This window comes from Trachypithecus francoisi, unplaced genomic scaffold (assembly GCF_009764315.1).
Source record: "Trachypithecus francoisi isolate TF-2019V2 unplaced genomic scaffold, Tfra_2.0 Lachesis_group5, whole genome shotgun sequence".
NCBI lineage: Eukaryota > Metazoa > Chordata > Mammalia > Primates > Cercopithecidae > Trachypithecus > Trachypithecus francoisi.
Genome location: NW_022681470.1, coordinates 98,353,047 through 98,637,244, shown reverse-complemented (window position 1 = coordinate 98,637,244; position 284,198 = coordinate 98,353,047). Strand labels below are relative to the sequence as shown.

General features: G+C 45.6%; 7 protein-coding genes, 1 long non-coding RNA gene and 1 pseudogene across 31 annotated transcripts in view; 7 read left to right on the top strand and 2 right to left on the bottom strand.

Annotated features, from left to right (window-relative positions):
• Nucleotides 1-14,068, top strand: part of MRPS21 (mitochondrial ribosomal protein S21) — a 14,604-nt gene extending 536 nt beyond the window's left edge. For all 3 annotated transcript variants that reach the window (XM_033196713.1, XM_033196714.1, XM_033196715.1), the window contains exons 2-3: nt 46-160; nt 13,753-14,068. In XM_033196713.1, the coding sequence (XP_033052604.1) occupies nt 78-160; nt 13,753-13,933 (264 nt within the window). In that variant the 5' untranslated portion in view covers nt 46-77 and the 3' untranslated portion in view covers nt 13,934-14,068. The remainder of the gene's footprint in view (nt 1-45; nt 161-13,752) is intronic.
• Nucleotides 14,069-27,635: 13,567 nt separating this feature from the next.
• Nucleotides 27,636-62,544, top strand: PRPF3 (pre-mRNA processing factor 3). Of its 4 annotated transcripts, XM_033198261.1 has the most exons (17): nt 27,655-27,779; nt 31,386-31,578; nt 32,230-32,360; nt 34,014-34,109; nt 34,788-34,934; nt 39,760-39,843; nt 40,057-40,277; nt 42,690-42,996; nt 45,643-45,809; nt 48,536-48,615; nt 51,453-51,596; nt 52,515-52,614; nt 52,787-52,900; nt 54,689-54,807; nt 55,078-55,161; nt 57,896-57,957; nt 62,179-62,544. In XM_033198261.1, exons 5-17 carry the CDS (start codon nt 34,917-34,919, stop codon nt 62,323-62,325), a joined length of 1,647 nt encoding a protein of 548 aa, XP_033054152.1. In that variant the 5' UTR covers nt 27,655-27,779; nt 31,386-31,578; nt 32,230-32,360; nt 34,014-34,109; nt 34,788-34,916; the 3' UTR covers nt 62,326-62,544. The 4 variants fall into 4 exon arrangements, 3 of the variants coding, with proteins under 3 accessions (XP_033054150.1, XP_033054152.1, XP_033054151.1); XM_033198259.1 differs by lacking the exon at nt 34,014-34,109 and having other exon boundaries at nt 27,636-27,779; XM_033198260.1 differs by lacking the exons at nt 27,655-27,779; nt 34,014-34,109 and adding an exon at nt 27,965-28,401 and having other exon boundaries at nt 62,179-62,541.
• An 11,268-nt stretch (nt 62,545-73,812) lies between these two features.
• On the top strand, nt 73,813-199,871 carry RPRD2 (regulation of nuclear pre-mRNA domain containing 2). Of its 4 annotated transcripts, none has more exons than XM_033198258.1 (11): nt 73,813-74,632; nt 136,741-136,870; nt 162,707-162,807; nt 165,011-165,063; nt 165,699-165,825; nt 167,972-168,147; nt 178,615-178,897; nt 181,966-182,223; nt 186,736-186,936; nt 193,451-194,632; nt 194,773-199,871. In XM_033198258.1, the coding sequence occupies exons 1-11, from the start codon at nt 74,428-74,430 to the stop codon at nt 194,859-194,861; spliced, it is 2,805 nt and encodes a 934-aa protein (XP_033054149.1). In that variant the 5' UTR covers nt 73,813-74,427; the 3' UTR covers nt 194,862-199,871. The 4 variants fall into 4 exon arrangements, with proteins under 4 accessions (XP_033054149.1, XP_033054147.1, XP_033054146.1 ...); XM_033198255.1 differs by adding an exon at nt 163,667-163,744 and having other exon boundaries at nt 73,818-74,632; nt 193,451-199,426; XM_033198256.1 differs by having other exon boundaries at nt 193,451-199,426.
• Nucleotides 199,872-208,928: 9,057 nt separating this feature from the next.
• TARS2 (threonyl-tRNA synthetase 2, mitochondrial) lies at nt 208,929-226,209 on the top strand. Of its 5 annotated transcripts, XM_033198248.1 has the most exons (18): nt 208,929-209,075; nt 209,417-209,613; nt 210,560-210,683; nt 212,194-212,318; nt 212,990-213,107; nt 213,192-213,256; nt 214,304-214,382; nt 216,735-216,881; nt 217,063-217,161; nt 217,757-217,974; nt 219,012-219,174; nt 219,403-219,540; nt 219,727-219,804; nt 222,743-222,843; nt 223,040-223,141; nt 223,648-223,720; nt 224,330-224,444; nt 225,868-226,209. In XM_033198248.1, the coding sequence occupies exons 1-18, from the start codon at nt 209,010-209,012 to the stop codon at nt 226,014-226,016; spliced, it is 2,157 nt and encodes a 718-aa protein (XP_033054139.1). In that variant the 5' UTR covers nt 208,929-209,009; the 3' UTR covers nt 226,017-226,209. The 5 variants fall into 5 exon arrangements, 4 of the variants coding, with proteins under 4 accessions (XP_033054139.1, XP_033054138.1, XP_033054141.1 ...); XR_004434081.1 differs by having other exon boundaries at nt 212,990-213,256; nt 223,044-223,141; XM_033198247.1 differs by having other exon boundaries at nt 212,990-213,256.
• A 606-nt stretch (nt 226,210-226,815) lies between these two features.
• On the bottom strand, nt 226,816-235,135 carry LOC117075682. Its single transcript, XR_004434082.1, has 3 exons — nt 235,047-235,135; nt 229,144-229,217; nt 226,816-226,922 (listed from the first exon to the last, which is right to left on the bottom strand). It is a non-coding gene; the product is annotated as an uncharacterized LOC117075682 (long non-coding RNA).
• ECM1 (extracellular matrix protein 1) lies at nt 226,886-232,402 on the top strand. 3 transcript variants are annotated; one of them, XM_033198252.1, is made up of 11 exons: nt 226,918-227,154; nt 228,398-228,448; nt 228,527-228,628; nt 228,785-228,865; nt 228,965-229,045; nt 229,370-229,426; nt 229,717-230,039; nt 230,299-230,673; nt 231,191-231,411; nt 231,566-231,653; nt 232,079-232,402. In XM_033198252.1, exons 1-11 carry the CDS (start codon nt 227,085-227,087, stop codon nt 232,307-232,309), a joined length of 1,680 nt encoding a protein of 559 aa, XP_033054143.1. In that variant the 5' UTR covers nt 226,918-227,084; the 3' UTR covers nt 232,310-232,402. The 3 variants fall into 3 exon arrangements, with proteins under 3 accessions (XP_033054144.1, XP_033054143.1, XP_033054145.1); XM_033198253.1 differs by lacking the exon at nt 229,370-229,426 and having other exon boundaries at nt 226,886-227,154; XM_033198254.1 differs by lacking the exons at nt 228,785-228,865; nt 228,965-229,045; nt 229,370-229,426.
• Nucleotides 235,136-239,884: 4,749 nt separating the features above from the next.
• Nucleotides 239,885-240,395, bottom strand: LOC117075679 (small nuclear ribonucleoprotein Sm D2). Its single transcript, XM_033198246.1, has one exon. The coding sequence runs from the start codon at nt 240,349-240,351 to the stop codon at nt 239,995-239,997; it is 357 nt and encodes a 118-aa protein (XP_033054137.1). The 5' UTR covers nt 240,352-240,395; the 3' UTR covers nt 239,885-239,994.
• A 31,826-nt stretch (nt 240,396-272,221) lies between these two features.
• ADAMTSL4 (ADAMTS like 4) overlaps nt 272,222-284,198 on the top strand; it is an 11,985-nt gene continuing 8 nt past the window's right edge. Inside the window, exons 1-20 of one of the 10 annotated variants that reach the window (XM_033198237.1) lie at nt 272,222-272,773; nt 273,100-273,182; nt 275,420-275,589; nt 275,820-275,883; nt 276,181-276,235; nt 276,447-276,536; nt 276,709-277,405; nt 277,648-277,750; nt 278,711-278,847; nt 279,463-279,667; nt 279,922-280,094; nt 280,242-280,353; nt 280,454-280,639; nt 280,803-280,932; nt 281,251-281,455; nt 281,766-281,942; nt 282,256-282,459; nt 282,581-282,760; nt 283,046-283,190; nt 283,345-284,198. The exon at nt 283,345-284,198 is cut by the window's right edge and continues 8 nt beyond it. In XM_033198237.1, coding sequence (XP_033054128.1) covers nt 276,740-277,405; nt 277,648-277,750; nt 278,711-278,847; nt 279,463-279,667; nt 279,922-280,094; nt 280,242-280,353; nt 280,454-280,639; nt 280,803-280,932; nt 281,251-281,455; nt 281,766-281,942; nt 282,256-282,459; nt 282,581-282,760; nt 283,046-283,190; nt 283,345-283,481 — 2,760 coding nt within the window. In that variant the 5' untranslated portion in view covers nt 272,222-272,773; nt 273,100-273,182; nt 275,420-275,589; ... (2 more) ...; nt 276,447-276,536; nt 276,709-276,739 and the 3' untranslated portion in view covers nt 283,482-284,198. Of the gene's footprint in view, nt 273,557-275,419; nt 275,590-275,819; nt 275,884-276,180; nt 276,537-276,708; nt 277,406-277,647; nt 277,751-278,710; nt 278,848-279,462; nt 279,668-279,921; nt 280,095-280,241; nt 280,354-280,453; nt 280,640-280,802; nt 280,933-281,250; nt 281,456-281,765; nt 281,943-282,255; nt 282,460-282,580; nt 282,761-283,045; nt 283,191-283,344 lie in introns of all 10 variants that reach the window. The other 9 variants (XM_033198236.1, XM_033198239.1, XM_033198235.1 and 6 more) reach the window with 9 other exon arrangements.
• LOC117075677 lies at nt 273,570-275,001 on the top strand (annotated as a pseudogene).

The following is a 284,198-nucleotide window of genomic DNA, read 5'->3' as shown; positions in this document are numbered from 1 at the left end:
CGTTTCTCCTTCTAATTTCCTCACCCTTTCTCCATCGTCCTTTAGGCTCTACAGAGTGAAGGTTTAAATCCAAGGTCATGGCAAAACATCTGAAGTTCATCGCCAGGACTGTGATGGTACAGGAAGGGAACGTGGAAAGTGCATACAGGATCCTAAACAGGTAACTGTTAAGGGACCAGAATCATGCCTAGACTCTCTGGGAAGTGCGGTGGTTATTCTCTTCCTTCCCCTTTCGTTGATTGTTCTCAAAGCAGTGCCAGCCCACGTGTTCACAGTCTCTTAAAACGTCTCAGTCCCTCAGTTTATTATCTTAAAAATGAAGTTCTGGGCCGGGCGCGATGGCTCACGCCTGTAATCCCAGCACTTTTGGGAGGCCGAGGCGGGTGCATCACATGAGGTCAGGAGTTTCAGACCAGCCTGGCCAACATGGTGAAACCCCATCTCTACTAAAAATACAAACATTAGCCGAGCGTGGTGGCAGGCGCCTGTAATCTCAGCTACTCGAGAGTCTGAGGCAGGAGAATCGCTTGAACCCGGGAGGCAGAGGTTGCAGTGAGCCGAGATCGAGCCACTGCACTGCAGCCTGGGCAACAGAGTGAGACTCTGTCTCAAAAAAAAAAAAAAAGAAAAGAAAAAAAGTTGTTCCTCAAACCTAACTGTATGAATTTTTTTTTTTTTTTTTTTTTTTTTTTTGAGACAGAGTCTGGCTCTGCCCCCAGGCTGGAGTGCAGTGGCCGGATCTCAGCTCACTGCAAGCTCCGCCTCCCGGGTTCACGCCATTCTCCTGCCTCAGCCTCCCGAGTAGCTGGGACTACAGGCGCCCGCCACCTCGCCCAGCTAATTTTTTTTGTATTTTTAGTAGAGACGGGGTTTCACCATGTTAGCCAGGATGGTTTTGATCTCCTGACCTCGTGATCCGCCCATCTCGGCCTCCCAAAGTGCTGGGATTACAGGCTTGAGCCACCGCGCCCGGCCTAACTGTATGAATCTTATTCAACAAGTAATCACTCCCCTCCACCTCTCCGCTTTTAATTTAATTTAATTTTTTTTTTTTGAGATGGAGCCTCTCTCTCACCCAGGCTGGAGTGCAGTGGCACAATCTCGGCTCACTGCAAGCTCCCCCTCCCGGGTTCATGCCATTCTCCTGCCTCCACCTCCGGAGCAGCTGGGACTACAGGTGCGCGCCACCACACCCGGTTAATTTTTGTATTTTTAGTAGAGACGGGGTTTCACCTTATTGGCCAGGATGGTCTCGATCTCCCGACCTCAAGTGATCCACCCGCCTCTGCTTCCCAAAGTGCTGGGATGACAGGCTGAGCCACTGCGCCCGGCCCCACTTTTTAAATTGAGACAGGGTCTTGCTGTGTGGCTCAATAACCCTCCCGCCTCAGTCTCCTGAGTAGCTGGGTCTAGCCGCAGACGCCACCACTGCAGTTAATTTTTGTATTTTCTGTACAGAGGGAGTCTCGCCATGTTGCCCAAGCGTAATCACTCCTTTTATGAGGAACCTGAATTCTTTCGAAGACTTAAAAAAGAACCCAAAGGGAAAATCAAGATGTGAAATTGCTAGGAAGCAGGAACATAGTATGATAAATAGAAAGTTTAGAGAGGTATTGGTGTGGGACAAAGCTAAAGGAAATGGTAAATTCAGATTGGGATCCTAGAGAAGCCGGCCAAAGATGGGAAAGCTGGCTGGGTGGGATGACTCACACCTGTAATCCTAGCACTTTGGGAGGCCTAGTAGGGAGGATTGCTTTTTGCCAAGAGTTCAAGACCGATCTGGTAAACATAGCAAGAGCCCATTTCTAAAAATATTAAATAAGAAGAAAGGGAAAAAAAAGAAAGATGGGAAAGCTTACAAGTTTTGAGGAAAGATACAGCATAAGGAAAAATACATAAATGGAAACGAACTAGCTGGGGTGGAGGAGCTTTATAGCTTTATTGAAAATTTTTGAATGCCGGGCTAAAAGATGTAGAAGAGCCCTAATAATACTTTTTTTTGCTCTGTTGCCAGGCTGGAGCACAGTGGCACAGTCTCGACTCACTGCAACCTCTGCTTCCCGGGTTCGAGTGACTCCTGCCTCAGCCTCCCGAATAGCTGGGACTATAGGTGCCCGCCACCACGCCTGGCTAATTTTTGTATTTTTAGTAGTGACGGGGTTTCACCATGTTGTCCAGGATGGTCTCAATCTCTTGACCTTGTGATCCACCTTGACCTCTTGACCTTGTGATCGGCCTTCCAAGATGCTGGGATTACAGACATGAGCCACTGCACCCGGCCCAGCCCTAGTAATACTTTACCACTGATTTCTCAAGCAAAAAGTTCTTAGCCTTCCCTTCTCACCAGTTGTGTGGATTTTGACTTTCTGGTATGACTCACTCATCATTTTCTTTCCCCAGTGTGAAGTAACTTTTGGAGAAACAAATGCTTGTTGAGTTGAATTACCAAAGAATTGTAAGGAAGGGGCTCCTGTAGTCCCAGCTGCTCCAGAGGCTGAGGCAGGAGGATTGCTTGAACCCAGGAGTCCAAGACTGTAGTGTGAGTGCACTCTTGTGCCTGTGAATAATCACTCCACTCTAACCTAGGAAGCATAGTGAGACCACGTCTCTTAAAAAAATGTAGGAAAGATATTGCCTTAAGGCCTTTAATGTGGTAGGTTTATTTCACAAGTAAGGGAAGCCTTGGAAGATCAGATTATCTTTAATGGGTTATGCAATTACTGAATGGTGGAGAGAAGCCTAAAGCACATCTTTTGAATGCAGTGTTCTTTAATAATAGATTATTTACAGTCTTACTAGAAATGGAGACACTTACGGTAGTTCATTTTCCAATTTAGAATCCTTATCTTATTTCAGTAGGTGTAGCTTTAAAAAAAAAAAACCCAGAATCCTCATCTGATTGGGTTTAAATATCGTTAGGGTTCTTGAGGACTGAGAGGGCAAAGGAAAGGGAACCTAGTTCTTAGCAAAGCAGAGCGTTCTAGGTGTAGAAGGTCAGATGGCAGAAGATCACAGTTAGGAAAAAAATGCTGTCAGAAGCTGTGTAAATGAGAAGCAGTTGCAGGCTCAGAATGGTTTATATGTCTTTTAAAAGGATCTGGTCTTAGGGTCAGGCGTGGTGCCTCATGCCTGTAATCCCAGCACTTTGGGAGGCTGAGACGAGTGGATCACCTGAGGTCAGGAGTTCAATACCAGCCTGGCCAACAGGGTGAAACCCCGTCTCTACTAAATATATAAAATTAGCCGGATGTGGTGGCAGGGGCCTGTAATCTCAGCTACTTGGGAGGCTGAGGCAGGAGAATCACTTGAACCTGGGAAGCGGAGGCTGCAGTGAGCCAGAATCATGCCACTACATTCCAGTCTAGGCCACAGAGTAAGACTTAAAAAACAACAAAAAATCTGGGGTCAGCGCATCACCTCATTCTGTGTGCATAACAATCATATCTTTGGTCTGAAGCTGTTCCCTCTACATTGTCACTTAGCTGAAAGTAAAGATAAGTACCAGGTTGTAAGGTATCCTGTTTCATTTTTCTCTATTTCTCCTCATTCCCAACTCTCCTATTTCTGACCTTCCGGTGGCATGTCTGAGAAGTATATTATGTCTGATGACCTTTCTCTGCCCCTATCTTGCTATCTTGGAAGTAACAATATGAACGATTTTTTTTTTTTTTGGAGACAGAGGTTTGCTCTTGTTGCCCAGGCTGGAGTGCAATGGCGCCATCTCAGCTCACCACAACCTCTGCCTCCTAGGTTCAAGCGATTCTCCTGCCTCAGCCTTCTGAGTAGCTGGGATTACAGGCATGCACCACCACACCTGGCTAATTTTCTATTTTCACTAGAGATGGGGTTTCTCCGTGTTGGTCAGGCTGGTCTCAAACTCCTGATCTCATGTGATCCACCCGCCTTGGCCTCCCAAAGTGCTGGGATGACAGCACTTTAGCTGGCCTCCCAAAGTGCTGGGATGACAGCGTTTTAGACTGCACTCAGCCTAAAATGAACGTCTTTATAGGTCACATCCAGACCCTGTAGTGAGTTAGCTAGTGAGATGAACATTGAATTTGGGAAAAGGCATGTGTTATGTATAACTTCACTCTTTTTTTCTGACTTCTCCCTGTAAATCTTTATCTGTATGATTAATTTTGGTAGATTTAGATGGGTCTTCTGGCCATGGTTGTTGAGATGTTTATATTATTGAAAGATCAAAGGATAGCTATTACTTAATGGTAAACAAATTTCCAAAAGGCTCAGTTTTAGTTCCCTTATTCCTAAAGTACAGATAATACAAAAACAAGAATTTTGTTTTTAGAAAATTAGCTACTTTGACAACAACAAAATTTGTGGTATAGTATTATTTACTGAACCACTTCTTTTATTTATTTATTTGAGATGGAGTCTCCCTCTGTCGCCCAGGCTAGAGTGCAGTGGTGCAGTCTCAGTTCACTGTGACCTCCGCCTCCCAGGTTCAAGCAATTCTCCTGCCTCAGCCTTCCGACTAGCTGGGACTACAGGGACATGCCACCACCCCAACTAATTTTTTGTATTTTTAATAGAGATGGGGTTTCACCGTGTTAGCCAGAATGGTCTCGATCTCCTGACCTCGTGATCTGCCCGCCTCGGCCTCCCAAAGTGCTGGGATTACAGGCGTGAGCCACTATGTCCAGCCGAACCACTTCTTACAGTTTTATCTGGAGAGCAGTGGCTGGGTGCAGTGCCTCACTCGAGTATTCTCAGCACTTTGGGAGGCAGAGGAAGCTGGATAACTTGAGGCCAGGAGTTCGAGACTAGCCTGGCCAACATGGCAAAACCCCGTCTTTACTACAAATACAAAAATTAGCTGTGCATGGTGGCACAGGTCTGTAATCCCAGCCACTCGGGAGGCCGAGGCAGAAGAACCGCTTGAACCTGGGAGACAGAGACTGCAGTGATGCCCCATATCATATATGGAATGCATCCCCATTTACACTTAAAATTTGAAACGGAGACAGAGACTGCAGTGATGCCCCATATCATATATGGAATGCATCCCCATTTACACTTAAAATTTGAAACAAAGAATCTGAGAAACAAAATATTTCTCGTTTCCTTCCTGATTATCTCTTCATTGATACGAGGTTTGCAGAAAACATAAGGCCAGCTCTTATCTTTTGAGAGAAGACTCTCTTCTTACTTCTTTGTCTAAGGTTGTCTATACCCCTTTATATCTGCCTGTTTTAAAAATCCTTGTCAGCCACTATATTTTTAATTTAATAAACATTCAGTTTTTGCTTTTCCTGTTTTTTTTCTGTTTTTTGTTTGAGACAAAGTCTCGCTCTTTCCCCCAGGCTGGAGTGCAATGGCGTGATCTCAGCTCACTGCAACCTCCGCCTCCTGGGTTCAAGTGATTCTCCTGCCTCAGCCCCTCAAGTAGCTGGGATTACAGGTGCCTGCCACCATGCCCGGCTAGTTTTGGTATTTTTAGTAGAGATGGTTTCACCATGTTGGCCAGGCTGGTCTCGAACTCTTGACTACAAGTAATCCACCCATCTCGGCCTCCCAAAGTGTTGGAATTACAGGCGTGAGCCACCACACCCAGCGCACATACTACTTTTATGGTTCTCTTTTTATTGATGACTGGCATTTTACACATACCTATTTCCTGGGTGGAAGTGTTAATATTAGACAGCAGGAGAGTGGTCAGTGTGACACCCTGTGGTTTCAACCCTAGCTGCCTATTAGGATCACCTGGGGAACTGTCAGGAAAACAAAACTAATGCCAGGGCCCAATCTGAGATGAATTAGAATCTCCAGGGGTTGGCACCTGGCTGGCAGCATTTTAAAAAACATACCATGAGATTTCACCAGGATTGAAAATTATTATAATAGACTTGTAGCCTCCTGGCCGGGCACCGTGACTCATGCCTGTAATCCCAGCACTTTGGGAGGCCGAGACAAGTGGATCATTTGAGGTTAGGAGTTCGAGACCAGCCTGGCCAACATAGTGAAACCCCATCTCTACTAAAAATATGAAAATTAGCCGGGTATGGTGGTGCACGCCTGTAATCCCAGCTATTCAGGAGGCTGAGGCAGGAGAATTGCTTAAACCCAGGAGAGGAGGTTGCAGTGAGCCGAGATCACGCCATTGCACTCCAGCCTAAGTGACAGAGTGAAACCCTGTCTCAAAAAAAAAAGACTTGTAGCCTCCTTAGGGACAGAAACTTAGGCTTTTTCATTTGTCTATCTCTTGGATTTACCAAAGTGTCTGGCACATCCGAAGCTCTCATTAAATGTCTTCTTAATGAACATAAATGTTCCTTTATCTTTTTTGTCACTTCCTTATTTAATGTTTGTCAGCCGGGCGCGGTGGCTCAAGCCTGTAATCTCAGCACTTTGGGAGGCCGAGACGGGCAGATCACGAGGTCAGGAGATCAAGACCATCCTGGCTAACACGGTGAAACCCTGTATCTACTAAAAAATACAAAAAACTAGCCGGGTGAGGTGGCGGGCGCCTGTAGTCCCAGCTACTCGGGAGGCTGAGGCAGGAGAATGACGTAAACCTGAGAGGAGGAGCTTGCAGTGAGCTGAGATCCGGCCACTGCACTCCAGCCTGGGTGACAGAGCCAGACTCCATCTCAAAAAAAAAAAAAAGTTTGTCACACTTTTCCACTGAAGTGTCGTTAACAGCATAGGAATGTGAATGAACTATAGGGGTTCTGCTACTATAAGCAAACATGGAATTTCTTTGAAGTTTCCCTAAATTAAAATTTAAGGTGAACTTCACTGCTATTGCATCTGTTTTACCGGTAACACCCCCGCTTCCTCGAGTTAAAATTGGTGCTCCAGGCAGATGCATCAAATTTGTCCAGAAACTCTTGTATCCCTTGGCATTCTGTTAAGCACCCTATTTAAGAAGCACAGTATTACCTTTTCTTCAGGGATTAAAACACCAAAGTAGGAGTAGGATTTGAAATAAAGCAATTTACATTGCTTAAAAAGAAAAGGGGTTGGCACCTGGCTGGCAGCAGTTTAAAAAACATACCAGTCTTAGAATAATTTCCTTTTTTCTTTTTCTTTTCTTTTTTTTTTTTTTTGAGACAGAGTCTCGCTCTGTTGCCCAGACTGCATGGTCTTCACTCACGGCAACCTCTGTCTCCTGGGTTCAAGTGATTCTCCTGCCTCAGCCTCCCGAGTAGCTGGGATTACAGGCATCTACCACCATGTCCGGCTTTTTTTTTTTTTTTTTTTTTTTTTGAGACGGAGTCTCGCTCTGCCACCCAGGCTGGAGTGCAGTGGCCGGATCTCAGCTCACTGCAAGCTCCACCTCCCGGGTTTACGCCATTCTCCTGCCTCAGCCTCCCGAGTAGCTGGGACTACAGGCGCCCGCCTCGTCGCCCGGCTAGTTTTTTGTATTTTTAAGTAGAGACGGGGTTTCACCGTATTAGCCAGGATGGTCTCGATCTCCTGACCTCGTGATCCGCCCGTCTCGGCCTCCCAAAGTGCTGGGATTACAGGCTTGAGCCACCGCGCCCGGCCCGGGCTAAGTTTTTGTAGTAGAGATGGGGTTTTACCATGTTGGCCAGACTGGTCTGGAACTCCTGACCTTGTGATTGGCCTGCCTGGCCTCCCAAAGTGCTGGGATTACAGGCGTGAGCCACCGCGCCTGGCCTCTTAGAATAATTTTCTAGGTAAGGACTTTTAAGCTTGTATATGTGAGCAGACTGATTTTGGAGTGATCCAATCTTCTGTTTTCCTGCTGCCTGTTAATCACATTTTCTGACTGATGCACTTTTCTCTTTCTTCCTTTTCTCTGCTTTTCCCAAATGTCCTGTCTCTGGTCACTTTTTCTGTATTATCTCTCTCACACTCCAACCGTCTCCTGATCTCTTTCAGCTTTCTCATAGCTGGTAGTTTAAAAATAATTTACTCGTTCTGTAATTGCTCTCCTAATTACAATAGGTAGGAGAGCAAATGAGTCTAGAGGGAGGTGATTAAAGCTTTACCATGTTTGAAGTACAGAGAGAGTCTTACAAAGGAAACAGCCTATGTGTCTGTCCAGTGAGGCCACCACAAAATGCCTGTTATATAACTGGGGGCCCTCACTGGTGCCCGGGGATGAGGAGGTGGAAAGTGGGGGTTGCTAGGAAGCCCTGCATGATTGACTGGGCCCCAAGCAAAGAAAGGTGAGTACACTGGAAGCATGCCCTGTTGACTCCTTTTACGCCTAGTGGGCTACCTTCTAGGTCCATTGAGTCCTTCTGCATACACGTCTGTCCTGACGTAGACTGGCTACACTGACATGTGAATCTGCCACCCGCAACTCCCCCCACTCCAGGCAGCCTGGCTCCTTTTACATAATCATTTGAATTTCACTAAAGCTGGCAGCTGGTTTCTCCTTCGGTATTAGGTTGCCAGGCGCCCGAACTCCAGGCTGATCTGTTTACTCTACAGCTCTTGATGTGCTAGTCCTTGAACTACTTTTGGAAGCAGAAGCATCATTAGTAACACCCCCTCTATTCTTGTGTTTTACAAAGCTCTTCTTGCATCCTTTTCTATTAGAGGTAAACTTGAGTAGATACCTCTACTGTAGGAACTCTGGATCATTTGAAGATAATATATGCCTTTTTTAGGATGACTAGAATGTGCCAGGTAAGGGAGAGAATCCTCACCTGGCATCTTGGAATTTATTTGGTCTATGTTTTGGAAGTAAGTAGTACATCCAGGGAATGCCATTTACCAATCCCCATCATTATATTCTTTCTTTTCCCTTCACCATTCTTATGTTCTTTTATATTCTTTTTCCTTGTCTTGCCCTTTTGCCTGACAGTACAGGCATTTCCTTGGTAAGATGATCACCTTTGTTTTAGAAGCCTTTTGGAACTCCAGTAGGGTTCCTGAGTCATACTCAACCCCTTCCTCCTCTTGCAGTGTTGTTGCATCCTACTTTTAAACTGTCTGTCATTCTAATAGATGCCTCTTCCTCATATTTATTTATTCCTTATATTTATTCAGGATCTCTGTCCTTTTTGTATTCTCTCAAATCCAGTCTCCTTGTACTTTTTATATTATATATCCAATCTTTTTCAGGGGCTTTTTTCTATATTTTCTCCAGTATACTACTTTCTAGTCCAAAAAGCAACCTTCATTAGACAGTATTAAACACAAGTCTCAGCAGAAATAAATGTTTACATGCTTAGATCATTCTTTTCTCCCAGTGTCCTGTATCAGCTTCCATTTCCTCTTTACTCTGATTGAAGAGTCTAGCCCAGCTCTTCACTCCCTCTTTTACCCATGGATACTGCAACAATTTGTCTTCTGAAATTGGTGGTTTTTGTTTGAGAAGCAGAATACTGTCGTAGAGCACTTTACTACTGAATTCTGCTTATAGTTCCATTTTGTGATCTTGGGCAGGTCAGCCTCTCTGAACTTCAGTTTCCTAATCTATAAAAAGAGGACATTATTTGCCTAAACAATTTCATAGGAGTGTAGTTAGGATGATGGATGTAAAAATGTTATCTAAACTCTAATGTGCCATCGTAGTAAAGGTCATACTATTGAGGCTTTCTGAGCTAATATCCCCAAGAACTGTATATATTGTAAGGTCACTTAATCCCTTGTGCTATGGACATTTATTAGTCATCTAAGGGACTCATTTTTGGCATACATTTCCTAGTTGTTCTTCATCAAGTATTTTGTTAGGTGTAAAAGTGAAATACAGATTTGATCTCTAACCTTAGAAAGGACACAACCCAGTGAGGGGTTCAATGTAATACTGTTTGACCAGTGCTATAAAAGAGACATTAGCCGGGCGTGGTGGTTCACGCCTGTAATCCCTCACTTTGGGAGGCCAAGGCGGGTGGATCACCTGAGGTCAGGAGTTCGAGACCAGCCTGGCCAACATGGTGAAACCCTGTCTCTACTAAAATTACAAAAATTATCCAGGTGTGGTGGTACGCCCCTGTAATCCCAGCTACTTAAGAGGCTGAGGCAGGAGAATTGCTCGAACCTGAGAGGCGGAGGCTGCAGGGAGCCAAGATGGTGACACTGTACTCCAGCCTGGGCAACAGAGCGAGGCCCTGCCTGAAAAAAAAAAAAAAAAGCCATTAACAGTGTGCCATGGTGTTGGTTATCCCTGGACCATCAGCAGCAATATCAGGTGGGAATTGTTAGAAATGCAAATTCTTGGCCCCCTACTCTAGGCCTACAGAATCAGAAACTGGCACGGCAGTCTGTGGTGGTCTTTGAAATAGGATTTCACAGCTGAGCTTGGTGGCTCATGCCTGTAATCCCAGCACTTTGGGAGGCCCAGGCAGGCAGATCATGAGGTCAGAAGTTCAAGACCAGCCTGACCAATATGATGAAACTCCGTCTCTACTAAAAATACAAAAATTAGCTGGGCGTGGTGGTACGTGTTTGTAGTCCTAGCTACTTGGGAGCCTGAGGCAAGAGAATCACTTGAACCCGGGAGGCAGAGGTTGCAGTGAGCCGAGATTGTGCCACTGCACTCCAGCCTGGGCAACAGAGCAAGAGTCTGTCTCAAAAAAAAAAACAAAACAAAAAGCCGGCTGCAGTGGCGCACGCCTGTAATCCCAGCACTTTGGGAGGCTGAGGCGGGTGGATCACCTGAGGTCAGGAGTTTGAGACCAGCCTGGCCAACATGGCGAAACCTTGTGTCTACTAAAAATAACAAAAATTAGCTGGGCCTGATAGTGGGTGCCTGTAATTCCTACTTGGGAGGCTGAGACAGGAGAATTGCTTGAACCCAGGAAGCAGAGGTTGCAGTGAGCTGAGATTGCACCATTGCACTTCAGCCTGGGCAACGAGAGCGAAACTCCGTCTCGAAAGAAATAGGGTCTTGCTTGCCCAGGCTGGAGTGCAGTACCACGATCATGGCTCACTGCAATCTCAATCTCCCGGGTTAAAGCAATTCTCCCATTCTCCCACCTCAGCCTCTCAAGTAGCTGGGAGTGCAGGTGTGTGAGCCACCATGTCTGGCTAATTTTTTATTTTTTGTAGAGATGGGGGTCTCACTATGTTGCTCAGGCTAGTGTCAAACTCCTGGGCTCAAGCGATCCTGCCAGCTTGGCCTCCCAAAGTCCTGGGATACAGGTGTCAGCCACCATGGCCAGCCAGCAATCCCTGTTTTAACAAGCTTTCCAGATGACTACTGCATGCTAAAGTTTGATTTCACCTGAACTAGTTTACAGATGTGATAACAATTGATTTGGGCCTTTGAGGAACAAGTAGGATTTCATCAGGAAGAAAAAGAAAAGAATGATATTTTAAGTAGAGGGAATATCATGAGCAAAGAAAAAACAAGTATGTAGGATGCCTGTAGAACTGCATATACTTAAGTGTGACTACAGCATTGGCATTATAGGGCAGGTGTTTTGTTTTTGTCTTTTGAGACGGAGTCTCCATCTTTCGCCCAGTCTGGAGTGCAGTGCATTGATCTCGACTCACTGCAACCTCCACCTCCCAGGTTCAAGCTATTTTCCTGCCTCTGCCTCCCAAGTAGCTGGGATTACAGATGGGCACCACCATGCCCAGCTAATTTTTGTATTTTTAGTAGAGACGGGGTTTCACCACGTTGGCCGGGCTTGTCTCGAACTCCTGACCTCAAGTGATCAGTAGGGCAGGTTATTAAAGATAAAGATATGTATATAGGGTGCAATTGTTCAGGCTTTGAGCTTAGACTAGTAATTCCAAAATCTGTCTGTACATTGGAATCACCTGGGAAACTTAAAAACCTGCCTATGTCCCTTTCCCTCTCCTTTGTGGTTTAATTAGACTGGGGTATGGCCCAGGGTTTGGAATGTTTAAAAGATCCCTGGGCAGTTGTAATGTGCAGATGATTCTGGGAACTTTAGTGGCTTAGGTCATTCTGTACATTAGGAAAGATTTTTTAGCACCAGAGTGACGTGATCTGATTTAAGACAATAATTGGTATAGGAAAAGAGTGGAAATAGGGCAACCTATGTATTCACACTTCAGATAAGTTGTTCTTTAGGATTCCTTCACAACCACTTTCTTGTTCTCATGTTCAGGTTTAATGCCTCTTGTGAGTTTGTTTTTGTTTTGTTTTTCCTTGAGACAGAGTCTCTGTTGCCTCGGCTGGAGTGCAGTGGCACCATCTCTGCTCACTACAACCTCCACCCCAAGTTCAAGGGATTCTCCTGCCTCAGCCTCCTGAGTACAAGCGCCCACCACTACGCCCGGCTAATTTTTGTATTTTTAGCAGAGGCAGGGTTTCACCATGTTGGCCAGTCTGGTCTTGAACTCCTGACCTCAAGTGATCTTTTTGAGATGGAATTTCGCTCTTGTTTCGCAGGCTGGAGTGCAATGGCGTGACCTTGGCTCACCGCAACCTCCGCCCCCAGGGTTCAAGCAATTCTCCTGCCTCAGCCTCCTGAGTAGCTGGGATTACAGGCATATACCACCATGCCCAGCTAATTTTGTATTTATAGCAGAGACGGGGTTTCTCCATGTTGGTCAGGCTGCTCTCAAACTCCTGACCTCAGGTGATCCGCCCACCTTAGCCTCCCAAAGTGCTGGAATTACAGATGTGAGCCACCACGCCTGGTGGAATGGAACTTTAAGTAAGAGAATCACCTTAAGAATCACCATTAGTGATTTTGTTCTTATTGAAAATGACTCTACCCAATTGAAGTCTCTTAAATGCCCATTAGTTGAGAATCATTGCTGTAGGGAGACACGTTCTTAAGGGACTGTATCATATCCCTCAGGTGTGTTGTGGTAAAATAGGTTTGAGAACATAACTTTGACTATAAACTCTACAAGAGCAAGGACCATGTAATTAATTGCTTTTTTATTTCCCCACCTTTTTTTTTTTTTTTTGAGACAGAGTCTCACTCTGTTGCCCAGACTGGAGTAGAGTGGCGCAATCTTGGCTCACTGCAACTTCTGCCTCCTGGGTTCAAGCATTTCTCCTGCCTCAGCCTTCTGAGTAGCTGGGAGGGACTACAGGCGCACGCCATCATGTACAGCTAATTTTTGTATTTTTAGTAGAGACAGGGTTTCACCATATTAGTCAGGCTGGTCTTGAACTCCTGACCTCAGGTGATCCAACCGCCTTGGCCTCCCAAAGTGCTAGGATTACAGACATGAGCCACTGTGCCCAGCCTTTTTTTTTTTTTTTTTTCAGTCAAGGTCTCACTCTGTTGCCCAGGCTAGAACGCAGTGGTAGGATCTCAGCTCACTGCAGCCTCGAACTCCCAGGTTCAATTGATCCTCCCACCTTAACCTCCTGAGTAGAGGAGACTGCTGCAGGCGTGTACCACCATGTTTGTATTATTTGCAGAGACGGGTTTTGCCTTTTTGTCCATGCTGAAATTTTTTTTTTTCTTTTTTGAGACAGGGTCTTACTCTGTCACCCAGGCTGGAGTACAGTGGTGCAAACATGGCACACTGCACCCTCAGTCTCCCCTGGGCTCAAGTGATGCTCCCACCTCAGCCTCCTAAGTTGCTAGCACTACAGACACATGCCATGTTGCCTAGGCTGGTCTCAAACTCCTGGGCTCAGTCTGCTCACCTTGGCCTCCCAAAGTGGTGGGATTACAGGCATGAGCCACTGTACCCGGCCCACAGATTCTTATTGAGGCTTCTGTAAGTAGGCAGTTAATGCTCTATTGCCACCATTTCCCACTGTAATTTTTATAAATACCAATTGTTTGGCCAATCGACTTCTGACTATTTGCTAAACTGGGAAAGAGTAATGATGATCCCAAATGTCTAACCTCATTGCTTGCCTTTATACAGAATCCTCACTATGGATGGGCTCATTGAGGACATTAAACGTCGGCGGTATTATGAGAAGCCATGCCGCCGGCGACAGAGGGAAAGCTATGAAAGGTGCCGGCGGATCTACAACATGGAAATGGCTCGCAAGATCAACTTCTTGATGCGAAAGAATCGGGCAGATCCGTGGCAGGGCTGCTGAGGCCTGTGGATGGGACACCCAGTGCGAACCCCTCATCCAGTTTTGTCTCCATCTCTTTTCTTTGTACAATCCCATTTCCTAAACTCAAATCACATGTCTGCAAGAAGGCCTCCAAATATAGAAACAATCCCATTAGTCAGCAGTGGACCCTGTCTTTTATTAAGTGAAAGAAGAAACTGAGTCTGAAAGTAGTCTAGGAGTAGAATGGTGTTTGCTGGGGCTGGAGGAGGGCGCAATGAGGAATTATTGTTTAATGGGCACAGAGTTTCAGTTTGAGCAGATGAAAAAGTTCAGGAGATGATGGCCAGGCACGGTGGCTCATACCTGTTATCCCAACACTTTGGGAGGCTGAGGCGGGTGGATCACTTGAAGCCAGGAGTTTGAGACCAGCCTGGCCAATGTGGTGAAACCCCATCTCTACTAAAAATACAAAAAAGAATTGGCCGGGTGTGGTGGTGCACGCCTGTAGGCCCAGACACTTGGGAGGCTGAGGCAGGAGAATTGCTTGAACTGGGGAGGCGGAGGTTGCAGTGAGCCAAGATCATGCCACTGCACTTCAACCTGGGTGACAGAGTGAGACTCCATCTCAAAAAAAAAAAAAAAAAAAATGGAACTGGATGATGGATGCTGATGGTGGTTGCTCAAAAGGATGAATGTGCTTAATGTCACTGAACTATACCCTTAAATGTTTAAGATGGTAAATTTTATGTTGTACTACAATAAAAACTTTTTTGAAAGTCTAGGAGAAGTAAGGAATTGTTTTTTTCTTTTTTTTCTTTTTGTTTTTTTAAGAGGAAGTCTCGCTCTTGTCCCCCAGACTGGAGTGCAGTGGTGCAGTCTCGGCTCACTGCAACCTCCGCCTCCCGGGTTCAAGTGATTCTCCTGCCTCAGCCTCCCGAGTTGCTGGGACTACAGGCACGTGCCACCACGCCCGGCTAATTTTTGTATTTTTAGTAGAGATGGGGTTTCACCGTGTTGTCCAGGCTTGTCTCGGACTCCTGACCTCAAGTGATCCGCCCACCTCGGCCTCCCAAAGTGTTGGGATTACAGGCATGAACCACCACACCTGGCCGGAAATTTTTTTTTTTTTTTTTTTTTGAGACGGAGTCTTGCTCTGCCACCCAGGCTGAAGTGCAGTGGCCGGATCTCAGCTCACTGCAAGCTCCGCCTCCCGGGTTTACGCCATTCTCCTGCCTCAGCCTCCCGAGTAGCTGGGACTACAGGCGCCCACCTTGTCGCCCGGCTAGTTTTTTGTATTTTTTTTTAAGTAGAGACAGGGTTTCACCGTATTAGCCAGGATGGTCTCGATGTCCTGACCTCGTGATCCGCCCGTCTCGGCCTCCCAAAGTGCTGGGATTACAGGCTTGAGCCACCGCGCCCGGCCGAAAATTTTTTAATATATTGAAATATGTCTACCATTTCCTACCCAATTTTTTTGAATCCCCAAGCAAAATCAGTATTACTGAGAAAGCATCTATTACTTTTTATTAAACTGTTCCCTGTTAGGTAGAGAGGAGAGGATGCATGTATGTATTTGGAATAAATTCTGCTTCTGAAAACACCTATCAACCAGACTGGAGTGCTGGAATCCTTGCCCAAAGAAATTCTTAAATCTACCCTAATGTTCATTCCTGTTTTCTGTCCTTTTAGTTTTCCTAACGGAGACTTAAGAGAAGGATGATGGGCTGGGCACAGTGGCTCACGCCTGTAATCTCAGCACTTTGGGAGGCCGAGGTGGGTGGACCACGAGGTCAAGAGATCAAGACTACCCTGGCCAACATGGTGAAACCCCGTCTCCACTAAAAATACAAAAATTAGCTGCATGTGGTGGCGCACACCTGTAGTCCCAGCTACTTGGCAAGCTGAGGCAGGAGAATCGCTTGAACCTGGGAGGCGGAGGTTGCAGTGGGCCGAGATTGCACTATTGCACTCCAGCGTGGGCGACACAGTGAGATTCCATCTCAAAAAAAAAAAAAGATGATGGAGAAGAAATAAAGCAATAGATGGGTGGGACTCAGTAGACTGTAGGAAAGAGGGAATGGAGTGTTGAGGGAGAATGGCACAGAGCCAAAAATACCCAACAAGCAGTGCTTTTCAAAGTGTCAGATCAGCAGCATCAGTTTCACCAGAGGGATTGCTTGAAATGCAGATTATGGGACTCTACTTTAGAGCTTCGATATTGGAAATTGAGGTTGGAGACCAGCAATCTATTTTCACAAGCCTTGCAGGTGATTCTGATGCCTGCTAGAGTTAGAACCACTGCCCTTTGCAGTACTCAAAGAGACTTCATGTGGAGGTTGGCACCATCACTGCCTCTACCCAGCAGGCACTCCTGATTATGTTACTTTTGACAGCTGGGGAAACTGACCACCGTGGGAAGACCAGCTACTCTGCTTTTTCTCTGCTGTTTTCTCCACCATTGGTTGACTGACAGCCATGCTGTTATTATAAGAGTTAGTGCCAGGCCGGGTTCATGGCTGACACCTGTAATCCCAGCACTTTGGGAGGCCGAGGTGGGGGATCATGAGGTCAGGGGTTTTGAGACCAGCCTAGCCAATATAGTGAAACCCCTTCTCTATTAAAAATACAAAAAAATTAGCTGGGCATGGTGGCAGGCACCTGTAATCCCAGCTACCTGGAGGCTGAGGCAGGAGAATCGCTTGAACCCGGGAGGCAAAGGTTGCAGTGAGCCAAGATCGCGCCACTGCACTCCAGCCTGGGCGACAGAGCAAGACTCAGTCTCAAAAAAGTTGGTGTTGGCCGGGCGCAGTGGCTCACGCCTGTAATCCCAGGATTTTGGGAGACTGAGGCGGGCAGATCACGAGGTCAGGAGATCGAGACCATCCTGGCTAACAGGGTGAAACCCCGTCTCAACTAAAAATACAAAAAGAAATGAGCTGGGTGTAGTGACTGGCGCTTGTAGTCCCAGCTACTCGGGAGTCCGCCTCCTGGGTTCAGGCCACTCTCCTGCCTCAGGTGTGCCTCAGGCGTGATCCGCCTGCTTTGGCCTCCCAAAGTACTGGGATTACAGGCGTGAGCCACCACGGCCGGTCAATTCTGTCTTTTAAATATATTTTCTTCCTTTCACAATTGCCATACTTACTAATGAAGCGGGGACTTCAAAAAAATATGCGGGAACTTCTGTGGTCCCTACCTCTTAGGGCTTGATTGCTTTTACTCCATTAGCAATAAAGCCAAGTGAATAAAGCATATTATTGGACCCTCCATAAAAATTGCTCCAAAATAGAACACCTTGGGCCAGGCGCGGTGGCTCACACCTGTAATTCCAGCACTTTGGGAGGCAGAGGTGGGCGGATTCCGAAGTCAGGAGATCGAGACCATCCTGGCTAACATGTTGAAACCCCGTCTCTACTAAAAATACAAAAAAAAAAAAAAAATTGGCCGGACGCAGTGGCGGGCACCTGTAGTCCCAGCTACTCCGGAGGCTGAGGCAGGAGAATGGCGTGAACCCGGGAGGCGGAGCTTGCAGTGAGCGGAGATCGCGCCACTGCACTCTAGCCTGGGCGACAGAGCAAGACTCCGTCTCAGAAAATAAATTAATTAATTAAATAAAATAAATCTGAATTAGGTCTTTAGTACATTTTAATGATATTGAGCCATAACATAGTGTCATCTACCACAGTGGTAAGGCATGTTTGTGATAACAGAACTGGGCCTGTTACTTGGCATTATTTCCCTGGGGCTAAAGTTGCTTCTGAGCTCCCTCCAAAATACTAAGAGGTGGCTGAGATTTGAAATTTTCTGTCTCTAAAAATTATCCCCCACTTGTTTTAATCTTCAGTCCTATTGCCCATGCTCCCCCAGAACAGTGAACAATGATGGGTTTTAGCAGCTAGCCCGTTGAGAGGCCTCATAAATGCGATAGGTGGCTGGATAAAGTTCCAATCTGCTTATGCTGTCATGATAGGGAAAAAAACTTTCCACTCCTTGCTCTGGGAAGCTAGAAGATAACTTGCATGGTAGTTGAATGAGTAGGGGTTGCACTAATCCTTTAATCCCTGCATTGGTTTCAGAGGAGGAGTGGTTTGGTGTTTACCCAGTTACAGGATGACAGGTAAGTACCTCCTACCCTGAACTTGGGCACTTGTGAAATCTCTTACCTGTATAGTGAAGTGCTTCTGACAGGCCTGCTCCAATCATAATTTAAGGATCTTGTAATCTAGTGCTCTGGAATCAGGTACCCCTTTAAAATTGGGACTCTGTTGAGTAATTTTGACATTATACTTTCAAGTTTTCAGAATTGCACCAAGTACAAAATAAGAGTTTGTATGTTAAGTGAGAATGCTAAGGAATAATCACTCACTGTATACTAACAAGGTTAAGGAATAGTGTTTACATAGGTAACCGAAGGGAAAAGAAAATGTTGGAACTTCCACTATGTGTCAGCTACCTTACATATACAATTTTTACTTAGTCAAAAAAATCTGGATTCCATCATGATCTTGGTACCTTATTTAACATAAACCCTTGTTTCCCCTGTAAAATAAGGATAATGGGGCTGGGCGTGGTAGCTCACGCCTGTAATCCCAGCACTCTGGGAGGCCAAGGCAAGCGGATCACAAGGTCAGGAGATCGAGACCATCCTGGCTAACACAGTGAAACCCCGTTGCTACTAAAAATACAAAAAATTAGCTGGGCGTGGTGGCAGACACCTGTAGTCCCAGCTACTCAGGAGTCTGAGACAGGAGAATGGCTTGAACCCAGGAGGTGGAGGTTGCATTGAGCCGAGATCATGCCACTGCACTCCAGCCTGGGTGACAGAGCGAGACTCCGTCTGAAAATAATAATCATAATAATAAGGATAATGGTATCTATAGTTTTTGTTTTGTTTTTATTTTTTTTGAGACGGAGTTCCGCTCTTATTGCCCAGGCTGGAGTGCAATGGTGTGATCTCAGCTCACAGCAACCTCCGCCTCCTGAGTAGCTGAGATTAACAGGCATGAGCCACCATGCCCGGCTAATTGTGTATTATTGGTAGAGACAGGGTTTCTCGATGTTGGTTAGGCTGGTCTCGAACTCCCAACCTCAAGTGATCCACCTGCCTTGGCCTCCCAAAGTGCTGAGATTACAGGCATGAGCCACCTCACCAGGCCAGTATCTATAGGTTTTTTAATAAGCATGAAATAATGGAATGCATATCAAGTACTTAGCACAAGTCTGGCACACAGAACACAATGGATGTGAGCAATTAATCATAGTCCCCTAGTTGTGCCAGCCAGACACCTGATTTTTTTTTTTTTTTTTTAGACAGCATTTCACTCCCGTCACCCAGCCTGGAGTGTAATGGCTTGATCTTGGCTCACTGCAACCTCTTCCTCCCAGGCTCAAGTGATTCTCCTGCCTCAGCCTCCCAGGTAGCTGGGACTACAGTCGTACGCCACTGGACCTGGCTAATTTTTGTATTTTTTGTAGAGATGGGGTTTCACCATGTTGCCCAGGCTGGTCTCGAACTCCTGGGTTCTAGTGATCTGCCTGCCTGGGTCTCCCAAAGTGCTGTGGTTACAGGCGTGAGCCACGCCCAGCCTAGATACCTGATCCTTGATTCTTCCTCCCCATTCAGCCATGACTAGCATGTGTTTAATCCCTTCTGGCTGTCTCTATGATTAAATGCCACGACCCTACTCCCAGCTACCATCATGACTCTTCTGGATTACTACAACAGTTATTTGACTATCAGCTTACTTTAGTGTTTGTTGTCTGGCTTCCATCTATTCACGCTTTGGCCAGTGATTGTTCTAAAATGCAACCCTGATCTTTTCACTTTCCTGCTTAAACTGACCATTGGTTCCCATTGCTTTCAAAACAAAATCTAAACCACTTTAAACCACTTAGCATGGCATTTAAGACTCTTCATGATTGAACCCTGCTTTTCTCTCTACCCATTTTCCCCCTCAAATGCACATCTGGATCACAGCACATGCTGTTTTCTCTCCTCCCTAGTCCACTGGCTCTCAGTTGGAATTTTTTTTTCTCTTTTTGAGACAGGATCTTACTCTGTTGGTTAGGTTGGAGTGCAGTACTATGATCATGGCTCACTGCAGCCTTGACCTCCTGGGCTCATGTGATTCTCCCACCTCAGCCTCCCCAAGTAGCTGGGACTATAGGCACATGCCAACACACACAGCTAATTTTCGTATTTGTTGTAGAGATGAAGTTTTGCTATTTTACCCAAGCTGGTCTTGAACTCCTGGGCTCAAGTGATCCACCCACCTCCATCTCCCAAAGTGTTGAGATTACAGATGTGAGCCACCACACTTGACCCTGGAATGTTTTCTAACATGCCTTCCTTGATCCCTTTACCAACTTTGTATTATTTTTTTAATGTCTTGAGTTTAATGTCTTTATAAGTTTACTTCTATAATAACACAGCTTCTTTCTTTTTCTTTTTTTTTTTTGAGATGGAGTCTTGCTCTGTTGCCGAGGCTGGAGACCTTAGCCCACTGCATCCTCCGCCTCCCAGGTTCCAGCAGTTATTCTGCCTCAGCCTCCCAGGTAGCTGGGATTACAGGCATGTGCCACTACGCCTGGCTAATTTTTGTATTTTTAGTAGAGATAGGGTTTTACTATGTTGACCAGACTGGTCTCAAACTCCTAACCTCAGGTGATCCTCCCACCTCAGCCTCCCAAAGTGCTGGGATTACAGGCATGAGCCACCATGCCTGGCCTTTTTTACCACTGTATTCCCAGTGCCTTGTATAATGCCCAACATTTAAATGCTCAATAAATATCTACTGAAGGAATCTATGACAACAGATATGATCTACTGAGTCTTAATATGTGCCAGGCCCTGTCCTAAATATGTTTTGTTTTATTGTGATAAAATATACATACACGAAATTTCCATTTTAATAATTTTAAGTATGCTATTCAGTATCATTAAGTAAATGTTGTATAATTATCACCACTGTTTCCAAAACTTTTCATCACCCAGAACAGGAACTCTATACTCATTAGGCGTTAACTCCCCACTCACCTCTCTCCAGCCCCTGATGGCCTCTATTCTACTTTCTGTCTCTATTTGGCTATTCTGGTTACTTCATGAAAGTGGAATCATACAATATTTGCCCTTTTTGTCTAGCTTATTTCACTTAGCATATGATGTTCAAGGTTCACTGTGTTGTAGCATGTATCAGTACTTCATTTGTTTTTATGGCTGAATAATATTCCATTGTATGTATATACCATATTTTGTTTATCTACTCATCTGTTGATGGACACTTGGGTTGTGTCCATCATCTGGCTATTGTGAATAACGCTACTATAAACACAGGGGTACAGATATCTCTTTGAGACCTTGTTTGCATTTCTTTGGGGTATATACCCAGAAGTAGAATGGCTGGGTCATCTGAAAATTCTATTTTTAATTTTTTGAGGAACTACTATACTGTTTTACATAGCAGCTGCACCATTTTATATTACTACCAATAGGGCACAAGGGTTCCAACTTGTTTCCTTCCTTCCTTCCTCCCTCTGGATCTTTCCTCCTTCCTTTTCTGTCACCCAGGCTGGAGTGCGGTGGCATGATCACAGTTCACTGCCACCTTGATCTCTCAGGCTCAAGCTATACACCCGCCTTGGCCTCCCAAAGTGCTGGGATTATAAGCATGAGCCACTGCACCTGACCTCTTTTATTTTATTTTATTTTTATTTTTATAGTAGCCATCCTACTGGATGTGAAGTGGTATTTCCTTGTGGTTTTATTTTGCATTTCCCTAATAACTCATGCTGTGGAGCATCTTTCCATGTGCTTATTTGCCATTTTTTGTCTTCTTTGAATATACGTATATTCAAGTGTTTTGCCTGTTTTTGAATTAGGCTGTTTTGACCAGGCATGATGGCTTACCCCTGTAATCCCAGCAGTTTGGGAGGCTGAGGCCAGCAGATCACTTGAGGCCAGGAGTTCGAGACCAGCCTGGCCAACATGGCAAAACTCTGTCTCTACTAAATATACAGAAATTAGCCAGGCCTGGTGCCATGTGCCTGTAATTTCAGCTACTCGGGAGGCTGAGGCAGGAGAATTGCTTGAACCTGGGAGGCAGGGGTTACAGTGACCTGAGATTGTGCTACTGCACTCCAGCCTGGGTGACTGAGCAGACTCTGTCTCAAAAAAAAAAAAAAAAAAAAATTAGGCTGTTTCGTTGTTGAGTTGTAAGTGTTCTTAATATATTCTGGATATTAATCTCTTGCAAATATTCTCTCACATTCTGTGGGCTGCCTTTTCATTCTGTTGATAGTGTCATTTAATGCACAAAACTTTAAATTTTGATGAAGTCCAATTCATCTGTTTTTCCTTTGTTTGACTGCATGTTTGGCATCATATCCAAGAAATTATCGCCAAATCCAATGTCATAAAGATACTCTCCTGTTCTCCTGTATTTTCCTCTAAGAGTTTTACAGTTATTGCTCTTTAGTTTTAGGTGTTTTTTGAGACAAGAGTCTCACCCTAGGCCGGGCGCAGTGGCTCACATCTGTAATCCCAGCAGTTTGGGAGGCCAAGGCAGGCGGATCCCTTGAGGCCAGGAGTTGCAGACCAGCCTGACCAACATGGCGAAACCCGTCTCTACTAAAAATACACAAATTAGCCGGGCGTGATGGCAGGCGCCTGTACTTCCAGCTACTCGGGAGGCTGAGGCATGAGAATTGCTTGAAACTGGGAGGCAGAGGTTGCAGTGAGCCAAGATCGCACCAGTGCATTCCAGCCTGGGGCATACAGCGATACTGTGTCTCCAAAAAAAAAAGAAAGAATCTCACTCTGTGGCCCAGACTGGAGTGCAGTGGGATGATCTTGAGTTACTGCAACCTCTGCCTCCCAGGTTCAAGAGATTCTAGTGCCTCAGCCTCCTGAGTAGCTGGAATTACAGGCATGCACCCCACGCCCAACTAATTTTTGTATTTTTAGTAGAGATGGGATTTCACCACGTTGGGCAGGCCGGTCTAGAGCTCCTGGCCCCGAGTGATCTATCTGCCTCAGCCTCCCAAAGTGCTGGGATTACAGATGTGAGCCACTGCACCCAGCCCTACATTTATTTATTTATTTATTTGAGATAAAATCTCCCTCTGTCATCCAGGCTGGAGTGCAGTTGCATGGGATTATTGATGTGAGCCACTGCACCTAGCCCTACTTTTATGTATGCATTTATTTATTTGAGACAGGGTCTCCCTCTGTCATCCAGGCTGGAGTGCAGTTGCGTGATCCCAGCTCACTGCAACCTCTGCCTCCTGGGTTCAAGCGATTCTCCTGCCTCAGTTTCCCAAGTTGTTGGGACTACATGAGTGTGCCACCACACCTGGTGAATTCTTCTATCTTCAGTAGAGATGGGGATTGATTCACCATGTTGACCAGGCTGGTCTTGAACTCCTGACCTGACCTCAAGTCATCCTCCAGCCTCAGTCTCCCAAAATGCTGAAATTATAGGGGCGAGCCACTGTGCCCAACCCCTAGTTTTTGTATATTTCTTTTTTTTTTTTCTTTTTTTGAGACGGAGTCTTGCTCTGTCGCCCAGGCTGGAGTGCAGTGGCGCGATCTCGGCTCACTGCAAGCTCCACCTCCCGAGTTCACACCATTCTCCTGCCTCAGCCTCCTGAGTAGCTGGGACTACAGGCACCCACCACCGTGCCCGGCTAATTTTTTGTATTTTTAGTAGAGACAGGGTTTCACCGTGTTAGCCAGGATGGTCTCGATCTCCTGACCTTGTGATCCGCCCACCTCGGCCTCCCAAAGTGCTGGAATCACAGGCGTGAGCCACTGTGCCCGGCTATATATTTCTTATATTTAGGTCTTAGATCCATTTTGAATTCATTTTTGTATATGGTATGAGGTAGGGGGTCCAACTGAACTCTTATGTATGTGGATATCTGCTTTTCCCAGCATCATTTGTTTTTTTTTTTTTTTTTTTTGAGACGGAGTCTTGCTTTGCCACCCAGGCTGGAGTGCAGTGGCCGGATCTCAGCTCACTGCAAGCTCCGCCTCCCGGGTTTACGCCATTCTCCTGCCTCAGCCTCCTGAGTAGCTGGGACTACAGGCGCCCGCCACCTCGCCCGGCTAGTTTTTTGTATTTTTTTAAGTAGAGACAGGGTTTCACCGTATTAGCCAGGATGGTCTCGATCTCCTGACCTCGTGATCCGCCCGTCTCGGCCTCCCAAAGTGCTGGGATTACAGGCTTGAGCCACCGCGCCCGGCCGCCAGCATCATTTGTTAAACAGACTGTCCTTTCCCCATTGAATAGTCTTGGCACCTTTGTCAAAAATCAGCTGACCATGGCCAGGCGCAGGGGCTCATGCCTGTAATCCCAGCACTTTGGCAGGCTGAGACGGGCAGATCACGATGTCAGGAGTTCAAGACCAGCCTGGCCAATATGGTGAAACCCCCTAATAAAAATACAAAAAAAAAAATTAACCGGGCATGGTGGCATGCACCTGTAGTTCCAGCTGAGGCAGGAGAATTGGCTGAACCCAGGAGGCGGAGGTTGCAGTGAGCCAAGATGGTGCCACTGCACTCCAGCCTGGGCAACAGAGGGAGACTCCGTTTGAAAAAAAAAAAAAAAAGGGCCGGGCACAGCAGCTCATGCCTGTAATCACAGCACTTTGGGAGGCTGAGGCAGGTGGATCACCTGAGGTCGAGAGTTCGAGACCAGCCTGACCAACATGGAGAAACCCCATCTCTACTAAAAATACAAAATGAGGCTGGCCGTGGTGGCTCACGCGTGTAATCCCAGCGCTTTGGGAGGCCGAGGCGGGCAGATCACGAGGTCAGGAGATCGAGACCATCCTGGCTAACACGGTGAAACCCCGTCTCTACTAAAACTACAAGAAATTAGCTGGGTGTGGTGGCACGCGCTTGTAGTTCCAGCTACTCGGGAGGCTGAGGCAGGAGAATCGCTTGAACCCGGGAGGCGGAGGTTACAGGGAATTGAGATTGTGCCATTGAAGTCCAGCCTGGGCGACAGAGCGAGACTCCATCTCAAAAAAAAAGAAGAAAAAAAAAATACAAAACGAGCCTGGCTTGGTGGCGCTTGCCTGTAATCCCAGCTACTCCAGAGGCTGAGGCAGGAGAATTGCTTGAACCTGGGAGGCAGAGGTTGCCGTGAGCCAAATCGCGCCATTGTACTCCAGCCTGGCCAACAAGAGCGAAACTCCATTTCAAGAAAAGAAAAAAAAAAAATCAGCTGACCACATATGTGAGTGTTTATTCTGGGCTCTCTATGCTCCTTTTTTTTTTCTTTTTTTTGAGACAGAGTCTCGCTCTGTCGAGAGACTGGAATGCAGTGGCACAATCTTGGCTCGTTGCAACCTCCACCTCCTGCGTTCAAGCGATTCTTCTGCCTCAGCCTCCCAAGTAGCTGGGGCTACAGGCACCTGCCACCACGCCCGGCTAATTTTTGTTTTAGGAGAGACGGGGTTTCACCATGTTGGCCAGCATGGTCTCGATCTCTTGGCCTCGTGATCCACCCGCCTCGGCCTCCCGAAATGCTGGGATTACAGGCATGAGCCACCCCGCGCCCGGCCCTCCATTGTCTTTGGTTGGTTTATGTGCCTGTTCTTATGCCAGTACCACACTGTGTCTTACACATTACATTTAATCCTCACGATACCTTTTTGAAGTAGAGATTCTTATTCTATAATTGAGGAAACAATCTCAGAAAAAATTACCTGAAGGAAACACAGCTAGTAACTGGAAGGCTACAGTTTAAATGTATCCAATTCTAAAAATTGGAAATAAAATCAGTTTTGTTTTGTTGAAATGGAGTCTCCCTCTGTTGCCCAGGCTGCAGTGCAGTGGCGCGATCTTGGCTCACTGCCACCTTCACCTCCAGAATTCAAGCAATTCTCTTGTCTAGGCCTCCTGAGTAGCTGGGATTACAGGTGCCCGCTGCCACTCCCAGCTAATTTTTGCATTTTTTTAGGAGAGAGAGATTTTCACCATGTTGGGCAGACTGGTCTCAAACTCCTGACCTCAAGTGATCCACCTGCCTCGACCTCCCAAAATGTTGGGATTACAGGCGTAAGCCACCACACCTGGCCTAAAATCAGTTTCTAGAAACACATTTCTCCACAGGGAATTGAACTCAGACTGTTAGAAGCACTAAAACTAAATTTACAACAACCCTGCAACACTGAAACTCATTAACCCATTCAACAAACTTTTTTGAGTGAATATTTTGTGAGACATTGGTGTTAGAAGCTGTATGTAGGTGGAGAAACTGATTTGTGAATAAGTTGAGCAGCATGTTCAAGCTCCCCCAACTGGTTCCTTCAGAGCCAGGCTTTATCCTGTTACCTCATGCTGCTCCATCAGGGAAGGTGGGGCTTGGTATGTACATTGTATCTTTAGATACAAAAATCTCCTACTATCTGGGGAATTTGAATAACCTCCCTGAAGAACAACTGCATCTTCTAGCGAGCCTACCACCAAGAAGACATTTTAGAATTTTAGTTTGGATAGTTTATAATATAAAAATAATGGAATTTTTTCCATTTCTCATATAAGAAATTGTGTCATAATACGGCCGGGCGCGGTGGCTCAAGCCTGTAATCCCAGCACTTTGGGAGGCCGAGACGGGTGGATCACGAGGTCAGGAGATCGAGACCATCCTCGCTAACACGGTGAAACCCCGTCTCTACTAAAAAATACAAAAAAAAAAAAAACTAGCCGGGCGAGGTGGCGGGCGCCTGTAGTCCCAGCTACTCGGGAGGCTGAGGCAGGAGAATGGCGTAAACCCAGGAGGCGGAGCTTGCAGTGAGCTGAGATCCGGCCACTGCACTCCAGCCTGGGCGGCAGAGCCAGACTCCCTCTCAAAAAAAAAAAAAAAAAAAAAAAAGAAATTGTGTCATAATACTGGACATCCTTTTTCCAAACTATCTTTGCCCACACACATGTTGTTACGATTTAAAGGGTCAGTAGGGGCCAGGCGTGCTGGTTCAAGCCTGAAATCCCAGCACTTTGGGAGGCCGAGGTGGGCGGATCACGAGGTCAAGAGATCGAGACCATCCTGGCCAACATGGTGAAACCTCCTCTCTACTAAAAATACAAAAGCTAGCTGGGCATGGTGGTGCGCGCCTGTAGTCCCATCTATTCGGGAGGTGAAGTTTTAGTGAGCCGGGATAGCGCCAATGCACTCCAGCCTGACGACAGAGTGAGGCTCCGTCTCAAAAAATAAATAAAGAAAAAAAAAAAGAAAAATAAAGGGTCAGTAGGTTAGAGCCTCATTTTGGAGAAAAGGAAATATATAGACCTATTGATAGAATGGAAAAAGCAATACTGGTAGGTCTCACTTGTCATTTATTGAGCCCAAAGTGCTGAGATTACAGGCGTGAGCCACGGCGCCCGGCCTGACACCACTATTAAATTAGGGAGAAAGGTTAAGGAGGGGTGTAGCTAATTCTAGTGATTACGACTGTGAAAGGGTTTACTTTCTACCAGAAAGACTGAACACAAACGCAGAAGCCTCGCTCTTCATTCTATCCGAAGTTTACCTTTGCGCACTTATTCTCCATATGAAGAAAACTGCAAGTAGCCCAATTTCCGCTTCAGTAAGTTAAAAACATTAACTTAGCAGAAATCTAGTTAATAGGTTTAGCTCGGGAAATAGAAAGCAAGAAACTTGCTCAAAGAAACTTTTCGGTTCTACGACGCATGCGTTCAGCCTCCAAGAAAGTGGCAAATACGGCTGCGCGAATTGCCGGCCCAGCCCTCCTTGGTCACGTGTTGGGAGACAGCGGCGTGGCGGCGGCCGTGGCGGTAGCGACGGCAGGCCGTAGGGCGGTCAGAAGGTTTCCGGTTCCGGTGTAACGTTCGGGCTCCGTCTCAGGGGCTGAAGTTTGTGAGGTGAGTAGTGGCCCCGGGCCCAGAGAGGGTAACTCCAGTCCGCGCGACTGTGGCCGGGGGCTCAGTCCAAGGGGAGGATCGAAGCGGGAGGGTTCAGCGGGAAGGAGTGTGAAAGGAGTACCTGGTTTGGTGGAAGAAGAGATTGGAATGAGATTGTTGAGAGGAAAAGGGCGGGGGCGGGAAGGAGACTGGGTAGGGAGACCAGCTCTGAGGTGAGGAGTTTGGGTAGAACAAGGTAGAGTAAGAGACTGGTTGGAGTGACGGAGAGTAAAAATAGAAGATTTGGGGCTGCAGAGGGAAACTCAGGTTCTGGCAAACAAGAGCACGGAGTAAGGAATTCCTTCAGAAGACTGGATTTGGATTCTGCTGCCTGCTCATTGAGAGATCATTGTACCTCGCTCTCCTTCCGCACCCCCATTACCCCTGCACCTCGCAGTTATTGTTGAGCATTTGATTAGTGACAAAGCTAATTACCGTTTGAAACTTTTCTGTCCATGGCTGTTTAGTTTGCACATCATCTTATGGAGGTAACAGTGGCACCTCATTTATTGCTTTGGGCTTTCAAATTGCTTGTACTTTCTAGCCTATCATCCAATTCTAGTGGAATATGAGACCCGTTAAGGTGAGGACTCTTGTTAGTTTTGCTCACTGTTTTATGTATCCACTGCACTTAGTACATTGCTTGACACTTGGTAGTTAATAAATATTTATTGAATGAATTAAGATGTAAATATGGCAGTCCTCATTTTGTAAGATGAGTAAACTGTGGCTCCAAAGAATTAATTAACTTGCCTAAGGGCTTGTAAATGGTGGAACTCAGTGGCCCAACTGTTATGTGTGAACTCTTGTTTTCACTTTCTGTGTCGTCTGGATATGCTGCTTTTGTGCAATACGTATGTAATATGTAGAAATTGGTAGGCTGTATGTTTACTCATTATGGGGTAATAGAGTCACCATTGAATTACTCACGTAACTTGTCACTGAGGCAGAAAATCTTTCAGTCTTAGTTTCATCACTTCAGTCTGCTAGCTTCCTTTGGATATACCAAAAGTGAGTCTACTATTTGGCAGCAAGTCTTTTTTTTTTTTTTTTGAGACGGAGTTTGGCTCTGTCGCCCAGGCTGGAGTACAGTGGCGTGATCTCGGCTCACTGCAAGCTCCACCTCCCAGGTTCACTCCATTCTCCTGCCTCAGCCTCCCGAGTAGCTGGAACTACAGGCGCCCACCACCACCCCCGGCTAATTTTTTGTATTTTTAGTAGAGACAGGGTTTCACCTTGTTAGCCAGAATGGTCTCGATCTCCTGACCTTGTGATCCACCCGCCTCGGCCTCCCGAAGTGCTGGGATTACAGGCGTGAGCCACCGTGCCTGGCCAGCAGCAAGCCTTGTAGACTCTAGTATAGAAGCTAAACCTACCAAGAATGTAGAAGTTAATCAGACTGGATTTTTTGGAGAAAAGATGTCTTAAAACATCTTGAGGCCGGGCGCGGTGGCTCAAGCCTGTAATCCCAGCACTTTGGGAGGCCGAGACGGGTGGATCACGAGGTCAGGAGATCGAGACCATCCTGGCTAACACAGTGAAACCCCGTCTCTACTAAAAATATATAAAAAAAAAAACTAGCCGGGCGAGGTGGCGGGCGCCTGTAGTCCCAGCTACTCGGGAGGCTGAGGCAGGAGAATGGCGTAAACCCGGAAGGCGGAGCTTGCAGTGAGCTGAGATCTGGCCACTGCACTCCAGTCCGGACGACAGAGCGAGACTCCGCCTCAAAAAAAAAAAAAAAATCTTCAAAAACTGATTCCCAGATCTCTGATAAGTGGCACTGCTGGGAATAGCTGAACTTGGAAATTGAGGTCAGTGCAATTTATTGACTCCCATTTAGGCACTTTTTTTTCCCTCGAGATGAAGTCTTGCTCTGTCGTCCAGGCTGGAGTGCAGTGGCGCAATCTCGGCTCACTGCAACCTCCGCCTTCCAGGTTCAAGGGATTCTCCTGTCTCAGCCTCCGGAGTAGCTGGGATTACAGGTGCAGGTCACCACGCCCTGCTAATATTTGTATTTTTAATAGAGATGGGGTTTCACCATGTTGGCCAGGCTGGTCTCGAACTGCTGACATCAGGTAATCCACCCGCCTCAGCCTCCCAAAGTGCTGGGATTACAGGCTGAGCCACTGCACCTGGCTTTCTTTTCTTTTTTTTTTTTTTTGGCGATACAGTTTAACTCTGTCGCCCAGGCTGGAATGCAGTGGCGTGATTTTGGCTCATGGCAACCTCCGCCTCCTAGGTTGAAGTGATTTTTCTGCCTCTGCCTTATGAGTAGCTGGTATTACAGGTGCCCACCACCTCGCCTGTCTGATTTTTGTATTTTTAGTAGAGATGAGTGCAGTGGGTCATGCCTGTAATCCCAGCACTTTGGGAGGTCAAGGTGGGCAGATCACTTTAGGTAAGGAGTTATCTGGCCGATACGGTGAAACCGCGTCTTTACTAAAACTACAAAATTGGCCAGGCGTGGTGGTACATGCCTGTAGTCCCAGCTACTCGGGAGGCTGGGGCAGGAGAATCGCTTGAACCCAAGAGATGGAGGTTGCAGTGAACCAAGATTACACCACTGTACTCCAGCCTTGGCGACAGAGTGAGACTCTGTCTCAAAAGAAAAATGAGCGTATTCTTTTCTGAGCTGAAGGATCATCAAGTCAGCTGATGGAGACCCTGTAGATTGAACATGATAATTATCTGTATGCAGAATTCCCACTGGGATGAATATGACCACAGAGAAATGTGACAGAACATTCTTAAGGATCATGAGATTTAATTTAATATCCAGGATGACTGACCTGGATAAACCCTGTTTTACTTGCATATCTTAAAAGAAGGGAATCCTACATAAGTCAGGGTTGGGTCAGGGAATGCCTGCCTGGAAGTAGGAAGAATGGAGAAGCTGGCCTCTGGATGGGCTTTTTTAGTTTTGTTTTAGTGTTACTAGGTTTGCAAGTCCTTGTTGATATGACAGGATCAAGAAAGAAGCTAGAATTAATATCTCAGACGTAGCTTATTCACAGTTTATTTTATTTATTCCACAGATTTCATTGATCAACTTAAGAGTTAGAGTTAAAAATCAAATGGGATCTCTTTCTGCTTTGAGATAAGGTTCTTGGGGAAAATACTTGCCTTCAAATGAGTTGGAAGAACTTGTCTAGGGATTGAGAATAGGGATGGGGAATGCATTCCTGATGTACTAACCATTTCCCTGGATCACTTTAGTCTTTTTTTTTTTTTTGAGCTGGAGTCTCACTCTGTCACCCAGGCTGGAGTGCAGTGGTGTGATCTTGGCTCATTGCAAGCTCCACCTCCCTGGTTATTCCCCTGCCTAAGACTCCGGAGTAGCTGGGATTACAGGCGCATGCTACCACGCCCAGCTAATTTTTTTGTATTTTTAGTAGAGACAGGATTTCACTCTGTTGGCCATACTGGTCCCTGACTCCTGACCTCAAGCAGTCCACCCACCTTGGCCTCTCAAAGTGCTGGAATTACAGGCATGAGCCACTGCACCCAACCCACTTTAGTCTTTTCTTATTCTCTAACTTGTCTCTCTCTTTTTTTTTTTTTTTTTAGGTGTAGTATTGAGTCCAGTTTGAGCTATTGTTCTCTTTTTCCTGCAAAATGGCACTGTCTAAGAGGGAGCTGGATGAGCTGAAACCATGGATAGAGAAGACAGTGAAGAGGGTCCTGGGTTTCTCAGAGCCTACAGTGGTCACAGCAGCATTGAATTGTGTGGGGAAGGGCATGGACAAGAAGAAGGCAGCCGGTATGTACCTTTCTGCATCTTTTGTCTTAACATACAGGGTGACCCCAAACACTGAACTTCCCCAAAATTCTCTCTGTTGGGAATATCTAAAAAAAGGGCAGGCCATATTTTATTTTCATCTGTATTATAATGAAAATAGGCTAAATAATAATTTGCTTTTTCTCTTATTGCTTATTTTTTATGTTATTTGTGATAGATTTTAAATCTTTGGCTACCATACTGAGTCACCTAAGTTAGATTTACTTAGGAAGTATGCTTAAGTCAGATAGGCATATTCAGATTCAGATTGACATCTCAACATATAAAAGTCTTTATGAAATACATAAAAAAGCTTGAAAGAGGTAGATTTTGTTAATGGTAGTCTCCTACAACTTGCTATTTGGGAAAGGTTAGGGTGGTTATTCATCTTAAACTTGATGTTCCATGTAAACAGGTTGCTCTGACTGTACAACTTCCCACTCCAAAAAATTATAACTATTTTCACCTCATAGGGCAAGGTCATTCAATGTAAGAGATGGGAATCGTAGAAAAAAACTTAAAATTTGTTTCACTCCTGGGAATAAAATTCCAGTGTTGGTACCTGTTATAGGCCTACATATAGACTATGTAGTCTTACCTTTCCAATCCTACCACCGCCTTTCTTCCTGTCAGATCATCTGAAACCTTTTCTTGATGATTCTACTCTCCGATTTGTGGACAAACTCTTTGAGGCTGTGGAGGAAGGCCGAAGCTCTAGGCATTCCAAGTCTAGCAGTGACAGGAGCAGAAAACGAGAGCTAAAGGTAGGTTACAATTTACTGTCTAATGAGCTCAGAACTGTTTTGAATGGTAACAGAGTTGCTGAGCTTACCAGTTCACACCTTGATATCCTCTGTTTAGAGCAGCAAATGTTCAAGAGAGGTACTTAGACATTAAAGTAGGAGAGGTGAATTTGTGTCATCACCATCTGAACTACCTAAGTTCATGGGTTTAAATATCCAAATAAATAATTGGTAGCTTTGTCTTTTTTTAGATAACAGGAGTTTTGGTTCTCATGTTTCTCTATATTTCCTTTTTTTCCTTCTTACTGTTACCTATAAACTGATTGCTCTAAGATTTTATGTTTGATTTATTTGAGGCCTAATATGTTGTTTTAGAATGTGACTCCACTGGTACCTGAGCTGTAGACCTCATTGTTGCCTCTTTGTAGAGGTTTCTCTGCAATGCACTTGTAGATAGGATACCAAAAAAGTAACTATTATTTATTATATTCTTGAGAGCTTACCATTTGCTCTATGGCATATTGCTGGTCCTCTGGTGCCATAAGTGAAACACTTGGAGGAGTTGTCGGTAGCCCCTTAACTACTACACTTTTTATTCTGTAGTTGCTGACTGATCCTGGCCTTTTTCAATATTAGCAGTATCAAGTAGTCTATCTTTCTACTCATTTCCCAGTATCTCTCTTTAGAAAAAAAAAAAAAATTCTGCGACTCCTATCAAACCTTCCAAAGTTCTTTTGATACCTTGGCTATCCCATTGCTTTTCCTGAGGGAAAAGAGTGAATATAATGTCTTCTTGGTCCCCTGGCCAGGCTATGGAACTAAAAAAAACCAGAGAGATTTGTGCCCTTTGTGTTTAGAGCATTGTAGGGTGATCAGAGGAGAGAGAGTGCTTGCCTTAAAACAGTTTGTAATTTGCCAGGCACTATGGCATGTGCCTGTAATCCCAGCTACTTGGGAAGCTGAGGCAAGAGGATCTCTTGAGCCGAGGAGTTGCAATTTAGAAGAGGCAGGGGTATCACAAAATATATATTTACGTATTATAAAATCTAAGTAGCAGTTTCATGTAAATTTTAGGGTTGGCTATAGAATTTCAGACTTATGTTGAATTTTGTTATATTTAAGGGGGAATGATTGAGCCACAGTATACACAGATCTGTACAGTGAAGATTATGTCACGACAGGGCATACTTTTTTTTTTTTTTTGAGGCTGAGTCTCACTCTGTTGCCCAGGCTGGAGTGCAGTAGCATAATCTCGGCTCACTGCAACCTCCACCTTCCAGGTTCAAGTGATTCTCCTGCCTCAGCCTCCTCAGTAGCTGGGATTACAGGCACATGCCACCATGCCCGGTTAATTTTTGTATTTTTAGTAGAGATGGGGTTTCACCATGTTGATCAGGTTGATCTCGAACTCCTGACCTCATGATCCGCCCGCCTCGGCCTCCCAAAGTGCTGCAATTACAGGCATGAGCCACTGCATCTGACCAGTAGGGCATACTTCTGTATGATTGCTGAGGGCATGCTGTGAATGAAGTGACTACATTGGGTGGGATTAATAAAAATGGCTTCTTGAAGGAGGTGTCTAGATAGCTTTGGGATACGGGTCCCATTTTTGGTCCATTCAAGTCCCCACCCCACACAATATATTATGGGAGAGTCCTTTTTCTTGAACTGTAGGAGTTCCAGGAAGCGCTCGCCCCTGGCCGAGGATATGTCCTTGCAAAACACGAGCCCTCCTAGTGAAGAGGGGATGTCACCCAAAGCCTACCACCGGTGTGTACATTTGCTTTTTCCCATTGTCCCTTCCAGTTGGCCACTCTCGGTCCTGTTAAATTCACCTTGCAAATTAGTCATCATATTTGAGTTTCCATTGTTTGATGAAAACAAAGTGTTAATGGGGATTACTGAAGAAGAAAGAGAAAGCCGGTGTCCTGGAAGAGCTTAGACTTAGTTGGGAAAATTATACTAACATTGAAATACTTAACACTTGGCAAACAGAATATCAACAGTGTAATTTAACCTAATATGAACCAAGCTCTTACATGATAAGAGAATGTGAAACAAAAAGTTTAATCAGAGTGGGATAAGGTTGTAATGAGGAAAACTTCTTGGAGGAGGTGAGTTTTAGGCAGGATTTGGAACAGGGGTTGTGGAAAAGTTGAGAGAAATCATAAATGTGGGCAGTAGCATTTGCAAAGACCTTAAGATGGGAACATTTATAAGAACATGGGAATGAAATTTGTTTGACTGGATTAGGAGAATGTTGAAGTTGGGTGAGATGGTCCACTTGGTGGAGAGGCTAGTAGACCCTGCTTCTGGCAGGTGGCTATTTGCAAGGTTATGTCATATTCCCCTGGGAATAGCCAGAAACTGCTGGTAGGGGCTAGGATAATTCTTCTCTTCTCCCCACGGGGAAGGATACAGCTTTTCTTTCATCTTGGGTTCCCTTAGGAGGTGTTTGGTGATGACTCTGAGATCTCTAAAGAATCATCAGGAGTAAAGAAGCGACGAATACCCCGTTTTGAGGAGGTGGAAGAAGAGCCAGAGGTGATCCCTGGGCCTCCATCAGAGAGCCCTGGCATGCTGACTAAGCTCCAGGTTAGTAATTAGGGACTGGAAGCAAAGTGGTTTTGTGAGTTGAAGAAGCAAAAGGTGCATGGGTCTGTATTTATTGTGATTTTTTTTTTTTTTTTTTTGAGATGGAGTTTTGCTCTTATCACCCAGGCTGGAGTGCAGTGGTGCGATCTCAGTTCACTGCAACCTCTGCCTCCCGGGTTCAAGTGATTGTCCTGTCTCAGCTTCCCAAGTAGCTGGGATTACAGGTACCCGCCACCAAGCCCGGCTAATTTTTGTATTTTTAGTAGAAACGGGGTTTCAACATCTTGGCCAGGCTGGTCTTGAACTCCTGATTTCAGGTGATGCGCTCGCCTCGGCCTCTCAAAGTGCTAGGATTACAGGAGTGAGCCACCGTGCCCGGCTTATTTTTTGTATTTCTTTTAGTAGAGACAGGGTTTCACCATGTTGGGTAGGCTGGTTTCGAACTTCTGACCTCAGGTCATCTGCCCACCTCGGCCTCCCAGAGTGCTGGGATTACAGGCGGGAGCCAGCGTGCCTCACCTTATTGTGATCTTGATTTAAATTAGTGTTTAGCATTTGAGGAAGCTTTTTTTTTTTTTTTTTTTTTGAGACGGAGTCTCGCTCTGTCACCCAGGCTGGAGTGCTGTGGCCGGATCTCAGCTCACTGCAAGCTCCGCCTCCCAGGTTCACGCCATTCTCCTGCCTCAGCCTCCCGGGTAGCTGGGACTACAGGCGCCGCCACGTCGTCCGGCTAGTTTTTTTTTGTAGTTTTTAGTAGAGACGGGGTTTCACCGTGTTAGCCAGGATGGTCTCGATCTCCTGACCTCGTGATCCGCCCGTCTCGGCCTCCCAAAGTGCTGGGATTACAGGCTTGAGCCACCGCGCCCGGCCAGCTTTTTTTTTTTTTTTTGAGATGGAGTTTCACTCTGTTGCCCATGCTGAAACGTAGTGGTGTGATCTCAGCTCACGGCAACCTCCACCTCCCAGGTTTAAGTGATTCTCCTGCCTCAGCCTCCGGACTAGCTGGGACTCCGTGCGCACACCACTACGCCTGGCTAATTTCTGTATTTTTAGTAGAAACGGTGTTTTGCCATGTTGGCCAGGCTGGTCTGGAACTCCTGGCCTCAAGTGATCTGCCACCTCAGCCACCCAAACGGCTGGGATTACAGGTGTGAGCCACCGCGCCAGGCCAGCATTTGGGAAAATTTTATTTCTTGCTTTATGTTTTAGCATTCTTTGATTTGACCAGGAGTATTCCAGGTAAGGGTATTGAAATTGCCATTTACTGTGGCAAGCAAGGTGTGTTATGTACGTTATTTGCCTAATTACCTACGTCACTGAGTCATTGAGAAAATTAAATGAAATGATTAGAACTCATCTCGATGACAGAGGAGAATTTCCAAACATAATGCAAAGAAGATATAATCCACTAATAAATAATTTTAAGTTGACTTTGTATTTTTTTTAACAGGAAATATTTGTGTTTTTTCAATTGATAGTGTTAAATAATTTTGATACCACATGAACAATAAATGTTTACCATTTAATATTTGAGGGGGGTAATAGAACATATACAGAAATATGGATGGGTGGATTTGCATATATGTGATATTTACAGAAGGAAAGAAATAGGTGGTTTTTTTTTTGGAGATGTCTCTCTCTGTCACTCAGGCTGGAGCACGGTGGTGCAATCTCGGTTCACTGCAGCCTCCGCCTCCCAGGTTCAAGTGATTCTCCTATCTCAGCCCCTCAAGTAGCTGGGACTATGGGCTTGTGCCACCATACATGGCTAATTTTGTATTTTTAGTAGAGATGGGGTTTCACCATGTTAACCAGACTGGTCTGGAACTCCTGACCTCAAGTGATCTGCCTCCCAAAGTGCTGGGATTACAGGCGTGAGCCACCATGTCTAGCCTGTTTTTGTTTTTCAGGCAAGGTCTCACTCTGTCCTCCAGCCTGGAGTTCAGTGGCAAGATCTTGGCTTACTGCAACCTCTGCCTCCCGGGCTTGAGTGAGTAGCTGGGACTACAGGCCACCAAGCCTGGCTGATTTTTGTATTTTTTGTAAAAGTGGAGTTTTGCCTCGTTGCCCAGGCTGGTCTTGAACTCCTGGGCTGAAACGATCCTCTTGCCTCTGCCTCCCAAAGTGCTGGACTTACAGGTGTGAGCTACCACACCCAGCTGATTATTTTCTTTTCTTTCTTTTTTTTTTTTCTTTTTGAGATGGAGTCTCGCTCTGTCACTTAGGCTGGAGTGTAGTGGCACGATCTCAACTCACTGCAACCTCCGCCTCCTGGGTTCACGCCATTCTCCTGCCTCAGTCTCCTGAGTAGCTGGGACTACAGGCATGTACTACCACGCCCAACTAATTTTTTGTATTTTTAGTAGAGACGGGGTTTCACCATGTTAGGATGGTCTCGATCTCCTGACCTTGTGATCCCCCCGCCTCGGCCTCCCAAAGTGCTGGGATTACAGGCATGAGCCACTATGCCTGGCCCGATGATGTTTTTTATGGAGAATAGGGATGGATGTATTCACAATATATCCTTTTGCAATTTTTCTTTTTTTTTTTGAGACGGAGTCTTGCTCTGTCACCCAGGCTGGAGTGCAATGGCGTGATCTCGGCTCACTGCAACCTCTGCCTTCTGGGTTCAAGCTATTCTTCTGCCTCAGCCCACCACCACGCCTGGCTAATTTTTTTGTATTTTTAGTAGAGGCGGGGTTTCACCATGTTGGTCAGGCTAGTCTTGTACTCCTGAGCTCGTGATCCGCCTGCCTTGGCCTCCCAAAGTGCTGGTATTACAGACGTGAGAGTCACCGGCCCGGCCTGTAATTTTTCATTTTATTATCTTGTTTCATTTTATTTTTTGAGACGGAGTCTCGCTCTTGCACTGTTGCCCAGGCTGGAGTGCAGTGGTGCAATCTCAGCTCACTGCAGCCTCCGCCTCTTGGATTCAAGCAGTTCTCCTATCTCAGCCTCCTAAGTAGCTGGGATTACAGGTGTGCATCACCATGCCCAGCTAATTTTTGTATTTTTAGTAGAGACTAAATTTAGTTTCACCATGTTGGGCAGGCTGGTCTCAAACAACTAACCTCGTGATCCACCTACCTCGACCTCCCAAAGTGCTGGGATTACAGGCGTGAGCCACTGCGCCCAGCACTGTAATTTTTTATTTTTTTATTTTCTTATTTATTTATTTAGAGATGGAGTCTCCCTCTCTTGCCCAGGCGGGAGTGCAGTGGCATGGTCTTGGCTAACTATAACCTCCACCTTCTGTGTTCAAGCAATTCTCCTGCCTCAGCCTCCTGAGTAGCTGGCATTACAGGCACCCACCACCACACCTGGCTAATTTTTGTATTTTTACTAGAGATGGTGTTTCACCATATTAGCCAGGCTGTTCTTCAGCTCCTGACCTCAAGTGATTCACCCACCTCAGCCTCTCAAAGTACTGGGATTATAGGCGTGAGCCACCATGCCTGACCCTTCTGTAATTTTTGAATTTTGAATATCACCTATTCAAGAAAAAATGTTAAAGACAAATTTTTAAAAATATCTGGAAGCTCTTTTTGCAAAATGCAAGAGGAGTTGTTTGACCATACCCTCAAAGCTTATCATTCTGAACTTCTTTAGGACAGAGGGGGTTTATAGAGACTAGGGAGCAGGTCTTTGCACCATCATCTCTTGTTTCTCAAACTAGTAGTTCAAGTACTAATACCATGATTTTTAAAAAATAATTAAGTATAGGCTGGGAGCAATGGCTCACGCCTTTCATCCCAATACTTTGGGAGGCCAAGGCAGGCAGATAAGGGGATTGAGACCATCCTGGCTAACAGGGTGAAACCCTGTCTCTACTAAAAATACAAAATCCATCCTGGCTAACAGGGTAAAACCCCGTCTCTACTAAAAATACAAAAAATTAGCCGAGTGTAGTGGTGGGCGCCTGTAGTCCCATCTACTTGGGAGGCTGAGGCAGGAGAATGGCGTGAACCCGGGAGGCAGAGCTTACAGTGAGCCAAGATCGCGCCACTGCACTCCAGCCTGGGCCACAGAGTGAGACTCTGTCTCAAAAATAAAAATAAAAAAATTAAGCATAATATTTTGTGTAGGTTCTGTTAGGTTTGCATGCATTATTTAAGTGGTTACAATAGACCTATAAGGTAGGTACTGTTTTTTTTTTTCCCTTTTAGATGCTTAGGAAGTTTAGAGACTAAGTTCCTTATCCAAGATAACAAAGGCATTAAGTATCAGAGTTAAGATTCAAACTCAGGTTTCTCTGACTCCAGAGTCTCAATCATCACACTGTATTGCTACCTAATATGCCAATCTTGCCTTAGGAACTTGGGTTGAAAAATTCCAGTGCACACTTTTATCTTGACTAAATTTTTTGCACTATGGTAGGCAGTATGTGGTATATTCAAAAAATTTTAAGTGTCTAGACCTGAGAGCCTTGTGTGTTTTTTTTTTTTTTTTTGAGACGGAGTCTCACTCTGTCGCCCAGGCTGGAGTGCAGTGGCCGGATCTCAGCTCACTGCAAGCTCCGCCTCCCGGGTTCTCGCCATTCTCCTGGCTCAGCCTCCGGAGTAGCTGGGACTACAGGCGCCCGCCACCGCGCCCGGCTAGTTTTTTGTATTTTTTTAGTAGAGACGGGGTTTCACCGTATTAGCCAGGATGGTCTCGATCTCCTGACCTCATGATCCGCCCGTCTTGGCCTCCCAAAGTGCTGGGATTACAGGCTTGAGCCACCGCGCCTGGCCTAGACCTGAGAGCCTTGTGTGTTTAAAAACCTGAATGAGAGAAGTAAAGAGGAGAAATTAACAGTTTTTCAATTTTTTTTCCTCGAGAGCAGATCAAACAGATGATGGAGGCAGCAACACGACAAATCGAGGAGAGGAAAAAACAGCTGAGCTTCATTAGCCCCCCTACACCTCAGGTATTGTGTCTAGATTACTCTGAAAACAATAGTCTTTGGCACAGAATTTCTTGCCATCCACTCAAAATGAGAGACCAGAAGAGGTGACTGCATGTTTCACTTCATAATCATCTACTACAGTCTACCATGATGTGTGTGTGTGTATCTGTGTGTATGCATGTGTATTTGTCTGCCTGTCTTAATGCCTCTGATTTCTTTTACTCTATCTCACAGCCAAAGACTCCTTCTTCTTCCCAACCAGAGCGACTTCCAATTGGCAACACTATTCAGCCCTCCCAGGCTGCCACTTTCATGAATGATGCCATTGAGAAGGCAAGGAAAGCAGCTGAACTACAAGCTCGAATCCAAGCCCAGCTGGCACTGAAGCCAGGACTCATCGGCAATGCCAACATGGTGGGCCTGGCTAATCTCCATGCCATGGGCATTGCTCCCCCGTGAGTGTCTATTTCATGGAATACCTTTTCATTTCTGAAGTTTGAGAAGCAATAAATACCTTTGAATGTTACTGATCTGCATGGGCGCAGTGCCTCAGGCCTGTAATCCTAGCACTTTGGGAGGCCGAGGTAGGTGGATCACCTGAGGTCAGGAGTCAGGAGTTTGAGACTAGCCTGACCAATATGATGAAACCCCATCTCCACTAAAAATACAAAAATTAGCTGATGGCCGGGCGCGGTGGCTCAAGCCTGTAATCCCAGCACTTTGGGAGGCCGAGACGGGCGGATCACGAGGTCAGGAGATCGAGACCATCCTGGCTAACCCGGTGAAACCCCGTCTCTACTAAAAAAATACAAAAAACTAGCTGGACGAGGTGGTGGGTGTCTGTAGTCCCAGCTACTCAGGAGGCTGAGGCAGGAGAATGGCGTAAACCCAGGAGGTGGAGCTTGCAGTGAGCGAGATCCAGCCACTGCACTCCAGCCTGGGTGACAGAGCCAGACTCCGTCTCAAAAAAAAAAAAAAAAAAAAAAAAAATTAGCTGGATGTGGTGGTGCATGCCTGTTATCCCAGCTACTTGGGAGGCTGAGGCAGGAGAATCACTTGAATCCAGGAGGCAGAGGTTGCAGTGAGCTGAGATCGTGCCACTGCATTCCAGCCTGGGTGACAGAGGGAGACTCTGGCTCAGAAACAACAACAACAACAAAATTACTGATCCTCTTTCTCCACAGAACTTAGATCATTTCTCACAGTTCCATATTTCTTATGTGTGATTGATTAACCAGTTGAATTTTTTCTCTTGGCTTCCCTGTTGTTGCAGGGTTTATTATCTTCTTATGATTGATATAACTGAGATTAAGGTTATTCTTCTGGGCCGGGCGCGGTGGCTCAAGCCTGTAATCCCAGCACTTTGGGAGGCCGAGACGGGCGGATCACGAGGTCAGGAGATCGAGACCATCCTGGCTAATACGGTGAAACCCCGTCTCTACTAAAAAATACAAAAAACTAGCCGGGCGACGAGGCGGGCGCCTGTAGTCCCAGCTACTCGGGAGGCTGAGGCAGGAGAATGGCGTGAACCCGGGAGGTGGAGCTTGCAGTGAGCTGAGAGCCGGCCACTGTACTCCAGCCTGGGCAGCAGAGCAAGACTCCGTCTCAAAAAAAAAAAAAAAAAAAAAAAAGGTTATTCTTCTGATATTGGAGCTCTGAATAGAGCCAGGTTTCCTTCCTGGTTTCAAACTCAGATTTATCCATTAAACACCGTTGTGTGAGATCAGATCTGAGGTTCCTCTGCAACTGGTCAAAGATGTTACACTTTTTTTTTTTTAGCATCTACAGTTGGTCTGGCATCCCATGACTGATGTAAGAATTCAGGGATAAAAAAGATAGGATTATAAATTCATATAATTTATAAACTCATTTCGTTTGGTTGTCCTGTATACTAAAATATCTACTTTGATATTTTTAATCAAGATGTTATTGGTAGGTCGTGGTGACTCACACTTGTAATCCCAGCGCTTTGGGAGGCTGAGACTGGCAGATTGCTTGAGCTCAGGAGTTCAAGACCAGCCTAGGCAACATGGCAAAACCCCATCTCTCTAAAAAATACAACAATTAGCCAAGCATGGTAGAGCATACCTGTAGTTCCAGCTGCTTAGGAGACTGAGGTGGGAGAATTTCTTTGAGCCTGGGAGGTTGAGGTTGCAATGAGCTGTGATTGTGGCACTGTACTTTAGCCTGGGCAACAGAGTGAGACCATGTCTCACAAAAAAGATGGTATTACTCACGGATGAGATTGTTCCCTAGAGTTATTTTATTGTCTTTTTTTTTTTTTGAGAGGGAGTCTCACTCTGTTGCCCAGGCTGGAGTGCAGTGGTGTGATCTCGGCTCCCTGCAACCTCCACTTCTTGGGTTCAAGGAATTCTACCTTAGCCTCCCAAGTAGCTGGGACTACAGGGGCCCGTCTAAATTTTGTATTTTTTGTAGAGATGGGGTTGCACTATGTTGCCAAGGCTGGTCTCGAACTCCTGGGCTCAAGCGATCCACCTGCCTCAGCCTCCCAAAGTGCTGGGATTACAGTGTGAGTCACCACGCCCATCCATCCAAATAACTCTTACAGAGAAGGCACTGCACCCTCAACTTCCTGGGCTCAAGTGACCCTTCTCAACCCCCTGAATAGCTGGGACCAAAGGTATATGCCACCATACCCAGCTAATTTTAAATTTTTTGTTGAGATGGGATCTCCTTGTGTTGCCCAGATTGGTCTCTAACTCCTGGGCTCAAGTGATCCCTCTGCCTTGGCCTCCCAAAATGCTGTAGTTCTAGGCTTGAGCCACCACACCTGGCTTTATTTTGTTTGTTTTTTGTTTGCCTTAATGTTCTATACAGGATTTATTTCTTTGCGGGCTATTTTTCAGGAAGGTGGAGTTAAAAGACCAAACGAAACCTACACCACTGATCCTGGATGAGCAAGGGCGCACTGTAGATGCAACAGGCAAGGAGATTGAGCTGACACACCGCATGCCTACTCTGAAAGCCAATATTCGTGCTGTGAAGAGGGAACAATTCAAGCAGCAACTAAAAGAAAAGCCATCAGAAGACATGGAATCCAATACCTTTTTTGATCCCCGAGTCTCCATTGCCCCTTCCCAGCGCCAGAGACGCACTTTTAAATTCCATGACAAGGGCAAATTTGAGAAGATTGCTCAGCGATTACGGACAAAGGTATCTGGCTTATAGTATAACACAGAATTTAGAAAAAGTTAAGAAGCTCACAGGAAAACATTGTTAAATCTCTGTGTTCTAGGAAATTAGATAAATAGGTCATGTAAAGCAGCAATCCTCAACCTTTTTGGCATCAGGGACTCATTTCATGGAAGACAATTTTTCCCCTGGAGTAAGGATGGTTTTGTGATGGTTCAAGCACATTACCTTTATTGTGTACTTTATCATTATTACTATTTTCGAGATGGAGTTTTGCTCTTGTTGCCCAGGCTGGAATGCAATGGCATGATCCCGACTTACTGCAACCTCTGCCTCTCAGGTTCAAGTGATTCTCCTTCCTCAGCCTCCCGAGTAGCTGGAATTACAGGCATGCACAACCACGCCTGACTTATTGTGTATTTTTGGTAGAGATGGGATTTCTCCATGTTAGTCAGGCTGGTCTTGAACTCCTGACGTCAGGTGATCTGCCCACCTTGTCCTCCCAAAGTGCTGGGATTACAGGCGTGAGCCACCACACCTGCCTTTTTTGGCAGGGGAGGGGGGACAGAGTCTTGCACTGTTACCTGGGCTGGAGTGCAGTGGTGCAATCTCAGCTCACTGCAACCTCCACCTCCTGGGTTCAAGCCATTCTCCTGCTTCAGCCTCCTGAGTAGCTGGGACTACAGGTGTGCGCCACCATGCCTGACTAATTTTTTGTATTTTTAGTAGAGACAGGGTTTCACTGTGTTGGCCTGGCTGGTCTTAAACTCCTGACCTTGTGGTCTGCCTGCCTTGACCTCCCAAAGTGCTGGGATTACAGGCGTGAGCCACTGTGCTGACTTCTATTATTATTTCATTTTAATATATGATGAAATAATTATATAACTCACCATAATCTAAAATCATTGGGAGCCTTGAGTTTGTTTTCCTGCTGAGACGGTCCCATCTGGGTGTGATAGGAGACAGTGACAGATCATCAGGCCTTAGATTCTCATAAGGAATGTGCAACACAGCCCCCTCGCACCCTCGCATGTGCAGTTCACAATAGGGTTCGCTCACCTATGAGAATCTAATGCCACCGCGGATCTGACAGGAGGTGGAGCTCAGACCATAATACAGGTCATAGGGAGCAATTGTAAGTACAGATGAAACTTTGTTGGTTTGCCTGCTGCTCACCTCCTGCTGTACAGCCCAGTTCCTAAAAGGCCACAGACTGGTGGGTTGGGGATCCCTGATTTAAAGCAGTGAACAATTTGAAAATATGCCGGACGAGGTGGCTCAAGCCTGTAATCCCAGCGCTGTGGGAGGCCGAGGTGGGTGTATCACAAGGTCAGGTGCTCGAGACCAGCCTGCCCAACATGGTGAAACCCTGTCTCTACTAAAAATACAAAAATTACCGAGCGTGGTGGCGGGCGCCTGTAATCCTAACTACTTAGGAGGCTGAGGCAGGAGAATCACTTGAAATTGGAAGGTGGAGGTTGCAGTGAGCCGAGATCGCACTACTACACTCCTGCCTGAGCGAAAGAGCGAAACTCCGTCTCAGAAAAGAAATTTTAAGCAGATTTTACTTCCTAATTAGTTTCTACATAAGTGGAAATATTATTAAATTGAGTTTGAAAATTCTTCACATACAACTAAGTGGAGGGAAACAATTTGAAACATTCTGACTGACTGAGGAAGACTTGCCTGGAGTTAAAATTTCCTGCAGACAGTACACCTGGAGAGTTGAATTGATTGTATATTGAATGACCTTTGTCTTCTTTTTATCCTCTCAAAGTGAGGTTTTCATAAAATTCTATTTCTGTGTATTTACTGTAGGTATATACTGTGGAGTGAAGGGAGAGGGTGAAGGTGAGGATCTATGTAAATGAACTAAATAAATGATAAAATAAAGCAGAACAACTCCTTTCTAAACTTTCAGAATGAACTTGTTGCATTAGGTGTAAAGAGTTCAAAGGGGAAATGTTTTAAAATTTGGGATTATTGGCCAGGCGTTGTGACTCACGCCTAAAATCCCAGCACTTTGGGAGGCCGAGGTGGGCGGATCACGAGGTCAGGAAATTGAGACCATCCTGGCTAACACGGTGAAACCCCTTCTCTACTAAAAATACAAAATAATTAGCCAGGCGTGATGGCGGACGCCTATAGTCCCAGCTACTCGGGAGGCTGAGGCAGGAGAATGGCGTGAACCTGGGAGGTAGAGCTTACAGTGAGCCAAGATGGCACCACTGCACTCCAGCCTGGGTGACAGAGCCAGACTCCGTCTCAAAAAAAAAAAAAAAAAATTGGGAATCTGGCCCCGCGCAGTGGCTCATGCCTGTAATCCCAGCACTTTGGGAGGCCGAGGCAGGTAGATCACCTGAGGTCGGGAGTTTGAGACCAGGCTGACCAACATGGAGAAACCCTGTCTTTACTAAAAATACAAAATTAGCTGGGGTTGGGGGCCAATGCCTGTAATCCCAGCTACTCCGGAGGCATAGGCAGGAGAATGGCTTGAACCTGGGAGGCGGAGGTTGCTGTTAGCCAAGACCATGCCATTGTACTCCAGCCTGGGCAACAGAACGAAACTCCATCTCAAAAAAAAAAAAAAAAAAAATTTGAGATCCTACAAATTCTGTTTGCTGTGATTCCAATTTATCTTTCTGTCTTGGATTATCTTGTTTTTAGGCTCAACTGGAGAAGCTGCAGGCAGAGATTTCACAAGCAGCTCGAAAAACAGGCATCCATACTTCGACTAGGCTTGCCCTCATTGCTCCTAAGAAGGAGCTAAAGGAAGGAGATATTCCTGAAATTGAGTGGTGGGACTCTTACATAATTCCCAATGGCTTTGATCTGTGAGTTTGTTTTAGTACCTTTTTAAAAAAAAAAAAGTTTTTAATCAGCTGAGTTTAAGATTCAAGTTAATACCTTTTAGTAAAGCTAGAGGGAAGGATGGTACTCATTCATTAATTAAAATTTTAAAATCCAAGAAAGATAACTAACTGTACACAAGCTCCTGTGTTTTTTGTTTTGTTTTGTTTTGTTTATTTTGAGAGGGAATCTTGCTCTGTCACCCAGGCTAGAATACAGTGTCACGATCTCAGCTCACTGCAACCTCCACCTCCCGGGTTCAAGAGATTCTCCTTGAACCTCAGCCTCCCGAGTAGCTGGGACTACAGGTGTGCACCACCACGCCTGTCTGCTTTTTGTATTTTTGGTAGAGAGAGGGTTTTGCCATGTTGGCCAGGCAGGTCTCAAACTCCTGACCTCAGGTGATCTGCCTGCCTTAGCCTCCCAAAGTGTTGGGATTACAGGCATGAGCCACTGCACCAGGCCAAGCTCCTGCATTTGTAAGTGATGTATCATATAGGCTGTTTTTAGCTTTTGGGGTTAATGTAGGATAACCAGGGACACAAATAATCTACAAAAGCAAAGTCTGTAATTATTTTTGCTCTGTTACACATTGTTGCCTGTTTTTAGCATTATTTTCCTTAATTACATTCTTTTGCTACATATTATGGGTGTTTACATTTCCTAAAGATCTCATTGTGATAGAGCAAGGATTATTAGTTGGTAGGTGAGATAATTGTAAATATATCTTATAAGGCTGGGCTTGGTGGCTGACACCTGTTATTTCCAGCACTTTTGGAGGCTGAGGGCTGAAGGATTGCTTGAGCCCAGGAGTTAAAGACCAGCTTGGGCAATATGGTGAGACCTCATTTCTACAAAAATTAAAAAAGAAAAAAAAAGTAGCTGGGCATGGTGGCTTGGCTACCCAGGAGGCTGATGGGAGAGAATCACTTGAGCCCAGGAGTGTCTGTGCTGCAGTTAGCTATGATCATGACCACTGCACTCTAGCCTGGACAACAGAGTGAAACTCTATCTCAAAAAAAAAAAAAAAAAAGGATATAAGACACATTTGAGGAGCTTTAAATATATCTGCGCCATCATTCTTTTTTTTTTTTTTTTCTGTCTGAGACAGAGTTTCGCTCTTGTTGCCCAGACTAGAGTGCAATGGCGCGATCTTGGCTCATTGCAACCTCCGCCTGGCAGGTTCAAGTGATTCTCCTGCCTCAGCCTCCCAAGTAGCTGAGATTACAGGCATGCGCCACCACGCCTGGCTAATATTTTGTGTTTTTAGTAGAGATGGGTTTCTCCATGTTGGTCAGACTAGTCTTGAACTCTCGACCTCAGGTGATCCACCCGCCTCAGCCTCCCAAAGTGCTGGGATTACAGGCACGAGTCACTACGCCCGGTGTTTTTTGTTTGTTTGTTTGTTTTTTAATTAATTTATTTATTTATTTATTTTTTATTTTTTTGAGACAGAGTCTCGCTCTGTCGCCCAGGCTGGAGTGCAGCGGCCGGATCTCAGCTCACTGCAAGCTCCGCCTCCCGGGTTTACGCCATTCTCCTGCCTCAGCCTCCCGAGTAGCTGGAACTATAGGCACCCACCACCACGCCCGGCTAGTTTTTTGTATTTTTTTAGTAGAGACGGGGTTTCACCATGTTAGCCAGGATGGTCTCCATCTCCTGACGTGATCCACCCGTCTCGGCCTCCCAAAGTGCTGGGATTACAGGCTTGAGCCACCGCGCCCGGCCTGTTTTTGTTTTTTTAAAGACAGAGTCTCACTCTGTTGTCTGAGCTGGGAGTGCAGTGACACGATCTCGGCTCACTGCAACCTCTGTCTCCTGGGTTGAAGCGATTCTCCTGGCTCAGCCTCCTGAGTATCCAGTACTACAGGCAAATACCACCACAGCTGGCCAGTTTTTATATATTTTTTTTTTTTTTTTTGAGGCGGAGTCTCGCTCTGTCGCCCGGACTAGACTGCAGTGGCCAGATCTCAGCTCACTGCAAGCTCCGCCTCCCGGGTTTACGCCATTCTCCTGCCTCAGCCTCCCGAGTAGCTGGGACTACAGGCGCCCACCACCTCGCCCGGCTAGTTTTTGTATTTTTAGTAGAGACGGGGTTTCACCGTGTTAGCCAGGATGGTCTCGATCTCCTGACCTCGTGATCTGCCCGTCTCGGCCTCCCAAAGTGCTGGGATTACAGGCTTGAGCCACCGCGCCCGGCCAGTTTTTATATTTTTAGTAGAGAAAGGTTTCACTGTTTGGCCAAGCTGGTCTCAAACTCCTGACCTTAGGTAATCCACCTGCCTCGGTGTCCCAAAGTGCTGGGATTATAGACATAAGCCACTGCGCCTGGCCTTGCTCCATCATTCTGATACATGGCTTTAGTAGATTTTATCTTAGCCTTTCCTTGCCCATTCTTTGTCAGCCACTGTTCCAGGGACTTATTATCACTAATGAGGGAACATAGCGTCTATCAGCTGTGGCATGGTAGAATAAAGGTTGGGAATGACTCCTGTGGAGAGTGTGTTCAAACATAGAGGGACTCAGTTTTCTCATCGTAAAAATTATGTGTAATTTAATTATATATTTTAGGTACGTAAATGCTATTTTAGGTATATCAAGCACAAGAACCCATTATGGAGAATGGATTTTTTCATTGTATTTCTGAGACTCCTCTCTTAGAATCATCTCTATCCACATATCGCGTTTTCTTTCCTTCCTACAATTTTAGTACAGAGGAAAATCCCAAGAGAGAAGATTATTTTGGAATCACAAATCTTGTTGAACATCCAGCCCAGCTCAATCCTCCAGGTAATGTATAAATTCCTGAATCAAGTCTCTATAGCAGCATTATCCACTGGAAATTTACAGTGATGAACATGTTCTGTATCTGTGCTGTTCAGTACAGTAGCCACTATCCATGTGTAATTCTTTTTTTTTTTTTTTTTTTTTTTTTTGTTGAGACGGAGTCTCGCTCTGTCTCCCAGGCTGGAGTGCAGTGGCCGGATCTCAGCTCACTGCAAGCTCCGCCTCCCGGGTTTACGCCATTCTCTCGCCTCAGCCTCCCGAGTAGCTGGGACTACAGGCGCCCGCCATCTCGCCCGGCTAATTTTTCGTATTTTTTTAGTAGAGACGGGGTTTCACCGTGTTAGCCAGGATGGTCTCGATCTCCTGACCTCGTGATCCGCCCGTCTCGGCCTCCCAAAGTGCTGGGATTACAGGCTTGAGCCACCGCGCCCGGCCAATTCTTTTTTTTTAATTCAGTTTTTTTCCTAACAATAGTTTGTAGTTTGACCAGTGAACATACATTTTAAGTGCATATTCCTGTGCTTAGAATTTCATGAGACAGCCAAGCATGGTGGCTTATGCCTCTAATCCAAACACTTTGGGAGGCCAAGGCAGGAGGATCGCTTGAGGCCAAGAATTCAAGACCAGTCTGGGCAACACAGTGAGACCTATCTCAAGGAAAAAAAGTTTGGCTGGGTATGGTGGCTCATGAGTATAATCACTGCACTTTGGGAGGCTGAGGTGGGCAGATTGCTTGAGCTCAGGAGTTCCAGATCTGGGCAACATAGCAAAACCCCATCTCTACAAAAAATAAAATCAGGCGGACATGGTGGTGTGCATCTGTAGTCCCAGCCTCTTGGGAGGCTGAGGTGTGGAGGATGGCTTGAGCCTGGGAGGTAGAAGTTGCAGTGAGCTGAGATGGCGCTGCTGCACTCCAGCCTGGGTGATACTGCCAGACCTTGTCTCAATAAAAAAAAAGAACCCCAAAAATTTCATGAAGCTTTACATTTACAGTTCCCTGGTTGTTCCTAGGAAGCAGCCCTCAGCTTGCTCCTTTTATAGAACCACATGTTGTCGTGGCATCCACAGTTAAATGCAAATGCAAGAGCTAAACTCTTGGGTTGGTGTGTTACTAGATGCGATATGCTCCACTACCCACTGTGAGGGATGCTAACTCCAAAGGACTTTTTGTTAGTTTCCCAAAGTTGAAACTAGGAAACAAAGTTGCTTTGTTTTTTTTTTTTTTTTTGAGATGGAGTTTCACTTTTGTCACCCAGGCTGGAGTGCAATGGCGCGATCTCCATTCACTCATTCACTATAACCTTCACTCCCCCGCCGGGTTTAAGCGATTCTCCTGCCTCAGCCTCCCAAGTAGCTGGGAGTATAGGTTCCCACCACCACACCTGGCTAGTTTTTGTACTTTTAGTAGAGACAGGGTTTTGTCATGTTGGTCATGCTGGTCTTGAACTCCTGACCTCAAGTTATCCTCCCACCTCAGCCTCCCAAAGTGCTGGGTTTACAGGCGTGAGCCACCGCACCTGGCACTAATTTTGTTTTCTACATTTGCCAGGGATCATTGAATGAGGGGGTTTAACAGCTTAAAGGAAAACAACTAAGAACACTACTTAAGAAAGAGGCTGGCCGGGCGCGGTGGCTCAAGCCTGTAATCCCAGCACTTTGGGAGGCCAAGGTGGGCGGATCATGAGGTCAGGAAATTGAGACCTCTGGCTAACAAGGTGAAACTCCGTCTCTACTAAAAATACAAAAATTAACCAGGCGTGGTGGTGGGTGCCTGTAGTCCCAGCTACTCGGGAGGCTGAGGCAGGAGAATGGCATGAACCCGGGAGGCAGAGCGTGCAGTGATCCGAGATTGCGCCACTGTACCCCAGTCTGGGCAACAGAGCGAGACTCCATCTCCAAAAAAAAAAAAAAAAAAAAAGATAAGAATGTTTTTTAAAAACATACTGCCGGGCACCAGGCCTGAACTGATTTTAATCTTACTGATCCCTTATTAACGAGTTTTCTCCATTTTCTATTTAAAGTTTATATATATATATACACACACACACAGACACACACACATATTTTTTTTGAGATGGAGTCTTGCTCTATCACCAGGCTAGAGTGCAGTGGTGCAATCTCAGCTCACTGCAACCTCCGCCTCCTGGATTCAAGTGATTCTCCTGCCTCAGCCTCCCGAGTAGCTGGGACTACAGGCATGTGCCACCGTGCCCAGCTAATATTTGTATTTTTAGTGGAGTCGGGGTTTCACCATGTTGGCTAGGCTGGTCTCGATCTCTTGACCTTGTGATCTGCCCGCCTCTGCCTCCCAGAGTGCTGGTATTACAGGCATGAGCCACTGTACCTGGCCTCAATATATTTTTTACATACAATGTTTATAATAGAGTTGGGTCTCACTTGGTTGTCCAGGCTGGTCTGGAACTCTTGGGCTCAAGCAATCCTCCCACCTTGGCCTACCAAAGTGCTAGAATTACAGGCATAAGCCACTGCGTCCAGCCTAAAGTTTCTTTTAATGATATTGATATTTATGTAGGTCTCTTTAATATTCTTACTGCTGTCCAGGCATGGTGGCTCATGCCTGGCCAACATGGTGAAACCCCGTCTCTACTAAAAATATAAACATTAGTCAGGCATGGTGATGTGTGCCTGTAATCCTAGCTACTCGGGAGGCTGAGGCAGGAGAATTACTTGAACCCAGGAGGCAGAGGCTGCAGTGAGCCGAGATTGCACCATTGCACTCTAGCCTGGGTGACAGAGTGGGGGGAATAATATATATATATATATATATATATATATATAATTTTCTTATTGCTGTGGTATACTAATCTCTGCCCTGACAGTTGACAATGACACACCAGTTACTCTGGGAGTATATCTTACCAAGAAGGAACAGAAAAAACTTCGGAGACAAACAAGGAGGGAAGCACAGAAGGAACTACAAGAAAAAGTCAGGCTGGGCCTGATGCCTCCTCCAGAACCCAAAGGTACATCTCTTAGTGGCCTCTGCTGTTAAAAAGAGTGGCAAGTTTATGTCTTAACTCTATGTTTGAGTGATTTCTGTTTCTAAGAAACATTCTTGGGGTCTTTTTTCTCCAAGTGTTCTACCATCTTTTCATATTAAGATAGGTCAACACATTCATTATAGAGGCCATTTAAGGCTTATTTTTAAGCATACTGATCATACAACACTCTGGTTTTCCTGGAAGAATACAGGTCTTGAAAATTCATGGAGATAGTAGTTGCAGTATTTGCATAGACTTTTTATGTACATAATTCTTAATGTTTTAATTTTTACAATGAAAGTGCAGGATAAAGAACTTGCGGCCGGGCGCGGTGGCTCAAGCCTGTAATCCCAGCACTTTGGGAGGCCGAGGCGGGCGGATCACGAGGTCAGGAGATCGAGACCATCTTGGCTAACATGGTGAAACCCCGTCTCTACTAAAAATACAAAAAATTAGCCGGGTGTGGTGGCGGGCGCCTGTAGTCCCAGCTACTCGGAGGCTGAGGCGGGAGAATGGCATGAACCTGGGAGGCGGAGCTTGCAGTGAGCAGAGATCGCGCCACTGCACTCCAGCCTGGGCAACACAGCCAGGCTCCATCTCAAAAAAAAAAAAAAAGAACTTGCTCCAGTAGTTACAATCTCGTTCAGCAATATTTTGACTGAGGACTGTTATGTATAAGCTCTTTCACTAGATGCTATGATAAGTACCAATCTTCAACTTAATTGTGTGAACTTCTGCAAATGCTGAAGTGATTGGGTGAGATTTTCAAGGTAGTAGTTATAGGAGGAAGTGAGTTTAGAAGCAGAGATTTGAAATAGGTAAATAATATGAATTGGTGTAGAAGAGAGTTATCTGGAGAAGTGACTTCAAAGATTGACTGTTATCCTGTCTTCACTGCAGTGAGAATTTCTAATTTGATGCGAGTATTAGGAACAGAAGCTGTTCAAGACCCCACGAAGGTAGAAGCCCATGTCAGAGCTCAGATGGCAAAAAGACAGAAGTAAGTGCCATGGGATTGGGTGGAAACCCCGGGCAAGGACCTTTCCCAAACTCTTCTGGGGGATCCATATTTGGAGGGAGGAGAGAGTTCTCCGTTGCTCTCTCTTTCCCTCAGCCCTGCCTCTGATCTTCAATGCCTTTCTCACTTGTGGATGTCCTTCCTGTCACGACAGAGCGCATGAAGAGGCCAACGCTGCCCGAAAACTCACAGCAGAACAGAGAAAGGTCAAGAAAATTAAAAAGCTTAAAGAAGACATTTCACAGGGGGTACACATATCTGTATATAGGTAGGTGTCCATACTGGGCTGACCTTCACCTTAGAATTACTAAAACATTTTCCAAGTGCTTAAGGCAGAATCACTGTGGCCTCAAAGCATACCTGACACCAGTTCCTACTCTCTTTTAATGACCCTAGTGTGGATCAAGAGCTAGTAAATCTTGTAAAATAGCGAGGGTTAATGACTTATGTTTATGGTTATGCAAGTCTTCCCTCTGAAGTCCTCTTTTTTTACCAGAATATTAGTTCTGAAAAAATGAACAAATCAATATACTTGTTCAGGCCAAGATATGAACCAGAGATTGTATGTCCTTTGAGGACTATAAAATATCATCCTATTTCTTTTTTTTTTTTCATCTTTTTTTTTTAAATGATCTGAGTTTGCTTCCAACATCCATGGAAGCATTACAAATTTTCTTTCCTCAGTAGTCATATCCTTACCCTGATGTATTGCTGTGTTTCATCCTCACTCCAAAATGCATTTTATATGTTGTAAATATTTTTCTACCTTCGTGTTGATTTAATGTTTTTATTTTTTTATATGAGTACATGTTTATATTCTATTTTTAAAATGTGCTTATTTCTGTTAACTAGTTCTTTATTATAAAAGTACATTATTACAAAAGTAGTGAATGTTTATTAAGATTTAAAAAATTGTCTGACAATACAGAAGAACACTTACTCAGAATGTCTCCTTTCTTTTCTCTGATTCCTTAGAATCACTCTCTTTAGGTAATTGCTATTAACAGTTTTTCACATATCCCCCTAGAAAATTTTCTTTTTTTTTTTTTTTTTTGAGACGGAGTTTCGCTCTGTCGCCCAGGCTGGAGTGCAGTGGCCGGATCTCAGCTCACTGCAAGCTCCGCCTCCCAGGTTTATGCCATTCTCCTGCCTCAGCCTCCCGAGTAGCTGGGACTACAGGCACCCACCACCTTGCCCGGCTAGTTTTTTTTTTTGTATTTTTTAGTAGAGACGGGGTTTCACCATCTTAGCCAGGATGGTCTCGATCTCCTGACCTCGTGATCCGCCCGTCTCGGCCTCCCAAAGTGCTGGGATTACAGGCTTGAGCCACTGCACCCGGCCAAAAATTTTCATGCCTATATAGTGATCCTATATATATTTCATTTGTTTATTTATTTATTTATTTATTTGAGACGGAGTTTCAGTGTTGTTGCCCAGGCAGGAGTGCAATGGCACAATCTCGGCACACTGCAGCCTCTGCCTCCCAGGTTCAAGCGATTCTCCTGCCTCAGCCTCCTGAGTAGCTAGGATTATAGGCATGCACCCCCACGCCTGGCTAATTTTTGTGTTTTTAGTAGAGATGGGGTTTCACCATGTTGGCCAGGCTGGTCTCGAACTCCTGACCTTGTGATCTGCCCACTTTGGCCTCCCAAAGTGCTGGGATTACAGGTGTGAGCCACTGCGCCCAGCCGAGTAATCCTATATTATGAAGGTCTAAGGGTCTAGAGGACAAAAAGTCTGTAGGTCTTTACATTGTCAAGAACAATGAGATTATAAGCATTTTTGGATAATAGTAAATACCTCTCCCTGATTCTTAGAATAAACTTTGGTTACCTGCTATTGTGTAATGTAAAGTGCTAGACTTTGAAGAAATATAAGAGTGTGAAAATATTTCTAGACTCATCAACTCTACCTTTTAAGCATTCATCTATTTGTTTACTCCAGAGGCCTTTGTTTATAGAGAGGAAACCATTTGGGATTCATCTCTACTTGCCACTCCATTCAGGCAGCTGCTGATGCTAAAATGGAAGACATAACTAAACTTTCCCTTCTCCAGAGTTCGAAATTTGAGCAACCCAGCCAAGAAGTTCAAGATTGAAGCCAATGCTGGGCAACTGTACCTGACAGGGGTGGTGGTACTGCACAAGGATGTCAACGTGGTAGTAGTGGAAGGGGGTGAGTCTGAAAAACTTGAGGGAGACTGTCCCCAGACAACCCTGGGCTTAGAGTGATTAGCATTGTGGGGAGAAAGGAGAAAAAGATAGTATTTTAGTGCCATACCTGATATAATATGCTAGGTTATTGCTTCTGTGTTTATTGGAATAGAAGGCCCTAAGATGTGGTCCTGGGATTGCTTCAACTACCACATTAAAGTCTGAGCTCAGAGGTTCTTTCTAACCCATCATCTTCCACAGTTCTGGCAAAATTCTTCTTCTCTGTTTCCAGGCCCCAAGGCCCAGAAGAAATTTAAGCGTCTTATGCTGCATCGGATAAAGTGGGATGAACAGACATCTAACACGAAGGGAGATGGTGAATGGGGGTTAGAGGGGATTAAGTGGGAGAGCTGTGGGAGGTGGGGATGGTGCATCTGTCCACTCATTTTATTCTCTCCCTGTGACACTCTTGCTAACACTAGATAGTGTTCAGGAATTTAAGAAAGACCCATTTAGACTTTAAGCCTCCTAGACATTCATATAATATTTACTATATTATTATATGCATGAATGGTAAAGCTTTTTTTTTTTTTTTGCCTATCATTTAAGGCTTTTCTACCCGCTGGTTTCTGTGTCTATCCTGGATCTGAATTTATTCAGTATTTGAAAATTCAGCAAGCAGCTAGGCATGGTGGCTCCTGCCTGTAATCCTAGCACTTTGGGAGACTGAGGCGGGCAGATTGCCTGAGGCCGGCAGATTGCCTGAGGCCAGGAGTTCGAGACCAGCCTGGGCAAACAACGTGGTGAAACCCCATCTCTACAAAAAGTACAAAAATTTGCTGGGTGTGGTGGCACATACCTGTATTCCCAGCTACTCAGGAAGCTGAGGTGGGAGGATCACTTGAGCTTGGGGAGGTCAAGGCTGCAGTAAGCTGTGATTATGCCACTGCAGTCCAGCCTCAGGGACAGAATGAGACCCTGTCTCAAAAAAAAAAAAGAAAAAGCAAATCCAGTAAGCTATACATTCATGTGTACAGTGTCTATGTTATATTATTATTTGATTTTTTTTTTTTTAAGGATTGAAGGCAAAAAGATTTTCAGGTCAAAAAAGCTCTGCTTTGATCAAACTACTTTTTCTTTTGCCTGTTATATATGTATACATACACATATACATATACGTATACATGTACATGCTCACACATATGCACCTCAACTTATGATGGGGTTAGTTCCAATAAACCTAAGATAAGTTGAAAATATCGTTAAGTCAAAGATGCATTTAAGGCCAAGCAGTGGCTCACACCTATAATCCCAGCACTTTCGGAGGCCGAGGAAAGCAGATCATTTGAGGTCTGGAGTTTGTAACCAGCCTGGCCAACATGGTGAAACCCCATCTCTACTAAAAACACAAAAATTCGGGGCGTGGTGGTGGGCCTCTGTAATCCCAGCTACTCAGGAGGCTGAGGCAGGAGAATCGCTTGAACCTGGGAGGCGGAGGTTGCAGTAATCCGTGATCGCACCACTGCACTCCAGCCTAGGCGACAGAGTGAGACTCCATCTCAAAAAAAAAAAAAAAAAAAAAAAAAAAATGCATTTAATACATCTGATCTTTAGGACATCATAACTTAGCCTAGTCTTCCTTATAGTTTCTCAGAATACTTAGATTAGCCTACAGCTGGGCAAAATCATCTTACACAAAGCCTATTTTTATCTCATGTAAGAGTATTTTACTGCATATTGCTAGCCCAGGAAAATCGCAAAATTTAAAATTTGAAGTACATTTTCTACTAAATATTTATCACTTTCACACTGTACTCAAGGCAAAAAATTCTAAGTCAAGGACTGTCTATATCTGACATGCTTCTGGCCATCATACTTCCATTAGTGTTCATTCTCATCTTTGAAGACCTGGATTAGCATTTAAAATCTGCAGAGAGGCCGAGCATGGTGGCTCATGCCTGTAATCCCAGCATTTTGGGAGGCCGAGGCGGGTGGATCACCTGAGGTCAGGAGTTTGAGACCAGCCTGACATGGTGAAACCCCGTCTCTACTAAAAAATACAAAAATGAGCTGGGCATGGCAGTGTGTGCCTGTAACCCCAGCTACTCGGGAGGCCTAGGCAGGAGAAGCATTTGAATGGGGGAAGCGGAGGTTGCAGTGAGCCAAGATTGTACCACTGCACTCCAGCCTGAGTGACAGAGTGAGACTCAGTCTTAAAAAAATGAAAATATAAATAAAATCTGCAGAGAGTTCATCTTAAGAGACCCAAGAATAAAAAATAAAATCTACAGAGAGCCTTTTCTTAACTTCTCTTAACTTTACCTAACTAGCCTTCCTGACTTTTTGTCCTTGAAGTATTTAAAGTACATTTTTGTAATAGGTGTATATTTTATTTTGTTTTACACGTGCATTTTTTTTTTTTTTTTTTTTTGTGAGATGGAGTTTTTGCTCTGTTGCCCAGGCTGGAGTGCAGTGGCACCATCTTGGCTCACAGCAACCTCTACGTCCCAGGTTCAAGTGATTCTCCTGCCTCGGCCTCCTGAGAAGCTGGGATTACAAGCACCCACCACCATGCCTGGCTAATTTTTGTGTTTTTAGGAGAGATGAGGTTTCACCATGTTGGCTAGGCTGGTCTGAAACTCTTGACTTCAAGTGATCCGCTCACCTCAGCCTCCCAAAGTGCTAGGATTACAGGCGTGAGCCACCACACTGGCCAATAATTTTGATTTGGTATATCTGCCTTCCTCCTCCATTGGGCGAAAGTTTTTTGAGAGTAATAAATGATGTTGACATCTGAAGCCTGCCTCCCAGAGTGCCTAGGACAAGTTTTTATTCTTGATTGCTTGTCTTTTATTTCCTTATTCCCAGTACCTGTTACAGCTCTTGATTCATAACAAGTGCTAAGTAAATGCTAATTGTATCAATTAATATTCCTTTTTGCTTGGAGCTTCAAGTCTAATTTGGGGAAAATAAAGAGCAACAGAAAATAAAACATTTGGTCCAACACATAAAAAGGGTGACAATATTTAAGAGAGTTTGGTTAGACTCGAATATTGTTTCTTTAGAACCTGAATCTCAAGTCTAAGTCTATAATAAGATTTCTCTTCCAGATGATGAGGAATCTGATGAGGAAGCTGTGAAGAAAACCAACAAATGTGTACTAGTCTGGGAGGTAGGTGATCCTTTGTAAAACGTTGTAACACTTTAGCCAGCTCCTGATTATTTATACTATTTAAGTAGAGCAATGGAATGTAAGATCTAATCAGTGAATAATCCCTTAAATAATTTTTTTTTTTTTTTTTTTGAGACGGAGTCTTGCTCTGCCACCCAGGCTGGAGTGCAGTGGCCGGATCTCAGCTCACTGCAAGCTCCGCCTCCGGGTTTACGCCATTCTCCTGCCTCAGCCTCCCGAGTAGCTGGGACTACAGGCGCCCGCCTCGTCGCCCGGCTAGTTTTTTGTATTTTTAAGTAGAGACAGGGTTTCACCGTATTAGCCAGGATGGTCTCGATCTCCTGACCTCGTGATCCGCCCGTCTCGGCCTCCCAAAGTGCTGGGATTACAGGCTTGAGCCACCGCGCCCGGCCATCTTAAATAATTTATGTTTCTTTTTGGAATCCATTTTTAAATGGTTGGCAATAAATTCTTCCTGATCATCTGTTTAGTTAAATTGATGAGTATTTAGTATATGCTATCTGGGGAAGTGTGTGGACAGTGCTGCTGGTAGCAGGAATACAAATTCTCTACCGAAAATTGTTTATTTTACAGTCATGAATATGAGACTTGGAAAGAGGGGAATGAATTGCTGTGGGATTTACCTTTGGATATAGTAAAAGAAGTATGAGACTTAAGAATATAAAGTTAGGGCCGGGCGTGGTGGCTCAAGCCTGTAATCCCAGCACTTTGGGAGGCCGAGACTGGTGGATCACAAGGTCAGGAGATCGAGACCATCCTGGCTAACATGGTGAAACCCCGTCTCTACTAAAAATACAAAAAACTAGCCGGGCGAGGTGGCAGCCACCTGTAGCCCCAGCTGCTCGGGAGGCTGAGGCAGGAGAATGGCGTGAACCCGGGAGGCGGAGATTGCAGTGAGCTGAGATCTGGCCACTGCACTCCAGCCTGGGCGACAGAGCGAGACTCCGTCTACAAAAAATATATATATATATATATATATAAAGTTAGGAGGCTGGGCAGTGCTGCTTATTAGCTGTGTAATCTGGGCAAGACACTTAATGTCAAATCTGTTGCCTTAGCTATAAAATGTGGATACTATTTGCTGTCTATATTGTCAATTTTTTGAGAATGAAATTAGATAATTGTGTGACAGTGCTTCATAAAATATGACTAAATCACTCTTCAAGTGGAATATTTTTTATAGTTATCTAGTTCTTTAATCCTTGAAGGCTTCTTAGAGAACCAGTATTAAAACCAGTATTAATGTTTTCATGTTTGCTTTTAGGTATAGTACATGTATATCTTTTTTGGGAGTGGGTGGAGGTTACGGAGTTTTGCTCTTGTTGCTCTGTTGTCCAGGGTGGAGTGCAATGGCGTGATCTCGGCTCACCGCAACCTTTACCTCCCGGGTTCAAGCAGTTCTCCTGCCTCAGCCTCCCAAGTAGCTCGGATTACAGGCATACGCCGCCATGCCCAACTAAGTTTTGTATTTTTAGTAGAGACGGGGTTTCTCCATGTTGCTCAGGCTGGTCTCAAACTCTCGACCTCAGGTGATACACCTGCCTTGGCCTCCCAGAGTGCTGGGATTACAGGCATGAGCCACTGTGCCTAGCACCCTCATTTTTTTTTTTTTTTGAGACAGAGTTTTGCCCTTGTTGCCCAGACTGGAGTGCAATGGTGCAATCTCAGCTCACCACAACCACTGCCTCTTGGGTTCAAGCGATTCTCCTGCCTCAACCTCCCGAGTAGCTGGGATTACAGGCATGAGCCACCACGCCTGGCTAATTTTGTATTTTTAGTAGAGACGGGGTTTCGTCATGTTGGTCAAGCTGGTCTCGAACTCCCGACCTCAGGTGATCCGACCACCTTGGCCTCCCAAAGTGCTAGGATTACAGGCATGAGTCACCACGCCTAGCCATATATCTTCTATTTTTAAAATGTACTTATTTCTAGTATATGTGCTGCTGAAGCAAGCACTAAAATGTGCTTGTTTCTGTTAATGAATTCTTTATTATAAAGCGGTATGTTATTACAAAAGTAGTAAATATTAAGATTTTTTTAAAAATTCTAATTATACAGAAGAGTACTTACTGAGACCCAGCACAGTGGCTTATGCCTATAATCCCAGCACTTTGAGAGGATGAAGTGGTTGGATCACTTGAGCTCAGGAGTTCAAGACCAGCCTGGGCAACATGGGGAAACCCCGTCTCTAGAAAAAATACAAAAATTAGCCAGGCCTGGTGGTGTCTGCTTGTAGTCCCAGCTACTTGAGAAGCTGAGGTGGGAGGATTGCTTCAGCTTGGGAGTTTGAAGCTGCAGTGAGCTGTGATTGTGCCACTGCACTCCAGCCTGGGCACCAGAGTGAGACCCTGTCTTAACAAAAAAAAAGTCTCAGGCTGGGCATGGTGGTTCACGCCTATAATCCAGCACTTTGGGAGGCCGAGGCGGGCAGATCACGAGGTCAGGAATTTGAGACCAACCTGGCCAACATGGTGAAACCCCGTCTTCTACTAAAAATACAAATATTAGCTGGGCATGGTGGCCGGTGCCTGTAATTGCAGCTACTTGGGAGACTGAGGCAGGAGAATCGCTTGAATCCGGGAGGCAGAGGTTACAGTGAGCCGAGATCACACCATTGCACTCCAGCCCGGGCGACAGTGCGAGACTGTGTCTCAAAAACAAAAGGTCTCTTCCTATTCTCTCTGATCTCTTCAGACCAGTCTTTATAGGTAATTGCTATTAATAGTTTTTCTTCTGAAGAAGCAATCAAAAAATAAAAATTAAAAAAAAGTTTTCATGTATCCTTCTGCCTTATCCCAGATTCTTCAATTTATGCATAGAAATTAGATGATAATAACCATAGTATTTGTTTCTCTGTTTAGTAAGTTCCCACCTGCATATTATCTTTTTTTAAATCAATTTTTTTTTTTGAAATGGAGTCTTGCTCTGTCGCCCAGGCTGGAGTGCTGGAGTGCAGTGGCACAATCTTGGCTGACTGCAAGCTCCGCCTCCCGGGTTCACGCCATTCTCCTGCCTCAGCCTCCTGAGTAGCTGGGACCACAGGCGCCCGCCACTATGCCCGGCTAATTTTTTGTATTTTTTCATAGAGACGGGGTTTCACTGTGTTAGCCAGGATGGTCTCGATCTCCCGACCTCATGATCCGCCCGCCTTGGCCTCCCAGAGTGCTGGGATTACAGGCGTGAGCCACTGTGCCCGGCCTTTTTTTTTTTTTTTAGAGACAGGGTCTTGCTCTGTTGCCCAGGCTGGTGTGCAGCGGTGCAGTCATAGCTCACTGCAGCCTTGAACTCCCGGGGACAAGCAATTCTCCAGTCTCAGCTTCTCAAGTATCTGAGACCTCAGGTCCACACCACTGTGCCTTGCTAATTTTTAGAAATGCAATCTCACTATGTTGCCCAGGCTTGTCTTGAACTCTTAGCCTTGACTGATCCTCCCATCTCAGCCTCCCAGAGTGTTGGGATTATAGGCATGAGCTACTGCGCCCATATCTTCACATATCTCAGCCCCCTCATCTCTTTTCAATTTTCTTCTATTTATCTCTGAAGAGTACTTACTGAAAAAGTCCCGGCTTCTTAGAGAAGCAGTATTAATGTTGTAGGAATTTAGTTTTCAGGAATTGTCTTTCATATTCAGAAATAAGCCAAGTTCTGCTCCAGCCTCCTTATTGGAGTCTACTCCCTGAAAGCCTCTTGAGGTAGTGCTTTATGATTGCCATTGCTGCTGGTGCCTTTGGCAAGAATGCCGTTCTGCCCAGTACTGTCTTTTTCTGTTGTAATTCTCTGCTGGTACCTGCTGTTCTTCTGTTCCCCACCCCGAGTTGTTCTTTGTTGCTGGGCCCCAAAGCCTTCTGCTTGTATAAATAGTTTTTTGGGCCTTTTTGAAGGCCCAAATTTAGTCCTGAAGGCCTGGTGGGAGATAAGTTTATCTCATTCCGCCTTCCATAGTTCTTCCTGATTTGCTGTTCCACCCAGGCACCAAAGAATTCCTCATCCTCATTTCAAAAATCTAAAAACCTTATGCATATGAATTCATAAAAACTCATACAAATATCCAAGGAAATGGAGGTCACAATTTTTTTTTTACCATAAAATCACGTTCAGCTGGGCACATGTCTCACAGCTGTTACTAGGTCTTATAAAAGAATATTATATCTGATTTAAATAAGAAATTGGAAGTATTTTTATTACATATCTCTTTCCTAGGGTACAGCCAAAGACCGGAGCTTTGGAGAGATGAAGTTTAAACAGTGTCCTACAGAGAACATGGCTCGTGAGCATTTCAAAAAGCATGGGGCTGAACACTACTGGGACCTTGCGCTGAGTGAATCTGTGTTAGAGTCCACTGATTGAGACTACTGCAAGCCCTTGCCTCTCCCCTCTTGCCTTTGTCTCTTCAGTCCTCTCACTTATTCTATTTCCCAACCCACTCCCACTTGTTTGTGTGATCTCAGAACTGTGCCAAGCAGACACTGGGACAAAGGGAGAATATCTTCCTCCCCTCCCGAGTCAGCCTGGTGTTGCCCTTTATTCCCCTTATGTGCATATGATTAAAGAGTTATTTTTAAACTTGGTGTGATATTTTTCACACATTCCTAAGTACTAGAGTTTGGGTCTCCAGGTGATCTTTTTTCCAGACTTCTAGCATATTGCTGTAGAAAAAAAACATTTTTTGTCATTGACATTTATTTATATATATAAATGGATGAATGGATGGATGGATAGATGGATGTGTATTTTTGAAGTCTAGTGGAAATGTCTGATCTCATCCTGGAGCTAGAATGATAAATACTGTTTTCCTGGAGCAGAATGAAGCAGGGAGATGTGTAAAGTGGTAAGGGAGGGAGGAGGGACAAATGAGTATCCATCCCTTAACTGAGAGAATCACCAGGTCAGATTACCTCAGGACTTGGCTAAGTAGTCTTTCCAGGAAATCAGTTCCTCTAAGGGGTGCATATGTGGGAATGTGTGTTGTGGGTAAAAAGGACCCAGGAAGAGTCCAAGGAGGATGCTATGGGTCAGTTTGTAAAGTGGAATAGGATTTAAGAATTTAGCCCATTTTGTCTCTTTTACTAGTTTAAAAATTCACTTCTAGTAGAAATTGTGTAATTTTTTTTTTTCTATCTATGAATCCGACTACCTGTGGTTGGTTTTATTTCAGCATTTAATGTTTCTGGTTTGATTTTAGGAGTATATGAGTCAGCATAAGTTATCTATTGAAGTCCAAAATTTTTACCATACCTATCCTTCTGTTTCATATTGTCTGTGTTGGGAATGGATTAAACAAGTCAATAGAGCTCCCATGCCTTCTTGCTAGGTGGAGCATGCTATGAATTGGTATTTGAGAATGGATGTCTTACAAGAAGTTACAACATTCTGTGTTATAAAATTAATCCCCTTAAAAAAAAAATCTGGGCTGGGCGCGGTGGCTCAAGCCTGTAATCCCAGCACTTTGGGAGGCCGAGACGGGTGGATCACGAGGTCAGGAGATCGAGACCATCCTGGCTAACACGGTGAAACCCCGTCTCTACTAAAAATACAAAAACTAGCCGGGCGAGGTGGCGGGCGCCTGTAGTCCCAGCTACTCGGGAGGCTGAGGCAGGAGAATGGCGTAAACCCGGGAGGCGGAGCTTGCAGTGAGCTGAGATCCGGCCACTGCACTCCAGTCCGGGAGACAGAGCGAGACTCCGCCTCAAAAAAAAAAAAAAAAAATCTGTATTTCAGGTACTGGTCAGAGTTCCAACTTTAAGGTAGTATTAGGGAGCACTATGGTCAAGGAGGTATGAAGAGATAGGGGACCACACACAGGGCTTTGAGGAAAAACTAGTGCAACTTCTCTCCTTCTTAATTTTAATTTAATTTAATTTAATTTAATTTTTTTTGAGGCGGAGTCTCGCTCTGTCGCCCGGACTGGAGTGCAGTGGCCAGATCTCAGCTCACTGCAAGCTCCGCCTCCCGGGTCTACGCCATTCTCCTGCCTCAGCCTCCCGAGTAGCTGGGACTACAGGCGCCTGCCACCTCGCCCGGCTAGTTTTTGTATTTTTAGTAGAGACGGGGTTTCACCGTGTTAGCCAGGATGGTCTCGATCTCCTGACCTCGTGATCCGCCCGTCTCGGCCTCCCAAAGTGCTGGGATTACAGGCTTGAGCCACCGCGCCCGGCTTAATTTTTTATTTTTTTTATTTTTATTTTTTTTTTAGACTGAGTCTTGCTCTGTTGCCTAGGCTCGAGTGCAGTGGCGCAATCTCAGCTCTCGGCAACCTCCACCTCCCAGGTTCCAGCAATTCTCCTGCCTCAGCCTCCCAAGTAGCTGGGACTACGGACACATGCCACCATACCTGGCTAATTTTTGTATTTTTCAGTAGAGACCAGTTTCACCGTTATTGGCCAGGCTGGTCTCGAACTCCTAACCTCGTGATCCGCCCACCTCGGCCTCCCAGAGTGCTGGGATTACAGGCATGAGCCACCATGCCCGGCCTGATTTTAAGTTTTTTAAGTTACAGCTCAAAGGATTCTCCTTTTTTAGAGATAAGCAAGCTGAGCTTGGTGGCTCACGCCTGTAATCCCAGCACTTTGGGAGGTCGAGGTGGGCAGATCATCTGAGGTCAGGAATTCGAGACCAGCCTGCCCAAGATGGTGAAACCCCATCTCTACTAAAAATACAAAAAATTAGTGGGGTGTGTTGGTGGATACCTGTAATCCCAGCTACCCAGGAGGCTGAGGCAGGAGAATCGCTTGAACCCGGGAGGCGGAGGTTGCAGTGAATCAAGATTTCGTCACTGCATTCCAGCCTGGGCGACGAGAGTGAAACTCTTTCTCAAAAAAAAAAAAAAAAAAAGCCAAACAAAGATATAAGCACTGCTGGGCACAGTGGCTCACGCCTATAATCCCAGCACTTTGGGAGGCCGAGGTGGGTGGATCACCTGACATCGGGAGTTTGAGACCAGCTTGACCAACATGGAAAAACCCCGTCTGTACTAAAAATACAAAACTAGCCGAGCGTGGTGGTGCATGCCTGTAATCCCAGCTACTCGGGAGGCTGAGGCAGGAGAATTGCTTGAACCCAGGAGGTGGAAGTTGCCGTGAGCTGCGATCGCGCCACTGCTCTCCAGCCTGGGCAACACGAGCAAAACTCTGTCTCAAAAAAAAAGAGATAAGCAAACTAACCCAGATGAGTGAGGTTCATCATCTGAAGGATGGTGCAGGATGAAATCTTTGAAATAACTCCAGCTTGCCAGAACACAGTAATGAAGATTTTGAGTGCTTACTAGTAATTATATCTGTGAAATTTGGGAGCTAGAGAGTTGAACTAGCTATTTTAGTATTTCTTGATTTAAGCAAATGCAGGGGAAAAATTCATTGTCATAAAAATAAGTGTTCTGTTAAAGGATTTGTTACAAGTATATGTGTAAATTATACACTACTTCAAAAATGAATTGGTTGCATAAGATCTAAAAGAAATATTTATATTACAATATGCTATAGTTTATTGTAATGTACCCATAATGAGACTCAAAACTTGTCTTGAGTATATCACTTGTCTCTCTGTGCCTCCAGGTTTTAATTGTTAAATTTTCTCAAGCATTACCTCCTTATTTCTCCTTACAAACTTAGGAGAAATATGCATTTTAGAGGTGAGGAATCTGAGGCTTAGAGTAAATAATTTGCCCAAGTTTATGACTTAGTAAGTTGTAGAGCTTAATTTGAACCCAGATTTGTTTGACTACAGACCAAACTCAGCCACTAAGTATATATTGCCTCATTTGTACAATAAAGGGGTAGTGACAGATATGTTCTTTGAAATGAGTGTTATTCTCAGGATAGTTCTTACCTGAGGATGCTGTTATCACTTGAAATACTTTGTGAATTTTGGTAATTTCATCTATTTCCAGTCCTTTTTGAATACCTTTAGTTAATGGCAGTTATTAGTTTTGGAAAGAGTTTTTTCTTTATTTTTATTGGAAGAGTTTTAGAAACCCTTTGGCTGGAATTAATAAATGATTATAGTAAGGTTGCAGGATATAAGGTTACAATAGAAAAATCAGTTGCTCTCCTGTATACCAGTAACGAACAAGTAGAATTTGAAATTAAAAGCAATTCCATTTATATTAGCACCAAAAGGAAGTGGAATACTTCAGGATAAATCCAAATATGTGTAAGATCTATATGAAGAAAACTACAAAACTCGAATAAAAAAAAAAAAAAACCCGGCCGGGCGCGGTGGCTCAAGCCTGTAATCCCAGCACTTTGGGAGGCCGAGACGGGCGGATCACAAGGTCAGGAGATCGAGACCACCCTGGCTAATACGGTGAAACCCCGTCTCTACTAAAGAATACAAAAAACTAGCCGGGCGACAAGGCGGGCGCCTGTAGTCCCAGATACTTGGGAGGCGGAGGCAGGAGAATGGCGTAAACCCGGGAGGCGGAGCTTGCAGTGAGCTGAGATCCCGCCACCGCACTCCAGCCTGGGCGATAGAGCCAGACTCCGTCTCAAAAAAAAAAAAAAAAAAAAAAAACCCAAAACAAAATAAATGCAATGGTATTTCACATTCATGGTAGGAAGATAGTATTGTAAAGATGTCAATTCTGGTTGGATGTGGTGACTCATGCCTGTAACCTCAGCACCTTGGGAGACCGAAGCTGGAAGATCATTGAGACCAGCCTGGACAACATAGGGAGACCCCATGTCTGCAACTTTTTTTTTTTTTTGAGACATGGTCTCCCTTTGTTGCCCAGGTTTGGAGTGCAGTGGCATGATCTTGACTCACTGCTGCCTTGACATCCCTGGCTCAAGCAATCCTCCCACCTCGTAGCCTCCCAAGTAGCTGAGTCTACAGGCACATGCCACCACACCTGGCTAGTTTTTAAATTTTTTTGTAGAGACGAGGTATCACTTTGTTGCCCAGTCTGGTCTCCAGCTCCAGAGCTCAAGTCATTTTCTTGCTTTGGCCTCCCAAAGTGCTGGGATTACAGATGAGTCACTACCCGGTCTACAAAAAATTTAACAATAAAATTAGCCGGGCATGGTGGCATGTGCCTGTGGTTCCAGCTACCTCAGAGGCTGGGAGGATCACATGGACCTGGGAAGTACCATTGCACTCCAGCCTGGGTGACAAAGTGAGACCCTGTCTCAAGGAAAAAAAAAAAATCCAATAGAGAGTTGAAGGACTGACATTACCCAACTTTGAGAATTACTGTAAAGCTACAGTAATGAAGGTGGTATTTTTGTTGTTGTTGTTTTGAGATGCAATCTTGCTCTATTGCCCAGGCAGGAGTGCAGTAGCGCTTTCTCGGCTCACTGCAACCTCCGTCTCCTGGGCTCAAGCAGTTCTCCTACCTCAGCCTCCCAAGTAGCTGGCATTACAGGTGCCTGCCACCATGCCCAGCTAATTTTTGCATATTTTTAGTAGAGGCAGGGTTTCACCACATTGGCCATGCTGGTCTTGAACTCCTGACCTCAGGTGATCCACCCACCTCGGCCTCCCAAAGTACTGGGATTACAGCGTAAGCCACCCTGGCTGGCTGTTTTTTTGTTTGTTTTTGTTTGTTTGTTTGTTTTTTGAGACGGAGTTTCGTTCTTGTTGCCCAGGCTGGAGTGCAATGGTGCAATCTCAGCTCGCTGCAAACTCCGCCTCGTGGATTCAAGTGATTCTCCTGCCTCAGCCTCCCAAGTAGCTGAGATTACAGATATGTGTAATCTCACGCCCAGCTAATTTTGTATTTTTAGTAGAGATGAGGTTTCACCACGTTGGTCATGCTGGTCTTGAACTCCCAACCTCAGGTGATCCCCTGGCCTCTGCCTCCAAAGTGCTGGGATTACAGGCATGAGCCACCATGCCCAGCTGGTAGTAGTATTGGTGAAAGAATAGATCAGTGGAACAGAATAGAGAGCCCAGAGATAGACTCACATAAATATAGTCAACTGCTCTTTGACAAAGGAGCAAAAGCAATAGAACAGAGGAGAGAGAGAATCTTTTTAAAAAAATGGTGTTGGAACAACTGGACATTCACATGCAAAAAAGTGAATCTAGACACAGAAATTAACTCCAAGTAGGTAACAGACCTAAATGTAAAATGCAAAGCTGTAAAGCACCTAGTAGATAACAGAAAATTTACCTGACCTCGGGGTTGGCCTTGACTTTTTTTTTTTGAGACGGAGTCTCAGTCTGTCACCCAGGCTGGAGTGCAGTGGCGTGGCCTCTGCTCACTGCAGCCTCCACCTTCCAGGTTCAAGCAATTCTGCTTCAGCCTCTCGAGTAGCTGGGACTACAGGCGTGTGCACCACACCTGGCTAATTAGTGTATTTTTAGTAGGGATGGGGTTTCAGTATGTTGTCCAGGATGATCTCGAACTCCTGACCTGATCTGCCCACCTCGGCCTCCCAAAGTGCCAGGATTATAGGCGTGAGCCACCATGCCCAGCCAGCCTTGACTTTTTAGAAACAACACCAAAGGCATGATCTATAAAAGAAAAAATTGTAAACTGGACTTAATTAAAATGAAAAATTCTGCTGTGCAAAAGACACTGTCAAGAAAATGAAAAGAAGGGCTGGGTGTGGTGGCTCACGCCTGTAATCCCAGCACTTTGGGAGGCTAAGGCAGGTGGATCACTTGAAGTAAGGAGTTCAAGACCAGCCTGGCCCACATGGTGAAACCCCGTCTCTACCAAAAATACAAAAAATTAACTGGGCATCATAGTGGGCGCTTGTAATCCCAGCTACTCAGGAGACTGAGGCAGGAGAATTGCTCAAACCCAGGAGGTAGAGGTTGCAGTGAGCCAAGATCACACTACTGCACTTCAGCCTGGGTGATGGAGCAAGACTCAGTCACAAAAAAAAAAAGCCACATACTGGAAGAAAATATTTGCAAAAGATCTATCTGATAAAGGACTTATCCAAAACATACAAAGAATTCCTAAAACTCAATACTAAGAAAATGAACAACTCAATTAAAAAGTGGTGCTGGCCTGTAATCCCAGCACTTTAGGAGGCCAAGGTGGGCAATCACGTGAGGTCGGGAGTTCCAGACCAGCCTGGCCAACATGGTGAAACCCTGTCCCTACTAAAAATACAAAAATTAGCCAGGCATGGTGGCATATGTCTTTAATCCCAGCTCCATGAGATGCTGTGGCAGAATTGTTGGAACCCAGGAGGTAGAGGTTGCAGTGACCTGAGATCCTGCCACTGCACTCCAGCCTGGTCAACAGACAGACTCCGTTTAAAAAAAAAAAAAAGAGCTGGGTGCGGTGGCTCATGCTTGTAATCCCAGCACTTTGGGAGGCCAAGGCAGGCAGATCACGAGGTCAGGAGATTGAGATCATCCTGGGTAATGGTGAAACCCCGTCTCTACTAAAAATACAAAAAATTAGCTGGGCGTGGTGGTGGGTACCTGTAGTCCCAGCTACTTGGGAGGCTGAGGCAGGAGAATGGCGTGAACCCAGGAGGCAGAGCTTGCAATGAGCCGAGATCGCACCACTGCACTCCAGCCTGGGCGACAGCGTGAGACTCCGTTTCAAAATAAAAAAATAGTGGCTGAAGACCTTAATGGACACATCATCAAAAAAAGATACATAGATGTGAAATAAACATATGAAAAGATGCTCTACATCAGGCCGGGCGCAGTGGCTCACACTTGTAATCCCAGCACTTTGGGAAGCCAAGGCGAGCACATTACCTGAGGTCGGGCATTTGAGACCAGCCTGATCAACATGGAGAAACCCTGTCTCTACTAAAAATACAAAATTAGCCAGGCGTGGAGGCGCATGCCTGTAATCCCAGCTACTTGGGAGGCTGAGGCAGAAGAATTGCTTGAACCTGGGAGGCGGAGGCAGCAGTGAGCCAAGATCGTGCCACTGCACTCTAGCCTGGGCAACAAGAGCAAAACTCCGTCTCAAAAATAAAAAAAGGCCAGGCACGGTGGCTCATGCCTATAATTCCCGCTCTTGGGGAGGCCGAGGCGGGCGGATCACTGGAGGTTGGGAGTTCGAGATGAGCCTGACCAACATGGAGAAACCCCATCTCTGCTAAAAATACATAATTAGCTGGGCGTGGTGGCACATACCTGTAATCCCAGCTGCTCAGGAGGTTGAGACAGGAGAATCGCTTGAACCCAGGAGGCAGAGGTTGCAGTCAGCCGAGATCACTCCATTGCACTCCAGCCTGGGCAACAAGAGCAAAACTCCATCTCAAAAAAATAAAAATAAAAAAATGCTCCACATCATATGTCATTAGGGAAATGCAAATTAGAACAACAAATACTGCTACGCACCTATTAGAGTGGCCAGAATCCAAAAGACTAACAACATTAAATGCTGGTGAGGATGTAGAACTGATGGAAATACAAAATGGTAAATCCACTTTGGTAAACAGGTTGATGATTTTTGTTTTGTTTTTTTTTTGGGGGGGGTAGCTGGGATTACAGGCAAGTGCCAACATGCCCAGCTAATTTAGTATTTTTAATAAAGATGGGGTTTCTCTATGTTCGTCAAGTTGGCCTCAAACTCACAACCTCAAGTGATAAGCCCATCTCAATTTCCCAAAGTGCTGGGATTATAGGTGTGAGCCACCGTGCCCGGCCAATTTTTTTCTTTCTTTTTTTTTTTTGTTTGAGAGGAAGTTTCACTCTTGCTGCCCAGGCTGTAGTACAATTGCCCGATCTTGGCTCACTGCAACATCTGCCTCCCAGGTCCAAGTGATTCTTCCGCCTCAGCCTCCCAAGTAGCTGGGATTACAGGTGCCTGCCACCATGTCCAGCTAATTTTGTTTTATTTTATTTATGTATGTATGTATGTATTTATTTTGAGACACAAGAGTCTCAGTTTGTCACCCAGGGTGGAGTGCAGTGGTGTGACCTCGGCTTACTGCAACCTCTGCTGCCCAGGTTCAAGCAATTCTCCTGCCTCAGCCTCTCGAGTAGCTGGGATTACAGGCACCTGCCACCGCGCCCAGCTAATTTTTTGTAATTTTAGTAGAGAGGGAGTTTTACCATATTGGTCAGTCTGGTCTTGAACTCCTGACTTTGTGATCCACTCCGCTTGGCCTCCCAAAGTCCTGAGATTACAGGCATGAGCCACCGCTCCTGGCCCTGTATTTTTAGTAGAGATGTGGTTTCACCATGTTGGTCAGGCTGGCCAGTTTCTAACTCCTGACCTCGGGTGATCCACCAGCCTTGGCCTCCCAAAGTGCTGAGATTACAGGCATGAGCCACCGCGCCCGGCCTCAGGTTGATGATTTCTTACAAAAGTAAACATAGTCTTACCCTATGAGCTAACAATTGTGCTCCTTCGTATTTACCCAAGGAGTTAAAAATATATTCACCCCAAAAGCTGTACAGAGATGTTTATAACAGCTTTATTCATAATTGCCAAAATGTGGAAGCAAGATGTCCTTCAGGTGAATGGATAAATAAAACTGGCACATCTGGACAATGAAATATTATTCAGCACTAAAAAGAAATGAGCTATCAAGCCATGAAAAGACATGGAGGAAACTGAAATGCTTTTTTTTTTTTTTTTTGAGTTGAAGTCTCGCTCTGTTGCCCAGGCTGGAGTGCAGTGGCCTGGTCTCGGCTTACTGCAACCTCCGCCTCTCAGGTTCAAGCTATTCTTCTGCGTCAGCCTGTACTAGCTGGGAGTACAGGCGTGCGCCACCATGCCCGGCTAATTTTTGTATTTTTATTAGCAACGAGGGTTTCACTATGTTGGCCAGGCTAGTCTCAAACTCCCGACCTCATGATCTACCCGCCTCAGCCTCCCAAAGTGCTGGGATTACAGGCATGAGCCACTGCGCCCAGCCTGAAATGCATATTATTGAGTGAAAAAAGCCAGTCTGAAAAGCCTACATACTGAATGATTTCAACTATATGACATTCTGGAAAAGGCAAAACTATGAAGACAGTAAAAAGATTAGTAGTCGCCAGGGGATTAAGGGGGAGGGAAGGATGAATAGGTGGAACACAGGTTTTTAGAGCAGTTTCACTGCTCTGTATACTATAATGGTGGATACATGCCATTATACATTTTTCCAGACTCAGAAGGTATAACACCAAGAGCGAACCGTCATGTAAACTATGGGCTTTGGGTGATAATGTGTCAGTGTAGGTTTGTCAGTTGTAGCAGATGTATCGTTCTGGTGGGTGACATTGATAATGGGGGAGGGTATTCATGTGTAGGGGCAGGAGGTATACGGATTTCTGTGTGCTTTCCACACAATTGCTGTGAATCTAAAACTGCTCTAAAAAATAGTCTATAAAAAAGTGGGTCTTTGGCTAGAGTTACAGAAAAAAGGAAAAAAAAAAAATGTGGGGTCAGGACCAGGCATGATGGCTCACGCTTATAATCCCAGCACTTCGGGATGCTGAATCCAGGAGGACTGCTTGAGGCCAGGACTGAGACCTGCCTGGGCAACACGGGGAGACTCCCCGTCTCAAAAAAATTTTGTTTTGTTTTGTTTTGTTTTAGCTAGGTGTGGTGGTGTAGGCCTGTAGTCCCAGCTACTTGAGCTGCTGAGCAGGAGGATCACTTGAGTCTGGCGGATTGAGGCTGCTGTGTGCTATGATAGTGCCACTGCACTCTAGCCTGGGCAGGGACAGAGCGAGACTGTGTTTTAGGGCCTTTGCACTTGCTATTCCTAATGCCAGCATGTTCCGCTCCCCGTCTCGCTTATCTGCTTGGTTGCTTTTTTCTCAATGTTCAGATCGAGTTATTTCCTTCGAAAAGACTTCCTGGTTCACCATACCACCATTCTCATACTGGCGCGTGCGTGCCGTGCGCGCACGCACACACACACACACACCCCTTTTTCCCTTACCCTGCTTCACCTTTTTACAGAATTTAATACTGTCTGAAATGTACTTGTTTGTGGTGTCCTGCCACTAAATCCTGGAGGGAAGGGATTTTTGTGTGTTTTGCTCCCCAGCACCTAAAACAGTACTTGGCACAAGAGGTTCAGCAACTCGTCGAATTAATGAACAGTGGACATGAACTTGACAAAACAGGTTCCCTGTCTCAAGAGGCGTGGCCACAGTGGGGAGACGTTGAATTATAATAAAATTGTATATTTTTAGTGGGAACACAGAAGACTTTAAATTAGCTCAGGATTTACACAGGTACATGCGATAAAATGGTTCCTATAAGGTTCATATAATAGTTACGTAAGACTCTTGCAAACTATAATGTATTATGCAATTTTAAGATTGTATCATAGCTGGCGAAAATGAGGTCACATTTTGCCATTCTGTTTTCGCTTCGAAAAGTTTTATGAGGAAAATTTCCTTTCACTTTCTCATTTATTTCCTTTTCCTCTAACCTAAATGGTCAAGCGGCTGTGAATGTTATCTTCCAAGGGAAGCGAGAAATACGGTTTGGTCTCGGAGTCTGCGTAGTGAATGGCTCACTGGAGCTGGCGCATGCGCATCTTTTGTGGTGCTGCAAGATGGCTGCCAGCCATTTTGTCGCGCGTTGCTTCCCCGAGGAGTTGAGGGCGATGGCTGCGGCCGCCAAAGACTAACAGTGGGCTCAGTGGTGGGAATTTTCTGTCTCTCTTGTGTGAGCTGAACACACCCAAGAGAGCGACCAAAAGCAGCAAAAGGCGGGGCGGAGCGGTGGAACCCCCCCCCCCGTCTAATCTTAGACCAGCTTCCTCACCCATCCCTCCTAGTTTTTCCTTCCATCCAGCTACACGCTCATCTTCTGCGCAGGCGCACAAATAATCGTAGCGCCTCCTGGGCCCTGGGGGGGGGGGGGGCTTCAGAGCTCCTGCGCGCGCTTCTCGTTCTGCACTCCTGATTGGTTAGGTTGTCGCGCCATCACGCCTCCCTCTGCTTTCAAGGTTGAGAAGGAAGCAGGGGTGGGGGGGTGGGGCTAAGCGGCGCGTGCGCGATACTGTTGCTGCCCCTTTGCTGCTATTGCGTTGCAAAAAAAAATCCTGACTAGGTAGCCTTGGACCTTTTCTGTGCTAGCCAGTCTAAAGGAGAGAAAGATTTCTGCAACTGAAGGGGCAGTCGGGTAGTATTAAATTTAAGATATTAACGCCCGACCTGGCTCACAGGAGTGTGGGGATAGGGGCGGGGAAGGGCCTTAGCACTGAGAGCCGAAAAGTATAAAACCATTAGTTTCGGCGTCAGGCGGTTTGAAAGGTTCTGCAGGTCCTGTTTTCTGCGTAATTTTTCCGTGATTACTGACTGGTTTAAACACGACCCCTTGAACAATATTGATAAAAACCTCCGAGACCCGCAGCCCCTCCTTGCAGCGTGTAGGAGCTGCCAGCGTGCCCAACAGCTGGTGTTTCCGTCCGTACCTCCAGAAGAGCCCAGCGCGTGCACCATCCCCACCCCCTAGGCTCCCTCCCCACCTACGGCTTTCACGCACTCGCAGTGATTGTTTTGCCCGCTCCCGCCGCCGCCGCCGCCGCCGCCGTCGCCGCCGCCAGAGGAGCAGCAGCGCTTGTGCAAACCGGGAAGATGGCGGCCGGCGGCGGCGGAGGCAGCAGTAAGGCCTCCTCCTCGTCGGCCTCTTCGGCAGGGGCTCTGGAGTCCTCGTTGGATCGAAAATTCCAGTCGGTAACCAACACCATGGAATCCATTCAAGGCTTGTCGTCTTGGTGTATAGAGAACAAAAAACACCACAGTACTATCGTCTACCACTGGATGAAGTGGCTCCGGAGATGTGAGTGTTGGGGGTGACTAGGGAAGGGAAGACTGGGGAAATGGAAGGAAGTGTAGCCCGAAACGCCTGGGGTTTTCCCACGGAGCCTCAGCATTTGATTGGGGTTGTTCACATTAAAGGTTTGACCCCAGTGTTCCCAAACCCAGACTCCATTCCTAGCCAGGATTGTCTTGAATTGCAGGAGACTCATTTCTTGGGTTTTTTAGCCATTGAATTGTTGTGACCTTGGGCCGTTGGGCTCAGATCCATAGAGATTTACGTATATATATTTTTAATATTTCAGAACCTTGTAAGGTGTATTGATTTTTCCGAACCTTCGCGGAAATTGTAGCGTCTGTTTATTTCTTACAGGCCTTGACGTGTTAAAATGATTTCTGGCTTTCCTGATGGTAGGCAAGCTGTGGTTTTAAGCAGTAGTAAATCCAGTGATGTTTAATACGGAGTGCCTTGTCTGGATGAATGTATCTAAAACTTGTAATGTGTAGTAAGGAGAGCCTTACCTGGATGAATGTTAAGAAGCAGCATGAGCTCTACATAGATCTGAGGCACCACCGGGTTTTACCTGTACCTGTGTTTGCTGCAATAAAATACAGGTTTCTTGTATACTGACCAGAAACAACTGCGATACTGTAGTCAGTATCATCATTAATACCTTAAAATATAAAGCGTGGCCAGTTACTTTTTTTTTTTTTTTTTGAGACGGAGTTTTGCTCTTGTCGCCCAGTCTGGAGTGCAGTGGCGCGATCTCGGCTCACTGCAACCTCCGCCTCCCGGGTTCAAGCGATTCTCCTGTCTCAGCCTCGCGAGTAGGGATTACAGGCGCCCACCACCATGTCCGGCTAATTTTTTGTATTTTTAGTAGAGACGGGGTTTCATGTTGGCTAGGCTGTTCTCGAACTCCCGACCTCAGGTGATCCACCTGCCTTGGCCTCCCAAAGTGCAGGGATTACAGGCGTGAGCTCCCCGGTGCCCGGCCCCGTTACTTTTTAATTACCTGAAATACCTTTTTACACAATTGAGTTGATCTCATGGGTAATCACAAAAGGAAATGTGCTTTTTGAATATGTAGTACCTTTTTCTCCAGTTATGCCTTTTTTGTCTTTATCCTGGAGATTTTTCCATTTTGCTACTTTACTACAGAAATGAGCTCTGTTAAAGCATGGATTGTTTGCAAAAGATTTCAAATCTTATAGGAGGAAGTGTGGAGAAGTCACTGTTTCCTGCTGAGAAGAGAGGGTTAACTCTTACTCCATATATATCTATTAGAATTTTTCTTTGCTTCCTGCCTGCGGCATTTCACCAGTGAGACCCATCATCCAGTTATTCTGCCGTATTCCACTTCTGCCATTGCTCCTGTAGTGTTTTGATTTGTTTACCTTTTAGAGAACAGATAGATAAAGCTTTCAAAATTATAGGCCCCATGCTTCAAACTATTTGTGTTTAAAGTTTTGGGAGGGATGTTTTGTGGTTCTTTGAATAATAATGCAGAGAAATTAGTAGATACAAGACAGAATTACCTGTGTTTACCAATAACAGATCAAATTGTTTTCTTGTCCAGAGATAAAATTATAACGTGCAAAAACATCAAATATGCTAACAGTCATCATCGAAGACTCACATGTTAAGTATCTGCTATGTGCCCAGCCATCTCATTGTACCTTAAAATCGTCTGAGAAGTAGATTTTTTTTTTTTTTTTGTATTCTTTAGTAGAGACGGGGTTTCACCGTGTTAGCCAGGATGGTCTCGATCTCCTGACCTTGTGATTCGCCCGTCTCGGCCTCCCAAAGTGCTGGGATGAGAAGTAGATTTTTTAATCACTGATTTACAAACGAGGAAACTAAGACTCAGAAATTAAGTTGCTTAAGGTTACTCAGTAAAATGGTGGGGTTAGGGTTTGACTTCAGCATTAACTTTGTAAAATAATGTTTAATGTACTTGGTACACCAGTGATATATTGCAAGCAGTTCTAATGTGAGTGAGAGAACCTATTCTCCACCCTATTTTAAAACATTTTTACTAAACTATATAAGCATTTTACATTTCCTCACCTTGGGCTCTGGGGCTTTAACTGTATGGTTACATCATTTGCAAGAATAAGTTGGTCCCCGTCCTGTCTCTGCTGTGTGGGATCACAAGTGACAATTACAGTTTTTTTTTCTAGTCAGCAATAATGAGATATAATGAAGCCAGAATTTTTTACCTCAGCTATTGTTGCTATTGTGCCTGAGCTTATTTCCTTTGTTGATATCTTACGAGTGAAAAAATGAATGCTCCAGGAGGGCAGTGTGTCAGTTGAAGTGCATTGTGTATAGTTTATATAGTTAAGTGCTTTTGGCTAAAACAACATCATACATTGATGTTGTTTTTCTAGTGGAATGGAATTTAACTTTCTAAAATGATTAACGGTAATTTTAGTCATTTTGTATTTACATTTAATGAACTTCATTGATCTCACTGTAAATAAAGTGTTTTGAGAGAAATATTCAGCAGAATGGTGTGGGGTGCAATGAAAACAGTTTATGCATGGGCCTTGTTTTCATTTAAGTTCTTATTTCTTTACAGTTATACTTAGTTTAGTTTGAGTTTGGTTTCTAAGTCAGCTTTAGGAAAAATTGTGAAGTAGGTATCTTTGTCATTCCCAGCCTTTCTGTCCATTTTCCTGATGCCACTTTGCTTATCTTTTTTCTTCTGACATCCATTATTTAGTAACTTATATTTATATTTATACCTCAGTATAAGTTTAAGTAACTGTTAGATTCCAGAGATATTTTTATTTTATCCTTTATTTCATAATGTGTAATTAGACTTTTGTTCATATAAAAGGAAATAATTTAGAGAAATAGGCTACCTGAGGATATGTTCCAGATATATTTTTATTTTATCCTTTTTTTTTTTTGACACGGAGTCTCGCTCTCTCGCCCAGGCTGGAGTGCAGTGGCGCGATCTCAGCTCACTGCAACCTCTGCTTCCCAGGTTCAAGCAATTCTCCTGCCTCAGCCTCCTCTGTAGCTGGGACTACAGGTGCCAGCCACCACACACGGCTAATTTTTGTATTTTTTTTTTAGTAGGGATGAGGTTACACCATGTTGATCAGGCTGGTTTCGATCTCCCAACCTCAGATGATCCACCTGCCTCAGCCTCCCAAAATGCTGGGATTACAGGTGTGAGCCACCGCGCCCTGCTATTTTATCCTTCTTTTCTTTCCTTTTTTTTTTTTGAGATGGACTCTCACTCTGTCGCCCAGGCTGGAATGCATGATATCGGCTCACTGCAACCTCTGCCTCCCGGGTTCCTGTGATTCTCCTGCCTCAGCCCCCTGAGTAGCTGGGATTACTGGCGCACATCACTAAGCCCCGATAATTTTTGTATTTTTAGTAGAGACGAGGTTTCACCATGTTAGTCAGGCTGGTCTCGAACTCCTGACCTCTTGATCCGCCCACTTCAGCCTCCCAAAGTGCTGGGATTACAGGCGTGAGCCACTGTGCCTGGCCTATCCTTTATTTCATAATGTGTAATGAGACTTTTGTTTGTATTAAAGGAAATAATTTAGAGAAATAGGCTACCTGAGTATATGTTGCATAGATGATGAGTTCTTTTAATTTGCTTGACTATAGCATTCATTACCATCTTTTTTTCTTTCTTTTTTTTTTTTGGAGACAGAGTTTTTTTGCTCTTGTCACCCAGACTGGAGTGTAATGGCACTATCTCAGCTCATTGCAACCTCCATCTCCAGGGTTCAAGCAGTTCTCCTGCCTCAGCCTCCCGAGCAGCTGGGATTACGGGCACACGCCACCACGCCCAGCTAATTTTTGTATTTTTAGTAGAGACAGGGTTTCACCATGTTGGCCAGGGTGGTCTCGAACTCCCGACCTCAGACCATCATTTTCTAAAGTGATCTTTCTGTAGCATAAACAAATGTCATTCCTCTGCTTTAAAACCCTGCAGTGATATCTCATTGCAACAACGTGAAGATCTGAATTTCTTTTACATTGATCTATAAGTCCTATAAAATCGGCTCTGCCTACCTTGGGCTTCTTCACATCCTGCCTCATTCTCATTGTTTAGATCAAAGCTCAGATATTACCTCCTCAGAAAGACCTTCTTTGATCACCTTCTTTCTTTTTTTTTGAGATGGAGTCTTAATAGATTTTTTAAGTTACATGTATCTGTTTATTTTAATTTAATTTAATTTAATTTTTTTGAGACAGAGTCTCACTTTGTCATCCAGTCTAGAGTGCAGTGGCATGATCTCAGCTTACTGCAACCTCTTCCTCCCAGGTTCGAGCGATTCTCTTGCCTCAGCCTCCTGAGTAGCTGGGATTGCAGGCATGCACCACTAAGCCCAGCTAATTTTTTTTTTTTTGAGACAGTGTTTCACTCTTGTCACCCAGGCTAGAGTGTAGTGGCATGATCTCGGCTCCCTGCAGCCTTCACCTCCCTGGTTCAAGTGATTCTCCTGCCTCAGCCTCCCAAGTAGCTGGAATTACAGGCATGCACCACCATGCCCGGCTAATTTTTGTATTTTTAGTAGAGGCGAGGTTTCACCATGTTGACCAGGCTGGTCTTGAACCCCGGACCTCAGGTAGTCCACCTGCCTCAGCCTCCCAAAGTGCTGGGATTACAGGTGTGAGCCGCCGTACCTGGTTCCTGGCTAATTTTTGTATTTTTTGTAGAGACAGGGTTTCACCATGTTGGCCAGGGTGGTCTTGGATTCCTGATCTCAGGTGATCTACCTGCCTCAGCCTCCCAAAGTGCTGGAATTACAGGCGTGAGCCACTGCGCCTGGCCTCACCTTATTTCAAGTAGTGCCTTCAATTGCTGTCATATCATCTTATTTTCAGTATATATTACCTTGTTTGTTACATGTTTATTGTCTGGCTTCCCTCCACTAGATGACAGGGCTGTCTTGTTTGCTGCCCTGTCTGCAAACAACTAGAATAGTGCTGGCATACAGTTAGCAATCAGTAAATATTTGCCAACATAATGTTGTGAAATAGCTAATCAAGAACTTAAGGAACAGAATTGCTTTAATTTCTGTTTATCAGAAGGAAGCATTTATAATTTAGTGAAAGAAATTACAGGTACAATAGTTGGAAGTATGGATTTGATGTGCAATTTACCCAAAGTATCATTTCTATACTTCTTTCTTTCTTTTCTGTGGGGAGGTGGGGGAGGGACTGAGTGTGGCTCTTGCCCAGGCTGGAGTGCAGTGGCATGATCTCCACTCACTGCAACCTCCACCTCCTGGGCTCAAGCGATCCTGCCACCTCAGCTTCCTGAGTAGCTGGAACTACAGGTTCATGCCACCACACCTGGCTAATTTTTATATTTGGGTTTTTTTTTTTTTTTTTTTTTGATACAGAGTCTCGCTCTGTTGCCCAGGCTGGAGTACAGTGGCAGGATCTCGGCTCACTGCAACCTCCATCTCCTGGGCTCAAGTGATTTTCATGCCTCAGCTTCCTGAGTAGCTGGGATTACAGGCACATGCCACCACGCCCAGATAATTTTTGTATTTTTTAGTAGGGACGGGGTTTCACGATGTTGGCCAGACTGGTCTCAAACTCCTGACTTCAAGTGATCCGCCCACCTCAGCCTCCCAATGTGCTGGGATTACAGGCGTGAGCCACCACGCCCAGCCAAATTTTTATGTGTTTTGTAGAGACGAGGTATTGCCATGTTGCCCAGGCTGAACTCTTGGGCTCAAGCTGTCTGCCTGCTTTGGCCTCCCAAAGTGGTAGGATTACAGGCATGAACCACCAGGCCCAGCCCTTCTTTCCCATTTTTAATGTAAAATGTGAATCAATATGGAAAAGTATAAAAGAGTTAGGCCTGTTTTAACATGTTAACTCCAGTCACTTAATACTGCATGACACTTTGCAAAGTACTTAAACTGTGAGCCTCTGTTTTTCATAGTAGTTCTGTACCTGTAGATGAAAATTCTGCAATCTACAAGTAGAGATAATTCTGTCTACTTGTAGAGGAATCATATGATCTCTCAGGGTTTTTGGCTAGATTTAAGAAGATAATGCATGTATTTCATCATTGTGCCCTAGCACATAGAAAACGTTCAAATTATTTATTATTTATGATGATGATAGTTATGCAGATAAAGTTTTAAGATCCAGAGTATTAAAAATAATTACGCCGGGCGCGGTGGCTCAAGCCTGTAATCCCAGCACTTTGGGAGGCCGAGACGGGTGGATCACGAGGTCAGGAGATCGATACCATCCTGGCTAATACGGTGAAACCCCGTCTCTACTAAAAAATACAAAAAACTAGCCGGGCGACAAGGCGGGCGCCTGTAGTCCCAGCTACTCGGGAGGCTGAGACAGGAGAATGGCGTGAACCCGGGAGGCGGAGCTTGCAGTGAGCTGAGATCCGGCCACTGCACTCCAGCCTGGGCAGCAGAGCAAGACTCCATCTCAAAAAATAATAATAATAATAATTACATCAGAATTTTGTTTTGGGCACCTTGGCACAGTGCTGGAAATTACATTCCCAGTTTGTAAGAGACGAATTGGACCAGCCTCTCTAGTAAGTTAGCATATGCTTTGAAGAACTAGTAGGACAAAATGGAAAATATTGTGTTCATGACATCCATTTTGTCTTTTTTTTTTTTTTTTTTTTTTTGAGACATATTCTTGTTCTGTTGCCCAGGCTGGAATGCGGTGGCGTGATCTTGACTCACTGCAATCTCCACCTCCTGGGTTCAAGTGATTCTCCTGTCTCAGCCTCCCAAGTAGTTGGGATTACAGGTGCACACACCACACCCAGCTAATTTTTTGTATTTTTTGTAGAGAGGGGGTTTTGCCATGTTTGCCAGTCTGCTCTCAACCTCCTAAGCTCAAGCAGCCCACCCTCCTTGGCTTCCCAAAGTGCTAGGATTACAGGCATGAGCCACCGCACTCTTCTTAGCTGTTTTTCATAGAAACTTTAAATATGTATAAAAACAGAAGGGTAATGACACACCACCTTTCTACTGATCTCTCCACTTCAGTAGTTATCACGTAACAGTCTTTTTTTTTTACCTATCTCCTTCACTTTACCTCCTCTCCCTTAGTACTTTGAAGTAAATCTCAATGCAAGCTGGTATGTTTTTTACAAATGAAACATATAAACGTGGACTAGAAAAAAATATCTTCATACGGGATTTTTTTTTTTTTTTGCAGAGAATTTACAGAGCACAGTTAATCTATGCCAATGGTTTCTCAGTTTGGATATCAAGATCCTTAGATGGATCATGAAGCTGGTAATAATTTTATAGCTTAACTTTTGTTAAGTGCTTACTATATGCCAGGCACTGTTCTAAGCATTTTACACATACTAATTCATTCAGTTCTCACAACTCTTCTAAGTAGGTGTTACTATCATCTCCATTTTTCAGATTAGAAAACAGAGGCACCAAGAGGTTAAGTAACTTGCCCATGGTTACAGAGCTAATAGATGGTGGAGATGGAGACAGAATTCAAACCCAGGCATTCTTAATCTACGGTGTACGCTCTTACCCATCATCCTACACAGCCTTTCCTATTCATAAAATATTTTCTACAGTGCAAGAAAATTTTGATAGCTTCCTTATTTATTCAAGATTTAGGCTGTATAGATTAATTAGAATATCAAGATTTTAAATTCTTGTGTTTTTTGTTTTTTTCCCCTCTGTGGCAAAACTATCTCTTAGTGATTTGAAGTTCTGATAGACATTTATTTATGTTTTTGATTAAAAAAGGGAAAACAAATGGAACATAATTATTGAAGCTATCATCTAGGTAAAAACCTTTCTAAATATGAGGTTCATTTAGATTGATGACATGTAGAGTATAACAGTATTGCCATAGGCATACAGCTTTTTGATCACATATGATACATAAATTAGTAATACAGGTGGGTAGATACAGACCCTAACTTTGAGTTATAAGATGAAATTTGTTTATAAATCCCTAGCTTACATTCAGTTTTTTCAGTATTTATTGAACACCTACTGTGCCAGCACTGTTAGGCACAGGGGATACAGCGGGAGAACAAAATGAACAAAAATTTTTGCCTTCACAGAGCTTAAAATTTAGCCAGGCTTGGTGGCGCACACCTGTGGTCCCACCTACTCAGGAGGCTGAGGGAGGAGAATTGCTTGAACCTGGGAGGCAGAGGTTGCATTGAGCCATGATCATGCCAGCCTGGGCAACAGAGTGAGACTGTGTCTCAAAAAAGAAACACACACAAACACACACACAAAGACAGCATATACTCTAGTAAGGGGAGACAGACAATAAACAAATAAGTAATATATTAAACATAATAGAAGGTGATAAATGCTCTAGAGAGATAGAAAGCAGGGAAGCGGGAAACAGAAGGGTTTGCAGTTTTACATTAAATGGTAAGGGAAGGCCTCACTGAGAAGGTGACATTTGAGTAGGGAGGTATGATATTAAGCAATATAGACATGAGGATATGAAGTGGGAATGTTCAAGACTAAGTGAACAGAAAAAACAAAAGTCCTGAGGTTAGAGTGTACCTGGTGAGTTTTGGGAGCAGCAAGAAAGCTTCTGTGGCTAGAAAGGAGTAATTAAAATGAAGATTAGTGGATGAGTTCAGAGAGATTATGGTGGGTGGTGTTGGGGAGGGGAGAAATGGGATTCACCAAGGGTTTTATAGGCATTGTAAAGACTTTGGTTTTTATTCAGAGTGAGATGGCAAGCCATTTAAGCAGAAGGAGATGAACTCTTTTATTTTTTTTTTTTTGATTGAGACGGAGTTTTGCTCCTGTTGCTCAGGCTGGAGTGCAATGGCACCGTCTCAGCTCACTGCAACCTCTGCTTCCCAGGTTCAAGCAATTCTCCTGTCTCAGCCTCCCGAGTAGCTGGGATTACAGGTGCATGCCACCATGCCCAGCTAATTTTTGTATTTTTAGTAGAGACAGGGTTTCATCATATTGGTCACGCTGGTCTCAAACTCCTGACCTTGGGTGATCCCCCCGCCTCAGCCTCCCAGGCTGTTGTAATCCAGTGTAAAATATTGATGGCTTGGACCAGGTTATGGCCAGTGGAAGTGAAAAGTAATTTAATTCTGGATCTATTTTGAAAGTAGGTCCAACCAGATTTCTAGATGGATTAAATGTGGGGTGAGAGAGGAAAATAATCAAGAATGACTTTTTTTTTTTTTTTTTCTGCCTGAGCAACTAGAAAGATAAGAGTTACATTTATTGATATGGGGAAGGCTGTGAGTGGAGCAGATTTTGGGAAGGAGATGAGAAATTTAGTTTTGGATGTGTTAGGTTTGGGATGTCTATTTTAAGAAATCTTTTTAAAGATATAATTCACAAAAAAATACTCATTTAAAGTGTACAATTCAATTGTTTTAGTATATTCATAGAGTTGTTCAGCAGTCACCATAGGGTGTCTAGTATATGGATTGTTTTTAGAGCCAGGAAGCTGGAAGAGATCAACTAGAGAGAGAGTGTAGATAGGGAAGTAAGTCTAGTAAGATAGAGTGGCAAGTACAGACAGAGAAGAGGTCCAGAGAGAAGGCTATGGTATTGTGAAATCTATATTTGGTCTCTATCCCATTTCCTGGCATACAACTTCAAAAAATCCTTGGGTCTTCAAAGTGATAAGTGTCATTTTGTATGCTAATGAGTTGACTGATGGTTAGCATCCCCTGGGTAGCCTAAGGATAGGGGCTGGTCACTGGAAAGAATAAGGCAGGACTAGAGGTTGTGACTTTCTGCCCTACCCTCTAACCTCTGGGGAAGGGAGAAGGGCTGAAGGCGTAAACTGAACACCAGTGACCAATGATCAATTATGCCTTCATAACGAAACTTTCGTAAAAATCCAAGAGGACCGGTTTCAGGAAGCTTCTGGACAACCGAACATATGGAGGTTCCTGGAGGTTGGCATGCCCAGAGAGAAAGCTCTGCACTCTCAGCCCTACTTTGCCCCCTCCATCTTTTCATCTGGTGTTCATTGGTGTCCTTTGTTATGTCCTTTATAATCAACCCGTAAACGTGTTTCCCTGAGTTCTGTGAGCTGCTCAGGCAAATTAATGGAATCCAAGAAGGGGGTTGTATGAACCCCGATTTATGGTGGTTGGATCAGAGCAAATGTTAAAACAACCTGAGATTTGTGCTTGGCATGAGAAGGGGGGGGCAGTCTTGTGAGATTGAGCATTCAGTCTGTGGGATCTGATGCTGTCTTCCAGTGTCAGAATTGAATTGGAGGGCATCTAGCTGGTGTTCATTGCAGAATTGCTTGCTTGGTGTGTGTGGGGAAATCCCTCATACATTTGGTCAAAGAAGTCTTTGTTGATTGTTGAATAAGAATATAGGAAAAGCACTTTAAGTTTGTTTATTCCTCTATTCTCAGAAGGCCGTTGGGGCATTCTAGTATTTTAGATGACTCTTTCTACTTAGTTAGTCTAGTGTGTTATTGACTTAGGTTCTTTTTGAGGTTCAAGGTAAACTTTGTTTCAGCCCCCCAAAGAAATAATAAATCTATTTTGGTCTCTTGCATGTTTTTACTCTTGGTTTAGGCTTAATGGCATTTCTGGATTCATTGAGCAGGAGCTCTGTTATAATTGCATTATTATCCATCCTCTCCCTCCCCTTTAGATGCCTAAGTCACCTTTTTTTTTTCATTCCATTGCTCTAGGTTTATAGAGTTATAGGTGGTATTTTTCCAGGTTTCTGGCAATGTTTCAAAACATAGAACTGTCTTAATTATAAGTTATAATTACTGTAATGGTATATATTAAGCCTTTTTGTCTGTGTTGTGAGACTTTCCAAGCCCTTGTTATCTTCTTTCAGCTGCTTTGTCTCTCACAGCAAAAGGGTGATTTCATCCATGGCCTTAGGTGGGTTTGAAGCAATATGTAAAACACAATTTTGCTGTACAAAATTCCATAGTAAGCTAAAGGGTAAATTTTGCAGCAAATAAACATTCCCGTAACTCAAAGTGTGAAACACTACTGACAAACTTCACATGGTTCTGTGGCATGGAGGTATCTTGAAAATTACAATGGCAATGGAAAAACACATATTAAAATTTGCCCCCACAGGCCATCCCAGAATTACTTTAATGTTAGTTTTGTCTGTAGAGGAGGGATGAGTGTATGTATGTGCGTAATTTTTTAGGGAGTAGGGGCTTACTGATTTTATTCTTTTATGTTGTTGTTATCAACTTCCTTGGATTGAATGATTTTACTCTTAATGATTTGGCTTCCTGCCTTTCATAAACTAATAAATAATAGTTGCATCAAAATTCTTTCTTCCACCTAGGCTTTTGTCAGTTATATTCTCTTTTTTCCTCCCACTTTTTCCAAGTGTTTATTGTTTTATAGCAGTACTTTTAAAAGTCAAAAGAGGAGATTTTGGTCAGTTGTTTTAAAATTTCAACTGAGAATTAAGGATATATGAGGTTTAATTTATTGAAGGAACTCAGAGACCCTAATAAAAATTACCCAAGAATGGAACAATTTACAAACCAGCTTGACTGACTTTCTCATCTATTTGTCAAGGAAACAAAAAGTAGTTGTGTTTTGTAGTGATTTCAAATTCCACTGCCCCCACAGATATTAATTATAGAACACTGGAGGAATGTACGTCCTAGGGAGAAAGTAGTAGAACCTAATTATTCCTTTTGAGAAAAGGCAACAATTCCATCTGTGCTTTGAAATATTAAAGCTTTTATGGCTAAGATAGTTTTTTTGTTTTTTGTTTTTTGTTTTTTTTTTGAGACGGAATCTCGCTCTGTCGCCCAGGCTGGAGTGCAGTGGCCGGATCTCAGCTCACTGCAAGCTCTGCCTCCCGGGTTTACGCCATTCTCCTGCCTCTGCCTCCCGAGTAGCTGGGATAGCTGGGACTACAGGCGCCCGCCACCACGCCCGGCTAGTTTTTTGTATTTTTTTTTAGTAGAGACGGGGTTTCACCGTGTTAGCCAGGATGGTCTTGATCTCCTGACCTCATGATCCGTCCGTCTCAGCCTCCCAAAGTGCTGGGATTACAGGCTTGAGCCACCGCACCCGGCCTAAGATAGTTTTAAAAAATGCTTCATTCTTATTCTCTTGTTTTTAGAGAAATATTGAAATAGAGGCTCTTTGATGAAAGAAATGAAATGTTTGGTTTGCTGGGTTTAAATTTTACTAGTGTTTGATTGAGGCCTTGATCTCTCCCTCATCTCTCTTTCTTCACTTCTTTCTCTTATAATTAATTTCGCTTACTTGCACTTTCTAGTTCTTTGGAATCCATTAGCAGAGAGATAGGGTGATTCTTTATTACCCTTTAGTAAAATTTGCACTGTGAAAAGAAAAAAGGATCTTTTAATGTTTGGAATTATAACCTAACATTTTTTGTTTTAAAAAACCTAGAATGGATCCTGAGCTGTTTTTGTGTTCCTTTACTATCATCATAGTTTTAGAGTGTAGCATGATACAGTCTTTTAAAATGATGATCTTTGTGTCTAGGAGGCAGTATTACTTGAAAGATTAAAATTCTCTTATATGTTATACCTAAAGATACAGAATGAGAAAATGAACTTAGAAATATTGAGTGCTGGCTGGGCGCAGTGGCTCATGCCTGTAATCCCAGCACTTTGGAAGGCCAAGGTGGGCGGATCACCTGACGTCAGGAGTTTGAAACCAGCCTTGCCAACATGGTGAAACTCTGTCTGTACTAAAAATACAAAAATTAGCTGAGCGTGGTGGCATGTACCTGTAGTCCCAGCTACTCAGGAGGCTGAGGCAGGAGAATCATTTGAACCCAGGAGGCGGCAGTTGAAGTGAGCCAAGATTGTGCCGCTATGCTCCATCCTGGCAACAGAGCAAGACTCTGTCTCAAAAAAAAAAAGAGAAGAAAAAAAAAAGAAATATTGAGTGCTTCCTCTATGTAAACCCCTGTACTGGGTAGTGAAAGAGATGGAATTATAAGGAACTTAACATTTAGTAACTAAGATAGGAATTGAACAAATATAACTGGTTCTGGGAAGTATGATAATATGAGTTTTATACGCTTTAACAATTTAGAATAGGTATCACTTTGGTTGTATTGCCGGATCCTTATTGTTTACTGAGGATCCTCACTAGCTATCAAACGTGTATTACCTATAGTCTTGATGTCAGCTCTGCAAAATAGGAATTTGTAAGTTTATAAAAAATATGAATTTATAAAAGATAAATGTATAACAGATGAATTTATAAATTTATTAAAAATTTATAAATTGAGTCTCATCTAGATAAGTAAATTGATTTTTTGGGGAAATTGTCAGAACATTTATAGCATAGGAAAAGGAAACCATGCCTGGTTTCAGGGTGGTTAAGCATAATTTTAATTTTCTTTTTGTTTTATATAAACAGAAGGTGAAGGTAAGTGGGAGAAAGAAAAGAAATACAGTGGATTCAAAGCCCAAGTTACTTACAAGAATGTTATTACAACTTAATAATGTTCTTAAATTTCCAGTCATTAATGTAGTTAATTTTATAAACATAACACTAATAGTTTAGTAAGAAAATAACATTTACTGAGTTCTTATGTGATTGCATTTAATATGACAATTCACTAGTTAATATATTATTACTGAGTAAATCTATTAGTGATGTATATGTAAATTACATTGGTGACAGGTAAAATAATAAACCCTATAAATGATAATAAATGAAGTACTTGAGGGCTCAGTGAGGTTAAAATAACTTGTTCAAGGTACACAACTAATGAACAATATATTGAGCCAGGTTGCAAACTTAGCCAGTCTTGACTCCAAGGCTTACACTTTACCATTATGGTAGACAGCTTCCTGCTTCTTTAAAAGTGTATTGGTATTTTATAGTGTTCCATGGACAGTGTGGTATGTACAGGATAAAAGTTCCCAAACAGCGTTGCACCTCTCCATTCTCATATAGAAGCAAGTAGGAGAACCCACTTCTCTCCTTTTAAGCCAGACCATTAAACAGATTTGCAAAAATGTAAAGCAATTTACTCCCACTAAATTTTTGTTTTACACAATATAGTTATTTTTAATTAAGAAATAATTTATTGGCTAGACAGGGTGGCTCCCTGAGCGCCTGTAATCCCAGCAACTTGAAAGGTCAAGGTGGGTGGATCACTTGAGGTCAGGAGTTCGAGACCAGCCTGGCCAACATGGAGAAACCCCGTCTGTATTAAAACTACAAAAATTAGCCAGGCATAGTGGTGCATGCCTGTAATCCCAACTACTTGGGAGGCTGAGGCAGGAGAATCACTTGGACCCAGAGGTGGAAGTTGCAGTGAGCCAAGATGGTGCCACTGCACATCAGCCTGGGCATCAGAGCGAGACTTCATTTAAAAAAAAAAACAAAAAACAAAAAAACGGCCAGTGAGTTGGCTCATGCCTGTAATCCCAGTACTTTGGGAGGCCCAAGCAGGCGGATAACAAGGTGAGGAGTTCGAGACCAGCCTAGCCAACATAGTGAAACCCTGTCTCTACTAAAAAGTACAAAAATTAGATCATCATGGTGGCGTGCGCCTGTAATCCCAGCTGCTCGGGAGACTGAGGCAGGAGAATTGCTTGAACTGGAGAGGCAGAGGTTACAGTGAGCCGAGATCATGCCATTGCACTCCAGCCTGGTTGACAGAGCAAGACTCCATCTCAAAAAAAAAAAAGAAAAAAATATTAATTGTAATGGATTTATTGTTTTTAATGAGTTAATGGAATTTTTTAAATTCTTAGGTTTAGTTTCTATTTATTTTATTTTTATTTATTTATTTTTTTGAGATGGAATTTTGCTTTTGTTACCCAGGCTGGAGTGCAATGGCGTGATCTCGGCTCACTGCAACTTCCGCTTCCTAGGTTCAAGCAATTCACCTGCTTCAGCCTCCTGAGTAGCTGGGATTACAGGCACATGCCACCATGCCCGGCTAATTTTGTATTTTTACTAGAGACAGAATTTCTCCCTGTTGGTCAGGCTGGTCTCGAACTCCTGACCTCAGGTGATCTGCCCACCTTGGCCTCCCAAAGTGCTGGGATTATAGGTGTGAGCCACCGCGCCTGGCAAATTTTTGTATTTTTAGTAGAGATGGAATTTCACCATGTGTGGCCAGGATGGCCTCGATCTCTTGACCTTGTGATCCGCTCGCCTTGGCCTCCTTAAGTATTGAGATTACAGGTGTGAGCCACTGCACCCAGCCAGGTTTAATTTCATGTAGTAAATAGCCATAGCTATAACCCACATAAACAAAACTCTTTGAGGTCCTCAGTAATTTTTAGCAATATAAAGCGTTCCTGAAACCAAAATATAGAATGACCTTTGTCAATTTTCTGCAATGTAAATATCCATTGTCTCTCACCTTAACATTGCATATTGCCCAATGGTCTCTAGGCTTTATTTTATCAACCAGTTAATTTTTATTTTTAATTTGTGAGATCATAAGTTTGTTAGCTTTTTATTTTGCCAAGAATGGGCGTAAAAATATACTACACTTATAGCATCACTACCTACCATTTTATAAACTATCACTTTATTAAAGAGGTTATATTTTAATTCCAAAAGTGTTAGAAGGACATTTTCTCAGAATAAAGGAAAAACCTTCAAACTACATAAATTTAGCTATTTGAGAAATTTGCTTTGATGTCCTTGTCTTTCAGATCTCAGCTCAGGTGTCATCTCCTTGGAGGTTGACCTTATGGTGGTTGTCTAAGAGCCCACCTCTTTCCCCAGCCCATCATTTTCTTATCACATTACCCTAATTTTTTGTTTGTTTGTTTGTTATTTTCCTCCTGGGTTCAAGTGATTCTCCTGTCTCATGGGTTCAAGCAGTTCTCCTGTCTCAGCCTCTGAAGTAGCTGGGATTATAGGCATGCACCACCATGCCCAGCTAATTTTTGTATTTTTCTAGTAGAGACAAGGTTCGCCATATTAGCCAGGCTGGTCTTGAACTTCTGACCTCAGGTGATCTGCCTGCCTCAGCCTTCCAAAGTGCTGGGATTAAGGCGTGAGCCACCACGCCCAGCCCCTATTTTATTTTATTTTTATTTTTTTGGGACGGAGTCTTGTTTGCAATGGCGTGATCTCGGCTCACTGCAACCTCCGCCTCCTGGGTTCAGGCGATTCTCCTGCCTCAGACTCCTGAGTAGCTGGGATTACAGGTGCTCTCTACCACATCTGGCTAATTTTTTTGTATTTTTAGTAGAGACAAGGTCTCACCATATTGCCCAGGATAGTCTCTGTCTCTTGACCTTGTGATCTGCCCGTCTTGGCCTCCCAAAGTGCTGGGATTACATGCGTGAACCACCACACCTGGCCTTTATTTTCTTCATAGCTTTTCTCATTATGAGATACTGCCTTGTTTATTCATTTATTTGCTTATTTGTTGAGACACATGGCCCCCCTCACCCCCAAAAAGAATGTAAGCCACTAACAATAGATCGTTTGTTTTGTTCACCACTGCATCCTCAGCACCTAGAAGAAGGCATGGAACGTAGAAAGTGCTCTAATTGGCAGGGTGTGCTGGCTTATGTCTGTAATCCCAGCACTGTGGTAGGCCAAGGTGGGAAGATTGCTTGAGCCCAGGAGTTGGAGACCAGCCTGGGCAACATAGTGAGACCCCCATCCCTACCAAAAAAAAAAAAAAAAAAAAGGTAGATGTGGTGGCGCATACCTGGCTACTCAGGAGCCTGAGGTGGGAGAATTGCTTGAGCCTCAGAGGTTGAGGCTACACTGAATTGTGATTGTGCCTCTGCACTCCAGCCTAGACAGCAGCAAGACCCTGGCTCCAAAAACATAAAAGTGCTTAATCAATGAATCTTTCTTAAGTGTGACCCCAGACCACACGTTGAGAACTGCTGCAATAGAACACAATTTTTTGTTAGATTTATGTATATAGGGAGACATACTGTATTGTACTGTTGTATGGTGGTTAGTTGGTAAAGAACATGGGCTTTGATCTCAAATAGACATTATGGTTGCTACTAACCTCTTAAAACTTTCAAATAGAGATAATAATTGTATAGTTCACCTTATATGATTGTTGGTGGAATTAAATAAGATGCTTCATATGAAGTGTTTTGCAAACTACCTGACATTTAGAAAATTCAGCAAATGATAACTTATCATTTAAAATGCAATTATGATACACAGTTATTATAGCATGTTTTATGCAGGCCTGTCTGCATAAGCTTTAAATTCTTCCAATTAATCCTGCATACTCTATGTGAAATGTTAAGGTTAATAATCTAAAGGAGTGGACATGGATTTTTTTAAGCCCTTTCTTATTAATACTAGCGAATAGCAAAAGAACATATAATTTGGAAACTGCTTTCCTATTTTGATTATTTCAAGGACCTATTCATATAGGAACATCTTGTGGTTCCAGAAATTCATTGGTAACTTAAGAATGTTTTAGGTTTTTATAGCTTGTTTGTTTGTTTGTTAGTTTTGAGACAGAGTCTGGCTCTGTTGCCCAGGCTGGAGTGCAGTGGCGATCTCGGCTCTGCCTCCCGGATTCATGTGATCCTCTTGAATAGCTGGGATTACAGGCGTCCATCACCATGCCTGGTTAATTTTTGTATTTTTAGTAGAGTCGGGGTTTCACCATGTTGGCCATGTTGGTCTTGAACTCCTGACCTCAGGCAGTCTGCCCGCCTCAGGTGATTTGCCCGCCTCGGTCACCCAAAGTGCTGGGATTACAGGCCTGAGCCACTGCACCTGCATCTTACTGGGTGCGGTGGTACTTGCCTGTAGTCCCAGCTACTTGGGAGACTGAAATGGGAAGATCACTTAAGGCCAGGAGTTTGAGGCCACAGTGCACCCTGATCATGCCTGTTAATAGCCACTGAACTCCAGCCTGGTCAACATAGCAAGACATCTTTCTAGTTTTTAAAAATAAATGAATAAGAGATGAGACAAGGTTTCACCACGTTGCCCAGGCTGGTCTCGAACTGTTGGGCTCAAGCAGTCTGCCCACCTCAGCCTCCAAAAATGCCAGGATTACAGGAATGAGGGACACTGCCTGGTTGGGATTTTTAATTTTTTATTTTTTGAAACAGAGTCTCACTGTGTTACCCAGACTGGGGTGCAGTGGTGTAATCATGGCTAACTGCAGCCTTGACCTCCCGGACTCAGGTGATCTTTCCCATCTCAGCCTCCTGAGTTGCTAGGACTATAGGTGCAGGCCACCATGGCCAGCTGACTATTAAAACTTTTTTAGAGATGGTGTCTCGCTATGTTGCACAGGCTGGTCTTGAACTCTTCGACTCAAGCTATCCTCTTGCCTTGACCTCCCAAAGTGCTAGGATTACAGGTGTGAGCCATGAGACCTGGCCTCAAAGAGTATATATATATATATATATATATATATATATTTTTTTTTTTTTTTTTTTTTTTTGAGACGAGTCTTGCTGTTGCCTAGGCTGGAGTGCAGTGGCGCAATCTTGGCTCACTGCAACCTCTACCTCTCGGCTTCAAGTGATTCTCCTGCCTCAGCCTGCCGAGTAGCTGGGATTACAGATGCGCACCACCACGCCCAGCTAATTTTTGTATTTTTAGTACAGACGGGGTTTTACCATGTTGGCCAGGCTGGTCTTGAACTCCTGACCTCAGGTTATCCACCTGCCTCGGTCTCCCAACTTGCTGGGATTACAAGTGTGAGCCACCGTGCCTGGCCAAAGAAGATATTTTAAAAGGACATCAATATTCTTGGTGTCACTGGATTTTTAAAAATAAATAACAGAAACAAGAGGTATAAAAAAATCTACATTAGATCAACAAAGACCAAATATTATATTTTCATGTATTTTTTTTAAGAAATAGGATCTTGCTGTGTTGCTCAGGCGGGCCTCAAACTCCTGGGCTCAAGCTATCCTCCCACCTTAGCCTTCTGATAAATATTTTAAATTTAAGACATTTCCAGAAGAAAATTTTATATTAAGATATATATTTTTGGACGATCAATTTCACTTTAAGAAGACTTAAAAAACCTGATAATAGAAAAGTGAAGAGCTTTTGAAATTCATTCATAGGACATCCCCACACATGCATACTATTTTTAGTATCAACTAGGATAAGAATTCACTTCTGTCCTCTTAGGCTTCTCAGATTGCCATATGTAGCACATATGCATCAACTGACAAATGTGATAAGATACGGAGAAAATATACCATACTATAGTAGTGAACAAAAATAACAGTACAAATTTGTACTTTGTACAACGGAATTTCCCAAAAACTGGTGATAGTTTAGGGTTTCACTGTCAAAGTTTAGGGACTACCAAATTAAAGTTAAACCTGCTTTCATGCTGCTGGACTTTAGTACCCTTAATAAAAAGACCCATGAGTTTCTGGAGGGGGTGGGTAGGATATTCAGCATTTTCCAAACTTATTTGACCATGGAATCCCTTTCTTTTTTAGCCGTCTCATGTGATTAATGTTTCCTGGAACATGCTTAGGGAAAACTTTGGTAATGTAAGTGTTTCTAGGAAAATCCTAGTTGCAGAGCAGAGAGTACCAATTTATATTTGTGTACAGTAAGAAAGGCTTCATGGAAGAAACGGTTTTTCAAAAACTATGTGAAACAGGTGAAAGAAGACATCTGACATGTAAGCAAAAGTGTGAAAGAATCAGAGAGGAGTCATAACCAGAAGGCACACATGCATAGCTAAGTGAGAATGGAAAAGACAAAGAGAAAGAATAAAAGGCATTATTATTATTATTATTTGAGATGGAGTTTCGCTCTTGTTGCCTAGGCTGGAGTGTGATGGCACGATCTCTGCTCACTGCAACCTTCGCTTCCTGGGTTCAAGCAGTTCTCCTGCCTCAGCCTCCAAGTAGTTGGGATTACAGGCGCCTGCCACCATGCCCAGCTAATTTTTTTTTTTTTTCTGTATTTTTAGTAGAGACCGGGTTTCACCCTGTTGGCCAGGCTGGTCTTGGACTCCTGACCTCAGGTGACCCACCTGCCTTGGCCTCCCAAAGTGCTGGGATTACAGGCGTGAGCCACTGCACCCAGCCAAAAGACATGATTTTTAAGACATAAGAGCTGTGGTAGGGGAATATATTTAAAAGAAGGTAACTAGCTGAGTGTGGTGGTGGCGTGTGAAGTCCCAGCTAGTTGGGAGACTAAGGCAGAAAGATTACTCAGCCCAGGAGTTAAAGGCTATAAGGCATGATGATTCTGGCTGTGGATAGCCACTGCACTCCAGCCTGGGCAACATAGCAAGACCCCATCTCTTAAAACAAGTGATTACATGTACGCATAAAAGCTACAATAAATAGTGATTGTAACACTAAACCAAGATTACTTTTTGTAGTACTAGTGTTAATACATTTGGGTTTTATTCAAAGCTTTTGAAATTCATAAAACTGAAATTAAATCAGTGAAGTGGCTGGATATGCGGTGGCTCATGCCTGTAATCCCAGCACTTTGGGAGGCTGAGGTGGGAGGATTGCATGAGACTGGGAGTTTGAGATCAGCTGGGGCAACATAGTAAGAGTCCATATCTAACCCCCGCCCCCGCCAAAAAAAATTAGTTGGGCGTGGTGGTGTGTGCCTGCAGTCCCAAGTACTTGGGAGGCTGAGACAGAATTACTTGAACCCAGGAGGTCAAGGCTGCAGTGAGCCATGATTGTGCCACTGCACTCTAGCCTGGGCAGCAAAGCAAGATCCTGCCTTTAAATAAATAAATAGATAGGTAATATATTTAATATTTTAAGAATTATTCTAGGATATCAAAAATATAAATTTACTAAACTATAAATATTAAGTATGGGTTATCATAATACAAATCATTAGCTCCTACTGGCTTTGCCATGTCCTTTGACTTTGGTCTTTTTGCTAGAGGTACCCTTAGTGTTGTCATGTGTGATGTAGCTGGTTAGGTTGGACTTCAGTATCGTCTTGCCATGCTTAACTCCCTCGAGTAGTACTTTCAGAACTATCTCTGTTTAGTGGTTCAGAATTGCTGAACTTTTAATTTTTCTGTTGGCCAACTTGGCTAAGATGCCCTAATAGAAGTCTGAATTCTTTCTTTCCCCAAAGAGAAGTCCTTTATTATGGAGGGTTTTTTTCCCCCTTGGGTGCATATTCTCAAACTTTTAAGTAGGTGGTGACAAGCGTAGAGGGGAATGAGTTAGGGGAGTTTCCTGAGTTGAGTAATAAATCGTAGGTAAGTAGGGTATAGTTTGTATTGAAAAGTGAGAGGGGTGTGCTGTATGATTAGATAGAAGACATTAAGATAAGAAAGATAAATAAAGCCGATTTTGTATTATGCCAACAAAAATACTATATTTTGGTTCTTATTTATTTTTATTTATTTATTTATTTTACTTTTTTTGAGATGGTAGGGGGATCTCACTATGTTGCCCAGGCTGGTCTAGAACTCCTGGGTTCTAGTGATCCTCCCACCTTGGCCTCCCAACATGTTGGGATTACAGGCATGAACCACTGCACCCGGCCTGTATTTTGGTATTTGAAATAGCACAGTTGGCCAGGCGTGGTAGCTCACGCCTGTAATGCCAGCATTTTGGGAGGCCGAGGCAGATGGATCGCTTGAGCCCAGGAGTTTGAAACTAGTCTGGGCAACATGGCAAAACCCCATCTCTACCAAAAATACAAAAAAAATTAGCTGGGCTTGGTGGTGCTGCATTTATCAATACCATAAGTTTATGTCACTTTTTACAAAATGAACCGTCTGAAATGGTGGGTGCCTGCGGCTGGACACCTCAGTCTGTGATACATATCAAGTAGTCCAACTTTTTTTGGTAATGTCATGACTTTTCGTTGCTCCTTTGGGGCACTTCTAACATCACTAGTGGCACTTTGTGTGGGTCCCATGTTGTTTACTTAAGGTTTACAATATTGCACTAAACCTAAAAAATATGAGAACCACAAGAGATCACTTTTTACTGACATGCAATTTTCTGGAGAGATGAACTGCTTACATAGAGATAATTAGCATCACAGGGTGTTTTAAGTGGGTATCACAATGCTTGAGCTCACTGCAGTAGCAACAGGAGATGGCTACAAAATTATTACAGTACAGTATGTACAGTATTGGATTTTATGCAGTTATGATTTAATACTGAATTTTTATGATTGTTTACATTACTCTCAACTGTGAATGGCTGCACGTATGTCTTTGTGTGCATAAGTTTTGATAAATTTTAACTTTTTAAAATAAGTTTGTTTATATTTAATGGTAGTAAATGAGAAAATAGACTAGTGTCTACATAGTTTTTATGTGTTCATGACATACCTAATTTTCTCAACTTTTTAAATAGTTTTAGACTACATGGTTCATCTGTGAGTTTTTTCAAATTGTTGTAAGTCTCCTAAAATTTTGAAAATGTGTTTATTGAAAAATCCACGTATAAGTGGGACCCGTGCAGTTCAAACCTGTGTTGTTAAAGAGTCATCTGTCTAAGCATATGTTTACTAGTTAATGGATAAGCACTTCAGAGTACAGTGAGTTAAGTGAGAAGAGAATAGGGCCAATGAAAGAACCTTGGGAACACCAGAGTTTCAAGAGTTAGTGCAAAAACAAGTGTCTTAGGGAGAGAAGAGAGGATCAGAATAAAATAGTTTCTCAGAAACTAAGGGAAGAGAAAGTTTGCCAGAGGGAAGGAGCATGATTGTACTGGATTGCAGGTGAAACTGTACTGTTTCTAGTCATGTGACAGGCCAGCTATTTTGCAGGATCCTTCCACCAGAAATACAACTAAATCTTGCAGAAGTTGCAACAGACCTTTTTTTTATTTTTATTTTTTCATTTCACTCTTGTCGCCTAGGCTGGAGTACAATGGCATGATCTCGGCTCGCTGCAACCTCTGCCTCCTGGGTTCAAGTGGTTCTCCTGCCTCAGCCTCCCCAGTAGCTGGGATTGCAGGCAGGTGCCATGACACCCGGCTAATTTTTGCATTTTTAGTAGAGACAGGGTTTCACCATGTTGGCCAGGATGGTCTTGAACTCCTGAGGTGATCTGCCACCTCGGCCTCCCAAAGTGCTGGGGTTACAGACGTGAGCCACTGTGCCTGGCCATTTTTAAATTTTTTTCTAGTGGTGTGATCTCAGCTCACTGTAATCTCTGCCTCCTAGGCTTAAGCCATCCTACCACCTCAGCCTCCTAAGTAGCTGGGACTACAGGGGTGCACCAGCACGCCCGGCTAATTTTTGTATTTTTTTATAGAGATGGGGTCTCACTATGTTGCCTAGGCTGGTCTTAAACTCCTGAGGTCAAGCAGACCACCCACCTTGGCCTCATATAGTGCTGGGATTATAGGCATGAGCCACTGCACCTGGCCCAGACATAATTTTTAAGTAAAATTTTAGCTTCACAGTAGTTTTGGATTTACAGAAAAGTTGTGAAGATAGTACAGAGAGCTCGTGTGTGTGTGTGTGTGTGTATGTATGTGTATATATGTGTGTGCATATATATATACGCACATATACATACATGTATATATACATATATACATGAATATATATGTATAATATATACGTGTGTATTCATATATATGTATAATGTATACATATATACATATAATAGATATATACATGTATACCTATGTACACATATATACATATGTACACACATATATACATATATACACACACACATATATATACACACACACCCTGCATCCTGTTGCCCTTGTTGTTAACGTCTTACATTAGTATGGTATGTTTATTAAAACCAGTGAATCATTATTAATATGTAATTTTTTTTTTTTGAGATGGAGTCTCGCTCTGTCGCCCAGGCTGGAGTGCAGTGGTGCGATCTTGCAACCTCCGCCTCCTGGGTTCAAGCGATTCTTCTGCCTCAGCCTCTTGAGTAGCTGGAACTACAGGCACATACCACCACACCTGGCTAATTTTTGTATTTCTAGTAGAGACGAGGTTTCACCATATTGGCCAGGCTGGTCTTGAACCCCTGACCTCGTGATCTGCCCACCTCAGCCCCTCAAAGTGCTGGGATTACAGGCATGAACCACTGCACTCGGCCTAATATGTAATTATTAAGAGTCCATATTTTATGAATTGCCTTAGTTTTTACCTACTGTCATTTTCTCCATAACTCTACATTTAATTGTTATATCTCTTTAGTCTCCTCTAGATTTTGACAGTTTTGTTTTGTTTTTCCCTCCAGACAGAGTCTTGCTCTGTTGCCCAGGCTGGTGTGCAAAACAGTCAAAATCACAGCTCACTGCAGCCTCGACCTCTCGGGTTTCAGCAATCCTCCCACCTCAGACTCCCGAGTAGCTGGGGCTATAGGTGTATGCCACTACACCTGGCTAAATTTTTGTAATTTCTATAGCGACGGGGTTTCACCATGTTGCCCAGACTTGTCTTGAACTCCTAAGCTCAAGTGATCTGCCTGCCTCGGCCTTGCAATGTGCTGGATTACAGGTGTGAGCCACTGTGCCCACAGTTTTCTTTTAAGCTTCTCTAGGTTTGGTCAGATATTTTGTAGAATGTCCCTCAGTATGGGTTTGTCTGTTTTTGTTGTTGTTGTTGTTGTTTGTTTTAATGATTAGCTGGGATTATTGGTTCTTTGGAAGAAGAACACAGAGGTGAAGTTCCATTTTCATCACATGATATCAGCAGTGTCCATCCTATCAACATGGCTTACTGCTAATGATACTAACCTTGATCACCTGGCTGAGATTGTTTTTTTTTCAGATTTCTTCTTTTTTGAAGCCTCTTACCACATTGCACTCTTTGGGAAGAAGTCACTGCACAGCCCACAATTTAGGGGAGTTATGCTGTTTACCTCCTTGAGGAGGCAGCATCTATGTAAATTTTTCAGAATTCTGTGTAGACATTTACAAGCGCACATTTTAATGCATTACTGGGTATACTAAAAAAGTAAGGGAGGTTTCCAAGGGTCTGTTCACTCACAAAAGTAAAGAGTCAGCTGAAACAGAAGCAGTGAATAAGTTTGTGAGCAAACAGGACTGGCAAAGTTTTCCTGAAAGCAAACGCTCACATCAGCACTAATGGGAGACTAAGCCTTGGGCCCCCAGGAAAGTTGAAAAGCCCCTTGAGAAAGATGCTGAATTGAACCTAGGCCAGTATTGCCCCTAACTCTCTGCCAGAGTAAATGCAAATACGTTTTTAGAAAAAGCTGTCTCGCCGGGCGCAGTGGCTCAAGCCTGTAATCCCAGCACTTTGGGAGGCCGAGACGGGCGGATCACAAGGTCAGGAGATCGAGACCATCCTGGCTAACACGGTGAAACCCCGTCTTTACTGAAAATACAAAAAAAAAAAAAAAAAACCTAGCCGGGCGAGGTGGCGGCGCCTGTAGTCCCAGCTACTTGGGAGGCTGAGGCAGGAGAATGGCATGAACCCGGAGGCGGAGCTTGCAGTGAGCTGAGATCCGGTCACTGCACTCCAGCCTGGGTGACAGAGTGAGACTCCGTCTCAAAAAAAAAAAAAAAAAAAAAAAAGAAAAAGCTGTCTCTGATTAGGCTTTCAGAATTCCCATAGTTAAAATTCAACAAAATATAAGCTTACAATAAAAGAATTGCCAAACACAAGGAAATAAACTACTGTGGGTGAGATTTAATAGAAACAAACCCCAAAGACTTAAACTATTGAAATAATAAGAGATGAAATATAAAATAACTGACCGGGCACGGTGGCTCACGCCTGTAATCCCAGAACTTTGGGAGGCCGAGAGGGGCAGATCACCTGAGGTCAGGAGTTCGAGACCAGCCTGGCCAACATGGTGAAACACCATCTCTACTAAAAATATTAAAAAATTATCAATGCATGGTGGCACATGCCTGTAGTCTCCCAGCTACTCGGGAGGCTGAGGCAGGAGAATCACTTGAACCTGGGGGGCAGAAGTTTCAGTGAGCTGAGATCACGCCATTACACTCCACCCTGGGCGACAAGAGTGAGACTCCCTCTCAAAAAAAAAAAAAAAAAAAAACCCATATATAAAATATTTAAATTAATAAAAGAATATAAAATGTATTGGCCGGGCGCGGTGGCTCAAGCCTGTAATCCCAGCACTTTGGGAGGCCGAGACGGGCGGATCACGAGGTCAGGAGATCGAGACCATCCTGGCTAACACGGTGAAACCCCGTCTCTACTAAAAAAATACAAAAAATTAGCCGGGCGAGATGGCGGGCGCCTGTAGTCCCAGCTACTCGGGAGGCTGAGGCGAGAGAATGGCGTAAACCCGGGAGGTGGAGCTTGCAGTGAGCTGAGATCCGGCCACTGCACTCCAGCCTGGGCGACAGAGCGAGACTCCGTCTCAACAAAAAAAAAAAAAAAAAAAAAAAAAAAAAGAATATAAAATGTTAGAAACAAAAAGTATAACTGATGAAATTGAACACTTAGTGGATAATTTGAACAACAGGTGAGACCATTAGCAAAGGGAGAATTCAGGAACTGAAAGATCTGAAGTAATTTCTCAGAATGTAATATCAAGAAATAAGTTATAAAAGGAAGAGCATAATGAGTCTAACATGTGTGACTGAAGTCTTATAAGGTGAGAATTAAGAACAGGCAATATTTTAAAGGAATAATGGTGGAGAAAATGGAATAATTGATGAAAGATAGGAATATACAAATATAGGGACCCTAATGCATATGAAGGAAGGGGGTTAAATAAAAAGAAATCTACTTGTATATACTTTATAAATAACTGAAGAATATCAAAGTCAAAGAGAAGCTCTTAAAAACAGTAGGAGAGGATGGGTATTCTATCAGTATACAGTATTCTTACGATATGAAAATATCACTGCACAAATCATGAAATGCAAATTGATAATTATAGATTATTAATTACTTACAAAGGAATGACAGATTGATAACTGTGGAAGCAAGAGGACATTGGAGTAAAATATTCAAAGTGCAGAGAGAAAACAGCCATCAAATTAAAATTGTCTACCTAGCAAAACTAATTTTTAAGAACAAGGGCAAAATGAAGACATTTCCATAAAGATAAAAGCTAGAAACCAACAGATCTTCACCTAATGACCTTTATTTTATTTAATTCATTTATTTATTTTTGTAGAGATAAGGGTCTCACTGTGTTGCCCAGGCGTATCTCAAACTCTTGGGCTCTAGTGATCCTCCTGCTTTGATCTCATAAAGTGCTGGGATTATAGCTGTGAGCCACCACACCTAGCCCGTTAATGACCTCTAAAAGGACATATACTTCAGAGAAAGGAAAGTAATCCCAGAAGAAAACCTAAGAGATAAAATGCAATGCTAAGCAAGTAAATTGGTAACCATAAGAGTAAATCTGAATGAACATTTCCTGTATGAGATATTTAATTAGTATAGTTTAAAAAGCCAGGACAGATCGGGCTCAGTGACTGACGCCTGTAATCCCAACACTCTGGGAGGCTGAGGCAGGCGGATCACCTAAGGTCAGGAGTTTGAGACCAGCCTGGCCAACATGGCGAAACACTGTCTCTACTAAAAATACAAAAATTAGCCGGCCCTGGTGGTGGGCACCTGTAATCCCAGCTACTCAGGAGGCTGAGGCAGGAGAATCGCTTGAACCTGGGAGGCAGAGGTTGCAGTGAGCCGAGATCGCGCCACTGCACCCCAGCCTGGGCAACAGAGTGAGACTGTATCTCAAAAAATAAAAATAAAAAAAGGACAAAACTATTTCTGTTCAATATTGTAGTTCAAGAAGAGAGTGGGCCGGGCATGGTGGCATGCTCTTAAGAAATGTTTGTGTGTTGCTCAAGGCCCATCTCTACTAAAAATAGAAAAAAATTAGCCAGGCATGGTGGCGTGCACCTGTAGTCCCAGCTACTTGGGAGGCTGAGGCAAGAGAATAGCTTGAACCAGGAGGCAGAGGTTGCAGTGAGCCAGGATCGTGCCACTACAACCTGGGCGACAGAGCAAGACTCCATCAAAAAAAAAAAAAAAAAAAAAGAGAGTGATTTATGACTGGGTGCAGTGGCTCACGCCTGTAATGCTAGCACTTGGAAGGCCAAGGCCGGTGGATCACCTGAGGTCAGGAGTTCCAGCCAGTCTGGCCAACATGGTGAAACCCCATCTCTACTAAAAATACAGAAATTAGCTGGGCGTGGTGGCACATGGCTGTAATCCTAGTTATCTGGTAGGCTGAGGCAGAAGAATTGCTGGAACCCAGGAGGCGGAGGCTGCAGTGAGCTGAGATCGTGCCACTGCACTCCAGCCTAGGTGACAGAGTGAGACTCCAAAAAAGTTGGGTGAAAATAGAATATATAACTTTCAGCCACTAGTAGGGGGAGAACAATTTAAAAAATAAATTTTTCTGCCATGGCTCATACCTGTAGTCTCAGCGCTTTGGAGGGTTAAGACCGGAGTATCGCGTGAAGCCAGGAGTTCAAGACTAGCCTGGGCAACATACATAGCAAGACTTCGTCTCTACTAAAGATAAAAAATAACTGGGCCTGGTGACAAGTACCCATAGTCCCAGTTACTGGAAAGGCTGAGGAAGGAGGATTGCTTGATCCCAGGAGTTGCAGATTTCTGTGAGCTATGATTTCGCCATGCACTCCAGCCTGGGCAGTAGAGCAAGACCCTGTCTAAAAAAAAAAAAAAAAAGAAAAGAAAAGAACATGTCCCCAAAAGGCAAAGAGTATGAATGGAATAAAGAAGTGTGAAGCATAGAAAAAGCAGGGCAGGCCGGGCGCGGTGGCTCAAGCCTGTAATCCCAGCACTTTGGGAGGCCGAGACGGGCGGATCACGAGGTCAGGAGATCGAGACCATCCTGGCTAACATGGTGAAACCCCGTCTCTACTAAAAATACAAAAAACTAGCCGGCGAGGTGCGGGCGCCTGTAGTCCCAGCTACTCTGGAGCTGAGGCAGGAGAATGGCGTGAACCCGGGAGGCGGAGCTTGCAGTGAGCCGAGATTGCGCCACTGCACTCCAGTCTGGGCGACAGAGCGAGACTCTGCCTCAAAAAAAAAAAAAAAAAAAAAAAAAAAAAAAAAAAAAAAAAAAAAAAAAAGAAAAAGCAGGGCAAATAAAAGCACAACATAAAATGATAAAAACAAATTCAAATATATCAATCACAGTTAAACATAAAAGAATAATCTTAGCAGTTAAAAGGGATGATCAGTTTAGATTTTTTTAAATGTAGCTATGTAGAGAGACATATCTAAAATAGAAAAGTTAAAAGGCGGTTACTAACAAAAACAATAAAAAAAATACCACTATAGTAGCTGCGTGAATAAAGATGTTAAGACCCAAACCAAAACATTATTAAAGAGGGCTGGGTGTGGTGCTCACACATGTAATCCCAGCACTTTGTGAGGGTTAGGCGGGCAAATCGCTTGAGCCCAGAAGTTCAAGACCAACCTGGGCAACATGGCGAAATCTCATCTACAAAAACATTAGCTGGGCATGGTGCACACCTGCAGTCCCAGCTACTTAGGAGGCTGAGGTGGATGGATCGATTGAGCCCAGGAGGTTGAGGCTGCAGTGAGGTGTGATCCTGACACTGCACTCCAGCCTGGGCGACAGAACAGACCCTGTCTCAAAAAACAAAAAAAAAAAAAAAGAAAGAAAAAAACGTTGAGGGCCGGGCGCGGTGGCTCAAGCCTGTAATCCCAGCACTTTGGGAGGCCGAGACGGGCGGATCATGAGTTCAGGAGATCGAGACCATCCTGGCTAACACGGTGAAACCCCATCTCTACTAAAAAATACAAAAAACTAGCCGGGCGAGGTGGCGGGCGCTGTAGTCCCAGCTACTCTGGAGGCTGAGGCAGGAGAATGGCGTGAACCCGGGAGGCGGAGCTTGCAGTGAGCCGAGATTGCGCCACTGCACTCCAGTCTGGGCGACAGAGCGAGACTCTGCCTCAAAAAAAAAAAAAAAAAAAAAAAAAAAAAAAAAAAAAAAAAAAAAAAAAAAAAAAAGAAAAAGCAGGGCAAATAAAAGCACAACATAAAATGATAAAAACAAATTCAAATATATCAATCACAGTTAAACATAAAAGAATAATCTTAGCAGTTAAAAGGGATGATCAGTTTAGATTTTTTTAAATGTAGCTATGTAGAGAGACATATCTAAAATAGAAAAGTTAAAAGGCGGTTACTAACAAAAACAATAAAAAAAATACCACTATAGTAGCTGCGTGAATAAAGATGTTAAGACCCAAACCAAAACATTATTAAAGAGGGCTGGGTGTGGTGGCTCACACATGTAATCCCAGCACTTTGTGAGGGTTAGGCGGGCAAATCGCTTGAGCCCAGAAGTTCAAGACCAACCTGGGCAACATGGCGAAATCTCATCTACAAAAACATTAGCTGGGCATGGTGCACACCTGCAGTCCCAGCTACTTAGGAGGCTGAGGTGGATGGATCGATTGAGCCCAGGAGGTTGAGGCTGCAGTGAGGTGTGATCCTGACACTGCACTCCAGCCTGGGCGACAGAACAGACCCTGTCTCAAAAAAAAAAAAAAAAAAAAAAAAAGAAAGAAAAAAACGTTGAGGGCCGGGCGCGGTGGCTCAAGCCTGTAATCCCAGCACTTTGGGAGGCCGAGACGGGCGGATCATGAGTTCAGGAGATCGAGACCATCCTGGCTAACACGGTGAAACCCCATCTCTACTAAAAAATACAAAAAAAAAAAACTAGCCGGGAGAGGTGGCGGGCGCCTGTAGTCCCAGCTACTCTGGAGGCTGAGGCAGGAGAATGGCGTAAACCCGGGAGGCGGAGCTTGCAGTGAGCTGAGATCCGACCACTGCACTCCAGCCCGGGCGACAGAGTGAGACGCCGTCTCAAAAAAAAAAAAAAAGAAAAAGAAAAAAACGTTGGGTAAAAGACTATTGAGGAGCAGTATATGGTATTTCCACAGTGTGAGTGTATCACACCATAGATTATGAATTACAAATTGATAATTATAGATTATTACTTTATTATAGAGGGAAAATATGCATTTATAATGCAGAGAATTTGGCATCAGTAGTAGCGGGATGGCGTGAAAATTATATATCTCTTGATGGAACATAGTGGGTGGTATACAATGCCAGCAAAGTTGTATGCTTGCCAAAAATGTTTAACCCAAATCTACTCTTGAGAAAATGAATGAATCCTGAAATGTGGGATGTTCTGCAGGACATCTGGCTTGGACCATCAAAGTCATGAAGAATAGGGAGAGGTGAAGGGACTCTCCTACATTGAGAGATATTAAAGAGATAATGAAAATCAAAGCTAAGAACTTGGGTTCTTGGAGTGAAAAAAACAAAGGTAAAATAACAGTATTAAAAAAAACCCAACTATAAACAGTCTGGCAATTGTTGGGAAAATTTGGTGATGAGCTTTATGTTGGCTGCTGTTGCTGAATTAATGTTTTGTTTTGTTTCTTTTCTTTTCTTTTCTTTTTTCTTTTGTGACGGAATTTCACTCTTAAAAGTTGCCCAGGCTGAAGTGCAATGGCGTGGTCTCGGCTCAGTGAAACCTCCGCCTCCCGGGTTCAAGCGATTCTCCTGACTCAGGCTCCTTAGTAGCTGGCATTACAGGCATGCACCACCACGCCTGGCTAACTTTGTATTTTTGGTAGAGACAGGGTTTCTTCGTGTTAGGCTGGTCTTGAACTCCCTACCTCAGGTGATCCGCCCGCCTCAGCCTCCCAAAGTGCTGGGTTTACAGGCATGAGCTACCGCACCCGGCCTGAATTAAGCTTTTTAAAGATATAATGGTACTGTGATTGTATGAGAGAACGTTCCTTCTGACATATTTAGGGATAAATTATATTGCTCTCTACAATCTTCTTTAAGATGGTTTGGCAAAAGAGAACTAAGTGTTGTGTATGTATATATAGAGAGAGCTGATGTGGCAAGATATTAACAGTTGCTAAATGTAGGTAAAATATAGGAATGTGTAGTGAACTTTAAACTTTTTTGTGGAGTTTTTTTTTGAGATGAAGTCTTGCTCTGTCGCCCAGGCTGGAGTGCAGTGGCATGATTTCGGCTCACTGCAACCTAAACCTCCCGGGTTCAAGCAGTTCCACCTCAGCCTCCCAAGTAGCTGGGATCACAGGCACCTGCCACCACACCTGGCTAATTTTTGTATTTTTAGTAGAGATGGGGTTTCTCCGTGTTGGCCAGGCTGGTCTCAAACTCCTGACCTCTGGTGATCCACCTGCCTCAGCCTCCCAAAGTGCTGGGATTGCAAGCATGAGCCACCGCACCTGGTCTTTTGTGGAGTTTTAAAATAAGTGAATGAGGCCAGGCATGGTGACTTGTGCCTATAATCCCATGCTTTGGGGGGCAAGGTGGGCAGATCACTTGAGCTCAGGAGTTTGAGACCAACCTGGGCAACATTGTGAAAGCCCATGTCTACAAAAAATACAAAAATTAACAGGGCATGGTGATGTGCACCTGTAGTCCCAGCTACTTGGGAGGTTTAAGTGGGAGGATTGCTTGAGCCTGGGAGGCAGAGGTTGCAGTGGGCCAAGATCACACCACTGCACTCCAGCCTGACTGACAGAGTGAGACCCTGCCTCTGAATGAATGATTGGCTGAATGAATGAATGGATTAAAAAAAAAGAAGAGAAATTAAGGTGAAGAAACACCAAGCACAGAGTTCTATTGAACTTTCAAGAAACAAATTCTAATTATATAACAGACTGTTTCAGAGAACACTAGTTTGTTCCACGAGACCAGAATAACCTGGATACCGCGCGGTGGCTTATGCCTGTAATCCCAGCACTTTGAGAGGCCGAGGTAAGCGGATCACGAGGTCAGGAGTTCGAGAGCAGCTTGGCCAATACGGTGAAATCCTGTGTGTACTAAAAAATACAAAAATTAGCCAGGCGTGATGGTGTGTGCCTGTAGTTCCAGCTGCAGGAAGCTGAGGCAGGAGAATCGCTCGAACCTGGGAGGTGGAGGTTGCGGTGAACCAAGATCACACCACTGACTCCAGCCTGGGTGACAGAGCGAGACTATCTAAAAATAAATAAATAAATAAAATAATCTGGGTACCAAATCTGGAGAAGAAGAGTAAGAGCAAAGAAGATTACAGGCCAATATTATTTATAAATGTAGATACAAAAATCCTGAATACAATATTAGCAAACTGAATCTAGTAATGTATAGAGATACTTTATTTATCCCAGGAAAGCAAGGGTAGCTTTACTTGAGACAGTCTATAAATTTCATTTGCTGTATTTACAGAAAAATACATTGATAAAATTCATTGTCCATGTAAACAGATAAAGGGGAATTTCAGAACCTGATAAAAAAGCCTTGAATACAAAGAGTAGGGGCTGGGCATGGTGGCGGGCACCTGTAATCCCAGCTACTCGGGAAGCTGAGGCAGGAGAATCGCTTGAACCCCGGAGGCGGAGGTTGCAGTGAGCCGAGATCATGCCACTGCACTCCAGCCTGGGCGACAGAAGGAGACTTTCTCAAAAATAAATAAATAAAATAAAATAAAAAACAAAGTTAGATACTAAAATGGGAAGACTATCACAAAGTTGTTCTTCTAAATTGCTCTCTAGATTCAATGCACTTCCAATCAAAATCCTAATAGAATATATTAAGGAATTTGACAAGGTGTTCTGCATTTTATGTGGAAGTGTAAAGGCTTGAGAATATCAAAGATACGAAGTGGAGGGATTTGGCCTAGCCAGATAACAGGACATAATAAAACAGGGAGTATGAGGCTGGGTGTGGTGGCTCAAGCCTGTAATCCCAGCACTTTGGGAGACCGAGGTGGGTAGATCACCTGAGGTCAGGAGTTTAAGACCAGCCTGGCCAACTTGGTGAAACCTCGTCTCTACTAAAAAATACAAAAAATTAGCTGGGTGTGGTGGTGGGCACCTGTAATCCCAGCGACTTGGGAAGTTGAGGCAGGAAAATCGCTTGAACACAGGAAGTGGAGGTTGCAGTGAACTGAGATGGCACCATTGCACTCCAGCCTGGGCAACAGAGAGAGACTCTGTCTCAGAGAAACAAACAAACAAAAAAAAAACAGAGTATGGAATTTATACAGGGATAGCCAAATTGACCAGTGGAACAGAATGTAGAGCCCACAAACAGACCTATGTATTTAAACTGATATTTCTGAAAGGGGTAGCAATGTAGATCACTGGGGAAAAGGAGAAAACTATTCATTAGACAGGGACAGTTCCATTATAATATAGGGGAAAAAAGGAAAATGAACTGTATCATGCTATATACAAAATGTCTTTTTTTTTTTTTTGAGACAGAGTCTTGCTCTGTCGCCCAGGCTGGAGTGCAGTGGCCAGATCTCGGCTCACTGCAAGCTCCGCCTCCCGGGTTTACATCATTCTCCTGCCTCAGCCTCCCGAATAGCTGGGACTACAGGCGCCTGCCACCTAGCCTGGCTAGTTTTTTGTATTTTTTAGCAGAGACGGGGTTTCACCATGTTAGCCAGGATGGTCTCGATCTCCTGACCTCGTGATCCGCCCGTCTCGGCCTCCCAAAGTGCTGGGATTACAGGCTTGAGCCACCGCGCCCGGCCTTAAATTTTATTTTAAATTTTTGTTGTTGTTGTTTGTTTTTTGAGACAGGGTCTGTTCTGTCGCCCAGGCTGGAGTGCAGTGATGCAATTTTGGCTCACTGCAACCTTTGCCTCCTCGGCGCAAGCCATCCACCCACCTCAGCCTCCCAAGTAGTTGAGACTACAGGCACATACCACCGTGCCCAGCTAATTTTTGTATTTTTTGTAGAGGCCAGGTATCGCCATGTTGCCCAGGCTAGTCTCAAACTCCAGAGCTCAAGCGATCTGCCTCCTCAGCCTCCCAAAGTGTTGGGATTACTGGCGTGAGCCACTGTGCCTGGCCACAAAAATTACTTCAGCATAGGATAAAGGCAAATACAAAAGGCTAACTAAACGAAGGTTTTATCAGAAAATAAAGAACATCTTTATGACCATAGTATAGGGAAATAATTCTTTTTTTAAATGTTTTTATTTCCATAGGTTATTGGGGAACAGGTGATATTTGGTTATATGAGTGAGTTCTTTAGTGGTGATTTGTGAGATTTTGGTGCACCCATCCCCTGAGCAGTATACACTGAACCCAATTTGTGGTCTTTTATCCCTCAGCCCCTTCTCACTCTTTCCCCTTGAGTCCCCAGAGTCCGTTGTGTCTTCCTTACGCCTTTGCAATCTCATAGCGTAGCTCCCACATATGAGTGAGAACATATGATGTTTGTTTTTCCATTCCTGAATTACTTCACTTAGAAAGTAGCCTCCAATCTCATCCAGGTCACTGCTAATGCAATTAATTCATTCCTTTTCATGGCTCAGTAGTATTCCATTGTGTACATATATATATATATATACACACACACACACACACACACCACAGTTTATTTACTCATTGACTGATGGGCATTTGGGTTGATTCCACATTTTTGCAATTGCAAATTCTGCTGCTATAGACATGCGTATGCAAATATCTTTTGATGTTTTTTTTTTTTTTTTTTTTTTTTGAGACATAGTCTTGCTGTATCGCCTAGGCTGGAGTGCAGTGGCACCATCTTGGCTCACTGCAGCCACCGCCTCCGTGTTCAAGCAGTTCTCCTCCCTCAGCCTCCCAGGTAGCTGGGATTACAGGCACATGCCACCATGCCCGGCTAATTTTTGTATTTTTAGTAGAGACGGAGTTTCACCATGTTGGCCAGGCTGGTCTCGAACCCCTGACCTTGTGATCTGCCTGCCTCAGCCTCCCAAAGTGCTGGGATTACAGGCATGAGCCACCACATCCGGCCACAAGTGTCTTTTTCATATAATGACTTATTTTCCTCTGGGTAAATACCCAGTAGTGGGATTGCTGGATCACATGGTAGTTCTACTTTTAGTTCCTTAAGGAGTCTCCACACTGTTTTCCTAGTGGTTGTACTAGTTTGCATTCCCACCAGCAGTGTAGAAGTGTTCCCTTTTAACTACATCCATGCCAACATCTATTAATTTTTGATTTTTTGATTATGGCTATTCTTGCAGGAGTCAGATGGTATCGCATTGTGGTTTTGATTTGCATTTCCCTGATCATTAGGGATGTTGAGCATTTTTTCATACGTTTGTTTGACATTTGTATACTTTTTTTTTTTGAGACGGAGTCTTGCTCTGTCGCCCAGCTGGGTTGCAGTGGCCGGATCTCAGCTCACTGCAAGCTCCGCCTCCCGGGTTTACGCCATTCTCCTGCCTCAGCCTCCTGAGTAGCTGGGACTACAGGCACCCGCCACCTCGCCCGGCTAGTTTTTTGTATTTTTTAGTAGAGACGGGGTTTCACCGTGTTAGCCAGGATGGTCTTGATATCCTGACTTCGTGATCCGCCCGTCTCAGCCTCCCAAAGTGCTGGGATTACAGGCTTGAGCCCCCGCGCCCGGCCAGCATTTGTATACCTTTTGAAAATTGTGTATTCATGTCCTTAACTCACTTTTTGATGGGTTCGTCTGTGTTTTTTTGTTTTGCTAATTTGTTTGAGTTTATTATAGATTCTGGATATTGATCTGTTGTTAGATGTATAGATTGTGAAGATTTTCTCCCACTCTGTGGATTGTCTGTTTACTCTTGCTGACTGTTCCTTTTGCTCTGCAAAAGCTCTTTAGTTTAATTAAGTGTCAGCTTTATATCTTTGTTTTTATTACATTTGCCTTTGGGTTCTTGTTCATGAAATAGTTGCCTAAGCCAATGTTTAGAAGAGTTTTTCCAATGTTATTTTCTAAAATTTTATAGTTTGAGGTCTTAGATTTGTGTCCTTTATCCATTTGAGTTAATTTATTTCGTATAAGGTGAGAGATGAGGATCCAGTTTCATTCTTCTACATGTGGCTTGCCAATTATCCCAGCATCATTTGTTGAATAGGGTGTCCTTTCCCCACTTTATCTTTTTGTTTGCTTTGTCAAAGATCAATCGGTACTGCCATTATCCTTCACAGAATTAGAAAAGACAACCCTAAAATTCATATGGAACCAAAATGCAAGACTAAGCAAAAATAACAAATCTGAAGGCATCACATTACCTGATTTCAAACTATACTCTAAGGTCATAGTCACTAAAGCAGCATGGTACTGGCATAAAAATAGGCACATAGACCAATAAAACAGAATAGTATAGGGAAAGAATTCTTAAACGAGACGCACTATGCTAGCCATAGTAAAAATCATGTTTACCGCAATAAATATATAAATTCAGCATTATTAAAATTAAAATTTTCTTTCTTTTTTTATTTTTATTTTTGACACGGAGTCTCACTCTGTCGCCCAGGCTGGAGTGCAGTGGCACGATCTCGGCTCACTTCAACCTCCACCTCCCAGGTTCAAGCAATTCTCCTGCCTCAGTCTCCCAAGTAGCTGGGATCACAGGCACCCGCCACCACCTTCGGTTAATTTTTGTAATTTTAGTAGAGATGGGGTTTCACCATGTTGATAAGGCTGATCTCGAACTCCTGACCTCAAGCAGTTCGCCTGCCTCGGCCTCCCAAAGTGCTGGAATTACAGGCATGAGCCACTGCACCTGGCCAAAACAACAAGTCTTATTGATTCTGTTGGTGTTTTGCTTTTTTTGGGTGGTGGGGAAGTCAGGTTTATTGTGTTATGATTTACATGCACCGGTTTATTCTTTAAATGTACCATTCTATAAATTTTGATAAGTTTATAGTTGTGTATCCACCACAATTAAGATAAAGAGCTTATATAAGTTGTTACTCCCCATTTTTACTGAACTGCTTTCCTCTTTGACCCACTATTTGACCTTATAGTTTTGACTCTTCCAGAATGTCATATAAATGGAGTGATGTAACCTTTTGGGTCTAACTTCTGTCATTTGGCATGATGCAATTGTAGTAAAATATACATAGCAAATTTTTTTTTTTTTTTTAATGAGACAGAGTCTCGCTCTGTCGCTCAGGCTGGAGTGCACTGGCACGATCTCGGCTTACTGCAAGCTCCGTCTCCCCGGGTTCACGCCATTCTCCTGCCTCAGCCTCCCGAGTAGCTGGGACTACAGGCGCCCGCCACCTCCCGCGGCTAATTTTTTGTATTTTTTAGTAGAGACGGGGTTTCACTATGTTAGCCAGGGTGGTCTCCATCTCCTGACCTTGTGATTCACCCTCCTTGGCCTCTCAGAGTGCTGGGATTACAAGAGTCAGCGACCGCACCTGGCCAATTTTCTTTTTGTTGTTAAATAGTGTTCCATTTTAAGGATGTGTTACAGTTGTTGAAGGACATTTCGGTTGTTTTATTCTTGGTAATTATGAGTAAAGCCACCATAAGCATTTCTTATTTATTTATTTATTTATTTATTTATTTATTGAGACAGACTCTCGCTCTGTCACCCAGGCTGGAGTGTAGTGGTGCCATCTCCGCTCACTGCAACTTCTGCTTCCCGGGTTCAAGCGATTCTCCTGCTTCAGCCTCTAGAGTAGCTGGGATTACAGGCATCTGCCACCAAGCCCAGCTAATTTTTTTCTGTTTAATAGTAGAGATGGGCCTTGAGCAACACACAAGCATTTCTTAACAGTATCTTTAATTTATATATTTATTTATTTTGAGACAGAGTTTCATTGCGTTGCCCAGGCTGGAGTGCAGTGGCATGATCTTGACTCACTGCAACCTCTATCTCCCAGGTTCAAGCCATTTTCCTGCCTCAGCACCCCGCCTCCTGACCCCCGCCCCACAGTAGCTGGAATTACAGGCACCTGCCACTATGCCTGGCTAGTTTTTGTATTTTTATATTTATTTTATTTTATTTTATTTTATTTTTCCTCCCTTTCCCTTTCCCTTTTCTGACAGAGTCTCACTTTGTCGCCCAGGCTGTAGTACAGTGGTATGATCTCCGTTCACTGCAATCTCCGCCTCCTGGGTTTAAGCCATTCTCCTCCCTCAGGCTCCGGAGTAGCTGGGATTACAGATGTGCACCACTATGCCTAGCTAATTTTTGCATTTTTGTAGTGACCGGGTTTCACCATGTTGGCCAGGCCGGCTTGAATTCCTGACCTCAAGGGATCCACCCTCCTCAGCCTCCCAAAGTGCCTGGATTACAGGCATGAGCTATCGCACCTGGCTAATTTTTGTATATTTAGTAGAAACAGGGTTTTGCCGTGTTGGCCAGGCTGATCTCAAACTCCTGACCTCAAGGAATTGACCTGCTTCAGCCTCCCAAAGTGCTGTGGTTACAGGCATGAGACACCACACCCGGCCTTAACAGCATTTTAAAAAAACAGTAATTTCTTAATTTTGATGAAGTCCAGTTTATTTTTAAAATTTTAACAGATTATATTTTCGTTATATATAAGAAATCCTCCCCAATTCAGTCATAAAGAATTTCTCCTATATTTTCTTCCAGAAGTTTTATTTATTTTAATTAGTTTATTTTTTGAGAAAGGGTCCCAGTTGGTTACCCAGGCTGGAATGCAGTGGTGCCATATAACTCACTGCAGCTTCAACCACCTGCGCTCTAGGGATCCTCCCACCCCATCCTTTGGAGTAGCTGGGATCACAGACGCAAGCCTCCTCACCTGGCTAATCTTTTAATTTTTTTATAGAGAAAGGTCGTCCTATGTTGCCCAGGCTGCTCTCAAACTCCTGGGCTCAAGCAATCCTCCCACCTTGGCCTCCCAAAGTGCTGGGATTACAGGCATGAGCCACTATGTCTGGCATAGAAGTTTTATAGTTAGGTTTTACCTTAGGTCTATAATGCATTTTGAATTAATTTTTGCAAATAGCATGAGGTATGGATCAGTTTTTTAAAATGGGTATCCAGTTGTTCGAGCACCATTTATTGAGAAGCCAGTCCTTTCATCATTAAATTGTCTATGCACCTTGCACCTTTGTTAAAAAAATCGATTGCTGGCTGGGCATGGTGACTTACGCCTGTAATCCCAGCACTTTGGGAGGCCGAGGTGGGTGGATCACCTGAGGTCAGGAGTTCGAGACCAGCCTGGCCAACATGGTGAGACCTCGTCTCTACTAAAAATACAAAAATTAGCTGGACTTGATGGCGGGCGCCTGTAATCCCAGCTACTTGGGAGGCTGAGAGAGGAGAATTGCTTGAACCTGGGAGGCGGAGGTTGCAGTGAGCCGAGATCGTGCCACTGCACTCCAGCCTGGGTGACAGAGTGAGACTCCGTCTTAAAAAAAAAAAAAAAAAAATTGATTGCCCGCATATATATATGCTGCCTTGGTTATTATAGCTTATATGGAAATCAGGTAGTGTGCGTCTTCTAACAAAATTTTCAAAATTATGTTGTCTATTCTAGGTCTTTTGTTTTTCCTTATAAAGTTTAGAATCAGCTTGTTGATTTCTACAAATAATCCTGCTGGGATTTTGATTAGGACTAAATTGAATGTGTACATTAATTTGGGGGCCGAATTGTTAAATATATTTAGTCGTCCATAAATATGGTATATCTCTCCATTTATTTAGGTCATCTTTGATTTCTTTTATCAGTGTTTTGCACGTTTTTCAGCATAGCGATCTTGCATATATTTTGCTAAATGATAATCTAAGTCTTTCATGCTCTTATAAATGGTACTGCTTTTTTTAAATAAAAATTTAGTTTCCCCATTTGTTGCTATGTAAGAATATAATTGACTTTGGTATCCTGCGAATATAATTGACTTTGGTATCCTGCAACCTTACTAAACTTATTATTAGTTCAAGTACCTATTTTGTAGGGTCTCTGATTTTTCTATATGGATAAATCATGTCTACATAGAAACGGTTTAGTTTCTTCCTTTCTAATCTATATACTTTTTCTTTCTTTCCCTTGCCTTATTACATTGGCTGAAACTTCTAGGATGATGGTAGCAGCAGTCCCCAACTGGAAGAGAGCGGGATGGGGTTGGTTTTGGAATGAAACTGTTCCACCTCAGATCATCAGGCATTGTTCTCATAAGGAGTGCACAGCCTACATCCCTGGCATGTGCAGTTAACAATAGAGTTTGTGCTCCTGTGAGAATCTAATGATGCCACTGATCTGACAGAATTTGGGGCTCAGGGGGTAATGGTTGCTCACCCACCACTCACCTCCTACCATGTGGCCCAGTTCCTAACAGGCCACTGGGCTTGGGAAACCCTGTGTAGAGAAAGGATGAGGGTGAACATTCTTCTTTTTCCCCTGTTCTTGGGGGGATAGCTTTTGGTTTTCCACCATTTTATATGATGTTAGCTGTAAGTTTTTAATAAATGTCCTTTGAGGAAGTTCCTTTATATTTCTAGTTTTCGGAGACTTTTTTTTTTTTAAATTATTATTATACTTTAAGTTCTAGGGTACATGTGCATAACGTGCAGGTTTATTACATATGTATACTTGTGCCATGTTGGTGTGCTGCACCCGTTAACTCGTCAGCACCCTTCAACCAGTCATTTACATCAGGTATAACTCCCAATGCAATCCCTCCCCCCGCCCTCCCCATAATAGGTCCCGGTGTGTGATGTTCCCCTTCCCGAGTCCAAGAGTTTTCGGAGACTTTTTATCATAAATGAATGTTACATTTTATTGATCCTTTCATAGTACTTTAAAAAAAAAAATTTAAAAAGAGGGCTGGGCACGGTGACTCACGCCTGTAATTCCAGCATTTTGGGAGGCCGAGGCAGGTGGATCACGAGGTTAGGAGATCGAGACCATCCTGGCTAACACGGTGAGACCCCATCTCTACTAAAACTACAAAAAATTAGCCGGTTGTGGTGGTGGGCGCCTGTAGTCCCAGCTCCTTGGGAGGCTGAGGCAGGAGAATGGCGTGAACCTGGGAGACGGAGCTTGCAGTGAGCCGAGATCATGCACTCCAGCCTGGGCAACAGAGCGAGACATAGTCTCATAAAAATAAAAAAAAAAAAGAGACACTGTCTTGGCTGGGCATGGTGACTCACACCTGTAATCCCAGCACTTTAGGAGGCTCAGGTGGGTGGATCACCTGAGGTCAGGAGTTTGAGAACAGCCTGGCCAGCATGATGAAACCCCGTCTCTACTAAACATACAAAAATTAGCTGGGCATGGTGGTGCAAGCCTGTAGTTCCAGCTACTCGGGACGCCGAGGCAGGAGAATTGCTTGAACCTGTGAGATGGAGGTTGCAGCAAGCTGAGATCGTGCCACTGCACTCCAGCCTGGGTGACAGAACAAGACTCCGACTAAAAAAAGAAAGGCAGAGTCTTACTTTGTTGCCCAGGTTGGATCGTAGCTCACTGTAGCCTCAATCTCCTGGACTCAAGCAATCCACCCACCTGCGCCTCCCAGCATGTGAGGATTACCCCTTTCATAGTACTTTTGATGGTTTTGTTTGTTTGTTTGAGACGGGGTGTCACTCTGTCACCCAGGCTGGAGTGCAGTGACACAATCTCAGCTCACTGCAAACTCCGCCTCCTGGGTTCACACCATTCTGCCTCAGCCTCCCAAGTAGCTGGGACTACAGGCACCCGCCACCATGCCTGGCTAATTTTTTGTGGTTTTAGTAGACACGGGGTTTCGCTGTGTTAGCCACGAGGGTCTCTATCTCCTGACCTCGTGATCCGCCCGCCTCAGCCTCCCAAAGTGCTGGGATTACAGGCGTGAGCCACCGTGCACAGCGGGGTTTTATTATTACTATTTTTTTATTTTTTGAGACAGAGTCTCACTGTCACCCAGGCTGGACTGCAGTGGCGCGATCTCGGCTCACTGCAACCTCTGCCTCCCAAGTTCAAGCAGTTCTCTGCCTCAGCCTCCCAAGTGGCTAAGGTTACAGACTCCCACCACCACGCCCAGCTAATTTTTTGTATTTTTAGTAGAGATGGGGTTTCACCATCTTGGCCAGGCTGGTCTTGAACTCCTGACCTTGTGATCCACCGGTCTCGGCCTCCAAAAGTGCTGGGATTACAGGCATGAGCCACCATGCCCGGCCTTGATGGGGTTTTAAATGGAAATAATGGCAGTTGTAAAGTCAAACATTTGCACACCTATCTTCAATTCAGCAGTTCTACTCTTGCACATGTGCCCCAGAATACAGATATAAAAATATTCATATCAGCTTTATTTATCATATAAAAATGTAGAGAACAGGCCAAGTGTGGTGGCTGACGCCTGTAATCCAAGCATTTTGTGATGTCAAGACGGGAGGATCGCTTGAGCCCAGGAGTTTTGAGATTAGCCTGGGTAGCATAGTGAGATCTTGTCTCTACAAAAGAATGAAAACAGCCACATGTGGTGGCACATGCCTGTGGTCCCAGCTACTCAGGTGACTGAGATGGAAGGATCACTTAAGCCCAAGAGGTTGAGGCTGCAGTGAACTGTGATTGCACCACTAAGCTCTAGCCTAGGCAACAATGTGACAAATCAAGATCCCCTTCTCAGAAAAGAAAAGAAAATGTGGAAACAACCTGAATGTCCATCAGCAGCTCAATGGATAAAACTGGTATATTCACAATGAAACCTTTTACTGCAGTGAAATAAATGTAGGTATATGTTATAAAATGAAAAGCTCCGCCTCACCTTCTTTCTCTACATACCCAGTTCCATTTTGAGTGATGTCTTCTATATTCTTATAGCGTGATTTAATACTTACATACATATATATTATCAGTTTTTTTTAAACTGTGGTAAAGTGCACATAACATAAAATTGACCATTTTAACCAATTTTTAGTGTAGGTACAGTGGCATGAAGAACATTAACATTGTTATGCAGCCATCAGCACCGTCTGTCTTCAGAACTTCGTCTCACTTTCCAGACTGAAAGTGTATACCCATTAAACAATAACTCTCCATTCCCCAGCCCCTAGCAACCACCATTCTACTTTTTGTCTCTGAATTTTACTACTCCTAAGAGTACGTCATGGTATTGGAATCATATAGTATCTGTTCATTTGTGACTGGGTTATTTCCATAACATAATGACTTTGCAAGGTTCATCCATATTATGGCATATGTCAGAATTTTCTCTTTCTTATGGGTAGATAATATTCCATTGTATATGACCACATTGTTTTACCATATATATATATATATATATATATATATTATATATATATATATTTTTTTTTTTTTTTGAGACAGAGTCTTGCTCAGGCCCAGCTGCAGTGCAGTGTCATGATCCCAGCTCACTGCAACCTCTGCCTCCCAGGTTCAAGCAATTCTCATGCCTCAGCCTTCCGAGTAGCTGGCATCACTGGTGTGCTAATTTTTGTTTTTTTTTAGTAGAGATGGGATTTCACCCTGTTGCTCAAGCTGGCCTGAAACTCCTGAACTCAGGCATTCCACCCACCTCGGCCTCCCAAAGTGCTGGGATTACAGGCATGAGCCACTGCTGCACCTGGCCTCTTTTACCCAACGTTTTCTTAAAAGAAAGCTTCCTGTAGGTCTAGAGATTTTTAAAATTATAGACAAATAATGTTCACTTTACACTAATAAATTGAAAGCCTAGAGGAAATGGAGAAAATGTCCATGAAAATACTAACCCTGTTGACTCCAGAAGTAGAAAACCTGAAAAAAAACCTAAGACCCAGCTGATTTAGCAGCCACACTTGTGTGATTATGTGTTTGTGTTTGCTTTTATTAACGCATGTTTTGTGGTTAAATATTAGTTTGAAATAATTTTTTAGGTTCAAAATTTTGAACAAGACTGTTTTGTTTTTGTTTTTGTTTTTTGAGATGGGGTCTCACTCTGTCATCCAAGTTGGAGTGCAGTGGTACAGTCTTGGCTCACTGCAACCTCTGCTTCCTAGACTCAAGTGATCCTCCCACCTCAGCCTCCCGAGTAGCTGGGACCACAGGTGCTTGCCACCACATCCAGCTGATTTTTTGTATTTTTGGTAGACAGGGTTTCACCATGTTGCCCAGGCTGGTCTCAAACTTCTGAGCTCAGGCATTCCTCCTGCCTTGGCTTCCCAAAGTGCTAGGATTACAGGTGTGAGCCACCACACCTGGCCTAAGGAGTCTGTTTCTTATAGCTAAAGTGGGTATCTTTGCTAGGCTGTATCAGATCTCATCCAAATAAAATAAAATGTTTTTGAAGTAGGATCTCCCTATGTTGCCCATGTTAGTCTCAAACTTCAAACTTTGAACTCTGAACTCCTAGGCTCAAGCAGTACTCTTTCCCCAGCCTCTTGAGTAGCTGAGATTACAGGTGTGTGCCACTGTGCCCGACCTCATCACATATTTTTTAAAAATCTGTATAACTTACATTCAAGAGATCCTATCCAGAATTCAGTCTGGTTTTAGACCTCATTTTAATATTTACTGCACCTTTAGTGCATGTCCCTCCATTATTACATATTGTCATTTCAGTGCTTATTAGTCAGTCCCTTGAATTCAGACTACCATATCTTACCTATTATAGCATGTGCTTTGCATGAAGCGGGTAGTTTATGAAAATTTGTTGAATCTGTACCAACATTTCACGGACTTTGCCAAGTATTGCTGAGGTTGTCTGCAGGACAGAGAAAAGAAATTGATGCTTGGAGTTTTTCCTTTGGAGGATTTGGTATCGTTTGTTACAGATTATTGTGATTCGCAGGTCCTGGGTGAAAATGAGAACAACTGACAAGGGAAGAATGTGGATTCTTGTAAAAAAACAAAACCAATGCCTGGAACAAATGCGGAACTAATTATGATGAGAGACATCTGAAAGTAAAAGACCATCTGAAAACAGGGAAATAGTGATTATCTCCTAGCTTAGGTCTTTGGCGCTTAGTCCACAACTTAACATTAACATCATCTTAGCCTCTTATTTGCTTATCGGCCTGCTTTCTTACCTGTAATTAGAAGGATTATGATTTATAGGCTGGGCATGGTGGCTCACCCCTGTAATCCCAGCATTTTGGGAGGCCGAGGCGGGCGGATCACCTGAGGTCAGAAGTTTGAGACCGGCCTGGCCAACATGGTGAAACCCTGTCTCTATTAAAAATACAAAAATTAGCTGAGTGTGTGGCAGGCACCTGTAATCCCAGCTACTTGGGAGGCTGAGACAGGAGAATCGCTTGAACCCAGGAGGCAGAGTTTGCAGTGAGCTGAGATCGTGCCACTGCATTCCAGCCTGGGCAACAGAGGGAGACACCATCTCACAGAAAAATAAAGGGTTACGATTTATACAGTCCAGTTCTATCTATATAACTACCATCCCCTACAGAGACAATGAGAAGCTTGTTTACTATAAACTCCAGGACTGCATAAAATAACCACCAAAGTCCAAAGAACAAGTATAGCTTTTGGTAAAATGTGAAGGTTTTTTTGTTGTTTTTTTTTTTTTGAGATGGAGTCTCGTTCTGTCACCAGACTGGAGTGCAGTGGTGCTATCTCTGCTCATTGCAACCTCCGCCTCCCGGGTTCAAGCGATTCTCCTGCCTCAGCCTCCCAAGTAGCTGGGACTAACAGGTGCGTGCCACCACGCCCAGCTAATTTTTGTATTTTTAGTAGAGACGGAGTTTCACCATGTTGGCCAGGATGGTCTAAATCTCTTGACCTCGTGATCTGCCTGCCTTGGCCTTCCAAAGTGCTGGGATTATAGGCGTGATGTGAAGTTTTAAATGTCTTACTAAAATTACTATACTGCAAAGTATTTTATCACATAAATTCTTTGCTGCAGTGTGCTATTTTTAGCTGCTTTTTGCATTTTTGTGATCTGGAGAGTATGGTCCATATAATCTCCATTGCGCCACGGAGCCACCTTGTCCATATAATCTCAAGAAAATTTTCCAGCAAAGTTAAAACACAAGGCTAATTATCAATTATAAAAAGCAGACTAAGTAAATGAAATATTTAAGCATGCATTAATTTTGGTAGCTCACAGTAAGAGGCAAAGAAGAACCTCTGGATTAGGAGAAATGAGCCAATCAATTTAAGAAAATGAAAACTATGGGTGCTGATATAGAATTGTTTATATTGCTAATTAAGGACATTAAAATTGCTAACATCATGTCAGAAAGACATTTTACTAGAAATAGAAGAAGATAATAAGCAACAGTCTTTTAATTTGGATATATTTTGCTTTAGAATAAACAAACTATGTCCTCATTTTTCTAATTTGTCTGCAAACCAGTGGAAATCTCATCACAGTCTAAAGCCAGAATTTGGGAACTGTTGTACCAGGCCATACTGTTTCTTGGAAACTTTTCTTTGCATATTAGATAAATGGAGAAAAGAGTCAAGGCACAGTATCTGACTGAAAACTGATTAGCTGACATTGTATTATAAAGGTTTTATGGAAAAATCTTCCAAGTTTTTTTGGTTTTTGCTTTTTTTTTTTTTTTTAGAAAGGGTCTCTGTCATCCAGGGTGGAGTACAGTGGTGTAATCATGGCTCACTGTAGCCTCAACCTCCTGGGCTCAAGTGATCCTCCCACCTCAGCCTCCTGAGTATCTGGGACTACAGGTACATGCTAGTGGGCTCAGCTACAGTCTCCCTGTCGCCCAGGCTGGAGTGCAGTGTTGTGATCTCAGTTTGCTGCAACCTCTGCCTCCCAGGTTCAAGTGATTCTCCTGCCTCAGCCTCCCAAGTACCTGGGATTACGGGTGCATGCCACCACGCCTGGCTAATTTTTTTTTTTTTTTTTTTTTTGTAATATTAGTAGAGATGGGGTTTCACTGTGTTGGCCAGGCTGATCTCGAACTCCTGACCTCATGATCTGCCCTCCTCAGCCTCCCAAAGTGCTGGGATTATAGGCGTGAGCCACTGCACTCAGCCTTTTTTTTTTTTTTTTTTTTTTTTTGAGACAGAGTCTCGCTCTGTTGCCTGGGCTGGAGTGCAGTGGCCGGATCTCAGCTCACTGCAAGCTCTGCCTCCCGGGTTTAAGCCATTCTCCTGCCTCAGCCTCCCGAGTAACTGGGACTACAGGCGCCTGCCACATCGCCCGGCTAGTTTTTTTGTATTTTTTCAGTAGAGACGGGGTTTCACCGTGTTAGCCAGGATGGTCTCGATCTCCTGACCTCGTGATCCACCCATCTCGGCCTCCCAAAGTGCTGGGATTACAGGCTTGAGCCACCGCGCCCGGCCTTTTTTTTTTTTTTTTCTTAATTGGGATGGAGTCTCACTCTGTCACCCAGGCCGGAGTGCAGTAGCACCATCTTGGCTCACTGCAACCTCCACTGCCTGGGTTCAAGAGATTCTTATGCCTCGGCCTCCCAAGTAGTTGGGACTACAGGCGCGCACCCCCACGCCTGGCTAATTTTTTTGTATTTTTAGTAGATACGGGGTTTCGTCATGTTGGCCAGGCTAGTCTTGAATTCCTAATCTCAGGTGATATGCCTGCCTCGACCTCCCAAAGTTCGGGGATTACAGGCATGAGCCATCGTGCCCAGCCAGCTCAGCTACTTTTTAAATTTTTGTAGAGAAAGGGTTTCCTGTATTGCCTAGCCTGGTCTGCAACTCTGAGGCTCAAGTGATCCTCTCACCTTAGCCTCCCAAAGTGCTGGGATTACAGGTGTGAGCCACTGCACCCAGCTTCTTCCAAGTTCTTTTGCAAATGTGTAATTTTATAACTCCTGGTCTCAGATGTGCTCTGTTATTGGTGATGGTAATGTTGGTATTAAAATGTTAAACAATATCCTGGTTAATACATTGTTTTCTCAATATACTATTTGATATAGTAGACTTCTAGATAATCATATATAACAATGTTTAACAAATATTCTGAATAGTAAATTAAGTAACTGGTGGATTGATACCTTATGAATGTTAACAGACTACTTTGAGATTTTTAATTTAGATATGGCTCTTTCAGTGTATATTAAAGTTATTTTACTCAGGACTTGGGTTCTAAAGTCAGTACATACAATGAAATTAGGCTTGAAAATACTGGAAATTTTTAGTAATGACAAAATTTTTCATTTTTTTTGTAAACAGCCTTGTACAGAAATATATATATGCATGATTTGTGCTATATTTGGTAGCATATAATTCTGTAGGGTGAATCATATTAAGAGATTAAATCAGCTGAATGTTTTGATGCTTGGAACATGAAGCCGATTAGGGAGAGTCAAACTTCCTGGTTTTTCTGTCTCTCATCATCTTTATGAAGATAATATTTCTTCTGGTTCTTCATCAGTGAATATTTCTCTGTGGCCTCGAATGTCTTTCTGACTCTTACAGTTTAACTTTCCTAGGTTAACCATGCCTAAAATATTAAGTGGAAAATTGCAGAAATAAACAGTTCATAAGTTTTAAATTGTGCACTATTCTGAGTAGTATAATGAAATCTCATGCCATCTTGCCCAGGACAGGAATTCTCTCTTTGTCCTTTGTATCCGTGCTGTTGACGCTTCCCATGCATTAGTGCCCCTGTTATATTAACTGCCAGGGTGTTGCAGTGTTTATGTTCAAGTAACCCTTAGTTTACTTAATAATGGTCCCAAAGCACAAGAATAGTGATGCTTTTAATTTGGATATGCCAAAGAAAAGCCATTAAGTGCTTCCTTTAAGTGAAAAGGTTAAAATTCTTAATAAGAAAATAAATCATATGCTAAAGTTGCTATGATCTGTGATAAGAATGAATCTCCTATCTGTGAAATGATGAAGAAGGAAAAAGAAATTTGTGCTGGGTTTGCTGTTGCACCTTATACTGCAAAAGTTATGGCCACAGTGCTTGATTAACTGCTTGGTTAAGATGAAAAGAGCATTAAGTTTTTGGTGGAAGATATGAACAGAAATGTGTTTCAGTTGACAGCAGTCAGTTTCTGTACTGTCTGGTTTCAGGAATCCACTAGGGGTCTTAGAACATACGCCCCGAGGTTAAGGAGGGACTACTGTAATTGCCTTTACCCCTGAACATTGTTGAAGGTTCTTGTTAATTGTTTTCTCTCTCACACTCTGGCTTAGTACTTACATGTAAATTTTTTTTTTTTTTTTTTTGAGACAGAGTCTCTCTCTGTTGCCCAGGCTGGAGTACAGTGGCACAATCTCAGCTCACTGCAACCTCTGCCTCCCAGGTTCAGGTGATTCTCCTGCCTCAGCCTCTCGAGTAGCTGAGATTACAGGCGTTTCCCACCACGCCTGGCTAATTTTTACTATAGATGGGGTTTCACCATGTTAGTCAGGCTATTCTTGAACTCCTGGCCTCAAATGATCCTCCCACCTAGGCCTCCAAAAGTGCTAGAATTACAGGAATGCGCCACCGTGCCTGGCCAAGTACTTACAAGTAAATTTTTTTTTTTTTTTTTTTGAGACGGAGTTTCACTTTTGTTGCCCAGACTGGAGTGCAATGGCGTGATCTTGGCTCATTGCAACCTCATGGGTTCAAGTGATACTCCTGGCTCACCCCCCGAGTAGCTGGGATTACAAGCATGCGCCACCACGCCTGGCTAATTTTGTATTTTTAGTAAGAGACAGGGTTTCTCCATGTTGGTCAGGCTGGTCTCAAACTCCTGACCTCAGGTAATCCACCCGCCTCAGCCTCCCAAAGTGTTGGGATTACAGGCGTGAGCCACCATGCCCAGCCTGTAAATTCTTGTAAGTGCGAATATGATATGACCTATAGTAATGTACATCTCTTGCTAGCTCTGATTCAGTGTTAGTGCATTCTTTGTACTTCATTCTGTAAAGCATATGGTATTCACATAATACTTTTGGTTTTAGGGTATGGCACATACAGTGCTAGGGTTCTCATTGTTTCTCAGTCCCAACAAGAACATCTCATCAGAGGAGTTTAAGGTACATTTTAAGTTCATTCATTAATATCTCCCCAGATAAACTTAATTGTAAATCTGAACCCCTAAGCAAGAAATTAAGGTACTCCTTTAAAAAATATATTATTTAGTAAACACAGCATCTCTGACTTCTATACATATAACACCATTTGTTCAGTATTTTCAGTTCTTAAAAAAGAAATAAAATTATAACATTTAGATCCAAAAGGGGCCTTAGAAACTTTTTGAGTACATTCATTTTACATAGACTTAGGCTAGTTGCATCTTAGCTCAGCCTAACATATGTGAGCACCTGTCCTGATGTGATGCCCTTTCACTCTCAAAATGTAACAGTTTGAATGATAATGTGATAATCCTCACATAGTGGTGGAGGAGTATGGCACTCAGATTTTCTACATAGTTCAGTGTTCTTTCTGCTACCTTGATACTTTTACAGATAATTTTTTCTTGTTAACCCTCAACAAAGCAACTAAGTGATTTTAAGGAAGTTGGAGGATTTATCTTTTTAAAGAGAAGATGTAGATTCTTTGAAAAAAAGGTGTTGTTTTCTTCTATTTAAGTATTCAAGTGACACTGCCATTATTTGTACTGAGTGTCCTTACAGTTAAGTATTTATTTAATCATAGGATATTGAAGCCAGAGGGTATGTTATGGATGATCTAATTTAAATTAGTTATTTTATATGGTTTGTGTGTGTGTGTGTGTGTGTGTGTGGAGACAGGGCCTTGCCCTGTCATTCAGCCTGGAGTGTAGTGGCACAACTATGGCTCACTGCAGCCTTGACCCCCCTCAACCGATCCTTATATCTTGACCTCCCAAAGTGTTGGAATTATGGGAGTGAGCCACCACACCTGGCCTATGCTTTTATTTTTTATATAAAGGTATTATAATTGTAGCATAGAAAGTTTAGAAAATAACGTTTATTTTAAAATATTCATATAATTTTTTTTTTCTTTCGGAGACAGAGTCTCACTCTCGCCTAAGCTGGAGTGCAATGGCGCAATCTCAGTTCACTGTAACACCTGCCTCCCAGGTTCAAGCGATTATCCTGCCTCAGCCTCCCAAGTATCTGGGATTACAGGCACCCACCACCACGGCCAGCTCATTTTGGTATTTTTGTATTTTTAGTTTAACCATGTTGGTCATGCTGGGCTCAAACTTCTGACCTCAGGTGATCTACCCACCTCGGCCTCCCAAAGTGCTGGGATTATAGGCAAGGGCCACCGCGCCCGGCCCACCTATACATTTAGATAGTGTATTTACATAGTTTAAATAATGGTATATGTACATTCTTCTTTCCTGTGTTTTTACTAACTCTCATGCAAGCATCTTCATGTTATTTACAGACATGTACTTATCATCCATATAATATGGATGTACCTTTACATATACATTTGAATAGTGTATTACATAATTTACATAATAGTATATGTACATTTTTCTTTCCTGTGTTTTCACTCTCATGCAAGCATCTTCATGTTATTTATAGACATATACTTATTATCCACATAATATGGATGCACCTTTACTTAACTATTCCCCTGTTACTATTCTTCAGGTTGCTTCTAGTTTTTTCTGCAACTATAAATAACATTTTTGTCCATGTGGGTTTTTCTTCTTTTTGTTTTTCCTTTCTGCAGCCTGTTTTACAAATGAAGACAGATCTAAGCTAATGAAAATGAATGTTTTTCAAGGGTTACAACTCAGATCTGGACTCTCGTGCTGATGCCCTTTCCATTATACCATAGTGATTGTTTTCAATAATTGAAAGACTACATGGATTGAAAACACTTTACGTATCGGCTATCTTAGCCCATTGTTGGAACAAGGCAAGGTAGACATAAAATATAAATTCAAGTTAAAAATTATCTAACCCGGCTGGGCGCGGTGGCTCAAGCCTGTAATCCCAGCACTTTGGGAGGCCGAGACGGGCGGATCATGAGGTCAGGAGATCGAGACCATCCTGGCTAACACGGTGAAACCCCATCTCTACTAAAAAATACAAAAAACTAGCCAGGCGAGGTGGCGGGCGCCTGTAGTCCCAGCTACTCGGGAGGCTGAGGCTGGAGAATGGCGTGAACCCGGGAGGCGGAGCTTGCAGTGAGCTGAGATCTGGCCACTGCACTCCAGCCCGGCGACAGAGCGAGAATCCGTCTCAAAAAAAAAAAAAAAAAATTATCTAACCCATCTCCTACCAAGTTAATGGTTTTATTTTGTAGGTACTTAGACTCAAATCAGTAACCTTACAGTTTCCTGTTGTTAATTCTTTTCCCCTTCTGCATAATAATTAAAAGAAGGCTGAATGATTAGCTTATAGATAGTTGAGGAATTGATGTTGTGAGAACACTGACTATATCTAGATTAACTTCTGCAACAGCCCCTAGAATAATTCATTGTACCTAGTCCCTACCTATGCTGTGCATTTACAGAGAAGCCTTACGGATTGTTAGCCAAACTGAATAGAGAACTCCTCTTTTTTTCCCCTTTTCTTTTTTCCTTCTCTTTTTTTTCTAATTTATTTATTCAAGAAATAGTTACTGAACGCCGACTAAGTGTTAAGCACTATTCTAAGTGCTGAGAATTCAGCAGTAAACAAAACTGACAAAAATTCTTGCCCTTATGAGGCTTATATTCTCGTGGGGGAGATACGCAAAAAATAAATTATATAGTATATTGGAAAATTATGTGTTATTTGGGAGAATAAAGCAAAGAAGGGTGGTAGTGTTGTTGGCTTTATGTTGCCGTTTTTTTGGTTTTTGTTTTTTTTGTTGAGTCAGAGTCTTGCTCTTTTGCCCAGGCTGAAGTGCAGTGGCACAGTCTTGGCTCACTGTAACCTCCGCCTCTGGGTTCAAGCAATTCTCCTGCCTCAGCCTCCTCAGTAGCTGGGATTACAGATGCATGCCACCACACCTGGCTAATTTTTGTTTGTTTGTTTGTTTTTGAGACGGAGTCTCGCTCTGTCGCCCAGGCTGGAGTGCAGTGGCGCAATCTCGGCTCACTGCAAGCTCCGCCTCCCAGGTTCCCGCCATTCTCCCGCCTCAGCCTCCGAGTAGCTGGGACTACAGGCGCCCGCCACCGCACCCGGCTAGTTTTTTGTATTTTTAGTAGAGACGGGGTTTCACCGTGTTAGCCAGGAGGGTCTCGATCTCCTGACCTCGTGATCCACGCGCCTCGGCCTCCCAAAGTGCTGGGATTACAGGCTTGAGCCACCGCGCCCGGCCAATTTTTGTATTTTTAATAGAGATGGGGTTTCACCATGTTGGTCAAGCTGGTCTTGAACTCCTGACCTCAGGTGATCCACCCATCTTGGCCCCCCAAAGTGCTGGGATTACAGGCGTGAGCTGCCACACCTGGCCTGATGTTGCAGTTTTAAGTAAGGTAGTCAGGAACATATTCACTGAAGGCTAAGCATTCAGCCTTCTTTTAATTATTATGCAGAAGGAGAAAGGAACATTTGAGCAAGATTTAAAGGCAGTGATTGAATGAGCCATGAGAAATACAGGGGAAGAAAGTTCCAGAACAGTGAGCTTAACAGACCGTGAGGCAAAGACTCAGCCAGGTGTGTTGGAGGCCTTGTAAAGACAGCAAGGTGGCCACTGTGGCTACAGTGGAATCAGTGGTGATGAAGAAATTAGGTCAGAAAGATAAGACAGTGCCAGATTGTTTAGGATTTATAGGCCATTGTAAGGACTTTGAACTTTACTCGTATTAAAGAGGGGACCATTATGGGAGTAATTTAAGAAATGGAATAATACAATCAGTTTATATTTTTAAAGGATCACTCCCTCTTCTGAGTTGAGATTAGACTGAAGCCAGGCAAAGGCAGAAGCAGGGAGACTAGGTAGGAGGCTACTGCAATAATTCAAGCAAAAGATGATAGTGACTTAGACCATAGGCAGTGGTGGAGGTAGTAAGTAGTGGTTGGATTCTGTGTATTTTTTTAAACTTGTTAATTTTGAATAATTTCAAATGTTAAAAAGTTACAAGAGTATTACAAAAACCTTCTGTGTACTTTTCACTCAGATTCCCCAGTTATTAACATTTTAACATATTTGCTTTATCTCACTTACTGCTTTCTCTACAGGCACACACACTTTTTATTTCTGAACTGTTTGAGCGTATGTTGCAGACATGCTGCCCTATGTGGTACTTTGGTGTTCATTTCCTAAAAACAAAGATAGTCTCCTTATACAGTTGCATTAGTCAGCTTGGCTGCCATAACAGAATACCACAGACTGGGTGGCTTAAACAAAGAAATTGATTTTCTCACAGTTCTAGAGGTTGCAGAGTTCAAGATCAAGGTCCAGTTTGGTCTCTGGTGAGGGCTCAGGGCTCCTTCCTGGCTTTGGTCTGTCACACAGACCAGAGTACAGTGGGGCGATTGTGGCTCACTGTACCCTCAGCCTCCCAGGCTCAAGTGATCCTCCCACCTCAGCCTCTGAGTAACCGGACTACAGTTGTGCAATTACGCCTGGCTAACTTAAAATTTTTTTTGGAGAGATAGCATCTTACTGTGTTGCCCAGGCTGGTACCAACCTCATAGAGTCGTGGTGAGGATGTAAGTTAATATCTGTATCCTCTTTAAAACAGTCCCTGGCGTATATAAAGTATTAAATAAATTAAAAATTAAAGGCTGGGTGCAGTGGCTAACGCCTGTAATCCTGGCAGTTTGGGAGGCCCAAGGCAGGTGGATTACCTGAGGTCAGGAGTTTTAGACTAGCCTGACTAACATGATGAAACCCCATCTCTACTGAAAATACAAAAATTAGCCAGGTGTGGTGATGCGCACCTGTAATCCCAGCTACTCAGGAGGCTGAGGCAGGAGAATTGCTTGAACCTGGGAGGCGGAGGTTGCAGTGAGCCGAGATCGCGCCACTGTACTCCAGCCTGGGCGACTACCTCAACCACTTTTTTAAGACTCTGTCTTAAAAAAAAACAGAAACCAAACAAAAGAAAAGGCAGTAGGCCGGGCATGGTGGCTCATGCCTGTAATCCTAGCACTTTGGGAGGCTAAGGTGGGTGGCTCACTTGAGGTTAGGAGTTCGAGACCAACCTGGCCAACATGGTGAAACCCGGTCTACTAAAAATACAAAAATTAGCCAGCCGTGGTGGCCGGCACCTGTAATCCCAGCTACTTGGGAGGCTGAGGCACAAGAATCGCTTGAACCTGGGAGGCGGAGGTTGCAGTGAGCCGAAATTGTACCACCGTACTCTAGCCTGGGTGACAGAGTGAGACTCAGTCTCCAAAAAAAAGAATAAGGCAGTGAACAAGAGAAATTCAGTCTTCTGGGTGCTTATAATCCAGTGGGGATACAGACAAGTACACTACAGTGTGATAAATGCTATAGTAGGTAAAGTATAGGGTGCTTAAAGACCACAAACTTTTAAGCATCTTCCCAGACTACCTCAACCACTTTTCATTCCTCCAGAATTTCTAAAGTGCTCTGACTAGAGTGGAGAGTTTACATTGAGGAAAAGTAGTAATAAAATAGTTTGGGGTGGTTTGCAGGAAGAAGGAGAGATTTAACATGGGGGTGGTCAGAAACTGACATGAGTTAAATTTAAAATTTTGGACGTTTTCCTATGGATGAGTAGAAAACCATTGAAAACTGTTTAGGATGAGTTATAGAAAAGGAAAATTCTGACTAAAAGAGAAAACACAAGTTAGCAGGGTTTTTGGCAATTGTGAGTAATTCATTAAAGATGGAACTTTGAATTTGAGGGGGGAGAAATGAGACTGGAAGAGAAGGCAGGATGCAGATTGTAAAGGAAGCTGAAGTGTTTCCGCTTTTTCCATTGAGCAGTGTGAAATCATTGACAGATTTGATATGAGAAATAATTAGATAATTTTGCATATTTGAAAATGAATTTGACTCCCACTTCCCTACCTTGCTCCCCTGTTAAAATAGAAATGGGGATTAATTTATATCCTGCTCCTGAATGCATGTAAAATTTATACAAAAATACCTTCTATAAAAATGATTTGTAATCTGTAGACTTAATACCTGGAGATGTCTTGAGATATAAATTCACATCCTTTGGGCTGTGGGTTTTTTGTTTTCTCCAAACAAATCTGATCTTTTCTTAAAAAAAAAAAAAAAAGGAAGGAAGAGAAAAAAAAGAAAAGAAATAAATTTGGGGCCGGGCGCGGTGGCTCAAGCCTGTAATCCCAGCACTTTGGGAGGCCGAGACGGGCGGATCACGAGGTCAGGAGATCAAGACCATCCTGGCTAACCCGGTGAAACCCCGTCTCTACTAAAAATACAAAAAACTAGCCGGGCGAGGTGGCGGGCGCCTGTAGTCCCAGCTACTTGGGAGGCTGAGGCAGGAGAATGGCGTGAACCCGGGAGGCGGAGCTTGCAGTGAGCTGAGATCCGGCCACTGCACTCCAGCCCGGGTGACAGAGCAAGACTCCGTCTCCAAAAAAAAAAAAAAAAAGAAATAAATTTGGCAACAATATAGGGAGGAAATTTAAGGGGAGCAAGTCTAGGGGCAGATGCCTAGGAGGCTGTTGCAGGAGTGGTCCAGGTCAACGATAATGAAACCCGGAAAACAGCAATAGTAGGAAGGGAAAGACAAGAGGGTATAAAGTTGAGAAATATTATTGGAGACAAAATTGGCTAGAGTTTGGAGATTTATTAATGGGTGTAAGGGGGTAAGGAGAAGGAGGAGTCAGAAAGAATTGCTAAAATTCTGACTAAAGAGTAGTAACAGACAGAAAAAGAGAAAGGTGATTAATAGAATAATAAGGCCGAGTGCAGTGGCTCATGCCTGTAATCCCAATACTTTGGGAGGCTGAGGCAGGCGGATCACTCGAGGTCGGGAGTTCGAGACCAGGTTGGCCAACATGAAGAAACCCCATCTCTACTAAAAATACAAAAAAAATCGGCCGGGCGCGGTGGCTCAAGCCTGTAATCCCAGCACTTTGGGAGGCCGAGGCGGGCGGATCACGAGGTCAGGAGATCGAGACCATCCTGGCTAACACGGTGAAACCCCGTCTCTACTAAAAAATACAAAAAAAAAAAAAACTAGCCGGGCGAGGTGGCGGGCGCCTGTAGTCCCAGCTACTCGGGAGGCTGAGGCAGGAGAATGGTGTAAACCTGGGAGGCGGAGCTTGCAGTGAGCTGAGATCCGGCCACTGCACTCCAGCCCGGGCGACAGAGCGAGACTCCGTCTCAAAAAAAAAAAAAAAAAAAAATTAGCTGGGTGTGACGGTGCATGTCTGTAATCCCAGCTACTCGGGAGGCTGAGGCAGGAGAATCGCCTGAACCTGGGAGGCAGAGGTTGCGGTGAGCCAAGATCGCGCCATTGCATTCTAGCCTGGGCAACAAGAGTGAAACTCCATCTCAATAAATAAATAAATTACAATAAAATAAAATATTAAAATCAGCTGGGTGCGGTGGCTCATGTTTGTAATCTCAGCACTTTGGGAGGCTGAGGCTGGTGGATTCCTTGAGGCCAGGAGTTCAAGACCAGCCTGACCAACATGGAGAAACCCCGTCTCTACTAAAACTACAAAATTAGCCAGGCATGGTGGCGCATGCCTGTAATCCCAGCTACTTGGTAGGCTGAGGCAGGAGAATCACTTGAACCTGGGAGGCAGAGGTTGCAGTGAGCCGAGATCGTGCCATTGCACTCCAGCCTGGTCAACAAGAGCAAAACTCTGTCTCAAAAAGAAAAAAAAAAAAACATTAGCCAGACATGGTGGCATGTGCCTGTAGTCCCAGCTACTTGGGAGGCTGAGGTGGGAGGATCACTTGAACCCAGGAGGCAGAGGTTTCAGTGAGCCAAGATTGTGACTGCATTCCAGCCTGGGTGACAGAAAAAAAAAAAATTAAAATCAAGCTCAGGGTGCCTCGGAGACTTTGAAGTGGATGTGTACATTGACTGGTGAAGGGAAATCCAGGCTTGATATTTACAAATATGGGAGTCATTGATACATTGGTTGAAGTAGTTAAAGCAACTAGAAGGAGGTGATTATGCTGATAGCATTCCATTTGCTGTGCATTAAGCCCTATCTTAATTGTTTTCCATATATTGTTTTATTTAGTTCTTCTAACAATCCTGTGAGGTTGTCATTTTACAAAGGAAAGCAACATAGAGAAGAGTTAAGTAATGTAAAAGACTCCAAAGCTAACAAGTGACAGAGCCAGAAATGGAAAAGATTGACTTAAAGCCTGAAATCTTAAAACACTATGCTATGAGTAGAGAAGAGTGCTCAGGAGAGAATCCTGGAGAACATCAACATTTAAACAAGGATGATCACAGCCAGACTGGCTACCTGTACATGATTCTAGAGGAGGACCCGGAGAGGTAGGATGAAAACCAGGAGAGTGGTTAAGACAGAAGCCAAAGGAGAAAGTACTGTGACAGATTATTCTGTGTGCCAAAGCTACAAAGAAATAACATTAAAAAAAAAAATCTCCACTGGGTTTAGTAAATTGAATTTATTAGTAAACTTGAAAATTGGCGTTTGAGTGAACTATTGGCAACATAAATGAGATAATATAATTTATAAAAAGCTCTTAGCATGGTAGATTGCATATTTTTTAAGTGCAATAAAATAGTGGCTCCTATAATTATGGAGTTAATGGGAGTTAAAAGTGTAGACAGTGATCATACAAAACTCTTTCAGACTCTTCACACTAAAAGGTCTTAACTAACATTAGGCAAGGAAGGAAAGGCTAGGGGTAACCTAAGGTGGTCGCAAGAAAACTTTAAGATAGGAGAGACGTGTATATACCTATGTTGAGAGACAGCCTGAAGGAATACAATGTAAATATATAAATAAGAGGTCAGGCGCGGTGGCTCATGCCTGTAATTCCAGCACTTTGGGAGGCCAAGGTGGGTGGATTACCTGAGGTCAGGATTTCAAGACCAGCCTGCCAACATAGTGAAACTCCACCTCTACTAAAAATACAAAAAAATTAGCTGGGCATGGTGGCGGGCACCTGTAATCCCACTTACTTCAGGAGGCTAAGGCAGGAGAATAGCTTGAACCCGCGAGGCGGAGGTTACAGTGAGCCAAGATTGTGCCATTGCACTCTAGCCTGGGCGACAAGAGTGAAACTCTGTCTCAAAAATAATGATAATAATAATAATATAAATAAGAATCAAACTAAATTACAAGAAGCAAGGATAAGCCAGGCGCAGTAGTTCATGCCTGTAATCCCAGCAATTTGGGAGGCTGAGGTGGGCAGATTGCTTGAGCTCAGGAGTACAGGACCGGCCTGGGCAACATGACAAACCCTTGTCTCTACTAAAAATACAAAAAAAGTTAGCCAGGCATGGTGGCATGCCTTAAGTCCCAGCTTCTCGAGAGACTTGAGCTGGGAGGATCACCTGAGCCCGAGGAGGCTGCAGTGAACTGTGATCGCACCACTGCACCCCAGCCTAGGTGACAGGAGTGAGACCCTGTCTCCAAATAAACAAAAAACACAAAAAATGAAGCAAGCATAGTTAATGTAGTATAATGTTCTCAAGGTGTGAATAGAGTCTAGGAAACAGTATGTAGTGGAAGGATTACTCTTTAATAGGAGTAATGCTTTTTACTAGGTAAATTGATCTAGGTAAGTTTAAATGTGGATACATTTTTTTTGACAAGATAATTTCCATCTAATGACTTTTGCCTTCTCTGTGAAACACCATATAAGCTTATCTCCTGAGAGTGAGAAGTGATGTGGTAAAGATTCGGGCCTGACGGCCGGGCGCGGTGGCTCAAGCCTGTAATCCCAGCACTTTGGGAGGCCGAGACGGGCGGATCACGAGGTCAGGAGATCGAGACCATCCTGGCTAACACGGTGAAACCCCGTCTCTACTAAAATATACAAAAAATTAGCCGGGCGAGATGGCGGGCGCCTGTAGTCCCAGCTACTCGGGAGGCTGAGGTGAGAGAATGGCGTAAACCCGGGAGGCGGAGCTTGCAGTGAGCTGAGATCCGGCCACTGCACTCCAGCCTGGGCGACAGAGCGAGACTCCGTCTCAAAAAAAAAAAAAAAAAAAAAAAGATTCGGGCCTGACAAGTGGTTAAAATTCGAAATACTTCTTTGAGAGAGGATGCTGACTAAGCACATGTGGAGGGTCCAGGTGAAGAAGGAGACTTTTAATTTGTATGATTTAAATTTTTTTGGTACGATTTTTCTTCAGCAGAATCCAGCAGCAGAAATAAAGGTGCAGTAAATGCAGTTAGATTGATCCAAATTTGGGATTTCATTAAGTACATGAGATAGAAGGCTGAATTAGAGAGGAGAAGGACAAGAGTATGAGGGTTTTAATAAAATATTGGTTTAAATAATGGACAAAGACTCTGGAATTGGTGAAGAATTGAGTACTGAGAAAAGAATGTAGAATTAGAGAAAATAAAAAGCTGAGATCTTGGTGAAATTAAAGAACAAGTATAATAGGAGTGGGAGACTGTGATCAGAGGAGGAGGTTTTTAAATGTGCAAAGGAGTGGTTCTTGAAGGTCACCGAATATGAGGTCAAGGAACCCAGAGACAAGAAAACATGGTAGATCATCCATTTAGACATTGAAATTACCCAGCATAATAATGAAGCTTAAGGTGACTTTGCTCAGGGTTCCAGATAGTACATTGATTGGGCCTTGTTGTGAGCCATTGAAAAACTTAACCAACTGGGCGCGGTCGCTTACACCTGTAATCCTAGCACTTTGGGAAGGCCAAAGCGGGCAGATCACCTGAAGTCAGGAGTTTGAGATCAGCCTGGCCAACATAGTAAAACTCCATCTCTACTAAAAATACAAAAAAAGTAGCTGGGCATGGTGGTGCATACCTGTAGTCCTAGCTACTTGGGAGGATGAGACAGGAGAATTGCTTGAGCCCAGGAGGCAGAGGTTGCAGTGAGCTGAGATTGTGCCACTTCACTCCAGCCTGGACGACAGAGTGAGACTCCATCTCAAAAAAAGAAAAAGAAAAGCTTAACCTAGATGCATACATAGGATTGTATTATTTTGCAGGACATTCGTCTAGTGATGAAAGCAGCAGCAGAGCCTCCCTTCAGTAGATGGGAAGACTAAGATGTATCTGAGTAGTATCTGGATTGGTTGATGGGGAGGAGGGTCTATCTATAATAAATGTTAAGCAATTTGCTTAAGGTCGCATTCTGATTTGATTACAAAGCCCATGCTCTTTCTACTAACCTTGGTATTTCTGCAACAAGTTGAGCATGTTCAGCTCATTTTTTTTTTTTTTTTGTCTTCCCAGATGTTTGAGATTATAATTGTGTTTTATTTTAGCTTCTCCAGAGTTACTGGGTCTTTTTTTTAGTGCCAAACATCTACAAAGTGAGGGAGAAATCTCCTTGAGGAGTATCTTGAACAGAATCTTAACCTGAAGTAGTCAAGGTTTTTAGTATGTTTGGTAAACTGATCCATTAGTTCATTTGCTAGTTTGTCCATCCATCGTTCCTCCCTTCCATCCGTTCGTTCATTTGTCAGTTTATCCATCCATCCTTCCTCCCTTCCATCTATGTAATTACATTCATCTTTTTATATCCATGTAAGAAAAAAAATACCAGTTATAGTTTGAGAACACTGTATTTGGAATAAGTTGAAATAACTGTAAATTGACTCATTTGGTTTTATTTATTGTCTTTTGTCATCTCTAGCTGCATATCCCCACCGTTTGAATCTCTTTTACCTTGCCAATGATGTCATACAGAACTGTAAAAGGAAAAATGCAATCATATTCCGTGAATCATTTGCTGATGTACTTCCTGAAGCAGCTGCTCTAGTGAAGTAAGTAAATCTTTGTTGCTCTATGGTATCTAAACTTAGACAATTTAGAATTTTAGTTTCTTTACCCATTAAGAACTGTAATAGTTGAACATGCTTGAAGATTGAAGGATAATTTGCCTAAATGGTTGATTATTACTTTCTTATTAACACACACGTCTTTCTCTTTCTCTTTCTCTCTCTTTCTCTTTCTTTCTCCCTCTCCCCTCCCCTCCCCTCCCCTCTCCTCTTTTGTTTTTGAAACAGTCTCGCTCTGTCACCCAGGCTGGAGTGCAGTGGTGCGATCTCAGCTCACTGCAGCCTCCGCCTCTTGGGTTCAAGCAATTCTCCTGCCTCAGCCTCCCAAGTAGCTGGGACTACAGGTGCATGCTACCATGCCCAGCTAATTTTTTGTATTTTTAGTAGAGATGGAGTTTCACCATGTTAGCCAGGATGGTCTTAATCTCCTGACCTCATGATCCACCTGCTTCAGCCTCCCAAAGTGCTGGGATTACAGGCGTGAGCCACCATGCCCAGCCATGTTTTTCTTTTAAAAACTCTTTCTTCTGTTTTCAAAAGCTGGTCTCCTGTTTATCCTTACTTGACCATGTATGTCTCCTGGTGATAATCTCTGAATGTGCTTCCTTCTAACTACTGTGTCTGTTTTGTTTGTTTTAACACATTTCATTTCTTCTGAGTCTTACTGAAATTTTTTTCCTTCCATGAAATCTGTAAAGAGAAATGGAAATTATTCCCAACGTCATACTCGCAACTCCATATTGATTTAACTTCATTTTTTTTTTTTTTTTTTTTTTTTTTTTTTGAGGCGGAGTCTCGCTCTGTCGCCCAGGCTGGAGTGCAGTGGCGCAATCTCGGCTCACTGCAAGCTCCGCCTCCCAGGTTCACGCCATTCTCCTGCCTCAGCCTCCCAAGTAGCTGGGACTACAGGCGCCCGCCACCTCGCCCGGCTAGTTTTTTGTATTTTTAGTAGAGACGGGGTTTCACCGTGTTAGCCAGGATGGTCTCGATCTCCTGACCTCGTGATCCGCCCGTCTCGGCCTCCCAAAGTGCTGGGATTACAGGCTTGAGCCACCGCGCCCGGCCCAACCTTAACTTCATTTTTAGTGGTAATTGGATCCAGCACTTCCCACAGTGTATTCCTATGAAATGATCAGAGGAAGAAGGGTTCTGTGCTCAAATAAGTTTAGAAAATGATCCATACTACTTTTCCTTTCCTGAAGATTCAAAGTTCACATTACCATATCAATAATTTGATTTCTTTTTGGGGCTTTACAATGCTAATTTCAAAACAGCATTTCCTGGCTGAGCACGGTGGCTCACACCTGTAATCCCAGCACTTTGGGAGGCCGAGATGGGCAGATCACAAGGTCAGAAGATCAAGACCATCCTGGCTAACACGGCGAAACCCCATCTCTACTAAAAAATACAAAAAAAATTAGCCGGGCATGGTGGCGGGCACCTGTAGTCCCAGCTACTTGGAGAGTAGCTGAGGCAGGAGAATGGCGTGAACCTCAGAGGCAGAGCTTGCAGTGAGCCCAGATTGTGCCACTGCACTCCAGCCTGGGCGACAGAGTGAGACTCCATCTCAAAAACAAAACAAAACAAAAACACAGCATTTCCTGAACTCTGACCATGGGCCCTTCTTTTTGAATGCCTATTGAACATCCCCACATTCGGGGAGAATTCTGGTATATATACAGTACAAGCTTATATCTCATCTTATTTTTGCCCTGTATTAATAGTGTGTTCTTTGTGTTGCATCCGTATTTGTAAATTGTTTTCTACAAGAGACACACACAGTTACAGGATAAACAATATATGTAACAATATATAAACAGTTATATGGAACAACCATAATAGCTAAATGCTTCCTCAGATTATGTATTTATTATCATTGACCCATTTGTATTAACCCAGTCAGAACTGAGTGATCCTGTGAAACTGGAATATATATATTGAAAATAAGAAATAAAAGAACTGACTGATCCCTCTTCCTTCCTTAGGACTGTTAACTTGAAATGTCTACCTTGCTATTAGAAAAGATTAAAATATGGTACTACTTGAATGTACTAAGTAAACAAGTACATAAAATAATAACACCTACCATTTGTTGGATATTTATAATTGACTAAATATTATACAGAGTGCTTTATCATTTAATTTTGAGAACAACAATACCGTGGGCACTATTGTTACACTAATTTTTTCTTTTTTTGAGATGGAGTTTCGCTCTTGTTGCCCAGGCTGGAATGCTATGGGACAATCTCGGCTTACTGCAACCTCCGCCTCCTAGGTTCAATCAATTAGGCAGTTCTCCTGCCTCAGCCTCCCGAGTAGCTGTGATTACAGGCATGCACCACCATGCCCAACTAATTTTGTTTTTTTAGTAGAGATGGGGTTTCTCCATGTTGCTCAGACTGGTCTCGAACTCCTGACCTCAGGTGATTTGCCTGCCTCAGCCTTCCAAAGTGCTGGGATTACAAGAGTGAGCCATCGCGTCTGGTCTTGTTACTCTAATTTTAAAGAAGAAGAAACTGTGACTTCGAGAGGTTAGGTAAATTGCCTAAGCTCTAAGAGCTACCTGGAGGCAGAGAGCCAGATTCCCATTTCAGGCTATCTAAATCCAAAGCCCATGTTCTTTGCCACTTAACCACTAATCCATGCTGCCTCTTCATATATAAAACCCAGTATAATTGTGAATAAGAACAACAATACACTAGAGTTTCTGCTATAAATATCACTGTAATATCTGTAACTTAGCCTAGTGTTTCCTAGACATGAATTTCATGGTCTATTTCATGAATTAATATACAGTTGTCAACCTTTTTTTTTTTTTTTTTACCATGTAAAGATATGTTTAAAAACAACTACTTTGTGTGTTACTACCATTATTTCATGGAAAAAAGTGAGAAGGACATAATCTTGGAATAAAGTACAGTTCTTAAATTAAAACCTTAAGCCCCCAAGAATGTTTTAACTCTATGAAACATGTCTTCAGAAACCTGTAGTAAACATCATATGTAATGATGAAACAAAGCATTCCAAGACAGAAGTCCTCCATTATCATTACTGTTGATCATTATGCTGGAGGTTCCATTTATTTAGAAATGAATGAATGAATAAATAGGTCAGGTGCAGTGACTCATGCCTATAACCCCAGCACTTTGGGAGGTCGAGGCAGGCAGATCACTTGATGTCAGGAGTTCAAGACCAGCCTGGCTAACATGGTGAAACCCCATCTGTAGTAAAAGTACAAAAAGTAGCTGGGTGTGGTGGTGCACACCTGTAATCCCAGCTACTTGGGAGACTGAGGCACAAGAATTGCTTGAACCTGCAAGGCAGAGGTTGCAGTGAGTTGAGATCGTGCCTCTGCCCTCTAGCTTGGGTGACAGAGCAAGACCCCATCTCAAGAAAAAGAAAAAAGGAATGAATGAATAAATAAAATGCATTTAGAAGAGACAGAATTGTCATTACTTGCAGGTAATATAATTATCTACATCAGGTGGGCTGGGCAACCCTTTTCTATAAAGGGTCAATAGTTCAGTAGTTTACGCTTTTTGAGCCATAGTATCTCTGTCACAGCTCTTTAACAATGCCATTCTAGCATGAAAGCACCAAACAGTACAGAAACAATTGGGTATGACTATGTTCCAGTAAGAATAGGCAGCAGGCCAGATTTGGTCTGAGGTCCATAATTTGCCAACCCTTAGCCTACACAGAAAGTCATGATGATCAACTAATAAGATAACTCAGCTAAATAGCCAGATTCAAATTGAACATACAAAATCAGTAGCTTTCCTATGTATGCCAGCAGCAACTTATTTTAAACTGTAATTAGGAAGAAAGATTTATTTTGCAAGACAAAAAATAAAAGAAAAACCCCACCCAAGAATAAATATAAGAAATATGTAAGGCTTTTATAAAGAAAATTTTAAAAATTTAAAGGATATTAAAGAAGATCTGGATAAATGAAGAGATATATATATGTATGTGTATATATATATGTATATATACATATATATGGGGTTTTTTGAAGGGAAAGATTTGGTATTGTTAAAAATACATTTCTTTTTTTTTTTTTTTGAGGCGGAGTCTTGCTCTGTTGCCCGGACTGGAGTGCAGTGGCCGCATCTCCGCTCACTGCAAGCTCCGCCTCCCGGGTTTACGCCATTCTCCTGCCTCAGCCTCCCGAGTAGCTGGGACTACAGGCGCCCGCCACCTCACCCGGCTAGTTTTTGTATTTTTAGTAGAGACGGGGTTTCACCGTGTTAGCCAGGATGGTCTTGATCTCCTGACCTCGTGATCCGCCCGTCTCAGCCTCCCAAAGTGCTGGGATTACAGGCTTGAGCCACCGCGCCCGGCCTAAAAATACATTTCTTTCCTAATATGTAATTTATACTCTATAATCCCAATCAAAATCTCAATAGGATTTCCTGTGGAAGGATAAATATCCAAGGTAATTTTTTTTTAAGAATAGTAAGGTTAAAATTCCCTACCAGTTATAAAATATATCTTAAAACAATAAACAGGAATGGAAGATTGTATTAGTGAAACAAAATACACTCTTGCTTATAAATAAATTAATTATAAATTATATGGTAAATCAGAGGATATTAAAATAAGAGCTTAATGCCAGGTATGATGGTTCTCATACCTGTAATCCTTGCACTTTTAGGAGGCTGAGGTGGGAGGATCACTTGAGGCCAGGAGTTTGAGATTAGCCTGGGCAACACAGTGAGAGCCTGTCTCTATAAAAAAATTAAAAATTAGCCAGGTATGTTGGCATGTGTCTGTAGTCTCCTAGCTACCAGTAGGCCAAGGCAAGAGGATCTCTTGAGTCCAGGAGTTCAAGACTGAAGTGAATTATAGTCATATCATGGCACTCCACACTCTAGCCTGGGTGACAGAGCAAGATGCTATCTCTGAAATAAACAAATAAAGGACTTACGTATTCCTTAAACAGCCCCATCCTGACCACCACTTCCCCTTTTAAAACTCACGCCTGTAATCCCAGCACTTTGGGAGGCCAGGGAGGGTAGATCACAAGGTCAGGAGATCGAGACCATCATTCCTGGCTAACACAGTGAAACCCCATCTCTACTAAAAATACAAAAAAAAAAAAAAAAATTAACCGGGCGTGGTGGCGGGTGCCTGTAGTCCCAGCTAGCCGGGAGGCTGAGGCAGGAGAATGGCATGAACTCAGGAAGCAGAGCTTGCAGTGAGCCGAGATCACGCCACTACACTCCAGCCTAGGTGACAGAGCAAGACTCCGTCTCAAAAAATAATAATAAAAATAAATAAAATAAAGCTCTTATTCATAATTCTACTATAAACTGATTTCTTTTCTGAATTTTTTTCTGTTAACTTAAGACTGTTTTGAGTCCTTTAATTCAAGGAGGGCAAATGTCTAGAAGTTCCTGGCAGGTAATACAGATGAGTAAAGTAGGTTGAGTATGAGAAAAAATCCACTTAAGAGGGACAGCAGTTACTCAGTCCTTGGCTAATGGCCATGAAGAAATGTGAGCCCAACATTAACATACGCTGCCAGACTTTTCTCACTTTTAAACTAGTACAGAAATTTGGATTTTTATATGTGTGACATTGTCAGATTTAAAAAATAATATTGCTGACAAAACACATTTGATGATCATATTGCACCATGGGCAACTTATTAGGGACATTAATTTTATTCCTTGAGTCCCTTTAAAGTGTTTATTGATTTCACTTGATTAAAAGTTGGTATGGGGTGGACTCACGGCCACATGTTAAAAGAGATGCCCAAAGAAGGGAAAGTAGGACTTTCAGATAAGTTGGGAAACGATTTTCTCTAGTACTTATCTAATTATTTCAGTTCTTTTTATTAAATTTCAGTTTATCTTTTCTATCACTGGCTGGAAATTCCATGGGCTGGAAACCTGGAGATTGTATTTTAGATACACTAGTTATTATTGTAAGAAAATATGTATGTGAGAGGGAGAGGTAAAAATGAAAGTTAAACCAACCTGATATTTGCCATTTGTGTCCTAGAGGTCCTAGCTAAGGGACAGAAATGCCAGTTTATCTGAATATACATCACCGTGAGACCAGAATAGTTGAAACTTTAATTTGAAGCACAGGGAAAGAAAAGTGTTTATGAATGTCAGAGTTGAGTTACACTTGGGAAACTGTGGACTACTCTGCAGCCAGCAATGACTTCAATAAGTTATATATAGATTATGGAAGAATCCCTTTAAGAACTGAGGGTTTGCTTGTATTGTGTCAGGATGGTGTAAGAGTAGGTATATCTTTGATGTGGGTAGAGCTTTCCAAAAATCCTGTCCCTATCCCAGGTGTTCGTAAAAGGCAATTATTTGTGCTTATACATTTTCATCTTTAATTGAACTGAAAAATGAATTTATGCTAGTTGTTATATAAGAGCTTAATGTGATTTTATTGACTCTTAAGGGTGTATAGAGAATTATATGGATGATCTTTTTTGGGAAAAGGTGTCATGACAGATTTTGAGGAAATAATGAGCTTGTTACCAGTTAAATACCCATAATCTGAAAATTTGAAATCCAAAATGCTCCAAAATCTGGAGCTTTTTGAGCACCAACATGACGCTCACAGAAAATGCTCATTGGAGCATTTTGGATTTCAAATTAGAGATGCTCAACCAGTAAGGATAATGCAAATATTCCAAAGTCTGAAAACAAACTTTTTTCTTTTTCTTTTATTTTCTTTTCTTTTTTCTTTTTCTTTTCTTTTTTTTTTTTTTTGAGACAGAGTCTCACTGTTGTTGCCCAGGCTGGAGTGCAATAGCGCAATCTCAGCGCACGGCAACCTCCGCCTCCCAGGTTCAAGCAATTCTCCTGCCTCAGCCTCCCAAGTAGTTGCCACAGCACCCGGCCAGTTGAGAATTTCTACTTAAATGTTATATGTCCATATTCAGTTCAGAATGCCTGAAACAGTAACACACCTTACTTTCTGTAAAGTCCTACTCCTACAGTTTCAATTTATGTGAAAATATGTTCAATATAAATTGAAAATTGCTATATAAATGGTAACTAACTTTGGAGATAAGCAGATTGGATTTTATTATTTCTTCTTTTTTTTTTTTTTTTTTTTTTGAGACGGAGTCTCGCTCTGCTGCCCAGGCTGGAGTGCTGTGGCCGGATCTCAGCTCACTGCAAGCTCCGCCTCCCGGGTTCACGCCATTCTCCTGCCTCAGCCTCCCGAGTAGCTGGGACTACAGGCGACTGCCATATCGCCCGGCTAATATTTTGTATTTTTTAGTAGAGATGGGGCTTCACCGTGTTAGCCAGGATGGTCTCGATCTCCTGACCTCGTGATCCACCCGTCTCGGCCTCCCAAAGTGCTGGGATTACAGGCTTGAGCCACCGCGCCCGGCCGCTTTTTTCTTTTTCTTTGAGATAGAGTCTTACTTTGTCACCCAGGCTGGAGTGTAGTGGCACGATATCAGCTCACTGCAACCTCCGCTTCCCGGGTTCAAGCGATTCTCCTGCCTCAGCCTTGAGTGGCTGGGATTACAGGCACACGCCACCACACCCAGCTAATTTTCATATTCTTAGTAAAGACAGAGTTTCACCATATTGATTAGGCTGGTCTCGAACTCCTGACCTCATGATCCGCCTGCCTTGGCCTCCCAAAGTGCTAGCATGAGCTACTGCACCTGGCCCAGATTTTATTATTTCCTTCTACAAAATGAGAAAAACTGAAGTCCAGAGCAGTTAAGATACCGCCCAAAGGAAAATGACAATTTAGTGTAAGTCCTGGGACTAGAACCCAGATTTTTCTAACTCTTGGTCCTCTATTGTTTCTGTTCTGCCAAATAGCCCTCCTAAATCTAACTTACAGTTTTTCATTTTATAACAGCCCCTTAGTAATCTTAAATTTTTCTTTCTTATTTCTTAGTCACTTACCAACAACTGATTCTTCTGTTAAAGTTTCTTCCTCCTTTTCTCTCTGCCTTTTGATTTTCTGTTATTGTTGCTCTGTTTGATATATGAATATTATATCCTGCTATTTTCCCAGTTTGTTACCTTTTTCATTCACTTCAAACTACATACACATAGATGTCCAGAGATACAATGGTTTAAGACCATAGTCTCTGGAACCCAGTGTGCATAGATTTGAATTCTGGCTCTGCCATCTCATAACTCTATAACTTTACGTAAATAAAATTAGTTTCTCATCTATGTAATGAATCCAATAATAGTACCTACTTCATAAAGCATGTAAACTAAATGAGTTAATAATATATATAAAGGGCTTAGAACAGTGACTGCTGTTTAATAAACAACAAATGTTAGCTGTTGCTATGATGAGGAAGATGACTGTGCCTACTACTGCTATTATTATAATTAACAAATTAGTATTAGCAAGGCATACTCTGAAATCCTTTAAAATATATTTTTACATTGCTTTATGATTTAAGAAATTTCTGGCTGGGTGTGGTGGCTCACACCTGTAATCCCAGCACTTTGGGAGGCCGAGGCAGGTGGATCACCTGAGGTCAGAAGTTTGAGATCAGCCTGACCAACGTGGAGAAACCCTGTCTCTACTAAAAATACAAAATTAGCCAGGCATGGTAGCGTGTGCCTATAATCCCAGCTACTCAGGAGGCTGAGGCAGGAGAATTGCTTGAACCTGGGAAGCAGAAGTTGCAGTGAGCCAAGATCACACCATTGCACTCCAGCCTGGGCAACAAGAACAAAACTCCGTCTCAAAAAAAAAAAAAGAAAGAAAGAAATTTCCTTTCATCTTTATTATTTTCTTTGATTCTCAAATCAAATATATGATATAATTAGGGGCAAAGATTATTATCCTCATTTTACAGATGAGGATACTGATGATAAAATAAGTCATATAAAATGACTTGAAGATAGGAAACTGAACATTAAAAAATAAGAGAGGGCTGGGTGCGGTGGCTCATGCCTATAATCCCAGCACTTTGGGAGGCCAAGGCAGCAGTATCACCTGAGCCCAGGAGTTCAAGACCACCCTGGGCAACATAGGGAGACCTCATCTCTACTAAATTAACTGGGTGTGGTGGCATGTGCCTGTGGTCCAAGCTACTTGGAAGGCTGAAGCAGGAGGATCACTTGAGCCCGAGAGGTGAAGGCTACAATGAGCTGTGATGGTGTCACTGTACTCTGCCCTGAGCAACAGAGTAAGACCCTGTGTCAAACAAACAAAAAAAAAAGGGATGCCACTTAAAGACTTCTACAGTCAAATCTCAGTCTTCCCATCCTTACCACCAACTCTCCTAAATCCCAGTAATGAGCCATTGCTCTAGCCAGACGCTCATACTATATATCTTTTTTTTTTTTTTTTTTTTTTGAGATGGAGTCTTGCTCTGTCGCCCAGGCTGGAGTGCTGTGGCCGGATCTCAGCTCACTGCAAGCTCTGCCTCCCGGGTTCACGCCATTCTCCTGCCTCAGCCTCCTAAGTAGCTGGGACTACAGGCGCCCGCCACCTCGCCCGGCTAGTTTTTTGTATTTTTTAGTAGAGACGGGCTTTCATGGTGTTAGCCAGGATGGTCTCGATCTCCTGACCTCGTGATCCACCCGTCTCGGCCTCCCAAAGTGCTGGGATTACAGGCTTGAGCCACCGCGCCCGGCCTATATATCTTAATATAAGTGCTTATGAGTTTTTCTTCAAGGAGTAGCTCTTCCTCCTTGGGAAGCAGCAGAGCTTAGAGGTTAAAAATGCAAGGTTTGGAGTCAAACTTGCAAGGTTGCATGGGTTTCAATCCTGGATCTCTTACTTGGTAGAGTAATTTATTTAACTTTCTCATGCTTCAGTTTTCCCATCTATAAAATGAAAATAGTACAGTTTGTCTCTTAGGGATACTGTGAGGATTAAATAGGCTAATATATGTAAAGCATTATAAAGGAACATGAAAGTACTCTAAAAATCAGTGAACTAAGTATCCATCTCAAGAAGTTTTAAAAGAAGAGCAAAATAGCCCAAGAAAGGAAGGATATAATAAAATAAGAACAGAAACTAATGAAAAAAAAAAAAAAAAAAACACAGTGAGGTACTTTCACTGTCAAATTCATAGAAAGAATAGAATAGTGTTTGTCGGGGACTGGGGTAGGGGGTAGGGAATGGGGAGTTATTGTTCAATGGGTATAGAATTTCAGTTTTGCAAGATGAAAAGAGTTCTGGAGATATGGATGGTGGTGATAGTTGCACAATATGAATGTACTTAATGCCATTGAATTGTACACTTGAAAATGGTTAAGATAGGCTGGGTACTATGGCTCACGCCTGTAATCCCAGCACTTTGGGAGGACAAGGCGAGCGGATCATGAGGTCAGGAGTTCGAGACCAGCCTGGCCAACATAGTGAAATCCCGTCTCTACTAAAAATATAAAAATTAGCCAGGCATGGTAGCATGCACCTGTAGTTCCAGCTGCTTGGGAGGCTGAGGCAGGAGAATCACTTGAACCCGGGAAGTGGAGGTTGCAGTGACCCGAGGTTATGCCACTGCACTCCAGCCTGGGTGATACAGTGAGACTGTCTCTCAGTAAGTAAGTAAGTAACTAACTAACTAACTAACTAAATAAATAAATAAATAAATAGTTTACCAAAAAAAGAAAAGCCGGGCGCTGTGACTCACGCCTGTAATCCCAGCACTTTGGGAGTCTGAGGCGGGTGGATCGCTTGGGGTCTGGATATTGAGACCATCCTGGCCAACATGGTGAAACCCCATCTCTACTAAAAATGCAAAAATTAGCTGCGCGTGGTAACGCACGCCTGGAGTCCTAGCTACTCGGGAGGCTAAGGCAGGAGAATCACTTGAACCCGGGAGGCAGAGATTGCAGTGAGCTGAGATCGCCCGACTGCACTCCAGCCTGAGCGACAGAGTGGGCTCTGTCTCAAAAAAAAGAAAAGAAAATCGTTAAGATATCTGGGTGTGATGTGGTGGCTCACACTTGTAATCCCAAACTCCCATTGGGAGGCCAGGGTGGGTAGATTGCTTGAACCCAGGAGTTTGACACCAACCTAAGCAACATGGTAAGACCCCATCCCTACAATAAATACAAAAATTAGCTGGATATGGGGGCGTGTGCCTATATTTCCAGCTACTCAGGAGGCTGAGGCAGGAGGATCTCGAGGTCAAGGCTGCACTGCAGCCTGGGTGACATAGTGAGATTCTGTCTCAAATATGAACTCTTTAATAATGGATTCTGGGGTATAACACTTTCTGTATAGAAAAAATAAAGTTAAATGATTTCCTACACTGTACACAGAAATGTATTACAAGTGAATTACTTTGGTGTGTAAAACAAAACTTTAAAATTATTTGAAGAAAATATAAATACTTTTTTTTTTTTTTTTTTTTTTTGACATGAAGTCTCGCTGTATCGCCCAGGCTGGAGTGCAGTGGCCGGATCTCAGCTCACTGCAAGCTCCGCCTCCCGGGTTTACGCCATTCTCCTGCCTCAGCCTCCCGAGTAGCTGGGACTACAGGCGCCCGCCATCTCGCCCGGCTAGTTTTTTGTATTTTTTAGTAGAGACGGGGTTTCATGGTGTTAGCCAGGATGGTCTCGATCTCCTGACCTCGTGATCCACCCGTCTCGGCCTCCCAAAGTGCTGGGATTACAGGCTTGAGCCACCGCGCCCGGCCGAAAATATAAATATTTTTATGATTATAGGAGATAAAGGCGCTTAAGACACAAAAAACAGTAGTAAAAATATTTGAGTTTGATTACATAAAAATTAAACTTCTGCATTACAAAAGATAACATAAAATTAAAGTGATACATTAGGGAAGATATTTGTCGTAGACTAAGTTATATGAGTGGGAATTAAGTTAGGAGATACAGAGTGGCAAATTTGAATTTTTAGAATGAAAATATATCCTCATACCCTGTTTTTCAGCTTCAAGATTTTTTGACTAAGTGTTGACTGTCTCTCTCTTGAGGTGATCCTTCCTCCCTCCCTTTCCCTGTCTCGAGCTGTTCTCCTGCCTCAGCCTCCCAAGTAGCTGGCACTATAGGTGTGTGCTACCTGGCCTGAGTCAACCCATTACTTAGTCTTTTATTCAGACATTTAGCAAATGTTACTAAGGACCTGTAAGATAGCACGTTATTCTGATGACTTCCCAGTAATGAGGTATTGATAAAGGAAAGAGACTCCTCTGAGTGAGATACAAGATTATGGTGTTTAGTTTTACGTAACTGTGACATCTGGACACCTCCTCTTGTACTTTATCAACTTTATCCTTTGAAGTAATTTGCTAGTACCTTCCTGTTATAAGAGTAAGGGGGGGTGTCACTAGCAAAGAAAGCATCTGTTGAACATCCTAGCAATTCTATAAGGTCGCTGTTGAACATCCTAGCAATTCTACAAAGTCAGCCAAATTTTTTTTTTAACTTAAAAATCAAAGAACAAAAGGTTATGTAACTAAGCATGTTACATGGCTTGTGGTGATTATAAATCTGTGAAAATTGACATTGTGGTCAGTAGTGGCTTTTTTTTTTTTAACTGGAGTTTTGCTCTTGTTGCCCAGGCTGGAGTGCAATGGTGCGATCTCTGCTCACCACAACCTTTGCCTCCCGGGTTCAAGCAATTCTCCTGCCTCAGTCTCCTGAGTAGCCGGGATTATAGGCATGCGCCACCAGACCCGGCTAATTTTGTATTTTTAGTAGAGACGGGGTTACTCCAAGTTGGTCAGACTGGTCTCGAACTCCCAACCTCAGGTAATCCACCTGCCTCAGCCTCCTGAAGTGTTGGGATTACAGGCGTGAGCCACCACGCCCAGCCAGTAGTGGCTTTTTAACCTCCCAAGCTGGAGTACAGTGGCACGATCACGGCTCACTGCAACCTTGACCTCCGGGTTTCAAGCAGTCCTCCTACCTCAGCTCCCCAGAAAGCTGAGACTACAGGTGCGTGCAACCATACCTGGCTAATTTTTGTATTTTTTGTAAGGGCAGAGTTTTACCATGTTGCTCATGCTGGTCTCGAACTCCTGGCCTCAAGCCATCCTCCCACCTCGACCTCCCAAAGTGTGAGACCTGTCTCAAAAAGGAAAAAAAAAAGAAAACAATAATCTCCTGTTGTCATTCATTCAGCTACTATTTAGTAACAGCAAAGAAACAACAACGAATAAGTTGTAATCATTGTTTTGAAGAAGTTCTGTAGTCTAGTTGAAGAAACAGACGTTTATATATAATTATGACTTGACTTCTGGCAGAATAGTCAACCATCTATTCCAAGGAGTCATTTTGTTATAAAATACCTATGTCCCAGCAGAACCAAAAACAGTGGATGTATTCGAATGGCAAAGCCAACATTAACCAACATGTGGATAACATTAATACTATGTGATCTTGGCATTTAAACTAGGCTCTGGAGAAGGGCAAATGTGCTCTTGGGTAATTAGCTCCCCCTGGCTTCTGAGATGTATTTTCTCCATATGAACATATTTTCTATTTAGGCCACAAGGAATCCCATAGGTTAAGATCAAACAAACGTGCTCACAGTGAAAGATCTCTGAACACACAGAAAAACAAACCACCACAATTGAAAATCCGTTGATTTAGTTCCTCCCAAAATGAGTTTCAGAGATTGGAATTATCAGACAGAATGTATAAAGCAATGTGTATGAAATGTTAGAGAAGGATTAAATGGAATAACAAAATGAACAACAGGTAAGATATTTGGACAGATTGAAAAAAATAATTTATAGGAACTCTTGAAAGAAAAGAGAATTCGCAAGAATGTAGTTCTGAAGAAATCAGAATGCAACAGGAGAAACAAGGAGTGGGGAGAATGAATAATGAAGGCCAGGTGTGGTAGCTCACACCTACAATCCCAGCACTTTGTGAGGCCAAGGTGGGAGAATCACTTGAACCCAGGAGTTTGAGACCAGCCTGGGCAACATAGTGGGACCTCATTTCCACAAAAAAATACAAATTAGGCAGGTGTGGTGGTGTGTACTTATAGTCCCAGCTACTCAGGAGGCTGAGGTGGGTGGATCACTTGAGCCTGGGAGATTCTGTACAAAAGGAGAGAACTTTTGAGTGATTTAGAAGATAACACTGTTTGGCCGGGCGTGGTGGCTCATGCCTGTCATCCCAGCACTTTGGGAGGCCAGGGCAGGCAGATCACATGTTGGGAGTTCGAGACCAGCCTGACCAACATGGAGAAACCCTGTCTGTACTAAAAATACAAAATTAGCGGACCTGGTGGTGCATGTCTGTAATCCAGCCAGTTGAGAGGCTGAGGTGGGAGAATCACTTGAACCAGGAGGTGGAGGTTGCAGTGAGCCGAGATCACGCCATTGTACTCCAGGCTGGACAACAAGAGCAAAACTCCGTCTCAAAAAAAGAAAAGATAACACTGGCTGAGAACACTTTAAAAGTGATGAAAAATATGAATCTAAGATATAGAAAGCAATAACATATACTAAATAGCATAAATAAAAAATTTTATACCTAGTTATTGTAATGAAATTATAAAACAAGCAGTTTTAAAAGCATCCAAAGTTTACATCTACTAGGGTAATTATAATTCAAAACAAACAAAAAACTAGAAAATGACAAGGCTGAGGGAGGGTGTGGAAAAATTGGAACCCATTTACATTTCTCGCAGTAATGTAAAATGGTGCAGTTGCTGTGGAAAACAGTTTGGTGGTTCCTCAAAAATTAAACTTAGAATTACCACATGATCCAGCAGTTCTACCTCTAGATATATACCCCAAAAGAAATGGAAACGGAGACTTAAAACAGATAGTTGTATAGGCATGTTCATAGCAGCATTATTGACAGTAGCCAAAAGGAAGAACAATCCACATGTTCGTTAGTGGATGAATGGATAAACAAAGTGTGATGTATACAAACATGGAATATTATTCAGTCTTAAAAAGGAAATAAATTTTTTTTTTTTTTTTTTTTTTTTTTTGAGATGAGGTTTTGTTCTTGTTGCCCTGGCTGGAGTTCAGTGGCGCGATCTTGGCTCACTACAACCTCCACTTCCTGGGTTCAAGCAGTTCTCCTGCCTCAGCCTTCTGAGTATCTGGGATTACAGGCGCACGCCACCATACCCAGCTAATTTTTGTATTTTTAGTAGAGATAGGGTTTCACCATGTTGGTCAGGCTGGTCTTGAACTCCTGACCTTAGGTGATCCGCCCACCTCAGCCTCTCAAAGTGCTGGGATTACAGGCGTGAGCCACTGTGCCCGGCCAAAAAAGAAGGAAATTCTAATACATGCTGCAACATGGGTGAACTTTGATGACATTATGCTAAGTGAAACATGCTTGTCACAAAAGGACAAGTATTATATGATACCACTTACATCAGTCACCTTCAGTAGTTAAATTCAGAGACGAAGTAGAATCGTGGTTGCTGGGGAAAGGGGAGAATTGAAAGTTATTGTTTAGTGGATATAGTATACCAATTTGGGAAAATAAAGTTTTGGAGTTTGGTTGCACAACAATGTGAATGTACTTGACTGTTGAACTGTACACTAAAAAATTGGTTAAGATGGTAAATTTTACGTGTATTTTACCACGATTTTTTTTTAAAAAAGGAATGACATTACACTTTCTTCTGGGTGATGGAACAAGACCCTAAATCTTAAAAAAAAAAAAAAAGAAAAAAAGATAAATGCTACAAGATGGTTGAAACCATGAAAACATGCTGAAATAAGCCAGACACAAAAGGACAAATATTTATCAAAATACCTAGAATTGGCAGGTCCATAGAGAGAGAAGATTAAAGGTTATCAGGAGCTGGGAAAAAGAGGCCAGGGGGAGTTATTGGTACAGAGTACTGTGGTCTGAATATTTATGTCCCCCCAAAATTCATATGTTGAAACCTAGTCCTTAACGTGGTGGTATTTAGAGATGGAGCCTTTGGGAGGTGATGAGGTCTGAGGGAGGTAGTGACAAATTTTGGAAATAGTAGTGAAAATTGCACAACATTGTGAATGCAGTTACTGCCACTGAATTGTACATTTAATGGCTGAAATGGCACACTTTATGTTACATATATTTAATCACAATTTAAAAATGATTTTAAAAAACAGCAGCCAAAAAAAGATCAGTATAAAAGGACTACAATTAAAGAGTAATAATTGGAGCTGGGCATGGTGGCTCACACGTGTAATCCCGACACTTTGGGAGGCCGAGGTGGGAGGATTGCCTGAGCCAAAGAGTCTGCGACCAGCCTGAGCAACATGGTGAGATTCTGTCTCTAAAAAAACACAAAATTTAGCCAGGTGTGGTGGCATGTGCTTGTAGTCCCAGCTTCTCAGGAGGCTGAGGTGGGAGGATCACCTAAGCCTGAGCAATCCAGGCTGCAGTGAGCCAAGATTGCACCACTGTACCCTAGCCTGGGGGACCAGAGTGAGACCCTGTCTCAAGGTGAGGTGGTTGGGGGAGAAGTATAATTGGAATGATTGTAACCCAAAGAAATGATAAATGTTTGAGGTGATGGGTACCCTATTATATACTCCAATGTGATTATTACATACTATATCAACATATCTCATGTACCCCAAAAAGATACACATCTATGTACCCATAAAAATTTTTTTAATTTTTAAAAAAAGACTACAATTAAACTGATGACAGACTTCTCAGCGGCAATGGAAGCCAGAGGCAGTTGTGAAAAAATATTTTTATAGCATTGATAGAAAGTAGCTGTCAGTGTAGATTAGCATACAAAGCAAAACTACTTTCAAGAAGTAGGAAAACATAAAGACAAAGAAACGAAAACAGATAATTAACCATCAACAAAGAGACCCTCTCTCTCTTTTTCTGTATATAGTGTATATATAATAATATATTATATTATTATATATACACACACACACAGACATAATTTTTTTTTTTTTTTTTTGAGGAGTCTCGCTCTGCCGCCCAGGCTGGAGTGCAGTAGCCGGATCTCAGCTCACTGCAAGCTCCGCCTCCCGGGTTCACGCCATTCTCCTGCCTCACCCTCCCAAGGAGCTGGGACTACAGGCGCCCGCCACCTCGCCCGGCTAGTTTTTTGTATTTTTTAGTAGAGACGGGGTTTCACCGTGTTATCCAGGATGGTCTCGATCTCCTGACCTTGTGATCCGCCCGCCTTGGCCTCCCAAAGTGCTGGAATTACAGGCTTGAGCCACCACGCCCGGCCATAATTTTTTTTTTTTTTTCTCTGAGACGGAGTCTTGCTCTGTCACCCAGGCTGGAGTGCAGTGGTATAATCTCGGTTCACTGCAAGCTCCTCCTCCTGGGTTCACGCCGTTCTCCTGTCTCAGCCTCCCGAGTAGCTGGGACTACAGGCGTCCGCCACAATGCCCAGCTAATTTTTTGTGTTTTTAGTAGAGACGGGATTTCAGCATGTTAGCCAGGATGGTCTCGATCTCCTGACCTCGCGATCTGCCCGCCTCGGCCTCCCAAAGTGCTGGGATTACCGTAATTTTTTTTTAACCAAGAAGAATCACTGAACCATCACCAAACTTCTAAATGAGTTTTACACTGGGAGGTTAGCAATATATGTAATATATGTATAATATATGCAATATAATATACATAATATGGCGAGCACACACACACACAGGCATATAATTTTTTTTTTTTTTTTTTTTTTTTCTGAGACGGAGTCTCGCTCTGTCGCCCAGGCTGGAGTGCAGTGGCCGGATCTCGGCTCACTGCAAGCTCCGCCTCCCGGGTTTACGCCATTCTCCTGCCTCAGCCTCCCGAGTAGCTAGGACTACAGGCGCCCGCCACCTCGCCTGGCTGGTTTTTTGTATTTTTTAGTAGAGACGGGGTTTCACTGTGTTAGCCCGGATGGTCTCAATCTCCTGACCTCGTGATCCACCCGTCTCGGCCTCCCAAAGTGCTGGGATTACAAGCTTGAGCCACCCCGCCAGGTCTATAATTTTTTTTTTAACCAATCAAGAAGAAACACTGAACCGTCAACAGACTTAATAAGTGAGTTTTACTCTGGGAAGTTAGCAATAAGGATGGTGAGTCATGCTAGCAATAAAATAATATGAAATATCTGGCCAGGCATGGTGGCTCATGCCTATAATCCCAGCACTTCGGGAGGCTGAGGTAAGCAGATCACTTGAGGCCAGGAGTTCGAGACCAGCCTGGCCAACATGGCAAAACCTGTCTCTACCAAAAAATACAAAAATTAGCTGGGCATGATGGCGCATGCCTTATAATCCCAGCTACTGGGGAGGCTGAGGCAGGAAAATTGCTTGAGCCTGGGAGGTGAAGGTTGCAATGAGTTGAGATCGTGCAACTGCCTCCAGTCTGGGCAACAGAGCGATACTGTCTATATATATGTATGTGTGTGTGTGTGTGTGTGTGTGTGTATGTAAACAGTTTTTAAGAACAGTTAAAGCTGTTCTTAGATATTGAAGAACAGCCTTAACAGAAAATATGAGAAACCCTTATGAATAAAGTTTGGAAATGTTAAATATAAATTTATAAATACTAATGGAGTATTGTGTAGTCATTAAAAGTAATGTTTAGGGCTGGGCACCATGGCTTACGCCTGTAATCCCAACACTTTGGGAGGCCGAGGCGGGTGGATTATTTGAGGTCAGGAGTTCAAGACCAGCCTGGCCAACATGGTGAAACCATGACCTGTCTGTACCAAAAATATAAAAAGTAGCCAGGTGGTAGTGGCGCACATCTGTGATCCTAGCTACTTGGGAGGCTGAGGCAGAAGAATCGCTTGAGCCTGGGAGGTGGAGGTTGCAGTGAGCCTAGATCATGCCACTGTACTCCAGTCTGGGTGACAGAGTGAGACCCTATCTCAAAAAAATAAAAAAGAAAGAAAGGAATGTTTATAAAGAGTTGATTGGAAGATGGGGAAATGTTTGTTAAGTGAAAATAATAGAATAGAATTTTTTGAGTGTGAAGAGAGTTAGGGCATACTTTGTTTTATTGTGCATTGCAGGTAATGTGGTTGTTTTTAGAAATTGAAGGTTTGTAGCAACCCTGTGCCTATTGGTGCTATTTTTCCAACAACATATGCTCATTCATGTCTATGTGTCACATTTTGGTAATATTTGCAACATTTCACATTTTTATTGTATCTGTTATGGTGATCTGTGATCAGTGATGTTACTATTATAATTGTTTTTACGTATTCCTAACTTCGTCCATGTAAGACAGTGAACTTAATTGGTAAATGTTGTATGTTTTCTGATTGCACTAACCTGCCATTCCCCATCTCTTTCTGTCTCCTGGGACCTCCTTATTCCCTGAGACACCACAATATTGAAATTAGAACAATTATTAGCCCTGCAGTGGCCTCTCAGTGTTCAAGTGAAAGGAAGAGTCACACATCTTTCACTTTAAATAAAAAGCTAGAAAAGATTAAGCTAAGTGAGTAAGGCATGTTGAAAGCCAAGACAGGCTGAAAGCTAGGCCTCTTGCACCAGTTAGCCAGGTTGTGAATGCAAAGTTCTTGTAGGAAATTAACAATGCTATTGTAGGGAACATATGAATGATAAGAAAGCAAAAGAGCTTTATTGCTGATATGGAGAAGGTTAGTGGCCTGGATAGAAGATCAAGCCAGATAGAACATAAAGCCAAAGCCTAATACAGAGCAAGGCCCTAACTCTCTTCAATTCTCTGAAGGTTAAAGAGGTAAGGAAATAGGTTCATGAGATTTAAGAAAAGAATTCATCTCTATAACACAAAAGTGTAGATGAAGCAGCACGTGCTGATGTAGAAGCAGCAGCAAGTTGTCGAGAACTTCAGCTCGGATCGCTCATGAAAGTGACTCCATTAAACAGCAGATTTTCGAGGTAGATGAAACAGCCTTCTGTTGGAATATATGCCATGTAGGACTTTCATAGCTAGAAAGAAGTCAGTCCTTGCTTCAAAGCACAGGCTGACTCTCTTGTTAGAAGCTAATTCAGCTGGCTGGCAACTTTAAGTTGAAGCCAGTGTTCATGTACAATTCTGAAAATCCTAGGGCTGTCAAAAATTATGCTAAATCTACTCTGTCTATGCTCTGTAGATGGAACAACAAAGCCTGTATGACAGCACATCTGTTTACAGCATGGTTTGCTGAATATTTTAAGCCCAATGTTGAGACCTGCTCTTGTTCAGGGGAAAAAAAACAAAACACAGATTCTTTACAAAATATTACTATTCATTGACAATGCACCTGGTCACCCAAGAGCTCTGATGTATAAGGAGATTAATGTTATTTTCTTGCTTGCTAACACATTTATTCTGCCCATGGATAAAGGAGTGATTTGACCTTTCAATTCTTGTTATTTAAGAAATACAGGGCTGGGCATGGTGGCTCATGTCTATAATCCCAGCACTTTGGGAGGCCAGGACTAGTGGATCACTTAAGGTCAGGAGTTTGAGACCAGCCTGGCCAACATGGTGAAATCCTGTCTCTACTAAAAATATAAAATTAGGCATGGTAGCACACACCTGTAATCCCAGCCACTCAGGAAGCTGAGGCAGGACAATCGCTTGAACCCAGGAGGCAGAGGTTACAGTGAGCCGAGATCACACCATTGCACTCTAGCCTGGGCAACAAGAGCAAAACTTCTCAAATAAAAAGAAAAAATACAGGCTGGGCGCGTGGCACACACCTGTAATCCCAGCACTTTGGGAGTCTGAGATGGGAAGAACTCTAGAGCTCAGGAGTTCGAGATCAGCCTGGGCAACATTGCGAGACCTAGTCCCTATTATTAAAAAAAGAAAGAAAGACATTATAAGGCTATAGTTGCCACTAATAGTGATTCCTTTTATGGATCTGGGCAAAGGGAATTGAAAACCTTCTGGAAAGGATTCACCATTCTAGATGGCATGAAGAACATTTGTGATTCATGGGGACAGATCAAAATATCAATATTAAGCCTAGGCATGGTGGCTTAACGCCTGTAATCCCAACACTTTGGAGGCCGAGGCGGGCAGATCATGAGGTCAAGAGATCGAGACTATCCTGGCCAACATGGTGAAACCTCGTCTCTACTAAAAATACAAATATTAGCCGGGTGTGGTGGTGCACGCCTGCAGTTCCAGCTACTCAGGAGGCTCAGGCAGGAGAATCCCTTGAACCTGGGAGGCAGAGGTTGCAGTGAGCCGAAATCGCACCATTGCCCTCCAGCCTGGCCACAGAGCAACACTAACTCTGTCTCCAAAAAAAAAAATATATATATATATAAACATAAAACAAGAGTTTGGAAGAAGTTGATTCCAGCACTCATGGATGTCTTTGAGGGGGTTCAAGACTTCAGTGGAGGAAGTAAGTAAAGGCGTGGTAGAAATAATTTGCAAGAGAACTAGAATTGGAAATAGAACCTAAAGATGGGACTGAATTGCTACAATCTCATGAATAAAGCTTGAACAAATGAAGAGTTGCTTCTTATGGATGAGCAAAGAAAGTGGTTTTGCTGGGCACAGTGGCTCACGCCTGTAATCCTAGCACTTTGGGAGGCAGAGGCAGGTGGATTGCCTGAGCTCAGGAATTCAAGACCAGCCTGGGCAACATGGTGAAACCTCGTCGCTACTAAATATACAAAAAATTAGCTGGGTATGGTGGCGGGTGCCTGTAGTCCCAGCTTCTCGGGAGGCTGAGGCAGGAGAATTGCTTGAACTCGGGAGGCTGAGGCAGGAGAATTGCTTGAACCCAGGAGGCAGAGGTTGCAGTGAGCTGAGATCGTGCCACTACACTCCAGCCTGGGCAGCAGAGTGAGACTCTGTCTCAAAAAAAAAAAAGTTTCTTGAGGTGGAATCTACTGATGAATATGCTGTGGATATTGTTCAAATGACAACAAAGGATTTTAGAATATTGCATTAATGGAGCAGCAGCAGAATTTGAGAGGATTGACTCCAGTTTTGAAAGAAACTGTTATGGGCAAAATGCTATCAAGCTACATTGCATGCTACAAAAAAAATCTTTGTGAAAGGAAGAGTCAATTTATGTAGCAAACCTCATTATCTTAAGAAATTGCCAGAGCCACCTCAGCCTTCAGCAGTCACTACCATGATCAGTCAGCAGCCATCAACATCAAGGCAAGACCCTCCACCAGCAAAAAGAATATGATTTGCTGGAGATTCAGATGATTGTTAAGGTTTTTTGAGCTATAAAGTATTTTTTTAACTAACATATGTATATTATTTTTAACACATAATGCTATTGCACACTTAATTGACTATAGTATAGTGTAAATGTAACTTTTTTTTTTTTTTTTTTTTGAGACCGAGTCTCGCTCTGTCGCCCAGGCTGGAGTGCAGTGGCCGGATCTCAGCTCACTGCAAGCTCTGCCTCCCGGGTTTACGCCATTCTTCTGCCTCAGCCTCCCGAGTAGCTGGGATTACAGGCACCCGCCACCTCGCCCGGCTAGTTTTTTGTTTTTTGTTTTTTTTTCAGTAGAGACCGGGGTTTTACCGTGTTAGCCGGGATGGTCTCAATCTCCTGACCTCATGATCCGCCCGTCTCGGCCTCCCAAAGTGCTGGGATTAGAGGCTTGAGCCACCGCGCCCGGCCAATGTAACTTTTTAAAAATTTGTTTGTTTGATTTTAGAGACAGAGTCTTATTCTGTCACCCAAGCTGGAGTGCAGTGGCTTGGTCAGGGCTCACTGCAGACTCGAACTGCTGGTCTCAAGCGATCCTCCCACCTCAGCCCTCCAAGTGGCCAGGACTACAGGTGTGCCCCACCACGTCTGGCTAGTTTTTGTATTTTTTTCTGAAACAGGGTTTTGCCACGTTGCTCAGACTGGTCTCAAACTCCTGGGCTCAAGTGATCTGCCAGCTTCAACCTTCCAATGTGCTGGAACTGCAGGCATGAGCCACTGTGCCCAGCCTAAACCTTGCAATTTTCTAGAGGTTTATTAACCAGAAAGAACAGACTCTACTGTCATTTCTTGTATTTTTTTTATGCTGAGATTCTTTCTCTCAGTATAAAAAAAGAAAAAAAAAAACAGAAAAGTCGAGCCGCACACCGTGGCTCACATTGGTAACCCCAGCACTTTGGGAGGCCGAGGCGGGCAGAACATGAGGTCAGGAGTTCGAGACCAGCCTGGCCAATATGGTGAAACCCCGTCTCAACCAAAAAAAAAAAAAAAAATACAAAAATTAGCTGGGCATGGTGTCACGGGCCTGTAGTCCCAGCTACTTGGGAAGCTGAGGCAGAAGAATCACTTGAACTGGGGAGGCGGAGGTTGCAGTGAGCAGAGATTGCACCACTGCACTCTGGCCTGGGTGACAGAGCAAGACTCATCTCAAGAAAAAAAAAAAAAAAAAAAGTCATGTGTTGCTTAACATCAAGAATATATTCTGAGGCCCAGTGCGGTGGCTCATGCCTTTAATCTCAGCACTTCGGGAGGCCAAGGCGGGCAGATCACTTGAGGTCGGGAGTTTAAGACCAGCCTGGCCAACGTGGTGAAACCCTGTCCCTACGGAAAAAAAAAAAAAAATTAGCTGGGCATGGTGGTAGGCGCCTGTAATCCCAGCTACCCGGGAGGCGGAGGCAGGAGAATCGCTTGAACCCATGAGGCAGAAGTTGCAGTGAGCTGAGATCACACCATTGCATTCCAGCTTCAGTGACAGAGCAAGACTCAATCGCCAAAACAAAAAAAGAATATGTTCTGAGAAATGCGTCATTAGGGAATTTTATCCTGTGAACATCATGGAGTGTACTTACATAAACGTACATGGTATAGCCTACTAAAAACCGAAGCTATATTGTGTAACCTATTGCTCTTTGGCTGTAAACCTGCACTGCATGTCACTGTATTGAATACTATAGGCAACTGTAACACAATGGTAAGTACTTACATATCTAAACTTTTTTTTTTTTTTTTAAACAGAGTCTCACTCTGTCTCCAGGCTGGAGTGCAGTGGTGTAGTCTCAGCTTACTACACCCTTCGACTCCCTGGTTCAAGCAATTCTCCTGCCTCAGCATCCCGAGTAGCTGGGATTACAGGCGTGCACCACCATGCCCGGCTAATTTTTGTATTTTTCGTAGAGACGGCGTTTCACCATGTTGGCCAGGATGGTTTCGATCTCCTGACCTCTTGATCCGCTGGACTCAGCCTCCCAAAGTGCTGGGATTACAGGCGTGAGCCACCGTGCCCGGTCATATCTAAACATTATAGAACACAGAAAATTGTGAAAAGTATAACGAAAAATTCACTGACTTTCACCAAATGGAGATTTACAAGATAACAATTTCAGTATTACTATCTTACAGTCTTTTTCTTCTATAAATGTTAGCATTGTATTTGAAACCAGTCACACACATAGTCAGGCATACCTTGGAGATATTGAGGTTTCAGTTCCAAACCACCACAATAAAGCAAATATTGCAGTAAAGCATGTTACATGCAGGTGGATCACTTGAGCCCAGGAGGCTTGAGGCTGCTGTGAGCCAAGATCACGCCACCATAGTTCAGCCTGGACAACTGAGTGAGACCGTGTCTCAAAAAAAAAAAAAAATTGTAAGGTTTAATACAATTTTCTCTGTTTCTTACATAAGCCATTCTTAGGCAAGAAAAAAAAATTCTTTGTGAACACATGATGTTACGGATTCATAGACTCTCATCCTTGAAAGAGGCCTTAAGTTTGACATAGCTTTTTTTTTTTTTTAATCTTATACTTCAGTCTCCACATGGTTTGGTGGATTCACTTAAGGAGAAGTTAAATTCCTGTTTTGTCTTTTGACAGATCTATTAAATTATTAGAATGGTTTCTGTTCTTTGGCAGATCTGTTAGAGTAAAATTTCTTTTCCCTATGGCTTCATACTTTTGTCCTTGTTTTGCTTCCTGAGATCACACCAATTTGATTCCTCTTCCTGACAACGGTTATGCCCTTCCTGCATTGATTTTTAAAATTTCTTCTACATTTCACATAAGCATAATTAAAATCTTTACTTAAATTATTAATTTTACTGGTAATTATTTCTCATTCACTTCTACTTTAACACTTTTTTTTTTTTTTTGAGACAGGGTCTTTCTTTGTGGCCCAGGCTGGGTTGCAGTGTTGTAATCACCGGTCACTACAGCCTGGATCTCCTGGGCTCAAGTGATTCTCTTGCCTCAGGCTCCCATGTAGGAGGTATACAAATGTGTGCCACCACATGTGGCTAATTTTTTCATTTTTAGTAGAGATGAGGTCTCTCTCTGTTTCCCAGGCTGATCTTAAACTTCCAAGCTCAAGTGGTTTTCCCAACTCGGCCTTTCAAAGTTGGCCAGACTGGTCTCGAACTCCTGACCTCATCCACCTCGGCCTCCCAAAGTGCTGGGGTTACAGGCGTGAGCCACTGTGCCTGGCCAACATATTTTAAAGTTAGATAGCCAACTTGAACCAGAAGCTCATCTGTGATCCAGCCAGAATAAACCAATATCCTTTACTTCCTTCATTCTTATTGTGTATTCTCATAGTATTATGTAATAGTCTTTTAGAAAACATGTTACAGTATGTGATTGATTCAAGATTTTTTTCTAAACCTTTAAAAAATGAAAAAATATAGCATTGCTAAACCTTGTCTTCTTATTCAGTACTACTATAATTGTGTTTTAGACCAGGTTTTTCAATCTCTTTTAGAATGCAAGTTGTGTCCACACATTCCTAGCCCTCTCAAGTTCATATCCATCAAAGCTCTCAGTATGTCATCTGTAGTTTCATCTATGTCATTTATAAAAGTGTTGAATTGGTAATTTAAGATTCTTAAAATCCTTAAAGTTTAAGATTTCTTTAGTCCTGGATATTATAGAAAAAAAGTTTTGAAATAAACATCAGAAGAAATTTGGAAAGTAATTTTATTGATAACTTTATTTTCAGATTTCTAGTTTGGAATAGAAGTCAAAGTTTTTATCGTCTGTATTACTTTTTCTTTGTTTTCAGGGATCCATCTGTCTCTAAGTCTGTAGAACGAATCTTTAAAATCTGGGAAGATAGAAATGTATACCCAGAAGAAATGATTGTGGCATTGAGAGAAGCTTTGAGTAAGTGTCTTTTTTCTCTCCTAAAATTTTGAGTCAGTCTTTACAATTACGTAATTTTATAGATCTGGTCATGTTGTATAATAGTGAAAAATTAAGTTTTGAATCTAGCCCTATTTGTTTAAAATTAAATACTTATGAGAAACCTAGATCTGTTTGAATTAAAATGTAAACAGAATTGGTTTTAGGGATGGGGTTGGATTTTGTTTTTTAGTGACTACAAAAGTCAAGCATATTAAGTGGTGATAGCCATCTGGTTATTCTCCTGCGTTTGCGTTGAGTGTTTCAAATGGTTCATTGTTTGTGTTAATAAATACTGCCCTGTGCCCTTACTGTTGGTTAATTTTTCACAGGGTGTCATTTCTTACTAAGCTGTTTGGTAGTAAGCATATATCAGCAGTCTTTAGACTGTCTTTTGATTTAGATTTACAGTAAGTTGTGTACTGTTTTGTTAAGAGGAATTTAATTCTTATGTATTATATGCTTGTAATTAAGTTATTGAATAGAAGTTGGTGATAATCTGCTACCATGACCGTCATTTGACTAGAAATTTGCTTTAAAAATGGCATCTTCTAAGAAGCTGTTAAATTCTTCATTTTAATTTGTTCATTGGTATTTTTAAGCCTCCTTCCCTATTCTTTTCAGAATTGGTAATTTCACTGATGGTAAAAATCGTGTTTATTTGACAGCTTCTTAGATCGGGTAGGAATTTCTGTTTTTTCATATAAATGAAAGAAAAGGAAAGAAAGAAACAACACACAGTCTCGGATTGCCTTTTTTCATGCTGCAACTTTGGCACTGAAGTGGACAGACAGAACAGCTTCCCATAATGCCAGATTGCAAAAACTGAAATGTTTTCCAGGTACCACTTTCAAAACTCAGAAGCAGCTGAAAGAAAATCTGAACAAACAACCGAATAAGCAGTGGAAGAAATCACAAAGTAAGGAACAAAATCTCAACTAATATAAAATTACCTCCTCTTTTTGGAGCAGAAGAAAATGTAGACCATTTGACATCGTACCTGGCATAAACCATGGGCAAGCCTGTTTTCCAGGCCTGGGAGGCTCCCAGTGACCTATGCTAAACAAGCCATCATGGAGTTACTTCTAAAAAAAAAAAGCAAACAAAAACTACACTTTAAAACAAAGGAAATGCAGAAAAGGGTTTAATTGAGTGAAGATTCAAGAGTAGTTGGGGGATTGAAAGAAGAAAAAAATACTTGATAGTGTCCAGGCTAATTTTCAGGTTCAAGGATCTATGATGTTAGAGGCAGCTGGCATTAAACAACAGATCTGAAGAGGAGACTAGGCATTAAGAAGCATTTCTGTGGGAACCATGAAATCTCCAGATTTGGGAGATATACTCTACCAAATTAGACGTGGGCCTCAGATCCTGGCCAGAAGCTCATTCTGTAATGGGAGCTCCTGTTGTATTTATCATATTTACCCAGCATGAGATCAAGGGAATGGAATACTGCATGTGATAGGCTGCTCTGGGCAAACTGAGGAATATTGAGAGAGACTTGAAGGTATGGAGGGAGCAAAGTAAAAGACAGTGAGAATTGGGAGGTGAAACAAGACACTTGGGATGGTTTTGCTCCAGCGAGCATATGATATCCATCATGATTAAGGGAGTCCTCAGACATCCTTTTGGTCATAAGTTGCATGCTTAGGAACAACAAGAGTCGTCATTTCAGCCAAAGTTCAACCACAGTGTTAATATACCTAGAAGTTTCCTTGCCTATTTTTGCTATGAATTGAGTCAGCAGAAAAAGAAATTCAAAGGATAAATATATAGGAATAGAATTATTTGTCACTAATTTTCTTCAGCCAGTGCTCAGGATTAATTGGATGTCCTGTTCCTGAACACTCTTAATTTGAGGTATTTAGATCCTCTTACACCCACACTAGGAAAAAAAGGTACTTGATGTATCTCGGTGTCTCCAAATCAATAATTCTAGGACTTTATGACTTCAAAGGTCTGTTGGAGGTAAGTAGATTAGGTCTGTCTAAATAGCATATTTTTACATTGACCACATTTAGGAGTGTTCAAATTTCCTAGTCCATTATTTATTTTAGGAATTATGACTTAAATGTGCATGTTGCCATATGTTCAGAGTATATCCTTAACTATAGAGCTAAAATTTTTCCTATTAGTCAACTTTTTGTGTCTGTATTCTTAATGACCTTTTGTTTAATTCCAACAGCATCTACAAATCCAAAAGCTGCTCTCAAGTCTAAGATAGTTGCGGAATTTCGAGTAAGTTACAGAATTTGTTTAATATGGCAAAGTATTATTCACCCCTTTTGTATTATAGTTTCCTGTATAGTCCAATAAGATTTATTTGTATTCAGTTACACCTGTCATGTTTTAAACATGTGGGAACTGTTCTAAAGGAACCCAGATTGGGATTAGATTGCTTGGCGTTTTATGTGTTCCCCTAATGGTAGAAATAACCTTCTTCCAGTTTATCTATTATCAGCTGAGTTCTGTATTCAATTTATGCCAGCAAGAGAATTTATTTTCATGTGAAACTCTTTCTAAATTAGAATTTGCTTACAGAAGGCTATGTTTATGTAATTAAAATTTAAAGAGGCTTTATAAGTGGACCTTTGTCTGTTTTAGTCTTAACTCTGTGTCCATAAATTAGCTTTGTATAATTAAGGAAAAGGATCTTTTAAAGTCTATAACTAAACATGGTTTTGACATGAGAATTGATCATTAATATCTGTGACTGTGAGAAAAAGTGAAAAGTTTTTTCCTCCCAGGGTTTTTGTTAAGCTTTAGGGTTTTGTTTTTGTTTTTGTTTTGTTTTGTTTTATAAAACAAGGAGAGATAGAATGAGAATAATTGAATGATCTTGTAAATGGAATATGACTCTGGTCTGTGTTTAGTCTCAGGCCCTAATTGAAGAGCTGTTGCTATACAAGCGCTCAGAAGATCAGATAGAACTGAAGGAAAAGCAGTTGTCAACTATGAGGGTGGATGTGTGCAGCACAGAAACTCTCAAATGCTTAAAAGGTAATGCTTACATCCTTTTAGAATAAGTCAGATTTTCTTTCTATCTGTCATTTTTCCGGTAATCATACTGGTTTACCTCATAAGGAGATCCTTGGGTAGAAAGTAGTTGTGGCACCTCTGGTTTCCCAGGTAGTTGTTTCATGCATATAAATTTTGTAAGTAAATTCTGTCTTTCTCATTTCTTGGTGTATTGGGTTATATATAGACAGTTGTATTTCACATGTGTGGTTACTTGGTATGGGTATGCTCTTCAGTGAAGTTACTCTAATGCCTCATAAAATCTAGTTAGATCATCTCTTTTCCTTGCATTGTAAATTGTAAATCATACTAATAATTTATTATAATGTAAGCCTCATGAAGGCAGAAATTATATTGATTTGTTCATTGCTATACCCTGGCACCTAGAGCAATGCTTGGCACATAATAGATATTTGATGAATATTTTTGAAATAATAAGTAAATGACTACTAGCTATTAATTTTGGCACCAATTTTATTCCTGTACCATACTTTAAATTTAGCAGACCAGACACAGTGCCTATAATCTCAACTCTTTGGGAAGCCAGGGTAGGAGGATTGCTTGAGACCAGGAGTTTGAGACTAGCCTGGGCAACATAATGAGACCCTGCCTCTACAAAAAAATTAAAAAATTAATGTGCTGGGGGGCACACACCTGTAGTCCTAGCTGCTCGGGAGGCTGAGGGAAGCAGATTGTTTGACCCCAGGATGTCGAGGCTATAGTGAACTGTGATCATGCCACTGCACTCCGGCCTGGGTGACAGAAGAGACCATCTCTAAAGAAAACATTTTTTTAAACAAATAATTTAACATATATTATCTAATTCAATTCTCATAACAGAAAACATGCTAAAAGTCTCTGTTTTATCACATGAGAAATCTGAGGTCTTGTAAGGAGATTAGTAGCTTGCCCAAGTTACACAACTGATAAGAGGCAAAGCCAAAATTTATACTCACATCCAAAGCCATATTCTGCCAGCCACTGGGAAAGAAGTAGATGTACTGAATTATCACGAATCTTTTTCAGATAGAAAATAACTTTTATTGTGTGCATACAGAGGTCACTTTATTTTTACTTTTCTGAACGTTACTTTTCTTGTTTAAGAGATAACATCTTTGGCTCAAGCCTGTAATCCCAGCACTTTGGGAGGCCGAGACGGGCGGATCACGAGGTCAGGAGATCGAGACCCTCCTGGCTAACACGGTGAAACCTCGTCTCTACTAAAAAATACAAAAAACTAGCCGGGTGAGGTGGCAGGCGCCTGTAGCCCCAGCTACTCGGGAAGCTGAGGCAGGAGAATGGCTTAAACCCGGGAGGCGGAGCTTGCAGTGAGCTGAGCTCCGGCCACTGCACTCCAGCCTGGGCGACAGAGCGAGACTCTGTCTCAAAAAAAAAAAAAAAAAAAAAAGAGATAACATCTTACTGCCTTCTGTAATGCAAAAGTTATGGTATAAGTGAATAGAATTGAGCTTCATTCTGTTATTCCTAAGTAAGTAGCAGTGTAGAATCCAATTTGTGAAGAAAATAAGTAATCAGCAAACTCTTTTAGTTGAACTTTCTTTTCTTTACCTTAATTACAAGTGCCTTCACTCTGGCAGGTTCACATGAGTCTGTTTTGTAAAGAATTTTAATAATCTGTTTTGTGATTTTGTAATCTGGAGAAGCTTCTTTAAGATAAAATTGTTAGGCCAGGTGCGGTGGCTCATGCCTGTAATCCCAGCACTTTGGGAGGCCAAGGCAGGCAGATCACGAGGTCAGGAGATCGAGACCATCCTGGCTTACAGAGTGAAACCCCATCTCCACTAAAAATACAAAAAATTAGCCGGGCATGGTGGCGGGCGCCTGTAGTCCCAGCTACAGGCTGAGGCAGGAGAATGGCGTGAACCTGGGAGGTGGAGCTTGCAGTGAGCCGAGATCGCGCCACTGCACTCTAGCCTAGGTGACAGAGCGAGACTCCATCTCAAAAAACAAAAAAAGAAAAGAAAGAAAAGAGATAAAACTATGAAACTAAGAGTATTGCACAGTAAGGCAGCAAGAGTATGTTCACAAAGAGAGGTTTTCTTGAAAACTCAAAAGACTAAATTTTTTTTTTTTAATCCTGAAATGAATACTTCCCATGTCATTTTAGATAAAACAGGTGGGAAGAAGTTCTCCAAAGAATTTGAAGAGGCAAGCTCCAAGCTGGAAGAATTTGTGAATGGATTAGATAAGCAGGTGAAAAATGGACCCTCATTAACAGAAGCACTGGAAAATGCTGGAATTTTCTATGAAGCACAATACAAAGAAGTAAAAGTGGTGGCCAATGTAAGTAATAATTAAAGCTGTCTTATACTGAATGCTTGTTACTATGTTTCAGAGATTATTAACATGCATTATCTAACTGTTAGGATAAGCATTTTTTATCTCATCGCAGATGAATAAATTACTTTTGGGATAGATGTTTTAATCCCAGCACTTTGGGAGGCTGAGGCAGGAGGATTGCTTGAGTCCAGGACTTTGAGACCAGCCTGGGCAACATAGTGAAACCCTGTGTCTAGCAAAAAAGTTCAGAAATTAGCTGGGTGTGATCTCAGGCTGCAGTGAGCTGTGATCATGTCACCACAGCCCAGCCTGGCCAACAAGAGTGAGACCCGTCTCAAAAAAAAAAAAAAGAAGAAGAAGAAGAAATTACGAGGATTAGTAACCTTGTATAAGGTAATATAGCTAGTGAGTGGTGGTGGTAGAATAAGACCTGGGTCTGTTTTTTTTGAAACAGAGTTTCGCTCTTGTTGCCCAGGCTGGATGGAGTGCAGTGGTGCGATCTCAGCCCGCCTCAACCTCCGCCTCCCAGGTTCAAGCAATTATCCTGCCTTAGCCCTGCTGAGTAGCTGGGATTACAGGCATGTACCATCGTGCCTGGCTAATTTTGTATTTTTAGTAGAGATGGGGTTTCTCCTTGTTGGTCAGGCTGGCTTCAAACTCCCAACCTCAGGTGATCCGCCTGCCTCGGTCCCACAAAGTGCTGGGATTATAGGCATGAGCCACCGCGCCCAACCAGGGAACTTCTTTTTATTCCCCCAAGAAAGGGAGAGAGGTAATAAGTGGGCATGTGTCTAATGACCTCTGAAAGAAACTGTTTCATAATGAATTTTTTTTTTAAGTTTTTTTTTTTTTTTTTTTTTTTTTTTTTTGAGACGGAGTCTTGCTCTGCCGCCCAGGCTGGAGTGCAGTGGCCGGATCTCTGCTCACTGCAAGCTCCGCCTCCCGGGTTCACGCCATTCTCCTGCCTCAGCCTCCCGAGTAGCTGGGACTACAGGCGCCCGCCACCTCGCCCGGCTAGTTTTTTTTGTATTTTTTAGTAGAGACGGGGTTTCACTGTGTTAGCCAGGATGGTCTTGATCTCCTGACCTCGTGATCCGCCCGTCTCGGCCTCCCAAAGTGCTGGGATTACAGGCTTGAGCCACCGCGCCCGGCCTTTTTTTAAGTTTTAATCACTGTGTATGGTCATGAAAGTATATGGTACTGTAGGTCCCACCAATCCTACTTCCTAGAAGTGATCCCTTTTTTTTTTTTTTTTTTTTTTTTTGAGACGGAGTCTCGCTCTGTCGCCCGGGCTGGAGTGCAGTGGCTGGATCTCAGCTCACTGCAAGCTCCGCCTCCCGGGTTTAAGCCATTCTCCTGCCTCAGCCTCCGGAGTAGCTGGGACTATAGGCGCCCGCCACCTCGCCCGGCTAGCTTTTTGTATTTTTTAGTAGAGACGGGGTTTCACCGTGTTAGCCAGGATGGTCTCGATCTCCTGACCTCGTGATCCGTCCGTCTCGGCCTTCCAAAGTGCTGGGATTACAGGCTTGAGCCACCGCGCCCGGCCACCGAAGTGATCCCTTTTAATGCATTTGCTATTTTTTTTCTGGCATTTGCTTCCATACATATAAATGATTTGCCTATATTGTTCTTTCTTGATTTATCCTATTTTAGAAATAGCTGTTAACTTCTTGATACGACAGATGTGGATTTAGCTTATACTCACCCACCTTTCTCCTTCTCCCAATTTTATTGTATGATTGTTTTAAATCTGTTATCTATAAATTAAAGGACTGTATTTACTATTTTTTGACCATTAACACTAGACTCCCTACTTCGTAAAATTTGGGTAGTAGTATCCCTATTTGCTCCCATTAGTTTTCATCTATCTACCCTTCAATTTTCCAACTTCAATCAACTATATTTACTTTTTTTTTTTTGAGATGGAGTCTCGCTCTGTCACCCAGGCTGGAGTGCAGTGGCACTCTCTTGGCCTCACTGCAACCTCCGCCTCCTGGGTTCAAGTGATTCTCCTGCCTCAGCCTCCCGAGTAGCTGGGATTACAGGCGCATGCCATCATGCCTGGCTAATTTTTGGTTTTTTAGTAGAGACAGGGTTTCACCGTGTTGGACAGGCTCGTCTCGAACTCCTGGCCTCAAGTGATCCACCCGCCTCGGCCTCTCAAAGGGACAGGACCGTAGGCATCAGTCACCGTGCCCAGCCAACTATATTTACTTCTGTATTGTCAAAGTTGGTAATATTTACATTCTATTCTGTAATCATACTTAATTCTTCTTTGCTACTCTAAAGGTTCGAAAACAATTTTTTTAAAAGCTTACATTATAACTCTGTAAACATTGTTCATTGCAAGGTTTTCTGGTAACTATAGTTGTACTAGAAGTTTTGGTTTTTTCCTAGAGTTTTGTTTTCTCTTTGTTTGCCCTTGCATAGACTTTTTAAATTCTCTGTCACATCAGCTATTCTGAATTCCCTTTTCCCCTGGGACCTCCCTACCTGAATTTTCACTCCCTGTCCCCAGTTTAGGTTATTCTCTAAGTCTCAGGCTGAAATAGCTCTTAACTGTTGTCCTGAGTTGAGTCCTCTATTTTCCAGATTCCATGTCTTTTTTTCTTGGTTTCTCTCATTGTACTGGAGCATTCTCAACTAATTTCCCAAAAAAAGTGTTTGTGAGAGAGAAATTTTGTCTGTCCTTATGTTTAGAAACGTCTTAGCCTGGGCACAGTGGCTCATGCTTGTAATTCCAACACTTTGGGAGGCTGAGGTAGGAAGATCACTTGAGGCCAGGAGTTCAAGATTAGTCTGGGCAACATAGTGAGACCCTTCTGTACATTAAAAGAAGAGAGAAAAGGAAAAATAAATTAAGATGTCTTAGATCATTTATTTTCTACCCCCGCGCAACCCTGAATTGACTAATGGATAAGCAGATTGATTTTCAGGACATGTATACATTTAATACAGTAAATGTCCTTATAAGTTGCATCTCATGATTTTTTATATTTAAGTATATCTTTTGCAAACAGCATATAATTGGATCTTGTTTTAGTTTTATTTATTATTATTTTTTATCTAGTCTGAAAATCTTTGACTTTGTGGTGTTTAGTCTACTTATTGATATGCTTGGGTTTAAGTCTACCATCTTTCTATTTTTCCTGTGTGTCCTTTTCTTTGTTACTCCTTTTCTGCTTTTTTTTATTAATCAAATAATTTTTAGATTCTGTTTTATCTCCTGTTTTGCTTGCATGTACTCTCTCTTCCTCTCTTCCTTTCTCCTTCCCTTTTCCTCCCTCCTTTCCTCTCCCTCCCTCCTTCTTTCTCCCTCCTTCCATCTCCCAGATTTCATCTTTTGATAAGGATGATTAGATTAGGGCCCATCCTGATGACCTCACTTAACTTGATTACCTCTGTAGAAATCCTGTCTTCAAATAATTCTGGGGTTCTAGGGGTGAGGACTTCAACATATGAGTCAGGGGGTGCAGAGGGAGATAATTCACCCATAACATGGCTTCATGTTTTTTATACATTTTCAAAAATTCTCAGCTGTTGATCTCAATTATTGTTTCTGTTTCATCTCCCTCCTCTCCTCTTGGAACTCACATTAGTATGTATATTAGATCTCATTGTTGTGTTCCAAATGCCTTTTTTTAGTCCTTTCTGAATTTTCTTTTATTTCTCTCTCTGCTTCCTTCTAGATATTCTACTAACTAGTCTTGTAATTCATTAATATTTTATTCTGTTAGGCTGGGCACGGTGGCTCACGCCTGTAATCTCACCACTTTGGGAGGCCGAGGCGGGTGGATCACGAGGTCAGGAGATCGAGACCATCTGGCTAACACGGTGAAACCCTGTCTCTACTAAAAAATACAAAAAAATTAGCCGGACGTGGTGGCGGGGTCCTGTAGTTCCAGCTACTCGGGAGGCTGAGGCAGGAGAATGCCGTGAACCCGGGAGGCGGAGCTTGCAGTGAGCCAAGATCGCACCACAGCCTGGGAGACAGAGTCAGAGTCCGTCTCAAAAAATATATATATATATATATATATATATTATATATTATACATATATTTTATATATATATATATAGTTTCTGTTGAATCTTATCTATGGTTAAACCCATCTATTCTTAGTTGGTTTACTTTTTGGTTCTAGAATTGCCACTTCAATTTAGAGACGAGTCTCACTGTGTCACCCAGGCTAGAGTGCAGTGGCGCGATCTCAGCTGACTGCAACCCCCGCCTCCTGGGTTCAAGCAATTCTCCTGCCTCAGCCTCCCGAGTAGGTGGAACTACAGGCGCCCACCACCACACCAGCCAATTTTTGTATTTTTAGTAGAGACGGGATTTCGCCATATTGGCCAGACTGGTCTCAAACTCCTGACCTCAGGTGATCCACCTGCCTCAGCCTCTTAAAGTGCTGGGATTACAGGCATGAGCCATCGTGCCCCTCCAGTTGTAGTTATATAATCAGGAAATTAATTGATACTTTGACACACTTATAATCTAATCCTCAGAACCTATTCAAATTGGCCAGTTTTTATAGGAAAAGATGCTATCCAGAATCACAAGTTGCATTCGGTTGTCATCTCTTTATTTTCCTTTGATCTGAAACAGTTTCTTAGCTTTCTCCTTGATTTTCATGACCTAAATGTGTTTGAAGATTACAAGTCAAATATTTTGTGTAATGTTTCCCAGTTTGAGTTTATTTGATATTTCTTTGTGATCAGATTGAGATTATGCATCTTTAGAAGGAATATCACAAAAGTGATTCTGTGTTCTTCATGTTTTGTCTCGTCAGATGGCATACAAGTTTGGTTTATCTCACTACCTGGAATGTTCCCCTTGATATTCTGATTAATGTGGCATCTTCCATGTTTGTCCATTATAAAGTTTGCCCTTGGTAATTGTTATGGGTTAAATTATGCACCCCAAAAAGATGTGTTGAAGCCCTAACCTCCAGTACATGTGAATGTGGCCTTATTTGGAAATAGGGTCTTTGCTGATATAATCAAGTTAAAATGAGTTCACTGGGATGGGCCTTAATCATCCAATATAACTGGTGTCCATATAAGAAGAGGGAAACTGGCTGGGTGCAGTGGCTCACACCTGTAATCCCAGCACTTTGGGAGGCCGAGGCAGACAGATCCCTTGAGGTCAGGAATTCAAGATGAACCTGGCCAATATGGTAAAACCCTGTCTATACTAAAAATAGTAAAAATTAGCCAGGCATGGTGGCGGGCACCTGTAATCCCAGCTACTTGGGAGTTTGAGGCAGGAGAATCACCTGAACCCAGGAGGCAGAGGTTGCAGTGAGCCGAGATCACACCATTGCACTCCAACCTGGGCAAGACAGCAAGACTCTGTCTCAAAAAAAAAAAGAGAAACTGGAAAACTGGACAGAAGCACAAGGAGAACATCATGTGACAACATAAGCAGATATTGGAGCGATGCAGCTACAAGCCAAGAACATCAAGGATTGATGGGCACCACCAGAAACCAGGAAATGGCAGGAAAGAATTCTTCCCAGTGTCAGAGAGAGCGCAGCCTGCTGACATCTTAATTTTGAACCACTAGCCTTCAGAGACAATAAATTTCTATTGTTTTAAGCCACTCATTTTGTAGTACTTAATTAACCACTGCCCTAAGAAACTAATATACCAATTAATGAGTGTTTGTGAGGAAGTATTTTGAAACTATGTAAATATCTTGTTCCTTACCAGACTTTCGATGTATTCATTTATTTATATGAATGGACTTGAATCCTGTTTACTCACTGTTTTAATTCATTATTACTAATATTTACGTTGATGCTCAGATTGACAAAGATTTGGTCAATGTGAGCTCCTTTCTGTGTTCTTTTGACATATCCCTTTATTTATTTATTTATTTTTTTGTAAGACGAACTTTCGCTCCTGTTCCTCAGGCTAGAGTGCAGTGGCACAATTTTGGCTCACTGCAACCTCTGCCTCCCAGGTTTAAGCAATTCTCCTACCTCAGCCTCCCAAGTAGCTGGGATTACAGGCATTCGCCACCATGCCTGGCTAATTTTGTATTTTTAGCAGTGATGGGGTTTCACCGTGTTGGCCAGGCTGGTCTTAAACTCCTGACGTCAGGTGATCCACCCGCCTCTCCCTCCCAAAGTGCTGAGATTACAGGCGTGAGCCACTGTCCCCGCCTTTTTACACTTCTAATTGCTTTTCTAACAGTGTAAAGCCTTGCTCCCTGTCTTCAATATATTTACTTTTTTCTTTTTTTTTTTCCCGAGAGGGAGCCTCGTGCTGTCACCCTGGCTGGAGTGCGGTGGCACAAATCTTGGCTCACTGCAGCCTCCGCCTACCAGGTTCAAACGATTCTCCTGCCTCAGCCTCCTGAGTAGCTAGGACTACAGGCGCATGCCACCACGCCCAGCTAATTTTTGTATTTTAATAGAGTCGAGGTTTCACCATATTGGTCAGGCTGGTCTTGAACTCCTGACCTCATGATCTGCCTGCCTTGGCCTCCAAAGTGCTGGGATTAGAGGCGTGAGCCACCGTGCCTGGCCTTAATATTTTTACTTAATCAGTTGTGGCCAGTCTCCCAGCACTTCCATCTCTCTCCAGCCACCTTTATGGATTTTCTTTTTATCCTGCTTATACTCCAACATCCTTTGCAATTCCTCCCTCCTATGCAGACATTTTTCTCATTTTTGGGTCCATTCCCTCTAAGCCACTGAGTTTTTTCCCTCAGCTCCAGCTAATGAGTTTAGGACTGAATTGTTCACAAATGAAGGGAAAGAAATTTTTCACTGTTTTCATGAGCATATTAATCATAGCTGTTTGGGTTTTGTCATATAGTTCCAATATTGGCTTCACCTGTTATGGGTATATTCGTGGTGTTTGGTGTTTTTGTTTTGTTTTGTTTAGTGCCCAGAGGTAGTTGCTAATGTAGTGTCTGCATTTTCTTTTTAGCTATTTAGACCTATCTCTTAGCATGTCTGCTAATTTTTTATTGAATGCTGAACATTAAAATATTATGGAGTCTCTGGATGATTTTTCTCCCTCCAGAGACAGTTCACCCTTCTTTTGCTAGGCAGATGTTGAGGCTGATCATATTAATTAAATCTGAAACCTAACTGACTTGAGGCTGAATTGCAGTTTGAGCAAGCCCTGCTTCTGGAATGTAGATTTTTCCCACAGAGAGCCTGGAATGACCACCAAGCCCCCTTCTCCGTGGCATGATTTAAACTCTCTAGTCCTTGTTTCCTCATCACCATGAGACCACTGCTTTTTTGAAGATGTTCTGCTTGGCTTCTTCCCTCTCAAGCAGCTCAGAATTCAGCAAATATCATGAAGGAAAAATTGTTGAGCCAGTTCTCTCTTTCCTCTTTCATCAGAATCTTGGCCTTTCAGGTCTCTAATTTTTGCCTGTTAAGATCAGCAAGACTGTTAAAAACTCTGCTTTTTTCTCTTTAATAGTGGCCCTCTCTTGTCCTTTTTGCCTTAATTCTCAGCTTCTTGCCTAGCTCCCCAGAATCAGCAGAACCCTAAGAGAAAATAATGTCAGCTTAGCTCTCCATGCTTTCCCTCTGATAGTATTTGCCACTTAGTTTTTGGTAGCCTTAGCACTCTCCAGTACATTCAAACAAGTGTGTCTATGTATCTGGCTTTTCTACTTGTTCTTGATGAGAGCATTAGTCTACTATAAGCTACTCAGTTATATCAAAACCAAAAAGCTAGATTCTAATGTGTTCGTATCTTTTAAAAAATAATGCTTCTTGGCTGGGCACAGTGGCTCACAGATGTAATCCCAGCACTTTGGGAGGCTGGGGCAGGCAGATCACCTGAGGTCAGGAGTTCGAGATCAACCTAGCCAACATGGTGAAATCTTGTCTCTACAAAAAATACAAAAATTAGCCAGGAGTCGTGGTGTGTGCCTGTAGTCCCAGCTACTTGGAGGACTGAGGTAGGAGGATCACTTGAACCCGGAAGGCGGAGGTTGCAGTGAGCTATGATCGTGCCACTACACTCCAGCCTGTGTGATAGAGTGACACCTTGTCTGAAGTAAAATAAAATAAAATAAACGTTCTTGAATTTACAAAACAAAATGATAACACAATCTAATGGTCATTGACTCTCAAAAAATGAAAAATTCAAAAGATAACTTTAAAACATTAGCAATTAAGATCATCAGGACATCTATAGGAATTAAGCCAAGTGGTCAGTATTAACATCAACAGTGGAAAGTCATATTGATTGTATGTGCCCTTGATATGGTGTGATCACAGTAGCAATTTACCTCTGTGGCCTTCCGCCGAAAAACTTTACCCCAGTCTAGTCATGAGAAAAATATCAGTCAAATCTCATTTGACAATCTACAAAATACCTGACCAGTACTGTTGAAAACTGTCAAGATCATCAAAACCAGTGAAAGTCCAGGCCGGGCACGGTGGCTTATGCCTGTAATCCCAGCACTTTGGGAAGCCGAGGCGGGCGGATCACAAGGTCAGCAGTTCAATACCAGCCTGGCCAACATGGTGAAACCCTGTCTCTACTAAAAATACAAAAATTAGCCAGGCGTGGGGGCGCGTGCCTGTAATCCCAGCTACTCAGGAGGCTGAGGTAGGGGAATCACTTGAACCCGGGAGGCAGAGGTTGCAGTGAGTCAAGACCGCGCCACTGCGCTCCAGCCTGGGTGACAGAGCAAGACTCCGTCTCGAAAAAAAAAAAAAAAGAAAATTCAGCAAAGTGTCACAAACAAGAGGAGTCTAAGGAGAAAGGAGACATGACTACTAAATGTTCTGTGGTATCTTGGATGGGATCCTAGGTTAGAAAAGGACATTAGGTAAAAAAAAAAAAAACACTGAGGAAATCTGAAGTATGGACTTTTCATAATTATCAATATTGGTTCATTAATGTGACAAATGTATCATACTAATATTAGATGTTAATAATAGGGAAAATTGGATATAGGGTATATAGGAACTATCTTTGCAATGATTTTCTAACACCTAAAACTTCTTTTACAACAAATTGTATTTTTGTTTTGAGATAGGGTCTCTCGTGGCCGGGCGCGGTGGCTCAAGCCTGTAATCCCAGCACTTTGGGAGGCCGAGACGGGCGGATCACAAGGTCAGCAGTTCAATACCAGCCTGGCCAACATGGTGAAACCCTGTCTCTACTAAAAAAAATACAAAAAACTAGCCGGGCGAGGTGGCGGGCGCCTGTAGTCCCAGCTACTCGGGAGGCTGAGGCAGGAGAATGGCGTAAACCCGGGAGGCGGAGCTTGCAGTGAGCTGAGATCCGGCCACTGCACTCCAGCCCGGGAGATAGAGCGAGACTCCGTCTCAAAAAAAAAAAAAAAAAGAGATAGGGTCTCTCTTTGTCACCCAAGCTGGAGTGCAGTGGTGTGATCACTGCTCACTGCAGCCCTGACCTCCTGGGCTCAAGCAGTCCTCCTACCTCAGCCCCCTGAGTAGCTGGCACTACAGGCAGCTGGGACTACAGGCACATGCTACCATGCACAGCTAATTTTTTATTTTTTTGTAGAGACAGAATCTCACTGTGTTGCCCAGGCTGGTCTTGAAATCCTGGCTTCAAGTGATCCTCCTTGCCTCAGCCTCCCAAAGTGCTGAGATTACAGACATGAACCACCAGACCCAGCCCCTGTTTTTTAAAACAATAGCCTTTGACCTCCCAGGCTTTGTTTTATTTTTGGATTTGATTATTATTATTTTTTTTTTTTTTTTGGTCTGTCTCATTCTTGCTGTATCTCCAGTACCTAGAAGATACATTTAGGTTTTCAATAAATACTGGTTGGTTGGATAGATAAACAGGAGCAAGGGAATAGAAAATACAGATAACTGCTAGGTTTCTAACTCAGGCAACTGTGTGGATGGTAATACTCACTTAGGGAGTATAAAAAGAAGAAACCAGAAACTCCTGCATGCTTGACAGATGATATTATCATGTTTTGTGCCAGCAATGTACGTGGTTAATAATAATCAGAAAATCTAATCAGAGTCAAAATGGGTGGCCAGAGATGGTAGTGTATGCCTGCAATCCTAGCATTTTGGGAGGCTGAGGTGGGAGGATCACTTGAGCCCTGGAGTTCAAGACTAGCCTGGATAACATAGCAGGACCTCATCTCTCATTTAAGAAAATAAAATTTTATTTAAAAAAAAAAGAGGGGGGCGGCCAAGCACGGTGGCTTAAGCCTGTAATCCCAGCACTTTGGGAGGCTGAGGCGTGTGGATCACTTGAGGCCAGGAGTTCGAGACCAGCCTGGCCAACATGGTGAAACCCCATCTCTACTAAAAGTACAAAAATTAGCCAGGCATGGTGATGTGTTCCTGTGGATCCAGCTACTTGGAAGGATCACTTTAGCCCAGGAGGCGGAGGTTGCAGTGAACTGAGATCATGCCACTACACTCTAGCCTGGGTGACAAAGTGAGACTAACTTTTTGGTCTTTTTCCAAGGAGTAAACTCCTTTTTTCTCTTTTAGGCATATAAAACCTTTGCTAACCGAGTAAACAATTTAAAGAAGAAGTTGGATCAATTGAAGTCAACCCTTCCAGATCCTGAAGAATCACCAGTTCCTTCCCCAAGCATGGATGCTCCCTCCCCGACTGGTTCTGAGTCTCCTTTTCAGGGAATGGGAGGTGAGGAATCCCGGTCACCAACCATGGAGAGTGAGAAATCTGCCACACCTGAACCCGTGACAGATAATCGTGATGTGGAAGACATGGAACTCTCAGATGTGGAAGATGATGGGTCAAAAATCATTGGTATGTCCTTATGTGATTAATAGACAACTTATTCCTTATCTATTTTGCCTTCCCAACAATGAATACGTCACAGGCAGGTATTAAAAGATAGTTCATTTCTTAAAAGATAGACCACCAAGGTAGCATTATAGTCTCTAGAGCAGTTGTTGAGGATTTGATATGCCAAATGTGTTAAGAATCATTGCTCGTTATCTGCATTGTTAAAATGGTAGCTACTAGGCCATGGGCAGTGACTCATGCCTGTAATCCCAGCACTTTGGGAGGCCGAGGCAGGCGGATCACCTGAGGTCAGGAGTTCAAGACCACCCTAGCCAACATGGTGTAACCCTGTCTCTCCTAAAAATACAAAAATTGGCCGGGAGCGGTGGCTCAAGCCTGTAATCCCAGCACTTTGGGAGGCCGAGACGGGCGGATCACGAGGTCAGGAGATCGAGACCATCCTGGCTAACATGGTGAAACCCCGTCTCTACTAAAAAATACAAAAAAAAAAACTAGCCGGGCGACATGGCGGGCGCCTGTAGTCCCAGCTGCTTGGGAGGCTGAGGCAGGAGAATGGCGTAAACCCAGGAGGCGGAGCTTGCAGTGAGCTGAGACCCGGCCACTGCACTCCAGCCTGGGCGGCAGAGCAAGACTCCGTCTCAAAAAAAAAAAAAAAAAAAAAAAAAAAAAAAATACAAAAATTATCCGGGTGTGGTGGCAGGTACCTGTAATTCCAGATACAAGGGAGACTGAGGCAAGAGAATCACTTGAACCTGAGAGGCAGAGGTTGCAGTGAGCTGAAATCATGCCATTGCACTCCAGGCAGGTGACAGAGCGAGACTCCATCTTGGGGAGATGGTGTGGGGAAAGTAGCTACTAGCTACCTGTGGCTAAGCATTTGAAATGAAGATTGTCCAACTTGAGACGTGCTGTAAATATAAAATACACATTGAGGCCAGGTATAGTGGCTCATGCCTGTAATCTCAGCACTTTGTGAGGGTGAGGTGGGCAGATTGCTTGAGTCCAGGAGTTTGAGACCAGCCTGGGCAACATAGCGAAACCCCGTCTCTACAAAAAATATAAAAATTAGTCAAGTGTGGTGGCATGTGTCTATAGTCCCAGCTGCTGGAAAGGTTGAGGCAGGAGAATCACTTGAGCCTGGGAGGCAGAGGTTGCAGTGAGCCAAGATCATGTCACTGCACTCAGCCTAGATGACAGAGAGAGACCCTGTCTCCCAAAAAAAAATAAAATAAAATAACACCAGACACATTGGAGTCCAGAAACTAGGCCGAGCACGGTGGCAAAAACTTAATACTCTCCCAAAGAGTTAAAATATCTTTTTTTTTTTTTTTTGAGACGGAGTTTCGCTCTTGTTGCCCAGGCTGGAGTGCAGTGGTGCCATCTCCAGCTCACCGCAACCTCCGCCTCCTGGGTTCAAGCAATTCTCCTGCCTCAGCCTCCTGAGCACCTGGGATTACAGGCATGTGCCACCACACCGGGCTAATTTTGTATTTTTAGTAGAGACAGGGTTTCTCCGTGTTGGTCAGGGTGGTCTTGAACTCCCAACCTCAGGTGATCCGCCTGCCTCAGCCTCCCCAAGTGCTGGGATTACAAGCGTGAGCCACCGCGCCTGGCTTAAAATATCTCATTAATAATTTTTATATTTATAACTGAAATGAAAATATTTGGGATATATTAGGATGGATAAAATAGATTTTTTAATTACATGTTTCTTTTTATTTGTTTGTTTTTAAGAGAGAGTCTCCCTATGTTACCCAGGCTGGAGTGCAGTTGCACAATCTCAGTTCACTGCAACCTCCATCTCCCGGGTTCAAACGATTCTCCTGCCACAGCCTCCCGAGTAGCTAGGACTGATTTTAGGTGCATACCACCACACCTGGCTATTTTTTGTATGTTTAGTAGAGACGAATTTTCTCCATGTTGGGCAGGCTGGTCTCAAACTCCTGACCTCAAGTGATCCGCCTGCCGCAGCTTCTCAAAGTGCTGGGAGGTGGACTTGAGCCACCATGCCTGGCCCTGGTTCTTTTTTTTTTTAATTTGGCTGCTGGAAAATTTAAACTTACATATGTGGCATATGTGGCTTAAATTGTATTCATGTTAAATAGCACTGTTTTGGGATGAGGGGTCACTTATACTGGAATTCCTTATTCTCTGTCACTTTTGACCATCAAGAATTCCAAAGTCAGTTTGTTAATCACACTTTCAGAAACAACCTGAATTGGTGAATTGTTTCTCTTGTATCCCCAGCCTTTATAAATCTTATTAGATAATTTGACTCCTGTTGAATTTAATGCATTATTGATATAGCCTTTAAAACATTAAAAAGAATTATTCAAGGTGATCAAGAGTTAAAACGTTGTAGTTTCAAATTAGTTAGTGCCTGATTGCACCCCCCAATAGGGCAATTTCAGGAAGCCAGAGGAAAATACAGTGAATACTGTAGAGGTTCTGTTTCTAAGAACAGAAGTTCTTGGAAAGTTCTCAGGTTAATAACATACTTCTTCAATTGTACAAATTTAACACACAAATACTAAGAAAATGCAAAGGAATCACTGAAAAGTAAGATACAAGATACATCCTGGAAATTGCTTTTTTTTCTTGTTTTTTGTTTTTTTTTTGAGACAGGAGTCTCGCTTTGTTGCCCAGGCTGGAGTGCAGTGGTGCAATCTCGGCTCATTGCAACCTCTGCCTCCTGGGTTCAAGCGATTCTTGTGTCGCAGCCTCTGTAGTAGCTCGGATTATGGATGTCTGCCACCACACCCAGCTAATTTTTTGTATTTTCTGTGGAGGCAGGGTTTCACCATGATGACCAGGCTGGTCTCGAAATCCTGACCCCATGTGAGCCATTGTCCCCAGCTGGAAATTGCTTTTAAGCAGATATTAAAGGTGGGAATTATCATAAATTACAAAGAGTATGACTTTTTCAAAAAAGCATGAAGTGAGTCGTTGTTTTCTCTAAAGTAGTGCCTTTTCCCCCAAATCCAGAAATATTAGGACATGTTATTTCATATAGGAAGCAAAGTCTGGAAAGTAGTAGGATGTAATATCTCTTTTCTTTGTTGAAACAGTTGAGGACAGGAAGGAAAAACCTGCAGAGAAATCAGCTGTATCCACTTCTGTACCTACAAAGCCAACAGAAAATATCTCAAAGGCCTCTTCATGTACCCCAGTGCCTGTGACCATGACAGCAACTCCACCTCTTCCAAAGCCTGTGAATACTTCTCTTTCCCCTTCCCCAGCATTGGCTTTGCCAAACCTGGCTAATGTGGATCTGGCAAAGATCAGTTCCATCCTTAGCAGTTTGACGTCAGTCATGAAAAATACTGGTAAGTAAGCCCAGTAAAGAGGATAAAAAATTAGTTTCCATCTTTTTAAATTGAATCATAATCTGTTTTGGGGAGGGTTGTTGTAATTGTTGCTGTTGTTGTTTAGACAGAGTCTCACTCTGTCTCCCAGGCAGGAGGACAGTGGTGCAATCTTGGCTCACTGCAACCTCTGCCTCCTGGGTTTAAGTGATTCTCCTGCCTCAGCCTCCCAAGTAGCTGGGATTACTGGCACCTGCCACCACACCCAGCTAATTTTTGTATTTTCAATAGAGACGGGGTTTCACCAAGTTGGCCAGGCTGGTCTCAAACTCCTGACCTCAGGTGATACACCCATCCTCGGCCTCTCAAAGTGCTGGGATTACAGGCATGAGTCACAGTGCCCGGTCTGTCATTGATTTTTTTTTTTTAATTAATTTTTTTTTTTTTTTTTTTTTTTTTTTAGATAGAGTTTCAGTCGTGTTACCCAGGCTGGAGTGCAATGGTGCAAACTCGGCTGACTGCAGCCTCCATCTCCCAGGTTCAAGCAATTCTGCCTCAGCCTCCCAAATAGCTAGGATTACAGGCATGTGCCACCATGCCCGGCTAGTTTTGTATTTTTGGTAGAAATGGGATTTCACCATGTTAGCCAGATTGGTCTTGAACTCCTGACCTCAGGTGATCCACCCATCTTGGCCTGTCAAAGTGCTGGGATTAGAGGCGTGAGCCAGCGCACCCAGCTAAATTAGTTGTTAAATTAAAAAATAAAACAATCCAATAATGGGTCATTATAGAAAAATTAGAAAATAAGCAAAGAGAATGAAGTAAATATCTAGGCCAGGTGTGGTGGCTCATGCCTGTAATCCCAGCACTTTGGGAGGCCGAGATGGTAGATTACCTGAGGCCAGGAGCTTGAGACCAGCCTTGGCAATATAGTGAGACCCTATCTCTAAATAAAAAATGAAAAATGAAAAAAAAATTTTAATAAATATCTATAATCCCGTTACCCCAAAGGAACCACTTGTGTTTACCCTTAAAAGTATATGTGTATATGAATATTTTGGAGAATTAAATATTTGTAACAATTTTTTAAAAAGTAATTTAAGTATGTTGCATATACTGTTTCAAAACTAGCTATTTAAAAGTTAATTACATATCTTGACTGTTTTTATGAATCATTAAATATTTACATCATTTTTAATAGCTGCATAGCATTTGGTAACTTATCTAATCCTTTATTATTAGGCACTTAGTATGTTTCCAGTTTTTTACTGTTATGAAGAATACTGTAGGGCCAGGTGTGGTGGCTCACGCCTGCAATCCCACCACTTTGGGAGATGGAGGCAGGTGGATCACTTGAGGCCAGGAGTTCAAGACCAACCTGGACAACATCGCAAAACTCCATCTCTACTAAAAAAACAAAAATTAGGCCAGGCGTGGTGGTTCACGCCTGTAATCCCAGCACTTTGGGAGGCCAAGGCAGGCGGATCAGCTGAAGTCAGGAGTTCGAGACCAGCCTGGCCAACTTGGTGAAACCCTGTCTACTAAAAATACAAAATTTAGCCAGGCATGGTGGCATGCACTTGTAGTCCCAGCTACCTGGGAGGCTGAGGCAGGACAATCGCTTGAACCTGGGAGGTGGAGGTTGCAGTGAGCCAAGATCACACCACTATACTTCAGCCTGGGCGACTGAGCAAGACTGCGTCTCAAAAAAAAGAAAAAATTAGCCAGCTGTGATGGCACGTACCTGTAATCCCAGCTACTCAGAAGGCTGAGGCATGAGTATCATTTGAACCCAGAAGGCAGAGGTTGCAGTGAGCCAGGATCAAGCCACTGCACTCCAGCCTGGGCGACAGAGCAAGACTCTGTCTCAAAAAAAAAAAAAATACTGTAAATGATAAAAATTTTATGAATAACCCTTTGAAAGAGCTAAGTGTATAACACTTTTTAATGTAATTTTGTTAATTATTTTTTATTTTTTTGAGAAAGAGTCTCGCTCTGTCCCCCAGACTGCTGGAGTGCAGTGGCACAATCTCAGCTCACTGCAAGCTCCGCCTCCCGGGTTCACGCCCTTCTCCTGCCTCAGCCTCCAGAGTAGCTGGGACTACAGGCGCCCGCCACCTCGCCCGGCTAATTTTTTGTATTTTTAGTAGAGACAAGGTTTCACTGTGTTAGCCAGGATGGTCTCGATCTCCTAACCTCATGATCCGCCCGCCTCAGCCTCCCACAGTGCTGGGATTACAGGCGTGAGCTACCATGCCCGGCCGTTTATTTATTTATTTTGAAACAAGGTTTCACTCCATCACCCAGGCTGGAGTGCAGTGGTGCAATCATGGCTCACACTGTAACCTCAAACTTACGGGTTCCAGTGATCCTCCCACCTGAGCCATTGAGTAGCTGAGACCACAGGTGTACGCCAACACATCTGGCTACGTTTTGTGGGTTTTTTGATAGAGACAGCATCCTACTATGTTATCCAGGCTGATTTTGAACTCCTGGGCTCAAGCGTTCCTACCATCTTGGCCTCCTAAAATGTTGGGATTACAATCTTGAGCCACTGCACCCAGCCCGAAAGGGATACCGTGTAGTCCCAGCTACTCGGGAGGCAAAGGCAGGAGGATCATTTGAAGCCAGGAATTCCAGGCTGTGTAGTTCACTGTGACCACGCCTGTGTATAGCCACTGCACTCCAGCCTGAGCAACACAGTGAGACCACATCTCAAAAACTAAATAAAAATAAATAAAGTCTTTTAATATATTATGACTAAATTGATATCCAAAAAAGTGCTATTTTATATGACTAATATATGAAAGTTTCTGTTGTTCCTTACCTTCTCCAGTTACTTGCCTTGTGGAGTCTACAAATCCAACCTTAAAAAGTTGTTTAATTTCCATTTCTTCTATGAAAGATGTTAAAAATTTTTTTCCTTTGCTTATCACTTATGTTTCTTTGTGAAATATCTGTTCATATTTTTTATCTTTTTTTAAATATCAAATGTTTTTCTCTTTATATATTTTATTTCCAGTTAAAGATCAACCCAGTGTTTTAAAATGTAAAAATATAAAGGAAATTTCTTAAATAATCTCATTTTAAAAGCTGTTTCAGGCCGGGCGCCGTGGCTCAAGCCTGTAATCCCAGCACTTTGGGAGGCCGAGACGGGCGGATCACAAGGTCAGGAGATCGAGACCATCCTGGCTAACACGGTGAAACCCCGTATCTACTAAAAAAATTCAAAAAATTAGCCGGGCGAGATGGCGGGTAGTCCCAGCTACTCGGGAGGCTGAGGCGAGAGAATGGCGTAAACCTGGGAGGCGGAGCTTGCAGTGAGCTGAGATCCGGCCACTGCACTCCAGCCTGGGCGACAGAGCGAGACTCCGTCTCAAAAAAAAAAAAAAAAAAGCTGTTTCAAAAGCACATAACTGCCGGGCGCAGTGACTCACGCCTGTAATCCCAGCACTTTGGGAGGCCGAGGCGGGTGGATCGCGAGGTCAGGAGATCGAGACCACCCTGGCTAACACGGTGAAACCACGTCTCTACTAAAAATACAAAAAATTAGCCGGACGTGGTGGCAGGCGCCTGTAGTCCCAGCTGCTCGGGAGGCTGAGGCAGGAGAATGGCGTGAACCCAGGAGGCGGAGCTTGCAGTGAGCTGAGATTACGCCACTGCACTCCAGTCTGGGTGACAGAGTGAGACTCTGTCCCCCCTACAAAAGAAAAAAAAAAGCACATAATTTACCAGTCACGTAAAATTATGCAGTGACTGAGTTATACAACTGTAGTGGCTCTCAGCGTCCAGTCAGCCAGCAGTATTTATTGAGCACCTACAGTGCTCTAAGCTGTAGGTGCCATTTGGTGGAGAAAAAAGAAATATTGTCCAGGTGTGGCGGCACACGCCGTTAATTGCCAGCATTTTGGAAAGCCAAAGTGGGAGGATCACTTGAAGTCAAGAGTTCAAGACCACGTGGGGCAACATAGCAAGACCCTGTTTCTATTTTTTAAAAATAAATAAGAAATATTGGGGCTCTCAAAACTATGCAAATCACTTAATACTTGTTTGTTTTTTTGAGACGGAGTCTCACTCTGTCTCAACTCTTGTCTCACCGCAACCTCTACCTCCTGGGTTCACCTCCTGCCTCAGCCTTCCAAGTAGCTGGGATTACAGGCGCCTGCCACCACACCCGGCTAATTTTTTATTTTTAGTAGAGATGGGGTTTCTCCGTGTTGGTCAGGCTGGTCTCAAACTCCTGACTTCAGGTGATCCGACTGCCTCGGCTTCTCAAAGTGCTCGGGTTACAAGTGTGAGCCACCTCGCCCGGCCAATACTTGTTTGTTTTAATGGTGTTCCAAGTAAAAGGAGATAATCTTAATCTTTTCAGATTTTTTTTTTTTGTACATGTCATGTTATGATGGACCATTTGTGGATCAACCACAGAAGAATTCCTGTTAATTATATCAAACTCATTGAAGTGAGTGGAAAGTATGGGGAATTGAAGTCATTTTGAATTGCATTTTCTTGAGTTCATCTTTCTGCCACCAGGGGTCAGTCCTGCATCAAGACCTTCTCCAGGAACTCCCACCAGCCCCAGCAATCTCACCAGTGGCCTGAAAACACCTGCACCTGCCACGACAACATCTCACAACCCTCTGGCAAATATCCTCTCCAAGGTGGAGATCACCCCAGAGAGCATTCTGTCTGCACTTTCCAAAACCCAGACACAGTCAGCCCCTGCACTGCAAGGTAACTGACATGTGCCAGAGGGACTCGAATTGTGAATGTTTGTCTCTGGCTTAAATTAATCCTGGATTCCATTTCTGAGGAATCCAGAGCCATAAAATGTATAACACAGTTAATTCATTATTATTTTTTTTATTTTTTTTTTAAATTATTTTTTATTTTTGAGATGGAGTCTCACTCTGTTGCCCAGCTGGTGTGCAGTGGAGCGATCTCGGCTCACTGCAACCTCCACCTCCTGGTTCAAGTGATTCTCCTGCCTCAGCCTCCCTAGCAGCTGGGATTACAGACCTGCCCCACCATGCCTGGCTAATTTTTGTATTTTTAGTAGAGATGGGGTTTCTCCATGTTGGCCAGGTTGGTCTCCAACTCCTGACCTCAGGTGATCTACCCATCCCAGCATCCCAAAGTGCTGGGATTATAGGCGTGAGCCACCATGCCTGGTGGTCATTCTTCTTTTTTTTTTTTTTTTGAGATGGAATTTCACTCTTGTCGCCCATGCTGGAGAGCAATGGCCCACTCTCGGCTCACTGCAACCTCAGCCTCCCAAGTAGCTAGGATTACAGGCACCCGCCACCACGTCCATCTAATTTTTGTATTTTTAGTAGAGACGGGCTTTCACTATGTTGGGCCAGGCTGGCCTCGAACTCCTGACCTCAGGCAGTCTGCCCACCTCAGCCTCCCAAAGTGCTAGGATTACAGGCGTGAGCCACTGCGCCCATCCTATTCTTTTTATATTTATCATCTGTGAGCTGACATCTGAAGAATTATAAAATGTCAAAGCTGAAAGAGACTAAGCATTATCTAGTCTAATCCCTTACTTTTCAAGTAAGGGAACTAAGGCTCAATAAGGTGGTAAGACCTGCTTATGGTCACATACCTTTCTATTCAATATGAACCGAGACTGAAAGCCAGATTTCTTGACTGGAGTTCAGTATTATTTCACCTACATCATGACACCCTAGGGGCTGCATTAGTCCCAGCTTTTAATATAGGTTTATATATGTTGAGTTTTATTAATTTTAATGTTAACCAAAGCTAAAGACAATAGGAAAGGTCCATCTATTATCAAAAAATTTGGCCAGGCGCGGTCGCTCACACCTGTAATCGCAGCACTATGGGAGGCTCCTCGCCTAAGGTCAGCAGTTCAAGACCAGCCTGGCCAACATGGTGAAATGCCGTCTCTACTGAAAATATGAAAATTAGCCGGGTGTGGTGACGCACATGTGTAGGTGTGCTGAGATCACAGTGAGCCAGGATCACGACACTGCACTCCAGCATGGGCGACAGAGCAAGACTCAGTCTCCCAAAAAAAAAAAAATTTTTTTATGACGCTTCGGGAACATAGTGAAACTCTGTCTCTACAACAGAATTAAACATTAGCGCCAGGCGCAGTGGCTCATGTCTGTAATCCCAGCACTTTGGGAGGCCGAGGTGGGCAGATCACGAGGTCAGGAGATCAAGACCATCCTGGCTAACACAGTGAAACCCTGACTCTACTAAAAATACAAAAAATTAGACGGATGTTGTTGCGGGCACCTGTAGTCCCAGCTACTTGGGAGGCTGAGGCAGGAGAATAGTGTAAACCCAGGAGGCGGAGGTTGCAATGAGCAGAGATCATGCCACTGCACTCCAGCCTGGGAGAAAGAACAAGACTCCGTCTCAAAAAATAAATAAATAGGCCGGGCGCGGTGGCTCAAGCCTGTAATCCCAGCACTTTGGGAGGCCGAGACGGGCGGATCACGAGGTCAGGAGATCGAGACCATCCTGGCTAACACGGTGAAACCCCGTCTCTACTAAAAAAAAATACAAAAAATTAGCCGGGCGAGATGGCGGGCGCCTGTAGTCCCAGCTACTTGGGAGGCTGAGGCGAGAGAATGGCGTAAACCCGGGAGGCGGAGCTTGCAGTGAGCTGAGATCCGGCCACCGCACTCCAGCCTGGGTGACAGAGCGAGACTCCGTCTCAACAAAAAAAATAAATAAATAAATAAATAAATAAGCTGGGCATAGTGGTGCATGCCTATAGTTCCAGCTTCTCAGGGGGCTAAGGCAGGAGGATCACTAGAGTCTTAGATGTAGTATTTTTATTTTCAACTACCTATAATCTCTCTCATTTGACCCTTTCTGTTCAGCTGTACTAATTATGTTTTGTGCATGACACTGACTGTTTCTAACCTTTTTTCATAAATCTTTCCTACTCTCTACTCTCTTACACTCCAGATACCAACAAAACCCTTTTTAAGTACCATAATATAATTACAAAATGAATTACAAATACCAGGATGGTATATTCAGCATAGTGATTTACTCTGTATCAGTAGTCTCAACCAAAGGCCTCCAGGGAGGACACTTGGCAATATCTGGAGACCTTTTTAGTTGTCTCAACTGGGTTAATGGTAGGGCTGCTACTTAGGAGGATGCCTTTAGGAGGATGCTCCTAAATATCCTACAATGTGTGAGACAGCCCCCAACAATAAAGAATTATCTAGCCCAAAGTGTCAGTAGTGCTGAGGTTGAGAAACCCTGCTCTTTACGAAAGGAATGGTATAAAACTGTTTCCTAAACTGTTATGTAAGTGGATCATTCAAGCATATTATAGTGAGCTTTGTCTTGAGATACAGAAGAATTTTGTTACACAGAACTAAGTATTATTAATAATCCACAGCCCCTATCTGTTGGCATCAGCAATAAAGAATTGATGATGATTGTACCACATGTTGTGTACTACTAATATCAGGGACAATTTGAGAGTTTGACATGTTCATGCTTTCTCCCTTTTTATTTATTTATTTGTTTGTTTGTTTGTTTTTGGGATGGGGGCTTTCCCTGTTGCCCAGGCTGGAGTGCAGTGGTGTGATCTCGGCTCACTGCAACCTTCCGAAGTGCTGGCATTACAGGTGTGAACCACCACGCCTGGCCTATGTGGATTTTCTGATGAGGCAAAATTTGAACAGAACTCAGTTCCTTATGGAATGTGGAATTCTCTTTGACTTTTAAAAGGATTGTATCTAGCAACTTAAATAGATGTATTTCCTCAAAGACTGTTAACGAAATCCCAGAACTTTGTTCTGATTGTGTCATCCACAGCCCTAGGTATTGACGGATTTACAACACAAAAGAGAGAGACTTCAGGCCCAGTGTGGTGGGTCATGCCTGTAATTCCAGCACTTTGGGGAGGGGTGGATCACCTGAGGTCAGGAGTTCAAGACCAGCCTGGCCAACTGGGTAAACCTGTCTTTCCAAAAAAAAAAAAAAAAATTAGCTGGGGGTGGTGGCTCGCGCCTGTAACCCCAATTACTTGGGAGGCTGAGGCAGGAGAATCGCTTGAACCCCAAGGCAGAGGTTGCAGTGAGCTGGCCTGGGCAGCAAGAGCAAAACTCCATCTCAAAAAAAAAGAGAGACTTCAGTGGGCAAAGGAGCAGAGTATGACTTGTTATGATTAAAGAGCAAACTTTTGGCTGGACACAGTGGTTCATGCCTGTAATCCTAACACTGTGGGAGGCCACGATGGGAGAATCACTTGAGGCCACGAGTTTGAGACCAGCCTGGTCAATATAGCAAAACCCCCATCTCTATTGTTTTTAAGACTTTTTAAAAATAATTAAAAAAAAAAAAAAAAGAAAAAAAAAAGATTGGAGAATTGGAGAAAAGTAATATTTAGTGGTGAGAGACAATTTTATCTATTACCAGAAATTTGAATAGTATATATCTATCTTAAAAAGATGTTCTTTTGAAGAAGTTATCCCAAAATATCTGAAAAATATGCTGAAATATCTTCTAAAAATCATATTACATTATCATATATCACATTCTAATGTTTGAGGACTTCTGGGTTTTTTGAGAACAATGATTACTAAGAATTAAATCAGGCTGGGCATGTTGGCTCATGCCTATAATCTTAGCACTTTGGGAGGCTGAAGTGGGACAATCACTTGAGCCCAAGATTTTGAGACCAGCCTGGGCAACATAGTGAGACCTTATCTCTACCAATAATAAAAAAGTTAGCTGGGCATAGTGACACACACCTGTGGTCCCAGCTTCTTGGGAGGCTAAGGCAGGAAAATCTTTTGAGCCCAAGAGGTTGAGGTTATAGTGAGCTATGATTGCACCACTCTACTCCAGCCTGGGTGACAGAGCAAGAGCTTGTCTCTTAAAAAAAGAAAAAAGAAAAAAAAGGAAACTATTAGGTGGGATTAATTATGTGGCTAGGGAACTCTTTGGAATGAAACATGGATTTTTTTTTTTTCTTCAGGAGGATCATAACTAAACATTATTTCAGTTGTTTGGATATTGTTGAGTATTGGATAACAATAAAGACCATACAACATTATTTAGAAATGGCTTTAAAATGTTACAAGGATGGAGGGGACTTGAAATTCCTTAGACCTTAACTCTGTTAGAATATGGGTTAAAATTGAAATTTTGAGGAAACATTAATTTAAGTATCACATGAAGTATTTTCTTTAATCATATAATTACTAAGGAAAAATTTTAGTGTATTCAGTGACTAAAAGCTATAAATTTGGGTGAAATGTGTATTAAAATTTTATTTATTTATTTACTTTTTTTTTTTTTTTTTTTTTTGAGACGGAGTCTCGCTCTGTCGCCCAGGCTGGAGTGCAGTGGCCAGATCTCAGCTCACTGCAAGCTCCGCCTCCCGGGTATACGCCGTTTTCCTACCTCAGCCTCCGGAGTAGCTGGGACTACAGGTGCCCGCCACCTCGCCCAGCTAGTTTTTTGTATTTTTTTTTAGTAGAGACGGGGTTTCACCGCGTTATCCAGGATGGTCTCGATCTCCTGACCTCGTGATCCGCCCATCTCGGCCTCCCAAAGTGCTGGGATTACAGGCATGAGCCACCGCACCCGGCTAATTTATTTTTAAACACAGAGACTCATTTTGTCACCCAGGCTGGAGTGCAGTGGCACAGTCATAGTTTACTGTAACCTTGAACTGGGCACAAGTGATCCTCCAGCCTCATCCTCCTGAGTAGCTAGGACTGCAGGCATGCGCCATGATGCCCAGCTGATTTTTAAAATTTTTTTAGAGACAGATTCTCACTATGTTACCCAGGCTGGTCTCAAACTCCTGGCCTCAAGCCATCCTCCTGCCTCTGCCGCCCAAAATGCTAGGATTACAGGCATGAGCCACCATGCCCAGCCAAAAGTTTTCGTTTGTGACAAGAAATTGGGTAAATTTTTAAAAATATGATTGAAGGCCGGGCGTGGTGGCTCATGCCTGTAATCCCAGCACTTTGGGAGGCCGAGGCGGGTGGATCACGAGGTCAGGAGATTGAGACCATCCTGGCTAACACGGTGAAACCCATCTCTACTTAAAAAAAAAATACAAAAAAATTAGCCAGGCGTAGTGGCGGGGCGCCTATAGTCCCAGCTATTCGGGAGGCTGAGGTCGGAGAATGGCGTGAACCTGGGAGGTGAAGCTTGCAGTGAGCCAAGATCACGCCACTGCACTCCAGCCTGGGTGACAGAGCAAGACTCTGTCTCAAAAAAAAAAAAAAAAAAAATTGAATTTATAGACCCTTCTGTTATTTTTTTGTCAAATATTTTTCTAAAAAATTTTCTACAGGAGCAGTTTGCTTTATTGAACTTCATTCTTTACCCCGAAGAATTCTTTCTCAGTGCTTCTGAGAAAGTTTTGACTGCCAGTGAACACAGTTGAATTTCATCATTGTCAATCTGGACTAAATAATCCTTGGATTTTCCATGCTATAAAATGGGGATTGTGTGTTTTCTTGTGAAAGGACCAGTGTCCCTGGTGGTCTGTCTTTGTAAGTCTTTGTGATGTATGTTTATTATAGATACATTTTACAACCAAAACTTGGATGGTTGAAAGCATTGTTTTCCAAAAAGTAACAACAGTCTACCAAGAGATGCTTCTTGAAAAAGGTGTTTCCTGTTCAGATAAATTTCTGATATTTGCATTTGCCTGTCTCCCTCTTGAAAATAACAATGTATATTATTGCATTTGCCTGTCTCCCTCTTGAAAATAACAATGTATATTATTGCATTTGCCTGTCTCCCTCTTGAAAATAACAATGTATATTATTAGAGATAACTGTGGTTTGAAGGTTGGACAGGAAAGGTAGAACAGATCTGTTTGCATTTAGAGAAACATTTCCACAGATCAAACATTAAGAAATACTGGCTTAAAGTGTTGTTTGAAAAATAATTTTGCCTCCTTTCTTTTCCTGCTTTGCCTAACTTAAACTATGAATGATTCTGACATTAAAATCTCCCCTTCCTGTTGCCTTTTATTGTGCCACGTTGGGCTTATTTCTGGACTGTACTGGAAACATTTCAGTGATTTGCTCTTTATTGATAAATAGACCCAGTATTTTCTGTGACATTTAGCCATTGCTTGTTTGGTCTGGATTCCTTTTGGCCTTACACTTGTCTATCTGGTTCCCACCAAAATGAATGAGAATATCTGATTAGCCTACATTGTTTGCATTGCATGGTAGGGAGTTATTCTTTTTAACCCCTCTAATCTTTGTTTCTACAGGCCTGTCATCTTTACTTCAGAGTGTTACTGGGAACCCAGTTCCAGCCAGTGAAGCTGCCTCACAGAGCACTGCAGCCTCCCCTGCCAACACCACAGTCTCTACCATAAAGGGAAGAAATCTGCCCTCCAATGCCCAACCTTTTATTTCCAAAAGCTTCAACTATTCTCCTAACTCATCAACTTCTGAAGTCTCTTCAACCTCAGCCAGCAAGGCCTCAATTGGGCAAAGCCCAGGGCTCCCAAGCACTACTTTTAAACTACCGTCCAACTCTTTGGGGTTTACAGCTACCCACAATACTAGCCCTGCTGCCCCACCTACTGAAGTTACCATGTGCCAATCTTCAGAGGTCTCCAAGCCAAAGCTGGAGTCAGAGTCCACCTCCCCAAGCCTGGAAATGAAGATCCACAACTTCTTAAAAGGTAATCCTGGTTTCAGTGGCTTAAACTTAAACATCCCAATCCTGAGCAGTTTGGGGTCCAGCGCCCCATCAGAGAGCCATCCCTCAGACTTCCAGCGTGGCCCTACTAGCACCTCAATCGACAACATTGATGGAACCCCTGTACGGGATGAACGGAGTGGGACACCCACCCAGGATGAGATGATGGACAAGCCCACATCCAGCAGTGTAGATACTATGTCCCTGCTTTCTAAGATCATTAGCCCTGGTTCCTCAACACCCAGCAGTACAAGATCACCACCCCCTGGGAGAGATGAAAGCTACCCCCGAGAGCTCTCCAATTCTGTATCTACATATCGACCCTTTGGTCTGGGCAGTGAATCTCCCTATAAGCAGCCTCCTGATGGAATGGAGAGACCATCTTCCCTGATGGACTCTTCACAGGAAAAGTTCTACCCAGATACTTCTTTCCAAGAAGATGAGGATTACAGAGATTTTGAGTATTCAGGGCCTCCACCCTCTGCCATGATGAACCTAGAGAAGAAACCAGCCAAATCTATCCTGAAATCAAGCAAGCTGTCTGAAACCACCGAGTACCAGCCAATTCTGTCCAGTTATAGCCACAGAGCCCAAGAATTTGGGGTAAAGTCTGCCTTCCCTCCATCTGTAAGGGCCCTCCTGGATTCTAGTGAGAACTGTGACCGTCTCTCATCTTCCCCTGGGCTATTTGGTGCCTTCAGCGTAAGAGGGAATGAACCTGGGTCTGACCGGTCACCATCACCGAGTAAGAATGATTCATTTTTCACCCCTGACTCCAACCACAATAGCTTGTCTCAATCTACCACTGGGCATCTCAGTTTGCCACAGAAGCAGTACCCAGACTCTCCTCACCCAGTCCCACATCGTTCCCTTTTCTCTCCGCAGAACACCCTTGCCGCTCCCACGGGTCACCCACCCACATCAGGCGTGGAGAAAGTCCTGGCCTCCACCATTTCCACCACGTCGACGATTGAATTTAAGAATATGCTTAAAAACGCCTCACGTAAGCCCTCAGATGATAAGCATTTTGGCCAGGCCCCCAGCAAGGGCACTCCAAGTGATGGTGTCAGTCTCCCAAACCTCACCCAGCCCAGCTTGACCACCACTGATCAGCAGCAACAAGAAGAGCACTACCGCATAGAAACACGCGTCTCCTCCTCCTGCTTAGACTTGCCTGATAGCACAGAAGAAAAGGGGGCCCCTATAGAAACCTTGGGTTATCACAATGCATCTAATAGGAGGATGTCAGGGGAGCCAATCCAGACCGTAGAGTCCATCCGAGTTCCTGGGAAGGGAAATAGAGGACACGGGCGTGAGGCTTCAAGGGTGGGTTGGTTTGATCTGAGCACATCAGGTAGCTCTTTTGACAATGGCCCTTCAAGTGCCTCTGAGTTGGCATCCCTTGGGGGTGGGGGCAGCGGAGGCCTCACTGGCTTTAAAACAGCACCATACAAGGAACGGGCACCCCAATTTCAGGAGAGTGTCGGCAGCTTTCGTTCCAACAGTTTCAACTCAACATTTGAGCATCATCTTCCCCCATCCCCCTTGGAACATGGGACACCCTTCCAGAGAGAGCCAGTGGGGCCATCATCTGCCCCACCTGTCCCTCCTAAGGATCATGGTGGTATCTTCTCTCGAGATGCACCCACTCATCTACCCTCTGTGGATCTTTCGAACCCCTTCACAAAGGAGGCAGCCCTGGCCCATGCTGCCCCACCCCCTCCTCCCGGAGAGCACAGTGGAATTCCTTTCCCTACCCCACCTCCTCCTCCCCCTCCTGGGGAACATAGCAGCAGTGGTGGGAGTGGTGTCCCCTTTTCTACTCCACCCCCTCCTCCACCCCCTGTTGACCACTCTGGAGTTGTCCCCTTCCCAACCCCACCACTGGCAGAGCACGGAGTGGCAGGGGCTGTGGCAGTATTTCCCAAGGACCATAGTTCCCTCCTTCAAGGGACCCTGGCTGAGCATTTTGGGGTACTCCCAGGACCCAGGGACCACGGGGGCCCCACCCAACGGGACCTCAACGGCCCTGGCCTTAGCCGTGTACGAGAGAGCCTGACCCTACCCTCCCATTCTCTGGAACACCTGGGCCCACCCCATGGAGGAGGAGGTGGGGGAGGCAGCAACAGCAGCAGTGGGCCCCCCTTGGGTCCCTCACACAGAGACACCATCAGCCGGAGTGGCATGATCTTACGGAGTCCCCGGCCAGACTTTCGGCCTAGGGAACCTTTTCTCAGCAGAGACCCGTTTCACAGTTTAAAGAGACCCAGGCCACCTTTTGCTAGGGGCCCTCCGTTCTTTGCACCAAAACGCCCATTCTTCCCTCCCAGGTACTGATGGAAACCAAGGGAAAGGCATTTTGAACAGTCTAGAGAACATTGGAAGTAGGAGTTTGGTTTATTGTTGTTTTTATTTGTTTTCTCTTTCTCGATTTTTTTTTTATTATAACAAAGGGCCTCTCTTCCAAAGTAAGAAATCACATTTGCTTACGTTTTACTATTCAATTCAATCCTCCCTCCCATTGCACTTATCTACCTTCCCCAAGTTGTTTGTATTAAAAAAGAAAAAAAAAAAAAAGTAAAGAAACACAACCAAAGCCACTTCATTTGGCTGGGGGGCTGGGGAGTGGGGAGGAAACAATCTTTATTTTATCCCATCTATTGAAGAGTATTATTACATTTGAAATAAAACTTCCATCAGTACAGATAACCACATGTGCAATGTTGGGATGTTATTTTGGGCTTGGCTTATTGAGTAGTCAATGGAAGGATTCCTGTTCCCTCTCTTTGCAGCTTAGAATGTGCTGTAGCCAGCTCGGCTCCCTTCCCTGTGTATCTGTGTCTGCTAACAGCCAAGAGATGTTGCAAGGGAGGAAATGTGGGAGATCTTGAACCTGTCAAGTTTATTTGTTTTGTTTCTAAAGGCATGTTGAAGTTGAGTTCTTTATCCTTCTCCTAAAATCTTTTTTTAATCAGCCTCAAGGTTAAAATAAGGAGTGACTACAGTATATAAAATTAGGAAAGGAAGCATTAATGGCGTGATATGACCTGCCTGTTTTTTGTAAACAAGATAATAGGAAATGTTTTCAAGGTAGTTTCACATGTCTTGCACCAAGCTCATGCCTCTTGCTTTTCTTTTTTGACTTTATCTCCCTCAGTTTTTCTTCTGCTGTGGCCAGAAAGACAGTCACTAGAGTTGACTATTGATACAAAGGTGCAACAGAAATATTATCCCTGCATTTTTAAATATAAGAAGTAGACATTAATTTTACCACGGTGCCTCCCTAATGTAAGTGATTATTTATTGGTGGTTTTCAAAAAGGTTAACTATTAAGAGAAATATTTGTCTTTATCTTCCTTTTCCCCTTGCTTCAGTTGTGTTATTCACCCCTATTCTAGATATTTTAAAGGAGGAGACTCAGCATTTTCCTTTATATTATACGCACGTGTCTATCCCATTTCAAGGCTCAAGTCTTACCCCCACCTCTTGCTCCCAATAGGAAATAAAGACCATTTCTGCCCTTAGTTGTTTTACATGCGAGATAAGTGCTTTCCTTCTCCCTGGACTGAAAGACTTGTTCGTATTTCTACATCTAGTACTTGGGAAATAGACAATCATCATACTTTGAGTGTTTATATCTTTAGGGACACTGAAAAGTAAATGTTGCTTTACTCCAATTTTTTTTTTTTTAATTTAGTATCTTACCCCAAGGCATACACACTGATAATCTCCAGTTAGATGAGTAAAACAGTATGTGCTTAGTTTTTCAGAGAATTCTAGCAAGTTTCATATTTTCTTCCAAGTTAGTATAGAACTAACTATAGGAAGTATGGGGTTGCTTTTTCCTCCAGTGGAATATTACAGATGGGGGAGGGTGGGCAATGTAGTGACAGAAAATGATTCTCTCGGAATGAACTTACTTTTCCGAGAAAGAGCAGCATAAACCAGATGTACATCATGATTTGGGAGTTTTTGTGTAATTTATTCTATTTATTTGGGCTCACCATGTGTTCTGGGGTTAGGATGCTGCAGGTCATTCATCTTCTTAATGCCTGTCTGGTCTTAAAGCCAGCTGTTCTTTCTTTCCTCGACCCTCTCTGCCCTGTAGCTCTCCCCACAAAAATGCATGATACCACGATCTTACGTGTAGGATGGGGTATGTAGTGTAGCAAAGAAAAGAAAGTATAGTTATATTGAGTCCTAAGACATTTGTTAGGGAAAAGCATAAGAGAAAATGGGGTGGGGGTGGGGAAATTATATTTTACTTTCAAAATTGAAATAGGGTTTTTTTTTCCAGAAATTAAATGGGATGTTTTTCATTCTAGAATAAAAGAATGTGAATTCTCTCTGCTGCTCTTGTTTAAGCTAAAAGTAGTGTTTACTTGAAAAGGCTCTCTGACCATTTAATTCTATCAGAAAATGTGGGGATGTCAGGCAAGTGGCTTCCTGAACGTTGGGGCGGGATAATTGTCCTCAAAAGTATGATGGTTAATACATGAAAGGAAGACTTTGTTGTACAGTTTCAAAGATGAGCTTTTAAGGAGTTGGGTTTTTGTGGGGTACTTTTTTGTTTTTTAAGCCACAAAATCCTCAATATGTTTGTTTTAGGATGGAAGTGAGGATTTGTATGAGACTGTCAGCTATTAATTTTAAGGAAATCTTAAAATTTACATCAGTTAATGAAGATGACAATGTGTATATATATGTGATATAGTGAAACAAAAAAGACAGTTCTGGTATTCATAACATGAAAGAAAGGGGTTTTATTCTTTCTGTGTCTGTGATTTAAAACTCTGTGACCATGCTCTGACTTTTGTATTTCAACCTGAGTTCAAACAAATAAACAAGATATTTTTTAAAGAAAGCATAACATAGTGTGTCTTGGCAAGGACATGATTCATATGGCAGCAGAATGTGAGAAGTTGTAAGGTCCTTGGTACTCACTGTAAAATCACAGACAGAGAATTAGTAGGGATTGTGAATACACTAGTACCACTTAAAGTTCAGTGATACAGTATCAGAAATAGGGTCCTTCAGTATTTTGAAAGTTTACTCTTCAGGCAGCTTAGATGAGAGCTCTCTCCCTGCTCCCCTCTACCCTCTCAGAAGTTGAGAGTAAACAGAATTTGGTTTGATTCTAGGGAGGGGAAAATGAGCAGAGAATAGGACTTTTATAGTTTCCAATACCAGGAATAAAATGTTTGTGATATATATGGGGTACAGCAAACCTATCTAGATAATGTGAATACGATAAACTTCCTAATTGCAGGATATTCACTCTCAATCCTGAAGTTACCGGTTCCTGCCGAATTGAGCTTCAGCTGTTACTGTTTTGAAGCCGCTGTAAATTACTGCTTTCCCCAGATCCCCCACTATTTTTTTAAATGGGCGGGGGCGCCTGTTAAGATTTAAAATAGATATGTTGGATTGATATTCTCACGTGTTCAGTGTGAAAACAAAACAAGTACATGCTTTAGAAGCAACAACAATGAAATCCTTTTGAAATGTGTATTGATATCATTTAATAAAATAACTAGTTCGAAAGGTTTGACATTTTTCTTTGAGATGGGCTTGGACCAAGGGCCCCTGGCTTCCTGGTGAGTGCAAATAGGAGGGAACTTCTCAGGAGCTGAAACTGCTGCTTTGTGGAGTAGGCCTATGGTTGGAAAACCTAAGTTTTCTCCAGCAAAGACCCAACATGACTGTCCAGGGCCGAAGGTGAAACCAACTAGAGAATGCAGAAGGAAAAGCCTGGATATATCTCAGAAGATACGGTTGTATTGGCTTCTGGTCCAATGGTATGTGGGTGGGAGTAGTGGTGTGTGTGCCCACACATTTCTCAGGCACATACAGAGATACCACAGACCACCCACTTCGTGACCACTTGCACTTTACTCTCTTCCAGACATTCCTTTTTTTAAAAAATCTTTGTCCCCAATATTTTGTTTTCCACTTTAATAAAGTATGGCTTCCTTTGTTGTGTGGTTGACTTTTCCCCTCATGTTGATCTTTTCCAGATGTCCCCTTTGACTTCTGCACTTAACGTCACTGAAGGCAATCTGAGCCTCTAAGATCTTTATGGCCTTTTGGGTTTTCTGTTTGATCCTTTGTGTAATTGAATTTTGGAAAGGGACAATGGATGGGTTCTAGATATTCAGGGAGTAGTTGGTGAAGTGGGATATACTGTATTAATAATTTTTTGTGCATGTCTTCAAAAGACTGCAACTGTGAGCCAAGAAGCATTTTTAAAGCAAGCATAGAATTGCGGGTTTGGGGTGGTAGTAGGGATCCTTCTGGCCAATTCTTTACCCACATCTGTCCTTCTTACTGCATATTGGCAATCTGTTGTGCAGAAGCCACACTTAACCCTTCTGTCTTACCCCATCCCTTGTTCATAACCCAGTGAGGCTGGGTTGGAATGCTGGCTTTAAGGGGTAAAGAGGAATAGTCACTGCATCTGGGCCAGGCCTGGGTCACTGGCAGGGTAGAAGGCTCTAAATAGCAGCTTTGCTTACGTGAAGGTACGTGCATGTATCACCAGACACTTAACTAGCAGTGGCCTGGGAACACACCCAGCATGTAGGGTGTACGACTGTACTGGAATCTGGCTCACCCTTTTTTCCTTGTCTCTTGGGACCTTGACTTGCCCACCTGATTACCCCTAAAGAAGCAACAGCTTTGAGACTTCCTCATTAGGTTTTCTGGGCACGTTATTCATAATTTCCTCTGTCTACTTTTTTTTAATGTAAGCCAATCTTGTATAGCAGGGATGAGTTATGTATGTAGACATAGCAATGCAAACACCATCAGAGTGGGTTTTGGAGTATTGGGGCGTTTCTCATACTTGTTTATGAGTAACTGTATGGACAAGTCCGGTCAGCTGCTGTTCACAATTGCTGAGTAATAATTCATTGAGACTGCATAGGCAAGGCTATGAGAGGGTCATCGGTAAGAGAGATATCGGCCCTTAAGTAAACATCCTATTCTATCTTCCCCGTGTAGAAGGAAATAGAAGCACTGTAAAGCAAAGAAGCAAGTGCAGTATAAAACAGTATCAGTTACTTTTGACTAACTGCTGGGGAAAGAAAGGAGAAGCCTTTACTTAGTTACAGGTTTGAGGGGAAGAAGATAAGAAGGCCAACATCTATGTAAAAGTTGATAATTGCAGTTACAGTCAACCCTCCTCGGTATCCATGAGGGATACCAGGTTCCAGGACCCCCATGGATACCAAAATCCACAGATGCTCAAGTCTCTTACATACAGTGGCATAGTATTTATTTGCATATAACCTACACACATCGTCCAGTAAATTTTAAATCATCTCTAGATTACTAATACCTAATACAATGTAAGTGCTATGTACATAGTTGTATACAGTATCGGTTTTGAAATTTGTGTTACTTTTTAATTATTTTTATTACCTCCCTCCCCCCCCCCCCACCGCCAATACTTTTGTTCTGTGGTTGGTTGAATCCACAGATGCAGAATCCCCAGACAGAGCCAACCATATATTTTCTTTTTTAAATTTTATGTTTTTCTATCCTTTGTTCACACCTAGGGAAGAATCAAAAATGCAGAATACAGATATGGGTGGAGGGACTAGTGAGTTCTTCAATGCCAAGTGAGGAAACACAAATACAGGCTGGGTGTGCTGGCTCACGCTTGTAATCACAGCACTTAGGGAGGCTGAGGCGGGCAGATCACTTGAGATCAGGAGTTTGAGACCAACCTGGACAATATGACAAAGCCGTGTCTACTAAAAATACAAAAATTGGGGCTAGGTGCGGTGGCTCACGCTTGTAATTCCAGCACTTTGGGAGGCCGAGGCTGGTGGATCACGAGGTCAGGAGTTCAAGACCAGCCTGGCCAACATGGTGAAACCCCATCTCTACTAAAAATACAAAAATTAGCTGGGCATGGTGGTGCGTGCCTGTAATCCCAGCTACTCAGGAGGCTGAGGCAGAAGAATTGCTTAAACGTGGGAGGCAGAGGTTGCAATGAGCCATGATCGCACCACTGCATTCCAGCCTGGGTGACAGAGCAAAACTCTGTCTCCGGGGAGGGGGGCAGGAAATTAGCCAGGTGTGGTGGCATGCACCTGTGATCCCATCTACTTGGGAGGCTGAGGCAGGAGAATCACTTGAACCCGGGAAGCAGAGGTTGCAGTGAGCCAAGATCGTGCCACTGCATTCCAGTCTGGGAGACAGAGCGAGACTCCGTCTCAAAAGGAAAACACAAATGCAGGTTGCAGGTTTTTATGTTTGACTTGAGAGTTGGCTAAACCAGTCTACCCTGGACATGTTCAGGGTCATGGTAAATTGGATGTTCCAGCAATGTTCCTTCCTCATCCCCATTGTGCCCCCTTATTTTTGAGAATTACTCAAATCCTTTGCCACATGATTTGTGGGAGATGAGAGAAAAGACTTGAAACTTGCTACATTTTTCTTGGGGTGTTTCAGTTGGAATGGGTAGAAAGGAGACGGACAGCATCCCTTTCCTCTGTTTCTCCCTCCTCCCTGGCTAACAGTCCTTTGCACCTACAAGAGACAACACTTAAAATAGTCATTGCCAAGGGCAAAAGTGATTAGGAAATCATTTGAAATCTTGATTACTTAGAAGTGGGCCTCAGTTGTATGCAGGTTGAGCATGCCAAATCCAAAGTCCAAAATCTGACACCAACATGACACTCAAAGGAAATGCTCATTGGAGGATTTCAGATTTTTAGATTAGGGATGCTCAACCAGTAAGTATAATGCAAATATTCCAAAATCTGAAAAGATTCAAAATCAGACACTTCTGGTCTCAAGTATTTCAAATAAGGATACTCAACCTGTATTTCCTTGTACAGATGTTATCTAGGATCTTCTTTTAGAGTACTTTGCCCTTCCCTTTGTTTTTTACTTTAGCATGGAACCTAAATGGACACATCCCTACCTAGACTAGCTCCTGTGTTTGACAGATCTCCTCTTAAAATCAGTTGTGTAAGAGCTGGGGTGGGAGTGTCTGCTTTTCTTTTACAGCCCCAAGAGATGTTCTGGGAAGGGAAATCTTAGTAGAGATTTTAGGTGATCCCATAGTTTTGTTTTCTTTTTTTTTTTTTTTTTGAGACGGAGTCTCGCTCTGTCGCCCAGGCTGGAGTGCTGTGGCCGGATCTCGGCTCACTGCAAGCTCCGCCTCCCGGGTTCACGCCATTCTCCTGCCTCAGCCTCCCAAGCAGCTGGGACTACAGGCGTCCACCACCTCGCCCGGCTAGTTTTTTGTATTTTTTAGTAGAGACGGGGTTTCACCGTGTTAGCCAGGATGGTCTCGATCTCCTGACCTCGTGATCTACCCGACTCGGCCTCCCAAAGTGCTGGGATTACAGGCTTGAGCCACCGCGCCCGGCCCATAGTTTTGTTTTCAAAGTCAAAGTTCAATTTATACATGCTCCTGACAGAAAGCTTTCACCTCTTTGCTCACTGAGCAAATGTCGCTGAACATTCTCTCCCATTGTGGCTTTTTTGCCCAGGTTGGTCTCAAACTCGTGGGCTCAAGCAGTCCTCCTGCCTCAGCCTCCCAAAATCCTGGAATTACAGACATGAGGCACAGTTCCTGGCCACATTGTGGCATTTTATTTTATTGATTTTATTTTTATTTATTTTATTTTTTGAGACGGAGTACCACCCTTTTTTGCCCAGGCTGGAGTGCAATGGCCACTGCAACCTCTGCCTCCCAGGTTCAAACAATTCTTCTGCCTCAGTCTCCCAAGTAGCTGGGATTATAGGCATGTGCCACCACGCCTGGCTAATTTTTTTTTTGTTTTTTTGTATTTAGTAGAGACAGGGTTTCACCATGTTGGTCACGCTGGTCTCAAACTCCTGATCTCAGGTGATCCACCCACCTCGGCCTCCCAAAGTACTGGGATTACAGGCATGAGCCATTGCGCCTGGCCTGATTTTATTTTATTTTATTATGTATGTATGTATGTATGTATGTATTTTGAGATGGAGTTTCGCTCTTGTCGCCCAGGCTGGAGTGCAATGGTGCGATCTCGGCTCACTGCAACCTCCACCTCCTGGTTCAAACAATTCTGCCTCAGCCTCCCCTGTAGCTGGGATTACAGGCACCCACCACCACACCCGGCTAATTTTTGTATTTTTAGTAGAGACGGAGTTTCGCCATGTTGGCCAGGCTAGCCTCAAACTCCTGGCCTCAGTGATCTGCCTGCCTTGGCTTCCCAAAGTGCTGGGATTACAGGCATGAGCCACCAGGGCCAGCCCTTTTATTTTTTAGAGACGGGGGTCTCACTCTGTTGTACATGCTGGAGTGCAGTGTTACAATCATAGCTCACTGTCACCCAACTCCTGGGCTGCAGCAACTCTCACCTCAGCCTTCTGAGTGGCTGGGACTACAGACATGCACCACCACGCCCAGCTAATTTTTTTACTTCTTTGAGGATCATTTTCCTGTTTTAAAGGGCGTATACTTGACATAGTTGTTTTAGGAATTAAGTGAAATAGTGAAAGCATAGCACTGGGTGTTCAGTAGTATTCTAGGGTGGAGAGGCAACAACCCAAGTTTTAAGAATAATGTTTCAAGCCAGGCGTGGTGGCTCACACCTGTAATCCCAGCACTTTGGGAGGCCGAGGTGGGTGGATCACCTGAGGTCAGGAGTTCAAGACCAGCCTGGCCAACATGGTGAAACCCTATCTCTACTAAAAATACAAAAAATCAGCCAGGCATGGTGGCAGGCACCTGTAATCCCAGCTACTTGGGAGGCTGAGGCAGGAGAATCGCTTGAACCTGGGAGTCGGAGGTTGCAGTGAGCCAAGATAGTGCCATTGCACTCCAGCCTGGGCAACAACAGTGAAACTCCATCTTGAAAAACAAAACACAGGCTGGGTGCAGTGGTTCATGCCTGTAATCTCAGCACTTTGGGAGGCCAAGGTGGTTGGATCACGAGGTCAGGAGTTTGAGACATCCTGACATGGTGAAACCCTGTCTCTACTAAAAATACAAAAATTAACTGAGCGTGGTGGCACGTGCCTGTAATCCCAACTACTCAGCAGGCTGAGGCAGAAGAATCACTTGAACCCGGGAGGCAGAGGTTGCAGTGAGCCAAGATAGCGCCATTGCACTCAAGCCTCAGTGACAGAGCAAGACTCTGATTCAAAAAAAAAGTTAGCTGGGTGTGGTGGCATGCACCTGTAATCCCAGCTACTGGGGAGGCTGAGACAGGAGGATCACTTGATCTCAGGAGGAGGAGGTTGCAGTGAGCTGAGATCATGCCACTGTACTCCAGCCTGGGCAACAGAGCAAGACTCCACCTCAAGAAAAAAAAAAAAAAAAAAAGAATAGATGTTTCCTAGGCTGACTAACAGATTTTTTTTTTTTTTTTTTTTTTTTTTTTTTTTTTGAGGCGGAGTCTCGCTCTGTCGCCCAGGCTGGAGTGCAGTGGCCGGATCTCAGCTCACTGCAAGCTCCGCCTCCCGGGTTTACGCCATTCTCTCGCCTCAGCCTCCCGAGTAGCTGGGACTACAGGCGCCCGCCATCTCGCCCGGCTAGTTTTTTTGTATTTTTTTTTTTAGTAGAGACGGGGTTTCACAGTGTTAGCCAGGGTGGTCTCGATCTCCTGACCTCGTGATCCGCCCGTCTCGGCCTCCCAAAGTGCTGGGATTACAGGCTTGAGCCACTGCGCCCGGCCGACTAACAGATTAAAATTCCCCAATACTAAGGCATATGCTAGTCACAAGTCCGAAGTTGTAGAAGAACCAGTAACTCATGAATTGGCCTTAGCTTGCTCTTGCACTTGCTTACTGGCTTGCTTGCTTCTTACAGAGGGCGGATGGAATAACTCAGCATTCCTTCCTTCCTCCACTGCAACACAAGTTACATAGGTGATGATGTGGTAGTTGATTGATTGGCATCCCCTCAGCACCCAGCTCACTGCATTGCACACAGTAAGCAGTCAGTAAATGATGGATGAGTATAAGGAGTTACCGTCTCAGGGTAGCCTGGTTATTTTACCATCCCTTTACTATTCTAACAAAAGAGGACAAGGTAGAATGATTAAAGGGACGATGTCAGTGTCTGTTTCCTTTGGAGCATCAAATCAATACCATGATTGGTATATACCCTTTCTGAATGCCATTTTAAAATTCTTAACTACCTTCTCCCAACCACACACACACAAGTTGTCTTCCTCTCCCACACTCTTGTCTCTTTCTCTTTGTATTTCAGGGTGTCTAACATACCAGAAGATGGACCCAAGATCCATAGAGGCGCTTGTGACTCAGATCAACTGCCCTCCCCAGGAAACCTGGTCTCTCTGGAAACCTTGATTAAACTGCTTTTTCTGACACCTCTTCCTCTACAACCCTTGATTGTATCACCATTGAAACTTCAGAACCAATTCTAACCATCCTCACCTCCAGGACTAATGGGAATTACTGACAGCCTGATGGCTACCCCCAAGTCAGTTTCCCTTCATACTTTACTACAAATCTGACCATGTTCCCATATTTACTGAGTAAACTTGATGAAATTTACCTAGTCCTGTGTCCTAGATGTATCAGGGAGAGGGAAGAGAAAGGATAAAGGGAGTTGAGAGCTGGGATAGGAATTAGAGGCAAAGGGCTTATGTAGGGAGCAGAGAGCTAAAATTCTAGTCAAGCACCTCTTTCTGAGGTGATGGGGGAGTATACTGGGAGTGAACTCTACTAGAGAAAGCATGGTGTGGTAAAAGAGAACCAGGCTTGGATTCAGAAATCACCATCAGCACTTGCTGTTTGACCTTAAATTCCTCATCTGTAAGATTGAAAGGTCTCGGCCGGGCGTGGTCGCTCACGCCTATAATCCCAGCACTTTGGGAAGCTGAGGCAGGTGGATCACCTGATGTCGGGAATTCGAGACCAGCCTGATCAACATGGAGAAACCCTGTCTCTACTAAAAATACAAAATTAGCTGGGCCTGGGGTGGCACATGCCTGTAATCCCAGCTACTTGGGAGGCTGAGGCAGGAGAATCGCTTGAACCTGGAAGCCAGAGGTTGTGGTTAGCCGAGATTGCGCCATTGCACTCCAGCCTGGGCAACAAGAGCAAAGCTCCATCTCAAAAAAAAAAAAAAAGAAAGAAAGAAAAAAGATTAAAAGGTCTGTAAAGTCCCTATTAAGCACCATGAGTATAAAGGGACTCAAACTGACCTCTGCAGATTCTTGGTTCTAGATTTTTTTTTTGAGATGAAGTCTCACTCTTGTCCCCCAGGCTGGAGTGCATGGCGTGATCTTGGTTCACTGCAACCTCTGCCTCCCGGGTTCAAGCGATTCTTCTGCCTCAGTCTCCCTAGTGGCTGGGATTAACAGGCACCGGCCACCATGCCCGGCTAATTTTTGTATTTTTAGTAGAGACGGGGTTTCACCATGTTGGCCAGGCTGGTCTAGAACTCCTGACCTCAGGTGATCCACCCGCCTCAGCCTCCCAAAGTGCTGGGATTACAGCGTGAGCCACCGAGCGGCTATCTTTGCTCCAGCTTTAAAGTGGTTACATTTACCTGTAGTCTCAGCTACTCCCTAGGCTGAGGTGGTCAGTTGAGCCCAGGAGGTCGAGACGGCAGTGAGCCATGATTGTAACCCTGCACTCCAGCCTGGGCAACGGTGAGACCTTGTCTCAAAAATAAAAAATAAAACTGTTGGCCGGGCGCGGTGGCTCAAGCCTGTAATCCCAGCACTTTGGGAGGCCGAGACGGGCGGATCACGAGGTCAGGAGATGGAGACCATCCTGGCTAACACAGTGAAAGCCCGTCTCTACTAAAAAATACAAAAAACTAGCCAGGCGTGGTGGCGGGCGCCTGTAGTCCCAGCTACTCCGGAGGCTGAGGCAGGAGAATGGCGTGAACCCGGGAGGCGGAGCTTGCAGTGAGCTGAGATCCGGCCACTGCACTCCAGCGTGGGCGACAGAGCGAGACTCCGTCTCAAAAAAAAAAAAAAAAAAAAAAAAACCTGTTACACTCATTTATCATAATAGCTTCTTGTTGTTTTTGCCCGTTACCAAAAACCACAGGCCACACTAGACGATTTACATAAAATTTAACCCAACAATTGGGAGTAACGCTATTCTCATTTTATAGTTGAGAAAATTGAGGCTTAGAGAAATTAAGTAGGTCAGGCAAGGTGGCTCACGCCTGTAATTCCACAACTTTGGGAGGCCGGGAGTGGGTGGCAAAGGGCGGGAGTTGCTTGAGCCCAGGAGTTCAAGACTACCCTGGCCAACATAGTGAGACCCACCCCCCCCATCCCCGGTCTCTATTAAATAAATATGAGACGTTAAATAATCTTCCCAAAATTACATAGTTAATGGCAGATCCAGAATTTACACAAGGTCTAGTTCCCCAGTCTATGCTCTGTTTTTTTTTTTTTTTTTTTTTTTGAGACGGAGTCTCAACTCTGTCGCCGGGGCTGGAGTGCAGTGGCCGGATCTCAGCTCACTGCAAGCTCCGCCTCCCGGGTTCACGCCATTCTCCTGCCTCAGCCTCCGGAGTAGCTGGGACTACAGGCGCCCGCCACCTCGCCCGGCTAGTTTTTTTGTATTTTTTAGTAGAGACGGGGTTTCACCGTGTTAGCCAGGATGGTCTCCATCTCCTGACCTCGTGATCCGCCCGTCTCGGCCTCCCAAAGTGCTGGGATTACAGGCTTGAGCCACCGCGCCCGGCCCAGTCTATGCTCTTAAATTTTGTTACTTGCTGTAAGAACCATGTAAAATAAAACGTATAGTTAAAGGGAAATTACTAACTACCATTTCCTGTCTGTTTTTCTCCCACTCTCGCCCTCAAAAGTTCACCTACTCTTGTCCTCAAAGCCACAGGACGCATAATTGCTATTTTTGGGTTTCAGCTGAAACGCCACGGGTCTGGGGGCGGATAGCGAGGGTGTGTTACACTTTCGGTCTTCCGGTCAGCCGGAACTACTCACACTGCTGCTCGTGCTGTGTGGGGTGTACCTCTTCGGAGTTCCTGGAGGTGGTGCCAGACTAGAGTGGCAGCTATAGTAACCAATAGACACGGACTTTGTTGGACCAGAACCCAATGAAGAATTATATGTAGGAGAAGCGGCGATAATCTGAGGATGTAGGCACGGGTGTGTAGGAACATGGGACTGTATCAGAGGTGGCGGCGGCTCCGGCTCCAAGGTTTACAGGCTTGCAGGCTACACACGGTGCGTGAGGCACCCCCAAAGTTCCGATCCTCATCAGACCCAGCCCAGCCGAAGCCCCCAAATTTTTATGTTAACCCAGCCTCACGCCACTCCTCCTCTCCCTGGTCCTCGGAGCCCCCAGAAAAGGTCTCATATTTAAACTCGTTATCTAATTCTCGAGTTAGCGGTCTGGGGAGCGCAGAGCTTGAAGGGTCCCCAGCGTAGGGCCTGTATCACCCAGTCCCCTTAAAGAGTAGGAATTCGGACGAAGTCCACTTTACCATCCCAAAGTGCCATCATCCCCAATTCTAAGAAAGAATGATGGGACGTGTGTTAACCTGCTAATATATCTTTCCCTCCAGGCAGTTGTGTCGACCCCTCCACGCTGGTTGGCAGAGCGGCTTGGCCTTTTTGAGGAGCTGTGGTCTGCTCAGGTAAAGAGATTAGCAAGCATAGCACAGAAGGAACCCCGGACTATTAAGATAACACTTCCTGGAGGCCAGAAAATTGATGCTGTGGCATGGAACACAACCCCCTACCAACTAGCCCGGCAGATCAGGTAACAGGCCCATCCTGTAACTACCAGGATTATCCTTCTGCCCTTTTACTTTCTCTTCACTTGAGCAGGGGAAGAAAACTTGATCTGCTTGTTTCTGTTCCATCCCCATCAAGATAACCTTTCCCGAAGATTTTGTTTTTGTTTTTTTTGTTGTTGTTGTTTTATAGAGACAGGGTCTCTCCACGTTACCCAGGCTAGTCTTGAACTCCTGGGCGCAAGCAATCCTTCCATTTCAGCCTTCCAAAGTGCTGGGATTACAGGCATGAGCCACCAAACCTGGCCTGAGATTTGTTTAATCTGTATTAGTTTCTGCATCAGAGTCTCTGTCCTTTCATTGGAGAAAGAAATGAAAGCTTCTGTTGCTCTGGTAACTCATTTCACCTTTGCAAGTTTACAGTTGCTGAGAGATGAGCAACTTTCTCTCCACTGTGGATTGTAACCCTGTCTTTTTTAAATCATTAATTTACTTTTTAATAATTGATACATAATAATTGAACATATGAATGGGGTATATGTGATATTTTGATACATGCATACAATATGTAATTATCAAATCCGGGTGTTCAGGATATCTGTTACCCCAAATATTTATCAGTTCTTTGTATTGGGACCATTTCAAATCTTCTAGCTATTTTGAAATATACAACAAATTATTATTAACTGTATTCACCCTACTCTGCTGTGGAACATTAGAGCATATTCCTTCCGTCTAACTCTTATTTTTGTACCCATTTTTGTACTTATTTTGTAACTCTTATTTTTGTTTAGCTAACCTCTTCATCTCCCCTCCCCCATCCTTCCCAGCCTCTGGTAACTATCACTCTATTCTCTACCACTGTGAGATCAACTCTTTAAACTCCTATATAGGAATCAGAACATGTGGTATTTTCTTTTTTGTGCCTTGTAACCCTGTCTTTTTCTTCATCCCCACCTCCCACTGCTGAAGTTCAACACTGGCAGATACTGCAGTGGCTGCTCAAGTGAACGGAGAACCTTATGATCTGGAGCGGCCCTTGGAGACAGATTCTGACCTCAGATTTCTGACATTCGATTCCCCAGAGGGGAAAGCAGTAAGTTTCTTTCTTATCAGGAATGCAGTGACTACTAAACCAAGAGATATTATAGCAGGAAATTCTAACATTTTATTCTTTTGCCTCAGTTTCTCCATTTGCACTTGGGAAGAAGACCTATCACAGACTGTCTTGACTACTTCTGGTTAGGAAACTTATGGTGAAAGTTTTTAACTTAGCTTCGATCTATTAAGCAAACATTTTTGCTAGTGAAAGGGAGAGAGATGATTTGTTGAAAAACAAAAGGATAAATATGTAAATTCAGCCTCCTCAACTTCTGAGCACATACATTATAAGTCATCTGTAGTGTATATTCAATTCTCACATGGCTTATACAGCTGAGCACACAACCTGGTCATCTCCCCACCTTGTCTTCTTCATGTCAGCTCAGGTAACGCAGACCTCGCCTATTAGGATCCAGAAAAACAGAGTTCTGCCATCTATGTGTAAATAGTGACCAAATCCAAGAGGAATAGTTGTATCGCACTAGATTCATGGGACAGAAAAAAATAGGACTAAAAGACCAAACAGAGACCTAAGTAACCACTGTCTTAAGAACATAGCATATTCTGACCAAGCACCGTGGCTCATGCCTGTAATCCCAGCACTTTGGGAGGCCAGGCGGGTGGATCATCTGAGGTCAGGAGTTCAAGACCAGCCTGGCCAACATGGTGAAACCTCGTCTCTACTAAAAATATAAAAATTAGCTGGGTGTGGTCGTGAGCGCTTGTCATCCCAGCTAATTGAGAGGCTGAGGCAGGAGAATTGCTTGAACCTGGGAGGTGGAGGTTGCAGTGAGCTGAGATCGCGTCATTGTACTCCAGTCTGGGCGACAGAGCAAGACTCCATCTCAAAAAAAAAAAAATTATTCTGAAGCCCTAAAAGCTTACAGGAGCAGCAGAAGACTGACTGATCTCCAGCTTCTATACTTTGGAACTGGAAAGCACCAAGGATTAAGGGGTGGGGCTGGAGCTTCTATACACTGAAAGAAGAAAAGATACTGGCCTTCTTTCTTTTCTATTCAGTCTTTTTTTTTTTTTTTTTTTTTTTGAGATGGAGTCTCACTCTGTCACCCAGGGTGGAGTGCAGTGGCATGATCTCAGTTCACTGCAACTTCCGCCTCCCAGGTTCGAGTGATTCTCCTGCCTCAGCCTCCTGAGTAGCTGGGATTACAGGCGCACGCCACCACGCCTGGCTAGTTTTGTATGTTTTAGTTGAGACGATTTCACGATGTTGGCCAGACTGGTCTCAAACTCCTGACCTCAGATGATCCACCTGCCTTGATCTCCTGAAGTGTTGGGGTTACAGGCATGAGCCACTGCGCCCAGCCCTTTTTTTTTAAGCTTGTTACTTTTTAGTAGATCCCCAAAATCTAGGATCCCCATTTTGTGGTAGTTACTCCTAGAAGAACCATACCAGTTTTCCTACCAGCTTTTGCGAGGAAGAGCTCAGAGATCTAGGGGTTAGGGACAAGTTTATGAACTTGTGAACCCCTTTTTTGTCAACCCAGGTGTTCTGGCACTCCAGCACCCATGTCCTGGGGGCAGCAGCTGAACAATTCCTAGGTGCTGTTCTCTGCAGAGGTCCAAGTACAGAATATGGCTTTTACCATGATTTCTTCCTAGGAAAGGAGAGGTGAGTAATGAAAGGAAGGAGGAGAATGATTCTGGGATGGTTTCTGAGGCTCTTTTCAGGGGCCTTGGGCTTGCTCCATTTGGAGGAGGAAGCTGGAGGAGGAGGGTTTCTTTAGGTCTCAATCAACTATGACAGTACCTCCTTCTGTGCTAGTCCATGTCCCTCTTCTAACTCTGCTTGAAATTTACCTTCTTGGCTGGTGCACGTGTAGTCCCAGCTACTTGGGAGGCTGAGGTGGAAGGATCACTTGAGCCTGGGAGGTTGAGGCTGTGGTGAGCCATGATCTTAACCACTGCACCCAGCTTGTGCGACAAAGCAAGACACTCTCTCAAAAAAAAAAAAAAGAAAGAAAAAGAAGAAACAACTTGCCTTGTTACTTGTTAGCTTTCATAAATTCAAGTTTTACTTAATCTCCCTCATTACTATTGTTCTAACTTTGTCCATCCAGATTTCCTGCATTCAACTTTTAACTTCATGCATAGAGCTTTTTCTCCAGCTGTAATATCTGTAACCTGATTTCCTATTTATATTTTCTCTGAGTTTGTCTGTTTTTGCCTATAACTCTAGATTTATCCTGAAGGACAGGACCTTGCCCCCTAGCCAACAGGTTTGTCACCCAGGTGATTGATGTACCTCATAGGATGTAACCCAACCAATTCTCCTCTTTCCAGGACAATCCGGGGCTCAGAGCTGCCTGTTTTGGAGCGGATTTGCCAGGAACTTACAGCTGCTGCTCAACCCTTCCGGAGGCTAGAGGCTTCACGGGATCAGCTTCGCCAGCTGTTCAAGGTGGGATGGAGGGAAGAGGTGGCTCTTCCAGGACATCTTTGTGGGAATAAACACTTCTTCAATCTCCCTTCTACCTTTTTCCAGGATAACCCCTTCAAGCTTCACTTGATCGAGGAGAGAGTGACAGGTCCAACAGCAACAGTATATGGGTAGGAATTGTCAAGATTAAAGCAAACGGAGAGGTAGGGAAGCACTGAAGAAGGCCAGAAATGTGATAAGGGAAGAAAGAAGATAATTTGTGTTGATCCAGAAAAAGAAATGGGAATGGGAATTGATTTTTTTTTTTCTTTTTTTTTTTTGAGACGGAGTCTTGCTCCATCTCCCAGGCTGGAGTGCAGTAGCGCAATCTCGGTTCACTGCAACCTCCGCCTCCCGGGTTCAAGTGATTCTCCTGCCTTAGCCTCCGGAGTGGCTGGGATTATAGGCATGTGCCACCATGCCTGGCTAATTTTTTTTTTTTTGAGACCGAGTTGTGTTCTGTTGCCCAGGCTGGAATGCAGTGGCATGATCTCAACTCACTGCATCCTCTGCCTCCCGGATTCAAACAATTCTTCTGCCTCAGCCTCCTGAGTAACTGGAACCACAGGCGCGCACCACCATGCCTGGCTAATTTTTATATTTTTAGTAGAGACGGTGTTTTACCATATTGGCCAGGCTGGTCTCAAACTCCTGACCTCGTGATCTGCCCGCCTTGGCCTCCCAAAGTGCTGGGATTATAGACATGAGCCACTGCGCTCTGCCGGGGAATTGATTTTTATCTGCCATTGCCCTCTCTCAGTAGGACAGTTCCTTTCTGTTCACCTCTTTCTGTCAGCTAAAGACCATGAGAGCCGGGCGCGGTGGCTCAAGCCTGTAATCCCAGCACTTTGGGAGGCTGAGACGGGCGGATCACGAGGTCAGGAGATTGAGACCATCCTGGCTAATACGGTGAAATCCCGTCTCTACTAAAAAAATACAAAAAAAAACGAGCCAGGCGAGGTTGCAGGCGCCTGTAGTCCCAGCTACTCGGGAGGCTGAGGCAGGAGAATGGCATAAACCCGGGAGGCGGAGCTTGCAGTGAGCTGAGATCCGGCCACTGCATTCCAGCCTGGGCGACAGAGCAAGACTCCGTCTCAAAAAAAAAAAAGACCATGAGAGGGAGAAAGCTAGAAGCTAAAGATTCTGAAAATCACTAACTGGCCTCTTCTTTCTCCCAGGTGTGGCACATTGGTTGACCTTTGCCAAGGCCCCCACCTTCGGCATACTGGACAGATTGGAGGACTGAAGCTGCTATCGGTCAGTTGTGGAACAGAGTTAGGTTAAGATTCCTATTTTCAGCCGGGCATGGTGGCTCACACGTGTAATCCCAGCACTTTAGGAGGCCAAGGCAGGTGGATCATGAGGTCAGGAGTTTGAGACCAGCCTGGTCAATATGGTGAAACCCCATCTCTACTAAAAATACAAAAATTAGCCGGGCGTGGTGGTGTGCACCTGTAATCCCAGCTACTTGGGAGGCTGAGGCAGGAGAATGGTGTAAACCCGGGAGGCAGAGCTTGCAGTGAGCTGAGATCCGGCCACTGCACTCCAGCCTGGGCAACAGAGCGAGACTCCGTCTCAAAAAAAAAAAATAAAATAAAATATAGACTGTTGGCCAGGTGCAGTGGTTCACACGTGTAATCCCAACACTTTGGGAGGCCAAGTTGGGTGGATAGCTTGAGCTCAGGAGTTCAAGACCAGCCTGGCCAACAGGATGAAACCCCATCACTACTAAAAATAAAAAATTAGCTGGGCGTGGTGGCGTGCACCTGTAGTCCCAGCTACTCAGGAGGCTGAGGCAGGAGAATCACTTGAACTGGAAGGCAGAGGTTGCATTGAGCCAAGATCGTACCACTGCACTCCAGCCTGGGCAGCAGAGTGAGACTCTGCTTCAAAAAATATACATATAGGGGCCAGGGCAGTGGCTCACGCCTGTAATCCCAACACTTTGGGAGGCTGAGGTGGGTGAATCACGAGGTCAGGAGATCAAGACCATCCTAGCTAACACAGTGAAACCCCATCTCTACTAAAAATACAAAAAATTAGTTGGGTGTGGTGGCAGTGGCCTGTAGTCCCAGCTACTCGGGAGGCTGAGGCAGAATGGTGTGAACCCAGGAGGCGGAGCTTGGAGAGCCGAGATCGCGCCACTGCGCTCCAACCTGGGTGACAGATAGATACACACACACATACACACATGTATAGGCTGTTTCTCATTAGTACTGTTTAACAGTTTTATTTTATTTTATTTTTATTTTTTTGAGACAGAGTCTCACTCTGTTGCCCAGGCTGGAGTGCAGTGGCCTAATCTCAGCTCACTGCAACCTCCACCTGCCAGGTTCAAGCAATTCTCCTGCCTCAGCCTCCTGAATAGCTGTGATTACAGATGCGCACCACCACGCCTGGCTAATTTTTTTTTTTTTTTTTTTTTTGAGGCGGAGTCTCGCTCTGTCGCCGGGACTGGAGTGCAGTGGCCGGATCTCAGCTCACTGCAAGCTCCGCCTCCCGGGTTCACGCCATTCTCCTGCCTCAGCCTCCTGAGTAGCTGGGACTACAGGCGCCTGCCACTTCGCCCGGCTAGTTTTTGTATTTTTAGTAGAGATGGGGTTTCACCGTGTTAGCCAGGATGGTCTCGATCTCCTGACTTCGTGATCCGCCCGTCTCGGCCTCCCAAAGTGCTGGGATTACAGGCTTGAGCCACCGCGCCCGGCCCTTTTTTTTTTTTTTTTTTTTGAGACGGAGTCTTGCTCTGTCGCCCAGGCTGGAGTGCAGTGGCCGGATCTCAGCTCACTGCAAGCTCCGCCTCCCGGGTTCACACCATTCTCCTGTCTCAGCCTCCCGAGTAGCTGGGACTACAGGTGCCCGCCTCGTCGCCCGGCTAGTTTTTTGTATTTTTTAGTAGAGACGGGGTTTCACCGTATTAGCCAGGATGGTCTCGATCTCCTGACCTCGTGATCCGCCCATCTCGGCCTCCCAAAGTGCTGGGATTACAGGCTTGAGCCACCGCGCCCGGCCTAATTTTTGTATTTTTAGTACAGACAAGGTTTCACCATGTTGGTCAGGCTGGTCTCGAACTCCTGACCTTGTGATCCACCCGCCTCAGCCTCCCAAAGTGCTGGGAATACAGGTGTGAGCCACCGTGCCCGGCTTTTCATTAGTATTGTTAAAGGAGACAGCAGGTACAGGCTTTTGGATTTCATGTGGCCCGGAATGGGATATGGTATAGAAGACTGACTTTTCTAGCAGCTATATAGGATATTGATAAATGGAGGAATAAAGTGACATTTGACCAGAGCTTATGGTTACTCCTCTAAACAGTCATTGATTAGAATGGGAAGGAACTAAGTAAAGGGGTAGTAAGAATGGGGAGAAAAAGAGATGGCAAGGTAAGGTTAGACTTGACCAGGTTGGATGTAGGAATGAAGAGTCAGGCAATTTCAACACTGTAATCTAGAAGAAAGGTGTCTAGAGGATGGAGGTGTTCATCCTACTGGTGGGACTGTTGTCAAGAGGCATACCTGTGACACTTAACACTGAGAGTATCATATGAGTCTTGAAAAAGGTTGGGGGCCTTCAGTCCTCATCTTTCCTTTGATCCCCTATGTCCTCACGCAGAACTCATCATCCTTATGGAGGTCTTCAGGGGCCCCAGAGACACTGCAGAGAGTGTCAGGGATTTCCTTCCCCACAACAGAATTGCTGAGAGCCTGGGAAGCATGGAGGGAGGAAGCAGAATTGCGGGACCACCGGCGCATTGGGAAGGTACAGAGATTGGGAAGATAGGGACGGATGGTGATAAGGGTTGGAGAGAGATGACGCAACCTGATGATGAAATTGGGAGCAGATTCAGTCACAGAGACTGAGCAGCTCCATCAGTTGTTCTGAGTTCCAAAGCCACCTCCTTGCCCTTGAAGTGACCCAATATTGCTATTCCTGACCCCAGGAACAGGAGCTCTTCTTCTTCCATGAACTGAGCCCTGGGAGCTGCTTCTTCCTGCCACGAGGGACGAGGGTGTATAATGCACTAGTGGCATTTATCAGGGTAAGGAGACCCAGGTCTAGAGGAAAGAAGACCAGGGTGGGGCTGAGGGCCTAGAAGAAGCTAAGGTGTTTGTGTTAAAAGATGGGGGTTGGGGCCGGGCACAGTGGCTTACTCCTGTAATCCTAGCACTTTCGGAGGCCGAGCCAGGAAGATGACCTGAGACCAGCCTGGCCAACATGGCAAAACCCCGTCTCTACTAAAACAAATACCAAAAATCAGCTGAGTGTGATGGCAACACCTGTAGCCCCAGCTACTGGGGAGTCTGAGGCAGGAGAATCCCTTGAACCCGGGAGCGGGAGGTTGCAGTGAACTGAGATCGAGCCACTCTAGCCTGGGTGATACAGTGAGACTCTGTCTTGAGAAAAAAAGAGGGGGGCGGTTTGGAATCATAACCATAAATATTGAAAGTGCTGGTGACCTTTAATACTACAACTGTGTGGTCTGCAGTTGGGGAGCATAGAGATGGGACATGGTATTTAATAGGTTGTGGTTGCAATCAGCATGGCCTGAGGGCCCAGGAAGATCACACAACTGACACCCTACCTGGTTTCCTTCCAGTTACTCTGACCTTTCATTTCTGTACCCTCCTCTCCAGGCTGAGTATGCCCGTCGTGGTTTCTCTGAGGTGAAAACTCCCACACTGTTTTCTACTAAACTCTGGGAACAGTCAGGGCACTGGGAGCATTATCAGGAAGACATGTTTGCTGTGCAGCCCCCAGGCTCTGACAGGCCTGCCAGCTCCCAGAGTGATGATTCTACCAGGCATACGGCAGATATACTCGCCCTCAAGCCCATGAACTGCCCTGCACACTGGTAAGCTGGGAGCTAGGGTTACAATCAAGTTGCTAAATATTAAATAATAGAAAGCACCTTGGGGCCGGGCGTGGTGGCTCACGCCTATAATCCCAACACTTTGGGAGGCTGAGGCGGGCGGATCACCTGAGGTCGGGAGTTCAAGACCAGCCTGATCAACATGGAGAAACCCTGTCTCTACTAAAAATACAAAATTAGCCAGGCATGGTGGCACGTGCCTGTAATCCCAGCTACTTGGTAGGCTGAGGCAGGAGAATCACTGGAACCTGGGAGGCGGAGGCTGCAGTGAGCTGAGATCATACCACTGCCCTCCAGCCTGGGCAATAAGAGCTAAGCTCCATCTCAAAAAAAAAAAAAAAGAGGCCGGGCACAGTGGCTCACATCTGTAATCCCAGCACTTTGAGAGGCCGAGGTGGGTGGATCGTGAGGTCAGGAGATAGAGACTACAGTGAAACCCCATCTTTACTAAAAATACAAAAAATTAGCCAAGTGTGGTCGCGGGCGCCTGTAATCCCAGCTACTCGGGAGGCTGAGGCGGGAGAATGGTGTGAGCTGGGGAGGCAGAGCTTGCAGTGAGCCGAGATCGCGCCACTGCACTCCAGCCTGGGCAACAGAGCGAGACTCCGTCTCAAAAAAAAAAAAAAGAAAGTACCTTGGAAAGAGTATTGGGACACCTGATTTGAGCCTAGAATCTTCCCCCTAGCTAACTGTGTGAATTTGGGAAACTCATTTTACCTCTTTGGGTCTCAGTCTCCTTTAAGTTGCTATCTAAGGCTCCTCCCTCAGCTCAGTGACTATCACAGAACAGGGAAACAGTAAATGATGTCTGTTATTGTGTTACTGAGAAATCCACTTTTGAACCGCAGGGCTCAGACTGTGATGAGTGGGATTGACAGGACTCAGTGGGAGGATGTGCTGAGGTTGGAGAGGGCTATAGCAGATGGTGCAGAGAAGGTAGGCAAGCAGATTGGGTGGAGGAGCAGTCTTCAGGGACTAGTCCTCCCTATGGCCCTGACCCCTCTGCACCCCAACCTCAGCCTGATGTTCGCCCACCGGCCCAGATCCTGGCGGGAACTGCCCCTGCGACTAGCTGACTTTGGGGCCCTACACCGGGCTGAAGCCTCTGGTGGTCTGGGGGGACTGACGCGACTGCGGTGCTTCCAGCAGGATGACGCTCACATCTTCTGTACAACAGATCAGGTGGCCTTTCCCTGGCTCCACCAAAGCTTTTCTAAACCACCTTTCTCCCTATGAACCTGCAAACCCCTGATCTTTTTTTGCCCCCTATATGTACTATAATTCAGCTACATTCTACCCCTAGCTTGCTTCTGCTTCATCTCTGTTTTTGCCCTTTGTTTTCCTCAAACTGCCAGCATCCCTGATCTCTAGCTGGCTTACAGCTCACTGACCCATATTTCCTGCCCCCAGCTGGAAGCAGAGATCCAAAGCTGTCTTGATTTCCTCCGTTCCGTCTATGCTGTTCTTGGCTTCTCCTTCCGCCTGGCACTGTCTACCCGGCCATCTGGCTTCCTGGGGGACCCTTGCCTTTGGGACCAGGCCGAACAGGTGAGTAGGAGGTACAGAAATAGAGGCAGATAAACCACTCCCTGGTGGGAAGGAGTGGAGAATACAGTAACCAAGGTTCTCAGAGGCATCTGGTGAGTGGGTCATTTGTTGAGGACTGACCAGATGTGTTGTTTTTGAAGTCTAAGATGATGTATTCTATTCCACTCTTGTCTCATTCCTTCAAAGGTCCTTCAACAGGCCCTGAAGGAATTTGGAGAACCCTGGGACCTCAACTCTGGAGATGGTGCCTTCTATGGACCTAAGGTAAGCTTGGGACCCTGGTTATTGTTGTATTTATGTTTTGCTTTGTTTTAGTAAATATTTAATAGATACAAATTTTTTTTTTTTTTTTTTTTGAGACAGTCTCACTATGTCACCCAGGCTAGAATGCAGTGGCGTGATCTCAGCTCACTGCAACCTCCAGCTCCCTGGTTCAAGCAATTCCCCTGCCTCAGCCTCCTGAGTAGCTGGGATTACAGGTGCACACCACCACACCTGGCTAATTTTTTTTTTTTTTTTTTTTTTGAGACGGAGTCTGGCTCTGCCGCCCAGGCTGGAGTGCAGTGGCCGGATCTCAGCTCACTGCAAGCTCCGCCTCCCGGTTCACGCCATTCTCCTGTCTCAGCCTCCCGAGTAGCTGGGACTACAGGCGCCCGCCACCTCGCCCGGCTAGTTTTTTGTATTTTTTAGTAGAGACGGGGTTTCACCGTATTAGCCAGGATGGTCTCGATCTCCTGACCTCGTGATCCGCCCGTCTCGGCCTCCCAAAGTGCTGGGATTACAGGCTTGAGCCACCGCGCCCGGCCTTTTTTTGTATTTTTAATAGAGACAGGGTTTCACCATGTTGGCCGGACTGGTCTCGAACTCCTGACCTGAGGCAATCCACCCGCCTCAGCCTCCCAAAGTGCTGGGATTACAGGCGTGAGCCACCGCACCCGGCCACAAAGAAATTTTTTTTTAAGTTATGTAGGATATAAAGAGAAACAAGATATGTTCTGCCCTCTTGGCATTTGCAATATAGTGAGGGCTACTGGAGTTAAATTAGGCCATGTCAGTGCTGCGAGATCCATGCTGTGTAGGTACCAAGAGAGCATGTTAGCTGGGGTTAGCGTTACTCCGGGAGGTTACAAAAGGTTTCCTGCAGGAATCACTTTCCAATCTGAAAGGTGAGTGTTGGCCAAATAAAGATATGTTTCAGGAGGGAATAGTGTAGGCAGAGGCTGGAGATAGGCATAAAAACACACGGCAGACCAGTCTGGACAACATAGGGAGACCCTGTGTCTACCAAAAAAAAAAAATTAGCCGGGTGCGGTGGCTCATGCCTGTGGTCCCAGCTACCCAGCAGGCTGAGATGGGAGGATCACCTGAGCCCAGGAGGTAGAGGCTGCAGTGAGCCAAGATCGCGCCCCACTGTACTCCAGCCTGGGTGACAGAGTGAGACCCTGTCTCAAAAAAAAGAAGTCAAGGGAAAAAAAGGACTGAAAAGTATCCACTGGATTTAGTAAAAAGGCTGATGGATTTTAAAGGACCATTTTCAGTAAAGTAGGGCCTGAGGGTGGGGTTAGAAGGTGAATAAATGAGGCCTGTGCAGTGACTCATGCCTGTAATCCCAGCACTTTGGGAGGCCGAGGTGGGTGGATCACTTGAGGTCAGGAGTTCGAGACCAGCTTGGCCAACTTGGCAAAACCCCATCTCTACTAAAAATATAAAAATTGGCCGGGTGAGGTGTTACACACCTGTAGTCCCAGCCACTCGGTAGCCTGAGGCAGGAGAATCACTGAACCTGGGAGGCGGAGGTTGCAGTGAGCCAACGTCACGCCATTGTACCATAGCCTAGGTGACAGAGCAAGATTCCGTCCCAAAAAATAAAAATAAAACAGGCTGGGTGCAGTGGCTCATGCCTGTAATCCCAGCACTTTGGGAGGCTGAGGCAAGTGGATCACCTGAGGTCAGGTGACGAATGGTACAAGGGAACTAGGGAAAATGGTACAGCTTCATGGGGAAAGAAACAAAGGTGGGAGGGGCCTGAGGATGGGAGAGAAAAAGAGGAGTTAAAGAACCTGTGAGTGGCCGGGCGCGGTGGCTCAAGCCTGTAATCCCAGCACTTTGGGAGGCCGAGACGGGCGGATCACGAGGTCAGGAGATCGAGACCATCCTGGCTAACATGGTGAAACCCCGTCTCTACTAAAAAATACAAAAAAAAACTAGCCGGGCGAGGTGGCGGGCGCCTGTAGTCCCAGCTACTCGGGAGGCTGAGGCAGGAGAATGGCGTAAACCCGGGAGGCGGAGCTTGCAGTGAGCTGAGATCCGGCCACTGCACTCCAGTCCGGGTGACAGAGCGAGACTCCGCCTCAAAAAAAAAAAAAAAAAGAACCTGTGAGTTAAAATGCCATTAATAGGAATAGTTGTCATGGCCGTGTGTGGTGGCTACACCTGTAATTCCAGCACTTTGGGAGGCCAAAGTGGGCAGATCACTTGAGATCAGGAGTTTGAGACCAGCCTGGTGAAACCCCATCTCTACTGAAAAAAAAAAAAAAATACATACACACACACACACAGACACACACACATATATATATATGTATGTGTTAGCTGGGCGTGGTGGCATGTACCTGTAGTCCCAGCTACTCAGGAGGCTGAGGCAGGAGAATCACTTGAAACCGGGAGGTGGAGGCTGCAGTGAGCTGAAATTGTGCTACTGCACTCCTGCCAGGGTGACAGAGCAAGACTCTGTCTCAAAAAAAAAAAAAAAAAAAAAAAAAAAAAAAAAAAAAAAACAGGAATAATTGTCAGAGCTGGCTGACCAAGAAACAGTAATCAGAGTAATCAGAGTAGGGTGTCTGATGGACTGTTTCAGAGGTACAGCCATTGAGGGAGAGGACAGGATAAAGGGTGTAGCCATAGATGGGTGCTGGTGAAGATCTCTGAGATGAGGAGCTCAAGGAATTGAGAGGCCAGGGTGTGGACGTCTGGTAATATTACAGCATCATTATTAAGTGGAGAGAGCTGCTGAGAACTACTGCCAGAGTAAGATGGGTAGAGTGAAGTGGAGGGGTAGTGTATGATAGAGCTGGGTGATATGATGAGGGTAGTAGCCCGGGATGAGGGTAGGTTAAAGGGTGGGATGGCACAGGTAATGGAGGATAGTGGTTCTGGATAGTGCTTCTGGCTTATTTCATGCCTTCCCATCTGTTTCCTGTAGATTGATGTGCACCTCCACGATGCTCTGGGCCGGCCACATCAGTGTGGAACAATTCAGCTTGACTTCCAACTGCCCCTGAGATTTGACCTCCAGTATAAGGGGTATAAAGCCTTGCCCTATCCTCTTTTCCCTTGACAGTGCATGGAATAGGTCCTTCTGCCTTTGGCCCTAAAAACCAAATCCTCCACACCCTCTTCTGCCAGAGCTGAATATTTCTTAAAAACTGGAAGGTGATCTTGGGGGTACACAATTTGTGATACTTCCACCATTCCATCTACCCCCCTTTTTCCTTTCAAGGCAGGCAGGTGCCCTGGAGCATCCAGTCCTCATTCACCGAGCAGTGCTCGGTTCTGTGGAAAGACTGTTGGGAGTGCTGGCAGAAAGCTGCGGGGGGAAATGGTGAGACCTCTGACCCTGGATTTCTCTTCTGGCCCCAAACCAGATAGTTTATGCTCCAGATCCTGTCGCCCTTCATATGCCAGCCTCCTTCCTTCTCAAATCTGCTCTGTACAACCACACTTCTGGCCAGAGCCAGAGTAACTAATTTGCGGCCGGGCGCGGTGGCTCAAGCCTGTAATCCCAGCACTTTGGGAGGCCGAGACGGGCGAATCACGAGGTCAGGAGATCGAGACCATCCTGGCTAATACGGTGAAACCCCGTCTCTACTAAAAATACAAAAAAAAAAAACTAGCCGGGCGACGAGGCGGGCGCCTGTAGTCCCAGCTACTCGGGAGGCTGAGGCAGGAGAATGGCGTAAACCGGGAGGCGGAGCTTGCAGTGAGCTGAGATCCGGCCACTGCACTCCAGTCTGGGTGGCAGAGCAAGACTCCATCTCAAAAAAAAAAAAAAAACAAAAAAACAAAACAGAGTAACTAATTTGCCATCATCTGTTCTTTCCCTACCAGGCCACTGTGGCTGTCCCCGTTCCAGGTGGTGGTCATCCCTGTGGGGACTGAGCAAGAGGAGTATGCCAGGGAGGTAAGGAGTTGAGGCAAGGAGGGGCAGAAGCAGGTCCAGGAGAGAGTCTGGTGCCCTGCAGTGGGCAGGAAGAGGCCACACGGGTGGTGGAGGAAGGAGCACAGCCCTCAGAGCCACAAGACTGGGCTCGAGTGGCTGCTGTCCTAGATGCTGGAAATCCTGTATCTAAAAAATGTGATTAATCCCTACCTTGTAGAGATGTATGAAAATTAAACAAATTAACAAATGTTGAAAGCCGCCAAAAGAGCACTTGGCACAAAAGTGGGATTGAGTACACAGTTTTTCCTTTCTAGAGAGAATTAAGGATATGGATGGTACCAGAGTTGAACAGCTGGTTGGGTAGAGCAGTGGCTAGGAGGCAAAGCCCAGGGAATAACTGGGGGGCCATCTCCAGTAGGAGGCAGACGGAAAGGTTGTGGGGCTGGGGATGAATGGGGAGGAGGCCTCAATGTGGAGATGAAATGAGGAGAGGTTGCTGGTGAGAAGTGGAGAGCCCCGAGGCAGGGAAAGGAGGAACAGATGGGAGAATTGAGGGAAAAGAGCATCAGACTGTTCTAGCTCCTCAACTTTCCAGTAAATTAACTTCCTGTCACCAAACCTCTGATGCAGGCACAGCAGAGCCTGCGGGCTGCAGGACTGGTCAGTGACCTGGATGCAGACTCTGGACTGACCCTCAGCCGGAGAATCCGCCGGGCCCAGCTTGCCCACTACAATTTTCAGTTTGGTAAGGTGAACCTCAGAGCCGATGTTCTCCCACCTGCCGTCTGCATTCTTGCTGTTAAGTTTACCAAGTCTGGTAATGCATATTTGGGTTAATTGGGGCTCATTACCTGAGCGGGTAGGAGCCAGGATTCAGGACATCTGACTCATTTGGGCCCTGTGTTCCTTCACATTGCCCTGCCCTCCCCATAACCACTTCTGACCTTCAAAATAGTTTTCCTCTTTTTTTTTTTTTTTTTTTTTGAGACGGAGTCTCGCTCTGTCGCCCAGGCTGGAGTGCAGTGGCCGGATCTCAGCTGACTGCAAGCTCTGCCTCCCGGGTTTATGCCATTCTCCTGCCTCAGGCTCCTGAGTAGCTGGGACTACAGGCGCCTGCCACCTCGCCCGGCTAGTTTTTTGTATTTTTTTTTTTTTAGTAGAGACGGGGTTTCACCGGGTTAGCCAGGATGGTCTCGATCTCCTGACCTTGTGATCCGCCCATCTCGGCCTCCCAAAGTGCTGGGCTTACAGGCTTGAGCCACTGCGCCCGGCCAGTTTTTCTCTTTTTAACTCCACTCTAGCTGTTGGTGTCTGTTAGGTTAATTAACCAAGGGAGCATCAGAGAGAAAGGGACAGGAGGGTTAATACGGTGTTAATTACCCTTGTTTATTCTAGACCTAGATGGAATCAGCCCTAAGGGATGAGGAGAAGGGCCTTAGGGAGAAAATTCTGGCACTGCCATGCTCCCTTTTTCATTTTCCAGGGTTCAGAGCTCTATCTCAAAGGCAAGGAGCAGAAACTCCTCAGCCAGATTACCTGATTCTTGAGTTTTGCACACCCCTCTCGCCCCACAAGCACCCACAGCAAGCTGTGCCACAATCCCATGGACCTACACATGGCCCCTCTCCCTCCCTTACCGCCCAGTCAGCCCCTGCATACATCCTCCTCAGCAGAGGCGCCTCACTCTGTGAATCCAGCCCTAACAGACACCAAGAGCCAGAGTGGGACTGATGAGAGGAAACTGTTCTAAGGGTCAGAAGTGGTTGCGGGGAGGTTGGGCAGCGTAAAGGCCACACCACTCCTGCCACGTTCCCCTTCCTCTAATACCCCCTTCAGATACACACACACACACACACAGAGTTTCTCTCTGTGGGGTTCTCAGTGTTTGTCTTTCTCTGCTTGACTCTAATGTCTCTGACCCTGGAGATCCTGACCAGAAGCGATAAGGCCTATGGGGACTGAAGCATTTCCTTGTCTCCTCAGGGTGAGCAAGACTGGTCATTTAGTATTTAGCAGGCACAGCTGAATACTTCCTTTCTGTGAACCATATCTGGGCTCTGCTCCCACCCTTCCTAAAGATTTAGGTTTCTCAAGTTTCTGCAGAGCAAAAGAAACTATCCCGTGTGGATGAATTTGCCCTGAGGTTCCCAAACTTCCTCTACCTGCAGTGGTTGGCCAGAAAGAGCAAAGTAAGAGAACAGTGAACATTCGGACTCGAGATAATCGTCGCCTTGGGGAGTGGGACTTGCCTGAAGCTGTGCAGCGACTGGTGGAACTACAGAACATGAGGGTCCCAAATGCCGAAGAAATTTTCTGAGCCTTTGTACATAGATGAGGCAAAACCCTGCGAGAGCCATCAGCCTCCCTCACATGGGAGACCCCAGAACCTTAGAACTGCGTGGAGGCATGTGTCTGCTCTCCTGAAAAGAGACTTGGTTTGGCAACCCCACAAAGGGAGGGAAGCTGTAGCTGTTTGGATGTGAGGAGAATGAAACTAAAAAAAAAAAAAATACACTGGGCCAGGCGCAGTGGCTCATGCCTGTAATCCCAGCACTTTGGGAGGCCAAGGCAGACGGATCATGAGGTCTGGAGATCAAGACCACCCTGGCTAACACAGTGAAACCCTGTCTCTACTAAAAATACAAAAAATTAGCCGGGCATGGTGGCACACGCGAGGTGGAGGTTGCAGGGAGCTGAGATCGCGCCACTGCACTCCAGCCTGGGTGACAGAGCGAGACTCCGTTTCTAAATAAATAAATAAACAAATAAATGAATACTGGAAGCTGCTGGTCATATGTCTTCATCTCTGACTCTGGAGAGGTGGGATAAAAGGACGTTCCACTTTGTCTCCCTCTTTTTTGTCCCAGAGAGGGAAATTGAAAAGGGACAGTCCAGACCTCACATTGGTAGGGGAGATCCCTTGGATAGGTGTCCTGCTCCCCCCGTAAACTCCTTTGTGCCCTGTTTCCCCAACCCCAGTTCATGATTTGGCAGATCCCCTCTCCACAGAAAGCAGCATGTAGATGGAGAAACTGAGGCACAAACTAGGGGCTCAAACACCTCTTGCTCCTTGATTCTCTGACATTAGTTTCTCTTGAGGGTCATAAGAATGTTCTCCTCTGGTCAGTCCCATTCTTCTCAATTCTCTGATGAGGCTTCAGGGTGACTTTTGGAGGAGTGGCTTTCAGAGGAGGAGCAGCTGGGACTGAGTCATGGCAGGAAGCTGAGGAGGGCGGGAGATCACACCAGACAATTATAAAAGAAGACCCGGTCCTGAAGCTCACAACAGTAACAGCCACCAGACAAGCTCCAGCAGCTGGCCCTTCACATCCAGACTTGCCTGAGAGTACCCACCCCTTGGTGTCTGGTGGTCAGTTGCCCCAGGATGGGGACCACAGTCAGAGCAGCCTTGGTCTTGGCCTATTTGGCCATTGCTTCTGCTGCCTCTGAGGGAGGTGAGTTGGAGGGTCAGCACTTGGGAGGGGGTCTGGGCTTGCATGGCAGGGGTTTGGGTCCAGGCATCCCAGATGGCTCATCACTAGCAGAGTGATTCTCCATTTGACTTGCCTTTTCTGAGCAGGCCCAAAGTGGGCCCGGGCCACTGGAGCCTTTAACCAAGGAGGCAGAGAGCAGGGGCACAGAAGGAGAGGGGCTCCTAGAAACTGCTGCCAAGAAACACAGAATCCCAGTCAAAGGGACAACTGAGTGGGGGTGGGTTCACAGAGTGCTGAGGAGGTTGTAGGGAGGGGGCTGGTGGGACAGACAAGGGAGGGAAAAGGGGCCCCCAGGCTGCTCAAAACCGGATTGCTGACCCAGCAAGCCTTGACGGACTCCTTGTCTGATTAGAGGAGTTGAGGGGTGTCCATCCACAGAGCCACCCTCCATCCAGCACAAACACATTCTTTATCCGCTTTAATGCCTGAACAAAACAGGAACCCCTCAATGCTATGGGTGGAAACTAAGAAAAAAAGGAAAAGAAAAGGAAAAAAAAAAAGCCAGGGCACTCCTGCGGGAAGTTGCTGAGGATGTCAGCAGATCTGTCTGCTTCTCTGTGAAGCCTCATACCATCATTCTTCCCAGCTCCTGGTCTTTTGTGTCTGCAGATCACCTACAAGTGACTCCCTTCCTGTGCCTGTCCCAGTCCCCCAGGCCCTAAATTGAGACCTAAACTAAGGAGGAGCTGAGACTGGCTGAAGGGGAAGTACTCAACCTTCAGGAAGCCTCCTTAGCCAAAGGCCTAAAGATGTTTCAAGGGCCTGGAGTAGGAGGGTGGGTGGAGGAGGTGGATAGGGTAGGCTCCAACCAGCTCAAGGTCTAGACTTTTTCCTCTGAAAGCTAGAGACTCATCCCAGCAGAGACTGGGGAGGACAACCCACAGCCCTGAGGGAAAGACGCTGGCAGAGGAAATGAGGGCCTCCCTCCCCAATCCCATATGCCATACTCACTTTAGGCCCAGCCTCTGAGCCAGTAGAGGTGGAGCTATCAGAACGCCACAGGCTTTCTCAGAACCCAGCTGGTTATGTCTAGGTGTGTTGGGGCTGGGAGAGGATTAAGGGACATGGGGCAGGTGAATACAGAGGGGCATCTCGTGTCTTGCTTGTCTCTCCTACACTCTTGATCTCCACAGCCTCCCCATCCCTTGCTGAAGTCCAGGGAAGGCCCTCCCAGCGGCCCCTGACTTGCCCTTCTTCCTTCCAGGCTTCAAGGCTACAGGGCAGAGGCAGCTAAGGCCAGAGCACTTTCAAGAAGGTAAGAGTTTGGGGGAGCAGCATGGGATTGGGACTCCAGGAGTCATCGTGGGCTCTGATGTCTCCCCTCTTCCTCTAGTTGGCTACGCAGCTCCCCCCTCCCCACCCCTATCCCGAAGCCTCCTCATGGATCACCCTGACACTTCACAGCATGGCCCTCCCTTTGAGGGACAGAGTCAAGGTAAGGTCACCCCATGCCCTCCTCAGTGATCCTCCAGGTTTCTAATCTGCCCTACGTCCCACTTTTCAGATGGAAAGGAGGGAAGAGGCCCTCGCCTCCTCTCCCAGCCCTGGCTAGGAGAAAGGATGGGCTGCTCACACATTCCCCCTTCTATAGTGCAGCCCCCTCCCTCTCAGGAGGCCACCCCTATCCAACAGGAAGAGCTGCTACCTGCCCAACTCCCTGCTGAAAAGGAAGGTGAGCACTTGCCCACCCTCTCTCACCTCTATCCCACTATGGATCCTGTTGGCACCAGGCTGATCCCTGCTCCTTGGTGCCCTCACCCCTATCTTGCAGTGGGTCCCCCTCTATCTCAGGAAGCTGTTCCCCTCCAGAAAGAGCTGCCCTCTCTCCAGCAGCCCAATGAACAGAAAGAAGGTAAGCAGTTCCCTCTCTTCTTTACCCACCTTTACCCCATGGCCTTCCCCAAGAGCATGGGCTTGGGGGCAGACAAGATGGTGGGCTCTGCCACTCACCAGTTGTATAACCTTGGGTAAGTTACATACTTCTCCAAGCCTTTGTTTCTTCATCTGTAAAATTGAGGACATACCTGTTTTAGAAAGTTATGTGATTAAATACGCAAAAAAAGCATCTATTTTCACTTGCTTCTCTGCTGAGTTCTTTGTGTACGTAAACTAGCCAGGCTTTCTCTGCTAGAAATAGCCATCCCAACATGGCTTTTGCTTACTCCTTCCACCCCAGTAGACCCACCTCTTCCATATCAGGAGGAGATAATCATACGATCCATGCCGAGAGAGGGTGAGTGACAGCTTTGGTCTGTCCATCCCCCGAACTTAGTGCTCAGGACCCTGGGGAGAGGAGTAGGAAGCCCGAGCCCTGAGAAGCAGGAGGAGGTGGGGGCAGGCTGTGTGCTTCTCTTTGCCTTTCAGTTATTTTAAAAGGAAGAGCCACAAATTGTTCTTTCTCATTTCCCTTATATCCTCCCAACACTTTCTCCTCCATCCTGGATTCTTTCAATCCTCCCAGCTCATCCAGCCTTTGTGGGTTCCTCCACATGTCCCCGCTTCCCACTGTTTTCCCCATTCCAGGAACGCCAGCTTCGTTTGGGGACCAGAGCCATTCAGAACCTGAGTCCTGGAATGCAGCCCAGCACTGCCAACAGGGCCGGTCCCAAGGGGGCTGGGCCCACCGGCTGGATGGCTTCCCCCCTGGGCGGCCTTCTCCAGAAAATCTGAACCAAATCTGCCTTCCTGACCGTCAGCATGTGGTATATGGTCCCTGGAACCTACCACAGTCCAGCTACTCCCACCTCACTCGCCAGGGTGAGACCCTCAATTTCCTGGAGATTGGATATTCCCGCTGCTGCCACTGCCGCAGCCACACAAACCGCCTAGAGTGTGCCAAACTTGTGGTAAGGTTGGGTTCTTGATGCCGGGGGGTGTCCTTGAACTCCCAGACAGTATGTGTGTTTTAAGGGTTAGAGCACTAGGCCTGGGTCTGGAGGAACCTCAGGTCCCATTCACTGGCCCTACCATGGGCCTCCCCAGTGTGCCAGGGGAGCAGAGGACAACCACTGTTTCTTTTTTATCTGCCTGCCCAGGGTCCTTTCCTGGAGCCTGGGAGCAAGGCAGGAATGTGCAAAGTGGGCTGATCCTCCCCTCTTGCTCTAGTGGGAGGAAGCAATGAGCCGATTCTGTGAGGCCGAGTTCTCGGTCAAGACCCGACCCCACTGGTGCTGCACGCAGCAGGGGGAGGCTCGGTTCTCCTGCTTCCAGGAGGAAGCTCCCCAGCCACACTACCAGCTCCGGGCCTGCCCCAGCCATCAGCCTGCTATTTCCTCGGGTCTTGAGCTGCCTTTCCCCCCTGGGGCGCCCACATTGGACAATATCAAGAACATCTGCCACCTGAGGCGCTTCCGCTCTGTGCCACGCAACCTGCCAGCTACTGACCCCCTCCAAAGGGAGCTGCTGGCACTGATCCGGCTGGAGAAGGAGTTCCAGCGCTGCTGCCACCAGGGGAACAATCACACCTGTATATGGAAAGCCGTAAGTGGGCGTCCCAGCCTCCCCAAGAGCCTGTTTGCCTGCCTGCCCATCTTCGACCTCTGATCCTGCCGGTCCATCCATCCATGTAACCCTGCTGTGAGTGCGTCCACCCGTTCATCTGTTTGTGGCTGTCTGTCCATCCATTGTGTTCATCACCTGAATCTGTTCATCTCGAGCTTCGTACTACACTTCTGGCCTCCTCCACTCATGACCCACACACGCACCTGTCTACCATCCGTCCATGTGTCCAGCTCTGGCCTCACCTGACCTTCTCCAACCACTGTTCCAGCTCATCTCCTGGCGCCAGCGTGGAACCTCATCCAGGCTTCCACCCGTCCACCTTCCCAAGCCCACACATCAACAGTTGCCTCCTAACCCTCTACTTCTTTGCCATCCCCTTTGGGCCCCTGGGGCTGGGAGCCCCTCATCTAGTTGCCAGGAGCAATAAGAGAAGTCAATGGTCAGGAGAGAAGTGGCCAAGTGTCCAGCTTCTGACTTCCCTGTCTCTGGCCCACAGTGGGAGGATAGCCTTGACAAATACTGTGACCGGGAGTATACCGTGAAGACCCACCACCACTCATGCTGCCGCCACCCTCCCAGCCCTTCTCGGGATGAGTGCTTTGCCCGTCAGGCTCCGTACCCCAACTATGACCGGGACATCTTGGCCATCGACATCAGCCGAGTCACCCCCAACCTCATGGGCCACCTCTGTGGAAACCAAAGAGTTCTCACCAAGCAGTAAGTCTTGCCTAGTCCTTCCCCACTCTCTTCCTTTCCCGAAAACGTCCCTTGGGGACACCTTTGGGAAAAGCAAAATCATGATATCCCAACCCCATCTGATGCCAGAAGATGCCCAAAGACCCTAATCCCTGCCCCTTTCACACCAACATAGTAAACATATTCCTGGGCTGATTCACAACATGACCGCCCGCTGCTGTGACCTGCCATTTCCAGAACAGGCCTGCTGTGCAGAGGAGGAGGTGAGTGTGTGGAGTCTAGTCTCCAGAGGAATGCAGGGGAGGGAAGGGAAAGAGCTAGAACTGCAGGACAACCCTTCTCTTTAGTACCTCAAGCCAGCCCTCGTTATAATGACTAGTGGGGGAGGTGTTTTGTTCTTGGTTCCAGAAAAGTCTTCACTCTGACCTGGCCTGCTCCCCATCTCTAAGTTCCTATTTATGCCTTCTCTGGGCCTCAAACTTCTGGCATTTCCAGATGTACACATCTGTCAGTCACAAGGAATCCAGCTGTGCAAGGCAGGCTTGTACTCTCTCTGGGCCCCAGGAGGGGAACCAGGGAGAGAGCAGTAGAAGCTGATGAAAGGGGGACTTTGGGCACCCAAGTATCTACATCTGTCCTTGGACCACCTCCCCACCCCATCATCTGTTTTACTTTTCTCCTTCATCAGAAATTAACCTTCATCAATGATCTGTGTGGTCCCCGACGTAAATTCTGGCAAGACCCTGCCCTCTGCTGTTACCTGAGTCCTGGGGATGAACAGGTCAACTGCTTCAACATCAATTATCTGAGGAATGTGGCTCTAGTGGCTGGAGACACTGAGAACACCAAGGGCCAGGGGGAGCAGGGCTCAACTGGAGGAACAAATATCGGCTCCACCTCTGAGCCCAAGGAAGAATGAGTCACCCCAGAGCCCTGGAGGGTCAGATGGGGGGAACCCCACCCTACCCCACCCCTTTGAACACTCATTACAGTAAACACCTCTTGGATTTGGTGTCCTCGTTGTCTGTCTAATGCCTCGCCTGCAGTGTTTTAAGTGAATCTTGGTGTCCTAGCCCAGGAGGGCACTGGCATTTTCAGACACACCACACACACACACACACACCCTCCTAAGCCTGCTTGTATTTCCTTCAGTGCCTGGCCCCTGAGGCCCACTGCCCTGTCCCCTTCACTGAGCAGATGTTCCACAGGCTGTGTGATGGGACCATAACTAAACAGCTTGACACCACTTTGCCATCTTGAATTTATTCACATATTTTGAAAGGAGCACCACCTTGTTAGCTAGGTATTAGGACTCAAAGAAGATACGGTTCTTGGCCTTGGTGAGCCCCCAAAATGCCACAGCCCAGCCTAACATTTATAAAGCTTCACTTTTGATCCTTAAAATCCATGCCTTCATTCATTCAATATCCTTTTTGTTTCTTTTCTTGAGACGCAGTCTCGCCCTTTTGCCCAGGGTGAAGTGCAGTGGCACAATCTTGGCTCACTGTAACTTGCAAACTCCACCTCCTGGGTTCAAGTGATTCTCCTGCCTCAGCCTCCCGAGTAGCTGGGGTTACAGGTGTGCAACAGCACACCCAGCTAATTTCTGTATTTTTAGTAGAGATGGGGTTTTGCCATGTTGGCCAGGCTCCCAAAGTATGGGGATTATAGGTATGAGCCACTGTGCCTGGCCAATATCCATTTATTTAACCCCTGTCTATGCACACTCTGCAAGACGTGGGGATACACATCCAGAACACACACAGTCCCTGCCCTGAGGTTGTTCACTCTCCCTGAGCCTAGCAGGTGTCACAAGTGTTGTGGTACAGGGCCCCCAGTGTGCTCTGAGCATGACAGGAACGTCCCGAGGTAGGAGTGGGGCTGGGGGCAGCACAGGTTCACAGGAGGGGCATCGAGGTCAGAGCTTCTCCAGTAGAGAAGCAGAGGGTGTGAGCGGGCAGAGTGTGCACAAACGTCAAGGCTGAAAGGGCCTGACTCTGTTGGCTTTCCTCTCAGATATGGCTGGAATGATAAGCAGGAGCTCATCAATAATGCCTCACCCACAGGATTTTAAGTGGATCTTGGCACCCTGGCCCAGGGGGCACTGGCATTTTCAAGTGGAGGATGTGTCCAATTTGCCTTTTAAGAATGTCTAGGCTGGGTGCAGTGGCTCAGGCTGTAATCCCACCACTTTGGAAGGCCGAGGAGGGCGGATCACTTGAGGTTAGGAGTTCGAGATCAGCCTGACCAACATGGTGCCCCATCTCTACTAAATTACCCAGGCGTGGTGGTGCCCGCCTGTAATCCAAACTACTCCAGAGGCTGAAGCACGAGAATCATTTGAACCTGGGAGGTGGAGGTTGCAGTGAGCCAATATCGCACCACTGCACTCAGCCTAGCCGACAGAGCCACACTCTGTCTCAAAAAAAAAAAGAAGAATGTCTAGTCGGAGAGCTGGGGAGGTGGCGTGCGCCTGTAATCCTAGCCACCTTCAGCTACTAGGGAAGCTGAGGAGGGAGCACCGCTTGAGGTTAGGAGTTCCAATGAGCTATGGTCTCGGTACTGCACTTCAACCTGCGAGACCCAGTCTCAAAAAGTAAAAAAAAAAAGTTTAGTCGACAGCCAACCAGGCGAGTCGGTGGGAGGCCAGTTCAGAGAGTGTCCTCCCAGTGCCAGAGGGAAGGAACTGTAGTCCCCATCCTGAGCTGGACCCGGGGGCGGCGGTGACTAGGAGTCTCAAACCCTACAAAACTGCTCCCAGGAACCTGGGGCCTCAAGGCTGGATCTGAAAGAATCGGAAATGATGACTAGGAATGAAGAGTCCCAGGGGGATGAGTCCTCTGTGACTCCACCTCCAGGACAACCTTCCAGAAAGCGGACTTCTCTGGCCCCAGTTCTGGCGGAGAAGGGAGTGAACCAAGAACCTCCATCCTGGCTGGGCGCAGTGGCTCACGCCTGTAATCCCACCACTTTGGGGGGCCGAGGAGGATCACGAGGTCAGGAGATCGAGACCATCCTGGCTAACACGGTGAAACCCCGTCTCTACTAAAAATACAAAAAATAAGCCGGCGTGGTGGCAGCGCCTGTAGTCCCAGCTACTGGAGAGGCTGAGGCAGGAGAATGGCCTGAACCCGGGAGGCGGAGCTTACAGTGAGCTGAGATCCGGCACTGCACTCCAGCCTGGGTGACAGAGCGAGACTCCATCTCAAAAAAAAAAAAAAAAAAAAAAAAAGGGCGGGCGCGGTGGCTCAAGCCTGTAATCCCAGCACTTTGGGAGGCCGAGACGGGCGGATCACGAGGTCAGGAGATCGAGACCATCCTGCTAACACGGTGAAACCCCGTCTCTACTAAAAATACAAAAACTAGCGGGGCGAGGTGGCGGCGCCTGTAGTCCCAGCTACTCGGGAGGCTGAGGCAGGAGAATGGCGTGAACCCGGGAGGCGGAGCTTGCAGTGAGCTGAGATCTGCCACTGCACCCCAGCCTGGGTGACAGGGCGAGACTCCGTCTCAAAAAAAAAAAAAAAAAAAGGAATCACCATCCTGCGCCAGCCAGGGGCAAGCAGAGTCTCAGTTGCTCCCAAACCCACGCCCACCTCTCCTTCCTCTCCTCCTCCACAGACTTTCATTTATTTACTTAGGTATTTTTAGCCAAGTACCTGTTTCCAGCCCAGCGGCTCCTTAGATCTTTCGCCGGCTGTCCGTCCCACCTGTCCGTCAGCACAGTGGCCAATGAGCGGGCGAGGGCAGCGCTGTGCCCCGCCCCTGAGCCGGCAGCCCAGTCTCCGGAGCCTTGTGCTGCCTGGGCCTCCCGCCCGCAGCGCTGGAGTCTGGAGCTCGAGAGTGACGCTGCGCATGTGCGGGCGTCCCGCGCAGCTCCTGCGCCCTCCAGCACAGAGGAACCCGGGAGGCAGGGGGAAAAAGGCCGTCCCAGCTCTTCCCCTACACCCCGGCCCCACGTGTACCTCCTGGCCTGGGTCGCCCCAACCCACGGGGAGCGGGCGGAGTCCTGGTCCGCGAAGCCTTGTCACCTGGCGGGCGAATCCGCCAGCGGAGACATGTCTTTAAAGGGCTTTAGACCGGGCGTGGTGGCTCATGCCTGTTATCCCAGCACTTTGGCCGAGGCGGGTGGATCACGAGGTCAGGAGTTCAAGACCAGCCTGGCCAAGATGGTGAAACCCCCGTCTCTACTAAAAATACAAAAAATTAGCCGGGCGTGGTGGCGGGCGCCTGTAATCCCAGCTACTCGGGAGGCTGAGGCAGAGAATCGCTTGAACCCGGGAGGCGGAGGTTGCAGTGAGTCGAGATCGCGCCACCGCACTCCAGCCTGGGCGAGAGAGGAGACTCTGTCTCAAAAAAAAAAAAAAAAAAAAAAAGGGCCTTGATCTGTGCAGGAGCTTCCCAGAGATGCTTTAGAGCTGCGTTTGCAAAGTGCAGCGCCAAATGCTGCAAAGAGAGCAGGGAGTCAGGCGAGGAGGACCGCGGTCCCAAACCCTAGCAGTTTAGTCTGTCGGGGAGGTCGGGGAGGAGAGGAAGGGAACCCCGAGAGCACTTGTAAGCTACAATGCTGAAAGAGGAGGAGGTACTGAATTGAGCATCAAGTGCCCAGAGTTAAAGAATTCTCCCTAGGGACCAGCCAGCTATTAACTCGAAGCAATGAGTTTGGATAGAGCCCGGAAGCACGAGTAGCATTGCTGTTAGCAATAAAAGGTGAACGTGGCCGGGCGCGGTGGCTCAAGCCTGTAATCCCAGCACTTTGGGAGGCCGAGACGGGCGGATCACGAGTCAGGAGATCGTAGACCATCCTGGCTAACACGGTGAAACCCCATCTCTACTAAAAATACAAAAAAAAAAAAAAAAAAAACTAGCCGGGAAGGTGGCGGGCGCCTGTAGTCCCAGCTACTCGGGAGGCTGAGGCAGGAGAATGGCGTAAACCCGGGAGGCGGAGCTTGCAGTGAGCTGAGATCGCGCCACTGCACTCCAGCCTGGGTGACAGAGCGAGACTCCGTCTCAAAAAAAAAAAACTAAATAAATAAATAAAATAAAAGGTGAATGTGTTAACATTCACTGCAATTCATTGTATACACTATTAAAATATAACTTGCTCAATTCAGGGGTGGTGAGTAAAGTAAAGGAGTCAGAGCGGCCGGGCGCGGTGGCTCAAGCCTGTAATCCCAGCACTTTGGGAGGCCGAGATGGGCGGATCACGAGGTCAGGAGATCAAGACCATCCTGGCTAACACGTGAAACCCCGTCTCTACTAAAAATACAAAAAAAAACTAGCTGGGCGAGGTGGCGGGCGCCTGTAGTCCCAGCTACTCGGGAGGCTGAGGCAGGAGAATGGCGTAAACCCGGAGGCGGAGCTTGCAGTGAGCTGAGATCTGGCCACTGCACTCTAGTCCGGGCGACAGAGCGAGACTCCGCCTCAAAAAAAAAAAAAAAAGGCCGGCGCGGTGGCTCAAGCCTGTAATCCCAGCACTTTGGGAGGCCGAGACGGGCGGATCACGAGGTCAGGAGATCGAGACCATCCTGGCTAACATGGTGAACCCCCGTCTCTACTAAAAATACAAAAAACTAGCCGGGCGACATGGCGGGCGCCTGTATCCCAGCTGCTTGGGAGGCTGAGGCAGGAGAATGGCGTAAACCCAGGAGGCGGAGCTTGCAGTGAGCTGAGACCCGGCCACTGCACTCCAGCCTGGGCGGCAGAGCGAGACTCCGTCTCAAAAAAAAAAAAAAAAAAAAAAAAAAAAAGAGTCAGAGCTCCTAACTATTGGAGAGGCCGGGGAAAGCTTCACAGAATTTAAACTTGAGTAGGGTTTTGTTGGAAGGGAAGGAGATACAAAGAATTGAATGTATGCAAAATTCAGCTAAAGTAAACAGTCCTTTATGTGTTAGGCAGAGTGCTAAAAGTACTCTGGCTACAACGAAGACTTCAACACCACCTTCAAGGACTTTAGCGTCTGTGGAGACTTGACCATCTAATGATAGAAATATTCTCAGAATTCTGAGACAGCCTCCTAGCCTGGCCTTCAGGGAGATCTTCCAGGAAGAGGAAATAACACAGGAAGTGTGGTATATTTAAATATACTTAGCCAGGCGCGAGGCTCACACCTGTAATCCCAGCACGTTGGGAGGTCAAGGCCCGTGGATCACCCCAGGTCAGGAGTTCGAGACCAGCCTGACCAACATGGTGAACACTGTCCCTACGAAAAATACAAAATTAGCCAGGCGTGGTGGCACATGCCTCTAATCCCAGCTACGTGGGAGGCTGAGGCAGGAGAATTGCTTGAACCCAGGAGGCAAAGGTTGCAGTGAGCCGAGTTTGTGCCACTGCACTCCAGCCTGGGCGACACGGTCAGACTCCGTCTCAAAAAAAAAAAAAAAAATGCTTGAGGGGACTTTTTTTTTTTTTTTGAGACGGAGTCTTGCTCTGTCGCCCAGGCTGGAGTGCTGTGGCCGGATCTCAGCTGACTGCAAGCTCCGCCTCCCGGGTTCACGCTATTCTCCTGCCTCGGCCTCCGGAGTAGCTGGGACTACAGGCGCCCGCCACCTCGCCCGGGTAGTTTTTTTGTATTTTTTAGTAGAGACGGGGTTTTACCGTGTTAGCCAGGATGGTCTCGATCTCCTGACCTCGTGATCTGCCTGTCTCGGCCTCCCAAAGTGCTGGGATTACAGGCTTGAGCCACCGCGCCCGGCCGGAAGGGGACTTTTTTAAAAAGCTGTTTAGGAGATAGGGTTGAGAGAACCTGTTTGCTGGTGTCTAGGGTGACTGCCAAGTTTGAGGCTCCGGTAACTAAGGTAAGTGTTACAGACTGAATGTTTGTGTACCCCCAAATGCATTTGTTGAAATCCTAACCCCCTAATGTGATGGTATTAGGAGGTGGGGCCTTTGGGAGGCAATTAGGTCATGAGGATGGAGCCCTCATAAGTGGGATTAGTGGTCCTATAAAAGGGATCCCAGAGAACTCTCTAGCCCCCTCTGCCCTGTGAGATACAAGAAGTTGGCAGGCTGCAGCCTGGCAGAGGGCCCTCACCTGAACCTGACCATGCTGGCACATGATCTAGAACTTCTGGCCTCCAGAACTGTGACAAATACGTTTCTGCCGTTTAGCCCACCCTGTCTGTGGTACTTCACAGCTCATACTGACTAAGGCAGCAGGACATACAGGGGGAAGAGGAGCAGGTTTCACAGAGGGAAGACATTAGTTCAATTTTGGACTTCTCAGTAGTCGGTGTCCTCAGTGGTAGCATCTTCAAAAGGAAGGTGTCAAAAGTCCAGTTCTGGAGAGCTGAGTATGAATGGGAGGTGAAGAAAAGGAGGCAGCACTTGTAGCCTGCTCTGAATGTATTTCTGCCCTCTACACTAGCGGCCTATTATACAGGACACTTGGCTGTCTCCTAGATATCACAAATTCAGCTTGTTCAAAAATGAATTCTTCTAGGTATATGGAAAGATGTGAAGAAGAAAATATAGCAATAAGTTAGGTGGTAGGTATATGGGTGTTTACTGTACAATCTGTCAGTTTTTCTGTATTTTTGAAATTTTTCATGTTAAAAAAAAAGTAGTAGGCCCATCTTCTTTACCCTCCAACTATTCTTCTTCCCATGGGCCCTATCTCAATAAATAGAACAACTGTATAGTCAGTTGCTTAGGCCAGAAAATACCAGAGTTGTTAGGCCTGGGAATATCATTCTTTAATTTCTCTCCTTTTCCTGTAGTCCAATCAGTCACCAGGTCTCTTAAGTAGCTCTCAAATCCATCAGCAATGGAGTTACACCTTACACTAGAGTTAGGTTATAAGTCAGTACATAAAGCCAAAGTTACATAGTTAACATAACCTTTGAAAATCCCTGACACAGGCGCTGTGGCCCATGCCTATAATCCCGGCACTTTGGGAGGCCGAGATGGGCGGATCACCTGAGGTCAGGAGTTTGAGACCAGCCTGGCCAACATGGTGAAACCATGTCTCTACCAAAAATACAAAATTAGCTAGGCATGGTGGCGTACATCTGTAGTCCCAGCTATTCGGGAGGTTGAGGCAGGAGAATCACCTGAACCCGGGAGGCAGAGGTTGCAGTGAGCTAAGATCATGCCACTGCACGCCAGCCTGGGCGACAAAAGCGAAACACCATCTCAAAAAAGAATAATAGTAATAATAAAATAGGCCGGCACAGTGGCTCACGCCTGTAATCCCAGCACTTTGGGAGGCCAAGGCGGGCAGGTCATCTGAGGTCGGAAGTTCGAGACCAGCCTGACCAACATGGAGAAACCCCGTCTCTACTAAAAATACAAAATTAGCCGGATGTGGTAGCGCATGACTGTAATCCCAGCTATTCAGAAGGCTGAGGCAGGAGAATTGCTTGAACCCGGGAGGCAGAGGTTGTGGTGAGCCAATATCACACCATTGCACTCCAGCCTAGGCAACAAAAGCGAAACTCCGTCTCAAAAATAAATAAATAAATAAATAAATGTATGACAAAATTTGCCATTTTAACCATTTTTTTTTTTTTTCACTAGAAAAAAAAACAGAGCTTTATTATTCTCAACACCAGTGGCAACGGTCTTCATAGGACAGGAGAGTGAGTTCTGTCGATGGATAGGCAGCCCCTACTTGCCGGCGATAAGCGGGTTCCGCAGGACCACGATGACCGAGTCCCCGCGCAGGAACATCTTGGAGATGTAGCGGTCTTTGTTGACTGGCTTGGATTTCTTCTTGCCCTTGCCGCTCTTAGGGACCTCAGTCCACATCTCCTTCACATTCTCCAGCACCATGTTGCAGTGCCTATCGAAGGCCTTCACGCGGCCCAGGAGTTTCTTATTGTTGCGACAGTTGATGAGCACTTGGGTGTTGTTCTTGACTGACTGAGTGAGCACAGAGAGTGGACCCGTGTTAAATTCCTCCTCCTCTCGCTTCTGCAGCTCCTCTGGGGTCATCTCACTCTTGGGCTTGTTGAGGAGGCTCATGATGATCACTAAGCTCTCGGTTCACTCCCGTTTCCTCCCCCATTTTTTTTTTTTTTTTAAGATGGAGTCTCACTTTGTCACCCAGGCTAGAGTGCAGTGGAACGATCTCGGCTCACTGCAGCCTCTGCCTCCTAGGTTCAAGCGATTCTCCTGCCTCAGCCTCCCGAGTAGCTGGGAATACAGGTGCATGCTACCGCACCCAGCTAATTTTTGTAATTTTAGTAGAGATGGGGTTTCACCATCTTGGCCAGGCTGGTCTGGAACTCCTGACCTTGTGACCCACCCGCCTCGGCCTCCCAAAGTGCTGGGATTACAGGCGTGAGCCACTGCGCCTGGCCGATTTTACCTTTTCTTTCTTTTTTTTTTTTTTTTTTTGAGACGGAGTCTTGCTCTGTCGCCCAGGCTGGAATGCAATGACGCGATCTCAGCTCACTGCAAACTCCACTTCCTGGTTCAAGCGATTCTCTTGCCTCAGCCTCCTGCGTAACTGGGATTACAGGTGACTGCCACCACGCCCAGCTAATTTTTGTATTTTTAGTAGAGACGGGGTTTCGCCATGTTGGCCAGGCTAGCCTTGAACTCCTGACCTCAGGTGATCCACCCACCTCGGCCTCCCAAAGTGCTGGGATTACAGGTGTGAGCCACCACGCCCAGCCGATTTTAACCATTTTTAAGTGTACAACTCAGTGGCATTAATCATATTCACAGTATTGTACAACCATCACCACTATCTGTTCCAAAACTTTTCTATCACCCCAAACAGAAGCTCTGTAACCATTAAGCAATAACTGGCATTCCCCCTCCCTTTAGCCCCTGGTAACCCCTAATATAGTGTCTTTATGAATTTGCCTATTCTGGGTACCTCATATAAATTGCCTATAATATTTGTCATTTTGCATCTGGCTTATTTCACTTAGCATAATGTTTTCAAGGCTCATCCATGTTATAGCATGTATCAGAACTTCATTCCCTTTTATGGCTGAATCATATTCCATTGTATGTGTAGACACACGATGTGTGTATATGCCACATTTTGCTTATCCATTCATCTGTTGCTGGACATTTGGGTCGTTTTCATCTTTTGACTATTGTGAATAATGCACAATTATTTCATTTTGCCAATTTTTGAACTTTATAAGAATGGAATCAGAATAGTTACAATATTTTGTGTGTGTGTGTGTCTGACATTTTAAGTATGCATTCATGTTATTTTATATACCTGTAGTTCATTCTTTTTCTTTCTTTTTTTTTTTTTTTTTTTGAGGCGGAGTCTCACTCCGTCGCCCAGGCTGGAGTGCAGTGGCGCGATCTCGACTCACTGCAAGCTCTGCCTCCCAGGTTCACGCCATTCTCCTGCCTCAGCCTCCCAAGTAGCTGGGACTACAGGCGCCCGCCAACTCGCCCGGCGAATTTTTTGTATTTTTAGTAGAGACAGGGTTTCACCGTGTTAGCCAGGATGGTCTCGATCTTCTGACCTCGTGATCCGCCGGCCTCGGCCTCCCAAAGTGCTGGGATTACAGGCGTGAGCCACCGCGCCCGGCCGGAGTTTCGCTCTTGTTGCCCAGTCTGGAGTGTAGTGGCGCGGTCTCCGCAACCTCTGCCTCCTGGGTTCAAGCAATTCTCCCGCCTCAGCCTCCCGAGTAGCTGGGATTACAGGCATGCGCCACCACACCTGGCTAATTTTGTATTTTTAGTAGAGATGGGGTTTCTCCATGTTGGTCAGTGTGGTCTCAAACTCCCGACCTTAGGTGATCCGCCCACCTTGGCCTCCCAAAGTGCTGGGATTACAGGCATGAGCCACCGTGCCTGGCTTCATTTTCTTTTCTTTTTCCTTTTTTTTTTTTTTTTTTGAGACAGAGTTTCACTCTTGTTGCCCAGGCTGGAATGCAGTGGCACAGTCTTGGCTCAGGGCAATCTCAGCTCACCACAACCTCCATCTCCCGGGATTCTCCTGCTTCAGCCTCGAGTGTAGCTGGGATTACAGGCACCCACCACTACGCCTGGCTAATTTTGTATTTTTAGTAGAGACAGGGTTTCTCCATGTTTGTCAGACTGGTCTCAAACTCCCAACCTCAGGTGATCCGCCTGCCTCAGCCTCCCAAAGTGCTGGGATTACAGGCATGAGCCACCGCTCCTGGCCTCATTTTCATATGGAATTCTATATCAGAAATATGCCACAATTTATCCATTCTACTGTTGATAGATATGTGGATTGTTTCCAGTTTTAAGCCATTTCAAATATGCTATTATAAAAATGGTAGATATTGCATAAATTTCTGTCAGGTATACAGCTAGGAGTTGAATGGCTGGGTCAGAGTTTATTCGGTTAACTAGAGAATGCCAAAGTGGTTGTACTAATTTTTCTTCCCACAGGCAGTGTATGAGAGTTCCAGTTGTTCTCGCCCTCTCCAGTTCTTGAGGTTGTCAATGTGGTTGGCCATTCTGGTGAGTTTGTGGTGCAATGGTTCCTCAGTATGGGTTTAACTTGCATTTCTGTGTTTATAAATGAGGTTAAACACCTTGTGATATGTCAACCGATCATTTGGGTATCTTCTGTGAGATGCCTGCTCAAGTCCCTTGCCTATCTTCTGAAAGTGTTATTGTCTTATTTGCTCATTTAAGATTGGTAACCACCTGGAGTTGATTTTGACATTTATTGGGAGGTAGAGGGTCATGATTCATATTATTCCATTTGGAGATTCAGTTATTCCAGCACCATGTGTTGAAAGACTGTTATGGCCGGGCGCGGTGGCTCAAGCCTGTAATCCCAGCACTTTGGGAAGCCGAGACGGGCGGATCACGAGGTCAGGAGATCGAGACCATCATGGCTAACACGGTGAAACCTCGTCTCTACTAAAAAATACAAAAACGGCCGGGCGCGGTGGCTCAAGCCTGTAATCCCAGCACTTTGGGAGGCCGAGACGGCGGATCACGAGGTCAGGAGATCAAGACCACCCTGGCTACACGGTGAACCCCGTCTCTACTAAAAAAATACAGAAAACTAGCCGGGCGAGGTGGCGGGCGCCTGTAGTCCCAGCTACTCGGGAGGCTGAGGCAGGAGAATGGCGTAAACCCGGAGGCGGAGCTTGCAGTGAGCTGAGATCCGGCCACTGCACTCCAGCCTGGCGACAGAGCGAAACTCCGTCTCAACAAAAAAAAAAAAAAAAAAAAAAAAATACAAAAACTAGCCGGGCGAGGTGGCGGACGCCTGTAGTCCCAGCTACTCGGGAGGCTGAGGCAGGAGAACGGCGTAAATCCGGAGGCGGAGCTTGCAGTGAGCTGAGATCCCGCCACTGCACTCCAACCCGGGCGACAGAGCGAGACTCCGCCTCAAAAAAAAAAAAAAAAAAGAAAGACTGTTATTACCTCTCTGCAGGCCATGTTTGTCATAAATCAAGTGTCCGTATTTGCATGGGTCTATTTATGGACCTTCTGTTCTAATACCTGTTCCTTCTTGCGCAATACTGCACAGTTGATAGCTTTATATTAAAGTTTGATATTTACAGGCCAAGCACTCACTCCCACTTTGTTCTTCAGGAATGTCTTGGCTATTGTTTAACGATTGGACACAAATTGTAGGAACAGTATATACAAATTCTTTAAGTAAGTCCTAAAAGTGGAAAAGCCGCCCAGGTGCGGTGGCTGACTCCTGTAATCCCAGCACTTTGGGAGGCCAAGGTGGGTGGATCACCTGAGGGCAGGAGTTCGAGATCAGCCTGGCCAACATGGTGAAACCCTGTCTCTACTAAAAATACAAAAAAATTAGCTGGGCGTGGTGTCATGTGCCTGTAATCCCAGCTACTCTGGAGGCGGAGGCAGGAGAATCGGGTGCACTCAGGAGGTGGAGGTAGCAGTGAGCCAAGATTACACCACTGCACTCCAGCCTAGGTGACAGAGTGAGACTCCATCTCAAAAAAAAAAAAAAAAAAAAAGGAAAAGCCATATTGTAATCCTTTTCTGAACAGTCATTCCAGTGACTTTCCAGCTTACAAGTTGGCAGTGGTTGGCCGGGAGTGGTGGCTCATACCTGTAATCCCAGCACTTTGGGAGGCCAAGGCAGGAGGATCACCCGAGGTCAGGAGTTCAAGACCAGCCTGGGCAACATGGTGAAACCCTGTCTCTACTAAAAATACAAAAATTAGCTGGGCGTGGTGGCGCATGCCTGTAGTCCCAGCTACTCAGGAGGCTGAGGCAGAAGAATCGCTTGAACCCAGCAGGGGGAGGTTGCCATGAGCCGAGATGGTGCCACTGCACTCCAGCCTGGGCGAAAGAGTGAGACTCCGTCAAAAACAAACAAACAAGAAGTTGGCAGTGCTGTCCAATACAGTAGCCACTAGCCACTTGTGGCTACTGAGCACTTGAAATGTGACTGGTCTGAATTGCAATATACTGTAAGTGTAAAATACACAGCGGATTTCTTCAATAAAGGATGCAAGATATCTCATTAATATTTTTTCTGTTGTTTTTACATATTGACATGAAAACTCGAGGGTATGTTGGATTAATGAACTCTCTCTCTCTCTCTCTCTCTCTATATATATATATTTTTTTTTTTTTTTAGACAGAGTCTCGCTCTGTCACCCAGGCTGGATAAAGTACAGTGGCATGATTTCGGTTTGCTGCAACCTCTGCCTCTTGGCTTCAAGCAATTCTGCCTCAGCCTCCTGAGTGGCTGGGACTACAGGCATGCACCACCACACCCAGCTAACTTAATTTTTGTGTTTTTAGTAGAGATGGGGTTTCGTATTTTTGACCAGGCTGGTCTCAAACTCCTCACCTTAAGTGATCTGCCCACCTCAGCCTCCCAAAATGCTGGGATTACAGGTGTGAGCCACTGCACCTGGCATATATTATTAAAATTAATTTCATCTGTCTCATTTTACTTTTTTAATGTTACTAAAAAAATTTTTTTAATTACTTATGTGGCGACCGGGCGCAGTGGCTCCTGCCTATAATCCCAGCACTTTGGGAGGCCAAGGCAGGAGGATCACCTGAGGTCAGGAGTTCAAGACCAGCCTGGCCAACATGGTGAAACACCGTCTCTACTAAAAATACAAAAATTAGCCAGGCATGGTGGTGCATGCCTGTAGTCCCAGCCTCTCAGGAGGCTGAGGCAGGAGAATGGCATGAACTCGGGAGGCAGAAGTTGAAGGGGCCGAGATTGTGCCACTGCACTCCAGCCTGGGTGACAGAGCGAGACTCCGTCTCAAAAAAAAAAAAAAAAAAAAATTACATATGTGGCTTACATTGGTGACTGAAATTATATTTCTGCTGGACAGTGTGGTGGGCTGAATAATGTCCCCAAAGGTTTCCAGATCATACTCCCTGAAAACCGTGAATGTTATTTTACAAGGCAGAAGGAACTTTGCAGATACAGCCAAGGGTATGGATCTTGAGATGGGAGCTTATCCAGAATTATCTGCACAGACCCTGAATGTCATCATAAAGTAGGCAGAATGAGATTTGACAACAGAAGAGAAGGAATTTTTTTTTTTTTTTTTTTTGAGACGGAGTCTCGCTCTGCCGCCCAGGCTAGAGTGCAGTGGCCGGATCTCAGCTCACTGCAAGCTCCGCCTCCTGGGTTTACGCCATTCTCCTGCCTCAGCCTCCCGAGTAGCTGGGACTACAGGCGCCCACCACCTCGCCCGGCTAGTTTTTTGTATTTTTTAGTAGAGACGGGGTTTCACCGTGTTAGCCAGGATGGTCTCGATCTCCTGACCTCGTGATCCACCCGTCTCGGCCTCCCAAAGTGCTGGGATTACAGGCTTGAGCCACCGCGCCCGGCCAGAGAAGGAATTTGACTGTGGAAGCAGAGATCAAGGTGATCCATGTGGGTAGCCACCATAAACGGGAAGAAACAAGCAAAAAGAATCTTTCTTCCCCAGAGGGTCTGGAAGGAACCAGTCCTGCTGACACCTTGATTTTAGCCCCATAAGACTCATTTTGGACATTTGGCCTCTGGAACTATAAGAGAATAAATGACTGTTGTTTTATGCTGCTAAATTTGTTTTTAAATTTTTTTATTTTTAATTTTTTTTAGAGATGGTATCTTATTTTGCCGCCTAGGCTGGAATGCAGTGGTGCGATTAGATCTTACTGCAGCCTTGAACTCATGGCTTCAAGAGACACTCTCACCTTAGCCAACCAAAGCACTGGGATTACAGGTGTGGTGCACAACTGTGCCCGGCCAAATTTCTTTAAATTTAAATATTATATACACCAGAGACTCAAAAAAATCTCAGGCTTTCACAGCATAATAAGTTATTAAGAATAACTAGACAACCACTACAAAGATGTCAAAAAAAAGTCACATAATCCTGATAGTGAAATCCAAAACCAGAGTGCAGTTGAGTTTAAGACATAATTCTACTGAAAAACAACATGGGTATATATGCAGCAAAGAATATCCAGAACTCATACCTCAATGATAAGACAAGTCAATCAAAAGATGGGTGAAAAATTTGAATAGACATTTCATCTAAGAAGATATACAGATTGCTAATAAGCAATGAAAAAATGCTCAACATCTTTAGTGATTAGAGACACGCAAATTAGAATCACAAGAAGGTACCATTTCACATCCACTAAAATGGCTATAATGAAAAAAAGCAACCAGGTACGCATGCCTATAATCCCAGCTCTTGGGAGGCCAGGCAGGAGGATGACTTGGGGCCAGTTTACAAGACTCTGTCTCTTCAAAAAATAAAAATAAATTAGAGTGGTGTGGTGGCACTTGCCTATAGTCTCAGCTACTCAGGAGACTGAACTGAGGGGATCTCTTGAGCCCAGGAGTTTGAAGGTACAGTGAACCATGATCACACCACTGCACTCCAGCCTGAACAACAGAATGAGACCCTATCTCAAAAAAAAAAAAAAGGCCTGGTGCAGTGGCTCATGCCTGTAATTCCAGCACTTTGGGAGGCGAGGCAGGCAGATCACGAGGTCAGGAGTTCAAGACTGGCCTGAACAACATGGTGAAACCCCGTCTCTACTAAAAATACAAAAATTAGCCAGGCATGGTGGCATGTGCCTGTAATCCCAGCTACTCAGGAGGCTGAGGCAAGAGAATCGCTTGAACCCGGGAGGCGGAGCTTGCAGTGAGCTGAGATGGCACCACTGCACTCCAGCCTGGGCGACAGAGCGAGACTCCATCTCAAAAACAAAAAACAAAAAAAACCCAAAACATTAGCCAGGTGTGGTGCCATGTGCCTGTGGTCCCAGCTACTCTGGAGGCTGAGGTGGGAGGATCACCTGAACCTGGGAGATCAAGGCTGCAGTCAGCCATGACTGCACCAGCCTGGGTCACAGAGTGAGACCATGTCTTTAAAAAAAAAAAAAGCATACAGTTCAATTAAAGAAAAAAAAATCTAGTCTGCAACCACTGCCTTTTAAATGAAACATTTTGTCCATTTACACTTAATACAAATCCTGATTTTTAAAAATTTAAATCTGTTGGTTTTGGTTGGTCCCACCTGTTCTATGTTTTGTTTTTTATAAAGATACGGTCTTCCTCTGTCACCCAGGCAGGAATGCAGTTATAGCTCATTTTGCCTAGCTCATTTAAGACTAGTAACCACCTGGAGTTGATTTTGCAATCTCTTTTTTTTTTTTTTTTTGAGATGGAGTCTCGCTCTGTCGCCCAGGCTGGAGTGCAGTGGCCGGATCTCAGCTCACTACAAGCTCCGCCTCCCGGGTTCACGCCATTCTCCTGCCTCAGCCTCCCGAGTAGCTGGGACTACAGGCGCCCGCCACCTCGCCCGGCTAGTTTTTTTGTATTTTTTAGTAGAGACGGGGTTTCACCGTGTTAGCCAGGATGGTCTCGATCTCCTGACCTCGTGATCCGCCCGTCTCGGCCTCCCAAAGTGCTGGGATTACAGGCTTGAGCCACCGCGCCCGGCCAATTTTGCAATCTCAAATTGCTGGGCTCAAGTGATCCTTCTGCCTCAGACTCCCAAGTCACTGGAACTACAGGCACACGCCACCACACCTGGCTAATGTTTTTAAAATTTTTTCATAGAGACAGAGGTCTTGCTGTATTGCCCAGGCTGGTGTCAAACTCCTGGCTTCAAGCAATTCTTCCATTTCAGCCTTCCAAAGTGCCAGTAACCATGCCCAGCCCTGTATGTTTTATGTAAATGGAATTATTCCATATGTGGTCTTTTTTTGTTTGGCTTCTTTCACTCAGCATAATGTTTTCAAGGTTCACTCATGTTGAGCATACATCAGTACTTCATTCCTATTTTTAAAAGTGTTTTTTTTTTTTTTTTTTTTTGTAGAGACAGGGTCTTGCTATGTTGCCCAGGCTGGTCTCAAACTCCTGGGCTCAAGTGATCCACCCACCTCATCTTCCCAAGTTGCTGGGATTATATGCATGAGCTACCGCACATGGCGAGTATGTCTCTGTTATCTATTGAACCTAATGTTCTTTTTTTTGAGTCTGAGTCTCTTGCACTGTCGCCCAGCCTCAGCCGCCTGAGTAGTGGGAACTACAGGCACATGCCACCACGCTCAGCTAATTTTTGTATTTTTATTTCTATTTTTATTTATTTATTTGTTTATTGAGAGTCTCGCTCTGTCGCCCAGGCTGGAGTGCAGTGGCGCGATCTCGGCTCACTGCAACCTCCACCTCCTGGGTTCAAGCAATTCTCCTATCTCAGCCTCCTGAGAAGTTGGGACTACAGACACCCACCACCACACCCAGCTAATTTTTTATTTTTAGTAAAGACAGTGTTTCACCATATTGCTCAGGCTGGTCTCGAACTCCTGACCTCAGGTGATTGGCCCACCTCGGCCTCCCAAAGTGCTGGGATTACAGGTGTGAGCCACCATGCCTGGCCTATTTTTATTTTTATTTTTTATTTTTTTATTTTTTTTTGAGACGGAGTCTCGCTCTGCCACCCAGGCTGGAGTGCTGTGGCCGGATCTCAGCTCACTGCAAGCTCCACCTCCTGGGTTTACGCCATTCTCCTGCCTCAGCCTCCTGAATTGCTGGGACTACAGGCGCCCGCCACCTCGCCCGGCTAATTTTTGGTATTTTTTTTTTAGTAGAGATGGGGTTTCACCGTATTAGCCAGGATGGTCTCGATCTCCTGACCTCGTGATCCGCCCGTCTCGGCCTCCCAAAGTGCTGGGATTACAGGCTTGAGCCACCGTGCCCGGCCTTATTTTTTATTTATTTACTTATTTATTTTTGAGATGGAGTCTTGCTCTGTCACCCAGGCTGGAGTGCAGTGGTACGATCTTGACTCACTGCAATCTCTGCCTCCTGGGTTCAAGCGATTCTCCTGCCTCAGCCTCCTGAGTAGCTGGGATTACAGGTGCCCACCACCATGCCTGGCTAATTTGTGTATTTTTAGTAGAGACGAGGTTTCACCCTATTAGCTAGACTGGTCTTGAACTCCTGACCTCAGGTGATCCGCCCACCTGAGCCTCCCAAAGAGATGGGATTACAGGTGTGGGCCACTGTGCCTGGCCAAAAACTTTTAAAAGCTTAAAAAACTCATTTTAAAAGCATGTGGTGGCTGGTCTCGAACCTGGAATTTGAGACCAGCCTGGCCAACATGGGGCCAACATGGCAAAACCCCACCTCTACTAAAAATACAAAAGTTAGCCGGGCGTGGTGGTAGGCGCCTGTAATACCAGCTACTTGGGAGGCTGAGGCAGGAGAAACGCTTGAACCCGAGAGGCAGGTTTCAGTGAGCCAAGATCATGCGCCTGAACTCCAGCCTGGGTAACAGAGTAAGACGCCGTCTCAAAAAATATGTAAGTAAGTAAGTAAATAAGTGAGTAAATAAATAAAAGTTTTCATTGGTAGGAGGACTTGCCTGAATTATCTAGCATATATATGCAGAATTGGTGGTCCCATTGACCCTAAAGTGAGGTATCCAATAGGCAGCAAATATTTGCAGGGAAGGTGGGTCCTTGCTGTATTACGGAAGAAATCATGATTGCTCTAAGTCAATCATGGTAACCCTCTTCCTCTTCGCCTTTCTGGGGTGGGCATTTGACCCAGGTTTGACCAAAAAGACACAAGAGGAAGTCTCCAGGGAACTTGTGGATGAAGTTTTGTACCCGCAGGAGTGCAGTGGCACAATCTTGGCTCACTGCAAGCTCCGCCTCTTGGGTTCACACCATTCTCCTGCCTCAACCTCCCGAGTAGTAGCTGGGACTACAGGCGACCACCACCATGCCCCGCTAATTTTCTTTCGTATTTTTAGTAGAGATGGGGTTTCACCGGGTTAGCCAGGATGGTCTCAATCTCCTGACCTCGTGATCCGCCCGTCTCGGCCTCCCAAAGTGCTGGGATTACAGGCTTGAGCCACCGCGCCCAGCCTAATTTTCTTTCGTATTTTTAGTAGAGACGGGGTTTCACCATGTTAGCCAGTATAGTCTCGATCTCCTGACCTCGTGATCCGCCTGCCTCGGCCTCCCAAAGTGCTGGGATTACAGGCGTGAGCCACGGCGCCCAGCACTTGTAGTTATTAATATTTATTGAACGATGGTCTTTGTCTTGGGGCTATTTGCTCCACGACAGCAGAGACTCTGACAGGCATCCCAGAGCCTAGCCCAATGACAGGCACAGGAGCCAGTAACTAAATAGCAAAAAAAAAAAAAAAAAATCGAAGGATCTAGAGCACAAGTGGAGGGAGAAACGGGATAAATCTGTGGAAGGTCTGAATTGAAATACGTGCAGTTGGGCTTCTACTATCGCATGAAAACTTTAAAGCTTAATGAATCATTAAAGAAGGGTTGGAATGACCATTGTGGGAACGGGGTGTGAGTGTTTATCTGGTACAGTAAGAGCTGCCAAGTAGTGTTAAAGGCCCAGCTGGGATTAGAAACCATACGTGTGCATTGGCAGAAACCAGCAGAATTAGCATATTTTCTCCAGCAGCGTTCAGCCCTCTGGGTGTGGGAGAGAAGCTGGGTAATTAGGTCAGCCCCAAGATGGGGGCTTGGTGGGCAGGCTGCTGCTTTTTGTTCCTTTCTCAGATAAAGTAAATGAAATAGACTGGAATTGTGGAATTGTGTTTTCCTTGTCCCCAGAATGAAACCTTGTAGAACTCAAAGGCTTGCCCTTTGGCCCCAGACTGGAGCCAAAAAGGTGCAGCATTTACCCCAAACGTCTTCCCCTATGGCCCACTTGCCTAGTGAGGCCCATGGAAAGATTTGTAGGGATCTGTGAATTTCCTAAAGTACACAAAATGCTGTGTGTCTGTGTGTGTGTGCATTTTTCTGGGAAGAGTATCTGTAGCTTCCATCAAATTCTTGAAAGGGTGACCCAGAAAGACAAGAGCCCCTGACTCGGATCAGCTCGTAGCCCAGGCCCTGGATTCACTGCTGCAGATCAGGCCCTGACTGATGGGCAGTTACCTTCCTGCTTATTGACAAGGGGCAGCGTGGCACAGAGTTAGATGCGCAGGGGCTGGACTGTACCACCTCAGGGTTGCTACTTAGCTCCTCAGTTTTCTCTTCTGTGAAATGGGAATGATAATCCCAGTTCCTTATTTCAGAAGGCTGTGAAGATTAAGTGAGATAATACATGCAAATGCTTAGGCCATGCTGGGTACTTAGTAATGGCTGGATACTTACTAATAGGACACACATTCAAGAACAAAGACTTTGAATCGGGAGGCAGCATCTGGGGGAGCACAGTTACAGATAATTTTTGTGCAAAGCACAACATCTGATCATTCTCTCCCCTTTGATACTGTGTGGTCCTGTGCAGGTTCCTTAATCACTGCCTCAGTTTCTTCATCTGTAAAATGGAGATAACAGTAACTGCCTCATGGTTTGCAGGGACTCTCTGAGGCCGGTGCTCACTAAGTGCAGGTTATTATTGTGATTTTTACTGCCCAGGACCCAAATTCAGGCTCCTCATCTTGATAAGAAAGGCTCTTCCCACCAGGCCTTGCCCCGCACTGAAGCCTTCACAACCCAGCAGGCATGTTCACACAGTCTCCAGTGTCCAGTGGCTCTACGGGCTGAAGCACCGAGCACAGAAGAGAGCGAGTGACCAAACGGAGGCCTGCAACACCCGTGCCCTTCCTCAGAGTATTCCCTTCCAAGAGCGCCCTCGCCCTTCTCTTCCCAATTTCCATCTATAGAAATCCCGCCTTTAGTTCAAAGCGGAACTCCAGAAACCACACTGTCCATAATGCCTTCCTAATTCCTCTCATCAGAAGCCCCTGTTCTGAGCCAGTCATGTGGCATATGCAGTTAGCAGGAACAACACGCCTCAGTTCCCTAACTGCACTGCAGCCTCTGGGGACAGGCCTGGCCCTGTCCTGTTCCTTTTACCACATCTCTCACCATCTTTGCACAGATAATGCCTTTGGTAGAGAGCTCCTGAACAAAGGAAATGAAATACTCAATGATTCTACTATTCCAAAGCATTCACACGTCTAAGGGAAGGGAGAAAGAATCCCCAAATGACTGATCTACTCTGTAGACTAAGAAACTGATTATACAAATGGACAATGGCCAGACCATATATAAAAATACAACTCTCCGCCGGGCACGGTGGCTCACGCCTGTAATCCCAGCACTTTGGGAGGCTGAGGTGGGCGGATCACCTGAGGTCAGGAGTTCAAGACCAGCCTCACCAACATGGAGAAACATGTCTGTCTCTACTAAAAATACAAAATTAGCCAGGCATGGTGGTGGGCGCCTATAATCCCAGCTATTCGGGAGGCTGAGGCAGGAGAATTGCTTGAACCTGGGAGGCAGAGGTTGCAGTGAGCCAAGATCACGCCACTGCACTCCAGCCTGGGCAACAAGAGCAAAACTCCATCTCAAGAAGAAAAAAAAAATGCAACTCTCACCCACAGCCTGCAGTCACTTGCCAAGGAAACTAACTCATTGTTTGCAACAATTAACCTGGAAGGTCTTCCTGCTGGAAGTCAGGCTTGCAAGAAGCCAGATTGCTGTCTCTAGTGACAATCCAGGAAGTTAAACAATAACCAATAATGTCTGTAACTATCAGCCCCAAATGGCCAGAACTTGATTAGTAACTGACAGTTTCCTTAATTTTGTTCTCATTTGCAATTTAGGACCAACCAGGGAAAGCCAAATATGCACCCGTAACCAAGCACACAGGATACCCTGCTTCTAGTTAGCCCACGCACAGGCAGCTTCCCCACACCAACAGCCTCCAGTCAGGGCACACCTGAAGCCTTCCCTTTCTTCAGCTATAAAGCTGTCCCACTCCTCTGCCTGCCTTCGAAGCTCCGTCAAAATGCAAGTGCAGATGGCTGACGCCCTTGCTCTGTCGCCCAGGCTGGAGTGCAGTGGCACAATCTTGGCTCACTGCAAGCTCCGCCTCCCGGGTTTATGCCATTCTCCTGCCTCAGCCTCCTGAGTAGCTGGGACTACAGGTGCCCACCACCACACCTAGCTAATATTTTTGTATTTTAAGTAGAGACGGGGTTTCACCATGTTAGCCAGGATGGTCTCAATCTCCTGACCTCGTGATCCACCCACCTCGGCCTCCCGAAGTGCTGGGATTACAGGTGTGAGCCACCGCGCCCGGCCAGCTTTGCTTTTTTAAAGTTGGTTTTCCTTTATTTCCACAAGACCCGGAAATGCAAGGGCAGGGAGCAGAGGCTGAATTGTCTTCTGTCAGTTCCCTCGTTCCCCTGGAGTGGAGCTCTGAGCCCTGGGATCACAGAGTTGGCTTTTATACTGGAAATACTGATCAGACCTTTGGACTCAGCTGAGCTAAGGCTAGAGAAGCCAATTGACTCAGATGAAATACCCCAGGCATAAAATCACAAAAGAGTTTTTGTTAGATACTGGTTGGGAGGGAGTGGCTCTAGAGATCTGGGGAAAGAGCAGGCCAGCAGGCAATAGAGACATGAGGGAAAGGCAGGAACTTTGCCTAGAATGGGAGCCAGGGGTTGCCAGGACCCGCCTTGGTGGACAGAGAATTGAGTCAAGATTCTTATCTCACCTCCACTATGATCCTTTTTTCATTCCACAGATACTCACTGAGTGCATAGTGTGTGCGCCAGGCCCTGTTCTGGGAGATGACAGTCAAGGCCACTGACTTCGTGGAGCTCGCCCCCTAACGGTGAAGACAAACAGTGAATGACTAAGGAAAAAAAAAGGTAATTTCAGAATTGGCAAGTGCCCTGAGCAAAATAAGCTAAGATGGTGCAACAGAGAGAAAGGGTGCTGGGGGGGTGGGGACACACGCCCCTTTCTAATGCTGCTTCTGGGAGGAAGGTATCTGTGCTGACACCCTAGTAGCCAGGGGCCAGCAGTGCAACTAGAGAGCAAGAGCTTTTCCAGGCAGGGGGAACAGCTTCAGCAAAGACCCTGAGGTGGCCCAGGATTGACATGTCCAATAAACAACGGAGAGGCTAGTGTGGCTGGAGTAGCAGTAATAGCACTGGGATGAGGCCAGGGAGGAGGCTCAGGCCTGGTCAGGCGTGAAGGGCCTTCTTGGCCATGTCAAGAGTTTAGATTTCATTTTATTCAACAAGGAACTGAATGGCTAGCCTGCCTCAGCCGTTTTCCAGGGCCTTAGAAGAGCTGCTTTGCCAGGCTCCTGTCAGGATTGCAGCAGAGGGCAGCCGTGGGTGTTGGGAGATGGCCTTGAGAGGATGGAGTATAGATCAGCCTCACTGACATAAGCCACAACCGAACCCCTTGCTGAGTAGGACAGATGGGCCACATGGTGTGTGGAAACCCTGAAACTCTATGCTAAATGTTTTTTGTGTATACCTATCTTAGGAAGAGAACCAGAGCTTTTTTTTTTTTTTTTTTTTTTTGAGGTGGAGTCTCACTCTGTCGCCTAGGCAGGAGTGCAGTGGCACGATCTCCGCTCACTACAACCTCCTCCTCCCAGGTTCAAGTGATTCTCCTGCCTCAGCCTCTCAAGTAGCTGGGACTACAGGTGGTGCGCCACAACACCTGGCTAATTTTTGTATTTTTAGTAGAGATGAGATTTCACCATGTTGGCCAGGCTGGTCTCAAACTTCTGACCTCAGGTGATCCACCCGCCTCCTCTTCCCAAAGTGTTGGGATTACAGGTGTTAGCCATCGCGCCCCACCTTTTTTTTCAGATTCTAACTCTTAAGCACTAAGAACCCAGAGCTTTTATCAGCCTCTCAGGAGAGTCTCTGTGACCAAAAATGATAGAAAAAGGAGAATATTGACACATGTGCTTCCACATGCATGGGGTATTTTAATAAGGATGTACAGACGTGGCCTTGGAGGAGGAGAGAGGGAGGCTGGAAGAAGGAGACGTGTCCTAGATCCTGTGTGTGCTTTACCTGTTTTTAAAATATGGCGTAAAGGACTAACACTGTGGACAAGGATGGCGTGGGGGAAAGGTGCTGAAGTCTTGGCACGGCAGGAACCTCCTGGGAGGCCCTTCCCACTCTTAACTCAGCCTTCTTGGCAGGGTGGGGCAGTGACAAACCCACAGTCAGATCCTAACCCAGGTGGCCCCACCTCATCCCTAACCTGTGCTCACAAGCCTCAACTCTGAGGAGCCGATCCTGGAGAAGCAGGGCGCAGGAGGGCGGCACCTCCCCTGAGCCCGAGGAGGCTGCAGCTGCCCTGCAGGTGTGGGCTGCACTGCTCTGCAAGAGCCTCCCTGGAGAGGGATGCCCTTTGTCCAGGCCACTGAAGCCACTGCCGTCCTCTGCGCAAGCCCCAGGCTCTTCTGAGCCCTGCACCTTCACGGAAAGAGGCACCTGGCCGGCCCCAACAGGATCGCTTTGCTCGGACCTGAGTTCTTATGAAGGGCTCAGTCCCAATGTCTTTGTTGGTCATTTTGCTTTCAGTCAAAGTTCACCTCACTCTGCCTGGTATCTGTGCCCAGCCCCACTCAGGAGATGGAGGCTGAGATAGAAATGTCCTCTCTAGCCGGGCACAGTCGCTCAAGCCTGTAATCCCAGCACTTTGGGAGGCCGAGGTGGGTGGATCATGAGGTCAAGAGATCGAGACCATCCTGGCCAACATGGTGAAACCCCGTCTGTCCTAAAAATACAAAAATTAGCTGGGCGTGGTGGCGTGTGACTATAATCTCAGCTACTCAGGAGGCTGAGGCAGGAGAATCGCTTGAACCAGGGAGTTGGAGGTTGCAGTGAGCGGAGATGTGCCACTGCCCTCTAGCCTAGCAAAAGAGTGAGACTCTGTCTCAAAAAAAAAAAAAAAATCCTCTCTAACTCTCTCCAGAATCTTGGCTGAAATTGACTTTGCCTCCCCACAAATAGGCTCTGGCCTGGCCTTCAGGACCCACCTGTTTTCAGCAATCAGCCAGGCCCTCCTGGTGTTCAGATCCCCAGTAATCTGGGGCCACGAGCCGGGGAACAGAGTTGGCTGGTGGTGACAGGTCCCTGGCAGGACGCAAAGTAGCTGAGGGCCTCCTGGGCCAGCACTTGGGTAAACCAAAGCGCCACTCTCCTCTGCTTAAGAACAATTATAGGACTGTTGCATAGCTTCCTCCTGAGGTCTTCGAAATGTCCTCCTCTGACAGATAAGAGCACAGTCACCCATACTTATGTTGACAAACAGTATTTTAATGCCAAATCTTCTAACTTGATTTTTTTTTCTTTTTTTTTTTTTTTTGAGACGGAGTCTCGCTCTGTCGCCCAGGCTGGAGTGCAGTGGCTGGATCTCAGCTCACTGCAAGCTCCGCCTCCCGGGTTCACGCCATTCTCCTGCCTCAGCCTCCCGAGTAGCTGGGACTACAGGTGCCCGCCACCTCGCCCGGCTAGTTTTTTGTATTTTTTAGTAGAGACGGGGTTTCACCGTGTTAGCCAGGATGGTCTCGATCTCCTGACCTCGTGATCCGCCCATCTCGGCCTCCCAAAGTGCTGGGATTACAGGTTTGAGCCACCGCGCCCGGCCTTTTTTTTTCTTTTTGAGACCGAGTCTCACTCTGTTACCCAGGCTGGAGTGCAGTGGTGCAATCTCGGCTCACTGCAACCTCCGCCTCCCAGGTTCGAGCGATTCTCCTGCTTCAGCCTCCCAAGTAGCTGGGATTACAGGCACCCACCACCATACCTGGCTAATTTTTATATTTTCAGTAGAGACGGCCTTTCACAATGTTGGTCAGGCTGATCTCGAACTCATGAGCTCAAGCGATCTGCCCGCCTTGGCCTCCCAAATTGCTGGGATTACAGGCGTGAGCCACTGCGCCCAGGCTCAAATCTTCTAACTCTAAATTAAATAGTAATACAAATAGCCAATATGTGTGGGGGACATATGGGGGCCAGACACTGTTCAGTTACGGGCTTTATGTGTATCTTTTCATTTAAACTCCACAGAACCCTGATGCTTGGCATGGTCCACGGCCCCCTCCACACAGCCGGTTGGCCAGGGAGCCGGGCAGCCTGTAAACACTCTGCCTGGAGCTGCTCATAAACAAAAACAGAGTGATCCACAAAAGGGCCCCACAGTCTGGCACGGAATGGAATCCCACCTTCGGTCCAGCAACTGGAGAACAAAAGTCCACATCCTGATGACTGGTTCTGCACCTGGAGCTTAGAGCACGTAGCAAGGGGCTGAGAAGCAGCCACCACATAATCAGTGACTGAAATTTCATCACACAGTCCTCTGTGCCAGGCCCTGTGGGGAAACCAAGACATGTAAGGCAAGCCCTGCTCTTAGGAATTTCTAATCTCAGTACTGAAAAGTTAATAACATAAAGACGCAGCCTGTCTGCAGTCACACCATGTCATGAGCTGTGTGGATTCCAAGTGCTGAATGGAGCTGGAATGGCAGAGGTCACATTGGGCCAGTATGTGCTTCTTGGAAGAGGTGGCATTTGAGTCACTTGAAGAATGAGCAGGAGATGAGGGATGGGAAGGGTCAGGCATTCCTGGGAGGCCATGAGCAAAGTGTCACAGTTTTGCATTGATCACTGTCATCCATGTAAGAGCAAGAACAGCTCAGGCAGGTGGTGGCCATAGAATGGAGGTGGACACATAAATATGTGGAGAGGGAAGGAAGCCTTTGGGTTAAAAGACCAAGACTTGACACCTGTGAGGACATGGAATCTAACTCTGTGTTTGTCTCTAAACCCAAGGCAAGCCACACTTCTGAGGTACAGCTTCTTCACCTGTAAAATGAAGGGACGGGGCAACACGGTCTCTAAAGTTTCTATGGCCGGGTGCAGTGGCTCACGCCTATCTTCGCAATACTTTGGGAGGCCGATGCAGAAGGATCACTGGAGCTCCCTCAAGACCAGCCTGGGGAACACAGGGAGAACCTCATCTCTACAAAAAATTAAAAATATCAGCTGGACATGGTGGCAGGACCTGTGATTCCAGCTACTCAGGAGGCTGAGCGGGGAAGATCGTTTGGACCTGGGAGGTCGAGGCTGCAGTGAGCTGTGATCACACCACTGCACTTCAGCCTGGGCAATAAATAAACAAACAAACAAGTACTAAAGTTCCTTACTACTTTAGAATCAGGGTAGAAAGGAGTGAAGATGACTTTAGGACTTTGAAGAACAGTCCTAGCGGCAGGAGGTGAGGAGTCTGGAGAAGAGCAGGTCTGAGGAGAGGCCTTCAGCTTCAGATCAACTGCGTGGACCCCTTCGCAACCATTCCTTCTGCTGGGGTCCACCAGCACTGCCACAGGCTGACCTGTTCTCAGACTTGCATGGGACATGTGTTGCCTCCTTATGTCTCTCCCTGAGATGTGAACCTGGTTACGTCAAGGCCAGAGCAGTGAGAGGCAGCAGCCCTTGCCCCAGCTTTTCCCCAGTGAGGAAGCACCATCATCACCAACACCATCTTGCTACGATAGCACTGGAGAGCCTGCAGGTGAAGGTGGGAGTCCCCCACATTCACAATTAAATTCTTTTGCCCCAGGGAAATGGGCACTGGAAACAGAAATTAGGTTGTTACTGAGAAATCAAATAACTTATGGTCCCTGCATACTTCTGTTTGAGGGCCCCAATTAGCCCATACCTGGTTCACAGGCAAACTTTCCAACAAGCGGTGCAGATCTCATACTTGGGTGTGTATAAGAGCCCCTGTAGGCCGGGGGCAGCGACTCACAACTGTAATGCCAGCACTTCGGGAGGCCAAGGCGGGAGGATCGCCTGAGCCTGGCTGCAGTGAGCTAAGATCACGCCACCACACTCCAGCCTGGGTGACAGACACCCTGTCCCAAAAAATAAAGAAGAACCCCTGTGGAGCTCATGAACAGAATCACCCAAAGGAGGGGACTGGGCACCTTTATTTTCATAACCTCCCAGGCAATTGTTAGGCGCACTAAAGTGAGAGACTCTTTAGGGTGAATAGAGCTGCCCAGGGGGTTTGGGCTGGGAGAGCGGCGGGGCAGGGGCCCTCCCTGGAGGTAACGGGCTCCTCAGAGTGAGACCGAGCTGTCTCTCCACAGACGGCAGGGGAGGGAGGCTGGCCCTGGGCGGAGGGGCTGAAGCTGGAGAGGCAGTGGAGGCCAGAGGGCACAGGTTTTGCAGCTGAGGAAGGGGCCAGGGCCAGATCCTTGAAGCTGCCGGGACGGGGGTGTGGGGCTGTGAGCAGGGACGGGAGGCCTTTCTGAGGCAGGAGAATCACTTGAACCCGGGAGGCGGAGGTTGCAGTGAGCTGAAATCATGCCACCACACTCCAGCCTGGGCAACAGAGCGAGACTCCATCTCAAAAAAAAAAAAAAAAAAGCAGGCCGGGCGCGGTGGCTCAAGCCTGTAATCCCAGCACTTTGGGAGGCCGAGATGGGCGGATCACAAGGTCAGGAGATCGAGACCATCCTGGCTAACAGGGTGAAACCCCGTCTCTACTAAAAAATACAAAAAAAAAATAGCTGGACGAGGTGGCGGGCGCCTGTAGTCCCAGCTACTCGGGAGGCTGAGGCAGGAGAATGGCGTAAAACCCAGGAGGCGGAGCTTGCATTGAGCTGAGATCCCACCACTGCACTCCAGCCTGGGTGACAGAAAAAGACTCCATCTCAAAAAAAAAAAAAAAAAGGCAGACACACACCTTCCTGTCCACCCTTTGTCCACTGAGATGAGCTGGGCCTGTGGTGGGAGGGGTGAGCACCTCCTGCCTCAACTTGCGTTTCCTTCCCAGCAGGCCCCGGCTCTCCTGCATCTGACTTCAAGTCCTTGGTATGTATGAAATTCCTGCCTCTCCTCTGGCCGCCCTGCCCGCCTCCCTGGCTGCAGTTACAGTTTTGTCCCTTGTTCCTACCCTTTTATGTCTGCCTTTCTCAGGCCTTCAGCCCAATGTGTCAAGATTAATTTGACACCAAACTGGCTTTCTCTAGAAATTCAAGGAAACTTCTAGGCACAAGAGCAACATTCGTTTGGGGAAAATGCTCATGGCCCCTTCCTCAAGGCAGTCCTGGGGTTGGAGTCCTTGACCCGACCCGGGCCGGGATAGCACCCTGGAGTGGGAGGCCCTGTCTGGAGGGAAACAGCTCGCTCAAGGTCTTCCACTCGCCCGGCCCCCTCAACCAACCCCCTGCCCTGCTCCTGACAGAGACAGACAGGCCCTCCTGAAAGCATGCCTAGGGCCCTTCTCACCCGGAGAGCTCACCTCTCTGTAAGCCTTTGCTCTGCTTGAAAAAAATTCATTTGCTTTTGGAGGGGGGCGACAGGTTGCAATTTGGGGCCATCATGGTGTGGACGTTTATGTTCTCAGAGGAGCCTCTTTGGGGAAGGAAACTGGGTTTCTCTCACCTTCCTTACTTGAGACAAAATGTACTATTTCCTGCTCTTAATTCAGCATCTACAATTGTCCTGGGAATTGGTCACAGTGCCATGGGGTCAGGATAGTAGTGTGATTCCAGACTCCAGAACAAAACAATAGGTTGCTCTGTTTCCTCAAAATGCTTTGAGTCCTCAGGCCTGGCCCCCCAACCACTAGGGAGTGCCCATCCTTCCTCTGTGGTCTCGCCCCTCTTCCCAGAGCATCTGCCCTCATAGCCACCTCACATCCTGTCCAGAACCCCCAAGCACAAGGAGCCTGCCAAGCTGGGAAGTCATCACAGAACTCAGTTCTACTGGCATATCTGCCGCCAGAATTCGTGGGAAAGAGGACAGGTTCTGGTTGGGTGCATGGCTCATGCCTGTAATCCCAACACTTTGGGAGGCCAAGGTGAGGGGATCATTTGCGCCCAGTTCAAGACCAGCCTGCACAACATAGTAAGACTCCGTCTCTACCAAAAAGTTTTTTAATTAGCCAGACGTGTTGGTACACACTTTATAGTCCCAGCTACTCAAAATTAGCTGGACGTAGTGGTGCAGGCCTGTAATCCTAACTACTCGGGAGGCTGAGGCAGGATAATCGCTTGAATCCAGGAGGGAGAGGTTGCAGTGAGCTGAGATAACGTCATCGCATTCCAGCCTGGGCAATAAGAGCGAAACTCTATTTCAAGGCAGAAGGACTGCATGAGCCCCAGAGTTTGAGGCTGCAGTGAGCTATGATCATGCCACTGCACTCCAGCCTGGGCAACAGAGAAACACTCTATCTCAAAAAAAAAAAAAGAGAGAGAAAGAAGAAAGAAAGAAGGGCCAGACATGGTGGCTCACGCCTGTAATCCCAGCACTTTGGGAGGTTGAAGCCGGCGGATCTCCTGAGGTCAGGAGTTCGAGACCAGCTTGACCAACACGGTGAAACCCTGTCTCTACTAAAAATACAAAAATTAGCTGGGCATGGTGGTGGGCGCCTGTAATCCCAGCTACTCAGGAGTCTGAGGCAGGAGAATAGCTTGAACACAGGAGGTGGAGGTTGCAGTGAGCCGAAACCACACCATTGCACTCCAGCGTGGGCGACAGGAACAAGACTCCATCTAAAAGAAAAAGAAGAGAAAAGAAGGCCAGGCATGGTGGCTAATGCCTGTAATCCCAGCATTTTGGGAGGCCAAAGCAAGTGGATCATGAGGTCAAGAGATCAAGACCATCCTGGCCAACATGGTGAAACCCCATCTCTACTAAAAATACAAAAAAAAAATTAGCTAGGCATGGTGCCATGCACCTGTAGTCCCAGCTACTCGGGAGGTTGAGGCAGGAAAATCGCTTGAACCTGGGAGGCTGAGTTTGCAGTGAGCTGAGATCACGCCACTGCACTCCAGCCTGACAAAGAGCAAGACACCATCTCAAAAAAAAAAAAAAAAGCCGGGTGCGGTGGCTCACACCTGTAATCCCAGTACTTTGGGAGGCCAAGGCAGGTGGATCACAAAGTCAAGAGATCAAGACCAGCCTGACCAACATGGAGAAACCCTGTCTCTACTAAAAATACAAAATTAGCTGGACGTAGTGGTGCAGGCCTGTAATCCCAACTACTCAGGAGGCTGAGGCAGGATAATCACGTGAATCCGGGAGGCAGAGGTTGCAGTGAGCCGAGATAACGCCATCGCATTCCAGCCTGGGCAATAAGAGTGAAACTCCATCTCAAAAAAAAAAAAAAGAAAGAAAGAAAGAAAAGAAAGGGCCGGGTGCGATGGCTCACGCCTGTAATCCCAGCACTTTGGGAGGCCGAGGCGGGTGGATCACCTGAGGTCAGGAGTTCAAGACCAGCCTGGCTAACACAGTGAAACACTGTTTCTACTAAAAATACAAAAAATTAGCCAGGAGTGGTGGTGCACGCCTGTAATCCCAGCTACTTGGGAGGCTGAGGGAGGAGAATCACTTGAACTTGGGAGGCAGAGGTTGCAGTGAGCTGAGATTGCGCCACTGTACCCAGCTTGGGCAACAAGAGTGAAACTCTGTCTCAACAAAAAAAGGAAAAGGAAGAAGGAAAGGGGAGGGGAGAGGAGGGGAGGGAAAAGAAAAGAAAGGTTCTGTACAGATGGCAGCATCATTTTTTCCCCCAATTCCTGGCACAGAGGCTGAGCCATTATTGTCAACCTACTGTGAAAAGACATTATGTCCTCTCTGTCACTGGCAAATCCTGACCAGAGTCTTGTTGGACTCTGAGAGAATCCCCAGCAAAGAACTGAGCATCACAGCAGGGCAGCTTGAAGTCTTCCTCTAATGTAGTCTTGATCTACCTAGAACATCAGCTACAAAGTAATTTTGCACAGCATCATTAACAATAGCACTGCCTTCGTGTTGTATATGACTCCGCAGCTTTCATACATATTGCATCAGTTGTATTTGGGGTTTTATGAAAACCTATGAAGTTGGCCAGGCACATTGGCTCACACCTGTAATCCCAGCACTTTGGGAGGCCTATGCGGGTGGATCACCTGAGGTCAGGGGTTCGAGACTAGCCTGGCCAACATGGTGAAACCTCGTCTCTACTAAAAATACAAAAATTAGCTGGTGGTGGCACACACTTGTAATCCCAGCTACTTGGGAGGCTGAGGTGGGAGAATTGCTTGAATCTGGGAGGCAGAGGTTGCAGTGAGCTGAGATCGTGCCATTGTACTCCAGCCTGGATGACAGAGCAAGACTCCATCTCAAAAAATAAAAAATAAAAAATATAGGAATTTTTTTGTTGTTGTTTTTGTTTTTTGTTTTGAGACAGAGTCTCGCTCTGTTGCCCAGGCTGGAGTGTAGTGGCCCGATCTCGGCTCACTGCAACCTCTGCCTCCCAGGTTCAAGCAATTCTCCTGCCTCAGCCTCCCGAGTAGCTGGGACTATAGACGCCCTCCACCATGCCTGGCTAATCTTTGTATTTTTAGTAGAGATGAGGTTTCACCATGTTGGTCAGGCTGGTCTCGAATTCCTGACCTCGTGATCCTCCCGCCTTGGCCTCCCAAAGTGCTAGGATTACAGGTGTGAGCCACCGCGCCTGACCGAGTATATCTTTTTTTAAAAAAGAAAATAGGCCGGGCGCGGTGGCTCAAGCCTGTAATCCCAGCACTTTGGGAGGCCGAGACGGGCGGATCACGAGGTCAGGAGATCGAGACCATCCTGGCTAACACGGTGAAACCCCGTCTCTACTAAAATATACAAGAAATTAGCCGGGCGAGATGGCGGGCGCCTGTAGTCCCAGCTACTCGGGAGGCTGAGGCGAGAGAATGGCGTAAACCCGGGAGGCGGAGCTTGCAGTGAGCTGAGATCCGGCCACTGCACTCCAGCCTGGGCGACAGAGCGAGACTCCGTCTCAAAAAAAAAAAAAAAAAAAAAAAAAAAAAAAAAAGAAAATAAAGAGGCCAGGCGTGGTGGCTCAAGCCTGTAATCCCAGCACTTTGGGAGGCCGAGACGGGCGGATCACGAGGTCAGGAGATCGAGACCATCCTGGCTAACCTGGTGAAACCCCCGTCTCTACTAAAAAAAAAATACAAAAAACTAGCCGGGCTAGATGCTGGGCGCCTGTAGTCCCAGCTACTCGGGAGGCTGAGGCAGGAGAATGGCATAAACCCGGGAGGCGGAGCTTGCAGTGAGCTGAGGTCCGGCCACTGCACTCCAGCCTGGGCGACAGAGCGAGACTCCGTCTCAAAAAAAAAAAAAAAAGAAAAGAAAAGAAAGAAATAAAGTCTACATAGCAGTGACTGGGAGACCAGAATATCCCATTCATGTCTTGGTCCTCATCTTACCAAATGGATCACATCCTGTTTCTTCATCATTTCATCAGCTGCAAGGCAGTTGGGCTGTGATGGGGCAGGACAACAACCAGAAAATGCTGGAATGTGGCCAGAGCTGAGGCAGTGCTCACCCCACATGCGTTCATTACATGCCTACTGTGTGCAGAGTGAGGTGGTGAATACAAAGGTAAACACAGCAGGGTGGTCTCACCCTCCAGTCCCTGGAAGAGCACAGGTCACTACTGGCTGCTGTCATAGCAGCTGTCGAGTATGGACAGCTGGGCCAAGCCAAAGTGGAATGGTCAGAAGAACGGCATCAGTGAGACAAAACAGTGGAGACAGCGTGACAGGACATGGACTCAACGGCTGGAGGCCAGCCTGGCACGCAGCAATTGGGAATGGGGTGTCTGTTCTGGAACAAAGGAGTTCAGCAACCATGATTCCGAGAGGCAGAAAAGCAAACACCAGGCTTTCCGAAAATGGTTGCTATGACCACAAACCCAAAGACAGCTGCATGTTGGTTTCTGGGCCCTACCTGTACTTATTATTGGTATTAGCATCAGCATTACTTGGAATAGGGACAACATCTTATATGAGGCATTCATTCAAAATGTTATTTAATTTATAAAACTTCCTTATGCTGGCCAGGCGCGGCTCAAGCCTGTAATCCCAGCACTTTGGGAGGCCGAGACGTGGGGATCACGAGGTCAGGAGATTGAGACCATCCTGGCTAACACGGTGAAACCCCGTCTCTACTAAAAAAATACAAAAAAACGGCTGGGCGCGGTGGCTCAAGCCTGTAATCCCAGCACTTTGGGAGGCCGAGACGGGCGGATCATGAGGTCAGGAGATCAAGACCATCCTGGCTAACACGGTGAAACCCCGTCTCTACTAAAAAAAAAAAAAAAATACAAAAATCTAGCCGGGCGAGGTGGCGGGCGCCTGTAGTCCCAGCTACTTGGGAGGCTGAGGCAGGAGAATGGTGTGAACCCGGGAGGCGGAGCTTGCAGTGAGCTGAGATCCCGCCACTGCACTCCAGCCCAGGCGACAGAGCGAGACTCCGTCTCAAAAAAAACAAACAAACAAACAAAAAAACTAGCCGGGCGAGGTGGCGGGCGCCTGTAGTCCCAGCTACTTGGGAGGCTGAGGCAGGAGAATGGCGTAAACCCCGGAGGCGGAGCTTGCAGTGAGCTGAGATCCGGCCACTGCACTCCAGCTTGGGCGACAGAGCGAGACTCCGTCTCAAAAAAAAAAAAAAAAAACTTTCTTATGCTACTGCCACAGGAAAAAATTATTAAGTAAACTCAGCTAAATTTCTGGAAATTTTATTTGCATACAATGTATACAAATAATAGCGCCTAATTTAGAATCCTGGCTCTCTCACTTTCTAGCTGAGAGATTAGAGACAAACTAGTGGATTTGTCTTTGTGCCTTTGTTTGCAAATCTGTAAATGGTGTAACAGTCTCCACTTCACAGGGTTACAATGAGGACAGAGTGAGGTAATGTGTGTAAAGCTCTTCTAACAGCCCAGTCAGGGGCACAAAGGAAGGGCTATATACATGTTAGGTATATTATTATTATTAAATCAGTATATTGAGCTCAAAGTCAGACCAATGTTAGCCTGTCCCCTCTTTTTTTCCTTATTTTCCTATCTTTAGAGATAATTTTGGATGAACAGCTACTTTTCTTTTTTCTGAGATGGAGTCTCGTCCTGTCACCCAGGCTGGAGTACAATGGCACGATCTTGGCTCACTGCAACCTCCGCCTCCCAGGCTCAAGCAATTTTCCTGCCTCAGCCTCCCCAGTAGCTGGGACTACAGACGCCTGCCACCATGCCTGGCTAATTTTTGTATTTTTAGTAGAGATGGGGTTTCACCGTGTTGACCAGACTGGTCTCGAACTTCTGACCTCAGGTGATCTGCCCGCCTCAGCCTCCAAAAGTAGTTGGGTTACAGGTGTGGGTCACCGAGCCTGCCCTACTTTGTTTTTTGCTCTGTCACCCAGTGCAGTAGTGTGATCTCAGCTCACTGCAACCTCTGCCACTTGGGTTTAAGCAATCGTCCTGCTTCAGCCTCTGGGGTAGCTGAGATTACAGGTGTGCACCGCCATGTCTGGCTAATTTTTGTATTTTTAGTAGTAGAGACGGGGTTTCACCATGTTGGCCAGACTGGTCTCAAACTTCTGACCTCAAGCAATCTGCCCGCTTCGGCCTCCTAAAGTGCTGGGATTACAGGCTGGATGAACATCTACTTATTACATAATCTTCTTAAAAAGTTTTTTTTTTTTTTTTTTTTTGAGACGGAGTCTTGCTCTGCCACCCAGGCTGGAGTGCAGTGGCCGGATCTCAGCTCACTGCAAGCTCCGCCTCACGGGTTTACGCCATTCTCCTGTCTCAGCCTCCGGAGTAGCTGGGACTACAGGCGCCCGCCACCTCGCCCGGCTAGTTTTTTGTATTTTTAGTAGAGACGGGGTTTCACCGTGTTAGCCAGGATGGTCTCGATCTCCTGACCTCGTGATCCGCCCGTCTCGGCCTCCCAAAGTGCTGGGATTACAGGCTTGAGCCACCGCGCCCGGCCCAAAAAGTTTTTTTTTTTTTTGAGACAGATTTTCGCCCTTGTTGCCCAGGCTGGAGTGCAATGGTGCGATCTCAGCTCACCGCAACCTCCGCCTCCCAGGTTCAAGCGATTCTCCTGCCTCAGCCTCCCAAGTAGCTGGGATTACAGGCATGTGCCATCATGCCTGGCTAATTTTCTATTTTTAGTAGAGACAGAATTTCTCCATGTTGGTCAGGCTGGTCTCGAACTCCCAACCTCAGGTAATCCGCCCACCTCGGCCTCCCAAAGTGCTGGGATTACAGGCGTGAGCCACCGTGCCGGCCTTAAAAACTTCTTTTAAAAAATTATTTATGTATTTGTTTATTTTTGAGACAGGGTCTTGCTATGTTGCCCAGGCTGGTGTCAGATTCCTGGGCTTAAGCAATCCACCCACCTCAGCCTCCCCAAGTGCTGGGATTAGAGGCGTGAGACACTGCTCCCAGCCTAAAAACTTTTTGTCCTGGAGACAGTGTCCACAAACTTAATCTGATATTTCACAAGTTGCTGAGGCATAGGAAACTCTTCTCTTTATACAATATTTTCAGACCACCAAGCCATGAGAGGTGACAGCAGTAGGAAATCTCATGAGCTCTTTGGTCAGCAGCCATTTCTTAGTGGAAAGGACTATTTCTGACCTTCAGTTCTCAGCAGTTACAAATGTCAAAGGCAGACCTTTCCTCTCCTCCCACGCTCCTGTGCTGCAGCTTCCCTCCCTGTAGATAAGTGAATGCTGATGGGGTGTGACTGGGCCAGGACTGAAGGGTCCCTGGCCTAAAATATCTTACTCTGCCTGGAAGGCTGGGCTTCACATCATCTGTTTCATACTCTGAGGTCTGGGCAAAGGGGCTTCCCCTTCAAAGCTAGCACTATAAATATGCCTTGAGGTTGTCACCGGGAGTCCCTAGATAAACCAGCCCACTGGGAAGGGCATTAACCTTTTATCTTCTTAACCCATGTAGGAACTCAGGACCTGGATGGAGGATGAGGAGAGGCACCTCCCAGAGGCGCAGGTCGATCCAACCCACGCCATGTTTCGTGGTGTACTTCGTGTTTTCAAGTTGTTGTTTTCAGTGACTCATCAAAAAAACAAAACTCTAATATAAAATAGGAAAAAGTATAGATGATACAAAGTAGCACAAATAGTCCTTTATCCTGAAAGAACTCAGGGATTTACCAAGAAAAAATATGCATGTTAAATTTCAAATAATGATACAATTCTTTTTATCCTTTCTGAACTTTTTTCTTCTTCTTTTTTTTAGAGATGGGGTCTTGCCATGTTGCCCAGGCTGGATTTGAACTCTTGGGCTCAAGTGATCCTCCCACTTCAGCGTCCCGAATCACTGGGACTACAGATGCCTGCAATTGTACTCAGCTCAGGACACAATTCTTACATTTTATTTTATATTATTTTATGTATGTATGTATGTATGTATGTATTATTTTTATTTATTTTTTGAGACGGAGTCTCACTCTCTCACCCAGGCTGGAGTGCGGTGGCCGGATCTCGGCTCACTGCAAGCTCCGCCTCCCGGGTTCACACCATTCTCCTGCCTCAGCCTCCTGAGTAGCTGGGAGTACAGGCGCCCGCCACCTCGCCCGGCTAGTTTTTTTGTATTTTTTAGTAGAGATGGGGTTGCACCATGTTAGCCAGGATGGTCTCAATCTCCTGACCTCGTGATCCGCCCGCCTCGGCCTCCCAAAGTGCTGGGATTACAGGCTTGAGCCACCGCGCCCGCCTATTTTATTTTATTTTATTTTTTTTGAATCAGAGTCTCACTCTGTCACCTAAGCTGGAGTGCAGTGGCATCATCTCAGCTCAATGCAACCTCCACCTGCTGGGTTCAAGCAATTCTCCCTGTCTCAGCCTCCCGATAGCTGGGATTATAGGCGCCCACCACCACACCCAGCTAATTTTTGTATTTTTAGTAGAGATGGGGTTCCACCATGTTGGCCAGATTGGTCTTGAACTCCTGACCTCAGGTGATCTGCCCACCTTGCCCTCCCAAAGTGCTGGGATTGCAGGCATGAGCCACCGCACCCGGCCCAATTCTTACATTTTGAAAGCATTTTATGTTTTCATATCCATCATCTTCTTAGGGATAACATCTCCTTCAGCTGAGCCCAGTATTAACCTTCCCATGACCCCATTACCTGCAGTGTCTGTGCCTGATCAGACCCAACTCCTTGAGGCTAGAGACTGTCTTCTTGCTGCTTCCTCAACACCAAGTGCAAAAGATGCCCAAGAAATGACAGGTAGGGGAACCTCCGATATTTTGTGAGGATGCACGACAATGTTGTTAGAGCTTCTATTTTTGTGTTTTAGTTTTTCAAGGGAAATTTTAAAATATCCAGGTTTTAAAATAGGTATTGACAAGTTATTAAAAAAAAAAATACACCTTTAGGTTGGGCCCAGTGCATGTAATCCTGGCGCTTTAGGAGCCCAAGGAAGGAGGATTTCTTGAGCCCAGGAGTTTGAAACTAGCCTGTCTTAAAAACAAAAAACAAACAAAAACCTTTAAAACACTGAGTAGACCCAACAAAACACAACGCGTCAGTAAATAGAAAGTAAAAATACAGGCCGGGCGCAGTGGCTCACGTCTGTAATCCCAGCACTTTGGGAGACTGAGGCGGGAGAATCATGAGGTCAGGAGTTCGAGACCGGCCTGGCCAACACGGTGAAACCCCATCTCTACTAAAGATACAAAAAATGCCGGGCGCGGTGGCTCAAGCCTGTAATCCCAGCACTTTGGGAGGCCGAGGCGGGTGGATCACGAGGTCAGGAGATCGAGACCATCCTGGCTAACACGGTGAAACCCCGTCTCTACTAAAAAATACAAAAAACTAGCCGGGCGAGGTGGCGGGCGCCTGTAGTCCCAGCTACTCGGGAGGCTGAGGCAGGAGAATGGCGTGAACCTGGGAGGCGGAGCTTGCCGTGAGCTGAGATCCGGCCACTGCACTCCAGCCCGGGCCACAGAGCGAGACTCCGTCTCAAAAAAAAAAAAAAAAAAAAAAAAAAAAAAAAAAATTAGCCGGGTGTGGTGGCTCGCGCCTGTGATCCCAGCTAGGCAGGAGGCTGAGGCAGAAGAATCGCTTGAACCCAGGAGGCAGAGGTTGCAGTGAGCAGAGATGGCGCCATTGCACTCCAGCCTGGGTGACAGGACAAGACTCCATCTCAAAAAAAAAAAAGTAAAAATATAAAAATAGCAGTGACCATTTATTATCTACCCTATGCCAGCCATTTTACGTATTTTATTTATGTATTTATTTTTTCAGAAAGGTCTCTCTCTGTCGCAGGGGCTGGAGTGCAGTGGCACAGTCATAGTTCACTGCAGCCTCAAACTCCTGGGCTCAAGCGATCCTCCCCCCTCAGTCTCCTGAGTAGCTGGGACTATAGGCTTTCACCACCATGCCCAGCTTACATATATTACTTATTTTTAATAACTAATAGCCGGGCGTGGTGGCTCACGCTTGTAATCCCAGCACTTTGGGAGGCCAAGGCGGGAGGATCACTTGAGGTTGGGAGTTTGACACTAGCCTGACCAACATGGAGAAGCCCCATCTCTACTAACAAAAACCAAAAAATTTGCCGGGTGTGGTGGTGCATGCCTGTAATCCCAGCTACTCGGGTGGCTGAGGCAGGAGAATCACTTGAACCTGGGAGGGAGAGGTTGCAGTGAGCTGAGATCACACCATTGCACTCCAGCCTGGGCAACAAGAGTGAAATTCCGTCTCAAAAAAAAAAAAAAAAAGATAAAACTAATAGATGGATTACTCTTGTGGTTAACAAATTCACAAAAATAACATAACACGGCTGGGCGCGGTGGCTCACGCCTGTAATCCCAGTACTTTGGGAGGCCAAGGCGGACGGATCACCTGAGGTCAGGAGTTCAAGGTCAGCCTGGCCAAGATTGTGAAACCCTGTCTCTACTAAAAATACAAAAAAAAAAAAAAAAATTCGCCGGGCGTCTGTAATCCCAGCTACTCAGGAGGCTGAGGCAGGAGAATCGCTTGAATCCGGGAGGTGGAGGTTGCAGTGAGCCGAGATCGTGCCATTGCACTCCAGCCTGGGCGACAAGAATGAGACTCCGTCTCAATAATAATAATATTAATAACAAGAGGCCGGGCACGGTGGCTCACGCCTGTAATCCCAACACTTTGGGAGGCTGAGACGGGCGGATCACTAGGTCAGGAGATCGAGTCCATCCTGGCTAACACGGTGAAACCCCGTCTCTACTAAAAATACAAAAAATTAGCCGGGCGTGGTGGCGGGCGCCTGTAGTCCCAGCTACGGGGGAGGCTGGGGCAGGAGAATGGCGTGAACCTGGGAGGCGGAGCTTGCAGTGAGTCAAGATGGAGCCTGGACGAAAAAGAGAGACTCCGTCTCGAATAATAATAACAAACATAACACAGAGTAAAAAGCAAAAAGCCTTTTTCAGTCCTCCTCCAACCCTGAACTCCTCCCCAGATGTTACCAATACTACTGAGTTTGGGGTGCATTCTTCCATATATAAATGGATAAAGAGACATATCCAAGTCCATCCTATATATTAGATTAGTCCCATTTTGCAGATGAGCAAACGGCACCACACAGAGGTGGAAGTATTTGTGGAAGACCACACAGCCGGCAAGTGCTGGAGCTGAGATTCAAAACCAGATCACTCTGACTCAGAAGTCAGCACTGTGCCCTTCCGCTGAGTTCCTAGTGTAAAACCTTACTGAGGGAAAAACCGAAGCTCATAGAAGTCCCAGCAATCGGAACCACAGGGTTCACTGCCCAACACGGGAGAGGTAGGAGTGACTGAGCTTGCAGGTGAGGCTGCGTGGAGGAGAGAACCTGGACCCACGCGGATCCGGGGCCGCGAGCACCTCCGTCCAGGGCGCCGCCCTCCCGGACCAGCGGCTCTCCCAGGCCGCCTAGCTCCAGGCGCCCCTGGAGGCCGCCCGCGCCGCGCCGCGCCGCGCTCGCACTGCTCACCCGAGCCACTCGGAGGCCCGGGCTGCTTAAGTCCCTAATCCCAGCCGGGCACGAGGACAGCGCTCGGGAGCGACCGCAGCCTCCGACCCCGGCTGGGCCCGCCAGGGCTTCTGCTCACGCAGCCGTCCGGGGGCGCCCGGCGCGCAGCCCGGGGTGGGTGGTCCTGGCGAGCGGGACTGCGAGGCCGACCGTCCCCTCCCCGACACCGCCAAGGGGCGCGGGCTGGGGCGCGTGGCGGGCGGGGCGGGGGCGGGCGCGAGGGCGGAGTCGCGGCCGAGGCGGCGGTGTCCGGAGCACGGCTCAGGGGCCGCAGTGGCCGCCGCGGAGCGAGGCTGCCTGGAGAGAGCGTCCGGGCGCAGAAGGGTTAACGGGCCACCGGGGCGCGCAGAGCAGGTAGAGACCTCCCCGAGACCCCGGCCCCGGCCGCCCCTCTCCTGGGTCCCGTTAGACCGCCAGCCCCGCGCGCCCGCGTCGTCCCCTCTCCCTGCGCTGTGCGGTCGGTCGCGCCCCCGCCACGACCCCGGCCCCAGCTCCGGTGGCCTCGGACCATCTTCCAGCCCCTGGGGTCGAATTCCTGGGGAGGGGGTCTGATCCTGTGGAACTCTGGCCCCATCACCCGGGCGAGGAGTGAGCCAAAATTCCTCCTAAGTCACACAGTAAAGTTGGAAAACAGACCCACGACCTCCCCGCGCGGGCAGCGCCTCCTGCCTTCTCCCTAGGAGGGTGCTCTCGGACGGTGTGCCCCCCGCTCCCCTACTGCAACTCCTGGAGTTGGAGGACAGGGTCGCCGCGAGGGACGCAGGTGGGTGCCCTTGATCCAGTTCAGTCCGATGACAGAAGAGGTTGACAAAAAAGAAAGACACCTGTTGGGGTGGCCTGCCAGACCCAGGAGTGGAGGGCTCCATGAGGGCCAGGGAATTCGGACTCAGGACAGGGATCCTCCGTGGCTAGCCCAGAAACACAGGGTCGAGCCACTCTCCAGCAGGGAGACCTGGGGGTGAAGGGGTGAGCCCTGCACAGGTCTCTGTTCCTTGGTCTTCACTGGGCAGTGTGGAGAGGTGTGGCCCGGAGGAGCCCACGTTTGTCCAGACCAGGGTCTATTCTGGCACCAACCTCTGACCTCTCCTTTCCTCGTCCTGGGCCATGAACGACACCAAATGAGGGACATGGAAAGGGGTGAGAAGCACAAATGTGCGTGTGTTTCTGCAGAGGAGGGGGCATGGGCCCCTGCCGGGCTGCGCAGGGGAGGGTGGGGTGGGACTTTTCCAGAGAGGGAGCCAGGCCTGGCCCGGGCCGGGAGCTCAAGTCAACCCCACCCCTCACTTCTCCAGGGAACTGCCAAAGCCAAACCCAGCTCGGGACGGGATTATGTGTACTGGGTAGACCCGTGGAGAGGGGCGGTGAGATCTGGGTGGCAGAGAGAAACAGAGGCAGAGAGGGCATGGAGAGGGGTCGGCATCAGAGAAGGGGCTGGCAGTGACCATCACCCCCTTTCTTCTTCCCTCAGCTGGAGTAACAGAGTCAGGCAGAGCCTGAACACTTGGGTGGAACATGGGCCCTTCTCTGGAGACCCTGACCTCCCCCGTTCAGTCAGGGCGGAGTTGCTGACCTCAGTGGCCGGCCCAGCCAGGGGAATGAGTGGCCATCAGCAACCCCCTCCCCAACCCTAAACCGTGAGGCACGCCCCCTCTGGCTCAGCCACTCTGACCCCTCCCTCAAATTATGAGCCCTAGGTCTCAGGGAGGGCAGTGGGGCTCAGTGTCTGCCCCCAGGCACATTCCTTCCCTTCTCTTGGTCATTTTCTGCCCCAGAGCTGGCCCACCTCAGCAATTCGAGGGCTCCCTGGATTCCTTTCCCTGGTGCCTTTCAGATCCAACAGAAACAGATTTTTTTTTTCCTGGAAAGCAGACCTAAGAGTGGGATGAGGAGCAGGGGTGGGAAGGCCTCTAAGTGAGAAGGGGGCAAGGAGAGTCAGGCTTTGTGGCTGGAGAGGGTTCCAAGCCTCACCTCTCCAGTGTTCAAAGCTGAACTTCAGATGGACTTCCTGGCTCTTCAGAATGAGAGGCCTGTGGCTGGGGCATGAGGCAGCCCTGGCTGCACCTCTCCTTCCCGCTTCCCCAGCTGGTAGAGCCACACAGGAAACAAACCCTCACTGAACCAATGCCGGATGCTGGCACCCAGAGTGGGTGTTACATTGCCGGCTTCTTCTCTAGAGATTAAACCCTCAACCCATTTAGCTTATCCCTTGGCCAAAAGTGTCTGAGATGTGCCTGGATGTTCCGGCACATCTCTTCCACAGAAGGGAAGAGAAAGCCGGGAGGCAAGTAGGACAGAGAGATGGCTGGGGAAGGTCTCGTTTCTGGAAGACCCAAGGAAGGGGATTCTGGTGGGTCCTCAGAGAGAGTGTCTGGCACATCCTCAGTGGAGCCTTCCTCCTCTACTTTCTAGGCACCTCTGGGAGGGCAGGAGTGGGAGCAGATGACGACCATTTTAGAAGGAGCCCTCTGGCTGGGTGCGGTGGCTCACACTTGTCATCCCAGCACTTTGGGAGGCCAAGGCGGGAGAAGTGCTTCAGGCCAGGAGTTCAAGACCAGCCTGTGCAATTTAGCTGGATCCCGTCTCCACCAAAAAATACAAAAATTAGCTGGATGTGGTGGTGCACGCATGTAGTCCCACCTACTCAGGAGGCTGAGGAGGAAGGAGAGCCTGTGAGTTTGAGGCTACAATGAGCTTTGGTGGCACCATTGCACTCCAGCCTGGATGACAGAGTGAGATCTCCATCTCAAAAAAAAAAAAAAAAAAAGCCGTTTTTGTGTGCCTGAGCCAGCCTAGAAACAGTCTCTAGGTAGGATTTGGGGAGGAGCTAAGAAGCCCCTACAGGGCCCAGGGGTGGGGACTGAGCCTTAGTTGGAAGGCTGAGGTCAGCCCTCGACCATGGACAGATGGACAAGGCAGTGATCCTCCCTGCTCCCACCCTGAGGATCCTAAAGGGGTGGGCCAGTCTCACCACCTCCTCCACTCTCTGATCTGTCCTCCCAGTCCCAAGCTCTCTGGACACTGGAGAGGTAACCATCAGGCTTCTGTCCCTGCAGAGAGCACCCTCCACGCCCAGATGCCTGCCCAGATGCCTGCGTAGTTTTTGTGACCAGTCCGCTCCTCCCTTGCCCTGGGGCAGTAGAGCAGGGAATGATGGAGAACTGGGCAGGCAGGTGAGAGAAGGGGCCGTGGTGGGGAGGGAAAGGGGGGTTGCTGGGACGGCTCCGTGTCTGGAAGTCAGGGAAAGAGGACCACTGGGAGGGGCAGGGGAAGTGATGAGTAACTTCTGCTTTCTGAGAAGTTGGTAGTCAGGATATGGGGAGCCGGCTGGGGGCAGAGGGTGGTGTTGCAACACCCCCTCTGGCTCCAGTCTGACGTCCCTCCCCTGGCCTTTGGTTTGCAGGCCCTGGCTGTATCTGCTGCTGCTGCTGCTTCTGTCCCTCCCTCAGCTCTGCCTGGATCAGGAGGTGAGCTTTGGACAAGTGAGCAGCTGCAGCCTGCCTGCCACTCTTTCATCTCCCCCTGGGCTCCCACCCCATCTCTCCAGGCCACGCCTCCTTTCCCCACAGCCCATCCACCTCCCCTGCCAACTCCACAGTTACTTGCCTCACAACACCAAGAGGCTGAGGTGTAGTTCTCCCTCTGCTGCTGAATGTGACCTTGGACTGGTAGCGACTCCGTGAGCCCCAGCGTTGGTCTAGAAAGACGCTCTGGACAGTTCCCTCTAATCCTTCCAATTCTGTCTGACCTTTTTCTCTATATAGGTGTTGTCCGGACACTCTCTTCAGACACCTGCAGAGGAGGGCCAGGGCCTCGAAGGTGTCTGGGGACCTTGGGTCCAGTGGGCCTCTTGCTCCCAGCCCTGCGGGGTGGGGGTGCAGCGCAGGAGCCGGACATGTCAGCTCCCTACAGTGCAGCTCCGCCCGAGTCTGCCCCTCCCTCCCCGGCCCCCAAGACATCCAGAAGCCCTCCTCCCCCGGGGCCAGGGTCCCAGACCCCAGACTTCTCCAGAAACCCTCCCCTTGTACAGGACACAGTCTCGGGGAAGGGGTGGCCCACTTCGAGGTCCTGCTTCCCACCTAGGGAGAGAGGAGACCCAGGAGATTCAAGTGGCCAGGAGGTGAGAGGCCTGGGTGGAAGAGGTGGGCCTTGGGCAAGGTGGGGGCTTAGCAAGAAGGAAAGGGGAGCACGGGTGACTTCAGAGGGCTTGTCTTTGGTGCCAGGAAGTAAACTGGGGAAACAGGGTCAGAGGTGGTCAGAGCTGTGCCCCCACATCTGAAACGCCTTCTCAGGTCCCGGCTTCGAGACCCCATCAAGCCAGGAATGTTCGGTTATGGGAGAGTGCCCTTTGCATTGCCACTGCACCGGAACCGCAGGCACCCTCAGAGGCCACCCAGATCTGAGCTGTCCCTGATCTCTTCTAGAGGGGAAGAGCCCATTCCATCCCCTACTCCAAGAGCAGAGCCATTCTCCACAAACGGCAGCCCCCAAACTGAGCTCCCTCCCACAGAACTGCCTGTCCACACCCCATCCCCCCAGGCAGAACCTCTGAGCCCTGAAACTGCTCAGACAGAGGTGGCTCCCAGAACCAGGCCTGCCCCCCCACGGCACCACCCCAGAGCCCAGGCCTCTGGCACAGAGCCCACCTCACCCACACACTCCTTAGGAGAAGGTGGCTTCTTCCGTGCATCCCCTCAGCCACGAAGGCCAAGTTCCCATGGATGGGCCAGTCCCCAGGTAGCAGGGAGACGCCCTGATCCTTTCCCTTCAGTCCCTCGGGGCCGAGGCCAGCAGGGCCAGGGGCCTTGGGGAATGGGGGGGACTCCTCACGGGCACCGCCTGGAGCCTGACCCTCAGCACCCGGATGGCTGGCTGCCCCTGCTGAGCAACGGCCCCCATGCCAGCTCCCTCTGGAGCCTCTTTGCTCCCAGTAGCCCTATCCCAAGATGTTCTGGGGAGAGTGAGCAGCTGAGAGCCTGCAGCCAAGCGGTGAGTCTCCTCAGGTCTCCCCTCCCAACCCCGACCTCCAGTGTGGCCTCCCCGCCCTGAAGCTGGGCCCTCAGCTTCTTCTCGGCACCTGAGGGAGAAGGGCCTTGGCATCTGACCACCTCAGGGCAGGGGTCTTGGAGCTCTTCCGCTGACCTGATCCTCCCGCCTGCGCCCCAGGTTCAGCCCTGACCTTACCCTCATTTTGCTCCCCAGCTCTGACTCCTTTGTACCCCTCACCGCAGCCCTGCCCCCCCGAGCAGCCAGACCCCCGGGCCCTGCAGTGCGCGGCCTTTAACTCCCAGGAATTCATGGGCCAGCTGTACCAGTGGGAGCCCTTCACCGAAGGTGAGGTTTCTTGCCCACCCCTGGGCAGTGATGACTTGGAATTGGGGATGAAGGGGAGAGGAGACACCTGCTTACTCCCAGCCCTGAATGACTTCCAGCCCCTCTGCTTCCCCTGCGCCGTGCCTTCTTTCTTCTCCCTGGGGCTGGGTCAGGAGACAGCACAGGTGGCGAGTGGTCTGCAGAGGGGTCGGGGTAGGAGGAGGAGGTGCAGGAGACACGCTTTGTCCGGACTTCTCTGGGAAGGCCATCACTGGGGGTCGGGTGGCTGTGGCACAAGAGGGCTACAGTGGGAGAGATCCTATCCAGCCGTGACAGCTGGGTAGGGGTGTGCCACGTATCCTGGGCACTATCGTATCGGTTGCTCCCAGGTTACCATCCACTTCATTTTAGGCCTGTGTTGACACCAAGACAAGCACTCAAGAGCTCTGAACACACAGAATCATGGGCGTCAGGGATTGCTCCTCTCTCGGTTCAGAGTCCCCTTGATGGTCTCAGTGACCTCGACTGACCTAACCACCTTCCTTTTTTTTTTTTTTTTTTTCTGAGACAGAGTTTCGCTCTGTCACCCCGGCTGGAGTGCAGATCTCAGCTCACTGCAACCTCTGCCTCCTGGGTTCAAGCAATTCTCCTGCCTCAGCCTCCCAAGTAGCAGGGACTACAGGCATGTGCCACCATGCCCGGTTAATTTTTGTATTTGTAGTAGAGACGGGGGTTTCACCATATTGGCCAGGCTGGTCTTGAACTCCTGACCTAATGATCTACCCGCCTCGGCCTCCCAAAGTGCTGGGATTATAGGCATGAGCCACTGTGCCCGGCCCTGAACACCTTCTCAGCTTGCGCTGTTGTCACATTTCCTTCATCCACAGTGACCTGGGCAACCTCAATGTGCCCCCCCGGGGCCTCTCTCAGCTAACCTCCCACCAGGGAGCCCACTAACCACCCTTCTACCCTGTCCCTTAGTCCAGGGCTCCCAGCGCTGTGAACTGAACTGCCGGCCCCGTGGCTTCCGCTTCTATGTCCGTCACACCGAAAAGGTCCAGGATGGGACCCTATGTCAGCCTGGAGCCCCTGACATCTGTGTGGCTGGACGCTGTCTGGTGAGGGAAGATGGGGTGTGTGTGTGCACACACACACACATGCATATGCGCACAGACACACACACGCCCCCGTACACATACACATGTACACACATATGCACGAACATATGCACATATGCAAGCATGTACATACACACGTATGCACACAGACACACATGCATATGCACACACACGGACACAGACACATGTATGCATACACGTGCACTCGTGCATGAACACATGCACATATGCATATGCACACAGACACACACATGCACACGCATATGCGCGCACACACACCCGTACACATACACATGTAGACATATGCATGAACACATGCACACATGCACACACACGTATTTGCACAGTCTCATTAATTAATTCAACAACAAAACACCATACTGAGATAACCAGGGGAGAATTCTAACCTGCCAAGCTGGGCTGAGCAGAGCCTGAAGGATCTGATCGGGCACCTGTCCGTGTCCCTGGGTCTGACTGGGGACGGTGGGGCTGCTTTTGTGCTCTCACTTGTAGCACAAAAAGCAGGGTAGTGAGCAGAGGCTCCCGAGGGGACCGGGGTGGGGTTGAGGTGGTGTCTGGCATTCTGTGGCCGCTGCCTCACCTCACTCTCTCCAGAGCCCCGGCTGTGATGGGATCCTTGGCTCTGGCAGGCGTCCTGATGGCTGTGGAGTCTGTGGGGGTGATGATTCTACCTGTCGCCTTGTTTCGGGGAACCTCACTGACCGAGGGGGCCCCCTGGGCTATCAGAAGATCTTGTGGATTCCAGCAGGAGCCTCGCAGCTCCAGATTGCCCAGCTCCGGCCTAGCTCCAACTACCTGGGTGAGCACCCAGCTGCCTCCCCTTCCACTTCCATCTCTGTTCAGCCCTCCATACCCCCACTCAGTGCAGTGAGCAAGCCAAACAGGGGAAAGTCCAGGGTCTGGCCCCTCCCCTCGTGGAAGGAGTGAGGAAGCTGAGAGGGCTTGGGGGGATCTTAGGTTCTGGTGGGAGCTTCTATAGGCTGAGGACACGGTGTGGGAGGAGGAAAGTATTATCACCCTGGAATTTCCCGATCTCTCACCTCTGACCTGCAGCACTTCGTGGCCCTGGGGGCCGGTCCATCATCAATGGGAACTGGGCTGTGGATCCCCCTGGGTCCTACAGGGCCGGCGGGACCGTCTTTCGATATAACCGTCCTCCCAGGGAGGAGGGCAAAGGGGAGAGTCTGTCGGCTGAAGGCCCCACCACCCAGCCTGTGGATGTCTATGTGAGCCTGGGGCCAGGGGCAGCTGGATGCTGGGGAGGGAGGCTGTTCCCTCTAAGGGCAGAGCTGTGGTTGTCAAGATGGGAGATAGAGCTGGTGGCATCCCCCTCTGGCCATCCCCAAACATTCATTCTCTTCTCTTCTCCCCAGATGATCTTTCAGGAGGAAAACCCAGGCGTATTTTATCAGTATGTCATCTCTTCATCTCCTCCAATCCTTGAGAACCCCACCCCAGAGCCCGCTGTCCCCCAGCTTCAGCCGGGTAAGACTCTGACCCCTGCACTTGGAAGGAGGAGGGAGAAGCTGCAGGGGTGGCTCCGGGGCAGTGGGGTGGCATCTGATTCGCCTGCTCCCCTGCACAGAGATTCTGAGGGTAGAGCCCCCACTCGCTCCGGCGCCCCGCCCAGCCCGGACCCCAGGCACTCTCCAGCGCCAGGTGCGGATCCCCCAGATGCCCGCCCCGCCCCATCCCAGGACACCCCTGGGGTCTCCAGCTGCGTACTGGAAACGAGTGGGACACTCCGCATGCTCAGCGTCCTGCGGGAAAGGTGAGACATCGCACCTTGGACCGGCACCTCAGTCCAAGCCCCCCAGCTGACACTCCTGATCCTGCATCCGGGATAGTGGGGCCACGCCCGACCCTGCATCTGGGACACCACTGAGCTTGGGCTCCAGCCTCCTGCCTCCCTGGCTGCCTTCTCACCCACTCAGGTATCTGGCGCCCCATTTTCCTCTGCATCTCCCGTGAGTCAGGAGAGGAACTGGATGAACGCAGCTGTGCCGCAGGTGCCAGGCCCCCAGCCTCTCCTGAACCCTGCCACGGCGCCCCGTGCCCCCCATAGTGAGTATGGCCCACGGGGAGGGTTAGGGTACTGGAAACACAGCAGTTGCCCCCAGAATCTTACCTGAACTCTGCACTCAATGCGACATCTCCTGGCTGCAGAGAGACAACATTAGATTAGAAAGGCAGACACTCGGTAGGCAGCAAGAAAGCCATGGCAGGCTGAGAGCCCCCCAGGAACCCAGACTCCAAACGCCAAATGTGCCCACTCTCCTCTGAGGCCCCCATGTCCAATGTGTCTTCCATCTCCCCTGCCATGGCAGCCCCACATATCTCATCTGTGTCTCCATCTCTTCCCTGCCCTGCTGGTGCCTGCAGCTGGGAGGCTGGTGAGTGGACATCCTGCAGCCGCTCCTGTGGCCCTGGCACCCAGCACCGCCAGCTGCAATGCCGGCAGGAGTTTGGGGGGGGTGGCTCCTCGGTGCCCCCGGAGCGCTGTGGACATCTCCCCCGGCCCAACATCACCCAGTCTTGCCAGCTGCGCCTCTGTGGCCATTGGGAAGTTGGCTCTCCTTGGAGCCAGGTGAGTGCGCCCGGGCAAGGAGGTGCCGGGGAGGGGAATGGGCACCGGTGAACAAGAGCAGCGGTTTTTCAACTTCTTTTTCATCAGCAGAAACTACAAACAGGGTTTCATATGGATCCCCAGTATAGAAGTCAGATAAGGGACTGAATCAGGGATTGGGGGCCCGGGGCCCTAGGGCTCAGCCTCCTCCTCAGCCCATGAAACCATGTGACTGCTGGGCTGGGGATCGAAGGCAGAGCCTGGTTCTGAAGCCCTAGAGCTGGAGGCTGGCTGAGAAGCTCAGCTCCCTGGATTCCCCTCGCCCCCTCAGTGCTCCGTGCGGTGCGGCCGGGGCCAGAGAAGCCGGCAGGTGCGCTGTGTTGGGAACAATGGTGATGAAGTGAGCGAGCAGGAGTGCGCTTCAGGCCCCCCGCAGCCCCCCAGCAGAGAGGCCTGTGACATGGGGCCCTGTACTACCGCCTGGTTCCACAGTGACTGGAACTCCAAGGTGAGCCCTGAACCCCCAGCCATGTCCTGCATCCTGGGTGACCATGCCCAGGACACCTCAGCCTTTCCAGCACAGCTCAATAAACTTGTATTGATCAAGTGCCTGCTATATGCTTGACACTGGGAACTCAGAGGTAAGTGAGAACAACCTCCATGAGGGGCCCGGTTAGGATTCTCCGTCCAGGCCTGGTACCCAGGGACGTTCCCCACCGCCCAGGATTCGGACCCAGGATGCATCCCTCCCTGCCCCCTCTCCTGTCCCTTGTGCTAGTCACCAGCAGGCCCCTCACGCAGGCCGCTCTCCGCCTTCACAGTGCTCAGCCGAGTGTGGGACGGGAATCCAGCGGCGCTCTGTTGTCTGCCTTGGGAGTGGGGCAGCCCTCGGGCCAGGCCAGGGAGAAGCAGGAGCAGGAACTGGGCAGAGCTGTCCACCAGGAAGCCGGCCCCCTGACATGCGTGCCTGCAGCCTGGGGCCCTGTGAGAGGACTTGGCGCTGGTACACAGGGCCCTGGGGTGAGGTGAGCTGAGCGCCTGCTGAGGGCAGGAAGGAGGTGCCAGTCCCAGTGGGATTCCTTGTGGGCACTTGGGGCACTCTCTGTCCTCCCCTCCCCTCATCACCCTGCCCTCCCCCTACACTAGTGTTCCTCTGAATGTGGCTCCGGCACACAGCGTAGAGACATCATCTGTGTCTCCAAACTGGGGACGGAATTCAACGTGACTTCTCCAAGCAACTGTTCTCACCTCCCCAGGCCCCCTGCCCTGCAGCCCTGTCAAGGGCAGGCCTGCCAGGACCGATGGTTTTCCACACCCTGGAGCCTGGTGAGTGCCTGTCTGCCCTGCCTTGCTCAGCCTGGGCCCCCAGGGGAGGTCCTCTTGCTGTACCCCCTCCAGGTCTCTCTGTGCCCCAGAATAAGCCCAGCCAAGCATTACCACTGTCCTACTTCTTATAGACTTGGAGGACAGATGGGCCTCCTCCACTTGGGATTCCACAATGTCCTAGGAGGGTCCCCAACCACCACCTTTTGGGGAGAGAGGTGGCAGCTGGGGGTTAAGGAGGATCCCAGGCCTGGCAAAGGTCTGATATGATGGCCGGGGTCGCCCCAGTGTTCTCGCTCCTGTCAAGGGGGAACGCAGACACGGGAGGTCCAGTGCCTGAGCGCCAACCAGACCCTCAGCACCCGATGCCCTCCTCAACTGCGGCCCTCCAGGAAGCGCCCCTGTAACAGCCAACCCTGCAGCCAGCGCCCTGGTAAAGAGCCCCCTCTCCCCAATCCCCAATAGCGTGGATTAGCTGAAGTATGGGAGAAGATGAGAAAGGACCAGTGGGAATGGGCAGCACACCCATTCCCAGACAGGTGGGTCCTGGTGACTGTCTTGTGCCCACTGGCCTCCTCTGTCCCTAGATGATCAATGCAAGGACAGCTCTCCACACTGCCCCCTGGTGGTACAGGCCCGGCTCTGCGTCTACCCCTACTACACAGCCACCTGCTGCCGCTCTTGCGCACATGTCCTGGAGCGGTCTCCCCAGGATCCCTCCTGAAAGGGGTCTGGGGCACCCTCATGGTTTTCTGTGCCACAATCGGTCACCCATTGATCAGCCCACTCTGAACCCCCTGGCTCTCCAGCCTGTCCCAGTCTCAGCAGGGATGTCCTCCAGGTGACAGAGGGTGGCAAGGTGACAGACAGAAAGTGACTTTCAGGGCTATGGTTGGACCCATGTGGTGGTGTGATGGGTGTGTGCACATATGCCTCAGGTGTGCTTTTGGGACTGCATGGATGTGAGTGTGCTCAAACGTGTATCGTTTTTCAAAAAGAAGTTACACAGACTGAGAAGGACAAGACCTGTTTCCCTGAGATTTTCCTAGGTGGAGAGGAAAGCAAGTCTGCAGTTCCTTGCTAGTTTGAGCTACTTAGAGTGTGGTCTCCCCACCAACTCCAGTTTTGTGGCCTAAGCCTCATTTCTCAGGTTCAGGCCTCGTCTCTTCTAAGCCGCCTTGTGTCTCTGACCCCTTCTCGTTTGCCTAGTATCTCTACCCCTGCCTCCCTAATTAGCTAGGGCTGGGGTCAGCCACTGCCAATCCTGCCTTACCCAGGAAGGCAGGAGGAGAGAGACTGGCTCTTCAGAGCAAGGCCCAGCTGGGCAGAGTAAAAAAGAGAAATGTGAGCATGAGACGCCCCCAGCCCCTAGCCCCACTCCCTGCCTCCTGAAATGGTTCCCCACCCAGAACTAATTTATTTTTTATTAAAGATGGTCATG

Excerpts from the sequence above, each read along its gene's own strand:
- PRPF3 (XM_033198259.1), top strand. The coding sequence starts at position 31,434 with ATGGCACTGTCTAAGAGGGAGCTGGATGAGCTGAAACCATGGATAGAG. Across the intron at positions 34,935-39,759 it reads GCATGCTGACTAAGCTCCAG|ATCAAACAGATGATGGAGGC; the intron begins GTTAGTAATTAG and ends CCTCGAGAGCAG. Across the intron at positions 57,958-62,178 it reads AATGTGTACTAGTCTGGGAG|GGTACAGCCAAAGACCGGAG; the intron begins GTAGGTGATCCT and ends TCTCTTTCCTAG.
- RPRD2 (XM_033198255.1), top strand. The coding sequence starts at position 74,428 with ATGGCGGCCGGCGGCGGCGGAGGCAGCAGTAAGGCCTCCTCCTCGTCG. Across the intron at positions 136,871-162,706 it reads GAAGCAGCTGCTCTAGTGAA|GGATCCATCTGTCTCTAAGT; the intron begins GTAAGTAAATCT and ends CTTTGTTTTCAG. Across the intron at positions 178,898-181,965 it reads TGATGGGTCAAAAATCATTG|TTGAGGACAGGAAGGAAAAA; the intron begins GTATGTCCTTAT and ends TTGTTGAAACAG.
- TARS2 (XM_033198247.1), top strand. The coding sequence starts at position 209,010 with ATGGGACTGTATCAGAGGTGGCGGCGGCTCCGGCTCCAAGGTTTACAG. Across the intron at positions 212,319-212,989 it reads TTCTTCCTAGGAAAGGAGAG|GACAATCCGGGGCTCAGAGC; the intron begins GTGAGTAATGAA and ends TCCTCTTTCCAG. Across the intron at positions 216,882-217,062 it reads ACCACCGGCGCATTGGGAAG|GAACAGGAGCTCTTCTTCTT; the intron begins GTACAGAGATTG and ends TCCTGACCCCAG.
- ECM1 (XM_033198252.1), top strand. The coding sequence starts at position 227,085 with ATGGGGACCACAGTCAGAGCAGCCTTGGTCTTGGCCTATTTGGCCATT. Across the intron at positions 228,629-228,784 it reads CTTTGAGGGACAGAGTCAAG|TGCAGCCCCCTCCCTCTCAG; the intron begins GTAAGGTCACCC and ends CCCCTTCTATAG. Across the intron at positions 231,412-231,565 it reads CAAAGAGTTCTCACCAAGCA|TAAACATATTCCTGGGCTGA; the intron begins GTAAGTCTTGCC and ends ACACCAACATAG.
- LOC117075679 (XM_033198246.1), bottom strand. The coding sequence starts at position 240,351 with ATGAGCCTCCTCAACAAGCCCAAGAGTGAGATGACCCCAGAGGAGCTG.